At 39.1% G+C, this 245,295-nt stretch overlaps 1 protein-coding gene and 1 long non-coding RNA gene across 4 annotated transcripts; one reads left to right on the top strand and one right to left on the bottom strand.

The window, feature by feature from the left end:
- Positions 1-7,536: 7,536 nt before the first annotated feature.
- On the bottom strand, positions 7,537-10,534 carry Ccn2 (cellular communication network factor 2). The gene is made up of 5 exons (XM_003468462.5): positions 10,377-10,534; positions 10,060-10,285; positions 9,590-9,841; positions 9,246-9,457; positions 7,537-8,881 (listed from the first exon to the last, which is right to left on the bottom strand). Exons 1-5 carry the CDS (start codon positions 10,428-10,430, stop codon positions 8,585-8,587), a joined length of 1,041 nt encoding a protein of 346 aa, XP_003468510.2. The 5' UTR covers positions 10,431-10,534; the 3' UTR covers positions 7,537-8,584.
- A 1,347-nt stretch (positions 10,535-11,881) lies between these two features.
- Positions 11,882-190,727, top strand: LOC134472231 (uncharacterized). Of its 3 annotated transcripts, none has more exons than XR_010042124.1 (5): positions 11,882-12,056; positions 24,559-24,644; positions 25,743-25,840; positions 27,638-27,746; positions 189,541-190,727. It is a non-coding gene; the product is annotated as an uncharacterized LOC134472231 (long non-coding RNA). The 3 variants fall into 3 exon arrangements; XR_010042123.1 differs by lacking the exon at positions 189,541-190,727 and adding an exon at positions 122,595-124,709; XR_010042122.1 differs by lacking the exon at positions 189,541-190,727 and adding an exon at positions 102,683-104,437.
- The last annotated feature ends 54,568 nt before the right edge of the window (positions 190,728-245,295 follow it).

The raw sequence follows: 245,295 nt of genomic DNA, 5'->3' as shown, positions 1-245,295 counted from the left end.
TAAAAGAATACCATTTTATCTTTTGATTTTTATGATGCCTAGGCTTTCAGTTTTAAAGGGCTTGAATCACAAACAGACATCAGTATAAGCTGGATTGAACAACAGAAAATAGACAACATTGTTAACACTGAAAATTTGTAAGTTCAAAGTGTGGATCAAAATTTCTCAAATTGCTTTTCTGATCTTGAATTGCATGTGGTTTGTGTTAAACCAATCTGTATTTTCTAAATTTGCATTTCTTTGTATAGCACCCGTCTCATCAGCAGTTAAAACCGGGCTACTGTCTTTGTTTTCGGACTTTATTTTTGTACAAATGATGATAGACTTAACGTCACTTGAAAACACACGGTGGTGAATCCAAGGTGGTCTTCCATTGGTCAGATTCACGGGCCTTAGCATCACTCTCTTGGTCACTGTCACAATGTGGAGTCCAAATGTAGTGATTGTAATATTTACTGAGAGCCCAACCTTACAGTGGAGGGACCAGGTTTCCTGTGTGACATTGGTCTAGCCTGTGTTCTTGGGTGAAACTGAGTCTATATGGGAGTAATGCTTTTTAATCTAACAGCAGGATTTCCATTCGGGATATTTATTTATCTACCAATGAGTATAAATGACGGAAAGTATCACATTCTTCCTTCTGTTGGTTCCTGACCTGGGATGCTTGGAGTTTTGGTTTTGTTAGTTTTCATATTATTTTTTTTCAATTTAGGTTAAGGCAGATGGATAAGAACAATTTTTGTTTTTCATAAAAGGGCCATTTCTATCCATTTGCCTGTCAGTTCCTGAAATGCACAGGTACATGAATGCATACATGTACACACACACACACACACTTATACACATGCATAATGTAACGTGCTTATTAAAACAAATGTACATAGTGAAGATAATTTTCCACATGGAACTCCAGAAACCTTAAATCTTGTTGAGCTTTAAAATTAACTGATGCTTTTATTTGGTCCCCTTGAATATATATTAGATACATAGTTTCTATTCATAATGTTCATTTTGAAATTATGTTTTAGTGAATGAGCCTGCTTGTAACTTAATACAAAAAGAAATGTTGGAATGAGTCAACTTGTTCTGTGAGATTTAAATAAAAGTTGGCAAAAGTCCATGGATGTTAAAGGGAAAATCCAATGCCTCCCTGAGTTATCTGCGCATTTTGGGGGACTGTGGCTTTGAGTTTCTACCCTAATCAAATGGGCTGTGTCATTTCTGTAAACATGGTATTGTGGTTAATTATGCCACGAAACATGAAATATAACTTAGTTTTCAGGAACTCATCATTTGAAATAAAAATGATTTTGTAATTACTAAGTAATAACTATTCCTTGTAAATAATTTTGAAAATATAAAAGTGAAAAAATAAGCCAAGCATGATAGTACATGCCTCTAATCTCAGTACTCAGGAAGCTGAGGCAGGAGAGTTGCTGCAACTTCAAGGCCAGCCTGGGCTACATACTGAGTTCAAAGCTAGCCTGAAATACATAATGAGACAGTGTTTCAAAAAACAAAAACAAAATAAACAGACAAACAAGTGAAAAATAATACCAAGTTATTTCTTTGTAAAGTTGTAGAAAAATTCCCAAAATTCATAGAATGTGTTTATATAATTTTAAGCTTTAAAATTGAAATATATATATATTTAATAATGTGGATTGACTTCTCTTATGCCTCTGTATCCAAAGTAACAACTATCTGACTATTACTGATGTTGATTAACTTCATCTATTGCATAGTCTCATATAGAAGAAATTGTGCTGTGTGTATGATTTTCCACTGCCTTCTTTGATCAACGTAAGAGTAGTTCTTAGTTCCCACTGTGTAATATTCCACTGTATAAACCCATTCTCCTATTGGTGGACAGTTGGTTACACTGTTCTCCATTTTTGCAAGGATAAAACTACCGTAAAATTTTTGTGCATATCTTTTGCTCATTTCTCTTGGATATATATATGGGGGAGAGGAAGAGGAAAGTATATAAAAAGTTTGCTGTGTTATAGGTAGCTAACACTACTAAGTAAATGCCCCTAGTCCTCGTATTTATGTAAATTATAAATATCTGGGCTGGTAAAAATTGTGTTAGAATTTGCTAACCCTAATGCAAGTCTTAACATGTTTGCTATTTTTGAGTTGTGAATTCCAGTGAGTCAGTGAGACCAGTTTCTTACTGACTGCTCTCCGAGCCTCTGCAACATCTACTACAGAAGATGGGTGTGCATGTGGACTGCTTTAGATCCTATATTTAGATTTGGGATCTTAGTATTTTAAGACTATATTTTATTTTGTTTATCCTTAGTCTTAGTAACAGTCTAAATATAATGGTTATGATTCATGAAGTAAAGAATAGTTCCATACTTGAGGAAGAAAACCTTCCACAACATTGTTTATGGCCTGGGCAGTCAGGATAAGACAGTGCACTGGATATCCAGTGATTGTATGAATACTGTTAGGGCCATAAGTGTGTTGTGCTTTCTCCTAATTAAAATACAGTAGCTCACAGAGCTAAGCCATTTATTCATTGTGTATTATACAATGCTTATCAAAATCCAGAATCATGGAAGACTAATAATGGGTATATTCTTTGCTATATTTTAATGAGGCGATGGAATATTTATTTTAAAACATCTTTTTTTTTTTGGTACCAGGAATTGAACTCAGGACCTTAATGCTTGTCAGGCAGGCACTGTGCTACTGAGCTAAATCTCTGGACCAAAACCTTGCTTCCTGACTATAACATAGTACATATTCATTTCATAAAATTTGGGAGAGTACAGAAAATTATTTTTAAACATAGAAAATTAAACTATCAAAAACACTACTGACTCATCCCCCCCAAAGCCCTCTCTAGTCTGTGCAGGGTTGGTACAGACGAGGTCAGTGTCTTCTGTGACCCCGTGAGATATGCAGCACGTTTGAAAAACACCACTGAGGTCACGGTAGAATTCTGTATGTATTGGTGGGTTCCTCAGTGATCTCAGAAAGCGACTGTCTTTTTTTGCTATGACAAAATACTGCAGGCAAGGTACTTAATTGAAAAGGAGGTTTATTTAGCACACAGTTTTGGAGGCCGAGAGTCCAGTGTTGGCTGGTGATACTGGTTCACCTCTGGCGAACCTTCCAGACAGCCTCAGGCGAGGGTACACATCGGCTGGTGCGTGAGAGGAGTCACAGGATGACACAGGAAGCAGCAGGGAGTCAAGCGCTTGTTCTTACAACATCTCCTTTTCTTGGAAAATGTGGAGTCGCGTGAGCACCGCCTTAATCTCTTCTGAGCCCCGATGACCTCCCACCTTCCACTCGAGCATCTCTGCAGTCTTAGCGCCTCAGCGTGCTACCCTGGGTACCAGCTCTAGCACATAAGCCTTTGGCGACACACCCAAATCATAGCCAAATCGTGACAGTGACGAACTGGATCATTCCTTTAACTCTCATTGTGAATTAACGAATCAAAGTGTAGGCAGGCCTCGTGCAGCGCCAGGCTCATCCTTGCTGAAGCTCACGTGTTTCACGTTTAAGGCCCTGTCATCCTGAGTGGCTTCAGTTTGCCTCCCGAATTCTTTCACTGTGACTTTAACGGCGCTTATGACTTCCTTTATTATCCAACATGAAAAGATACTCCAAACATAAGTGTATTTAAGCGACACATTTCTTGCCCCACCAATGGCAGCAGCCACTCTCCAACAAGCCGCAGGCTCGTTAGTGGACAGTAGTGGACAGTAGCATTTCAGGGCCATGGTTTGAGCCCAGGGACGCTCACTGCCCTGGAGCTGTTTCCCAACTAAGCTGTTTCCATGGGTAGATGTAGGGGGAGAACGTGAGCACGCTGTGTGCGCTTTATTTATTTTTTTATTTTTGTCTTTTTGAGACAGGGTCTTGCTATGCAGTTCAGGCTGGTCTTGAGCTCACTTTGTAGCTCAGACTGCTCTCGAACTCTCAGTGATCCTCCTGCCTCGGCTTCCCTAGTGCTGGAATTACAGGCGTGTGCCATTACACTTGGTTCTTGTCCTTTATTCTTGAAAGTCTGTTTTGGAGGCTAAAAATTTTTTTTGTTACGTTTTTTTCCTTGACTCTATTAAATATGTTTTTTTCTAGTATGAAATATCACCCTACTAAAAGTCTGATATTTAACTAATTTTATTTTTGTTTATAAGGGTTATGTACTTTCTGCTTGCATATACAGCATATACAGGCATAGTTCCCATGTTCTTTAAATTCTAACAATTTTATTGAAACATGGATGCATGTTGATTTTATTTTGTATATGGTATGTTCATTCATTACGTATTTTCTTGTTTTGCTTTGTCTTTTGAGGCAGGATCTCACTATGTAGCCCAGGCTGGCCTGGAACTTGTGGCACTCCTCCTCACTCAGCCTCCTGAGTGCTGAGATTATTATTATTATTATTATTATTATTATTAGGTCCTGAGGATTGAACTCATGACTTCGAGCTTGCCTGGCAGGCGCTTATGCTACTGAGCTAAATCCCCAGCCCAAGTGCTGGGATTATTGGTATGCACCACCATGCCTGGCTGTCATGTGCTTTTTAATAATTTTTTTTATTTCAGTAGTTTTTGTGATTTATACATTTTTTTCTTTCAATAAATTCCACTATCAATATATGAAAACTTTTGTGCCTATCTACAGCCTTTGTCGTCTTTCTTTCTTTTTATTTTAATTTTTGTCTTTTTGAGACAAATTTTCACTATGCAGTTCAGGATGGCCTTGAACTCACTTTGTAGCCCACGCTGGTCTCAAATTTGCAGTAATCCTCCTGCCTCAGCCTCCTCGGTGCTGACATTACAGGGGCCCACCACCACACTAGTCTATATTTCTTCCTTTAAAAAAATTTCCTCAATTTTTTGTGCTTATTTACTCCTATGTTCCTTCCAGTTGGATATATGTTTCTGTTTCTAATTCCTTCACCATGTTTCTAAATTTTGCCAATTTTTATGTTGTTATTTTGTGTCATTAGTTGTTTCCTTATTATTGTCTGTGTGCAATGCCATTTTCTTAATGTTCTTTTGATTAGGAAGTTTTACTTTTGCTGTCTTGTGAGCATCTATTGGTTGCATGTTCTTATCTGTAGGAATACTATTTTGCCCTATATTTTTTTTTCATTACTAACTTTGTATGGGACTTAGGTTTGATAACTTTATCCTAACCTACAGGAAATTAGACTTTTTAATATGAAATATCTTTTATCTACCTTTTATATTTAAGAAATAAAAAAATATATGAAAGTACCCTAATGAAATCCAGTGTTTTGTATAATTATTAAACATTTGAATAAGAATAAGTACTTAGAGACAAAGGCAAGCTCAGTGTAGATAGCTTTTAATATTTCTCTTTTGGTGTTTTTGTGCCATGTTAAAAGGATTCCCAGTACCAAAAAAATAAAGATAAATAAATACATAAATGAAAGGATGGCAGTTTACTCCCTAAGACTTGGGAGTTCTGTTCTCCCCAGTGTCTTTCTGTCCCTGACCTGCTCTGTTTGTTTCCCTGCCTCAGTGTGGGTGTCCTCTCTTGAAAAGCTGCCCTGGCCTGCTGATTTTGTTGGAGTGGCCAAAATTCCTGCCAGTTTCTGCACCGCTGTCAGACCGGCTGCCTGGCTTTCAGCGGTGTCCCTGGCCTTCGCAGCTCTCGTCTCTCAGAGACGTGGGGCTCTGGGCCTCCCATACGGGATCAGAGCCAGCACAGCCCTTCTGGTGGGGGTGAGTCGTCTCTATCCATATTTAGAGGATCAACTGGTGCTCTGCTCCTAATTTTATTACAAATATTGCTCCTGGGATTTTGGATACACAGCCTACTTTGTGGTGTGTGTGTGTATGCGTGTGTGTGTGTGTGTGTGTGTGTGTGTGTGTATTTGGAAAACGTGAACTCTATGTTTCCACTATTGCTTTCATTTTTCCAGAATTCTCTGATTCCTTTTGGAACAGTGAGACTTGTTTACCAGGGCCCTTTATCTTTGCAGCCAGGGGTCAACTGACAGAAAGAAAATGGGAACAATGTACTGCGTGCTTGTGTGTGTGTTGGGGGGGGGCATGCACATGGGCCTGTGTTTATTTAGCACAGTGAAGTGCTTTGGCTTCTAATAGCATTGCCATGCACATATGTGGATGTGTCAAAGCCCACTGTGATGAGTGGAAACGCTCTTCCATTGGCCTGTGGTAGGTAGATTGTAGATCTGTCATTATTTTCAGATGGACTTTTATCTCTCATGGGGTTTTGACTACAGCATTGCTAATTACTCTGGGCCAGGTTAGTCGATCTGCAATTTTTGCCCCATTTGGGATCTAAAGCTATTCTCATCTGGAAAAATTGGGCTTCAGGTTGCCCTGGGACCATTTCTTTTGTTTGCATTCACTTCTGTTCACTTTTCAGGAGCCTGGTGTTGTGGTTTGTATCTGGGTGTCCTCCCAGAGCTGCATGTAGTCATGGAGGCAGCTGAGGCTAGCATTTGTGATGGGTTCGTTGTCTAGCGCTGGGATAGGCGGTGTGAGCGCTGTGCGCGCTGTGCCTGCCTAGGAGTGGAGCTGGCATGCTATAAGGAGGAAAGGAGGTGTGGTTTTCCCTTTGCCCTTTTACTCTTGACCCTTGCAGTATCATGAACAGCTGCCCCTTAGCTCATGCCACCCTGCCTTGGAGCCAGCTGAATATGGACTGAAACCTCCAAAATCTGTCAGCTAAATGAACCTTCCTTCTTTCATTTTTGGTGTCAGGTATTTTGTCTCAGCAACAAGAGAAATAGTAACCAAGATACTCAGGGCTTTGTGCATGCAAGACAAGAGCTCAAACTACAGATCCCCATCCCCAGCCTGAACAGCTGTTTTATCACTTATAAACCACTTGGTAACAGGATGTGTTGATCTTGAGGTCTAATAAAGCTGAAGACTTGCAAAATGAAAGAATTGCTCTGAAATGAAGATGTGTTTCTATTAATGTTGATGAGTGGAAGATTGGCTTTTCTTCTCAATTCTATTTATATCATCATTTACCAATGATTATCATGGCCACTGAAAACATAATTATGCAAAATGCTTATTAAGTGGCTCCAATTGAATATATGTCTCATTATATGATTTCAGGCATAATACAGCATAGAAATGAAGAAAACACTGTATTCTACAAACATTTTCCATATATAAAGTTCAGACTAGTTTGTGATATGAAGGGTTGGAAATCAACTCACAGTGGCTAAAGATGTAAAAAGAGCAGGCCTAATACCACAGGGTTAGCAGAAATTGAATTTATCCACAGATAATTGAATTTAAAGTATTCTTACAGTACCATAAAGATAACAATTGCTGGTGTACTCTGTATGGTGTATATGCCTGCAGGTATGTGACACGAGTCCACATGGAATGTTATTTACATAAAATTCTATTGATTAACCAATTTATTAGGATCTATTTTCAAAGGTATTTAGGAATTATTGGTAAATTACTTCAAGATACACAAAAACTTCCCATTCATATTCAAGAAAACTCAGAAAACCTTTGTAAGTATAAACGAAGAGACAAGGTCTTTATAGAAAAAATATATACTTTATTTCAACTAGAAAGGTGCAAACATGTAACTTTTGGTCATACTCTCCACCAATAAACTGTCTGAAGAACAGTCATAGTCAAAGTACAAACAGATGCTTCCAGATAGAAAACTGATCAGCTGTATAGAACTAGTCATTTCCCAATAAAGGACATTTATTCATGAAAAGTGAGGTCACCACGTTCCCTACAGCCAGAGGCTCTGTGACCTCACCTTAAGCAAGCAAACACTTGGGATGGATTTCCACCTCAATCCACCTCAGGCTCCCAATTATCAGACAAGCTTTTCTGTCCTATCCATGGCATTCAGAACTTGAGGCTAACATTTGAAATATCCAAGCATTAAAAACAAAAACAAAGAGCCACAAACAAATTTAAATTAACTTAGATAACTGTACAAATATATATATATATATATATATATATAAAATCTCCACAATATTTACAATATTCATAAAAAAATCTGGCTTGTTACAGGCAAATGAACTTGCCACAAGCTGTCCAGTCTAATAGACAGGATTCTGATTCCTGCACACGGTCACGGTCACTGGAATCAGAATGTCACAGCTGAATCTGCTGTTCTGACTTCTAGAACAGCCTGACTCAGCCTCGGGATGGCTGGAGAATGCATGCCCTTGCTACGGCTGGAGCTACAGGGAGGTCAGCAAGCCTGTAGGCGTCTTCCACCCGGGTATTCTGCAGGGAGCAGGCCCGTTACTGCTTCCAGCTGACATTTGTGGCTTGTGGCTCCCACAGCCACACCTGTGCATACATTCTGGCACTATTCCCTAACGTCCCACTGTCAAGTCTTAACTTGCTTCAAACCAGTGTCTGGGGTTGGTAGACTATTTGTAAGACATGGCACAATGTTTCCAGTGGGGTGGGAATTTCTCTCCCCCCGCATCAGCTAGAAAAAACTTAAATTAACAATGTGCTACTGAAATCATTTTTACATAAACATGAGATGTGGATTAATTCAAGTTACAGACTAATGAGTGAATGGAGCCAATGTCTCTCACGATCCGGCTTTAGGCCATGTCTCCATACATCTTCTTGTAGTACAGGGACTCGAAGATGTCATTGTCGCCGGGACAGTTGTAATGGCAAGCACAGCTTTTGATGAACATCATGCTTTTCTTCATGATCTCGCCGTCCGGACACTTGAACTCCACCGGCAGAGTGGTGGTTGCATGTGGGGTGCAGCAGCGGCCATCGGTGCACACCCCGCAGAACTTAGCCCGGTAGGTCTTCATGCTGGTGCAGCCAGACAGCTCGAACTTGACAGGCTTGGAGATTTTCGGGGTACGGATGCACTTTTTGCCCTTCTAAGGAAGACAAAGGAGAGGAGAGACACCGGTTACTACCAGGGGGAGTGCCTCCCTCAACTTATGCTGGCTGATTTCTGTTTATATTTTGAGGACAGAAACTTTTGAGTTTCCTGGGCCAGTTTTCCAAAAATAGCCACGGCCTCTCTTGAAATGTCCCAGAGTTACCTAGCTATGGAGGGTTCTGCATGTGGAGGGAAACAGTTGGTTCCTCGGACACCACCTCTTATTTGGGCAAAAAGGCTCAATGGTTAGATATTTTTAGAGATAAAAGGTCTTTCGTAACAAGGGTAGCAAAAGAGCTAACTTGGATCCTTTGCCTTAGCATTCCATGACAGTGCGTTCCCAGGCGCGCAGCACCAACCTTAATGTTCTCCTCCAGGTCGACCTCGCAGGGCCTGACCATGCACAGGCGGCTCTGCTTCTCCAGCCGGCAGTAGGCGTTGTCATTGGTAACCCGGGTGGAGAGGCCCATCCCGCAGGTCTTGGAACAGGCGCTCCACTCTGTGGTCTGGACCAGGCAGTTGGCTCGCATCATAGTGGGGTCCGGGCCAAATGTGTCTTCCAGTCGATAGGCTGAGAGCAAAGCACACAAACACAAGGTAAACCGCCGGGATGAGATGACTTCCACCGCCCCCTGGCACTCTGAGGGCTCAGCCCCCGCGGGAGGGAGAGTGACAAGACGGATTTAGAGATGTGGGCACTCACCAGCCAGGGCAGGGCCCACCGCGGTGCTGTCCTTGGGCTGGTCACACACCCACTCCTCGCAGCACTTGCCGGGCAGCTTGACCCTTCTGGGGAAGGGGCAGTCGGGGCTGGGCAGGCGCACATCCATGCTGCACAGGGGCACGCAGCCCACCGCCCCGTCCAGGCACGTGCACTGGTACTTGCAGCTGCTGTGGAAGGTGTCTCCACTGCGGTACACCTTCCCGCCGAACACGCAGGGGGCGCCTCCTTGGGCTGCAGGGAGAAGGGGAGGTCAAGCTCCGCGCCCCAAGGCGCTCAGGGCTTAAAATCGCGGTCCCGGCTGCAGGCAGGGGGCGGGCTGCATGCAGACAGGGACTCCAGGGGAGTGGTGTCCCTTTCTGGCAGGTGGGTGCATGGGAGGGACGGAGGGACGACCAAGGTGGCGGGACACGCAGAGGCGGCCGGAGCGCAAGCGCTGCCACAGGTCTTACCGGTGCACACGCCGATGTTGCGATTGGACGCGGAGCCGAAGTCGCAGGAGAGGCCCTTGTGCGGGTCGCAGGGGTGGAGCTGCGTGCACAGCTCGCCCAGCTGCTTGGCGCAGACGCGGCAGCAGCCGCAGCCGTCCAACACGAGGCTCACGCCGAGCGGGCAGCGCGGCGCGGGTTCGGACGCGCACTGGGTGCATTGCGCGCTGCAGTCCTGGCCGGAGCCGAGCTGCGGGGAGAGGCGCGAGGTCAGCGCCCGGTGGCGGGGCGCTCGGTCCTCCTTCTGTCCTCCTCCCTCCCCGCCGGTGTCCGGCGCTTACCTGGCTGCAGAGCGCGACTAGGAGCACGACGGCGGCAGCGGCGACGTGGGACATGGTGATGCGGTGGCTGGCGAGGGGCGCGGAGGTGGGTGCCTGGGCGCGCTGGGCTGCCGGGGTCTCAGGAGCTGTCGGCCGGGGCGGCTGCCGTCTCTGGGGCCGAGGCGATCTGTTGTCGGCCGGCGAGGTGGTGGCGACTCTGGGAGTGGCACTGGCTGCCTCCTCGGAGCTGGGAAGAGCTGCTGTGTGGGGCTGCGGCGCACGCCCGGCCTTTTATACGCTGCCGGCGGCCCGGCGAGCCAATGGGCTGAATGGAGTCCCACACAAACAGGGACATTCCTCGCATTCCTCTCCACCTTCCTGCCCCATCAACTCGCACCGGATTGATCCTGACCCCTTGACACTCAGCATTCCTCCGTCTGAAAAAGCTGGCACACTCCAGCTCGCCAGAAAAAAAAAGGCTCAGTATTTCCAACATCAAATAGGAGTTTTTTCCTATGCGCTCCTGCTTCTCAGCTCTTCTGATTTTTGTCGTTTAAAATCTCACCAGCAATTATTACTGTCATTATTATCATTATCATTATCATTTTTCTATCTTTTCTCTTTTTAGTAGTTCTGTCCCGTTTTGGCCTAAGTCCTTTTTAGGAGGTGGGTTGCTGAAGAGGCAAACAAAAATTCCTAAAAAAGGACTCTAAAGGGTTGCCTTTGTACTGTCTTTCCTGTTTTTATAGTGATTTTCATTTAAGGGGCTGCAGGGTCTTGAAACTACGAAAAGCAGGAAGTTTCTTTGAACCATTAGAAATTCCCAAGATGCTTGCTTGGAAAGTCCTTGAATTCTGTATCTGAAATACAGAAATTTGATCCTCTGTCCTTTGAGATAACAGTTTGGCCTGGTGGCACACAGCCAGAAAGGATAAAGCCAGAGTGTGGGTAGGGGTGCAGGTCTCTGGGTAGGTTGCCAGGGCTTGTACTTTGCTTTCTCTTAGTGCACAGGGCAGTGTTTGTGGGAGGTGCAGGGAGGGAAAGGGGGTGAGTGACTGTGCGCTGGATAAGTAGAAACTCTGGGTGTCAGGAGGCCTCAGGGGTGGGAGAACAGAAGACCAGACAGGAGGAGGCCAGCCTGAAGATTGGGGTTTGTTAGGACATTTTAAATGCAGCAGTGCTGAGGTCTTTAGGTGAGTGATTTTACTCATTCCAAAACCTGTAGTCTTCAAATGTGTATTGAACTTGGTTTGTCTTGAAATAATAATAAAATAAATTGATTATGTAAGAAGCACAGTGTACCTTGTTGTGTCTGGTTATAAACTGTCAGGCAATAATATGTTTTTACTGACTCCCCACGCATAGGTGAGCAGTGGTTGTGACCTCTGATGACCCAAGGCGTGCTGAAAGAAATCAGGGAAAAAAGAGTTTTACCCCCTGCTGTGTGCGGATGTCAGCTGTGACAAACCCAAGACTGTCTCCAGCTCTTTGTGTTGCCACTTAGCTTCACTGAGGACCCAGTTAATTACTATGCACTCCTTTAGAGTTTATCTAACTGGCTTTTTTCTTCATAGCTCTAGTTACTTACCATCTTATGGCACAGGGAGTGATGCTAGAGCTGTGCCTTGTTGTCTTCTGTGAGACCACCCTCGGGTGACACTGTCCTTTCAGCTGCTGATGCTTCGCATTCCAGGCTTAAAGGTAAGCATATCCGTTTCTGATGTGAGGACCAAACTAAGAGGCAAAGCATTATAGCTTGGTAGCTCAAAGTTAGCCTATGTAAACTAGCCAGCAATTTTAAGGTTTCAATTCATCATGTTGGAAAATGGCCAAGGGGAAAGAAAAAATAACCAGCTTCAGCACCAACCACATCATCTGAGCACAATTACCTCGTTAAGCAAACCACATGCTGCACAGGGCAGTTGCACGTCAACAGTGTCAATGGCCAGCCAAGGGCCTCTGAAGCCCAGCAAGAATTTTCCTCATTGTTATTTAATGTTCTTTCCAAGCATTCCTCAAAGAGAAGAGGCCTGTTAGTTCCTATTTAAAGAAGGAACATTCCAAGTTATGTTAATAGCCACATGTGTATTAAAGGCAACTTGGCCCCCAACTTTCTCTTCCACTGTGGATGATTTTAAAAGCCTAAACTATGTGGGAAACCACAGTGAAATCTTTCAAGACCTAAACCTCCAATTATAGCTACCACTAATGGTTGGAAAGGTGGAGTGAAGGGGAAGGAGGAGGGACAGAAAGCACGAGCCTCCTCTAAGGTGGGATGTGGGTTCAGTGGTCAGCTCTCCAGGCTGCAGTGTGAGGGACATGGACAGCCAGCCATGGGGACTTTGGAAACCTCAGGAGAGTCTGAGAGCCACCACCAACAGCTTTGTGCACACAGTGAGGAGACCCATTCATGAAGAGGAAGAGTTGCATAGTTGGGTAACATGGGTTATATTCTTAGCACTGCCATTCATAAATCTCAGGGAAGTTTCAAGTAGGAGCCATCCCCTCAGATTCCCATTTATACAAGGAAAACACGAAGAATTTTTCAGTTCATGGAGTTCAATGAGGGTTAAGTAGATTGAAATTCTCAAGGAATTGGTACTTTTAACTTTCTTACCTTTCTCTCTTTCCCTATTCACATGGGAATGTGACCATTTTGTGCTACTGTTAAAAATACCATGACATAAAAAGAATTTGACTACGCTAGGAAATTCACATGGTCTCTACAGTCTTAGTGAGTTCATAACTCCAAAGGGATGCTTTGAAGATTGGCTGAAAGAATATAAGCATCTTTGGACGTACAGAACATGTGAAACCTCACAGTAGAAAATATGCTACGCATTTTCAACTTGGGTTCAGGTTTTATGGCCAAAACTCTTCTGAAAGAGTTAAAAGATCATTATGAAGAGAGTCACAGAGACAGACAGACAAACACACAGAGCCACACACACAGAAAGAATGAGAGAAGACACCCAAGACATTCACAGACTCGAAAGTATGTTTTGATTGTGATACAGACCATCGAGTGCCAGGAAATTTAGAGGAAAGGCTGACACTCTGTCCTCAGTTCATGCCATGGCATATGAATTCTTGCACTATTTTAAATGACTCAGCAAATGTTTGTGTGAGCCTGGGCGGTAAAGTGGAAATAGTGGCTTCTTAGAACTTGGTCCAACTCTGACTTATCCCAACCCTTTGAGTGACAGCAGGTCAGAGCTGGGAGAGAAAAAGTTCTTTGAATTTGTGCACAAGTTGGGAAAGGTGCACTCATTTAGACTTGCGGGTAAGTGGTTAGCTAGCAAACTCATTTGCCTGGTGAAGGAGGAATTCGCCAAGCCGGCCAGCGAGTCTTTCCCAGGGTAGATAAGCAGTGTGCGTGTCTCCTAGGCATGGTCTCGGCAGGTCATTTGGTGAAGTCTTGTAAGATGTTTGTCTGTGGGGTACTACATTCTTTCCCTTGCATTCTTTGTTGTCTCCCCCCACCCCGCCCCCCCCCAAAAAAGGTTCCTTGATCGGGTATCAGACAGAGAGAAACCCTGGCAGGACTACAGGGAAGTGGCCAGACTTGGAGTGTTTGTGTACTTAAAGAAGGAATCTTGCACATTTTCAACTTTTAGTTGTAGACATTTTCTTATAAGAGCAAGCCGAAGCTGGTGCCAGCCCTCAGAGCGGAAATCAAAGCTCCCAGGGAAACATAGCAGAGGAATGTGAGTGGGAGCCGAGCTGTCAGACTTATAGGAAGCCTGGCTGTATGAGGACCTTGGAAGTGGCGTGTTTGTCCTTCCGGCGAGTGGGCGTGGGCGTTCCATATTTCTACCATGCCTTAGGTTCAGTCATGCAGGTGAATTCCATCAAAAAGCAAAATGTTATGCTGGGAGATGTTGGAAAGACAGTAATAAATATTATTCTGAAATCTCCAGGGACCCTGGCTTGGTTTATGTGACTTAAGAGGTGGGGGAGAAGCGCCATCTAAATGACACTCCTTCTCTTTCTTCTTTTTTCCCCCTGTAATTCCTCTTCTGACTTTCTTAGGATGTTTTCTCCTGCACAGACCTTTGCGAGAAGGCAGCGAAGGCGGCCCTCTGTGGTTTGTGTTTCAAGTTTGTGTATTCATTAGCTTGCTTGCGGATATTTTTATTTAATAAGATATTTCCTACAGTTCGCCATTTGTTTCACTTGATACTTGAATTAGTCTTGTTTTGGTGGTTGACTTAGGCCCCTGTGCTGTCTTCTGTTGGCTTTTGTTAATGGGAGTGGTGTTGGAGGGGGTGGGTCTTCCTGCACCAGGTAGTGGCTGCTAGTGGCTGAGGTGTCCCCTGCCAGGTGGGAGACTCAGATTTATTATAGTTTAGCAGCAAGGCGTAGCCACAACCCCTTGTGTAATCACACCAAGTGAGTGTGCAGAGTCCCCTCGATGATGCTTAAGGTGACATGCAGTGACATTCATTGGGCATGAAAAAGAAAGGAGACGACTTTTCTTTGAAATGTGTAATTGGGAGAGACTGCTCGCAGTAGGTTTGGGAGGAGGAGGAGGAGGAAGAGGAGGAGGAGGAGAGAATTGAAGAAGCTGGCTTATACCAAAGAGTGGGAAGGAATGAGAGGATGGAGGCTCTGAAAGAACTGTTGTAAAACAGACATGGATGTGTCCCACGGGAATTCCCTGGGCGGGTGGCATTGGATTCGGCCCCATCAGGTCCTCCTTGGCAATGCGCTTTCCGGCTTTCCCTCTGCCTGCCTGTGGCTCAGCCTTGGAAACCCTTTTTGACACCCACTACAGATGTGAGGAAAGGTTTGTAGCTCGAGGACACAGTGTTTATGAGGTGCTTTCTTAGAAGACACCATGGTTTAAAATTACCCTTCTCTTCCAGTCTTCAATGGGGAAGGGCTTGTCTGCTGAAGACAAAGGCAAATTCTGACTTTAAAAGTGCATGTCCTGGCTTCGTGTCTGTCACTGCTTTCCACATGGCAGGGATTTGGGAGAGCTGATACCAGGTGAAACTAGGGAAATCAATCCCATTTCTTCGTTTTTTTTTTTTTTTTTTTTTTAAGAAGCTGCAAATTTGCAGAGACATTAAATCAACACAATTTTTAAAATTTGTCTTATGCCTTTGACATCCTCTGTATGTCAGCTGTGTGATGAGGCTACAACAATGTGCTTCTGTTTTGGTCAGTTTTTAGGATGTGTAAAAAGAAATTCTGTGTGGCAACTTGTTTTTGTTATGATAACAATTCTCCCTCATTTCCATTATGTGATTTTCATTCTTTTTGATTTTCTGTTTTTGAGGAACAGGTCAGGGTGACTCCAGTCTTCCTTTCTTCAGTGAAAAATGTAGAAGCTACACTGCTAAAAACGTGGTGTATAAATAACAAAGGAGTCAAATTTATCATTGCCTGTGGGTCCTCGTGTCCTCTTTAGATTTTTATCTTCTTCGACACCAAGGCGGTCCCTTTGTTTACCATGGTGCTGTAGACCTTTGCAGTTTGCATATACTGGGTGACCATTTTCATTTTGTAAGTGCCCTGTGCTACCATGATGACAAATAAGTTTTAAAATTAAAAGCAAGCTAGTGGCTAATATGTTCTAGAATGCTGAAAATGAAGTTATTGTAGTTGTCCCAAGAGTTGCTAACCTGTTTTCCTGTGCATGAAATTTTAAATAACTATGCCTGTGAGAATCACGTGTTGAAATCTAAACACCTGGATAAAGTTTTTGAGACAGCGTTTTAAAGTCGGCTTTTGCCACATTTGGAGAAGTAAGTCAGGTTCTACCTAAATTCTTGATGTGACAAGAGTAGAAGAGAACGAGTGCATTGTTTTATTTGCCATCTGGGGACACACTGCTGACTGCATCAGACTGGTTTAGCAAGACCCCTCCTTGGAGCTCTTCTGGGGGAAAACTGGGATAGACACCTGGTTGTGCCTCTATCACCCCTTGTTTATGCAAAATGACTACATTTTCCATCATTGCAGGTGAGGACACAGATGCAAGCTAAAACAGCGCACACAGGCTGAGGTAAAGGAGAACTGGGAATGTTCTTCTAAAAACAACTCCGGCCTTTGCTTCCAAACTTTACTGCTTTTCTTCACCTTGGCTGTATAGCAATCTATTAACACTGCATATCTTTCCTTAAGATGATGATCTTGAATATTCTTAATCTCTAAAAGCGTACGCCCTAGAAGGCTTGTAAAACACTCCTGGGCCAGTTGGCAGTCCGGGCAATGCTGTGGTATGAGATAAACATGATAAACATGACGTAGAAAGATGATGTTTACTCTGGGTTAGGAAAGAAACTTGGACATAAGCAAAGAATTTTTTTTAGCGATTAAGATTTTGTGAATTAAGAAAAGAAGATTTGTGACTTTATTATGTAGCCAGATTGCTTCTGACTCACTAACAAACCACTGTAGCTGATAAAGGAAAAATGAGTTAAGATGCTGGCTGTGTTTTGGGCACGCTCGTATCAGGGTGTGGCTTGCAGTGATGTCAGGTTCGGGCCACACTGAGAAGGTCGATGTCTAACTCCATGGAGACTCGGACCAACCACAGACATCACAGAAGTCTTCTCGGTTCATTACATCATGCACTGATAAGCTGTCCTTGTGAGTAAATTATCATAACAGAATCTGAGAGAGGCTAGCAACACTGAAGCAATGTCTGCTCTAAACCGATATTTTTCACACACCTCCCTAAGTATGTCCCTGTGTGGTGCTGACATAGGGATTGTGTCATGAACATTTCTTCGCTGGAAAGCCTTTGCCTTAACCTTCTGGGTCAGGCTTGCTGATCTTCCTGCGTCTCCATTAGGCATGCAGTGATTGGGTTTGAATCTCAGCCCATTTCATGTTCTTTGTGGATTGTGATCCATGTCGTGACCATGTATGGTAGAGCTTGAAGGTGTCATCGAGGAATGGCAGGCTACCCAGGGAACTTTCTTATTGACTCATGCATGTGTGTGAAAGTTACCAAGTATAGCATGGGGTTTTGTATGACTACAGGCTTACTAATGTCTGCAAATATTTCACCATTAAGCCGCTTCTTACTTGAGCATGGTGAGTGCTTCCTTTGTCCAAATGATTCTTTCATGGCGTTTTCATCATTTCCAGTGTCTCTCTGTTGAGTCTTCTTGATGGTTTTGCCCTGCTGTTTCCATTTATAGCTGATTCCGGAGGCTCCAGCTGCTTGCTTTTAGCCTGGTAGGTAAGCAAGCAAACTTCCTGTCCGGCTTCAGATAGACTTTGAAGCCACTTTACTTTGCAGCAGGGCTGAGCTAAATCACCCTGTGTCAGCTTTGCCCGCCTTTCAGCCAGGCTCCACTTCTACCAGTTAAGCAGGGTTTTCATGGCCAGCTTCTGCAGGAGCTGTTAGAGCAGGGACCGCAGAACAGCGGTGCGACCTCTGCTGCCTCTGTGTGTTCTCCTGTACGCTGAAGCCTGGCCTTCATCTAAAGCAGACACAAGAACTCCCACCTCCGGTATTACTCACGTCTCACATCCAGCTTTCCAAGAAAGGAAACCGACCTTATGTGGAGCAGACATGGCCATCTGGAAGCTGTTTGGTCTACAAAAAGGGCCAGAGTGGAGGGGAATTGTAGAGGGAGTGAGGGCAGTGGTAGCGGGTCACGTACCCTAATGTCACCTGATGCTTCTGGAGCAGCGGTCCATCTGCCTGGGATTCCTTAGTTCTCCTGGCAGCTGTGGCAGTAGGAAACTATCCCTGCTTGGGATGGGCCAATATTCAATCAAGCTAGGCCTAGAGCAACGAAGAGGATGGGGCTCAACGGCAACAGATTTGATTGTTTTATTTTAATTTGTTTTATATATATTTTTTGGCAATACTAAGCATTGAATCCAGGGTCTCTTTCATACCAGGCAAATGTTGCTTCCAGTGATCTATGCCCTCTTTTGTTTTTATTTTGAGACAGACCCTTGCTAAGGTCCCCGGGCTGGTCTTAAGCATACAACCTTCCTGTTTCACCCTCCTGAGCAGGTAGGATTACAGAAGGCATTTTATATTGTGTCTGGCTCCAATACATCATTAAAAAATAAAAAAAAATTTGTTTACAATTTGCTTTTCAAATATGAAGAATAAAACCTGACAAGCTTGAATTATAATTAAATTAGATGTGTTAGCAGCTTAAGATTGATACTGTAGTAGAACACTTTATGACTTAAGTTCATTTTGCAGCTTAAGGCATTTCATAAAGAAGCCAACAGTTTAGATTTAAAGGGCTGAATGTTAATAGTGACTTCAAATGTTCCACTAGTACAGACAGTAGGATAGAGTTGGTCTGAATATAGAATTGCCGGATTTTGCATTTTTCTCCCTATATTAGGAAAGTTCTGTTTTTGCTCAGTTTCATTTCTTTGCCGAATTATTAAATGTGTGACATGAAGTAAACCACTTAACCTCTCTAAGTCTCATTGCTTTCTCTTAACTTGAAGATAATTGTAGCATTTACTTCACAAGATTTTATAAAATTGTTTTTGACAACTCACAGGGATTAAATAGCAAAAATCTTAAAGCAGCTAGAACAATGCATTATAGAGTGAGCACTCAAAAAGTGTTAAAGTAAAAAAAGCCCTTCCTTTAAGTTTATCTCTAAATATTTTGAGATATTTAGTTTTTACCATAGGAGCTTGGCCAGCTATCAGCAATTCATCCTGTAGCTTTCAGGGCCAAAATTGTGCAGACCACACTGAGTGCGACAGTTCATGGTGACAGCCTCACACCTTTTATTTATTTATTTATTTTTAAAACAAGACGAACTCAGCTGCTTTTCATCTTGGGGATGATTTAATGAATCGTCTTCAGGATTCCCTCTCTCTGCTTCTTTTTTTCTGTCATCAGATTGCCACAGGGGGGAGCATAAGTTCCTGAAAGAAGCAAAGAATAAATAATACAATTAAAATGAATTTGAAAAAAGGTTTTTTGCATCAATTATTATTAAAAATATTAATATCTAAAGCATCTAAACAGGTTCTAGAAATATCTGTGAGAAATACTTTTGGTAAAAATAACATGAGACTGTTGTTCAGTAACTTGCGGTAGTTGCAAAAGCAGTGTCTGAAAAATGTCTATGCAATGTGAAAGGTGAATGTGTGTATGTGTGTGTGTGCGCATCTGTGGCTGTGTGTGTACATGGGCACTGTGGTAGGGAGAAAATTGTAATGTTTCAGTTTTTGCTGCTAAACACACGGAGAGCGAGAGCAATAGCGAGACAGAGACAGAGACACAGAAAGAGACAGAATGTGAATTTGGGAAAGTACTGATTTCAGTGCAGAGAGGTTCAGTATGGTCTGGCTACACTGATGGCGTGGTTACAGCCTCATGGTATAGGTGACACCGATGAGATATTTGCCCTTATTGAGTTCAATAGATACATAAGATATGTACAGATGTATAAGATAACTCCAAAGTGGGAAGAACTGTACAAAAGCCAGGCCAAATTCTGTAATACTAATCATAGTGCAAAGTACAGCTGTTTCCTCTGCCTCTTTGAAGACAGCGAAGCACAGCCGTCCTGGAGAATCTGATCTCAAGGACCGGCGCTTTGAGCCTGGGGGGGACACAGCCTTCCCTGCTGGGAGGCCACCCTTTTGTAGTCTGTTGGGTTTTCCTCTGTCTCTGCTTCTCCCCAAAAGTCCTTCCCCAGGAGCCCCTGATCACCATCTCTTCTGCCCCTTCCTCCCTGCCTAGGCTGCTGCGGTTTCTGAAGAGAGCCCCCCTAAGGATGACTTTTCTTATGCGATTCCCCCAGGTGTAGCAATTTCACTCACTATGTGTAGCACACCTGGACTACTGATTTCCTGTCTCTGGAGGGCTTCGTATTGGCTCTCTGTCTTCCACTGCACCCTGTCACAGTGAATATTGCACAACTTGACTGGGTCATGGGAGCCCAGATATGTGATTAAGGCTACTTCTGAGTGTGTCTGTGACAGTGTCCAGAGAGATGAGCGTTTGGATTGGAGCACTGAATAGAGCCGGTGGCCCTACCCAGTGTGGGCGGCAGGCAACCCCCACCGTCTGACTAGAGCTAAGCGATAGAGGAAAGCTGGGTTTGCCTGCCCACTTGACTGCTGAATTGGAACATCACTGCTTCTCTTGCCCTGGGCACTTTTTATTTCTCAGGCTTTTAGATGCAACCTGGAATCTGTAGCATCAATTTTCTGGCTCTCATGCCTTTGACATATACCACTGGCTTTTCTGGATCTCAGGCTTGTCATCTTGTGCTACTCCAATGCCCAGTGGGACATCTACCCAAACTCATGAAGTTTCTGTTGTCCGCTCTTTCTAAGCCAGTCAAGACTTGCTATTGCATAGAACTGCACTGTCGCTTCCAGTCCTGATTCGACATCGTACTCACTTTAATGGGACATAATACTGCCACGCACAATTTAAAGGAGAAGAGGCTTATTTGAATTGTGGGCACTCTTTGACCTGTGTGAGCCTTTGATCCCTTGCCCCCTTTCTTTTCTCCTAACACCTGGTTTGCCTCCTTCAGTGTCCGTGGCACAGTATATGACGTCCGCAGTCGCATGCGTGCTTGCCAGGCCCGACTTGGCTCTCAGTTGTGCTGTTATGCTGTTAGCCTTTCCGGTTGGCTCTTTGTGTCCCTGCTGAACCATACTGCTCCCCGGTGGCTCCTGCCCTGTCATCGCTCCTCTGTCCCTTATCAGTGCAGTCTTCCTTCCTGCATGAGATCAGGAGACACAAACAACCCCCGCCTGTGCAGTCAGGGTGGATAGGGCCCCGGCCTCATAGTAACTGCGTCAGTTTAGAGATGTCATATCCAAGTCTTAAGCCACCAGCCACCTATTTAAATGTAGATGAATCAGATGAAAAATTCTGTTCCTCCCTTGCACTAATGAATTGCAGGTCCTCAGCAGCCATGCATGCCTGGTGATTGCAGCACTGTCCGTGCAGCAAGTTGGCTCGTTGGACCTCTCCTTGAGTTTTGGACTCAGCTTCTGCCTGTCTCCTGTGAAATCATCTCTCTTTTTTTCTTTCCTTTGTCTTTTGATTTGTTTTGTTGAGGTAGCTTCTTCTTGGCCCACAAACTTGTACATATCTTGTACATATGAAGGAAAAAAACCCCAAACAAAGTGCTTTTCCCTTTATCCTACGCATCCGTCTAGATTCTGCTCTTTTTGTATACATTGAAGCATACACCCCCGCCCCCACAAGTCCCCTGCGTTTTGTGTCACCAGACACTCACCTTGAAGCTGCCATTGGACCTGCCGTAAAACTCCTGGCACTGCAAGTTGCCACCAGGTAACCTCTTACAGGTTGCTTCCAGCAGAGTCTATTCTCAGTTCTGCTGTGACTTGATCTTCCTGTGTGCACTGTAGTGGAGTCCTGACTTCCATCTCTCTGACTGCTGCCTGTGGTCTCCTTTGCCCACCACATTCTCTGTCTCTTTGATACGGGTGACCCGAAGCCTCTCTCTGGTCCTGTTCTTCGGCTGCCACATTGTTGGTGGTCCTCTGCTGTCTGGATCCTGACCGGAAACTCTGTTCTGGGTTCATTCATGCTGTTACCTGCACAGATCTTAAAGTCAGCATATTTAAAACTAAACTTGTCCCACCTCTTCAAATCTGTTCCTTTTATTTGTGTTTATTTCCTTTATACATGTCCCTTTATCTAGGGGCTGTCATCAAAATATACGGTGGATATTTAAATTAAGAATGATTACAGTAAAAGACGCAGTGCCATGAAAGCTCCTCATATTCCCCCACATTGTTTCAAACACTCTTACCCCGCCATTCTTCCCACTTTCTGAAGCAGTTCTGGAAGTGCTCTTTTGTGAGTGTCTCTGTGGAGTGTTTCAAAAAATACAGTGGATGCTTCTTCCGAGTACCCTCCTATGGAAAGGCAGGCTCATAAAAAACATTATGCTGTGTCCTTGTTTGCCTTTTCCACTGGGTCTGGCACTGTGTGACGCTGGGGTCTTCCTCAAAATCAACAACAATAATGAAAGATAAACATTTTGAATTAATTCAGGGCATGGAGGCAACCAAGATGTGCAACAAAAACATAATAAAAGGCTTCCAGAACCGCTTCAGAAAGTGGCTAGGATGATGGGGCCAGTGGTTCAGAGCAAGTGAGAGTGTTCTGGAGGCTTAGTGACCATGTCTTTTTCTGGAATAAATTTTAAAATCAAACACTAACTTGTAGTTTCTGATCACACTCATATTCTCTTTAAATGTGTTCCCTGTCTTGGTGACTGAAACCACCCGTTTTCTATCATTCTGCGCTGGAGCCTATTTGCTGTTTTTCTTTCTCACTTCTTAGCCTTAGTCATGAACCTCTCCGGACTCCACTTCTTTTTGCATCTTATCAGCGTGTCGTTCCCACAGTGTCTCCGCCTGGGTGCTGCAGTGGTCTTCCTGTTACGGGTTTTTTGAGTGACGTTACTGCCTTCTCCAACTCCTTTCTAGGGCTGCCTGAAGAACCTGTCAACGCAAAGCACTTACTCAGCTACTTGGGACCTTCACAGGGTCCCCACTGAGTGAGCCCCGTGGCTTTTAGATTCCCTGCTCATATCCATCACTACTCATCACCCCTGCCTTTCCGGTCCTGCCCCCCCCCCCCCGTTTGTTTAAAGAACTTACACTTTTTATCACACTAGTCCATGCTTTTATAATTTGCTCACATTGCTCTTTGTTTACATCAAATAAGCTTTTGACTGCACTTGGAAGCTTGTTTTATGTTTGATCAAATACATGTACACAATGTGATCCAAAGATACAGTGAATGTTTAAATTAAAAAATCCTTATTACAGTAGAAGACATCAAAAATAATAGAACAATTGCATTTGAAGTGAGGAGGAAATTAATGACTGTGTCTTTTACTATAGTAAATTTTATTAAACATCTACTGTGTGTTGTGATCATCTCTAGATCAACTGTTTAAGGTAGTTTTGGTTAAATAACACGAAGGTGGGTCCTTGTTCACTGATCTGGCACCTGAGACTTTTGGCTCTTCCCTAAGGTCACAATGACTGTGAAAATAAACATTTTGAATGGATTCAAGCACTGAGGCACCCACAAAAGTGCAGTTAAAGACATGGAAGAGGAATTAAAAAATGCTTCTGGAAGTGGTACCATAGCATGACACAGAAGAGAGACATAGAGAAGACCTAGGTTCTTGGTGCTAAATCAAGTCTTCCCCAAAGATTTGCAGTTTCATAGGTGGGAACATCTCCCAATGTCTTCAAAAAGGTGGTGCCTGGATATTGTACTACAGATTATCCTGTCTGATGCAGACCCGCTAGTGTGAGAGAGATATTGTCTTACATTAATGCTTTCCGATGAAATGATTTTAGCATTTTCTAATTCAGGCATAGTTTTAGGATATAGTGATACTTCCTGTCTTTCTTTTTTTAAAGCAGTAGAATATGTGGAAAAGGATAACATTTTTATGGCATTTTGCTAAAATTCTGGAAGTAATGGGTATAGAAATTCATTTGGTTTGAAGATATTAAAGGCTATAGGGGAGCTTACTGGCAAATTGCTGCCTTTCGTAAGTTTCTAGGCACTTTAAGGTATTTCTTGGAAGTTGACATCTAGTATTTGTGTATAATCTGTCACAAAGCATCGCGTATAAACAGATCTACCACTGAATGAATTCCTTATATAAAATTTGAGAATGAGCTTGAACTTTAAAATATCCAATAAATGGTTCCTTGTTTAGCTAAAATTATGTAATTAAAAATGTTTTAGGAACTATGACAATTTATATTACACCATATTTATGTCACTCTATCAGTATTTTTCATTTATTGGTTGCATAAATAAAGTTTCTGAGGTTCATGTCCTTATACCTGGTAAGGTTCTAGAGAACAGTATTTATTTTAGACTAACTATAGTTTACTTAATTAAGTAATTCTCTAGAAAACTGGATCGTAATGCTAGTGGGTGTGTAGGAAAGGTTGCTAACTGACAGACTGATGGAATTTTAAAAATTAATATAGTCATCAAATTTACATAAGAATACTTAAGTGTGACGTTCTCCCATACTAATAAATCTATTCAAATGCCCTGATTAAAAGTCAGTACACCATTTATTATTGTTTATGCCTCAATGAAATGAATAATTCAGAAATATTTTGAGCCCTTGGTATATGTCTGACATGTTAAGTACAGTGAGGCTTTAAAGGGTAACTGGCTCTTGTTTACAAATTGATTCTCATCTATTTGTAGGAAGGACACTTGTGTGGATTAAAAGTAAACCAGTGACTCTCACAGCTGAAATTCTTGGAAGCTACAAGGTACTGAAAATTGTGGAGGTGAGTGCAGCAGACTGTGTCATTGCCCTCAGATTGTAACTTTTGTGCTATAAGGCACAGACTGTGATGAGGCTCGAGGGCTTCTGCCCAAGGCCAGGGCCAGGGAGTCGTGGACAGTCTGTAGGTTGGGGGAGAAAGATCCCCAGGTGTTCTGCGAATGAAGTGCAAGATATGACCAATGGAAAAGCCTGGCCTGTCTTTGTTCATGGATGCCAACACGAGCTGGGTTAAAGGTTCAGGAAGAGGGAGTAGCGAGCAGACCCCAGGAATGGCAATGAATAGTCTTGACTTTGGGGTGCCATGATGCCTGTGGTGTAGAGAAGATGGGCCTCTTTGACCCGAGCTTGCCTGGGAGTGAGCTGGGAAGATGAGGCAAAGGGCTGTACGATAGAGGCCCAAATCCTCCTCCTACTTCCTTTCTTTTTATTCTAACGGCTTCCATCCTTAGTCCTCAGTGTGTGTGTGTGTGTATATGGCTTTATAATAGTTTCCAGGGCTTACCAGACATCAAGATGTCATTTACTGGTTTGTGGGGTAGAATTGAGAGATCCTCAGAACTAAGCACTAGTAATGCTCAATTTTTTAAGGTTTCTTTTTCTCTTTTTGCTTTAATAAATATTTTTTCTTGTTTCAACCTGCAAATGCCAGGTATATGAAAAAAGTACAAAGCACAATAAGCATGCACTGAATTAATGTGGCTTATTTAAGGACGGGGATTTTATTCTGTATTTGATGATTCTCTGTAAGTTCTACTGTGAAGCTCTGTACAGTGTACATCTGATAACTATAAAGTATTGAAAATATATCCACGGCTGAGGAACAACATGACTGAAGTCAGTGCTTGGTCAAGCTGCTCATAACTTACTTCTTTCCTTCGATAACTCAGTAGAGGCAACACTCACTCGATGCTGCATTAATGTGAATACTATGGGTTTAATGATGATTTTAGTAAGAATTTCTTGACTTTCAGCGTTTGTGCAGCCTCTCTAACTCTTCCTGGGTCTTCAGCTCTCCCCCTTTCTTTCTGTGGCTCTCTGCACTGGCTAAGATCTCATCCTTTCTCTAACAGAGTGGTGGTTTGTTTTTATCTCCCACCAGCTACAAGGCCTCCAGAGCAGAATGAAGCCACTGATCTCCATACCAGATACCAAGCCCAGTGCCATGTTTATGGGTGTCATGTGACGAGTATGTATTAGGTAAGGGTTTGTAGGCAAGCATCTTTAACAATGATGCTGTCAGACATGTGACTCTGAACTGGCATTTTGGCATTTAGACACTGCATTCAGAAAATGGAAAAAAAGACAAAAGATGAGGCAGAAAATAAAAGGACAGAGACAAAAGATAGAGACAGAAGAAGATCAGTTAAAAAGAAGCCAATATGGATAATCACAAACATTCAATATGAAATATAAGCTGGAATGTCTATTGTTGGAGACCTCGGTGGTGGGTTCTGAACTCCTGTTTGGAGTTACAGCGCATGGCTGGAAGAAAGAGCAAGACATGACCTAGGTGTGCAGTAGGGACCCAGGATGATCAGTTGTTCTTGGGGACAAAAGGCCACAGGCCACCCAGGACCTTGGTGCTTATCCACTGAGGAAAATGGTGAGGGGGTTGTGGCTGGACAGCCTAGGCAAGGCGAGGCTGGCAAAGTGTTCTTGCCGAAGGGCCAGGAACAGCCAGATTTAGGTTACATTTAACAAATAACCTGCTTTGTAGCCAATTTGGGAAAGGAATTTTCCTCTGGAGCCATGCGGGCCTCTTATCTTTGCCCTATGGTATCACCACTTGTCTATCTGAGCTCAGCCGTAGCCCTTGGTAATAAACTATATTAGTTCACGATCAGCTGCTTTCACAAAGGTACATACCCAGCCCCTACCAGACTCACTAATTAAACTGGAAACCAATTTAGGAGGTCACCTCTGTTTAGCCTGCACTGCTGTAAGCAAACATAATCACACTTGGGTCTGGCGGGGGGTGATGTGCCTGTCTTCCACCTACTAGATTAAGGAACCACTCCTGTTGCGTAGCATGCACATTTTTACTGTGATGAACTTTTACAGTGCACTGAATATTTTATTGGAATTTGAGAGGCAGCCTTTGTAGTATGCGCTGACTGCAGGAACAGCAGGTGGCAGGAAGCACAGTGGTCACTTAGTCCAAATTCTATCTACTCATTTCCAAATGTATACAGGCAGGTGGGTTTCAGGGGGACATTCTGGTGGCTGTGCCTTTGGAACACAAGTCTTTTCACCTCGACCTTCAACCATTCCACTTTCTCAGTGTCCCTTCATGTACAGTCAGGAGCAGCTGTGAAGAGCTTGGAGCAGGCCTGCTTCGTCTTATTCTCTGTTCCTCTTTTATTCATCTGCACTGGAGGAAGTGAGGAGCAGCCAGAGTACAGATCTCCCCACAGTTTACAAGAGTGACCCTCACATATGTGAATACTAATAATACAGATTGAGCTTTCTCTATTAATCTGAAAATCCAAAATCCAGAATGCTTCAAAATGTAAAATTTTTGAGCCCCAACATGACATGACACTAAGTTGGTAAACTCCATGCCATGAAACTATTTAATGCACAAAACTACTAACCCTATTACATAAAATTGCCTCTAGGCTATATGTATAAGGAATATAAAAACAGATTTCTCCTTTAGACTTGGGTCTTATCCTCAGGTATCTTATTATGCATGTGCAAACATTCCAAAGTCTGAACAAAAATGGAAAATATGAAATGCTTCTGGTCCCAAACATTTTGGCTGAGAGACACTCAGTCTCCAGTGACCAGCATTCCTTGATGATCTGTGCTACACTGATTATGTAGATTAGAGGAAACCTGCATGCTTGTTGGATTCCTTCCTTTTTACAAATAGGAATGTGAGTTTCAGTATTTTTTTTAAATGTTTTATGTCCACATCATTGAACCAATATGCAGTAAAGTAAAGATTCTCTCAGGACCTCTCTAACTCCCCAAATTTCATACGTTTTCCAGACTGAGGTCACCTATAAAGAGACTACAGTGACTTGTCAACATTTACCAGGTGACCTGGCATGCGATGAAGAACCTACCATCATTGCTTTCTGGAGCATCTTACTCTTAGGTAAATGAATAGATGAATCAGTACAGATTCTTTAAAAAAAAAAAAAGAATCTCTCGCAACATAGAAACTTATAATTTCATGGAAATATAAAAGTAAGAAGCTAAATTGAGGGGCTTCTGGCCATTTTATCTGTGTAACATACATTTTTGTCTGATTGTATGGTAAAAAACAAATATTTTCATGTTTAAGCTTACTGTGAAGAAACTATGCAATTAAGTAATATACATAGTACTTTCCTTGAAGTTAGCACAAATGCTACTACCTCATTTGTTTTACGTTAATCTACTAGAGATGTATATATTTAAAAACCCTGATTGAATGTAACCATGTTCATGAAGGCATGGTGTTTATTCTCAGTTTAAGTTAATAAAAAACTGTCTACAGTAAGCCCCCAACTTACAAATGAGTTCTGCTCTAGAAGAACGTTGGTGGGTTGGATTCCTTTTTAAGTCCAACAAAGTGAAGTTCTCTAGTGTATTTGCCCTTTTGTTTCCATGGTTACTGTTTGCACATCTTAGCAGCCCCTCCTCATCACCACTGCTTTCCTCCTGCTTCTGGGCATCCCCGGCTCTGAGTGAGCCCTGCACTGATGTGCACCACCGCCCTGCACAGGAGCACAGGGCAGCACAGCTGTGACAATGTCTCATCCCGCAGACTCCTGTGCTACTTCTGCGATTTGTTTGCATCTGCAAAAGTTCATGATGTGAGATCCATTTGTATCTGTGAAAGTTTGCAACTTGAGTGTTTGTGTTAGACAATTAACACCAGTGAAAACTTTTTCAATACTTCCAGAACAAAACAAGTGATGATTATTATTTTTAGGTTAAAAATAAGGACTGATAAATTTCAAAATATTTTTTAAAGCCTTAGTGCTGCTGTGCATAAAAAATGCTATGAAATCTCCCATCCATTATTTATTTGATTATGAACTTTTAGTTCCCTTCAGAGCTTTGCAGAAGAAATAGAATTTACATATAAGCAAAAGTCACCACTAAGAGGAGAGTCCCTTTGTGCACTTGGAAACTGAATATAGCCTTGGGTAGGGTGGTGCCATCCATGCTTCGTGGCCCTCAGAGTTGGAAGAAAAGGTAAATACAAAATGAGAGGGAAGATTAATTAGTCTTGATTTTAGGACTCCTCCTGTCTCATGGGGAGATTTAATGGGGTGTATTATTTTCCCTGGAGATTCCTTAGGTCTAGCTGATGCCTGTCTTTATTTTCCTGTGTTTCTGGCAGAAGCTTTGCATGTGACCAGGTGTGGATAGACATTAGCTTGCAGAGATAATGCACTTCTTCTCTCTACCACATGGAGCTATTTCCTACTCCATATAACTCTTAGAGATACAAAAATGGAAAAATGCTTGGGTCTTAAAGCAGGGCTGGCAAATGCAATAAGCCTCCTTTGTCATAACTTGGGCGTCTTTACCCCAAATAAGAATGTCAGTAGTTATACATACACTCTGAGCCACACTGTTCCTACCTTCCTTAGAATTATTTAGATAAATGACTTGTCCTTTATGTGGTGGGTTTACCTATGGCTGGGCATAGTAAAGTCACTTTGATTGGATAATCCTGTAAGTGAGCATTCTAGAGGCCAGTGGTCATCAGCAGAAAACAAGAGAGCCAGGAATTAGACTGCAGAGTGAGTAAGACAATACATACAGGCTCAATACTTTGTGAGTGTATTTAAAAAAAAAAAAAGACTCCAGTCATTAAGTTGAAAATTCACAGAAATAGGTGGCTTTTTTCTTTTAATTTTGTAATCATATGATTTTTGGACTTATATCAAAGCTATGTTTAAACAAAAATTAAAAACCAATGGAGAAATAAAGTCAGATTTCTTTTTTTAATTTTTAACTTTTTATTGGTACCAGGTATCGAACTCATGACTGCCCGCTTGCAAGGCAGGCACTTAAGCCACTGAGCTAAATCCCCAGCCCCTAACGTCAGATTTCTAACTTTCCGCCGCTTAAAAGGAAATTAGGAGTTTTAAAATACACACATTTAGTAAGACTGAGCTGACCTGAATGGCTGTAAATATTCTACATATTTTAGCAGACAGTGGTATAAGAGCAAGTCCACATAGAAGACTAACATAATTTCCACTCTGGATGGACAGCTGGCCATCTTGGGAATAAGAGCTTTCTTTTTAGCTTGTTACGAAAAGTTGAAATCATGCCCTTTGGTTTTAGGTAGCAGAATGGAGTCACTAACTAAACTTGACTTTCCACTCTGAACAAAGGTGAGGCATGAAAAAAACCTAAAAATTCAATATGATCAAATACTGACCAAATTCTACCATTTAATATTTCCACTTGTAAACTAGATTTTTATTGGACATGAATGTAACAAAACTAAGAGGTTTTCAATTTGTTTCACTTTTGGAAGATGAAAGGCCTAGAAAGTCAATATGCTCTAAATGATGTTTTAAATTATCCCATCTTCTAAGTTGGGCTTCCAGGCTTTATCTCTTGTGGTTCACCTTCAGAAAGCTGCAGAGTAATGAAGGAGACAGTCATCCAGGAAACCCTTGACAGTTTCCCCTTACTTTACAAACAGTTCCCCGAAAGAAGGAAACTATTTCTCAACTGTCTGATAATAGTTTTCTTCCCTTTTGTTTAGATTATACTGACCTCAGTTTAGGATGGTATAATAGAAATTAAAGCATGATTCTTATTTGCAGTTATTCCTTGACTAATAATAATGAGCCAGTATTTGCTGATTAATAATACCGCTGCCATAGGTCCCTAAAACCCTGGTGGATTTTTATATAGATAAAATGAAAGGTTTTAAAGCCACGTAGCTAGTTGGTGGCAGAACTGGTTCTAAGTGCATTTCTCCTCACTGTAGCTCTGCTCTTTCTTTTTCTTTTCTTGTCTTCTCTTTGCTTTTTATTCTCTCTATTATTTGTTTTTTAATTGCATCATCCTGTCTTATTTATCTGGTGAAATATACTCTGAGTAACATAAAAATAAATGGAAAAAATAAGCTGAATCCTAGCTTAGGGTTGTACTTTTTAGTATTTTTTACCATCTCTGTCACTTCCATTCCCAAGATGGGCGTTGGCTGTCCTGGGTGTAGGGTGTGACTTTTGGGATACAGAGCTCCAGACTTGGCCGGGGAGTCTGACCCCAGATGAGGCTGGTCCTGCTCTTGCCTACTATGAGCACTTGTGAATCATTTGTCTCTCTGGAGTGTGGTGAATTTGGCGTTATTTTGGCAACTGAATGACATATAGTTTATTGGAAGCATTGAGAATATTGTTGATGTGTGTAGAATGTTAGATATTATATTTACTTTAATAGTATTATCAAAGAATTAAAGAATTACTATTGCAAATAAATACTAAAAAAGAAGATAATCAGGAATCAAGTGGATTCCCTTGTTGGAGGATGGCATCTCAGATTTCCAGTGATCTCTCTTCTAAGCATTATTAGCTCATGGTTTCCTCCATTAGATGAGAAACAGGAGAATAATATTTTCACTTAGCAAAACCCTTATAAGCCAGATTCATTAGAAGCCTGCTAAGTTATAACCTTTTGTTATGAAACTTAGGCTTTGTGATAAAAAGATTTCTTAAGTATTTGTTAAATGTGGCATTAGTTCTTAGGGAATAGGCAGTGTTAGGAATCCTGGCTACATGACTTTTAAATATAGAAGAAGTGTTCACTGAGTATGTGAATTAGCAAATGATCAAGGCCTTGGGAATTTGTGTTAGAAAATCTGTTGAAAATTAAACCCAGTGAAAGATGTTTCATTTTGGCCCTCATACAAGTCGACAGCCTCTTCTTCCTCATCTAGTTAAACATGTACATAAAAGCAGAGAAGCCTAGAGTTAGAAAACCCTCTTGGCACTATGTAGTCTTATGCCTTCAAATTTCTCCCACAGTACCTGTTGCACAAATGCAGTTTTGTACAGAAATCAAGAGGAGCTGCTACAGTCCTTCCAAGTGAGGGAACAGAGGTGGACTTTTTCTAACACCTGAGCTCTACAGAGTGCAGGGCACACATCTGAAGTAGATAAGTCTCACAGACCTTTAAATCAGATGTAGGAAGGATCAGAGTTACATACCACTATTTGTTTTCCAAGTGCCAGAAGAAAATTTAATATTCTTTAAAAATTTTTTTATTTTAAAGAGAATTAAGCAAAACAAAACAAAACAGAACAAAAATCAGAATAGAACCAAACAAACAGGACTTCAAAACAAGACAACAGGAAATCAGCAGTGACTACCATGTTGTCTTTTGTTTTCTTCGAAATAGTTTTCCTTAACATTCTTTTTGAAAGACGGTACCATTCATAATTTTTCATGCAAAATTTTCAGCATTCAATACAGAATTGCAGGGCATGCTATAAAGCATGAAATTATGACTGAAAATCCAGATCAATAAATACAATAAATCCAGAGGTGATTTAGGCATTCCAGTTTTCAGATAAGGGCTTAAAAATAACTATGATTAGCATGATCGAGGAAACAGAAAATAATAGAAAAAGGAGATAAGTTGGAGAACTTTTAGCAGAGAACTGGAATAATCATCTAAACATTCTGGGACTGGGGAATATGTTAGTTAACATTTGGAATCTTGGATGTCTTGAGTAGTGAAGTTGTCACACCACAGGATGAGGGAACTGGAGGTCAAGAAAAGGATGGAAAAATAGAATAGAGCCGAAAAGACCTGTGGTACATAAACTGACCTCTGGCCTCACTATTCTCTGGAAAGAGATTTCATGCCTAGCTCTATGAGTCACATCTTTCTAGACCATTAATGCTATTAGAAACATTTTAGACAAATTTAATTCCAAAGTTGATTCAGAACATTTAAGTTTTCAAGACAATTTGGGGAACAGAGAATTTTTTTCCCTTTAATATTAATGGAAAAATTGCTTTGCTTTAGGTAATCTCACTGCCAAAATTTTTTTTTTCTTTTCTTTTCTTTTTTTTTTTTTTTTTTTTTTTTTTATTTAAGAGGAAAAAGAAAAACACAAAACAAACCAAATCAATGTTTTTGGATCATTGAACACAGCTGTTTGCAGTCTACCTGTTTGAATGTCCACCTTGTATTCTTTGATACTGTGATTTGAGGAACTATTCTCATTGCCAAAATTTGACAAGTCCCAAGAAGAGGACTGAGAACAAGATTCGGGGAGTGGGTGATCCAGCCGGGCTCCTCATTTATATAGCTCCCCCTCCTATCAGTTGGGTGGGAAACTAATTGTTCCTTTCTTTCATCCTGAAAGTATTTGTTAACACCTGCCTAGACATATTGCGCTGTGCCTCAGGAATTCTGGCCTAGAGAAGAGAAGTAATTGTCTTCAGGGGAAGATGAGTGTCCTCCGTGGTCCAGCCTGAGGCTGGGGTTTATCCTGGAGATGGGAGGAAGAGGAGCCTGAGGGTGTGATGTGAAGCCCACACTGTGCTCGCTGTCTGTTCTGGACCGAGGGGCTGTGGCCCTCACTGCCGCCAGCGATGTTGTTTCCTTCATGGATGCAGTCGAAAGCAGCGGCTCTCAGTGGTGACTTTTGCCCTTAATCATTCCCCTGGAATTTTGCTTATTAAGCTGTTGACTGGATAATTGGATGCTGCGTACTGGCTCATTATAATGTTCCTGTATCAGATTTCATGTGACTAATTTCAACTTCTGCTCTTCTTCTTTTACCAAAAAATCTAACCTCATTTTTCATCACGTCTCATATTCGTTAATGTTGTGTTTTGGATCTGAATATTATTTCTCTTTTGTTCCTTCTGAGATAGAGAAAAATGTCATAGAAAAACTGTGTACATATGACTGAACCATTCAGTGGAGCCTGGTGAACCTGATGCTGTTTACTACGTGGTCTACTGGCCCTCGCAGGACAGAGATTGTTGGCTCTACTGAATCACACTTGTGTTTTTCTGCTTCCTTATCAGAATTCTTCCTTCTGGAGAGCCTGCCTCACCAAAGACGGCTTTCCCAGCCCTGACCGCTGGGTGAATAGTGCAGGGAAATTTGTTTCATATTATTTAAGGCCTTGGGAGTATTATTAGAATGAGAGGAAACCATGGAAATTATGGGTTCTTGCTTCACTGCTTTAACAAATATTTACCAAGCGCCAACAAAAACAATATTTACTGCATACTCAGAAACAAAAAGACACAGTTCTTCTCTGCTTGCAGTTTATTGTTTGCATTGTTTGTTCCAGAGAGCTTTGAAAGTGTTTAATTACAGCTGTGGTCGGTGCACGACAGAATGAGCATAGCGGTGGCGTCCCTCGCCTTATGGGAGAGCGGAGGGAGTTTCTTTCTGGGGGAGTGGTCCTTGAGCTAAGGTTAAGAGCAGCTGTTAACCCCATGAAAGGGGAAAGGGGCGGGCTGTGAAGCAGAAGGGTTCAGTGGAGTTCAGAGTGTTTATGGGATGCCTGCACATGCCAGGGCTGTGCTTAGATACAGGGAAGTAAGAAAACAAACAAACAAACAACAACAACGAAAACCCAAGTGAGTCCCAGGCTTTGGCTCCATGAAAGAGCTCAGTAAACGGATTTCATTATGGTGCGATTTATAAAGCAGGAGAGGCACTCTTAGGTATTTATTTTGCTTTGCAGGGGTTTGAATTTTGTTGTCTCAGGATTGCCTCAGACAGGCAAGTATTCCTCAAGAGATCAAGCATGGTCTTTTAGCCATAGGTGGCTGGACTGAAGTCCAGCACACTGTTCTGGTCTTTCCTGTTCGCCCGTCGTGGTGCTGCATGGAGCTCATGCGTGTTTTCCAGGGCCAGCAGCCTGCTCCAGGCTAGAAACTGGCTTCCTCCAAACAAGAGGTACATTATTATGGTGTCTTAATTCTGTTTTTGTTTTAAAGCCGTTAACTAAAGTTACTAAATCTTGAATCCACCCACAAAGTGAATTATAGACATGCACTTGATTAATCTCTTCTTATGTGAAGCATTATTTAGACCCAGAGTCCGAACTCCTGGGCACACAGAAGTCACAGAAAAATGGAGCAGCAAGGATATAAAAAAGACAAGAGGCAGAGGCTGTGACAAAATGGCGACTGCCAAAATAAAACAAATTACCGAATAACTCTTGCCCTGGTCTGTAAAGCACCCCTTCACCACCCACAGCTGCCAAGTGTACTTACTGTCTGGGCCTCCCATCCTTCCTCTCTACAGAGGTCTAGGGCCCCTGGCCATCTTTTGGTTTCTGATTTGGGCGCTACTCCCTTATCTTAGAATTTCCTGATTCATAGCCTGCTTGGTTGCCTGCCCTGATCTCCCAGGAGAGATTGCCCCAGGCTACTTCTGAGCTACAGAGCTTCTGCTCTTTTGGGTTTGTCCTGTCTAGGTCGCAGGTGCCACCAAGTCTCCAGTCCCCAGGTTGACCAGCAGGCTGCTTGATCTGCTCCTTCCCAGGACAGATCTCTGTGGAGCAATGGGTGGGGAAGCCTGTGACATCTGGGTCTGTGATTCGGCCCTGTTGGCTGATTTCATTAGTTTTGATTATGCTTTGAAGGGACTCACAGCTTTCCTTTAGCAGTCAGTATCAGTTTCCAGTCAGCCCTCTGCTCCATGGAGTCTTCATCCTCGGATTCAACCAAGAGCAGCTAGGGAGTATTTGGAAAACAGTTGTGTGTGTACTACTGTAGACTTTTTTGATGTTATTTCCTAAGAAAATTACAATCTAATAACTATTTACATAGCATTGGATTAGGTGTCATAAGTAATCTAGATATGTGTCAAAGTGTACTAGAGGTTATGTGAAAGGTCCACGCCAATTTTTATAAGGAGTTTGAGCATCTCTAGATTTTGGTACCCCTGGAGGTGTCCCTGTAATCCTGAGAGATGAGTATATTTTATGCTCTTTAGGCTTGTCTTGTCTTACTGTTGATCCTTAATACTGGTTTATTTCTTTCCTTCTGTGCTTATTTGTGGGGAGAGAGGATGTACTTTATCTTTGAAACTTATGTATGTGGGAACAAACCATATTTTCAGGTTGTCGAAGAGGATATCTCCATCCTGCATCCTTAAATGACTTGTTTGACTTTGTATCTGGCCCTTTATTTATGACATAATCAAGTAAAATAGAGCAGTAGTCCCCAGTCTGGTTTCTTAATTGAGTATGCACAATCAATTTTATAGCACTGTTATTAAGAAATTAACCAAATGGTTGAGTATTTGTGGCTTGAGCTCATTAGTTGAGAAGTTTTGAAGACTCTTATTTTAGGAAATTGCTTTGGAGAAAATACCATTGAATGACCTTTTAGAAAATGTGGAATGTACTCCTACATTCTATAAAAACTTTCAGACTTTGCTTGTGAGTGTGTGTTCTGTTTTTAACAGTTTCACACTTTTTCTGTGAAGAGTTATTATCAACTCAGTCAATGGTGGCTGTGATATTTTGCCTAAAATTTCTAAATGAATGTGGTGAATAACGTTTTCAGACTTCCTGTTTAGTGGGTTGTTAGTGCTATCTCATTTTCAGATTATTCTGTAAAAAGAAATTTATACAAGTACAGTTTTACCCATTAAATAACTGTTCCTGATTAATTGTTTGGAAATAATACTAACAATATTCTCCAGCAGTGATCTAGCCCAGAATGTTCTTGTGTTATTTTGGAGCAAGCAGGAGGTGAGTCATTGCACGCTGGGCGTCCAAGCGATGGTTAACTGGTGGTCAGGTTAGGAAATTCTGTTCCCATTGACTTTCCTTTTCTTAGCACAATACCTCTCTGCTTATTTTTTTTTTTCTTTTGATTCATCACACTCTTAGCCTCTGCTTGGTGTTCTTAGACCAAAAGTAGAAGCTAGGACACGCCATAGAGGTATTATTCCTATGGCATTCCCAGCTTAGCTAAAAACAGGAAGTGTAGGCCATTTCATGGAAAAGCCCATTTTGTTGTATTTCTAACCCAAGAAGTTTGGATCACCTTTGGCTGAATGTTTGAACTTTTGGCTTCTTACAGTAAGACTTTGCACTTCAGAATTTTAGCACAATACTTGCTTATAAGATGTCATCTATATTTAGATTATACACGATTCACGTCACTTTCAAGTCATTTTTACTTAATATCAGGATGCCCTTGTATGTCAAAAATTATATAAGAAATTATGTGAATTTTAAGATGGAAAGCTTAGTAGTAGGAAGAGCAAACATTTCATAGTTTTAGCTAATTTATTGGATAGCTTATCTAAAATAGATCTATTATTATAGGGTTTAACTTATTAAATTAATGTGTGATATAAAAGTGTATTATTTAAAATAAATCCCCAAACAAAAATTCTGGGTTAGATAAAATAGTCTGGTGACTCTTTTGGTCAGAAAAGCCAGGCCTTCCTAGAAAATAAATTACTTAGCACTCGAATAGAAATAATTTTTAGTAATCCTACAAGGCACAGGGAGTTTAAAGTTAGTACCTCATGTAGATTATTTTTTTTCTTGTTTTATTCCATTGATCCATTGATGTGAGATTGTAATGTTGGATAGATTAGAAAAAGAAACCAGTTAAGGTTATATTACCTGATCTCAGGGAAGGAAAGTGCCATTGGGGAATTCATTGTTTTATTTTGCAGCATGTCCTTCCCTGTCTCTTTCATGTTTTCTGACTATGTGAATTGGCTATGTGAGTTGGATGGATCACATTGTTTCACTTGTTCCCTTTTGATTTTGCCATGCAATATGATGCTACATGCCATTAATAATGGTTTTCAAGCATGACAGGTGGGAAGATGAGTTATAGTTCAAGATGGAGGTGTTAAATAAACTTATTTCACTTGTTTTTGGAAAATACACCCTGCATATCTCAAGGCAGATGTGCACACTCCCCTCAGTGGGGCAGAGTGTGGAGATAAGGAAGCTTATTCAGAGCAATCAGATCCCTTCAACTGTAAGGCTTGCTGAAAAAGGAACTTAATTCAGTATTTCTTGAAGTTCTGAGATGACTGAATAGTTCTTTTTATTCCATGTTTTCTTGATTCCATTTAGCTGGAATGTACTGGACAAGATTAGAAATGGTGTTCTAGTGTTTTTTTTTATTTTATGGTTTAGACTAAAAGCAAATTGCCAGAGTTCTTAAAAGTAATCTCTCTTTATGAGATTCCAAGCCTTTGTGCAGACCCAGAAAGCAGAGACCACATTTTTTAAGAGTTAGCAAACTGTATATAATATATTGAACTTTGAAAACTTCACTCACAGTTAGTTGATGATATAGTTTTATATTGAAGGTCAAGTTCCTCCTCCTCCTCCAAAGAAAGAAAAACAAAATAAAAGACAGCTAATACCTGTGAATACACTGCTTAAGCCAAACATTTTTCTCTTCTCTCTGAATCACCTGATATCTATTTTTCCTCCTTAATTCTTGGACTAATATTACTCACCTTTTAAGATCTTACATTTCAGATGTTTTTTAGCTCCTGCTAAATAGCACTGGAGGGGTTAGAAAGTCTTAACAGTGAATTTATAAAGCAAATGTTGACAGAGGTTGGAATTGTCATGGTGCTGGTGGGTACCATGATTATAATAATGATTTCCTTTAAAACTCTCCCATTAACTGTTCCAAACAGTGGAATTTGTAGTTTTTCCTTTGGTTTCAGGATCAAAAACATGAACAATTTTACATTTCTAAGATTGAATAGTATCTGTTTCCACAATTTCAGTGGGAAAGCAATCCACCCTTTCTCAGTTTTATTAAAAACCACCAACTTGGCTCCAACCTGTGCCTCTTCAAGCACTTTCATTATGTCTTATAACTCCTTTTAGGAAGCAGGAGCTTGTCTATTGCTATTTCCCCAGGCCCACTATTTTTTTTTTTCTTACTGGCTTTCAAAGACTACATACAGAAGTGAAAAGTGGTTGAAAAAATTGGATATGGATTGAGTTCTCATCCTTTCTCTGTTACTTAGTGGCTAGGGGACATGGGCAAATGACACAATTCTGTATCTGCATTCTGCCTGTAGGATTTGCATAGTAGTGGTAGCTCCCTTGGAGGGTTTTGGTGAGAATTAAAGAATGTAAGAGTCTAAAGTCAGTTCTCCCAAATGGATGCCATCATTAGATGTTTTATTTGTTTTCAGCAGACAATTTGGAAATGTTTTGTAGCAACAGTTATTATCTGAGGGAGTTTTGTTTTGTAGCAAGCATATCTTGGTGTTTCTGTTTAAAAGTAATGAAAGCTGACTCACTAATGGACTGCTTTTTATGGAACACCTACTCTGTACCCGTTGATAGCTTCTCCCCCAGAGGGCTGACAGCCTGGCAGCTATAGCCTGGGAATCACTCTTATGTCAGAAAAAACAGATGTTTTAAAGATCGAATAAAACATGCATACAGTTTTGTTCTTTCGGTTTTATAATCCGATATTAGAATGCTAAATATGATTATTTCTACTATTTATGCAGACTGTAAGGTTTAAATTGTTCCAGCAACTTCTTTATGAGTTAAATAAACTACAGCCTTCTTATAGATAAGTAGTGTATGATGTTAATGAGTGTCATATTACTTTAGAAAGCAATTTCTCTTTACAGATAATATCTGCTTGTCTTGGTTACTTTTTTCTCATTGTTGAGACAAAATACCTGATGCCCAAAATGAAAGAAGGAAAGGTTTATTTTGCTGACAGTTTTTTGAAGTTTCAGTCCATACTCAGCTGGCTGCAAGGCAAAGTAGTAGTGGCCGAGGGCAGCTGTTCATGGCGCCACAAGCAACAAGAGCTAACAGGGTAAAGGAGAAAAGTAGCCTCCTTGTTTCCCTCATGTAGTATGCCAGCTCCACCCCCTGGGTGGGTGCAGCACTCACACCACCAATACCAGTGCTAGACAAGAAACCAAACACAAATGCTAGACTCAGGTGTCTGCATGACTGACACCTGAAGCTTTGGGAGGACACCCAAACGCAAACCATAACTCTGCTTTTCCCATTATGTCTACCAAAGTAGACCCTAAAGAGAATTCTTCTCTATAATCTAAATAATTGACATCGAGGGAGAGCTGTTTGTGGATATATGCACACACACACACACACACACACACACACACACACACACACACATTTCCCTTCTGCAGTGCTAGGGATCAAAACCAGGGGCTCATAGATGTTAGGCAAACTCTCTATCCCTGAGCTACAACTCCAGCCCTGAAAGCAGTATTTTTATATGAAAGAGTGCATTGTATTTTAGGATTTGATATTATTTAGGTATTTTTTCTTACATCAAGAAAAATCGACATCCCAAGTGACTTTGTTATTGAAGTCCTGCCTTAATTACTTTTTGCTTCTAATTATTTATGCAGAGGATATTTCCATTATAACATGTGGTAACAAAGAATAAAAGAAAACTGATAAAATATAAGTAATAGTAAATAACTAAATGCTTCTGATGTATGAAAGAGTTCTACAGGAAGGGGAAAAGAATACGAATATCTAAATTATAAGTCTACATAATTGATATTACCCTGCCTCAGTTTTGCATTTAACTCACTGGACCAAAGCTAAACAGACAAAATTCGAACTACACTGATTCTTGAGGGGAATGATCATAATTTTGGAATATTTTGAATGTGATATTCCAACAATTGTTTTTGGAGCACTACACTCACTATACATATAAACTACTTATGTAAGGCTATTCTGTTATTGCACAAATCTCTCTGGTTTGGCTTATCAATTTTTAAAAATTTTATTTATCTAGTTTGTCAGTTGAAATAATATTTTGTCTGCCTGTTATATTCAAGGCAGTGAGGACGAGGAATGAGTTGTAAATTTTCTGTTTTACTATAAATATGATGTTTACTATAGATTTTTTCTAAGTTGTCTGTTGTCAAATTAAAGAAATTCTTTTCTTTTCCTTCTTTGTTAAGAGTGCATTTTGTGTGAATGGATGCTGGTTTTCATCAAATGATGGGGTTGTCTATCTTTTGAGATGTCATATGATTTCTTTTCTGTAAGTTTGTTTTAATTTTGTTCACAGATTCACATATGTGATCCCTTTTGCATTCCTGGAGGACAGCCATCTTGGTTGCAGTGTTTTGTTCTTTTCTTATACGGCTGAATTTGATTTGCCTCTATTTTGTGTATGAGTCTTACATGTGTGTTCACGAGACAGATTGGCTTACGTTTCTTGAAAAATTCTTGTCAGAGTTTGATATCAACATTATGTTGCCCTCATAAAGTGAGGCTGGGATTATTTCCTTTTTTGTCTTCTGTGGGAGAATTTGTGTAAAATTGTTGTCATTTCTTCCTTGAATGCTTTGTAGAAATTCCTGATGAACCAGCTGGGTCTGAGGATTTATTCTTGGGTGACAAAATGTAGATTTAATTTCTTCCACATATGTAATACTGTTTGGAGTTCTTGGACGAGTTTTGTCTTCTTTCCTCCTTCCCTTCTTCGCTGCTTCCTGCTTCTCTCTCTTCCCTTCTGAATTCAGTTTCTGTGGAGACAGGAGAACTCAGCTAGATTGGCGCCTTGATCTTGGACTTCCACCTCTAAAACTGTGCGAAATAAATGTCTGTTTTATAAGTCACCCATCTCTGGAATTTTTGTGATAGCAGTCAAACCGGTCGTGATGACACTTACTACAGACCCTAATGGCTCCTAGGAAATAAGCAGGTAGTGTAGAGAATGACAAGAATGCAAGTGGGGGGCTGTGTCAGAGAAGGTGGGCAGCCAGAGAAACTTCTGATCAGTAACTTGAAGTGGGAGGATGAGAATGAGCACAGTGGAGGGGCAATGGGGAGGGTTATAGGCCCAGAGACCCAGAGACCAGAGGCAGGAAGTGACCGGAAGTGAAGTCTGAGCTGGCTGTACTGGGCCAAGGAGGAGTGGGGGGCAGTGTGTGTGGGGGGCAGGCGGGGTGCTCTGTGTGCAGAACCCATTGGGCCACGGCCAGGGAGCTGATGGAGGGTGGTCCAGGTGCTGGTCTGCTTCACCTCTACCAAACTCCCTCTTGCTGGCACCGAACAAGGATTGTAGAGAGACCAGGGACCTTCGGAAACTACTGCTCTGACCTAGGTAGAGGGATTTTAGAGGAGGTGGGACCAACTGGAGGTTCACTTGGAGCCATGATTGACAGGGCTGGCAACTGGACTGCTTCTAGAGAACAAGGAAAGGCCTGGTATCTAAGTGTTCACATTCTTTTGTTTTGTGTTACCTGTAAACTCTCGTGGCAACATCCTTACTGTTTCCAACACACCTTCTTAACTCAGCTTTTATAAATTAAAAGGTTAGTATCTACAGGATAAATTTTTTGTATTCTCTTTAATTAAAAAACAAAAGAATTTTTAAATTAAAAATGTGCTTGTGTAAAAAACATACTTAAATGTTGTACAGGAAAGAAATTTTAGCAGAATAATCATTCTTGCTTAGAATTTGGCCTTGACGATTTGTATATGTTTTTCCACCTAAGGAAAATGCTTGCTTTTTTTGACCTTTCCAAAATAAATATCTAAATAATGAAGTGCAATAGTGGAATAAATAACAAAATGCTGGATTTTGTAGTTAGAATGGAGATGAAGAGAAAACAGTGACATCTTTTTGTAATCTTTCTTCATTATTCATAGGCATGCCTGTGGAATTTTATGACTAGAAGAAAAGCAAAGGATTTGTGCAGTCCTATTTGAAATAAGCAATGTATGACAGTCATTTTTGTCAAATTAATGTGCATGTATATCAGCGGGGGGTCTTGTAGAAAGTAAGATTCTGACTCTTTAAATCTGAAGGCCTCTGAGTCTGTTTCTAATAAGCTCTCAGCTGGTTTGCTGGCCACACAGGAACAGGACCACAGAAGCATTTTCCCTGTTCTTAATCATTTCTGCTTTTACTTTTTAAAATTGCAGCACCATCAGATTGGAGAAATTTTGGCCTTTTAGAACTTAGAACACACTTGGGAAAGAAACAAATAATGAAATATTTTTCCCTCTGGAAATCGTATAAGATTTATTGTTCAATTTCTGTCTTTGGTCTAAGAAAGCCTGGCATATTGATTGTTGTCTGGTATGTTCTTTGCCCTTGTTACTGAAAAATATCATTGTGTTATAGACTTTGTTTCCTCAAATAGGCATGGCTGCTTTTAACCTTAACTATATAAAACCATTAGAAAAAGACACAGTAGTCTTTGGGAAAATCTACAGTGTGATCTCAGATGGCCCCCCAACAGCTAATACCCGAAGTCCACAGAATTTTAGGTCCTCTTTTCTTAGAATTAACCATATATAGCTTTCTTATAGAAGTGTTTGCTTTAAAAGGACCTGTATTTTGAAAAGAAAAAAAAAAAAGCCTACCTCACTTCAGTCAGCATACTCAGATAAGGGGAGGGTAGCAAGAAAAGGATTGAACTACAATTGTGGGAATGATATAGTTTAATGTTTTCTATCCAATTACAATAATTACTTCCTATATCAGAGTGAATATCCCTTGGTATATAGTGTGTGCAGGGTGGGAATGCTGGGGAATATAAATGTCTCATAGTTTGAAGCATTTGCACAGATCTGATTGGCTAAGCATTCCTAATTCAAATGTCAGAAATCCAAAATGCTCTGTACTCTTGAAACTCTTTAAGAGAAAATTTCAGAAATTGGAACATGTGGATTTTGGATTCAGGGATTAGGGATACTTGATCTGAACTGTCAAACTTGTAAACTCAAGGAGAGGGCCCATTTCCATAGTATATAAAGTAGTAAGTTACAGGCATCAGAATAATTCTACAGAAATTGAAGAATCATGCTGAAATTATTGCATCTGAAATACGTTTCATACAAATTACTAGCTTATGAATAGATAGGATATCATTTGGAGCTTGTGTGACCTGGGAAACTCTAAAATATGCTAATTCTTGTTTATTTATCTATTTATCTTGGGTACTGGGGATCAAACTTATGACCTTATGCTTGCAAGACAGGCCCTTATACAACTGAGCTAAATTCCTAGCCCTAAACTATACTAACTCTGCAAGATCTCTGATTATCTGTTTAAATGATATGAAAGAGGTAAAGGAGTGGAGGAAAGGAGATGAAAAAGGAATTTAAGATGTATCACAGACATTTGCCAACTCCATACAAGGACGGTAAATGTACCGCAAACGTAGACTGAATATCAAATAAAAAATATTGGTCTACTAAAGGTTCTCCAAAGTTATACTTAGCCAAATCAGTGCATCTCTGCACTCAGTGCTGAAAACAAGGCTTTCAAGTGTCCTGCCTGCCACGAGGCTATTATGTTTCATCTTTTCCAGGCTGTCTCCCATTTCTGCCCTTTTCATATTTTGATATATCATTTTATGCATATAAAAGATTATATGCAAACAAGAATAGTTTATGAAGTGTATTTTAAGAACCCTTGTGAATATATCATCTTAGTTAAGAATTAGAAAACTACCAATAATTTTTATTCTTTATCCATCCCATTGTGTCCCTAGAGGTAATTCTATTTTGAATTTTTCACTTATAATTCCCTTTAAAAAGTAGCTTTACCACACAGCCATAGAAATTTAAATACTATGAATCTTAGTTCCTTATTTTCATACAGTCTTGTGTACTCGGTGTTTCTAAGGCAATATTACTGTGATAGTTGTAAATCCTTCGAATTTATTGCTAATAATATCAACTTTTGTAAATGTATCAAAGTGTGTTCATTCTTTGATGAATGGCAGTTTGGTTTCCTAGTTTTTTGCTTTATCAATACAGACATAACAAGATTTGTCCTTCATTAAAATTACTTGACCGTTGCTAAAGTTAATCATCTTTTTTGTATATGTATTTGCTATTTTTTTTCCCTTCAGCAGACTGTTTGGTTATTATTTTGTTCATTTTTCTCTTGAACTATTTGACTTTTAACTCCTTAATATGTATCACTTTCATTTTGGGCCTTTATTATTTATAGACTTTAAAGAATTACTTTTAAAAGCAAAGACTACAACCACTTGTGTATAAGATATTAATTGGTTCTTCCAGTAGTGAAAGAATAGCCTAGATTACCCCAGGCATCCTAACGGTACTGATTATACACAACATGATGTATACACATAATTATACACATACATGCAACCATACATATGTGCAATTTAATGTATGTAAAACAATTCTCTAGCACTACTGGAAGAAATCAAAGGCCATAGTAGACTGGACAGACAGACAGACAGACATACTTGGAATAAGGGAAGACAGCACTAAGGGAAGGTTGCATATTTAGTTCTTTTCACATGAGAACAGATAGCAGGCAACATTATATTCAGTGCTGCTATGGTGACCGGTCAGTGAGGCTGTGTGCTCCAGGAGTGGGAGATCACCGAGGGAAAGTTTCCCGTACGCCTGTTAACTGTCCAGGGAGTACTTGACCTTTGAGGTGCAGATGTCCGGTGGGAAGTGACTTTCTAAGGTTGCAGGAGAAGCTCAGAGATTTCAGCTGCTGGCCACTGCGGTGGGAAGTTTGGAATTTGACTTTGCCAAGTTATTCTCCTGTGAGGACCAACAGGTCATCCATATTCGTCAGAGAGACATAATAGATTCTCCATGAGAGTCGGGGTACAAAGAAAAAAAATACTAAATATATGAAGAAATTAGGCAAGTGATACTCATAGTCAAGAGAGTAGCTAACAGGATTGTAATTAGCAGACAAGATTTTAAGGATTGTAAATGGTCACGACTATTTAAAAATGAAAGAAGAATGTGATCACACTATATCAGTAGAGGGAAATTCAACAAAGAAATTCTAAAAGAATCATTGGAAATTATAGAACTGAAAAAAAATTTCCGAAAAAGAGAGTCACTAGAGGGCTTAAGAACAAGTTAAAGATGTCAGAAGAAAGAACTCGTGAACTCAAAGATGGGAGAATTTTTTCATTCTAAATAACAAAGCAAAAAAGGATGTAAGACAATAGTGGACGGAGCTTTTGTAACTTCCTGGATAATGTGAGACGGTCATGTGTGGATTTAATAGGAGTTGGAAGAGGAAGGGAGAGAGAAAACGACTTGAGGAATGAAGGTGTGAGGAAAAAATATGTAAAAGTTTCCAGATTAGACAAAAGGCATTCGGTGTGGTTGCCTAGTCCAGGCAGTCCTGCGGTCAGACACATCTCTGAATTCAGACTCTTTCTCTGCCTGCCTGGGCCCATCATTTGGATAATGCTGATGCCTCCAGTGTGGTCATCTGGAGACCTTGTCCCTGTTTCAGTCCATCTTCCAGATTGTCACTAAGTTATCTTTCTAAAGTCAATCAATTTCATAGTCGAAGCTGATAATGGATTATGTTAAGATAAAATATTAGACGCCTTAGCTCAGTCTGCATGATCAGAACCAGTCTAGACCTCCAGCCTCGGTTTCCACAGTCACCTCTTCCCTCACACATGATTCCTCACCTTTGTCACCGTAGAACAAGTCTCATCACACCTCCATGCCACTCTATAGTGGGCTGATGAGGAAGGTGAGGTAGGATCAGCTATTAATATGTTTCCTGGTTTTAAGTTGGAGATCTCTGCCCACATCCTCCGAGTGCTTCCTACATCCACACTTCTGAACTCCAGCCTGTTTCTCCAAATGCTCCCATCCATGGCCGTGACTGCTGATTACACTCTGACCCAGGACTTCTTAGAAAAAGGCTGTGTTTACAAGACTTGAGATTCTAAGAAAGTCCAAGTGACAAGAACATCCTGGGACAGGGCCTGGAGGTGGCGTAGGCTGGTCCCCTGAAGGAAGCCAGGCGCAGGTATTCTCGGAAGATGGAGCTGCAGCCCAGCCTCTGGGTATGGTACAATTCCCATCCTGTCCTGTTTGTGGGCTGATGTTATTTATCTGCTGCTTTACTGCTCTGAATTCCCGGTTTCCTTAGCTATAAAATGTGGAGGAAAAAGGGTATGGCGTTGCTATAAGAACTGACTGAGATATGCTGGGTGAGGACTCATCATGGTGGTGGGCACATGGTGAGCATGCCGTTTGTGTCATGTCTGTGGTGCCATCTTCCTCTGTGCTTGGTCTCAGGGAATTGTGTGTCTTCTCGGTTTCTGGGGCACTTGTTAAACACCCCTATTAGAATTCACACTGTGGGGAGTCCGACTGCACTAGGTGCTTCCCAGTGTGGAACGGTTCATCTGTATAACTTTAAAAACATACAGCGCCTCACTGCCGAGAACTTGGGTTAAATACGTAGAATCACTTTGTGCATCACGTGTGTGTCTCATTGTTATAGATGGACCTATATGACACTGCTAGTCTGTAGTTTCTGACCAGTTCTGGTGGTTTATCAGGCACAGCCACCCAGACCCACCCACACAGACACAGACTCACACACGTATTTATGAATGAAAGAAAAATTATAGTAATAATGCTAGTAATAATTATAGTAATAATGCTAACTTAGTGAATGAAACTATGAAAAATTTTTATGTTTGTATTATCTGTGGAGTCCTGAAATTGGGAGGTATAAGAATCTGTTCTCTTAGGTGCTTCATAAATATTAGATAAGTGCTTCACTGAAGGTGGAAGACATGTTATTTAGCTTGATTTAACTTCCTACATTTTATCCACAACTCTTTACAGTCACTGATACCCTGTAAGTTCAGAAAATTAAAAATGTCAATTTTTAACAATTAGCAACTGAATACAAGTGTTAGCCTGGGTTGCAGTAGATTTGTTTGTAATTTGTCTGCAATTTTGTTGCTTAAATTAGGGATTTTGTATAAATATTTATGAATATAGATTTTACTTCTTTAAAAACATTTCAGATTTGAATTCCTGATATGAGGAAAATTTTGAGCCACTTGTATTTTAAATTAGTGTATTTTAAATACTTCCATCCAAATTTGGATGGAATTCAGTGTCCTAATTTGGGTGGGGCAGGGGTCAAACTGAGCCCCTGCCTGTTGAGGTCTGAGGTTCCTGGTCTCCCTGCTTAATAATCCTGGGACTTGCTGTGACTCAGGTCAGTTAGTGGCACATGTATACACTCTTGCAGAGTGACTCATAGATCTTCCTGTTTCCCTCTGAAGGTAATCCTTAATCCATGCAAAGCCTGGGCATGGTGGGCTGTAATCCCAGTGCTCGGGAGGCTGAGGCAGGAGGATCACTAAGAGTTCAAGGAAAGCCTATAAAATGGAACAGCAGAGTGGTGGAAGCACAGGGAGGGCTGATGAGGAAGGTGAGGTAGGACCAGCTATTAACAAGAGTTTCCTGGTTTTGAGTTGGAAATCTCTGCATACATCCTCTGGGTGCTTCCTACATCCACACTTCTGAACTGTCCAGCCTGTTTCTCTGAAACGCTCTCATCTGTGGCTGTGACTGCAATTACACTCTGACCCAAGACTTCTTGGTAAAAGGCTGTGTTTACAAGACTTGGGATTCTAAGAAAGTCCAAGTGACAAGAACATCCTGGGACAGGGCCTGGAGGTGGCGTAGGCTGGGCCTCTGAAGGAATCCAGGCCCAGGTATTTTCGGAAGATGGAGCTGAAGCCCAGTCTCCGGGTATGGTACAATTCCCTAGCCTACAAGTGAGTTCAAGGCCAGTCTAAACCATACAGTTGAAACTCTGTCTCAATAAAAGACAAACAAACAAGCAAAAATTCCATGGAAGGATTTCCTTCTGTGGTTGTTTTGACCTATTAGTTTTTCTGAAATATTTATTGAGGCTCTCCTATATAATGGGCGTCATACTAGGGATACGAAATCAAAGAGGCCCAATTTTCATTGAATTTGGAATTTAGTAAGTTAAGTCGGCCTGAAATCAGTGATTCTTACAAGTCATACAATTGTGGTAAATTTTGCCAGCTGCTACTACTTATCCTGGGCCAATGTAGGCATAAACACATTCTAAGAACAGAGTTAAACTCTGTACTGGTGATACTTCTTTCCCAATATGTGACATCTTGAGTTTGTAATGGAGTCTTGGCCAGTGACTCAAAATCCATAATAAAACCTGTCCTTTTTTTTTCTTTTCAGTTTATAGGAAAATATTTTTGTTGCTTTTAAAAATAGATTTTGTATTAAAGAAAAAAAACCCTAGAAATCCGGCAGCATTTCTGTTTTTGCACCCTTCAGTAATGGGCCGCACACGCCCTCCTGGTGCGTTTTTCTTGACTTCTGGTGAGTAGCTTAACCACGTTGCGGGTGCAGGCAAACACCCTGAGTTTTGCAGGGCCCTCCCAGTGTGTACCTGCATGAGCTTCTGAGAAGTATTTGGCCAAATCTGAGCAGTTTCCCGAAGAGAACTTCCTAAGGGATCCACTAAATGGGGACAGGCTGCAGGACAGGTTGTCCTAGCGGTGGTTTCATCATTGGAATGGGTCTTCCCCTCTGATTGTACCTCTCTTTTTTGCTTCTTGAGACTAAACAATTGGGGGTGTGGCGATCAGGACTACCGAGAGGTTGGGAAGTTGGAGGCTGGCTTTTTGATGGGCTTTGGTGCTGCCACTTCCTGGAACCCTGCCTGTCGTGGCTCTGTGTGCCCTCTGTGTGCCCCGCCTGTCGTAGCTCTTTGTGCCAGAGTCCTTAAACTAAAGGGAGCCATTGAGTGGCATTTTTATTTTGTTATATGCAAGTCAGTGGTTGGTTATGTGTTGAATTGTGTCTCCCTCAAAGATATTGTTGAGGTTCTAAGCCCTAGAGCCTGTGAGTGTGACCTTGATTGAAAATAGTCTTGCCCAATGTAACCAACATAAAATGAAGTCACACTAGACTAGTGTGGCCCTGTTGAATGCCTGATGGCTTTTTGATAGGAGGAGTATTTACAGAGACGCAGAGAGTTCTATGTGAAGATGGACACAGGGATCACAGTGATGCATTTACAAGCAAAGAAGCACCACTCAGAAAGGCCACCCGCATAACTTTCTGTGGCTTTTACCGGTTCAATTTGTTATGGGAACAAATAGAGGATGAATTCCCCGATGAGTAGAAAAGGACCATGAAATGTGATGGAAACAGGATACCTTTCTGCTCCTGAATCCCCTCCACCTCTCCCAGACTCCAGGAGGCATAGCATTTTCATCTCCCAGCATTGTCCTTTCTAAGCAAGTGCTTGACAAAGAATTGGGTATCCTGTGTGGAGCACAGCAGGCCACCTCCAGCCTGTCCTGGGGTGGGGCGTGCACCGGTGTCATGAGGCAGAGTCTTCTGCAGCTGCTGCAGCATCTGGAACATCAGATGCCCACTGCAGGTCCATGTGCCAGCCTGCAGTGCCCAACACCCCGGGGCCTCACAGGTACCCGACTACCCTTACTTTCTGTAGACAGATACCATCTTACCAGGATGCTTTTCATTATCATTTGGTACCCAGAAAGAGTCAAGACTTATATTCATCACTGGAGGAGCTTATTGATGGCTTGGGAAGAAGGCATCCTGGTCTTATGCTTTGAGATACATAAATATACAGATGCATATATAAAGCTGTAAATGGGCATGTGTGTTTAGCTTTCTTCTTCAACTGCCTTTATTGGCTGTTTGTTCCTGGTGAATAAAGTCTAGAGTAAGCTCTTGGTCTAGCGTTTTAAGCTGGCCTTTAACTGGTCTGACAGTTCACTGTCGTGTTCCTGTACTCCAGCTAAGCTCTTTACAGAGTTCCTCTCATCCTTCAAAACCCAGCTCAAGTGGGAGGTCCAGCAAGCACCCAGTCTTTCCTCTTTTCCACATTCTATTTTGGGAAAATCATAGCTTTCTATGTCTTTATTTGTACCTGTCTAATAACAGCATGCATTGTGTTGTATATTTTTCTATGCTTATCTGATCCTCTTTTCCCAGAACTGCATATAAAAGGCAGGGCAAAAGCTTGTTATTATTCAAAAATAGTATGACTGTGTATATTAGTGAAACCTGAAAACACAGAGTATTTTTGGGAATGCTTCGTATTTAGAGGGGTCTTCACTGACATTGTGGATGGCTGATACCAACTGTAAGGATTTGTTCTATGCTAGAGAGTAACCCATGCTATATAAGTTATTTTTTTTTTACATTTTAAAAAATCTTTTTATCGGTACCGGGGACCGAACTCACGACTGCCTGCTTGCAAGGCAGGTGTTTATGCTGCTAAGCTAAATCCCCAGCCCCTTATGTAAGTTATTTCTTTTAATATATGCTGATGTTTTTAATTATCTTAGTGTGCAGCACGGATATTCAGTAAGTATGTGCTGATAGATGGCTCTGAACATATGCAGAACAGAGAGTTTATCATTAGTGCATGTTTACTGTATGCAGTGATTTCATTCTTTGTGTGGGGTTGATGCGTATACCATACATGACATAGCTTCATTCCCTTTTTCATCCCCTTCCCTCTTTTTCTCCCTACTCCATGTCTTGATCCCATTCCCCTCTGAGAAAGATCTAACTTCCTACTTCCTATTATCTTTTATTTTGCTGTTTATTTATAATTTGGGCTTCTCATATAAGAGAAACCGTGCAATATTTAAGCTTGTGTGTCTGACTTATTGAGACCTTTGATTGTCCTCACTTGACCTCCGTGACTGGATTGATTCATTAGGAAAAGAACTCCAAATTAAATTTCTTTTTCTTGGAGTTTATTCTCAACTAAACAAAGTAGTTATGAATAATAAAGTGACAAGAAAAATCTCTAAAGCACAATCTTATGTGAATGACACACACAGATAAATATGTGATGGAAAATATACTGAATGCAGGCCAGGCAGATAGCTCAGTGGCACAGCACCTGCCCAGCAACTGCAAGGTCATGAGTTCAATTCCTGGTACAAAACAAAACAGACAACAACAACAACAGTAACATATATAATGAAGTCAGTATTCAAAATGTAGAGTAGGAGCTATGTTATAGTTGTATCCCACCATCTTATGTGTGAGTTTATGTAAAAACAACACACCAAAGTTTAAAATGGCACAATGAAGTTTTTCCTGTAATGGTGAATTTGAGTGTTTAAACAGTAGGATAAGGAACTTGGCAATGTACGCTTTTTAATAACTTTTCCCCATGCCCCACACGGGGCACTTGGTCACTGGTGTACAAAGCTCTACACAGCTCACAGGAGACCCTGGAAAATCAGACTGCCTTGTGCGCTTGGCATTCAGCTCTGACAACTCTGAAAAGTTCAGATCTCGGTTTTCACCTCCATCCATCCTTCCCTCCCTCCCTCCCTCTCTCCCTCCCTTCTTTCTTTCTCTCTCTCTTTCTTTCTTTCTGTTTCTTTCCACAAGGAAGTTGAGTCTGACTTATTTTTAGGAACTGGCCCATGAAATTGAACTTAGTGGTTTTCATTTCACTGTGTTGTTTTTCTTCTCTTAGGTAAAAAAATAAGGTGCATGAATCCTGGCTTCCACGACTAGAAAAGCTTTAAAGCTTTCTCTTTTATTTATACACTTAAAGACATACTAGGGTCGGTGTATGCTTTGTATTTCTTGGAAATTGTGGGGTTTGAGTTCTTCTAAGCCTTCTAACCTTTTGCTTTAAATAACTCACTGACTCCTAACAGGCCTTTAAATAATGACATCATGAAAACACTCTAAAATTAGCCTACCTGAATATTAGTTTCCATTTGTTTCTGGGACTTTTTCACCATAAAAATTCTAGTATTCTATTTTTTCTTGGTGTTATTCCCTGTCCTACTCTTTTTCTGTCTTAGAAAGTCCTCCATCTCCTTTTGCCTGAAGATCGATAAAAACTTCTTTATCACTCCCTTGGAGTGGGTGTAAACTAGAGGGGACTCATTTAACACTGAGATTGTCCTCTCATAAATATGATGACTCTTACTTCCTTTCCACACTTCACTGGGTCCCCTGTGAGTTTTTTTTAGAGTAAGTGTTTGAGAAAATGCATAAAAATTTATTATCGAGTACTTCTATTACTAAAATTATTCAGTATTATCTATGTGGCCTTGAGATTGTGTTAAAGTCTGGCAGGGTTTGAAGGCTGCTATGTGTTCCATTGCCTTAGTGGACACAGTAGAGCTTCAGTTCTGAGAATTAAGATTAGAAATATAAGGAAAAATGATAAGCAATTCAAGTATTTAATTGTCAAAACTCAAGAAATGAAGACAGATGTAGCATATCAGTGTGGACTGACCACTGAAAACATCGCTTCCATTACTTTTGTTCCAGAGTTTAAAAGTTCAGCACCATGTCCTCAACTTTTCCCAAATATCTTCGACATATCCTTTTTTTTTTAAATTGAGAGTTTGGCCAGGATTAGAAACAGAGGTGTGAAAAAATTACAAGAGTGGCTGTTTTCACAGTACTTTTAGCTAGAAGTGGAATGAGAAGAAAATTCTAAAATGTCTTGAAGAAAGTTTGTTCTCAAGAAAATCCAGCTTGGAGACTTTTTCTGTCGTGTTTTTAAAATTGGAAATGTAGGCTAGTATTCAAATAAGAACGGTAACTGATGTGGATATGAACAGTGACTGCCACGAGTCTAGCATTCTCATGCCTCGGTGGCCTTTTCTAGGGTTTTTAATGTCCTTCTACACTTTTTCTCCATTGGTGGCTGCAGACACCCTACCAGGAGGACATAGTTGGTGGTATTGCTTTCATTTCACAAAGCAGAAACCTGAAACATAGTGCTCATCGTGAAGTTTATTTTGCTTTTTGCTTTTACCCAGTAGTCGCTCATGCAGATAGATGCTCCATTTTTTGATCTAGTTGGGGATCAAGGATATGAGAAACACAGTAGTTTTGTCATCTGTTCCCAATACCATTTGTGATTTCAACCAACTTCTTACATTATGAAAAGTGTAGAAAAATATGTGTTAAATGGTGCATGTTGCTGCACTTGGTCTGTGCAGTTTCCTAGAATCAAGATAGTCAGTGGGTTGTTCTGCTGTTTTTAGATATTGTAAGAAATTAAATTTGAAGTGGACTTGAAAGTATGGTAGCAATCAGAATAATTCTAATTTCCAGTAATTAGTTTATGATTGCAATGAAGAAGGATTTGGATTATAACATACATAGAGTGTTGTGAATACCTGTGGCCGGCCATAGGACATAAAAATGGATATTTTATCATTCGGAGAATTTAAATTGAAGTGAAGCACTTAAAATCTGGTTTGTTGGAATGCTTTCACACATTTTTACTGTTATAAATTTTCAGTGATTTTATTACATAGCCTGAGTGGTAATGCTGTCTTTGAGCCAATCTGATATCCTTTCCAAACATCTTTTTTGAATATATCCATATATGTCGTCTAACTTTTACTTGGGGATTTAGAATGACAGTTCTGGGTTTGATATTTTGCACCAAAATAGAGGAATAACAACTTTAACTAAATAAACATAAAATATGTATAGAATCCACCTTGTGATGTAGATGTTTTGACCTCAGAATATCTGCATGATCACTATTCCTTTGTTTTTGGTACCAGGCATTGAACTCATGACCTTGTGCTTGCCAGGTGGGTACTTGTGCCCCTAAGCTAAATCCCCAGCTCTTGTGACCACTGTTATTCTTGCTAAAATGAAGTTAAATGTAGGAAACAGAACAGAGAGGTATATGATTGCAGTTAGTTTAACTTCTTATATACAGTGTATTTTACTGCTTGAAAAGTAAGTTCTTGAATTCAATATTTAACCACTGGTATAGAAAAGTATGATTATATAGAGTATTCTATTTTTATGGCTCATATGCAAAAATTTCAGAGCGAGAAAATGATGGTTAATTTATGCATCGACTTAACTGCGCTACAGGATGCCCAAGTTAGATGTGATTCCTGGGTGTGCCGGGAGGGGATTTCATTAGTATTGATGAATCCAGTGAAGGTGACTGAGGAGGGCATCAGCTCATTTGCTCAGGGTCTACATAGAGAACAAGGTGAATGAAGGAAGAATTTTCTCTCTTTCTTCCTGTGTTTCAGCAGGGTAGCTCATCTCATCCCATCTTCTCCTGCCCTCAGGCTGGGATGTACAGCACTGGTTCTGTTGTGTGTTGTGTTTTTAGGCTTGGATTGGAAGTTCACCACTTGCTCTCATACGTCTCCACCTTGCAGATCGCAAGCTGTAGGATTTCCTGGACTCCATGGCTGTGCGAGCCAATTGTGTGACTACTACAGAGAATTTGCACTTGAAAAAAAGCTGTTGGAGTTTTGATTAAACTCCTTGGATCAGTAGTAAATTTTTTTAGTAGAAATGGCTCAGTACATACTTTCTCAGGGCTCCCAGCATTGGATAAGATCTGTCCAGACTGTCTTGGAAGTCTCTGTGATTCACTGCTTATGGAGACATCAGCTTCAAGAAAGAATCCAAACTATTATATCTAGAAAGAATGCCAGAAACAACTTAATCCTGGTCCTTCACTTCTGAGAACAGAAAAATGGGCTCCAGAGAATGCAAATGTCTGATTCAAGATCAAGTAGCTAGTATGTTTTTGGGGATTTGATTGACAGGAGGCTATACTTTTGGTTTTATATAGAGCCTACTAAAATATAACTGTATTGTTAGTGAGCTATCTGTGGTGTAGGAAAGCTAGACACCTGTTGGATTATGTGATCTTTCATTTCAGTTTTTTAACCTTTATGTGACATGTGCAATGGACAAATAACCAATTTTATACACAAATAGTTGAAAGTTCATTATATTTTAAGGTTCTATCCATGTTTTCAAATTCATGTACTTTTACAGCAGTGGGAATGTATCTTCTGTATTTTCTTGTAAGAGTGAGAGGGAAGGTCAGTGTTAGATTGCAAAAGAGAGATAGGTGGTTAGAGTCCTAGATTCTCTTCCCCGTGTTGTCCACTATTCCTGGTAGGGTATAATTCAGGATGAATGGGGCTGGCATTGAGTCAGAGGGCATCAGAATAACCATGCAGGCAGGGAAACCAATGAAAGGCCCATGTGTTGACTGACAATTAGCCACTGGCCTCTGAGGGTCCCCACCCTACCCATCTCTTTCCGTGTCCCTGATTGCCTTTGCCCTTCACATACACACACACACACACACACACACACACACACACACACGCATGGACACACACACACGCATGCACACACATGCCTCCCTGACAACAGAGGAACTCAAAGGTCAATATTTTCTTCTAATTAAATGAGTACTGAAAAATAATTTCTAGCCAAAATTGATGGGGCTTCTGGTCAACAAACTTATTTTGGGCTACCTAAGGCAACCTCTGGAATCCTTTCTTTTAGTGAATCTGGCTGTTTGGAAATGACCATAAAGTGGTAGGCAAATATATTCATTCTCACCTCTGCCATATAGTTTGGGAAAATCTTCATGAAAACCTTTTATTAAGTCTTTGAAGTGTTTTTTATTGTGTTCTGTTTTCAGAGCATTCTTCAGTTGTATTCTTATCTGTGCCATTTATACAAGGGAGGCTTTTTGTTGTTTTTATTTTCTAGTTACTTTGAATGGATGACATTATATAGATGACTGTTTTCTCTGCTGGATTGGGGGCACGTGTGTATAGTTCCTGCTGCTTGAGAAGCTGAGGTAGGAGGATCGGATCACTTGAACCAAAGAGACTGGCCTAAGTGACAAAGCAAGATGCCATCTTAATGATGTGATTTTCTCGTAGAATCTTGGCTATTAGGAATCCAAGGGGTGGAAACAATGAAACAAGGGACACTTACGGTGTGCTCACCATGTGCCCAGCACCATGCTGAGTCCTCACCCAGCATCTCAGTTAGTTCTTATAGCAACGCCATGCCCTTTTCCCTCCCTGTTTTATAGCTGAGGAAACTGGGAATTCAGAGCAGTAAAGCAGCAGGTAAATAACATCGGCTCAAACAGGACAGGATGGGAATTGTAACATGCCCTGAGGCTGAGCTTCAGTTCCATCTTCTGAGAATACCTGGGCTGGTTTCCTTTAGAGGCGCAGCCCACACCGCCTCCAGGCCCTGTCCCAGGATGTTCTTGTCACTTGGACTTTCTTAGGATCCCAAGTCTTATAAATGCAGCTTTGTTCCAAGAAATCCCTGGGTTGGAGTGTAGTCAACAGTCACGGCCATGGATAGGAGTGTTTCAGAGAAACAGGCTGGAGAGTTTTAGAAGTGCTTTAGAATTATGGAGCAATTGAGTTATGAGAGTTAACCTCAGGGGTAGAAGTAGATACCGTATTTTCCTTTTCTTCTTACACTAGATTTTTTTACTGATTTGGACATGGTAGACATTCAAAAGTATGTGTAAATAGATTTATTTAATAATTTTAAAAGGAAATATGCCATGAATGATTTTGAGAGATTCTTTGCAAGATCTTTCTGATTGGGGAAAAATATTCTGAAATACTTATTTGATTCATTACCATTGGGAATAAAAATTGAAAATTAGTCTAAACCTTGATTTAAAGAGTGAGGATAGGTTTTAGTAAACAACCCTATTCCAGACCAGTTCAATTTATATTTATATTTCTAAACTCATTCCTTCCTTCTGAAAGGCCTTCATTTACTGGTGCCATGCTGTGTAGTCATCTGGTTCTACAGATGAAAGTGGTTTTTGGAGCTTAGTAGAATGTTTACTTTCTGTGCACCCTTGCCAGACCTCTGGAGGCTGTACCTATGAAAGGCCTATGTGCCAGTTATTTTTGGGGGGGGGTGCACTTTCTAGTAGCATTGTTAAAATGGGTAATAATGATTTGCTGCAATAAATTCCTAACTCCCAATGGCTTAACACAATGAAATGTGTATCAAGCTCACACCAGAGCCAAAGTGGATATTCCTGGGCAGTGAGCAGTCTACCTTCTCACCCTGTATTGAGAACCCAGAATCTTCTGCTTGGTTGTCCACATCCACCTTGAATTTAAGGGAATGGAATCACACAGGAGTTTCCTATCTCTTCAGCCTGAACCGCAGAGTAAGGGTGCAATCCAATCACAGAGCCACATCAAATGCAAGAGGAGTAGCAATGTCACCGTCTGCTCTTGTGCATCAGGAGCAGATCAGAGTTTTGGGGTGCACAAGGCCCCCGCTGCTATATTGTGGTCTGAAAGGTACCAGCCGAAATTGGTGTTTCAGTAGCAGTTAGCTTTAACAATGTTTTACGGAAGGAAATGCGACTTCAGAATCAGCAGAAAGTAGTTCATTAAGTAATTCTTAGCTTTTGGCTCTGTTTCTTCTACTTTCATTATAAATGACTTTTTTTTTCCTTCCAACTTTGACAAGTGAACCAAACAAGTCAAGTGGATGTAATGTACTTTCTCTAAATGCACCATATGTGGTGTTGCCAAGAAGTCCACAAAATGTAAGAATCTTGGTGCCAAAAATCAGACAAAAACCAAAGTGATAAACAGTGAAAAATTTTTAAAAAATGGCAGTGAGTTTGTTTATAGAGTGATTTTTAAAATTAATGACAAAGAAAGTAGAGAAGGCTTGTTGTCACCTTCCCTTACAGGGTTTTCTCAGGAAAAATACTTTCAGGACAAGATGCTTTCCTCAACACTGTCTGCCAGGTGGGTGAGGGACCAGCAACAAAGGGGCTGTCACCTGGCACAGGTCCGGGAAACAGAACTGGGAATGAAAAGGATTTCACATGGTACGTTTTCCGGAAAGAACAGTTTTCAGAGATATCCAAGTGGGATTTATCTCAGAAAAACCATGTGAAGTCAGAGTGAAACAGCACTGGACATAGCAAACAGAACACTTCCTGACTAAATTTGTTCATTCAGATCATTCTGACTTTCCTGGGTACTATTTTAAGTGCATGAACACAGCAAAAAACACACTGAGCAAATAGCCTTTTCTTTATGGAAATTCACATTACAGACTATAAGCTATATCTGTGATGACAGATATTACAGAGAAACATGAGAAAGGGACATGGAACTTGGAAGGTTGCACTTATTTTGTGTGGAGCTGGGAATTGAACACAAGTCTTCACTCTGGGCTTTATCCCTACCCTTTTTTTATTGTTTTAAATTTTGAGACAGGGTCTCATTAAGTCACTAGGTTGCCCAGACTGGGCTTGAACTTGTGATCTTCTTCAGCCTTCTAGATTGCTGGGATTGCAGGTGTGTGCCTGGCTAAGGGTTGCAATTTTAAGGAAGGGATTGTCCTACTAAATGAGGATGTAAAGGAGCTGAGATAGTGAGTCTGCTTCTATCTTACATGAAGAGTCTTCTTGGCAGAGGTGATACAAATGCAGAGGCCCTGGGTAAGAGTGAGCCTGGTTTCTTCCAGGAATGGCAAGTGGGTCAGTGTGGCTGAAGCAGATTCAGAGAAGGGTAAAGCAGTGGGAGAGGAGGTGAAGAAACTTAAATGTTGAAGGGAGCGGGACAGAGAGGTTCTTAGGGAATCTAGTAAGGAATTTGCTATTTGTTTTGGGAGCCACAGGGAGCCAACTTACGATTTTGGGGAAAGAAGTACCATGTTTCAACAGGGTCTGTCTGCCAGCTTTGTTGACAGTGTCCTGAGTGAAGGGGCACTAGTAGAAAAAGGTGTTTACTGTAGTAATACAAATGGAAGGGAGAATGGGGTGGGCCAGGGGAGTAAGAATGGAGGTGACAAACACTGGTCAGATTGTGGATATATTTTGAAGCTAGAGCCAGCAGGGCTTCCTGATGCACTCAAAATGGGAAGAATGGGAGGTAATGGAAATCAGAAAGGAAGAAGACTCCAGGATGTGCTGGTCTAAGTCAGTAGATGGATGGCACTGCCATTTCCTGCAGTGGCAGAGTGTGGGAGAAACATTTTTGGCAGATAGAGAGGAGCCCAGTGTATAGCACTTACACTCACTGAGTACCCCACTGGGTGTTGGAGGTCATCCTGGAAAATACAACTGGGGAAAGTTCAGCAGAGAGGCAACTTTGAGTGCCATGAACTTAGATGTGGTTACTGAGAGATTGGGTTAACTCAAAGAAGAGGACCAAAGATTGGGTCCTAGTTGATAAAGATGACAGAACCAGAAAAGGAAACTGAAAAGAAGTAGACAGTGAGATAGGAGGAAGGTCAGACAAAGAGTCCAGTTTCACAGCTGCTTTAAACAAGAAAACCGGTTCCAGAAGGATTTAGTAATCAGGTGTTGACACCTGACTGTGTTATTGGGGATTGAGGAATGACCAGCAGATAAAAGCAGTTTAAAGGCTCCTGGGGCACTTGACCAAAGTGGCTTCTGTGGAGGGGTAGGGGGAGCTTCTAATGGGAGATGGAGAGAGTATGGGAGGGGTGAATTAGATGTAGTGAGTACAGAGTACAGGTAATGCTAAGCAGAGGTTTTTGCCAGAGGCAAGACACATATATCACCTGCAAAACGAAAGGGTTTTGAGAGGTGAGAGGAATCGTGTGTTTGCTTTCAAAGTACAGTAAGTGGAAGGGAAAATGGGCAGTGGAGGAGAGCGAGGGAGACATAGGCAAGAAGGCAGGGGAGTGGTGGCACAGTGGAAGGGTGGCATCAGATGGTCGTGAAGTCACTTCTTTTAATGGAATTGATAGCAGGGGCTGTAGGATGAATCAAGAAAGGTTTAAGAAAAATGGAAAAGGTGCAGAACAATCTTTAGGAGAAAGAGGAAGAGGATCTGAAGAAATGTGATGGATTGATTTCAGCTGGGTCCAAGAGTTCCCAAGCATTTTGAAGGAGGAAGTTAAATTAAAGGGTTATTCTGTGGATGGCAGTTAGCCCAATTCCACCAACTTGTGAAGGGAAAGTGCACTGGACATTTTCCTGAGACCGAAAAGGATCATGAGACATTTTTGGGAACCGTTTCTGTGCACTTAGCAGGGGCATGTATACTTATCCGGGAAGGCCAGATTAACGTTGACAGAGACTTCCGCACAGTATGTGGCAAGACTAAATGAATGGTCTTGTCCAGTAGATTTTGCACTTAAAATATGATCCAGTAAGGGGTGGAACTGGTTGGATGGAATACAGCTTCTCGGGAGAGCTGAAGCAAGAAACCTTCCAGACCTGAAATGGGAAGTCACATTTTAATAACTTTGACTTAAAAAATTAATTCCCTCCAAAGAAAATTCACCTGTTGCCAAATTTACTGCCAGACTCTAGGTGCTCACAAGTCCCTTGTTTGTTTTTCTTTCTTTCTTTTTCTTCTTTCTCTTCTCACCAGCGTGTTCTGACCTTTCTGGCATGACTACTGACGGGCTTGTGATCTATCTTCTGGATGAACTGTTTAATTAAAAGGCAGTAATGACAGACTGAGAAAAGGAGACTTTAACGCTTCATTTTGAAGTGCATTTCTCCTGGCTATGGAGTCCTAAGTTCTTTGCAGGCATATAAATATGCTGCTTATGTTTTGCAGTTTGGCCCTTGTAACTGCAGTCCAGTTCTTGAAAACATTCTTTTTTTAGTTCAGTAAGGATGAAAACCAGTTCGGTCAGAAACTACGCTGATCTGGATGCTGAGGACCTTTTTTTCTTCCATATCCCTTCCCTTCTTAAACAGACACCCCAGAGCTGCTAATCGTGATCTGTCACACAGTCAGATGTCAGTGTGCAGCCAGTGCTTTCACGATGGCTTTTACACTTGTGTTGTTTTGCTGAGTTTACTTTCAAGTGTAACTTTCTGTCCAGCATCACCAAAACAGAGAAGCAAGAAATATAGACAGTTTTCTCAAAAAGGAGTTAGTAAAATATTCATACTATATGTATTTTTGATGTTGGCTAATATTAAGAGGAAATAGATTTGAAACTCATTCTTTTTTTCTAATTTTAAAAAACTCTTAAAAGTTGTTTAAAAATGTGAAGAGCTTTAGATGCAGGATTGTTGATCTATATTCCACTTAATTTTTATTGAATATGTTTTAAGATAGGTATTCTTGAAATTTTTCCAGATAGTTTTGAGTCTTGATTGAGCTTCAATGATATAATAAGATGTATTATTATTATTATTATCTTTTTTGATAGGGAAATGGATTTACACCTTTATTATTCTTCATGAACGTAATACATTGCACAATGTAAACCGTCTGTCCATATAGAAATGCATGGACCAGAAATAAGTCTTCCCACCTACTGGAGATAACCAAACAGTATTCTGCAGGTTTATGTGTATGTATGTGTATCTCTAATGTTTAAAACAAAATGAGCTCTAAAATTAATCATTTTGCTTTCTGTGTCTTATTTTGTTAATTAATTATGAAACAATTGCAGTGTATATTTATTTTTTTCATTGTAGACTTTATGAATTAAATAAATTATTTCATCATTGGTGCTATTTAGATTGCAAATTTTTATTATTACCACTAATGCTATTCACATCTCTTTTCTGCATTCCCAGTTCTGTTTCCCGGACCCGTGCCAGGTGATAGCCCCTTTGTTGCTGGTCCCTCACCCACCTGGCAGACAGTGTTGAGGAAAGCATCTTGTCCTGAAAGTATTTTTCCTGAGAAAACCCTGTAAGGGAAGGTGACAACAAGCCTTCTCTACTTTCTTTGTCATTAATTTTAAAAATCACTCTATAAACAAACTCACTGCCATTTTTTAAAAATTTTTCACTGTTTATCACTTTGGTTTTTGTCTGATTTTTGGCACCAAGATTCTTACATTTTGTGGACTTCTTGGTAACACCACATATGGTGCATTTAGAGAAAGTACATTACATCCACTTGACTTGTTTGGTTCACTTGTCAAAGTTGGAAGGAAAAGAAAAGTCATTTATAATGAAAGTAGAAGAAACAGAGCCAAAAGCTAAGAATTATAACTGGGAATGAAAAGGATCTCACATGGTACGTTTTCTGGAAAGAATAGTTTTCAGAGATATCCAAGTGGGATTTATCTCAGAAAAACCATGTGAAGTCAGAGTGAAACAGCACTGGACATAGCAAACAGAACACTTCCTGACTAAATTTGTTCATTCAGATCATTCTGACTTTCCTGGGTACTATTTTAAGTGCAAGAACACAGCAAAAAATACACTGAACAAATAGCCTTTTCTTCATGGAAATTCACATTACAGATAAACTCTAAGCTATATCTGTGATGACAGATATTACAGAAAAACATGAGAAAGGGACATGGAACTTGGAAGGTTGCACTTATTTTGTGTGGAGCTGGGAATTGAACACAAGTCTTCACTCTGGGCTTTATCCCTACCCTTTTTTATTGTTTTAAATTTTGAGACAGGGTCTCATTAAGTCACTAGGTTGCCCAGACTGGGCTTAAACTTGTGATCCTTTTCAGCCTTCTAGATTGCTGGGATTGCAGGTGTGTGCCTGGCTAACGGTTGCAATTTTAAGGAAGGGATTGTCCTACTAAATGCAAATTAATAAATACAGTAATTTATGTAACACATCTGAAAGAGCACATGACAGGTATGTGTTTAAAAAGTTATGAATTTATTATTTTCTTTTTTACCCACAAACACGTCCATGTGACAGACTTCTAGAATTGAAGTTACTCGGGGGTTAAATACTACCAAATTGCTCTCCAAAGAGGTTCTACCAGATTCTGTTCTTTTCATCAGTGAATCAAAGCAATTCCTTCCCATCCTGTGTAAATTTTCAATGATTGTAGACATAGGAAAGTGCGTACATATCACAGGTACTGATTCAACAAAGTGAACCCAGCTGCATGACCAGATAAGACAAGGTACATTCCCACCACCTTGCATGCCTCCTGCGAGGCCCCGCCAGTTCTTACTTCTCCCTCCCCAGAGGTAGGCAGATCCTGTTTCTGGCACCATAGTTTGATTTTGTACTCTACTATGTGTAGCTTCTTTTTCTCAACCTGATGTTTGTATTGGATGACTATAGCCGCCCGTGTTGCACACACAGATAGTTTGTTCCTCTGTAGGGTCTTATTCTGCTGGAGGAATCTGGTATAAATTACACTTGTACTGTTGATAGGCATCAATATATCTGCTTTACCTGTTTGACTGTTATTATGACTCCTCCACATGCTTTTGGTGTATATATGTATGTGTTCTGGTTGGACATGAGTAGGTTTGTTAGTTCATAGAACAACTATTCATTCATCTTTAAAGGATAATGCCAGTTTTCAAAGTCATTTTGGAAATTTATCACAGTGCCAGAAATGGAGGCTAATGCCAGTTGTACATTCACGCTGTTTTTAGTACTATTTTTAAAATACTGGTCGTCCTGGTTGGTGCATAGTGGTATGCCATTGTGAGTTTCATTGTATTTTTCTGATAGAAAATGAAGTTTAGCACATTTTGATATGATTATTGATCTTTTGGAAGTCTTCCTTTATGAAGTACCTTTTCAAATCTTTTGTACATTTATAAAATTAGGTTTTATTTGTAGTTTTTTTCTGGATATGTACCCTTGGCTTAACCTTTTAGTAATTGTGAATAATGCCCCAATAAGCACAGGTATATATGATTTTCCATACCAAGACCATACTTGTCTGTCTGTGTATCTTAATGCATACAAGTAAATTTTTCTTTCAATTGTGTCTTTAGGTAAGCAAATTCCTGATTTTAACAAGCTTTTCTTTTTCGGCCTCTCACTTACACTTTTTGTGCCTCCCTTAGGAATCTGGGCCGACCCAAGTTCAGAGAAGTATTTTCCTTTTTTTTTTTTTTTTTTTTTTTTTACCAGAATCTTTCTTGTTCCACCTTTTCTTGTTCGATCTACCATCCATCATAAATTGATTTTATGTGGTGTGAGAAAACAGCCAATGCTTTTATGATCCCTGTACATGTCCAGACAGCTATGTAGCCTTTATTGATATGTGTTGTGGCACCTAAGGTGTAAATCAAGTGACTGTATATGTTTTTCTGAGCAACTCTGCTCTGTTGGTTGGCTTATCTTTTTGTCGGGAACTATGTAGTTTATGACAAGTCCTTGTATCAGAGAGTGAAAATGTTTTGCTTATTTTCTTCTACAAGAATGTTTCTCCAACTCTTGGCCCTTTGCATTTCCATAGACTTTGATCAAAGATTGAATATTACTCTTTTTAATTATTTGTGAATATCATAGTAAGAAAGAAAGGAAAGAAGTATGGAAGGAAGGAAGTGGGAAGAAATTAGCATGCTTCAAAAATTACATAGTGGCCATTTTCTTGGCTCCATGTAACCCCACCGCCTCTGCCATATTTGATCTGTTCTGGTGTGGAAACCTTAGCAGAACTGTGTCATTGGAGCCCCTGCCAGGGACTTTTGGATAGGGAACTTGAGAGGATTTGATGCTCCAGATATAAAATCCAGGAGGCTATTTGACATCTGTGCTTTCTTCTATGAGGGAAAATAGAGTATGTAGTAAAGATAAATAAAACCAGTGTGTAGAAAAATACAATAGATAGATATAAAAAGAAATTTGTGCTGGAGTTCTTGATTCCAGTTATTTTGCATTCTCTGTTGCATCTCTGTGTATCCCATGATCGTTTTATTTTATTTTGGAAATATCTAACAGAAGTTGATTGTTTTAACCGCTCTTAAGCATTCAGTGGCTGTAGATTTGCAGCCATTATGCCACCTGCCTCCAGAAGATTCTTCATTGTCCCGAGCTGAGCCTCCGTGACTGCTGAGCAGTAATTCCTCACCTTCTCCAATCTGCACTCCCAAGCTACCACTGTTTTACTTTCTGTCTATGAGTATTTTTCTCTAGGTGCTTTGGCTAAGGACATCATGCAGAGCTGTGTTTGTCTTTTTGTCATCAACTTGTTTCATTTAGCATAGTGCCTTTGAACTTTGTCCAGGTGCAAGGTGTGCTGTGATTTCTCTCAAGGCTCAGTCATATTTCATTGTCGGTATATCCTGTATTTTGTTGGCCATGTATCTGAGAAGGACATGGGGAATGTTTTCACCTCTTAGCCATTGTGAACCATGCTGCAGCCAGCATTGATAGGGATGGTTGTTTTTACACTGTCTGCTTTTTCTTAAATAAAGTAGACTTACAGTGCTACTGCTCACCAAAGAAGTCCTGACTACTATGCATGGATCTAGCTCTAGTCCAGTATACTATTCCTGTGTTCTACCAGGCTTTTTCTGTACCCATACCACACTGTTTTAATTATTCTAACTTCATAGTACATTTTTGAGGTCTGCTCAAAACCTTTCCCTCATTATCCTTTTATAAAAATGCATTGGCTACACTTTGGAACCTTTTCCCAGATGACCAAGTGTCAAATTCTAAGAAGAAAACAGATGGAGTTTTGCTCAGATTGCACTATACTTTTTATTGATTTGGGGAAAAATGACATCAAACCTTTCTGTTACTTATATAGCATATTGTTTTCTAAATTAAAAAAGCCAGATAAAAATATTTACCTCCCTTTCTGGACATGTTAGTCTTTTCTGTGGTTTGATCTGTGTCTTTTTTTCACTGTTTATTACTAGTCTGATGTTAGTTTTAATTTACTTTCTTAAAAACTTGAAGGATACATAGCCTCTTTCTATAATGTCTCTGTTTGAGAACCCTCCCCATTCCTACAGACACACCCTCTTCCTGTTTTCAGTGCTGAAAATTGAAGCCAGGGCCGAGCGCATGGTGAGAAGGTGCTGCTCCCACCCTCCGGTCCTATTCATACTTTTTATTTGCTACGAGAGACTCCATTGTAGAACTGTGTTTAACTGAGCTTAATTTAATTTTCTAATAATTATCCTGTTGAACATTTAGGGAATGTCTTATCCAATTTATTATTTTTGTTTTGTTGTTCATGGACTGAGACTTGAACCCAGGGCCTCACATATGCTAGGCAAATGCTCTCGCAGTCCACAGAGTGTCTTAAAATTCAACATATGTGTTCATATTTTTCTAAGAAGCTATCAAAAAGTAGATTGCTTGGCTTAAGCATATGTCTATTTGAATTAAAAATAATTTTTAATGACATGCATTAATTGTATGTATTAATGACATTTGATGTGGCACTTCATACAAGTATCTAACCTGCATAGATGAAATCCAGTCTTTTGTTTTCCATCCTTCTTCCCCCAGCACCTTTCCAGTCTTTCAGTAACCATCACTGATAGCCCCATTCAGTGACCTCCGTTTCCCCACTGAGCACTCTAACCACCAAAGTACACTGTTTGGACTTACCATGTGCTGCTCAGACTTCTGACCTGCCTTTTTTTTTTTTTTTTGGTACAGTTCTGTGCATCTCGTTTGTAGAGTGTCAGTGTCTTTTCCTTTGCACACTACACCTTGTTTATGCAGTACTGGAATTTTTATTGTTGTAGTATGCAGCACTGTAGTTTTGTGCTTTGTTATAGATCACAGTGCTGCAGGAAAGAGTGATGCAAATGAAAGCAAAGTCATCCAGTTGGAGTTTCCTATGAATGCTTCTTTGGTCTGAATATTGTAATGCACACTATAGGCAATTTCTCATTCAGCAGCTGACTCATTTAATGACCTGGTCACAGGAGCAGAACTCGGTCATAAATGAGGAATGACTGTGATTCTCTTTCAGGCAGACATTTTTTAGTTTCCACATATGAGAAAGAACATGTAATTGTTGTTTATCTTCATGTATCTGGCTTATTTCACTTAAAATAGTGTCCTCCGGTTCCAGTCACTTTGCTGATGTGACAGGATCTCCCTCTTTCTTGGCTGAAGGATGCTCCATTAGGTGGGTATACACATTTTCTCTATCCACTCATCCACTGATGAACACCTGGGCTAATTCCATATCATATGTTGTGAAGAATGTCACAAAAAGCAGGGTGTGCAGATATATTTTTATTGGTCTTTTTTAAAGACAAGGTCTCACTACGCAGTTCAGGGTGGTCTTGAGCTCACTTTGTACCCCAGGGTGATCTTGAATTTACAACGATCCTCCCGCCTCAGCCTCCTGGGATTACAGGCATGAGCCACCATGCCCAGCAGATACCTCTTTTGTATACTGATTTCTTTTGGATACACACTCAGAAGTGGGATTGCTGGATCACAGTATGATAGATCTGTTGGGAGTATTTTGGAAAACTCCATACTGTTCTCTGTAATGGCTGTATCTGAACACATTACCATCAGCAGTGTATAAAAATTTCTTTTCTCCACATCTCATGAACACTTATTTTTGTTTTCTTTTGATAGCAGCTATTAAACTGGGATGAGACGGTATCTCAATGGAGTTTTCATTTTTGTTTTCCTAGCACTTAGGTTGAGCAACTCTTCATTTTGGGGGTGACATTTTTATTTCTATTTTTGGGAGGTGTCTATTTAAGATTATTTGTTCATCTTTTAATTGGATTACTTGTTTTGTTGTTCAGTTTTTAAAAATTCTTTATGTATTCTGCATATTGAGTGCCTGTCCTATGAATCCTTGGCATCTGTTTTCTCCCATCCTGTAGGTTGACTGGTCGCTGTATTGGTGGTTTCTTTTGAGGTGCTGTAGATTTGATAAAATCTCATTTGCCAACTTTTCCATTTACGCCTGTGCTTTGGGTTCTATCTAGGAAATAACTGCTATCTTGAAGTGTTACTACTGTATCTTGAAGTGTTGTTACTGTGTTTTCTTCTAATAGTTTCAGAGTTCGAGGTCTAAATTTAGGTCTCTGCTCCATTTTGAGTTGATTTTTATACAAAGTAAAAGACAGAGACTAAGTTCCTCTCTTCTGCATGTAGATACCCAGCTTTCCCAGCACCGTTTATTGAGGAAGCTTTTACCCAGTGCATGTTTCTGGCACTTTTCTTGACAAGAAACTCATTGTAGATGGCACATTGTCTTCTGGGATGTCTTCTTTGTTTCATCAGTCTATGCGTCCTTTTTTGCTTAATTTTTAATGAGAATACTGTGGTGTTTTGCTTACTATGACTCTGCAGTAGTCTGGATATCTAGTATTGTGATACCGATAGTGTTTTTGTTTTGTTTGTTTTGTTTTGTTGTGTCTCAAGGTTGCTTTGGCTATTCAGAGATTTTGTGTTTCACATAAATTATATGATGTGTTTTGAGTTAGTGTTAGGGTAAGGTCACTGATATTTTGAAATTAATTTGGGTAGAGTGGATATTTTAGCTAATTTTTCCAGTTTGTGAACATATATTCATTATTTTGTGTCTTCTAAGTTTCTTTTTTTTTAGCTATTGTGAATGAGATTCTTTCATGATTTATTTCTCAAGGAATTTTTTATTGATATATAGAAAAACTACTGATTTTTTTGGGTATATGCTGCCACTTTACTAATTTCTATCTTCGATTTGATTTTTAAAGCTTTTATCAAATTATCTTTTATAAAGATAATTTGTCCCAATTTGGTGCCAATTTGTATTCCTATAAGGGAATAATATACATTTACTTACTTCTTTAAAAACTCAAGACGATTATTCTTAAAAAGTCACTCCGGGGCACAGGAATGTAGCTCAGTGACAGAACATCTGCTTGACAAGCACAAGGCCCTGAGTTCAATTCCTGACACATAAAAAAAGAAAGAAAACAAACAACAAAAAAAGTATCTGTCTATTTGTAAGCAGAAAAAGAAAAAAAAAAAAAAAAGACCAGGGCCAATTAACCATGAACAAGAAACTCTAGAACTGAATAAAAATAAACCTTTCCTCCTTGTAATTTAACTGTCTCAGATATTTTGTTGCACTAACAAGGAGCTGACTAGCACATTGATTGATAATTCTTACGCTGCACACAGGTACAAGTTATATATGTTTAGTACAGGTGTGATATGTTGGGTATGTCAAAATCTGTAGTGAGGTATTGAATGAGTGTGTGGGGGCAAAGACCCCCATAACTTGGAACAAGCAAGTGGGATTCTTCTTCTGTCATTTAGCAGTGTAACATTGAGAAGAGTACTGAACCTCTGTGAACTGATTTCTGCATCTGAAATAGGAGGGTAACACACAAAATAATGTTTGTTTATTATGAGGCTTAAAAGACGTGATGATTTGTAAACAGGCTAGTAAACTGACACAGTAAGGTCTCACTAAGTATAAACTCCCCCCAAGATCTCAGACTACGTGAGCTACAGAGAGAGTTGAGTAAAAATAGCAAGAAGCTATCATATTCTTCTAGCCTTCCTACCCTTCCTTGAAAATAAGCATTTATTAAACACAATACATGGTTTGTGTAGTACATTTAATTTCACTACAATGAACTGTTCAGAGCTGGATCATAATACCAATAAGTCAAGGATATATTGAATGTGTGATTCTATTAAGCTTGAAATTTTCTTACACATAAAACAAGAGGAAAAATCTTTTCCCCTATATTTTATAATGTTGATGAGCTTTGTCTACCTGTAGGTAAAAGGGAAAGAAATCTTATTATTCAAACTTTTTCCTTTCAAGGGCCCATTGATTTCATCCACATTTGAGAAGTCATTCAGAAGTACACAAAACCAACATAAGGGTACTGTAGTTAGATTTATGGATTATTATTTACTACTAAATTAATAAATAAAATACAAGCCAATGAATCTATTATGAAGGACTTTGTAGGTTTTTGGGTTTTGATAACTGAGAAAAATAGAAGTTGATTAACATTAAGATCATCACAAGAATTTATTTCTCCTACTTTTCTCCATCTGTGTCCATGATTAAAATGGTTTGAATGACCTTACGTGGTTTTTAAAATTTGGGCAGACCTCATCCTGTCATGTGTAATTTGGCTGGCAAGGGTCTATGCACATATTGTTGGTGGTAGTTGTCATAACATTCTATGATACTGTAAGTCTGTAGCTCTATTAGTTTTCCCACTGCTAGAACACAATTTCTGATGTCCACAACATAAAGGAGAGGTTTAATTTGGCTCATGGTTCAGGAATTCAGTCCATGATTCACTGACTCCAAGGAGAAAAATCATGATGAAAGGGCATGGAGGAGAAAGCTGGTCAACCCATGACAGCTGGGAAGGAGAGAGAGAGAGAGAGAGAGAGAGAGAGAGAGAGAGAGAGAGAGAGAGAGGAAGACAAAAGGAAGAGAGGAGAGGAGAAGAGAGGAGAGGAGAGGAGAGGAGAGGAGAGGAGGGACCTTCCAAAGGCATGCCCCCAGTGACACATCTCTTCCAATCAGGCCCCACCTCCAAACAGCAAGTTTAGCTATGGACTCAGTAATGCATGCATCTGATGAGTATAGAGCTCCATGATGCAATCACCACCCAATTCCTACCTCTGACCCCATAAAACTCTGGGGGGCATTCTGGATCAGAACCATACTAGTGGCTCTTATGAAGATGCATATTCATATGTCTCAGTAGAGAATATAAAACATGAAGCAAGTGAAACATGGTTTAATCTACCCAGGTAGAGCATGAGTCCCTTTCACAAGGGGCTAAGTTTTCTGTGATTTTCCCTCCATAACCTTCAGTGGAGAATTCAGAACACAGTGCATGCTTCCACAGATATTTTTAGGGCAATTCATGACAATAACATCGGAGTTGTTTAGGGACGTTCAATAGCAAACTTTGTATTTACAACAGCTGTTTTTCCAAGTGAAGGCTGTGTTTCTTGTAGGGGCTTATTCTGTACTTACCCTCATAAGCCCACCGTGGTGCAGTTTGAGGGCCTTCAGTAAGTGCTAGCTGAGTAAGTCAGTGAACATCCAACAGTTACTGAAATGAAGTTTCTTAAACAAATACCAGCACAATAAAAGAGTATAGGTAAATATAAACATAGACTGTCTTCTTTATATGAAAGTATATTAAGCAGCAGATTATCTGAGGAGCATGAGATGCATTACTTCCTGTTGAAAGCTGTGTCTTTTGTAGTTGAGTAGAGCATGGTCTTCTTGTTTTAAAATTGAATTGGCAGGCGGGATACTCCCAAGGGGGTTCAGTGTCTTTATGTCTAGTAGGTTTGGTGACCTTCTGTAGCATGGGGACACTCTGTTTCTTGCAATGTCCAATCACGTATTGATCAGGAAACACCAAGATTAGTATCTGTGTCAGCAAAGAAAATGGAAGCCGGAAATGGATATTGATATACTGAAAGCCAAGTGAGTGTTCAAGGATGTGGCGGACCCTTACGGAAGGGTGGATGGATCTGAGACTACGCTAAGAGAAAAGAGCAAAGTCCTCCATAGAAAAAGAAATTCCTGTGTCATGGATTCCACCAAAGGCCAATTTTGCTGCTTCCAAGCAATTCAAAATAATTGTAGGTGACCGTTGCTGCAAAGATGTGTGTGTGTGTGTGTGTGTGTGTGTGTGTGTGTGTGTGTTTACACACACTGGTAAGACCTTTCTCCTTTTTAAGGCAAAGATATTTTTGTATTCGCTTCATCTGAGTTTTCCGAGCTCCTGAGCTTGCAGTCTGCCCGGGGATGACTTTTTTTCCATGTGGGGTGGTGACGCAGACGGGCTGGCTGGCTGCTTCCCCGGCCTTGCCTGCCTTCGGGCCTGGCTTGCTGTGCGGCTGATGTTTATACCTGCTCAAGTGCTTTCTGTGTTTGAGTTGGCACTGCCAGCCAGCGTGCTAGAGCCCCAGGCTGTTCGTGATGTGTGTCCCAGGGCTTTGAAACCGATGAGCTGGCGGCTGGGGCGCGAGAATGTCTCTCTCAGTTTTTGGGTGAACTCCATGTCTTTTCCAAGAGGTTAGATCACTGTCCTCAGCCCGGGCTTGCAGACAGAATGTAACAGTTACTGTCGGAGACTCCTGCACTTTTAAAGGCAGAAGGCAGAGGGGGAAGAAGAGGGAGAGAAAGCCAAGGTCAATCAAGCTTGAAAATGAACATTCTGACATTTGGAAAACAAAGATTTGTACTGAACTGGAAAGCTTTGTCAATAAAGGAGAAGAAAAAGTATCACTTCTTGTTTTGGTGGAAAGAACAGTGTTGTTATGCACTGTCACAGGCTATGTTTGAGACCAGAGCAGATTCCATGATTGAGGCGGAGGTGTTAGAAGTGAGAAGTACCTGGCAGTCTCCCTGGTGCTTTCATCAGCCCTTAAGGATTTTTAGGAGACTTTTCTCTTTGACAGGTGGCAAAATTAGGAAAACCGATACTTGTGTGGCCTCTGCCATAGCTTTTCCCTGTCTTATGTTGTCCAGAGAAGATGGCATTGCTATCATAATAGGTATCTTCTTCTTCTTCTTTTTTCTTCTTCTTCTTCTTCTTCTTCTTCTTCTTCTTCTTCTTCTTCTTCTTCTTCTTCTTATTATTATTATTATTATTATTTGGCCTAAGGTTTCTCTCCCTTCCTATTAACAATCTTGGTTTGTGGGGGCAATTTTATTTTGGTTATATGATTTTTTTTGGTCTTTTGTCTTTTTGAGACAAGATCTAGCTGTATAGTTCAGGCTGGTCTTGAGCTCACTTTGTAGCCCAGGCTGGTCTCAAGCTTGCAGTGATCCTCCTGCCTCAGCCTCCCAGTACAGCTGTGTGCCACCACTTCTAGCTTCATCATATAATCTTAAAAGTATATAAACTTGGTTATATAATACTAGAATTATATATTTTACTTGTTGTCTATGAGTGAACATGATATAGACATGTAAAATGTATTATATCTGGCAAACTAATATGTAATTACATTTTATACCACAGTGGAATAACATCCAAATAAAAACTAGCCATGCTGAGTTATTAAGTTTGAAAGTGTTAGACTCATGTCAAGCTCATAGCAACTTTATTTACAGGAAAACATAATGGAGCCCTTGTTACATCTTTCTCCTTGCCACCTCCAGTCAAGGACAAAGTCTGTCTTCTTATAAATATGTTAAGAATTTCATCTGTAATGTTTGTCTATGAAGAACATTAAAATGCCTTTGAATGGATGTGTGCCAATCTTATTTCACTGAGCCAAGGGAAATAATCCTACCCTGAGTTTCACCTAGAAAAATGCCAGTGAGGAATGAGAGACTGTCCTCACCTTGATGAGACAGTGTTTTATTCCTGGGTTGGATTCAGTGGTTGTTGTGGTTTGTATCCAGATGTCCCCCAAAGCCTCATGCAATCATAGGACTGTTTCAGATGTGGCTGAATTTAGAGTATGTGATGCTGGAATTAAGGTGTGTGATTACTAAATCATTCACTGTTTGGTTTGGCCTCATTCTAATCTCAGCAGCCTAGATACAGTATCAAGGGGACAGAAAGTTGCTATTAAGGCTTCCTGTTTTTGCCATCTTGGGAGCACCATGGACTGTTTCTCCTCTGTGACGCCCCTCTGCCAGGGACCCCCTGCCATGGAGCCAGTCCATGATGGACTAAAACCTCTACAACTATGAGCAAAACAAACCTTTCCTCCTTTCCTTTGGGTGTTGGGTATTTTGTCTGAGCAATAAGAGAAAACCAGCTAAGCCTGTAGTCTTTCATCTTATGGTGATGACGCCTTCCTACCTCCCCCTATGTATCTCCATGCACCTCTTTCCCAACCTACTTTGTGTATTTGCCTGATAAGGCAGAAGGATGTATAAAAATTGAACATTGATTTGACTTGTCTGGAAGCAATGTCCTTAGAGACAGATGCTTGCTATAACAACCATGATGTGGTATAGCGTTCTGACATCTGGGATGACTTTGTCATTTGAGAAGTTTATTGATGCCACGTGTATTCCCAGCTTCTCTTCATGGGAAAGTGTTTAAACCTGTGGGCTCCTCCAGATGGTAGTGAAAGGAGCATTCGGTGACACATGGTTGCCAAACTCTGCTGCAAAGGCAGGTGTTGAGCCACTCATGGCCTTCTTTTTTTTTTTTTTTTTAATTTTATTTATTTTTTTTTTTTTAATTTTTTTTTTTTGTCGTTTTCATTTTTATCGGTACCAGGGATCGAACTCACGACTGCCTGCTTGCAAGGCAGGCGCTTATGCCGCTGAGCTAAATCCCCAGCCCCACTCATGGCCTTCTTAAGAAACCATCTCCAAGGTAACAGGTTAGCACCCCAAGGCCAGAGCTCCCCAGTATTTGTGACTTGGGGGTTGATGGAGAGGGCAGAGAGACAGTCTGAAATAATCCCCTGAACAGCACTTCTTACTATCCTGGAAATTTAAGCACTGGGGAAGGGGAGTTGAGGGAGGGTGGGTTGAGAAGAGTTTTTCACTCCAGGTCTCTGTAGAAGTTTAACTCAGGTCTGCCCTGTGCATCGTGGGGTTAGTCTCAGGGACACAGGTCACTGAAAGTCCAAGGCATGACCAAAGGGACAGGCTGTGGGCTGCTGGGCTGTGCCTATCAGGTGGTGACTCAACAGGTGCTCTGAATCCCCTGGAATTCGTTGAATTCTTGGGGTTGTTTTTCTGTAGGATATCTCTTACTGCTATCGCTGGAACGGTCAAATGTCACTTGTGTGAGCATTCTCAAGGAGGTGTCGCTGGTCCTGACTGACAGTCTTGATTTGAAAGGTTTTCAATCCTTGGCCATCTCCAAGTGCAAAGGAATCTCAGGTGACAGCTTTTAGCTATGCAGCCGGCTGTGGTGTGGACCGTGAACCCTGTAGGTATTGCAGAAGGACAGGATGTCTTTCACAGAATTATGCTCATAGCTTCTGCTGAGCACATAATAAGCAGGAATGAGGAAGATGTTTTTCCCTCAAGGATGCAGAAAACACATTTAAAGCTTAGAGACGTTCTCACATTAAAAGAGGGTAATGGTTTCTGATAAGTGAATTTGCTGGTTTTCAGTATTACTGAAGAAAAAGTTCCTAAACATCACACAGAAGCTCAGATGATAGACAATTGCTAGCTGTTGTTTGGTTGGTAGTCTTCAGGAATTATTGAAGTGGCATGGCAGAGACTGGCTCCTATGTTAGTTTCTGAACCCCGAATGAGCAAATCTGATTGGACTGGCATAAAGCCAAATGCATTCTTATCACGACATGGTAACTGCAGGAAGGCAGAGTAACCGAGAATAGCTTTGGGGTAGAACTATTTGTCAAATTGCTTCCTTGTGAGTCAGTGTCGAACCAAGCATTGGATGTTTAACAGAAAAGGATAAAGTGAATGCTTCTCTTGGATGCTCTAAGATGTGGCCCTGCAGAGGCTGGGAGGATGTGTGCCACCTCTCCAGGCATGCACTAGGTCACCACTTGCCTTGGTTTCGTTGCTTCTTTGAATGGGGTTAATGTGGACTCATACCTTTGGGACCAACAAGTTGGGAGGACAATCTGTTGGCACTCACAAAATCTGTTCCCAATCCACGATTTATTTTTGCTGTATCCAAGGTCACACTGCAATGATCTCCTTTCCCATATGGCTACAGAAGACTTGGTCTTAGACCACTACAATTGCACTCAGTTAACTGCCAGAGGACCCAGAAACCACCAGGCGGTTCTTCATGGAAATACTATCCTTTCTTCCATTCCTTGAAAAAGTCATATCAGCTAGAGCACATTGTGACCTCAAAGCAAGTCTTCATGGACTCTTAAACAGAAAAGGTGACAGACACAGCCTCTAAAGAAATTGGCATAGCCACTTAATGTCACAAATGTCGATAGTACCTATAGTGAGAGGGATCTTGTAAGATTCACTTAATAGTCTGCCTCTACTCTGGTGAGCTTGAAGTCATCCAGAAAAGGTTAGGTTTTAGAGGGAAATACTACACATTATTCCCTAAACATTAATTTCATGCTTTGGCCTCTAAGCATGGTCTGATGTTGATAATCTTAGCTCTTGAAATCAAATTAATTTTTTGCTATTTATTACCTGTACATGAAGAGAACAATGTGTTATTCTGCTCCATACATTTCAGCATGTTCCTATCAAAGGAATTTATAGGCATTCTAGACTTATGTACAGATTCTAGCCATAAGGGTGTTTAGAAATTTGTGTAGAAACATACCGGTATTAATTGTAACAATATTTGTTTCATGCTTATTGTGAGCCAGGTATAGTTCTGAGTTCTTAGTATCTGTTCATTCCCTTGCTCCTTTTTAATAATGACAATAAGTAGATGTTATCTTTAACAGATTATAAAAAAATTCAATCCCAAGAAGTTTAAATAACTTTTCTAAGTAGAAGGTCCAAAATTTAAATGGAACCTGGTCTGAGAACACATATAGGTAACATTGCCATTAAGTAAAAATGAAACTTTTTTTATTTTTATTCTCCATTGCTTAGAAAGGCACATGTATTATACTTGAGGAGTCCTCTAATAGAATTGTGAAACTTATTATCATGTTTAAAACAATGTGTAAAAATGTTCTCATTAGATTTCTTCAGTTTTATTTCAGAATTTGTTGTTCTTGGGTGCTTTATTTTCTTGTTTTGTTTTGTCTTAGAACAGCTTCCAAGGGAAATGATGTTTGCAAATGAGAATCCAAACTCAGCTTGCTGAGAAGCAACTTTGGTAGAACCCACAAACTATGGTGATCCTTAGTGCTTCAGACAGATTATTTTACACAGTATCCACATAGAAGAGAGAGAATTTAATGTATTGTACACTAAGGACTCACAGTAGGGTCTGCACAGGACAGTGAATGTAAGGATAGCTGGAAACAGTTGGGGCCCTGCTTGGTGAGCAGAGGGATTCCTTACTACACAGGTAAATCTGGGATATTATTTTGTGCCAGAAAGAGGCAAACATGAGTCTCCCAAAGCTGTGAAGGTGGTTACCGATTTAATCTGATTAGATGACAATGTGTTTGTTAGCTGATTGGAGGATAGTAGAAAATTCTGCTTAGTTTCACACATACTTGCCTGAAAACTGAGTTTTAGACATACATTTTGATTAAAGATTAAGGGAAAGATGAACACAAGGGCATAATGATGAAATGTAACTAGAATTCCTCTACATTTTTGTCTATGGATATGTATTAGCATGAAATACTGAGTACCAGATTCAAGCACAATCTTCAAAAAAACCTGCTGTAAATGTGAGTTATTTTAGAGCAAATCTGAGTCTTTTTCCTACATTTACATGAAATTTAAAGCTGTGTGACCAAATAGGGAATGCTTGATATCAAAGCTGATTTTCAAAATCCTAACTAGTGAAAAAGAAGCTCATTCCCAACCTGAAATGGCAAGATCTTGGTACAAAGTAACAAAGACGTGAATCCTTAGTCCTATTTAAGTCCTATTAGTTAATGACATTAAAACTTACAATATATTTCGCCTAGTTTCATGAACTAGTTTATGTTACATGCATTGGAACAAATAAAAAACAATGTTTAGAAATTGGAAAAAAATAAATCCTAACTTCCATTGAATATATGGGACAGACTTCTCTTTGGCTTTAGAAAAACCTTCATTAATAAAGTACTACCTGTTTTTATAGTTTTACGCTATCTACAAAGTTGTATTTCTATTAATACTGTTATGTACTGATATATTCAATAATACTATATCTGATGATATAGCCAATCCTATTGATGACAACAAGAGACAACACAGTAACCACGATAGAACTCCTTGTATAGCAGTTTTATGTCTTTTTAGTTTTATGTGTCTATAGGAATATGTTTTGTTCTGTCCTGCTTTGTTCTGTTACTCCCTCTAATAAAAGGATAGAAATACATGTTAAGACTCATGCTTGCATAAAACCTATAAACAATTTATGAGAACTGATCTTAATACACATGATGAAATGAACAAATACTTTGAAGGAAAAAAGGCACTCAGTGCTGACTCTGGAGTGTCATAATGTGAAATCCAGCAAAACTATTATTCTTTGTTCAGAGTGATTGTAGTCTGCTTTGGTTTGTTTAATCTCAACATAAATGAAGATATGGATAGCTGCATGTATGTTTAAGTGTATAGGATTGATAACCATATTACTAAGTTTTTATTAGCCGAATTATTTGCAGTCTCGCTGTTTGAATTCCCATTTATATGTTCTACTTCTGTATCTTGAACTATTTGTAAGAGGACAATATGTAAACATTAACAAGTGATTTCTTACTGTTTTTTTCTTTGAAAGTATGTATTATTTCTATGTGTTTTCTGTTTTGTTTTGTCTTTCTTTAAATAAAATTAAAAAAATAAAGTCATAGTATGTTAGTCATAGAGTATTAGAATGTGAATTATTCTCTTTGTATCTCTGCTTTCCTCAGGACGAGGCACTGGAACAGAAACACTGAAATAAAGCAATAGCTATGTATGTGAAATGGATGGTGTTTGAGAGGTTGTCCGCTAGCACTGGATTTATTTCTCTGTGCACTCTAGTGCCCTATTTGGAGTGTGAATGGTCATGCAAAGTTTATATTTTTTTCCCTAAACAGCGACTTACCTCATTTCTTCTCTATTCTGACACATCTTCAATTATTTATTTTTTTCCTCTTTTACCTTTCATTTAATGATTGGCCTATGATTCTTTCAACTTCAGTGTTCTGCTCCAGTTAAAATGAAGATGCAAGAACAACCCAATTTTGGGAAGAGATTCTTGATATTTACCAAGAAGCTGAATAACTTCCTTTGGAGGGGGCTACATGGCCTGAAAGAATACCTGAGTGGCATGATTTATATAATTCTACCTCTTTTAGGGTCTTGTGCAAAAATGAAGAGGTATTCTTTTCTATTATTATTAAGAGACTTCAGCCCATTATACCATTAATAACAGTTAATTACTATTCATATTCTGGTTGTTTCTATTCTATTCTCTGGACAGCACTAAAATGCCATTTACAACTGCTGTTAATTCAAATGACTTCTTTAGCTATAATGAGATACTTTCATAGAGAATAGTTTGATGTGCTGATTTTCCAAATTCTTTGGAAAACTCAAGAAATTGAGAAAGATCCAAGTCTTTCATCTCATTTGAGAGCTCATCTAATCAGAAACTATTTGCTGTCTTAGCAAATTCATATCTGTTATGGTGCCGGTATTTTTACATATAGAAAAATCTTGCATTTATTGTTGAGCCTATTTCTGGAGTGTACAGATTTGCTGAGGTCCCTGTTTTCAGGGCCTTTGTGAACATGCCAGAATTTGAATCCCTGGGTCATATTTCTGATCAAATGCAAAATTCCATGTTTAAAGTTTTCCAGAACTATCACAATGCTTTGCAAAATGACTGCACTATTTAATGCACTTCCATTTACAAGGCCCCAGCATTCAATTTCTCCGTATCTATGTGAAATTTTGTTATTTCTGGTTTGTTTTTCGGTGATGGTGGAATAAGGCACCTTAACAGGTGTAAAGCAGTAGGTAACTCGTGTGTGCATTTCCCTTCCATTTACTGTCGTTCAGCATCTTTCCCTGCGCTGCTTGGCCTTGTGTAAATCTTCAGAGAAATGTCTGTTTCACATCCTTAGCTCATTTGTGAGTTGTGCTGTGTATTTAATTGTTGAGTTGTTAGTATTGAAATGTTGCACATTAGGTTATGGTCAATTATCAAAATAGACCCTTTGATTGCTTATGTAGCAATAAGGTCTGTTTTCCAAGGCCCACTTTTGAGCAAAGGTGAATGGATCAAGTCTACTTTGTTCAGTCACAAAGTAGTCAATCACATATCTAGTTGGAAAAAGGAGAAGAATTATACAAGTTTCATTCTAAGTCTGTGAACTCATTAATGCTTTTCACAAAATTGAATGCTTTGGCATTGAAAAGATGTAACAAAATTGTCTAAATTCTGAAGAGCATTTAGAGCATCTTAATACCAAGAAAGAATAATCCAGAGGAGGAGGTGAACATGTAATTTGATAATGGAAATTGTGTTTAGGGTTTTTGTTTAAAAAACAAGGACTCTGAGAGTGTGTTTCAGTAATGATGTCACACATCCTTCCCCTCTCCTTCAATCAAAAGAGCAGAGAAATTCAGAAGTCCAATTTTTTGAGTTCAGCAACATTGGGATAGAGATTTAAATAGGAATGAGCAGACTAGATTAGTAATAATCATGATCATCACCATCGTCAACATCAAATGTATACATTATGTTCATGTCTTGTGATTCATTTACCAGCATAAATGCATGCTGCAAAAAATTTTATCTGTAAGTTTCTGTAATATGAGAGAGATGTAAAAGTCGTGGAAATGAATGAGTGCCTGATATATATATATATATATATATATATACATATATATGTATTAAAATGATATGTTTGATGTGTTTGTGATAACATTCATCTAAAGACTAATGAGATAATCAAAGTAGTGAATTAATAATAGACATTATTTCCATTTCACTGAAACGAGACTGCAATACTTTATTAAACAACCTATATACATACATATTAAATTATAATATGGTATTTCACATGTTAAATACACTCTACTATGAAATAACATCCCATTCCCAATTCAGTATTTCTGGATGGACCAGAAGGAAATAGATACACTGGGGCAGCTTACATACCCAGGAGACCCAGTTAAGAATTTAAATATACCACTTACTTTTGAATGTTTATTTCATCTACTTCTTAACTATGGTTCACCTTACCTTTACTCATCTTCTTGAAAGGATAATTTTGGCCTTTCCAGATCATTTCAGGTCATGGTATAATATGAACTCAGGAGAAAAAAATAAATCTGTATTAGATGATATAATCCAAAACAAAGTGAAAAAGACACCCCATGTTCATGTAGAGCATAATTTTCAAGTTCTTCATTCTGTTTTTCTTGTCTAGGAATACAAAGCATAATGCCAGACTGCTTTGAGTGTTCCAACTTTATACCCCATTCGATAGAAAACCCACTGGAACCCAGGGAGAAGTGACCAGCTGGATCTGTGCCCACAAGAACATGACAATCAGATTGTGTCTTCTTTCCCTCTTTCACTCACATAGCTAGCTCTTTCTTTTTAAGGAGAAGAGGGGGAGAAACTGTAAACTCTCACTGCTGTCTGTACTCCCAATCCAGTATAAAGTGAGAACCAGTGCTCTCAGCTCTGTTTGTTCCCGGGCATAGTGAGGGCCAGGATTGACTTGGCTGAAGACCCTGGTAGCCTCTCTGGGTGGCAGAGTTGTGTCTGCGTCCCCTGTGTTTAGCTACTTGATGGGTTTAAACTTCTTATCTAGCAACTTGGGTGCTAAAGAGTGGTCTTTAAGGGAACTGGGGTTTGACAAGCACAGGGACAAAGTGATTCTGGAAATGATTTGCCCCCTGCCATGATGAGAAGCTCATGCTATCTTTGCTGGTGCTTTATTGAAGATCCTTCAGCCAGACTCTGAATTGCAATCTGCCTTAACCATAATTTCTGCATTTGTTTACTTCTGCATTGCTTTCTATTCCTCCTGGTCAGCTCTTAGCCTTTGAAACTCGGTGGTATGTGAATGGCTTTAATATTTCAGGCTTTTTGTTTGTTTGTTTGCAAGTTAGGTCATAATTTAACTTGATTTTGAAAGCCTCCCAATGGGTTAAGGATTTGCATCTTTGTTACCTCCAAGGGCGTTGTGAGGATAAAGTGAAATGCTGTGTAAGAGCATGTTTGGTTTTTATTATAAAGCAAGTGGTTTGTATGTCTAAGTGCTTTGTTTCATCTGTCTCTAATAGACCCAGGCTTCAAAGAAATGCAGCTGGTCACCCTGAGAGTTCTCGGCTGATTTAGAAGCCCAAACTCTATCTAAATTCCATGGAGCCGACAGAAGGGAGAGTTGGCTCTTTCCACATGGGAATGGGGTAACGGGTTCTAGTTGGAAAAGCATGGCAACGGCTACAGACAGGAATGTTTTCATGTCCTTGCCAATAATAAATTTAAAAAGAAAGAAAGAAAAGAGCAATTTTCTCCTCGTAAACCATTCTTGGTCTGAATGGACGAGGATGCAAGGTCTACAACCCTGGAGGTTTTAGTCCAGCAGTAGGGGTACGGTGCCCTTCAGTGTGCTTCAGAGAACGCGAGGAAAACCAGGTTGCAGGTACTAAGTGAGGAAGGAATTCAGCAAGCGGCAGCTTCTGTGGCACAGTTGCAGCTTTCGCAGTGCTGTGAGAGTGGTGAAGGCTACTTTGTGCTAGACAACAAACACAGGCAGAGATGCAGAAGATAGAATAAAAGGTAAAGTTGAGAGAGAGAGAGAGAGAGAGAGAGAGAGAGAGAGAGGGAGAGAGAGAGAGAGGGAGAGACAGACACAGACACAGACACAGACACAGAGCAAGAGAAGGGCCAGTAAGGCACGAGGATGCCCGTTATTTTAATGGTTTCTAGAATTTTCTACCTGCACTATGCTTAGTTACACCTAGGTATGAAAAGTTCTGCCAGTATTTTAATATTCTTTTTTGTAAAAGCAAATTTATTGAATTACTGTCCTAATAATTTTTTTGGGGTATTAGTAATTGAATTCAGGACCTCATACTTGCTAGACATGCGCTGGGCCACTGAGCTCAATTCCAGACAGGCCCCCATAAAAGTGATACCTATCTTCTTTAGAGCTTTATAAGCACATAAAAGTATAAACTAGAGATTGAATGCTTCAGCTTTCATACTAGACAGGGATAATCACTTTGACCTTTCGTTCTTTCTAGTTTTTTCCATGTATCTGTTTTGCTTGTTAATAAAATTGGGATAATAGCATGCATGTTTTATATGCCGATGCCCCCATTATAATGTGTGCTCCCAGATCATTAGTGTGTGAAAGCAATTTAACGAGCCTGTCATGTTTCACCGCGTAGACGGATGTGTGAGGCGGTGTGTGTAGCAGCAAAGACCCAGGACTGAGAGTCTTCTGCCTTGGTGTGAACCCCGCCCTGCTTTGTTGCCAGCCGGGTGTCTCTGGGCACTTATTCTCTGTCTATCTCAGGTTGCTCATCTCTAAAATATGATTGAAAATAAAGTGGGGTGTTGTACAGCCTAATGGGATTAATACGTGTTTATCTTTCCTGTCCTACTTTTAGCCTATGGGTTTGCATATTGCATCATGCTGTTGATAATCTGGGAATTTCATATAAAACATGTTGTACTACTATTACAGCCAATCTATATTTAAATATGTATTTCTTTGACCCCCTTTTAAAGAACTTTTTTTGATATTGGCATACATTTTATTCTGTGTAAATTGTCCGTTTCCTCCTTTTGCCTTCTTTGTAGAAATTCTTGCTACATTGTTATATCAGCTTGTGATCTGTCCTACCTTTGGCAGCTATTTTCTCCAGCTCTTTGTGATCCATATGTTTAATTGTTTTTTTTTAGTTATGGGTACAGTTTAGATATACACAATGATCACATTCATTATGGAGAATTTGTACCTGTACATGATATATCTGGATTCCTCTTCTTATTCCTTTTTTTTAACTGTTCCCCTCCCCTCCCTTCTATCCCCTTCCCATTCCCAAAGCTGTTTTAATTTGATCCTTCTTTCTTCATCTTTTTCTTTCCCTTCCTTCTTTTCCCCCTCCCCCATCCCTAGTTCTCTTTTCTTTTTGAACAGTTTTTTCCTATTTCACAACTGGAATCTCATCTTATCAAAATGCTCTTTGCACAGTAAAAGAAATCACCAACAAAGCAAAGAGATAACAGAGTGAAAAAAAGTTTTAGCCAGCTATTCTTCACACAAAGGACTAATACCTAAAACATGTAAAGAATGGAAAAAAATCAGACTCCTTAAATTCAAAGACTCAATCCATAAATGAATATCTGAGATCAATAGACACTTCCCAGAAGAAGTATAAAGGGCGAATAAATATATGAAAAAATGTGCAACACCCCTGGTCATTTAAAAAACACAAATTAAGACAACACTAAGATTCCATCTCACTCCAGAAAGAATGGTTATCACCAGGGAAACAACTAATAACAAATACTGGGGGGCCGTGGGGAAGAGGAACCCTTCTCCACTGTTGGTGGGAAGTGTGGGCTGCTACAACTACTGGTTTATACATTTTTTTTGTTTTTTGGTTACCTGTAGACAAATTTACCGATCATTTACCTGTATATTATTATTTTATTTTACAGAGAATAAAACCAAACAAAATAAAACAGAATAAAGCAAATCAAAACAAGATAGTGTAAGTGACACAGGATTTCAAAACAGCATCATAGGAAATCCACAATGGTTACCACAATGCCTTTTGTTGTCTTCAAAACAGCTGCCCATGCCTTTAGATACAGTAAAATCAAACAAAACAGAAACAGAATGGAACCAATAAAAACAAAATAATGAATGCAATACAGGACTTCAAAGCAAGATAATAGTAAATCCAAAATGGCTACAATATATCTTATTCTCTTTGAAATAGCTGCCCATGCCTTCAGATACAACAACATTAAACACGATAAAATGGAATAAAACCCAACCAAACAAAACAATGAACATAATACAGGATTTCAAAACAAGAAAATAGGGAATTAACAATGGCTATCACCTTCAGAAGGCGGTCCCCTGGCTGCTTACAGCGGGGAGGAATGTTGGCTCTTCTTGCCTCCCAGCCCAGCTGGAAGGGGCTGGGGTCTGGCTCTCCCTCAGTCCACCCTCGAATGGCACCAACTTGCAGGAAGTCTTAGCTTCTTGTTATCTTCTTGTTCTCCTCCCCCTCAGTCCACGAATGGCCTATCTGTGTATTCTTTTCTATAGCTTTTATACTTAATACATCCCAAAAGGTAAATCATTAATGAGTAAACAAATAACAAATAGATAAGGAAAATACTGCTATGAGAGAATTGAGTAACAAAGTTCCTGAATGGCTGTTTAAATTGTGTGGCCAGAGGGGACCTCTGTGAAGTGCGATTGTTTAAATCATCATCTGGTGACTAGAAACCGAGTTGTGTGAAGATGTGGTGTACTATGTGTGGGAAGAGCTTGTCATTGGGAAGGGGACAAGGAGGTGAGCAGGTGGTTAGGAGGTCAGAGCAAAAGCCAGCAGGTTGGGCAGGTGCATCATGCAGGGCTTTGAGGGCTGAGGCAAGAATTTGGTATTTTATTCTTGTTTGATGGAAGCACATTTGTGTTTTATGGTCTGGTTTAGGTTTTAGTGGTCACTTTTGCTGCTGTGTAGTACGCAGTGGGGCGCGAGAGGATGGAGGTGAGATGACTTTGCGGTCCTGTTGAGAGCTGTCTAGCATATGTGGAGGGATAACGGTATCAGCATCAGAAGTCACAGTTAACCATTTGTTCAGTGCTTTCATACCCTGGAATCACACAAGGCAACACATGCGTCATCTACTTTAGCCATAGATGGACATATCTCAAATATATCAGGGGCTGTTATGATCCAAAAAGACATGCATTCAATGAAAGAGCTTCCAAATCAGGATGGTTTTGGCACCCGAAAACAAATATATTAAACCATAGTTGTATGTGGAAGAGTTTGAAGCAGTTTTTGACTTCAGCATGACCTTTATATTTGAAAAGACCAGGAGCAACTATTTCAGGCAGAGAAGATTGCTCCTTCCTCCACAGTGCTTAGTGGAAACTGCCCCCAGAAGGTCACAATGCAGCTGGCCGGTGGGGAGACACCAAAGAGGCCAAGCTTAGCAAGAGGAAGAACCAGAGACAGGACAAGTCGAGATCCTTCCAACTCAGCCAGGAGGCTACAACCTTCAAAAACTAAAACTCAGTGGCACAGGAAGGCAATAAAAGGATCAAGCCCGACTCTTGTGGATCTTGGGTCTGGTCTTAGGATAACAGCTGAGGACAGGGTCTGGGGGGCTCTTTGAAGTGTTCCAACCCCGAGTCGGGGTGCACCTTCTGTCATTCACTGGGAAAGGTAGTTGGACTGAGATAGTAGGGCGAGGAGTTAGATTTTAATGTGAGGGGGCAAAGGTATAATGGAGCTAGAAAGAAAGCAGGTCCCAGTCAGTCTTCTCTGGGAGACGCAAAGCACTGTGGGAAGCTGAACTCAGGGTACGGAAGGAGATTTAGGGTGGAAAAAGCAGGAGCAGAAACGGTCAGATTCTCCACGGTGGACTTGAGAACCTGCTCAGCACAGTGGATCCCGGTGTCTCAGGCTTTGGCCTTCTTTGGCTGTTTGGTCACTTAGACATGGGACATGCAGCTCTGGAAGCCAGCCGTAGCCAGGGGGTGGTCTCTCTGCTGATGGACACTGTTGGGGCTTGCGTGGGTTCGTTTAAGTCAGATCTGGTTTGGCTTGTACTTGTGTTCAGTGATGTCATCACGTTGGTACCTTGAAGTTGACTATGGTGGAAGCATTTGTACCATAGAAATCAGTAATTAACCTTACTTCTCCCAACTCAGAGGGCTGGTTCACTGTGTACACTGGTTGGTGAAACTTGTAGGTGACTGGACACAATATTGCAGTGGTCCATAATTCCCAGAGATGTCACTTATGGTGAAACTTGGTCTGGGAGTTTTTTCACCATAGTGACTGGTGTGAAATTTGGATGGTGTGGCAGATGGTCCATCCTGACTTACCTCAGAAACATCAGAATTTCCACTGCACATCACATTCCTTAAAAAGAAATCCACAGCAAACCCTATTACAGAGATAAATACCAGTAATGCAAATTTTAATGAAACTGCACTGTATTAACCCAGTGGGCATTTGTGGCCATGTTTGTATGTCAAAAGAGAGCCTTATTTTCTTTGCAGAATTGAAAGTACATCTTAATTTTATCATATTTGCTTGTAAGACTCGAGAGCTGGCTTAACAAAATTTTATATGTGTATATATGGAACTGTATTGCTGTACAGTTGAATATTTCCACTTAGTGTAAAAGCATATGCTGCTTTGCCTTCTTAAATCAAATTTAAAGTAAACTAGCTACCTGGACTGCTAGAAAGCCTGTGGTGACAGGCAGAATGTTCTGGAATAATGTATTCTGATGTGAAATTAAAATTGCAACATAGCTGGCAGGAGGCAATGTTGAAATGCTTATTTGAGTTCAGGTAGTCACAGATTTTGACTTCCCTTGAAGTTTTTAAAGTAAACAGCGCCATTATAAAATCTTTCCTATGACGGATTTCCATTAAGGTGTGGTCAGCTTTCTGGGAAAATTAGATTGAATTTAAGAATTTTGAAATCCGAACTTCAAACTTGATGAATTTCCTTTTGGTTTTAGATTTTCTTTCAAGTGTTTTATTGCACATTGACTCAGCAATGTCAAGAAATCAAAATGTCATAATCAGGGTAGCAGGTATACGCTGAAAAGTACACTCATCTGGAACTGATTTTACTCGAAGACAGCATATCTTCAATGCTAAACCAAGTATAAAGCACTCCAATATCATGAAATTCTGGAAACTCTTTTGCTTGAATTATTATTCTTCATTATTTGAGTCTATTTTTCTTTTCCAAAATATTTTAAAATTCTTTTTGATAACTAGGATTGTTCCTTTGAAATTTAATAGGATTCAAATGTTGTTAGTCACTCAGAAAACCCTTTCCTCTCCTCTCTTCTTTCTATCCTACTTTTACCCATTTTGAATAATTACTCTGGAATGCACACACACATTGTGACATCTAGGGCAAGCCCTTGATCCACAGCCTTGGGCTCATGATATGGGCACCATGACCAGCTTTCCTCCATTCGGATTCTTTTAGTCCGTCGTTACTGTTGACTCTCTCTTTTGTCTTCAAGCCAAGTATGAGCTATAAATTGTACAATGTACATGGAGACAGAGAGAGGGAGCGGGACAGGGAGAGGGAGAGAGAGAGAGGAAGAGAAGGAGGGAGAGAGATTTCCTATCATTTTTGGATAAAGTTTGAAAAACAGAGTTGGCAGTGAGGAAAACATAAAAGAGGAAGCAGGATTGCACATATAAATTAAATCTTTTTACCCCAACTCTTTTTAGATAGCCCAGGAGCATTAGGAGTGTGTGTTTTGGATGGGTTCAGCACACATTCCAACAGTAAATGGCTTCCTGTTCAGCATGTTCGAAGTCAGGCTGGCTTTTGGGGTTGGTTTAAAAATATGTGTGAAATATGTACTTTTACTTCAAGCCAAGTCAAATGTTTTCAGTCACCCCCCGACTTGCTGGTTCTCTCTTCCTATCCTGTCATTTCTTGCTCCCCAGACAGCAAACTATACCTCAAGCTGTGTTTTTATTTTTCAAAAGGAAGTTTGGTGATTAATTACGAGTTATATTAAACATATATTATTGCCCTCAAGAGTGTTTACCGAGAACCTGGCCAGTGTCATTCCTGCCTGGCGTTCTCAGGTGTTCGAGCTTGGCAAATAGAAGTGAGAGAAGTATGCAGAGAAACCAAGTATTTGGCCCAGGCACAACAGGGAACCAGGGGATAATTGAGGGTGAGAATTGGCCTATAACTTTTCACCTCAGCGGTGATGAACCTATAATTCCCAAATTGTTTGTTTAATTTTCTATTTCTACCACATCAGTGGCAAATATTATTTTGTACTGCATGTTCCCTGTGGATTTTTTTTCATTAGCAAAGTTCAATTAAGATGCCTGAAAGAAAAATAACATACCTGGGGCCTTCATCCCTAGGAAGAAATGCCACAGATGTAACATGGAGGAGGAATATGGACTTCAGATGGAGGACACAAGGCCCCTCTGGAAATGCTGCTCTGATGTTGATAGACATTAGAAATATGTGTCTTGTGACCTAATTAAAGGAACTTCTCAGATACTCAGATTTGAAATCAGGCTATTGAGGAACCTTTTATGTTTGGCATAGGCTACGGAGGAAGCAAATCCTCCTTCGTACAAAGAGCTTCAGACAGAGACTTTGTGTTTCCCTCATTCGCGATTGGACTGTGCCTGTTGAAGTTCTGGAATGTTCCCCCCTATTGGACTGTGCTGTTGAAGTTCTGGAATGTTCCTCCCTATTGGACTGTGCCTGTTGAAGTTCTGGAATGTTCCTCCCCCATTTGACTGTGCCTATTGGAGTTCTGGTATCCCCCCCCCCAACTGTGCCTACTGAAGTTCTGGAATGTTCCTCCCCCATTGGACTGCCTATTGGAATTCTGGAATACCCCTCCCCATTGTGCCTGTTGAAGTTCTGGAATGTTCTTAGATAACACATTACCAATGAGAATAAGTATCAGAATTAACTTTTCCTATACCTTAGAATTTATTTAGTGAAAGGGGTCATTTATCTTTTATGGCTTGTGTGGGAGGGGGAATAAAGCCAAACTTCTCATGTAAATCGCTAAGGATAATTTATTCAAAGAATGTCTTTGACATGTGAGACCTGGCTTTTGCTGTTGGCTGCTTTCGAGTCAGTATAACTCAGCAAACACTGAATTATTGACTTGCAAAGCTCATTGCTAGTTGCTCTTAATAGGATGTTAATAATCTGGAAGTAATTCACCTTGACAAGATCCAACAGTCTTTTATTGTAAAAGACTTTGAAGAATATAGCACTGTAAGAGAACTTCCTCAATATGATAAAGGATATTTCTTAATACAAATCCCCAAATCTAAAGACACACCCATAGATATGCTTGTGCTTATTGGTTTTTATCGGTACTGGGGATTGAACTCACGACTGCCTGCTTGCAAGACAGGCGCTTATGCCGCTAAGCTAAATCCCAGCCCCACTTGTGCTTATTGGCAGATCACTAAAATCTTTCCCCATAGAAACAAGGAACAGGATAGGAGCTCCCCCCCACAACTGTAACTCAACATTTTTCTAGAAATTCTAGCCAGAGCAATTAGACAATCAAAAGAAATAAATGAATCCTAGCTGAAAAGGAAGAAGGAAAACTGTCTCTATTTACAGAGTGCATGATCCCCTAGTACATAAAAAAGACTAAAAAATCCCCAATAAAAGTTTAGAGCTAATAAACAACCTCAGCGATGGTACCGTGGCGCCATGCTTTGGTGGCGTTGAGCAGCGCAGCACCCTCACTCATGGTTTATCCTCAGAGCGACCCCGAATGTTTTCAAATGTGGCAATGCAAGGTCTCCTGCAGTATTGTAAAAAATAACTGCTTCCGTGGTCAGTTGAAAGCTTAAAATTCTCATGAGACTATTTTGGAGCCATGTCAAAGTTTATTAAAATTCCAAATACTTATAAAACTAGTGCAGGAGGTTGAGTATTCCTCATCCAGAACTCTAAAATCTGAGACTTTCTTAGCACCAATATGGTGCCACATGTCAACAGTTCCATACCTTACCTCATGCCATAGATCAGTGTCAAATTGCACATGTGAAATTGCCTTCGGGCTCTGTGCATGAGGAGTGTATAAGGGATAAGCAAATTTCCTTCTAGTATGGGTCCAATCTCCAAGATGTCAACCAGTGTGGAAATCAGTAGACGATTCCTCAAACACCTAAAACTAAAAATTTCATTCACCCCAGCTCTTCTCATTCTAGGTATCTTCCCCAGAGAGGTAAAGACAACATATTATAATGATTCATGCCTACCCATGCTCATGGCAGCACAGTTGGTAACAGCTAAATCTTGCAAGCAGTCTGTGCCTATCACCAGAAAAATAGTGAAAGAAAATGTGCTATTTATATACCACGGAGTCCTCCTCTGCCATAAAGAAGGATAAACTTTAGTCATTTATAGGAAAATGGATGTACCCAGTGACCATAATGTGAAGTGAAATAAAGCAGACTCACAAGCTTAAATATCACATGAGCTCTCTTAAACAATAAATCAAGTATACAAAGAAAAAGAAAAGATAGACAATAGGAAGCAAGGAGATAGATGTTTTTGCAAAAGAGATCAAGATTGGTGGAGGGAGGAAAGGGGATGAGAAAAGAGGTACCACATGTTAGGCACACTCACTGACTTCCTGGGGTAAGTGTGATCTTTATGTACTGCAGACATGCACTGATAAAAAATAAAAACCAGGGAAAAAAGCCTCACTGTTTATGTGCAAATATCCCCAGATCTGAAGTTCAAAAGCACTTCTGGTTCCCAGCAGATTGGATAAGGCACGCTCACCTCACGGTGTATTCTGTCTTCTTGTGCCTTGAGGTGGACTCAGAACAGATGGTCCTGCATAGAAAACAAAATAAAGCAAAGCAAAACAAAAATGGGGAAGTGAGTGCTTCCTGCAGCATGGAGCCCAGGGAGAGGGATGGAGACTGCAGGGAGTGAGGCATTAAGGAAGAAGAAGAAGGAAGGGACAGAGAATCAACACCTAGAAGACCTTTGCTCTTTCTTACAGCCACCAGGAGCCCCATCTGATTTTTTAAACTAATGAAAATGAAACAAAGTTGAAAACTAAGTTTTTCAGTTGCATCAGCTGCATTCCAAGTATTTGGTAACCATGCGTAGCGAGTGACTTCTGTATGGGACACCCAGTATCTTCCTTTTGGCAGGAAGGTGACAGCACGGTTGGAGGTAATGTTTTATTCTTATGTCACGCAGTGGCAGAGACTGGATGGAGTTTTGTCAAAGATGACCTCAAGTTAAACTTTGAGTGGCTAAAAATATTTGGTTATGTTAATGTACCATGATTTTTTAAAGGTTCTATTTTTATTGGAATATATGTGCAGTACATACTGATTATATTCCCTGTGGGGATTTGGTTCGTGTACACAATACGTGCTTTTTAAAAAAATCCCTTTCTACGGCTCCTTTCCTTCTCTCCTCCATCTCTTGGTCTCCTTCTCTTTCCCAAGATCTATCTATTTCTCATTATCTTTTTCTCTCCTATTTGTTTTTATTTTGGGTTTCTCCTTTAAGAGGACCATGCAATATTTAATCTTGTGTGTCTCGTTTCTTTCATTTAACATTATAGTCTCAAGGTGTGTATCATGATTTTAAAAATTTGATTACTACAAAAATAACTTTTTGTAGCTTAATGGAAATATGACTGTGATTTGAAAGTAAAAGCCCTGAAGTACTCAAATTATTTAGAGTAAGTACTTGAAGATAAATAAAATGTCTGGATCAATGTTATAGTTTTTTTTCTTAAAGATGTGGCTAAATTCCTCTTCAGAAGATTTGTTTACCTCCCAACCCCAGTGACAGGGGAGTCACTTGGTTTTGAAAGAAAAGGAACAGAACCCTAAAGGACAAAACAAAAAGAAAATGAAACAGGGTGTCAGCGTGCCTGCTTCTGCCATGATTAGAGCTGCCCTTTTTGGAAAGCAATAGCTGTGAGCATCTAAGCTGCAAAACCACACAGAGTAAAGGACCAGCATCCACGTACACAGTGCTGTTGAGGCCCTTGACCCGTTAGCTGATCCTCACCAGGACCTGGCGCTCTTACTAGTCCCTGCATCAGACAAACAAAACAGAGGCATCTGGAGTGAAAAGATTGGCCTCACCCAGCTAAGTAGCGGCACTAGGATTTAAATTCACCCGCTTCACCAGGGAGGCTAAGCATCGGAGATTCTCCATCTCTGAGAACCAGTTATTGGGACTGACTTGTGCTTCTCACCACGAGTATGTTGACACCCTACTCCCCAGAACCTTTAAAATATGAATGTCCTTAGAAGTAGGGTCTTTGAAGATGTAAGTAACAAAGAAGAGGTCATATTGAAGAGTAGGGTGGGCTTCTCATCCAGTGCGCCCCATGACCTTATAAGAGGCAGCGTGAGGGGGACATTGTGTGATGAGGGAGATGCACATTGGAGTCTGTAGAGTGACCTCCAGATGCCAGGAAGTGGTGGAGAAGGATTCCCGTGCCTGTTTTACGGGAACCAGCGCCCTGCTTGCATGCGATTGCAGAAGTCCAGCCTCCAGAGCTGCGGGCCCACACGTTTCTGCTGTTTTAAGTCACCGGATGTGTGGTGCATTGGTTGCAGCTGCCCTTGGAAGGCGGATCTGTGGAGTAACTCAGACATCTCTATGTCTGACCATGCGCCCACGTAGCCCTGAGTGCACCTCACCTACTTCCGTTCAGTCCCTGCCCCACACCTTTGTCGGACACTGCTTGACTTTGGGTCATGAGGGTGAGGGCCAAAGGCAATGTTGGTGACTGCTTCTGTACATTTCAGGAGTATTGGATAACACCCTCACACTGTGACTCACAAAGCAAATGTTTTACTAAATTTGCCAACATTGTATTTGGTTTCTGGGAAGCTAAAAATTGTATATTTTTGTTCATTTTGAAAGGCCAGTGATTCACTAAGACTGCATGAACTTGGGCAATATCATGTAACCATATTTAGAACTGTCTACCTTGCAGGGAAAAACCATTAGGGCTTGAAACAACTCTCAGTTACCCATGAACTTTTCCTTTTACCCAGATTTTTATTTTTGTACTTCGTTAGAATATAGTTTGCCCAAATATGGAAAATCAGCATGCTTCTTTTTTGAGATTTTTTAAATTTTAAAATGAAAAAAGAATGAAAGCAATGATAGAGAATTTCAAAACACAAAATAAAGGAGATTAACAATGGTTAATATATACTGTTATCTTCAAAACAGTTGTTCAGATTACAAGATGTAGGCATAAAAAATGATCAAACAACGAAAGTACAAACTATTCCTGTTCATGAGCTAAGAGAGATTAGTAATATAGGTATCTAACTTGTGTATATATGTGTACATATGTGTGTGTAAATAATATATATATAATAACTTTCCCTTCTTTCTTTTCTCCTTTCCCCTATCCCAGATGTTATTTCCTTTTGAGCAGTTTCTTTCCCTTTCCCTTTCACAATATCTATTGACTTAAAATATTAACCACATGTGCAGTTTTTTCTAAATTCTGATTTTAAAGTTTTCAGTGAACATAACTGGAAATTGTTTTATCTTCAGTGAATATTTGCAATATGTCTTCTTGATTTGCCTTTTATGATATCAGGGGGAAAGTGTCAAAAAGTATCAGGAATCTTGCAGAAAATCTTATTCCCCAACACGTTTCCTCCCTGGCCTGATTAAATCCCTGATTCATTCTTCTTTCCCAAAGACTTATCTTCTCCCATCAGTATTTGGTGCCTGCAACTTTATTAGAAATCTGTTTAAGGAACTCTGTAAGAAAACATTGTTCTCCCCTGGCAGACACAACTTGAAAAGGAAAACTAATGGTATCTACTATACCACGTCTTTACCTTGTTGTATTGCGCTGAAGGCTTTTACATGCCATGCATTTGACCACATAAACCTCATGAACCATGAGATAGATTTTGATATCTATTGAGAATGAAAGCAGGAAAATGCTTCAGTGGAGAATGAAGAGAAGAGAAACATTAAGTTTAAGATTTCAGCACCTTATCATTTGCCTGGTGCTTTCCTTGAAACCTTTTGATACACTTGAACCACTACCTGTGTGGACTATAGAGCACTTGAAAGGAAGCCAATATAAATCAAGATGTAAGCTCCAAGCACAAAATGGACAATGAATTTTGAAGACTATGAAAAAAATGAGTGTAAAATATTTTGCTGGTATTTTAATACTGATCACATGGTGCCGATACATTTGGAAAGGCAATCTGTGTGCTAAAAGGAAATACTTGCAAGTGATCTGATGGGGGACTGGTGTCCAGAGTATATACAGCACTCTCAAGACTCAGCAAGAAAACAACAAACCAATTGTTGCAGTGAGAAAAGATTTCAACAGATACTTCATAAAAAAATAGCAGATGAGGACATAAAAATATGATCCAGTCATTTCACTTCTAAGTATTACCAAGGAAAAGCAGAAGGAATTTGTCTGAAGACCTGTACATGGATGTCCACTGCAGCTTTATTTGTAATAGTCAACACTCCGAATCCACCCAAAGGTCTTTCTTTAGTGAATGGATAAACACATTGTGTTACGCTTATACCACGGAATAATACAGTGAAAAGGAAATGCACACAGCAGTGTGGATGAATCTCCAAATAATCACATTGACTATAAAAAAGGCAGGCCAAAGAAGAGTACTGACCATACCATTCTATTTATACATGTACAATTCTACATATACAGTTACATATGCAGTTTTAGAACATGAAAACTGATCTGTAGTGACAGGAAGTAGGTCACCACTTACTTGGAGCTGGGGACACAGGATAGGATTGAAAAGAGGGCTCACAAAAGGAGCCCTTTCTGTAGGGTGATGAATATATTCATTATCTTGATTGTGGTGATGATTTCATGGATCAATACACAGATTTTCTGAGATTTGTTGAATTATGCACTTTAAAATGTAGAATTTATTGTATGTTAACTGTACCTCAATAAAATGCTTTTTAAACAAATGTATATAATCAGATATCCAGATTATTTATTATAATCAATATAATTTAAATGGAAAATAAGTTTTAAGCCTGTAAAAAAGGTAAATGATACAATTAAAACTAATTTTCTATGTACATAACATTATTTTTATTTTCAACATAATCCTGCCGTTCAAAACTAATTAGTAAAAATGTTAGAAAAGTGAACTGTGAAGGCCTCAGCATTCATGACAGATTATTTGCAAAAGTATACTGTTTCCCTCCTTTCTAACATCTGTATAATTTTTACTTTAAAGAGGATAAAACCAAGCAAAATAAAATAGAATAAAGCCAATCAAAACAAAATACTGTGACACATTTTTTCAAAACAACATAATAGGAAATCAAGAATGGCTACCATATTTTGAAGACCTATTGTCTTCAAAATAGCTGCCCCATACCTTCACATATAGTAAAAATCAAAGCAGAAACAGAATAGAAGCAATAAAAACAAAACAATATATGTAATAAAGGACTTCAAAACAAGATAATAGTAATTCCAAAATGTGTATCATAATATATCTTTGAAGTAGCTGCCCATGTCATCTGATATAATACAATAAAACAAGACAAAACAGAAAAAAAAAGCCAAAAAAGACAATGAGAATGGTACAGGATCTTGAAACAAGATAATAGGAAATTAACAGTGGCTACCATCTTCAGAAGGAGATTCCTCCATATAGGTTATACTACCTATTGTTATCTTCTGAACAGATGATCAGACTACCAGCTTTAGGCCTGCAAAGTTAGTGAAACACTAAACACTACACGCCTTAAATTGTATTCTGCCTCAATATGTATCATTGCAGCCTGTATTTCTCTGGATCAGCTGGTCGCTTGGAGTGGGGGGACCTTGGCTGTTTGTGTCTTCCTGTCTACTGCACCAGCAAGGGCCTGCATCTCGTAGTTCCCTCAGTGGCCTGTGCATGGTGCCGACTTACAGGGAGGGCTTGGCTCCTTGTTGGCTCTTGTTCTCCTCCCTCGCAGTCCATAAATGATGCCAACTCATGGAAAAGGCTGGCCATGTGGTTCTCTCCCTTGCAGCTCTAGTTTTCCCTCCTTTTATGTGAACTCCTTTGTAGCTCATATCTGTGAGTTGGAGCTGATTTTCCTACTCCTTAATCTGGGTTGGCTGTGTGAATTTGTGCCGATCTGATCGAATGTGGCAGAAATGGTGGTGTGCCAGTTTTGGGCTTGGATGTGAACAGCCCTTGTACACTGCCTGCTCTGTCTCTCAGTGCCCCTCCACTTTTCACGTGGGTGGCCCCTAGCTGCCCTGTGTGCAGTTCAGTGGCTATATATCCAAGCAAACTGTCCAGGTGAGGCCGTCTAGGTTAATTTCCTATGGCTCCTCCTATAAACTCCCACAAATTTAGCAGCTTAAAATCTCAGTTTATCATTCTACGGTTCTGTTAGTCACAAGACCAGCCCAATACTAAATGGGTGTTCTCAGGGGAGTGCTGAGGAAGAATCCATTCCCACACCTTTTCTTATTTCTGTAGGTTGCCTGCATTCCTTGGCTTCTGGCTCTTTCCTGTCTTCAAAGCCAGCAGCAGTAAATGGAATCCTTCTTACATCACATCATTGACCGCCTCATCTCTCCTTTGTACTTTTAAGGGCTCTTGCCATTACACTGGGTCAGCTAAATAATTCAGGATAATCTTATTTTAAAGCAAACTTATTAGCAACTGGGACTCTATCTGCAACCTTCATTCCTCTTTGCTGTGTAAATTAACATTTTCAGGTTCCAGAGGTTAGGATGTGAACACATTTTTTTGGTGTGTGTGTGTGTGTGTGTGTTGGGGGGTTGTTGTTATTCTCCCCACACTGTCCTTGGACAGCCATTACCTCAACAACCCAGGAGCTCAATGCATGAGTGATCTGTCTCTGACCACAGCTGCCCAGCCCAATGCAGCTCAAATCTCAGATCACTGATCTGCAAAATGGCAAATCCAATAAAACTTGGTGAAGCACCATCAGAAAGGACTGAGTGTTTTCTTGTGAGACAAGGTAACTGAAAGGCTTTAAAAGGATCAAGAAATGTGAACCAACTTCTGGTATTTGCATAAAATACTCCAAGATCAGATTTCTAAAATAGCTCTGATCATTTGAGATGCTCCTTTTTAACTATTTGATTAATAATTTTTGTGTTTCAGGAGGAAACATGAGGACTGGGCGTGTAGCTCAGTGGTAGAGCTCTTGCCTAGCTTCCTTGAGGCTCTGAACACATCCTCAGTAAAGAATAAAAAGGAAATTGAATGAGCTGTCTCTTTATGGAATTGTTTGCAGTGTGGGAAGTCATACTGCAGACTTACCCACCTTTCCCTTCCAACATTCTTCACTGTGTTCTTAGATGGCTTTGCCAGCCCAGGGAAAGACAATCTTCCATCTTTACTCTTTGGAAAAATGATGATTTGTAGCCTGGGAGAAATTTCCGTTAGTAAATGAACAATGTATATATTTAGCAATGTCTTGCTGTGTTAAATTGAACTTATAATTCTATTTTAAGTAGATTTGACATGCAGGAAGATACTTACGGTTTGTACCCTGTGGTATAGATTACATAATCAACATTTAGAGGATCAGAATTTCGTTTATCTTTGCTATGCCTCAGGATAAAAATTCTCTGTTTCAATCATGAAACAGAAAGACATAACATTTTTGAAACTTCAGAAAACTGAGACTCAAAGTTTCAAGTGGAAAGATATGAACCAAGTAGAATAATTTCTAGTTGAAGCACACAGTTTTTACTTTGTAATGTTTGTACCATGCTACATTTCGTTTCTGGCCCCTTAATTCTCCATTTTCAGTATTTAATAGCATGATAGGAAATAGTAATGGGTTAACATCTTCACTTTGGTGGCAGAGTCTTAAATCAGGACACATCTATCTATTGACAACTTCATGCTGTAGTGGTTCCACTCGTGTGTGTGTGTGTGTGTGTGTGTGTGTGTGTGTAAGGAGCTCTTCATTACCAGCAGAATTTATTACGAAAGACCTGAAACTGGAAAACAGGTAATTCTTTGGCACCCAAACAAGATTCTCACATTTAAAACTCTTGGAAATTTAAGACACCTGCTAATGGTTCCTAGTATAACAGATCAGGGAAATATTTAAGAATAAATAAATAGGTTGCATCATTGGAATTTCTTGTTTTATTTTGTTTTTTCCTTTCCTTTGGAGTAGTTTGAACTTCAACATCATGAAGCCTCCTGGTTAAGGGTATAAAAACAATAATTTCTTTTCTGTTTTTTTTTTTCCCATGGAGAGCAGCATAGATTTCAAATGATCTATGAAACTTGGAGGTTTTGTACTTTGGGATAAACACTGATGTACTTATTTTTCTTAATTATTGTTTTATTAATTTTCTGGGGGAGTTATGTGACCAGTGTTGGCCTCAGAGGATTTCATGATGTGTTCTGAGCTACAAATCAGATAAAGCTTTCTTATTGTCTAACCTGGCTACTCCTGTGCTCACTGGAATATTGTAGTTTCCATAGCAATGCTGAAAATGACTTTGCTGTTCACCAGCAAGTAAAATATAAGACATTGACTTTAACTGTTTGGACAGTGGGAGCTTTGAATAACACTGCTTGTATATTTGCAGCACATGGATAAGGACGTAGCTCAGGAAGACCGAGGTGCTTTGTGTCAGGGCTTGAAAGCTAAGTCAAGTGTGACCCCAAGCCAGATGTCATGAGCTCCACTCCACAGTGCCCTTCGCCTGCTACAGTTCATTGTCTAGGCCAGTGTCATGTTCATAAGCGTTTACTGAATGCTTGACTTTGATGAAAAGAATCTTACACACAATTGTAAAACGGTGAAAGGAAAAAGCTTTAAAAAGATCATTCTGGAAATCACAGTCCCAGACACATTTACATAAAAGGAGGTTCAGTCATGTGACGTTTGTCAAGAATGAACTAGATGATAAAGATAAATGTATCACTTGAAGTCAACCTCTCAGGAGATTTTTATTGGCTTCCTATGTGTATATGAGGTGGTGTAAATTTTATTTTTTATTTTTGGTAAGGGATCACAGTTGACATTGTTTACAGTTTAAAATATATTTCTTAAAAGAAAAAATATAAAATATACCCCTTATTTTGAAAAGGCAAAATGCTTGGTTGTTCCCAGATATTGTTAATGTAATCCTTTTAAAAACAGATTGATATATTAGATATTAATATCTATGTATTAAAAAGGATTGCATGGACCACAGAGGTTAAGTGACCTATGAGCACTGACCCCAGGAATGAAAACAGTGTCATTCTAATCCAGACAGCTTCCAGACACCAAAGGTTACTCTCCCCAGTCCTGATTTGAATAAGGATTGTCACGACAGTCACTTCCATTGCTTTCAGCTCAACAAGTCTGAGAGCGCATGATCGCGTGAAGGAGTCCAGAGTGTGGACCCCTGGTGGACCAGCAGAAGGTAGAATGGAGGAAACAAAATGTTGCTGTACTAATGCACTAGCTGTGTAGCTGCTGGCATGATGTTATCAGGGAAGAGAAGAGAAAATATTCCAGTTGACGACTGATCTATCTCAAAGCTAACACACCGAAGCAAAGGCATCATCGAAACATTCTCTTTCCTTTCTCGGCCTGGAAAGAGCTCCCTGAGTATATGACTTTCATTGTTTTGCAAGATTGGCTGACGTACAGCTGGTTCGTGGTTGACTGCTCCTCTCTGGAGATGAAAGTGCCGTTGGTCTTCGAGTTTCATGGCACGTGGCTAAGGAGCACAAGTGTATCTGAGGCACAGCTCAGTTCATTTCTTGGTGCCTTATTCGCCCAGACTACAGCAGTGATTTGCGCAGAATGTCTTTAATACAGAGAAACAGAAACACGTGGTGATCGCAAGCTCTCAAGAGATTTTGTGTCATGAAGTGGACCCTAACTTCCTTTGCCCCACTTACTCGGTATGACTTTTCCCTAGGTAAAGTTTTTGGGGTGGTCATTGTATAAGTGAAATAAATGGATGGGTAAGGGCCTCTTGGCACGGTGCCTAGCACACAGCAGGATGCTGATCCGTAGCTGCTGTTAAGCCACAGGCCTCAGTGGCCCTGACTGTTCTCAGAAAGAACTTAATACCCAGATTTGTCTCCGGGGAGTGTTTGTCTAATTTGATTGCCCTAGAAGGCCACTAGCAAACCAAATGAGAGACAAGTCACTACCTTGTAGCCCCAGTGACCAGGGTTTAGTTTTGGGCTCTTGTCTTTGATCTTTTTCATCTGACCAATCCGGTGCTTCGGCAGTATAAACTGCTTCCTCCTGAGGTTTTTGCCTTTGCAGAAACAAGAAGACCCTTGAGGCCAATAACCAGTTATTTATTTTTAAATGTTTTAAAAGAAAAATAATAGTGTAAGGCTTTTGCATTTGCTTTCTTACTGAAATGACCCTTGACAGGAACTGGAAATATTTCGTGTCAATGCAGCCATTATCTCTGGTGACCAAACGGGATGTGGAAGGTGGGGTGGAATTTCTGAGTTCTTTGTACATAGGAACGAAATGCCTGTCCTTTAGTTAAAATAAATTATTGATTTTGAAATCAAATCAAAATATTGAGTCAAACAAGTGGGCACTGTACATGAATTTTTTTCTTATTTTTAAGAGCCGTTTACACTGTTTTGTGGACAGTGGATGAAATATGGGGTTATGGTAACAAAAACATGTTTTGGGCTTCATGAAACCTAGGAGGCATTTGGAGGACAGTCTGAAAAAAAGTTCAAATTACCGTTAGTTCTCAGAAAAATAAGTGAGCCTTTCTTGCCTTATCAGGTGAGCAAGTGACAAATGCAGCAAAAACTACTTATAATACTTAGTTCCGGTGGCTGCCAGAACCGAGCACGCAGAGCTCACATGATTCTGCCCGTACTCGGATGTTCTCTCCTCTTCTGGGAACAGGGGCTCTAAGTGTCCTCAGTATCTTCCAGGGCTTGGGCTTGGGAAAGTCCTAAGAACACACGATTTGCTTTTGGGGAAGAGAGGTAGAGAAAGCTGGTTACACATTTCAGTTGAGTAATGATGGCTTTAGGAGATCCAGAATCGATTCCCCCCCTTCCAGGGATTAAGAAATGACCTAACATTTTAGTTTCTTGTTGTCTTCCAGATCTGTAAAATTTATGTACACATGATAAAGGAATTAAAAGAATGGGTAATGTCACACTAATTTCTTTTGCATAATTTTTAATAATACAATGTGCAGTGCACGATTCCATTCCTTGTGGAGGCTGGTGCGTGTACATAACGCGTCTTAATTCTTTTTCCATCCCTTTCCCCTTCTTTTCCCTCCCCCTCCCTCCATCTCTCAGTCCCCTGTCCTTTTGCAAGAGACCTCTGTCTCTGTTTCATGTTACCCATCTTTTATTTTGGTCTTTTATTTTTATATATTTTGGGTTCTCATGTAAAATAAAAATTTCCTACAAATGATCAAATGCTTCTGTCATTTGAGAATAAATACCCAGGCCTTGTGAGGAGCAGAGATTTTCTTGCTCTGACCCCTGCCTACATGCCTGGTCTCTTTGGGCTGATTTCTCTCTGCTTGAACCTTGCATCTCGGCCTTGTTCTTCTACATCAGAAACAGCAGCATCACTGTACCACCTCAAAAAAAGTGCCTATCTGCCTTTGAATTTCATTCTTCTTTAATCCAGAGGCCCTAGTTCCTTAATTTCCTAGCTAAGGGATAAGCATCATTTAAAACCTGCTGCTCAGCACTGGATCTGGGACCTGTGTCCCTTCCATGTCCTTTCAAAATGCTCCTCATTTTTTCCTTCCTTGCATTTATCATACCATCTTGTAATCTTGAGTTTTATTGTGCACATCTTCCTCTAAACCTGGATCTTGGATTTCATTCGTGTTAGGTGGGGCCTGCTGTTCTGTTGTAAAAGTTCCCTGGTGACTGTAGTTCACTAGTCCCAGTGGTCACTGAACTAGAGAAACTTCCATGAACAGGACAGCTGACTGCACAGTTCACAATCACACCCTATTTTCCAGCTCAGTGCCATGAACACAGCAATTGCTTAGCGAGTATCTGTGGATCAAATATCTGGGTTCTCCCACTGTATAGTACAATGTTAAGCACAATTGTGTGTTGAGTGAATAAATGAGTCACATGTCTTAAATTCTACAGGTGACATGTAAGTTGAGGTCTTTGCTTTCAAACCTTATTGTAGTTGGACATGGGTGAGGGGAATAGGGGAAACAACACACCAAAAATTCAGATACCACCACTCATGCACATCAGTGATGAAAAGATTTTCAGCATTTGTAATGATTTCTCATTGAGAATACCTCTCCTGGTGAGGATCTTTCTTCTTTCTGAATGCAGAATTTCCCCAAGTGATATGGCAGCGGTTCAGTGGATTGAACCTTGGAGCCAATTCTGCGTAAGCTCTTTGGCAAACTGCTAACGCCCTCTAGGTCATTCCAGACCACTTGGCTTCCTCTGTTGTGCACTGAGGCAGGAAATGTTTTCTCTTTTTTTTGCAGTGAGCAACTCGAGGAGTCTGCAAAGAATGCACAACACACTATGGACTCCCTCCAGCTGTTTACCGGCGTCTCTTCCGTTCTCGACAGGGACGTCACATTCTTTTGGCTACTAGTTATGATTTTATACGTAAGACCGAGTAAACACTTCCTGGAGGGCTTCAGAGGCCAACTTCATTTATGTCTTATCTTTCTCCTTCCACCCAAAGAGGAAGAAACAAGATTAAAGAGAGACTTCATTTATCAGGTGCAGTAGTCAGTAGGTACATTTAAAAAAATAATAAATTTGGATCCCGAAAGCAATAAACCCCCTGAGTTTAATTTTTTTCTTCTTGCTTCACTTATTTTTTCATCCTTGTGAGTGGCCATGGCCGCCAACCAAGGTCATCTGAGCACAATGGACCTTAGTCACTGACTTGCCGAAGGTCTTGGTTAAAAGGGGCTGCTTGGAGCTGCTGCCGTCTGACCTGAGTCATCTCAGTCTGCACCACAAAGGCTAAAGAGTTGGACGCCCCCCAAAGTGGTGACTGTTATTGTAGCAAATCTCCAGGTTAAGGAGGCGCGGAAGGCTCTGTCTGGGATTTACTGCCTGATCAGGACAGTTAGTCAGGATAGGCTGAGACTGCATTCTGGCTGCATTTGCCAGAGACCACCCTGAAGGACATGGTGATTTAACGGGGAGACCCTGAGATTCAAGGCATATGGACTTAGGTTTAAACTTCAGTTTCCCCACACACTGTGTTAATTGGGTAAGATAGTTAACTCTTCTGAGGTACAGATTTCTCATCTCTTTATCAAGAGTTAAGATATATTATGTTCTTATTCCTGGATGGTACCAAATAGTTCTGTTCTTTGATGTTTCCTTTGCTGAAAAATCTGTCCATACATTCCATTGGCTAATTTACAGAACGATTTTTTTCCTTGTTGGAAAGAAATACAATATCCCTGATTTCATTACTTTACAATTATAAAAATATTGGTTAAAGCTATGCTGTGTGCTTTCCAAAGAGAACAAGGTAGAGTGTTATCTATGTCTTAGTCAGTGCTAATTTGAGAATACATAGTGAACAGCACACATTGAGTAAAGTGGAACATAAGAGAATAGTGATGGAAAAAAAGCATTATGTGTGGAATCCAAATATAGATTCCTAATCTTATGCAAAGTCCAACATAGAATCCTCATCTTAACTGTAGCTATCTGAGATGAGGCACAGCCATAAAACAAGAATAATACCCACCTAATCAGTGTCTGGAAATCAAGTTGATGGTTGAGTATTTGTAGACCTACTTTGAAAATGTTTCTAACATAATACCCATATTAATTTTTAAGAACAGGTTGCTTTTCTTCTCTTACTTACTAAAAACAAATTATTTTATGAGTAGGGAAGGTACACAATTGGGAAAGGGGCATTTTATTCATAAACCAGAAGCAAGAGGGTGGATTTGGCCTCAGTTTACTAACTGAGAGCAGTTGTGCATTTCTCAGCTGCTGCTTGGATGCCGGGCTAGAGCTTGTGTAGTTCAGGGGTTGCACAGGTGGGGCTGGGATATAGCATTGCCTAAAATAGAATCATCTTGGTAACCCTGGGGTGGTATGCTGGTGAAACCACGTGGTGTGTAAAACTGGATTTCAAGACTGAGGACTTAAAAGAAAATAGAAGTTGTGTGGGGACAGCAATAAAAATGGTGTGTGTGTTGTTTATTTAAAAATCACAGTTCATAAAAAATCTCAAAGGCATTCTTCATTAAAACAAATTTATCGGTGTTAAAAATTGCTGTAATCGCTAATCATTTTTCTGATTGTCTTTAGTTGTCTGGAAATCTTCTGAAACAGCTTCTCTCATGAAGTATTTGTTTTACAAAATCAGTTTAAAGCTTGCAGGCCTTTACAGATTTGGATTTGCACATTGTTTGTACTTGTATTTTTATTTCCTCAGGTATTGAAAAAATCTTTGGGTAATCAAGCTGTCTGGTGCTGGTCTTCATCCCACACACTGAAAAGGTGGAACCTAAGCAGATCTCCATTTACCTGATATCCTTCTACTCTTTGGGGACAGGCAGAAGGTGCAGCAAAGGCATTTAGGTTCTTTTGTTTACTAGATTCAGATTATACAAACCAGATTAAATTAGCACAGACCTCAAGTTGTCATACAAACACAATCACGGGTAGTCTTATCATTTGGGTGGTATCTTGGGCATAAGTATGTTGTGTTATTGTCAGTAGATAAAACATTGAGTTTACCACTTACAAACCTTTATCTGAAGTTAGTTTATCAAGTGAGCAAACACATTGGCTAACAAGGAGTGGTTCAGAGAGATGCAATCAGTGTAAAGGGGATAGAAGAGACTTTGGGAGGTGGTATCCTGCCTAAGTGTAATGATATACCTGATTATCTTTAGTCCAGCTAGAAATCTTCTGATATTTGAGGGATATCCAGGAGGAGCCCTCATGGTGATACCAGGATAGTGAAAAATTGAATGAATGAATGAAAGAGACAGGGACAAAAATAATGGCAGAAGCTATGATTCTGATCATTTTTGGTTGTGTCCAGGGATGATCTTGATTAGAAATAAAGGGTTCATATTGCTGCTTTTGTGGCAGTGGGGAGTTCCACTGTAAATGGTAGAAAGAACCTAGTTAATTATTGTGGCAGTGACAGCTTTCCTGTATAATCCTGTCCGTGTGGTCTCATGCCTGAAGAGGCTGACAGAGTATGTAGCCCAGCCTTGAGTTACTGTATTTCTGCCCACTCTTTCAGAGCTTCTGTGTTTCCCTGTCAAATCCTTGCTTAAAGACCAAGCACAACAAAGTAGACAAGAGGTGAGAAAAAGGTTTTGAGGGAGGACTATTACTTCATCATCTGTTTTGTAGCCTAGCGGTCAGAGATCAAGTAAGAGTTACTGAGATGTCAAATCGGAGGTGTGCCATAAGGAAAGCTAAGATTTAAGAGGAGAATGATCTAGATGTGGGCAGCAGATAGCCAGGGACATTCAGGTGGGCAGCAAGTCCAGGTTTTCTAAGCGGTGGGGTTGGGAGTGGTCAGATCGCAAAGGCGATAGCCACTGATGGGCAGTAGCCACTGTCATGTTTATATCTCTTCTGGGAGGTGGAGGACAAGTTGGGTAGACCACATTTTTATCAGATTTTAAAAGTATGATTCATACACATTACTCATGTGGGGCCTAGAAGATACAGAAAACAGTGATGTAAAACTTTATAAAAGAAATAGTATGTCTGTTCAAAGTATTGTTCTTTAGCTTGTAAAGTTATTCCCTGAAATAGCTAATCCTCCTTGAGAAATTCTTCATTCTGTATTTCATTACAGTGTTCTATTTTATACTAACATAAGGTACATTTATAAATATACATTTTTAAAAAGCAGAATCAGAACATCCTGTTCGATCAAGTGTCTGTGAATGTTGGAGCTTCTTTTTGTCCAGTTTATCGCTGGAAAAGAAGCTCTTGTCTGATCACCCTGGAGAAAGGAATAAAGAATGCGAGCTGGGTTACACGCCGGGCTTTCAGCGCCTCACTGTGCTGCTCTCCTGGCCTCTCCTCTCTGAGACCTCAAGGCCCTGAGTGATGTTATTCATGTCCCAGCTGCCACCTGCGCTGCTTAGCAATCATTCGGCTGTTTCCAGAGTTAGGTCATTTGGAACATATGCAGAGCTATGTGACTATTTACAGACTCATTTTATTTCCTTTTTTTGCTTCATGTACAGCTTTGAGTACTAATTTATCTTAGTTTATGCACAGAAGCACATAAGAAGAGGGCACGGTTTCTTCTATACCTTTTCTGAAAAAGCTACCTTTAGTGAAACATGAGATTTTAAAAGTTATTTCAGCATCCATGATGTAGCATTGCAGGCTTCAGAAGAGAACAAAAGCCAACCACGCTTCAGTCATACCTGATCATCTTTGACAGTAGCCTTTCCAGCAATTTGGAATCAAGGGTCATCGTATAGTTATGCATCACTGCTGCTGGGCATGATCCTCAGAAGCTAAGGAAATATTTCACATAAAGCCTGTACCAAAGATGCCCCCAAGTATTGTTTTCACTTAATTAACTGGACTTGCTTTAATATTATCCCATCCACTATCTGAGTAGAAGGTAAAGCTGAATCTAAGCATCACATATTGGGCTCAGTGTAGATGGGGCTGGGAGGATCTTGCTTCGCAAGTCTTTATGGTTCCATGAGCATTTACAGCTTTGAACTCTCTGTGTGCCTTCTTCTCCCCACATGCGGGTCTCAGAATACATTAGCAGATAAAGACTGGGAATGAGATCTGCAAGAGAACACATGTGAGTCACAGATGTGTGGTCTATGGTTCCAGTCTGCCACCCTCAGAGTGTTTCAGATGTGAGTCATTGGGTCTTTCCCCTGTGCTTGGTATAATGGGGACCTGAGTGATACACTGATAACTTGTGGGGTGAGTTTACATAGGGTTTCTTGGGCCAGTGGAAATCTGATTGTTAAAAACACTTGGTAACAAATGAGCCCAACGACAGATTGATTTGTTTAATGACCTATTTATAAGATAAATGACTTAATGTCTCACTGTTAACTGAAGTTACTTGTGGGTGCCAATTTATCAGATACAGCCCACAGATCTAGATGAAATCAGAAGGAAGGTGAGAAGAAAACGTACCTTAAAATTGCTCTATTTAATGTCTATACCTTTTGAGGACTCTAGATTAATTTCAGAGAAAATTAGAGCTGTTATTAAAAAAATCTACTGTTGCTTTTTTCCACGGACAGGGACAATGTTTTGAGAGTTGGCCTGAATCGATGCCTTGTTCTGTTTCACAACATGGCTTAAAAAAACCTCAGTGATTTATAGTCTTAAGAGACTATTGAGAGTAAATTTTACAGCTTAGACCAAACGGTTTGTATTTTTCCAAAGATTCATCACAGTGAAATGTAGCTTTCTGGATCCTTCAAAAAATAAGAATTATTTGGGGGCTTGCTATGTACTAAACCAGTGGTGGCGAACTTGTGGCACTCGTGTCGCTGTGGGACACTCTCTCTGTTGGGACGTGAGCCAAGTGTATGAGTTTTTTTTTTTTTTTTTCTAAATGAAAACCTCAGTGCTCAGGTTTAATTTCAATGTTGGCACTTTGTGATTAATAAGTGGGCTTGGGGTTGCAGTTTGGGCTCAATCTCTAACAGGTTTGCCATGTGTCTGCTCTTGTCTATCCCATTGGTGTCAGCCGGCTTTTCATGTGAAGATGCATGCTGCCAGAGAGCGGCTGAAAGGCGATGAACCCTGCACTGTCTTGAAACTCTAAAATAAAACAAAGCAAAAAGAACACCCAAGAAAATAAAAGAAATGAAATAAGATAAAAACAGAAAACAATAAAAGAATCAGAAGTATTTGGTGTAGAGAATCAACACTGTTGACCACTGGTTCCTTGAGAAGGGTATAAATTTGCAAACCTCTGAGGAAATTAGTATAGAAAAAAAGAGGGGAGGAGCATCACATACACAAAAATAACACCAGGAGAGAAAGGATGCTGCAGATGGTGAAAGGGAAAGAAGCTGTGTGAGCAGCCTTGTGCTCAGAAATCTGAAAAGCTGGATTTGGTGGACAAATGCCTGAAAAAGAAACTTCTTAAGATTGACTCAGGAAAATACATAAAACTCAAATATTCCTGCCATTCTTAAATAAAATCAAGACACACGGTGGACTGTTTCAGCCAGTCTTGACAGTCACTAGTCCTGGATTTGGCTCCTCAGTAAAAGCAACTATAAACTAAAGGCAATGTGTGAGAAGAATATAGAAAATCCGTCAGTATTGAAAATCTGAAATCAGTATTGAAAATCAGTCACAGCAGGACTAAAATCACTGAGATAAAGAAAAGTAGGGTGAACCTTCCTGTCTTTGCATTTTTGGGAAGAGGAGGGAGGGGACAGTTTCTTCCAAAAGTGCAGGGGTGCATGGTTTGGGAGCGCTGGAGGTAGAGTTTGGAAATTGAGTCTCCCCACAGTAGTTGGAATTTGCAAGACAGAGAAGAGGAAGCTGCCCAGAGTGCAGGCACCTAAAAGTTTGTGGGTTCACCACGAACTTTTGTTTTAGGGTTGGGTTGGTTTTTGTAGGGCAACTCTCCATGAGACCTACCAAGGGGCATCTGCAACAGAACTGAACAGTGATGCCAGAGGTTGTTGAGGTCTGAGAGACTGGAGTTCTGGCCCAAACAGAGAACAAGTAAGTGATCCGTATTTGTAGGTCTATGTATGTCATGATGATATAGCCTTCCACCCTTTAAAAATATTAGAAAATAATTTGTCTGTGTGGACAAATCTTCTCAGAAGTGCAGATCTTCTCAGGTCTTGCTGGGAACAGAATTCACTATGGCTTACCTAGTCCTACAGCTATGAAATTGTAATTAACTTATAAAGAAATAGATAAGAAATTTATTTACAAATTAAGGCCATGAGATTAGAGGCCATTTAATCTTAAAATCTAATAAGCTCAATTCAGTACTGAGTCAAAGTAGATGTGGTTTGAATTCAGACTACTGAATTATTTTTAAATCAATCTGGGCTTGGCAATTCCCCAAACTTTTACTAATAACTTTCAGCTTTAATTTTTGTGAATTGTGATTTCAAGAGAATTCATTAGCCTAATTCTTATATTGCATCAGCATATTGTTTCATTCTATCTTTTTTCATATAAACCCTTTTGGCAAAGACTTAAAACACTGAAAATACTTTTACAAATCAAGAGCAAGAGGAAATAAGTTGTTCAGGAAAATTTTGAGCTTAGGTAGAAAACTATAAATTCCTAAATTGAAGGCTTTATTCCCCAAACATCTTCAAACTTTGGAAAATAAAAAATAGTCACTTGTTTTATTTGAGAAGATGTTACTATGGCTACACTGTGTATGTTATTAAAGCAATGCAAATTATAGGGAGAAGACAAGTACAATCTTGAATCATTAGCAGTGAAGCAAAACATGAAGACCAGAGTATAAAATAGGCAGTGACCCAGGGGTTAAGAGAACTGCACACCTGTTGGGACTTTTCAAAAGTTCTACTATCTTTACAATGAACAATTTTAGCCTTCTTGGTTGCAATGTGTGTATATATTTATGCTGAACAGAGAACAGTTTATGCATGTTTATTCCTAGCACCTAAGCAACTTTACTGGTACTATTTTTTCCCCACTTTCTATTAGCTGAGATATTTGCAAGGCCATTTGCATTGGAAGAGGAGTCTTGCAGTGACCAGAGATACTACACAATCATTCACAGCTATTTCTTAGATTTCTATCATGAATGCATTCTATAAAGGTGAAGATGGGAGCCAAGAATATACAGTTTTACCTTTTACTGGATGGTTACCTTTCTAATAAATTTATCTTTGGGGGGGCAGGTTATTTATATTCCTAGCTGTAGCGTATCAAGTTCTTCCAAACTCCATATGCCTAATAGAAAAGATTCAGATTATTAGAATCTTTTAGCAATTTTCCTGTATACTTGACTCATTTTTTTCATTTTTAGTTCTGAAAGAAATTGGTTTCTGTATACCATTTACAAATAGCACACAATAGTTGCCATATGCATACATCAAAGATTTATATGTCAGTAACTGGAATTTACCTGTCAAATTTAGACATAATTTTTTATGTAAATTTTATTCTGAGTAGAAAAATGACATTGAAAGTGTATTGTAGCTTGTTTTTTATGCATGTCTTTTAAAATATTTTGTATTTTGAGCTCATCTTGGGACTTAACCTGTGCTAATTAAGTAACATCTGAACCAGGATCATACTTCTCCAGTGGGTTACTGGTTCCTTCATTCAGGTATCCTGAGATGTGGTTTATCTAGGGATGCTTTAATGCTTTGTCTTGGGCTTTCTCAGACCCTACAGATGATTTTCAGTGTGAACCCTTAACCTGCAGTTTTGATGATTTTTGTCAGAGTTAAGACTTAAGAAGTTTTCTTGACATTTCTGTTTTCCAAGACAGAAATATTACCCGGACCTCTTCCTGCCCCATGCCAAAGTTCCAGCTCTGTGACCATGAGCTCAGGGGTCCCCAGTGATCTCCTGGACTCAGTGAACATCCTCAGGCAGATTTAATTTCAACCTGCATTTATTTTCCCCTTCACTGGCTTCTTTTCCTCTTGTTTATCAGTGCTTCTATCATTTTGGAAATATTTATTTAGATACGATACCTGTACAGGAAAAAACACACATTGTGGCTCTATGAGTTGTTCCTAATTAAACACTCACATACATTACTACCTAAATCAATATCAAGAGATTAGCAATCTCCTGTTTCCTGTAGAAGGCATTACCAAGAGCTATCAAGACAGCCACTGTTTTTCACTTTTATAGGTTAGTTTTGCCTGCTTTTGAGTTTTAGGGAAATAGAACGGTGCAGTATGTACTCTTTGTCTATGGCTTTTTCCTGCACAGCATCGTATTTGTGAGACTCAGCCAGTGGTTTGGGTTTTCCTTATACCTTTTTGAGTGTACCGCGATGCGCATTCTGTTCGCTGATGGACAGTTGGGTCGTGTCTAATTCAGGGCTATCATAAATAATGCTGTGAACATTCCCCTCGTGTCTCCTTTTGTACATCACATGTTTATTTCTTTGGTAAGTAACTGTGGGGAAATTACTGGGGTATGCACTTATCCTCTAGCACTTTTTTGAAGTGTTAATCTTCATTTTCATTCCCATGAACAACGCAGGACCGTGCTATTGCTCCACATCCTCTCTGATATTTGTTTCATCAGGTTGACTGGTTTGCTTGTTTTTATGTTAGACATTCCAATGAGCCAGAAGTTTGTTGTTTTAATGATGTTTCCCTGTTGGTTAATTATTTTACATTTTTCTAGATTGACTATTTGACTATCCCTGTTAGCTGAGAAGCTACTGTAATGAAGAAAGTGATTGAATTTGTATTTTTCTGTATTCTTTGGGAGTTCCTTTTCTCTTCTGGCCATGAGATCTTTATCAAAGAGAAGTATTTGTAATTCTTTTCCCACACTGTGACTCATCACTGTTATAATTATTTTTGCTGAACAGAATTTTTTTTAAATGTAATGAAGTCTAGGTCTTCATGTGCTTTTCTTTTGTCCTGTTCTAGAACTCTCTCTCTAACTCATGAGGACATTTTTATATATTTACTGCTTTGCCTTTGCAATTATACATCACAGTGCATGTGAAATGATTTCTTTGTATTGTCATAAGTCAAGAAATTATGTATTTGATCTGCTTCTAGATTCTCCCTTGTGCTCCATTGTCCTATTTGTTTTTACATCAGTGCACACTGTCCTTTTGATGGTAGTTTCCTAATTAATCTTGAAATTGGTAGTGTGAGTTCTCTAATTTTGTTATTCTGTGTCCTGAATCAGGTCTTGTTTTCGCCTCTTCCTTCCTCTTCTCCTTTATGCCATCCCGATGCTGCTTGATATTGAATTCCTTATAACTTGCTAAATTAATTATCATCATTACCTCTGTTTTCCAGCCTCCCAAATTCTTATTTACTCAGTTGATCAATTGTTTTCAATTCTATGTTTTTACTTTTAATTGTTTCTTGATATATTTTATGTATATAGAATGATCATATTCATCATATGAAATTTGTACCTGTACATGACATAACTTGATTTTTTTCCTATTCCCTTCCTCTTCTATCAATCCCTCTTCCCCTCCAGATTTAGCAAATGAAATTACATAATACCCACTGAAATTGGAATTCCAGATAAACAACAGATATGTTTAAAAAATACAAGCACAATATGTTTCAAATAGAGAATGGAACATATTTATACTACAAAATTTCCATTCTTCTTCTGAAATTCAAAGTTAATTATCTTTTGTATTTTATCTGGCAACCCTTTTATGAATAACTAACGTATCGTTGTAGGTGCAAGTGGCATGGATACAAGTTATTAAAAAGTCCCTCACCTCAGGGGTTTATCTTCTACTAGGAGAGACCAATAATACAGAACAAAATAATACAGAACAAATAATACAGAACATAGCACCTTGGAGGACAGACAGTGCTATGGATTAAAAAGTACAGCAGTCGAATGCACCTTAGACATGTGCAGAGTGGGGTTTCACCTTAGATGTGTTGGAAAGGGTGTAAGATCATAACAAGATCTCGAGTCCTATAAATGTGGGCGTGGTGTCCCAGGTGACAGGAGCAGGGCATGCACCCATAGGCAGTCGTGCAACCAGGTGTTCAGGCAGGGGTGTGCAGCCAGCAGGCTCAGTGGATTAGCAAGGAAAGACTGGCAAGGTGAGGTCAGGATAAGGTGGCCACTGAGAGCCTTCAGGAGAACAGGTTTCTGTGAACGCAGGAGCGGGGAGCGAAGTATTAAACCATGGTGACCAAGTGTCCAAAGATAAGGCAGTCTTGAAAGAAGTAAGTTGGCTGCTGAAGAGGGGGCACTGGTGGGTCAGCTGAGATGAAGGAACAGGTTACGCTGTAATGGACTCAGGCAGGACACAATGGTGACCCTGACTGTTGGTGCTGACAGGGGAAGTCCTGAACGACAGCTGAATTCTCTCCTCTTTCGGTAGGAGGCCCTCAGGGCTTCCTGAGTTAGTGAGTAGGGTCCTGAATAATGCTAAAAGTTTTGAACTGAGAAAACTGCAGTCCGTGACAACCTCTCATGCATGTAAACCCCATCTCCTTTTTATCTATCTTCATTGTTCTTATGATTTGCTGTATTTCTTTGAGTGTAGTGGTCTTTCAGTTGGGATGATAACCAACCTGTATGTTTGACTCAACATATTTATTCAGATGTTTATATGGTTTGTCCGGTAAGCTAATTTTATTTTGCTTGATTTTTTTTTCAGTACCAGGGATCAAACTCATGACCTCACACTTGCCAGACAAGTGCTTGTGCCTCTGAGCTAAACCCCCAGCCTGAAACTAATTTTATTTATAAACGAAAATTTACTTTTGCAGTGTAGAGAGTCCTCAAAAAAACTAAAACTACAAATTCCATTTGAACAGGCCATGCCCCTTGTAGGTATCTTCCTGAAAGGGTTGCAGACACCATAATATAGTGGTTCATGCATACCCATATTGATAGCAGCACAACTCATATAACTAATCTTGGGAGCCACCCACATGTCCACGAGCAGATGAACGGATTAAAGACAATGTGGTGTTCACACACAGTGGAGTCCTACTCTGCCATAAAAAAGGCTAAACAAGTCCTTTTAGGAAAATGACTGCCCTTTGAGACCATGATGGTAAGGGGAATAAATCGAACATGCGAGGTTCAGTATCCCATAGTTTTTTGCATGTGAACAACCCAAGTATAAATAAAAGGCAAAATAAAATACAGATACTAGGAAGTGGAGAGACAGATCTTGCTCAGAAGGGAAAGGGACCAGCAGATGACAGGAGGGATGGAAGTGAAAGAGATGTAAAAGGAGTGAAGGTGTCCTCTGCACGTCTACCGACTCCACATAAGGAAACCTTACGTCCTGCGAGTGTGAATAAAAAGGAAGATCCAGTGAAGGGGGGAGGGGGAGGGAGAAAAGGCAAAGGGATGAAAAAAGAATCGGGCGGTGTTCTGGCCTGCCCACGGGGGAGGAGGCATCGTGTACTACAAACAACTAATAAAAACCTGAAATTTACCTTTTCTAATAAAATAACTCAGTTTACAGAGAAGAAACTCCTTTGGAATTTCACTGTAATGGGAAACTTTATTTTTACAAAGATGATAGAAATAAATGCCCATGACCTAGAGAGGGTGGCACAGATCCATGGAACACATGTGATTCAATTAGAATTTCCTTGTTGTATTTTGTTTCCGTGGAGAGAGATTATTTTTTATCCTTGTGCCACCGCCAACATGATATCCATGAATTAACTTCTCTGTAATTAAACTGGTTCATTTTAGTGTTTTGGAAAGAGTCATGGCGCTCATCCAAGGACTTTTAAGTGCCCAAAGAGAGTTACTACAAACCCTGCGTAATTCTACAAGGAATTGGAAAACATCTAACAAATTAGAGCAGATATTTAAAGCCCATCTTTGAGAAGCATGAGAGGGATCCATTAAAAGAATTGAACAAATGCCTAAATTGTTATAATTGGTAGTTTGTTAAATAGCTTTTTCCTGTTTGAGCGTGATAAGTCAGATTTTTGTGCTGTGCTATTATTGGCTTCCTGTGGTCTTTCTCTCCCTCCTGTTTTGCACAAGAGTGTTAAACCTCAGTTGGATTTATTTATTTTAGGCATTTCTCATATCTCCCTGTCCTTTCCATGACCCCAAATAATCAACTAAAAATACTAAAGAAGAAATAAACATTTAAAAAGACGTACCATAAAATATTTATACAAAATAACCAGACTTTTTAAGAGGAGTAACTTGAAAAATCAAAATGTAATTTGAAGATCAGTGTGATGATTTCATATTGAGAGATACATCTTGTAAGGTTTAAAAATTAAATTCTGCAAATGAAAAAATTTCAGTTACATTTAAAATCTTTTAGTAACCATTGTTCTTTTCCTGTTATTTTGTTTTAAAGCCCTATAATACATTCATTCTCTTGTTTTGATTGGTTTTATTCTGTTCTGTTTTGTTTGACCTTATTATGTGTGAAGGTACAGACAACTATTTTGAAGGAGACAAGAGACATCATGGTAGCCACTGTTGAACTCCTGTTGTCTTGTTTTGAAGTCCTGTGTTGCTTGCATTGTTCTATTTTGTTCTGTTTTGTTTTATTCCTTTAAAATTAAAAAAAATCCTCTCAAACAATTGATAGGCAGAGAATGATCAGAGAACCAGAACGCTGTGGTGGGCTTTTACCTGCTTTAAAAAAATCTGTTTATGCTTGTCTTTCCTACTGCACTCATTGAACTCATGGGCTGTTCCCTGTGTCTTGGTAGCCTCAGTACCTAGAACAGTACTTGGCGCAGACAGAGTACTCAGCGAACGTGCAATGAAAGCATTTGTGAGGGTGGATGAGCACATTTGTGGTGAGTCTGTGCAGGATAACTCTCCAACAGGTTTTATAGATATTGGGAAGTGTCCTGCAGCAATAGTAGCACCATTACGCTACTGGACTAAGACAGTAGCTTAAGCAGAAATCATCCTGCTTGTTAACACAAAATAAAGGTTAAAGCTGGAGCTGGAGCTCAATAGTAGAGCATAGTCGAGCATGCATGAGGCCTTGGTAGACCTGTAGCACCACCAGAAAGAGAGAGAGAGAGAGAGAGAGAGAGAGAGAGAGAGAGAGAGAGAGAGAGAGAGAAGAAAAGAAGGTGGAAGAGGAGGAGGAAAATCAGGATGAAGGTTATAAGTTGACACAAAACACAAATTTCCGAAATGGCTTTTCTTATCCGTGGTTTAAATTCTCTTAAATAAAGCGCAGGACTTTCTACCTTTTTTTTTTTTTTAACTTATAACACCTGTTCATATTCCATTTTGGATTATGTATTACTCAGATTTACCAAGTCCAACACCCTTTTACCTTCCAACACACAGGTTCCTCAGTGATCTTCTCTTAGCCAATATGCTAGGCCCTGCGTGGTCTTTACTAGTCCCATCCTCCTCCGTGTCTATGCCCTCTCCTCATCCTTCTCAATCCTACTAAATCAGTTTCTATCTAGCTTCAGGGTCCTATTCATACCCACCATTAAGCATTCCCTGGAAACTCTTTTTTTAATTTTTTTATTTTAAAGAGAATAAAACCAAGCAAAATAAAACAGAATAAAACCAATCAAAACAAATCAGTGTGACACAGGACATCCAAACTATCAAAATCAACAGTGGTTAACATTGTCTTTGGACATAGTGAAAATCTAACAGAACAGAGCAGAACAGAACTATTAAAAACAAAACAATGCAATAAAGTATTTTAAGACAATAGTAAATTCAAAATGGTTACCATAATATATCTTGTTATCTTTGAAATAGCTGCCCATACCATCGGATATAACAAAACCAAATGAGACAAAACAGAATAAAACCCAACCCAACAAGACAATGAAAATGATACAAGAGTTCAAAACAAGATAACAGGGAATTAACAGCAGCCATCACCTTCAGAAGGAGATCCCCCACAGAGGCTACACTGTGTATTTTTATCCTCTGAATAGATGACCAGGCTACCAGCTTTGGACCTGTAAAGCCAGTAAAACACTAAACACTACAAGCCTTGAGTTGTATTTTACTTCAGTAACTGCCATCACAGCCTGTGTTTGTCCGGATCAGCTGGTCACTTATGTGGCTGTGGCAGGGGTGGGGTGGGGAGTTTGGCTCTTCTTGTTTCCCACCCTGAGCGCTGGAAGGGGCTGGCATCTGGCTCTCCCTCACTGGCCCATGCATGGCACTGATTCACAGGGAGGGCTTGCTTCTTGGTGACTTCTTGTTCTCTTCCCCTGCAGTCTGCAGATGAAATTGACTCACAGGAAAAGGCTGGGGTCTGGCTGTCCCCACAGTTGGCCCTACATGGTACAGATTTGCAGGAAGGGCTTGCTTCTTGGTGACTTTTTTTCTCTTCCCTTGTAGACTGCGAATGGCCTCTCTGGCAACTCTTGACTTCTTATTTGTTGTTTTTCTGTGTTCCTTAATCATATGCTGTTAGTACCACAATTATAAGTTTATTTTGTTTTTGTTTTACCTGTGTTCATTAAATTTTTCCCCAAACATAGCCTCTTTGGCTCTGTCAAACTTCTGAATTCCCTGCAATGTGAAATAAAAGGCTAAGCATGTAAAAAAGATATGCAACAGTTAGAACAGTACCAGTTTACTACCTTGTATATCACTGATTCTTTTCACAGCAGTACTGCTCTACTATACAGTTACCTCTGAGTGGTTCATGGGAAAATGGGTGCCTTTGAGACCACAATGTTAAGGAAAATGAATCAGACACACAAGCCTAAGTATTCCATGGCTTCTCTTATATAAGCTGAAAGTATAGAAACATCAAAGAGCAAAACAAAGACTGATTATAAGAAACAGGGCTGGGATTTAGTTCAATGTTGTGGGCACCTGCCTGACAAGTGTGAGGTCCTGAATTTGATCCCTGGTACAAAAAAAAAAGGAAACAGGGTTACGAATCTTTTGCAAATGGGAAATGAACCGATAGATGGAGGCAGAGGAAGGGAAGGGGGCAGGGGAGGCCAGGGGAGGTGAAAAGAATGAAGGTATGGTACAAGCATGCGCCCATTCTTCAGGAGGAATGCAGTCTTGATGTGCTGTAAACTGTAGTCATAAAACCTAAACATTTTTAAAAATTAAATTTTTTGTCTGAATTACTCTTTGAGCTGCCATGTCTTAATACTGTGTCTTAATCAGATGACACCCAAAAATGTGGATCTTCCTGTTTGGAACTGTGCACCACCTTCTTCCCATCAGATACTGATGCTTCTTTGGGAAACATTTTTCCTGCTGTGAGCACATGATGAACAGTCTGTTCGCTGAAAGTCTCCACAACTTTGACATCATAGGGGAAATAAATCCAGGAAAATCTCTGGGCCCAATGAAATAGATAAATGAGGAGAATAGCGAAGATGTTCTTAGGGAGAGAATGTTTTTTCCTAACCATCCATTTAACGCCAGCTAGTCCAGTGAGTGGAGCAGGCAAGGGCTCTGTGAGCCGGAAGCAGGATTTCCCCAGGTGGGAGGAAGCATGTGAAATTGCTGACACTGATTTGAGAAATTTAAATTGTGAAGGAAAGGCAAATAGAACCCTGACATGGTAGTTTTTTGCTGAAACTAAGATCAAAGCTCATTATTTCTAAGAATAAATCAAGTGAAGGCTTTGAAGATTGCTCTAATTTTAAGAGAAGACAATTTCCTAATTTTTACTCACTTTTGAGCAGCCTGTTTATAGTTCCATTGATCTAAAGTGTCTGTATTTGGGGAGGCATATTTTATCAATCGTTTCCATTTAACTTGGTAATATGATTGTTAGCACTAAGCTGCGTCTGCTTTCCAGCTGACCTTCTTAGTACTAACTTGGAAGGTCGGCATATTCAGATTCTCCTTACCCATATAAACTATACCTTCTGCATACTTTTTTTCTCTTGTCATCTGTCATGAGCTACCAGCTTGGGAGTATTCTGTTTCTTGATTCAAAGCCCAAGAAGAGGACTTGACCAGATTTTAAAAGATCTCTCACTACTTTGACAAGGAAAATAGGTCAAAGATATCTTGTTCTGTTTTTCCCAGGCATGTGCAAATTGTGAAAGTAGGCTAAGCCCCAATTATGGTTCTGGGCCACTTCAGAGCCCTTCCTTCACATTTTCTATTACACAACTGCTCCGCTCTTTAAACCATCTGTCCTTAGAAGAGGAAGTGGCTCAAGACAGTTTTTTTTTAATTTTCTATTCTTTAGATTGAGACTTGCATGAATTAACATCATCTAGACTGTGATAACTATGCTTTATGTAATTTTAAAATTTTCTATTTTATCTGTATATTTTAGTGACAGATGACTTAGCCTTAGTTAGTGATTAATTGGCCAAGAGAATGATGACGTTGGGGTTAGGTTGGTACGAGTTATGGGAAATACCCCAAATGCCAAGCAGCTGAAATGAATCTGCCTGAAATAAATTCTTTAGCGGATATATTGAAATAAGAAAAAACACAGACAGTCATGAGTATATTCTTCTTATAAGGGCAAAAGCAACACACTTACACAGGCACGTAGGACATTTGCTAAGCTTTGATAAAGTGAGAATTTACACAGACACCCTCAGTAATGGGGAAAAGAAACTGAAAACTGTTTAGAAGATTCAATTAAAAAGCATTATTCAAATACACTGTAAACTGTATGTGGGAGTTTCAAGGGCCTGAAATAAAGCTTTTATGTAGTGAAGTCATCAGATCTGACTGATACTGTCAAAGAGTTAGCTAGTGAGAAAGTAAACTGTTGTCTGCAGTGTTTTGTGACTGCTCTACATGTCCATGGTTTGGGGGAACTTTAGACTTCTTAGAGCAAGGGTCAATTAAAGCTCTCTTAGGACAATTTTTCCAATCATTTCTTACTTTTGATTTCTGGAAAAATGTCTTTGGTTTCTCATTATAGACACAAGCTCTTTTTTGCTGTCATTAGAAGAACTCTGATTTATAGAAGTATAGTCAAAACTGGAATTCCCCCTTCTACCAACCATACCGTTCAAAATCAAGCATCACTTAGCATCACTTTTATATGTTCAGATACTCATGGAGAATGTCGTCTCTGAATACTTCTCTATGCTAAAGCTTTACAAAAGGTCCAAAATCATTAAAACTGTACAAATTCAGAAATACACACGACATGCAGTTTTCCCACTACAACATTAATGATTTAGGTTAACAAAGGTGTAGAAGCCACACATAAAGTGGAGATCACTGTCCCACACAGTTGGATTTGAGATGTGACAATCTTGTGAAAGGCAAGAAGGGGGAAACCTATAGAATCATATTTTGTCAACAAAATCAGGACACATAAAATGTATCAGGTGCATTCTCCTTACCTCATAGTAGGAATGAGAAGTATTTCTACATTCAGAAATGAAAACCTAAAATCCTCTTTGCAGATACTGACAGGTTTCTGATAACTGGCAAATCCAACAATCATAACTGTCTTCACATTTTTGCTTTTCATATGCAACATTTATTGCTTTTCAACCCAAAGAAAAATAATCTGTTCCTATAACAATTGGAGGTAATGTCTCAAGGCACACTTCCATGTACGTGAGAAAAAGACAGAGTTCATCTTCTGAAACTTCATTAATGAATTTTTAATTGATTCTGTGGGTCTATCTGAATATCTACTGCCTTGTATTGGTTTGTGCTGTTGGTTTTCCAGATGGCCTTTTGAACAAACCTTTGTGTGAGCAATGGTTGTTGCTGGAAAAAAGAGAAAACAGAGTTGGTCGAAAGAATGAGCTTTCCTTTAAAAGGCCCACTGAGGAAGAAAAACACTGTTCAGCTCATTCTTTCTCCTGAGATAAGTAACTTCCTCCTTTCTTTTTTTCTCACATGAAACATCACATCATTCTTAAGGATGAGAAACTTACAGCTGAAAAATGTGATGCTTTCTCTGTGTCAGGAGGATAATGTTGTCATTTAAAAGAAAATAGTTCTTACCAAGCAGAGCAATCACCCTGAGTATTTCATTCCTGGAACTGTTTGCATTCTTTCCCAGTGAGCTAGAGAGACAGACATCAGGACCTATTTATAACGAGCAAGACGAGATAGCGAGCTGTTCAGTGCTGAGTTAAGAGTAAAAGCTTCAAGTGACTGGATGGAATTGCTATGTGCCTCTTCTAGGAAGCATCTTTTGCCTTTTGAGGGTGATGTGGCTGTATGTCAGCTCTGTGAAAGTCTAGCGCAGCGACAGCGAGTGATGTGAACATGGAAATAGTTGGATCGAAACCATACATGGTGAAGTCGAAAAGTTATTCTCTCCTAAGCTGTTTCTGAAATATGTTGGGGTTATTTCAGTGCCTGAAGAATAAATAGAACTTGAAGCACTCTGGAGAATATGTGAGAGACTCTGAGTTTTCCCAGGCAGAATCTATTACCCAATTGTCTTTTAGCTTTCACTCTGGCTTTAGAAAACATTTCTGCAGCTCTCTGTGTGTCCAGATAGACCAACCTGCTTGCATAAAGACAGGAGAAAAGTTTCTTCCTCATGCTGTGTTTCTTGCCAAGATCAAAGCACTGAAGGAAAATAGAAAGCAAATGACAAAACCCCAATGACAAGCTGACAGTATCCTTAGTCTGAGCTCTTTTTTAGCAGAGGGAGAAAACATGTAACAGAGATGTAGCCAATTATAATGGTGTTGGACTCATTTCTCTCCATTCCCTCCTTCCTAGTCCAAAGGGTCCTTTCATTCAGAAATGCAAATCAGTAGCAAAACTATGGGTGGAAAGCTTGTCTAAGTGGCTCCATCTTGTCAGTTCACTGTCGGTCCCTGTTTCTGTGGCCCCTGTGGCCATGATCCTGGGGCCCCTGTGGCCATGCAGAGGAGACAGCCTCTGCTGTTTTCTGGCTTTGTTTCTCTGTTTTATCAATATTGAGATGCTCTCTTTGACTTATGTAAACATTTGATACAATGAGAACTGGCTGGTTAACATGACACAGTCTTGTAAACCTGGAATATAACCTCTTAGCTGAAACCATGCATGAGAAGTGATTTCTTCCAACATTTCTAGCTCCCTGGTGGAATCACCATCACATATACCTGGCGCTCACTCTTCTAGAAGAACGGTGGGATGTGGAGGGCACCCAGGGTTGAAGGCATCTGTTTTCCAGAGAAGGATTTCCTTCTAATTCAGCATGAGAAAATAACAAAATCTCAAATTCATGTAAGTTTGTGTTATAGATCTAAGGGTTTTTCTTAGGCACCACTTTTCAGTAGCCAGACCCAGCAAACATCATAGTGACGAGACAGAGAAAAATCTAGATCAATTTGGTTATTCTGGGTTTTATCTCAGCAGAGTTTGGAGTGGATGAAATGAATTCTATACATAAATGTACTTTGATCAACTTCAAAATGCTATGTAAACTAAAGATTCATTTGAAGAAATTTGCTTCCAATGACAGTGTTAAAATATATACAAGGTAACTATCAGGAAATTTTCCTAAGGGCACATGGATTAACTTAGCCACACCCTGAATTTAGTATGTTTTTCACCTTGTAAGAGGAATAACTTACTATTTCCATGTATAAATGTGAAAATGAAGGCTCCAAAAATCATGCAACAGGTAAGTGGCAGAACCACAGATCCTTATAACTCCAAAATACGTGTTCTAAGTATTGGTTCTGGTACCTGAAATGAAGACTGTACTTTTCATTGTACCCACAAAACACCTAGTAGATAACTGTACCTCCACTGGTCATGGACTAAGTTTGTTAAGTTTGTTTTGGCTATATAATTTATTTTAAATAAAACATCTTGGAAGACTTAAACAATTCTATATTCTTTATGAAGGGAGCAAGTGCAAATAGGCTGCCAGGAGCCAGAGGACATCAGTGACCCATCAGCAAGACTCTTATCCTTGGTAAGAAAGAGCACTGAGCTCAGTACCCAGACAGGAATTCTCCCTGTTCCGCTGTGAGGTGTGTGGAAGTTCTACTTCTGGAATACAGTGTCTGCACAGCCCTCTGCCCTGAAACTCAATGGTTCTCTGACATAGCCTATCTTTGGAAGAGGCGGCATTGTTTATTTAAGTCATGTATGGTTCAAACCAGAGGGAAGACATTCTGTGGTTGATTCCAGTGATGGTGGCAAAACTCCGAGTGGACTCACAGCCATGGAGTTGTAGATTTTAAATTGGTGAATGGTGTGGTGAATGACCTATCAATAAAGCTGCTGAAAACAATAAATGCATATACAAAATTAGAAAAACTCACATACTGTGCTTCATTGGAGCATTGTTTCTCAGAAAAACAGGAGCCGAGGATTGATACTAGGATTGATACTAAAGGATAAAGTAAAATTGGACTGAGTACTGTGAATATTCTTCTGAGCTGCAGCATGATGTAAGAAGAATTATCTTGTGGAGAAACTGCGTGATGTGCTCTTCTGAACAGAGCTTCTCTCCAGCAAGCTTGTCTCCCCTTGCCGACTTTAGTGCAGGTTCACAGGACAGAAATTGTTTCTGCTTCTTTAGAAGGTTTCTGCCAATCCTTTGGACTCCACACCCTGAAAGACCTTTCCTGTTGCCAGTTTCCTTCCCATTTTACAGATGCATAAACTGAGTGGGGAAATGATAAGTTATTTACTCCTGCCTGATCATCCAGGTACTGATGGAATGAATTTAGAGTCTAGATGCCCACGTCCTTACTAAATGGCATGATGATTAAAAAACAACACTTTAATTTGAAATATTTTAACACAACCATGTCTTATGTAGACATGGAACTTGCAACTTATCCTATGTTTTTGGGTTCAAATCTCACTGTATGAGTCCAATGCATACATATTTTGCTCTTGCACTTTTTGTTTGCCAGGCTTCTTTGCCCTAATTCAGGATTTTAAAATAGATCATCACTGCTAGATAATAAGATTGCTAGGGTCAATATGTAAATGAAGGATACCATATTTTCCTTTTAAAAATACATGCACAGATACAAAATGAAGAAACAGACATGCAGAGTAATTAATTTTTCTTAAAACATCTGAATCTTTCCTGTATCTTTAGACCCCAGTCTGTTGAAAGTCTTTGAGGTAATTTTTGTCAAAGTGAAATCAGGTTTGGAAATCTCTGGCTCCTTTTGCTAAATGAGGTCTTGTTAAGTGAGCTCAGGTGTCTGTTTGCCTAGTATCGATGCCATGTGTGAGCTTGCTGTCCCGTGTCACACTGCCCCTCAGGACCTCCCTCCCATTCACCCAGGTAGCAGCCATATGTAGTGAAGCAAATTTTGCAAATAATGATAATATTGTGTAGGTGTTGAACTACGTATCACTCAAAAGGCATTGTGCACACATTTCATTTTTTGGACAGGAAGTTTCTATTTAGTCTATGGTTTTGGGTATGATTGGGAGCTGGTTTCTTATTCAGAAGCTGACAATGGCATATTTACCACCTTGCTTATTTTCTTGGGGTTTTTGGCTATTCCATCTAGGCACCTGCTTTAGCAGGTGCACCTCATCAGCATCCGGATGATGCAAGGACTGAGCTGCTCAATCAGTGCTGACTGAGAAACCCCAGTCACTTTCCTTTGAGAAATACCTTCAGAGTAGTTGCCTAAACCCTCAATTTGACTATTATCTTCTTTTGAAGTTCAGTAATGTCTCCAATGTTTAGGTTTTATTGGTTTTGTTCTGTACTGTTATGTTCAATTTTATTATTCCTGATGATATAGGCAATTCTTTTTAAGGTAGCAAGGGGTATTATGGTAACCATCATTGATTACCTGGTATTCTGTTTTTACATCATGTACTATGTCCATCCTTTATTTTGACTGACTCTGCTTTGTTTTGTCACATTTGGTCTTATTCTCTTCCAAAAAATGTAGTAAGAACTGTGGTAGTAATAAAACCCAAAATGTTTAAATGTTATTGTAAAAAAGAGAGGAAAATAAAGTGCTCTAAAGGACACAACTGCAAGTGTGACCATATTACTAGGTTTTTGTTGGATCATTGAACACAACTGTTCGAAGTTTCACTGTTTGAATGTCCACTTTGTATGCTTAATTTTGTAACGATCAACTATTTCTAAGATGACAATATGTAATTTATTAACTAGTGATTTCTTACTGTTTATTTTTTGAAATTCTGTATTATTTGTACCCTTTTACTGTTTTCTTTTCTCTTTAAATAAAAAAAAGAGACAAATACCTGCAGGGCACAAGACTTCAAAAACCCAGGCAGAGCCTTCATGGGCATCTGCCTACCATGGTTTTGTTCTTGTAAAAGAGTAAAAGATCCTTGCTATATTGCTCAAATCTTTTAAAATTATTAATGCTTTTCATCCATTGATTGGCAACATGCGTCAAATATTATTTACGGAGGAATTATTTTTATATGAATCAAATATATCTGAAACAGACAAATCTACCTTAATCACCAGACAGAGCTTCAGACAAATGATTTTCTCTGTCATTCATTTATTATATTAAAAAATCCTTTACAGAATGCAAGCATGAAGACTTGTTGCTCTGGGCTGAAGAGTGTTTCCTTGAAATCCACCCTCAATGTGAGGGTTTGCAGAAATGAGGATTTCATGAGACAGCTGGGCTGACTGTTTGCCCTCCACCACAGGATTAGTGCCTTATAAGAAGCTCCTCACCGCTGCTCCCTCGCTCCACTCTCCTATCTCCTTTCTCCTTTCTTCTCTCTCCTCTTTTTCTTCCTCCATCCCTCCAACCCTTCTTCTTTGTGAGCATATGGGGGAAAAGCAGCCAGTCAGAAACCAGGGAGAGAGTTTTCACCATAAACAGAATCTGACCTTGATCTTGGACTACTGTTAGGAAATTAATTTTTGTCATTGAAGCCACTCAGTCCATGGTATTTGTTATATGGTGAAACAAGCTGACTAACACCCTGCCATGTAGTGAGCATCAGGGTAAATACGACTGGATCATTTTGGGGAGCCAAGCAGTTGGGTGCTTTGTTTTCTACAGTAGCTGAGCTTAACTACCCAGGAAAAACTCCGTTTACACTTAACTGCACAAAACACCCAAGAGGCTGCACCTGTAGGAAATTTTAGCTTATCTTGTCTTGTAGAACTCTGAAGTTTTTCTAACAGGTTAAAAGAGGTTTTGGTTGAGTAATAGTATTCTGCATAAGTTGTATGTTACTTTTGGTTATGTCCAGTATAATGGCAAAATCAGAGAGACAAAGCAAGGTCAGGATAGAGTCTAGGAACAGAAAATAAGAACCTGAAGAAGAACGAATTGTAGACTACTTTGATTGTCAAAACCATATTCTGTCTCATCTTAATAGTTTAGTAGGAATAGAAATAAAAACTTCCACATCTGGCTGTAATGAATACCTGCTACTAGACTTGTTTTCTTGTGAGACATTGTAAAAGTGGGGGTCTATCACCATCTCCATCTCCATCAAGCTCTGTCTTTGTATCTTTCTTTCAGGACTCCCCGCAGCACAGGACTATGATGATTGAGAAGGAAGGTATGTGGGCCAAGTTCTGAGATTTACCCTATTTGTCCAAAGGCACTTTTCCTACTGTGACCCAAGAGATAGAGACCAAGTATAGCGTCAATCTAACTGAACTAAGCAGTTGGAGACTATTGACATGTCTAAATTTGCAAGCTAGGATACAAACAAAACAAACAAACCAAACTAAGGGTGAGTTTCCTATGCATGAGATGGGAAAAGGAGGAGATATAAATCCATCAGGAGTTCACTCTGGCTCTTTACCAAAGAGCAAGGTCTAGCACAATAACTGCTGCAGGCTGACACTGTGTTTACCTCAGTGCTGCGGAACACCGAGGTTCCAATCCAGCCAGGGTGGCATCTTCGATGAGTGCCTTGGAAATTTAATGGAGATTCCAGAGAAGGGGCATGTTTTGAGTGAGGACCACATTAATATGTAAGGACCTCATTCAATGACTAAGGTTCAAAGCAAAATAGACTCATTTTTAAAGAGTAGCACCCAGGAAAAGCAAAACATTCTCTCAGTAGCGTACTTGGCTGTGAGAATAAAACACAGCCCTTTTAAAGTAGGGCAGTGTGGCCCAGGGTGTCTATGACACATGACCCATGTGTCTAACATACAGTAAGAGCTTAACTTGAATTTCAGATAGAGGAGACTATGTAACACATAAGCAAGAAAATATTATCTTATGGAAACAGGCACCGAGGTGACTTGAATACTGGTATTCACACACATGATAACATTAAGGAAACTTTCATAGATAATGTTTGAATACTGAAAGGAAAAGGCAGTCATACTGAGAGAAGCAAGGGCATTTTAGCAAAGAAATGAAATCTGGAAGAAAGAATCCGATGGAAATTCTGGAACTAAAAAGCACAACGGAAAGATCATTATGTAGGCTTGACAGCCAATTGGAATCAGTAAAAATTGTCAATGGACTTGTTAATAAAGTTATACAATCTGAAGATTAGAAATATTGAAAAATTCAGGGAACCTTCACTGTCTGTTGAAATGTATTCAATTTGTAGTTGGAGGGAAAAGTATCGAGAGGGAAAGGGAATTCTTTTAATTTTAAAGAGGAAAAAAATAACAGTAAAATAGTTTCAAAACAGGTTAATAGGAGAGTTATAGCAATTAATACACTGCATATTGTTGTCTTTGTAGCAGTTATTTGGAGTACAAGAATAGGCATGATATCTTGTCCAAAGACTATTAGCACTAACCTTTCTTTTCAGTGAACTCAGAGGTACTAGCTGTATAACTATCTTCACTATCTTGTGGATAGATATGTTTTTTTCTTGTTCTTTATTTCTTTCCCTTTTCGTCCATCACAGTTTGTCTTTTCTTTTGAACAGTTTCATCCCAATTCACAATACCTATGGTACATTTTGGATCTTTTGTATTGTTCAATTCATCACACTAATGAGACAATATGATGTTTACACGTGAGTCTGATTTATTTCACTGACAAGTATGGCATCCATTTACTTATAAAAGTCTCTGATTTATCCTTCTTAATGGCTGAGTAGTATTCTCTTATTAAAAAACCCACATCTTTTTTATCCTTTCCTCCACTGATGGACATTTGGGTTGATTCCAAGACGTAGCTATTACAATCTGTGCTGCTATAAATATAGGTGTGTGTTGCTGTGGTACATTTTTAATTCCTCTAGGAATATACTCAGAAGAGAAAAGCTGGGTCTGGATGGAATGGGACCTCTAATCCTATGTTTTAAAAGAATCTCTACACTGATTTCCATGGTGGTTGTACCAGTCTACATTCCCACCAACAGTGGAGGAGGGTTCATTTTTTCCCAACAGACCCACTGACATTTGTTATTGGTTGATGTTTTTGAGCCATGAGATGGAATCTCAGAGCTGTTTTAATTTGCACTTCGTGAACCACCAATGATGTTAAACTTTTTGTGTGTATTTATTTTCTAGTTGTATTTCTTCATCTTGTAATGTGTATTCATCACAGATGCCCATTTTTTTGGGTCTTAGAATTTGGGGGGGTCTGATTTTTTTCAGTTCTTTATAAGTTCTAGATATAAGTCCTCTGTCTAAGGGATGACTGGCTATAATTTTTTCCCATTCTGTGGGTTGTCTTTTCACTCTGTTGGTAATCTCTTTTGTTGTGCAAAGGCTTTTTGATAAGGTGAGGTTCTATTGTTGATTCTTTGTAATATCAAGGGAGAAATATTTAAAATGTTAATGGCTGAAAAATTCCCCAATTTGATAAATGCTATCAATTTAAATATTCAAAAAACTTAAAGCCCAAATAAAATAATGAAGACCTAGCAACACTGTAGTTAAGCCACTAAAAGCAGAGCTAGCAAGAGAACATTTTTCGTTCTGTTTTTGGTACTGGGATTGAACTCAGGACAAGAAAACTTTTTAAAAAGTCTTGACTACTAACTTTCAGGAATGATTGAATGTATTTTATAGTAAATGCATAAAAAAGTGACTTGCTTTTAAATATCAAGAGAAAAATGAGCTCCAAACTCATAAATAATTCAGGAAATCTCACCATGGTGGAGATTAATCAGATAGGGAACTGGAGCACAAGACATAATAATAAGTAATTTGCATTTTCCTATGCTATTCATTTGGTCTATTTTTCTGCACAAGGGAGTTTACCAGTGGGAGTGGTGACTGGAGATGGCTCATAGATTTATTCTTCTGGCATCACTCTGCTAATCATTTTTCCCTAAAAGACTAATGTAGCATTTATTTTATCTCTATTAATAAGCTTAATCAATATAAAATATTGAATAATTGAGTATCTACTATATGTCAGGTGCTTTTAATTGTATGATGTCATCTGATCACTGTACTGCTCCTTAAAAATAGAATTTGTAGTTACTGTTTTTACATTTGAGAGCATGAAAGCTTGCAGAAGCTAAGAAAACTTACCCTAATCATACATTAACTTAATAAGGAGTTTACACCCACTGTTACCTAATTCTAAAACAAATGTTTTAGCTAATATTATCCAAACAATTTTATGATTACTTGAATTTAGGAGACATTTCTGTTTGTTTTAGTTTATCTTCTGTTTTTCCAAACAAACTTTAAAATATTTCTTGTAGAACTGCTAATACAAGAATACCCTTTGATAGCCAAATGCTTTTTCACCAAAAAGCAGCTAAAAGGTGGACTCATTTATTATGCTAATGTGTTGCTTTACGCCATCAGATCATAAGTAATAAAGCCAGACGATAAAATCCTGATTGTCATTGATTAAGGACTTCTGTGTTTAATTGAACTTTATAAATATTACAAATATGTACCAAAAATATTGAAACGATTACACAAATGTTGATCATGTTTAAACAAGTGCTAAACTTTGCCAACTTTGCTCCAGTTTTTAACTATAAAATGGCAGATATGCTTCTCTGTGGACGCATTTTCCTTTGTGGTGAACATCTGTGCTATTTTTTCACCTGTGAGGTTGAGGTACCCTATGTCACTTTCATGCAGAATTGTCTCTGCAAGACTCTTCAAAGCTTTCTTCCTCAGTGATTGTGGTCTTGGAAGACATATTAATGTGGCTCAAATGTGAACCTATTATACAGAAAACAGTTGCCCTTGGGAGTGAATATCCCTGTTTGCAGCCACTCCTGTGCTGGGTTATTTAGTTGCAGAATTCTAGACCATCCTGATTGAACATGCTTTGTAAAGACAACTCCCATGTTGGTTTGTATGAACCTACTCCCATTAGTAGATTACTAGCAATCAAGACTTTGTATCTTAACCCTATTATTTTATGTTTATAGGTGGAACTGATGTTATAATAATTACCTTCTAATGTTGATTGATCAGCTTACTTCACCTATTTTCTGCTAAAAAATCATGCTAAAGCATTTGGCAAAAGATGGCTTAGAAATTCTGTAAGAGCTATTTTATATATATAATGTGTATATCTCAAAATATACGAACAAGTTTTTAAGAACTTCACCAAAAGTATTTTCTATCCCATGTGAAGATTTTGAAAATGTATTTGAAATTCAGCTTTGTTTTTAAAAGTTATTCTTTCAGCTGGACATGGTGGCGCATGCCCTTAATCAGCACTTGGGAGGCTGAGGCAGGAGGATTGTTGCACATTTGAGATCAGCCTGGGCTACAAAGTGAGCTCAAGGCCAGTTTGAACTGCACAGTGAGGCCATGTCTTAAAAAGAGCCCCCCAAAAGGGTTATTCTTTTTCATGTTGAGTGATGTACCTCTGTTAATAATTCATTCATTTTAGACTTCCATTTTGTATCTCAGGTACAATATTTTCAGTATACTGCTATCTTTAGAGTCATTTTCTTGTTAATGAGCACTTATTTCCTGATTTTTAAAATTATTACAGTGGTACCATTCACAGCATGTATAACTCTCCCTTTGGTCCTGAGATATTTTCCCCAATGTTTATATCCTGATACAGAGTTTCTAGGACATATAATATGACTAATTTGAATTTCACTAAGTGCTGTCAAATTTTCCCCTAAATCAGTTGCATTTATTCACTTCCACATTTAATTCCTCGTATTTTTCCAGTAATAATGGGTGCCAAACAATAGTTCATGATTGATGAACAAATTCAGTAAAGTTACAAGATATGCAATCAGCATCAAAAGTCAATACTGTCTGTGCATGAGGAGCAAACTGACTGAAGAATTTTGGAAAATGATTGTTTTCATTTATAACAACATTAAAAATACTTAAGAATGAATTTAACTAAATGAAAGGTCTGTATACTAAAAACTATACAACACTGATAGAAAGTTAAAGGACACAAATAATGAAAAGATACCTCGTCTTCGTGAATTGGAAGAATTCACCTTCTGTAAGTGTCCATAGAACCCGAAGAGATCTATAGATTCAGTGAAATTCGTATCAAAATTCCAAAATCATTTTCCATAGACATGGGGGAAAAGCCTAAAATCCATATGGTACTACAAAAGACCACACATAGCCACAGAAATCTCAAGCAAAAAGAACAAAGTGGAAACATGATATCAACTGATTTTAGAGTATATTATAAAGAATATTTTATAAACGACACGGTGCTGGCATAAGAACAGGCATACTGAACAATGAGATGGAATAAAGAAACACCCCACATCAACTGATTTTTAGCTCAGCAGAGCAAAGGTTGTCTCTTCAACAAATGGTGTTGGGAAAACTGGGTATCTTCAAGCAAAACAAAGACACTGACTGGGCCCTTATTTCACACCATTCAGATACAAAAGTTTATTCAGCATGGATTAAAGACTTAAGTATAAAACCTGAATATGTAAAACCACTAGAAGAAAATGGAAGAGGAAAGTCTTATAACTTGGCCTCGATAGTGGTTTTTTGTAGTGATCCCCAAAGCATGGGCAACAAAAAGCAAAAATTGACATCAAGCTAAAAGCCTTCCACACAGTAAAGGAAATTGTTATCAAAGTAAAGAGAAAATATTTACAGCACGTGCACTGATAAGGGAGCAATGCCAAAAGCATATATGGAATTCAGTAGTACAGCAAACAAACACATACTTGATTAAAAATGGGCAAAGGCCAAATGGACATTTCTCAGAGAAGACATGGGTCAGCGGCCAGCAGTGCAAGGATGAATGCTCAGCATCACCAATTGTCAGGGAAACGCAAACCAAAAACAGGAAGACATGTCGCTGCAGACTGCTCAGAATGGTTATTACTAAAAAGACTGAAGACCACAAGTGTCGGCAAAGGGGTGGAGAAAAGGGAACCCTGTACACTGCTGCTGGTAGAAATATAAAGGAATCAGCCCTGGAGAAGAGGATGGAATTTCCTTGGGTAGCTAACAATAGAGCCCCAGAGTCCCTTCCTTATTGAAGTGGGACGGTTCCAAGCCCCTCAGTGAATCCTGAAACAGGACAGTGTGGAACCCTGAATGTACCATATTCATTTCTGTGACCAAGTCTAATTCCTAAATTAGGCAGAGTAAGAGATTAACAGTAAAAATAATTAGAGCAATTATAAGAATATAGTGTAACATGGGTTTTGTGAGTGTGACTTTTGTAGTGTGTGATTTTTGTAATGATTTTTATAACAGTGTTTTGTGCCTGAGGAGAGGACATCAGGGGACGGGTGTAGGTGCTGTGACACAGCATTGGGCTCCTCCATTAGGGCTACTAGAGGTAACTGCCCCGCACAGCTGTGGTCAGTCCGGCAGCTGGCACGCTGCTAAATGTCTAACACCAGGCCTGCGAAGGGTGATTGGAGTCCCAGGAGATGAGAGATTTCATCATGCTCCTTGGGGCAGCGCGCACTTTCAACCATGCTGACCAAGGACAACTAAAACCACCTGAAGTAAACCACAAATAAGGAAACAACACTCTGTTGCATAACAGTGCATACAATGCTCATGTTTCCTTTCCTTTTAATTCTCTCTCCCTCTCCCCCTCCTTCCTCTTCCCCCTCCCCGTCACTCTCTCTCTCTCTCTCTCTCTCTCTCTCTCTCTCTCTCTCTTTTTCTTTCTCTCTGTGTTTGTATGTGCGTGCTTGTTGTGGTACAGATTTTCTGACCTTTAAATTTTGATAAATTGTGAATCTTTTCCTTTACAGGTTTCACTTTTTAAAAAATTCTTCTTTACCTTAATAGATAGTAGTTGACATTTTCTTTTATCATTTTTCTTTTGCTTCCAGTTTTATATCTAAATTGTGTAATGAAGCAATACACCTTTTGTAAAAAATCCCCACATTTTTATCCATCATATCCAAATCTCTGATTCTGGGGAAGTGTCCATAAACTGGACCTACACTTTTATTTGATTCCATATAGATGGTCAATGGTTCACATTTCTCCCACATTTTTTAAAGACCTTTTTTGTATTATGAGAAGTTTCTATCTTTATACGACTCTGTCTTTACATTCTTTCCTCTTCTATTAATCAGTTTAACCTTGCAATCTTCTATCTGTCAACTCAATCTTGTCATGGTCACATTGTTTCAATTATATTTTCAGTATATAAAATGTCATGCCTTATACACCCTCTGTAATTATCTTGCAGATATTGTTAGTAACTGTTTTCACCAGTTTGGGCTGTTATTACCACCCAAACTGGTTATATTCTTGTGCTTTTATATTTCTTCATGAACACTGTCTTTATTCAGTAATAGCTTTGGATTTTGTATACTTATCTTGAATTCAATTTGGTCTTAAGTCACAAATTTGGTTTTTTTTTGTTCTAATAATTTATAAATATTCTGGAATTCTCTGTGTAAACTTTTACTCATAAAGAAAGTTTTAGACTTTTTTCTGACCTTAGCGATTTGATTTAATTTTAATATGTTGGATTGGCTAGCATTCTAGTATATTGCTGAATAATAGAGATAATGGAAGATATCTTTATGTAATGTTTACTGGTGATTTTTCATAGAAATCATTTATCTTGTTAATGGCGTCCCTGTCCTAATTTGTCAGGTTCTGGTTTCCTGCATGAGGGAATATCGAGCTAAGCTTCATCAGTCATTGAAAATATCATTTGTTAATTGTCAGGGTAGCACACTGCATTGCTTCGCCTTGTGGGGTGAGTTGTCAGTTTGTTTGTAGGACTGATTTTTTTCACGTGGACAATCCTTTAATGGTTTACATAAAGTAAGTCAAGTTTTTTTCATATGTAAGTCCAAATAGGGCATAGAGGGGTAGAAAAGAGCATTTGTTTCACGGACTTAGATTTCTTCTTTCCTCTGTGTTTTAAGTGGACTTCATTTATGTGGTCAAAGTCTTTGCAATTAATTCCAGCTTTTCATCCAAGTCACAATCAGTTGGAAGAAAAACGGGGAATCCAGGAGGAGGAAGCATTTGTTCAGGTGCTGGGCCTGGCTGTCCTGGAGGCCTGGGACCACCATCTTGCAAGGGCTCATGCTCAAGCCTCCCTGGCATCGTTCCCAAAAACCTTTTGGTTGAAATTCAGCCGCTGTGGAACCACTGGACCAACACTCAGAATTCTGAAACATTTAATACATTTTTGTTCTAAGTCATTGAACTTTGGAGGTTTTTCTCATACAACAGTTAACTAAGGCATTGTGTGATTTTTAACTCCCTCCTTCTCCAGAAATGTTTCCAATTGTGTACACATTTATATGTCTTGTTGAGATAACACACAGAGAACATTTTTAAATGCTTTTTTCTTATGTTTTGTTAGTCACAGAATAAGTCAGAGGTATAGGTGATCATTTTTATAGAATTTATGTTGGATAGCCAAGGTCATATGTGAGAAAAAAAGAGAGCAGATTGAATCAGTAAATAACACAGACTTTTAGGGCAGAGAGATAAATTAAAATTGCTTCAATTTAATTATTGTTTTAATTTAATTGTTGAGTAAAACTGTGTTTGGCTGAAAATGTCAAGCTATGAACAAACAAATGAACAAACAACCAGAAAGATATTGTTGGGCGAGTTGGAACTATGAATTGTGATTACCATATCGATTTTCGTTCTCTAGGGTGTGAAGATCCATGGTTGTCTGTCTTTCCACAGGAATAACATGTCCCACCCAAGGCCATGCTCCACACTCATTTGCTGTCCTTGATTAAGGCAGGGTGGATAGTGTAGTCCATCAGTCTCTTGATGGAGTTTAGACAGACAAATTTTCAAGTTGCTTCATGGATGTAGTAGCACCTTAATAGCAGATCACCTCTTCATTTTATTTTTACTGATAAAAACTGACCCTTTGTCTAGGGATAACTCATGTATCAAGGAAATGATCCGAGTCAACTCAATCAAAACTGATAAAGAGAGAAGCCTTCTTTCATTGAGCTGCCCAAGCAACCTAGTACAGGGTACTGGAACTGAACTAATGGCAATCACCAATAACTGCAGCTAAAACATACTGTATCTTTAAGAGTCACTTTTATATGAATGTTTAAACTAATGAATTAGAAAAATGAAGATTATCTTCCTGAGAAATCCATAGAAAGTAACCATTAAAGCAAAATAAAAAAATTTAAGAAAAACTGATGTACATTTCCCATCCTTGCGACTAGAGGGTAAGTTTTGTTATTTTTTTTTTCTTTATCCCTAACAACTGAATTGGAAAATTATTGGAAGGTGGAAAAGGGGCCGCGGCCCAGGCTGGAGGACCCCACTGTGGTAGGGTCCTAGGCGCTGAACTTTTCCGTGGTTTAAATATTCTAGCTATGTTAGGGTGGCTCTGACTTCTACTCCAGCCAGTCTCCCATCCCGAGCTGCCACTTATTTTCAGGCTCCATCACTTGGGCAGCCTTCTCATCTTAGTACCCATATTTCTTTATGAAAATAAAACTGCTGTTGAAAACACTTCCTTAGAAAAAGAGAAGATTTTTTAATGATCTGGCCATGGTTATTTCACCAGGCTGGTAGGGTGAGATTAACAAATTAGCTTGGTAAAAGTAAAAAATAATTGGAGAACGAACATAAGGGTACCACTTTCTCTTGGTGCTTTCTGCGCTTATAAGCTACTTCACATTTAAGTAACTTTTCTAATTTATTTGTTTATTAGTGGAGAATTGAAATAAAAATATAACAAAAACTTGAACAGTAGAAGATCCAATTCATAATGGACTAGGAAGTGAGGAAGTTGAAAGATTCTGCCTGATTTTACAAATAAGAGAGGTTCGGAAGTATCTTCCTCTGTGTCTTTTGCAGTGGAACGAGAAGACATATGAAGCATGGAGATATAGGTCAGGGTCTAGAACTGAAGTTGAACAGAGTCAATAAATAAATAAATTTAGAAATGGGGTCAAATGATCTTATTTATACAAATACAGCTCCCAATATCTCTCCTTTGATAGATTCATGACAATGGGAAAACACTTGATCTGTACATAACATTTTACAGGCCTGTATAGACTTAAAACTTCACAAGGGGGCTGGGGATTTAGCTCAGCGGCATAAGCACCTGCCTTGCAGGTGCTCAGTAGTGAGTTCGATCCCTGGTACCAATAAAAAAATACCAAAAAACAATTTGATTGGATTCTTATGCTGGCCATGGTGGCTCACGCCTATAATCTCAGCATTCGGGAGACTGAGGCAGGAGGATTGTTGTGAGTTCGAGACCAGCCTGGGATACAAAGTGAGCCCAAGACCAGCCTGAACTGCATAGTAAGACCCTGTCTCAAAAAACAAAACAAACAACAGCAACAAAGAAACAAAAACAAAAAAACCTCCATCAGGGCAAGGACTAGGTCTGTCTTGCTCAATCCTTAGCAGTTGATCCATATTTACTCCATCCCTAAAATCCCAGCACTTGTGAGGCTGAGGCAGGAAGATCATTGCAAGTTCGAGGCCAGCCTGGGTTATGCAGTGAGGTCAAAGCCAGCCTGGGCTACATAGTGAGACTGTGTCTCAAAAAAAAATTGTACAAACCAAATGAATGAACTGCTTTATAGAAGACTAGGAACAACTCGTGGTATAGATTGATAGTTCTCCAAAAATAATGTGACAGAGAGGCGATTGTTGATTTTATGAATGAGAAGCTCTGTCCTCACTGCAATCAACCTTCTTCCTGAAAGTAGAAAAGGCTTTTGGATATGGGGTTCCATAAATACTGAGATTTCAAAAGGTTAGTTTCCTCCAAAAGCCTAGATCATTCCACAAAGTTTCTCTGTGCTTCAAGAACCTGCCCTTGTCTGGACTCTCGGTTTTTCAGCACAGACCAAGCAAATATCTGACATCATAGCAGAAGCACAAATGATCTTCGCCAGCTGAGATTGGTGTTATGGCTCCCATCCTTTTTTAGTGTGGGAGAGATACTTCTTGTGCCAATGGAATTTTCTCTTAAGTAACAATGGTTTGAGAAATCATCAGAACATTATGAAAAAATGGGCTGTAATAAGTTATATGTAAGCAAATCTTATCTTCTGAGAGGACTGGACAAGGTGATGATTCCAAGGGTCTGTGGAACACGGTCAGAGTTCACACTGCAGAATGTGAAAAGTCATTTACAGCCAGATGAAGGAATAGTGGCATGAAGGTAATGAAGTACACAATTTGGAGGAATCAGGTTAGTCATCCTGGTTGATTTAGCGCATATTGATACATGATAAAAATTATAAAGTGCTAATAACTAGAGCATGAGGTTGGAAAGTCTATTGGAAATAATATTAAGGAACTTTTCCCACTAAAACAAGCAATTCATTTCTTTGTGGACCATCATTAAGTGAGGAGAAACCTCACGAAAAAAGGTGCATTCCTTGTTTTTCTACTTTTTTCTCCGTAGATATGGATGTGTTTCAGGATGGAGAATTCTAGAAACGAGAAATGCTCTTTTAATGGTGCGAGTCTTAGGTCTTGGCAGCTGAAGAGCTAATGTGGTTTGAGTGTTGGGGAGGCAACAGTTAAACCTGAAGTCAGTTCAGAGTAGTATGTGAATATAGCCAAGGCTTAAGGCTCCAGTTTCAAACTGATGAAGGAAGAAGGCAGCACTCTCAGAATGCAAACAGAGGCCTGGGAATCGCCTCCAAGAGGTTGTGATGAGAGGGCAGGTCTCACGGCAGCTCTGCTGAGTTCTGGCTGTTGCTCTCAGACTGCTGCCGGCTTCCGCAGCCTTTTCAGCTGGTCTGTTGGTGGGTTTGAGAGCATGAAGAACAGTGCGGCTCCTGAGAAGGGTCTCATGCTAATGCAGATCATCCTAAGTCAGGCAGGGTCGCCTCTGGGCAACTCGTCACTGCAGGGGTGGCAAAGGAGGTCAAATGCTCATGTTAACCCATGATTCTGGGGTAAGGGGAAGGAGGAGGAAAAGCAGCAAGCCACACAGGAGGAGCTGCGCTAGTGCAGTGGGCACAGCCAGGCTTTCTGTACAGGAGGGACTGTCAAAGATGCCCCACTGAGGGTGGCAGAGGCAGGGTGCTTCCAACAGACAGAATGAACATGGGCAGGGGAAGACTTGCTCTCTTTGAAGGTTGAATTATCCAGGAGGACACTTACAATCAAATGAAATGCAGAATCTTTTTGGGAAAAGGAATCAAGTAGGAATTAATGATCTTTAAACTATTCATGATTGCAACCTGAAATGCCAAAGTATTAACACAGAAATATTAACACAACAATGGCATTTTAACTCAAAGAGTGTTTAGTTTTAAATATTTGTGTAAGGAGGTCAGTTGCTTACTGAATGCTTCTGAAAAGGAAGAGGTGTTTTCAAGTGCACCCTACCAGACCTGGAGCCAGGATAACAACCGTAACTGAGGAACAAACAAAAGATTCAAAACACTTAAGTCCTTCGCTACTGCTCCACCAGTATTTTTTTAAGATAGAATTGTGGAGCTACCCTTTAGGGCACATCTCAACAGTCGGCTTCCTTTGGTCTTAATTAAATACCTGCCTCCAGCCTAATTAAAATGTGGGTTAATTGATTTCATATCAAACTAAGGTTAGAGCCAGCCAGTGATTATAAAATAGAAAAACAGAATCTGAGAATTTCAAAGGCTTCTAACTAATATCAAATAAGTAAGCTTAATGACAGGAGGTGGGTGAGGAGGGGAAACAAAATAAAAAAGAATCAAGATGTGTTGTGTACACTCACCTCCTCCCTAAAATGAAAGTGAATTTCATATATTGCAAACAGATACTAATAAAAAGTTAAAAGAATAGTATTGTATTGAGCTCAGAAAGCTGCTTAGGGCTAAGATGTGTTTCAGATCTGATTATCTTAGTATTGAATCAAGTTTTTGTTGGCCAGGTCAGCAACTAACTCATGAAAATGTTGAAATTATCTCACTGCGCTGGAATTTGAGTTTATCCTCTGTGCTTGTCAGGGAGTGGGTCACTCTCTTTCTTGTTGCAATGATGTTTGTCCTAATTAAGATGAATAGGGGAGGCAGAGGCAGGGAAGCACGTACTGTCTCATTTCAGTATGAAACATCCTTCACTTCAGCCTCAAAGAATTGTTCTGAAACTTCACGTCAGGGATGGGAACCTGTGGTAGTTCAAATTAATGTGTGTTCTTTAACTTCCCGAGGAAGGTCAGAGGTCATCTTTTCAATCATTATCTAATCTAATCTTGGGATCTGAGAGTGATAATATGAAATGGAGTAACAACCAAAATTTGGATAAGGCTGCCTGATTTCCACAGAATAAGGTATAATTGAGAGTTTCGCTGTAACTCAGCGGAACTGTGTAATTTATTCTCAAACCTGGACGGATTCAAAAAGGATCCTGTGAAGAATTAAGTTAGGAAAACAGGACCAAGTAGAAGTAAGGCCAATGTCAGTTGAGCCCTCCGGGTTGTATTTCTAAGCCTAACACATAATTTCTTCAGCTGTTTAGTATCTTCGATAGCTAAATAAAAAGTGCACCTACCCTTCACAAAGACTCTTTATTCTTCAGAGCTGTGTCTTTATGAGAATACTTGATGTTTCATAAGCCCTGTGCCTCTCTGATCTTATCAGGAATACACATTTATGACTTGAAAAATGAATTTAAGTAAGTCATTTAGAAATAACTGACCACAAAGAGTTCCAAGGGGGTCACATGCACAGATCTCTGCTCTCTAAGGTGGAAAGGAAGTACACTTATAAGGCAGTAAATGTCGCATGAGTGATAAATGTTCTAGTAATTTTTAAATAGATTAAGTAGTAGGTCATTAACCAGTAGAGAAAATAGAAATACAGGTGGTACCTCTGTTCATGAACTTAATTCTTTGCATGATTCTGGTTGCAAATCGAATTGGATGAAAACAAAATCAAACTTTCCCACAAGGTTGATATTGAACCTATTGAATTTGATTCAACTCTTGTCCAATTCGATCTGTAACCAGAAGAGTAGAAAAAATTAAGTTTGTGAACTGAAGTACCACTGTATATTGTGGTGGGTTTCATTCACATCTGTGTTTACCTTTTCCCCATGTATTTTACTTATTTTGACTTAAGCTGTATGTTCTTCAATCATAATTCAAATACAGAAAGTCATCTAGCACTAGGAAAAAAAAGTATTCGCAAACAATTGAGAATAAAGGTTTTATTTACTTATCAGCTTACTGGTATGTTGGATTATTGGTTTATTGGTACTGGTGGTTGAACCTGGGGCCCCACACAAGCGGGCGTTCTACCACTGAGCTGACCCTCCAGCCTAAGACGAATGTCAGCCACTGCTCTCTGGGTTACGTTTTGCAGTTTCCAGGATTGAAATTGTTCAATATTAAAGCTATCCTTCTGAATCAGCTGCAAATCCTAGTGTCTCCACTTTGTGCTGTTCTCGCTCCTGTGAGAGTGAGGCCCCTAACAGAAAGGCTCCCTGTGGAAATGCAGCTGAGAGCCAGGCAAGAGGACTGTGCAGGCCAGCTCTGCTCTTTCCCCAGCAAACACCCTCCCCGCTCCTGCTCTCCTCCGCCTCCTCTGTAGGGTGGCCTCTCCCTCAGGCCACTTTCTGACATCTCCCTGCTTTAATGTACAGACTTTCTTTTCATAGCTAAAGTTCTTGCTTTCCCTCCTTACTTTGGGCCTAATCTATCATTGTATGGCATTTTCCTAATGTGGGAGGCAAACTATCTGTTCATTCAGTTAATACATTTTATTAAGAACCGATTATGGTCCTGCTGCAGGGATCAACAGAGAAGAGGAGGTGAAAATCCTGCTCTCACATAAAAGAAAGATGATAGGGATAAGGCTTGGCAGACATGGGAAGGGAACCAGGAGAGGAGGGGAGGTGCCAGGGAGTGGAGCACGAGAGGGGAGCTCAGGAAAGCATCAATGTGCCATCCGGGTCTGTGCAGGTACCCTGTGAGGAACACAGTATCGGCTGTGAATTCATATGGAGAGAACAACTTTAAAAAATCCTGCGCTCTGGGATTTAGCTCAGCGGCATAAGCGCCTGCCTTGCAAGCAGGCAGTTGTGAGTTTGATCCCCAGTACCGATAAAAACGAAAAAGACAAAAAAAAAAAAAAAAAAAAAAAAAAAAAAAATCCTGCTCTCAGAATGTTGGAGGGAAAAGAAAGCCACCTTTTCAGGTTTATTAAAAAAGGGTGAAATATGTATAAAGCAATTCTTTTCATACTTTATTAATTCTCTTTAAATAATGCTCTGGCATTTACTCTATAGTATGTATTGCATTATATTACATGGACATGTTAATGAATGGAAAATTAGAAATAATAGTAACAGACTCATTTTGCATCTGTGGGGATGTGTGTGACCATGTACCACATACCCAGTAATTTGCTTTAGATGCTTACTAGATCATTTCCCCATTTTTCTTGTTATTAAACAAAATGCATTTCCATATCATCCTGTATAAATTCATCTTTTAATGGCTTCTCAGTGCAGCTGTGCTTTGTCCTGTTGATGGGACATTCAAGATTGATTCCAAATTTTGGCACTGTAGACACCAACACGCTGTCTGGCATATGTTCTTTTGCACAGATGTGAGGATTCTTGTGGGAGAGTGTCCTAGTGGTTAAGACAGAACAGAAGGTGCATTGCATATAGAAAACACAGACTATCACAGGATGTTCTTCAGTATCCTAAGAAAATCAGTTTGGAAGGAGAGTATCAAGTATAAAGGAAAATAGTTTATTCTAAAGTAGCAGCACATGGCTGTATTTCCCTTTTATTAGAAGAAGTCCCTGTTATTAATTTTTTTTGAGGCAGGGATCACTGTGTAGCACAAGCTTACCTTGAACTCCTAGCAACCCTCCTGCCTCAGCCTCCTGAGTGCTGGATTACAGACAGGTGCCACCATGTCTGGCTCTCTTATCAACTTAACAATGTGAAATAATAGTAAAAAAAATATAGACAAAGAAAACATTTTTGTTGTATCCTTTTGGTGTAAATCATGAAGCTTCACTCATTCAAGAGAGAACACAGGGCTTGGTTTTTTTTTTTTTAAGTTTGTTTAAACAGCTGCTTCTGAAAACTTTAGGGTAATAGTAAAGCACTTACCCAAGGAATCAACATTTTAAATGGCAAACAATTAAAAATAAATTTAAAATTCCCTCTCAACCAACCTCAATTCTGACTTCAAATTAAGAGAACCAATCCAGGTTGAAGACAGTTACTTAAAAAGCTAAGCACAAGGGGGCTGGGGATTTAGCTCAGCAGCATAAACGCCTACCTTGAAAGCAGGCAGTCGTGAGTTCGATCCCTGTTACCGATAAAAAGGAAAAAGACAAAAAAAAGCTAAGCACAAGACCTTATTGGGAAACCAGTCTTAATTAATCAAGTAATTTCTTTCTCTGTTTCATCTACTCTGCTCTGCATGCATGGCTCATGTAGTGTCTGATTCACTTCTTGGCCTGATTTTATTTTCGCTTGTCTTAGTTAAGAGGTCCAAAAGCAACCTCATGACCGAAGAATCAAAACTCCAAAGGATTTGTTCCATGACAGCCTGCACTGACACTGCATAAGTATTACATCTCCAGTGACAGGAGCCTTGGTTATTGCTGAGCTATCTTTTGTCCATGTTGCTAACTGAGCTTTATAGCTGCTGCTGCAGCAGGTAACATAGTGTAACACTGGCTCAGTTTCTGAAGATTAACTGTCTGTCTGTCTTTCTCTCTGGGAGGGTCAGACAGCTAAGTCTTTTCAAGAAAGTGTTATTTTGTGCTTTCCCTTTATCCATTGAAAGTAGATTACATTACCAAAATACTAAATAAATGTATCCATCTGTTTGTCCCACGATAGGCAAATGATAATAATAAGAAGCTAATTTTACTTTAATAAGGGAACTCAGGCAAAGAGATCTAAATCTAGGCTCAGTACAAACTGGGCTTCCCCACCCAGCCCCTCCTGCCCTCGGGGCTCCTCACACCGAGTCACCTTGGGTCTGGCTCGCTGTGAACTATCTTTTCTGCTTCCTGACCATCCAAGCTACTTGCTAGATTATCACACCTCACAGAATATTATCTAGTGGGTTCTTACATGATTTATTTTAAGTGAGATATCCATGGTTGTATTTATCTATTTTGGATCAAATTTATTATGAAAGCAAAAAAAGAAAAAATGATGCTCTTATCCAGTAGTGCCTAATCTTGAGGAATTCAGGTAAGGATTCCAGGCATCAATGCTTGTTTCTGGAGGGGTAGCAGCACTTTTTCCAAGGCCCACTGCTTGATTCTCACCTCCCTATTGCTATCATTTTATGTTGATTGGCATCCAACAACAGATTTCCATTTTGATCGTATTGATGTAATTCAGGGTCATTCTGACTCTCATATTTCTACTTTTCGCCACTCTGCATGTATAATACACCCACCAAATTAAAATCCACCCATATCCCCCATTAAATATAATTTATACTGCAATTATGAGAGTAGAGTTGCAGTTGACTAGTTGATGTAATGTTTTTTTGGTAGACTTCTCAATCAAGCATTTATTAAGGTCTATTTTGCATTTTGTAGCTGATAATTTATTTTTTCAGGTTTTAAATAATTTTTGAAGACCTTTAAAAAAATCTCAAAGCATTGGACTCTAATGATTAATGGATAAAATGGCCCTCATGGTGTTACTTTAATAGAGGAATGTATTTTAAACTTCATTAAAAACGAGCTGCCTTCTAATAAATGCATGCTCATTTTTTAAAACCAAACTATCATCCTGAATTACCTACATCTATTTGTAATTCACTCAGTTTTGAAAAAAATATACTTTTTTTCTTCCTGGATGATTGCCTTTTTTATTTTCACATTAGATATTTAAGACATAAAGTTATGAGTCTTCTCCTTTGCAGCAGTTTTGATGACTTGCCACTCCTGGTCTCTTTTTCATCAGCCTGCTTGTCTCAGCAGGGAGACCTCAGCCTTTGCAGAGAATCCTCTCTGGAGAAGGAGCCGTCAGTTCCAGCATTGCAGCACCCTCCATGGGGACCAGGCGCCATCCTCCACCCCAGGGGCCTCCTAGACCTGTGACCTGGCTAGCAGGTGGATCTCAGTGCATGGAGCTCTGCTTTGCAAAGTCATGGAGAAACAAAGCTGTGGTTGCTCTGAGAAGACACCCAACGCCCAATGCCAAGACCTCGGTTCATGGAGTTCAGAGATCCTCACACTTTTTAAAACTGGGGAGTGTTGGGGGAGAGTCTGAAAACTCTTCTCTGGTCAGTTGAAAGTTACCTTCTTTGTGTATTTTTGGTGACTTTCCATCCCTCATCTAACTGGACAGACCAGAAGTGGTTTTCTTGCTCTGGGCTGCTCACTAGCGTCCTTGCTGTCTGGGTGGGGGAATGCACTTCTGTACCCTCTGAGTGTGCAGAGAGTGGAAGCCCCATGCAAGTTAGTTCTGCAAGAAAAGATTTCCATAGAGGTTGGTGCATAGTGGTAAAGGCAGTAAAACTTTCAGTGCTCACGTTAGGAAAACAAAATACATCATTAAATCTCACATCTTGCTTTTTTTGGAGGTAGGCAAAGTGGCATATGCCTATCATCCCTGCTACTTGAGAAGCTGAGGCAAGTGGGTCTCTTGAGCACAGAAATTTGGGGCCGGCCCAGGGAACGTCATGTGATCCTGTGTGGGGGCTAAAAGGTGGTTTCTCACACAATGTTTTAGAGTCTGATTGTGCTGTGGTAGTTGATTAGTTAATTCCAGGATGAATCACATTGACACTAGAAGATTATTTAAAAATTTTGTTTTTGGTTGCTATCCTTCAGTCCTGAAGTCAAACATCAGTGTTCTTATCCCCATCTACACTGCCCCAAAAGATTTACACTTCACATCTCTGATGGGCCTTAGTTTTGGGCTGTGTACAGAATTCATTCTCTTTTGCTTGGAAAACCTGAACATAATGTACAAAGCTTTGGTCATGCTGTCCACTTTTAGAGGATGGCTTGGAATTCGCAGCAGCAGGAGCAAATGTTCTGGAATGCTGGCCAAAGAGCAAGAAACAGGGTCCTCCCCACACATGTAGGAAAATAAAGGTACGGAGGACAGAGCGTACTGCTTATTAAGGCTTTGAAAAACACCACGCCTCAGTAAATATGCCTCGGGAGCTAAGGAAACATGCTGGTCAGCAGGGGACCTCAGCTCCCTCAAGTCTGGTTTCAGGCCGAGGACAAAGGCACAGACACAATGCCAGCTTTGGGGGAGAATGAGCCCAGGACAGGAAACTCATTAAACAAGCTCAGAGTCCTGCTAGTCCTGCTTTGCAGACTTGGCGAGGTTTTGTCCTCCTAAGAGCTCTTGTGGGATTTGCTGAGGACTCTTCACTAGGTGACCAAGACGCAGTGCTTTCTCCTGTCCCCCTGTTAACCACTTAGTGGCTATCTGTCTTTAGGTTCTTTGGAGCTCTGTATGGTGAGTCGCAGTCCAGCTAGGCTGGCTCCAGCTCATTTTCCTGTCTCCTTAGCTTGAAGAGGCAAATATCATTGCCCTTGGTGAGACGGACCAAAGAAAATCCAGTAACTGGCTTATGATGAGCCATGAGATTGACCCTCCCCATGCACAGGCGAAGCAGCACAATTATTTATGGTTGTGTGAAGCATAGTGTATGAGACTTGGCCACCCTGTGGACTGCTGGAAGGTGACAGCTGCACACGCACCTTGGAGATGCCTGTTTAGAAGCAATGTGCCACACTCTCTTAAAGCATCACAGCAAACAAGACAAAACAAAAACATTCACTTAAAAAAATAAAAATCTGCCAAACCAGGCTGCAAATATATATTACTTTGTACTTCCAGGCTATAGTCATGTAGCAACATCTTATGTATACAGGTAACTTTGCCCATATTTGCACAGCTAATTCTGAATATGAAAGTTCAGCCAGAAAGTAAAATCATTTGGGAACGAACTAATATAATTCTCAGTGTTTTGAAACAATTGAGAGAAAAAAAATCCTGAATGTTAAAATTTGAGGTGTTTTCTTCAGTGTAAAGATATTTCTCAAAGAAGGATCTTTGATATGCAGATATACCCTCTTAGTAGTCTGTTGAACAGAAATTTCAAATTTTAATGTGAGCCAACTTATCAGTTTTCTCTTTTAAAAGTAGTGCTTTCTGAGTCCAGTTTAAGAACTCTTTTCCTGCCTAAAGATCAGAAAGATATTTTCTTCTAGAAGTTCTATTGTTTTATCTTTCCCACTGATCCCTGTAACATACTTAGAGTTGAGTTTTGGCTGTGGAGTGAGGTGGGAATGAAGTTTCATTTCTTCCCAGTGTGCGTATCCAGAAGGCTCAGTACCATCTACTAAGAGATGATGGCACTACCCCCCTGTGTAGCACCCCCTTTACCAAAACTCCAGGGTAAATATGTGCCTGAGTTTATTTCTGGACTCTCTAGGCCATCCCACTGACCTGGTTGTCTATTTGTTACACTTTGTCTTTCTTATTGTTGTTTTACAATAAGTTTTAGTATCTGGAAAAGTAAGTCCTTCAACTATATTCCTCTTCTTCAAGAATGTTCTAGCTATTCTTGGCCCTTTGTATTTCCATATAAACTATAGTGTCACTATATAAACGATAGTATCACTATGCAGATCGTCTGCAGTTTGATTTCTGTTATCCATTTGTTCCCCCTGATTTTCTGTATGAATTATTCAAAGGCTTATCACCTCTCTCATAATAAAATCCAAGTTTGTAGTCACAGCACAAGCATTACTTTACTTTCCCATATTATTCGAGACAATTAAATATTCATTTATTTCTTAGATATTCAGATGTTCATTGAATACCAAATCTTTTAACCATTCCAAACAAAGAATTATGCTGACTTTTCTACCTTTCCTCATTTGCCTCATTTGGAAGTTCTTTTTTTTTTTCAGTAAAGACAGAAATTATCTCTTCTTATTACATCACATTTCGTGTTGCACATTTTAGCACCATCAAGAAAGTCTTTGGCATAGTTATGTAACAGGAGATGCCCCCTGCCACCAGTATACTTCATATTGTTGGGTGCCCAGGTAACAGTTCCTGTTCCAGTTCCAGTTACTTCTGTCTCTTAGAAACACCTGGTCACAGTGATACATAGCTGGCCGCCATGATGCACATTGTGTAAACTAATCCCTAACTGACAAGCCGTTCTGCCTCTGCACTTCCTGCTTGCATATCTCATATGAGCTCTAGACCACCAGAGATCAGGGCCTGATATTCTGGGTATGATCCCAATCAGTGCCCATGGGGGTAAATAAATTTGCCTCACAATCCTGGGTGTCATTTCGGTGTTTCTGCTTGCTCTTGCAGTTATACTGCACTCAGTTGAATGAAACTAAACTAAATTAACTAAGCTATACTATACTAAGTTAAAGTTTGGCATAGTTATCCCAAAGATCCTCTGTGGGAAATATCTTTACATTGAGAAAACACCTCAAACTTTAACCTTCAGGGGTCTTTTTTCCTCTCAATTACTTGTAATCTATTTCAAAAAACTGATAATTATATTAGTTTGCACCCAAAAAATTTTATTTTCTAGATGAATTATCTTCAGAATTAGCTGTATGAATACAGGCAAAGTTATCTGTGTACCCCAAACATGTTGCTGCAGGACTACCGTCTTTGGCGTAGCTGTCCCATGCTTCCAGTGTATAACTGTGCACATCTGATCCTGGCTACTCTGCTTTCTCTGTCTGGAATACTCGTTTCACTCCTTTGGAAACTGGCCAACTCTTACTGATTGTGCCAGATTTATTTTAGCTCCCTTTTCTTTCAGAACCTCATCCTTAAGCCCCAGTGATAAAAATGGCTTTTCAGCCTGTCTCTGTATGAAACTTGCCTTCCCAACTTGAAGCTGTTTTTTTTCTTTTTTTTAAAAAACACATCTGCCTTATCTTGTGTGTCTTTTTCATATTTGTGCTCTATCACCTTGCACAATTTCTGTCTCATGCTAAGTATCATGTCATTCAACAGTACTAGCAATCTCCAATCTAGATCATTCTTCATCCACAACAGCTGCTGCAAAACCTGAGGTCTTATTTGAATGTTTATTGCATTGAGTTTTCATGTTTGATGCTACTTTTGTTTTTGGCATCCAATCAATATAATAACAATATATCCAACCGTAGGTGGTATGCTAAGGGTGTCTGGTTTTCTAAAGAAGTTGAGACTGTAAGTCCAAGTGGAGACGTCTTACTTGGAGACACTTAGAGATTTCCTCTTTTTAAGCCCTCGGCATTTCTGATTGGGTTTTCTTCTTAGATCCACAGGGGCTGATCTAAATTCAGAGGCTCTTCTAGCAAAGCCAGGCTGAAAACCCAAGTCAAAACTCTTTTCTTAGAACTGTGCTGCCTTAGACAACTTATTTAAACAGGAGACACAATTCAAACAACATCGCTAATGGAAATCAAATGAATGACTTGGCCTTCCACTTTTAATGACATCCAAACAATACTCAATATGTTTCAGTGCAGGTCTGAATGTTCTTCACACAAATTATTTATATTCACTGTCATTAGTCTCAGTGGACTGGATTGAAATCCTACATGAGGAAGATCAAAATATTTTTGACTACCTTGACTGACGTCAATAAGCTATCCTGCCTTCCTCTCTCTGTGATGACATTTCTTTGCCTTTGTGTATATGCTGGGGGTAGAGGGTCAAGTGGGAGTGCATTGTGCTGCCAGTAAGAATCAATGGTTTCTTGCAGTCAAACTATATTGTCCCAAAGAAGTGTTTCATTGAAGTGTTTGCTTCAAAATGGCACTGTTCTGCAGGGAGAAGAGACTTCCAGTTAAAGCATTTAATTAGTGCCCAGTTTAGGTGGCCAGAATGACCAGTCAGCCTGATTTTGGAACCTGAGTTGGTACATTCCTTGGGATTGTGAAGTGAGCTGTGCCCAGTGGATGTGGTCAGCTGTGAATAGTTTGTGTGCAGTTCATATCAGAGAAAGATTTTTCTCCAGCCCTAAGATGGCTAGAAAAAGATTGGGGAAAAGTGGATAATTCAGAGGTGATACTTCTCTATCTTCTCCTAAGCCAGTAATGAAGGTTTCTCTGGTTTTGGAAGTCTCAGAGGACAGGAAGACATGGAACCAAAATGAGCAGGGTCACACTTGTACTGGTTAGAGTGTTCTTTCATTCAGGGGAATCATGACCTTGGGTAGTGACTTTTGACACACTGGGTTTTAAGTAAATATTTTGTAGTTAACACTGTGCAAATAAATTGCTGTGGTGAGAAGAGAGATGGAAAATATGAGTGTTATATTGTGTATCTGTGACAAGTTCTGTTCTTCAATCAAATTCACCTTCATGCTTATTTCTTTGACATAAATCAATTCTCTTTCATTTGTCTGTACATGATAGAAACCTCTTACCCAAATTCTATGACAGTTATAAATTAGCTTAATGAGTTTATCAATACTTTGCTAAGAGGATGCCTTTCTATGTTCCTCCTTGCCAAGGGGTAGTGGGTAAGTTGGGTGCCGAGTGTCCTTTCCTACTTCCTGTTTCTCTGTGCAGAATTCCCCAGATGTATCTGCCACTTCTTCGACCCTGGCTATATTCTCAGAGAGGCAGGTGGCTCACAGATCCCTGCCTTGCCCATGACACTTCGTTCCTGAGATTTAGACTGCGTTATTACCCAGGATGCTGTGGCCTGTGTCCTTATTCCCATAATAACTCAGCTATTGAACCTGGACTTTTTGTATTGGGGCAAAGGTCTGTGCTCTGAGTTTTCTTTTCAAACTCAGTGGTTCTCAATAAACATGTGTGAAGGAATAAGTAATATTCAGAACCAATGCTTATTATCTTCAGTCTGTCTTTGTGTACTAGATTAGGCACACCTTGAGATAAAGGACCCTTTCATTCGTATTTTTCATCTTTGTGGTCCAAGAGTTCAGCCAGAATCCTGCATAGAATATGGAAGGTGTTTAGTAAATGTGCACTAACAGAACTGATGGAAACATGTTCGTATCTTGAAGACAAGCAGTTGTGTTGCCCATCCAGAGGGCAAATCCACTGCTTTGAAGTCTCCAAGAGGCTGAAGCCAAGTGCTGACTGACAAAGATGTGTTGCCATAGTGTCATCAACACATTGTTTACTCAAGTCCTTCTGCCTTGAGTCATTTGGCTGGTGAAAGGGAAAGTGCGGGTGACATGCAAAGGATTCCTCGCTAGTAGACAGGGCAGCCTCTGCGGGCGCCTCCGGAGAAATTGACATGATCTGATAAAATAGGCCAGTGTGGATGATGTTCATTAAGAACGATGTGTAGAAGACAATCTTGCTAATGTTAAAGACTTATGGGCAAGTATCAGAACCAAATAAAATATAACCACCTTTGGGATATTATTGTATTAATCCATCATTGAAATTCTGTATTTTCTTTTCAGATTTATTTATTTTGATGCCTACTAGTGAGTTACAGTTAAATTAGGGAAGATAAGCAATACACATATAGTTTGTGAGGCAAAATAATGCATAATTGCTTTGATGCATGTGTCGCATTTGTTCAGTTTATTTTCATAAAATGAGCTTTGTGAATTTGGTAATTGGCAATGAATACTTGAGTTGGATGTCAAAGATAACATTCTTGAGAAGCTCTGTGAGATATTTTAGACTGTTCAGAAATTAATATATGTTTTTAGAGGTACCAAGTTCCTCTGATAAAGCCTTCTCATTTTTTTTCTCAGTGGCCTGGAAATTGGTTTTCTTGTTCTTAATCCATCAGAAAAACAGAAAGAATTTTGTTTCTTTGGATTCTAAAATCTAATATACTACTTATTGTCAGATAAGGAGCATTAGAAGTGAAATCTCACAGAAAATGAGCATGGTAGGGGAGGAGAACTATTCGAGTCAAAAGCCAAATAATGTAAAACATAGTAAAAACAAAACACTTCTGAAGAATAAGTCCCATGGGAAAGCTAAGAACTTAATGAAGATAAACTGCTAAGAACATTCCTACAGCCCAGTGGGTCAAATGGAGATGACTAAATAAATGATCTCATCAGATTTTTATTATCTTCTTTTTTGAGATTACTATAATGGGTTGCCATTGTTTTGGAGAGATAAAGCTGGAAGCATCTTTGCAAGAAGCTTGCAAATAGGTACAGCAGTTACTTGGGACGTTTAGAGTGACTGCTTTCGACCGATCAAGTGTTGGCAAACCTTTTAGCTCTCGCAATTAAAATACAAATCTCAGATTTTGGCTTGTGCTTCAGTGAGCTCACACTCACATCTAGCCTCTCATATGCATAAGTTTAGAATGGGACAAACAGAATATAAATTGTTCCGATTTTCAGTAAATTTGCATTAGTATCTCAAGTTCATAATAGATTCGTAACTGGACTCTGGCATGTGTTTAAGTATACAGAAATGAAACAGTGATTGTTATATTAGTAATTTGATTTAGAAGATTGGTATAGTTCTGAAACTCTAGCAAATGTAATTTATATAATATAAATACAGTAAAAAATAAAAAGATTACAATCACTCATTTTGGTAATTGTTACAGATTTCACATTTTACAGCTTCCTTCAGGAAGGTGAAACTCAATGCCCTAGACATAGTATCACTGTTTGAGTCTACTTTGTATCTTTGCACTCTGAAATATTGCCCCTTTGGGAAATTTCCTCCTTTGCCTCATCCCATTTTCCCACTCCACTTGTGGTCCTCAGCTTTGGAGAGGGAGTCATTTTCTATTATCTCATGCATAGCTTTCACTCATCCTCTTTTCAGCATTAGCAAGTATCAAAATGCTTTGCCTATAAGAGAGAGGGAGCCTTCTTCCACTATAAACAGCACATCCTTTGAGTTCCCTGAAAAGGATGGAAACTTGTTTATGTGTCCGTTGTCTCTGCCTGGAAATGGTGACACCGTGATGCTGCAAGCCATTCGTCACATGATGGGGTGATCCCAGCAGGATGGGAGAATCAGGCATGCCTTTCTAACTTCACAGTCTTGGGAGATCTGAGTTTTCAGCAGGACTTCTTTGGGCTTCTGTCTTCATTTTGCTCATATTCATTGATTTTGTTAAAATTGAGTGTGTTTGCTGGCAGTCATCCTGCTTAGGCTGCTTGAGTTTATTAAGTAGAGGAATTTCATTGAAACATTTAGACTTTGTGTATCTTTATAATCTACAAAGTTACTGAGAACACCAAGGAGCTTTGGTTTAAGTGGGTGAGTTCTGTGGAGATTAGGCATTAAAACTAAGAAATTTTAAATATAGATACTCTTTATACAATGATCTAGTCAAGTTCCTGCTACTAGGTTGTTAAATGAATACTAAATTAGGATAACTTTGCTTTTGTTTTACTTTATTTATTTTTTTGGTACCAGAGATCAAACTCACAACCCTGTGCTTACAAGGCAGGCGCTTATGCTGCTGAGCTAAAACCCCATTTGCTTTTATTTGTATGGCTCTTATGTATGGCACTGTAATGTATAACAGAACATAAACCTACAGTACTATTCTGTACCTTAGTGCAATCAGCAAAATTACAGTATTGTATAAATAAGGTATACTATAAAAAAGACATTGAGTTCTATCAATGAGATACACAGAACTGTACAGAAAAAGACAGATTGTAAGTGTGAGCAGTGTGGCTCACCTGTAAGTCCAGTCAGTCATTAAACAGGTAAGTCATTGCATGAGGAATATTTGTAAATATTGATTATTTATTTGAAATAACATAGACTCCTTAAATACAATTAGCATATATTTATGAAAGTATGTTTTCCAAGTTGTAAAATTATTAAAGAACATTGATCTACCATTTTTGTTTTTGCAGATCTCCTTGTCATCTAGCTAAATAGAAGAGAGAGATGGACACTTATTCCCTCTTCTGAATTTTTTGTACTATTACCTCGGCAGCCATGTCTTTGTCCTCTGCCTATTTTATCGAAATTCTAAACTAGATGAGATTTTTCTGTTTGTGATTCTGTTAGATAAAAGCCTTGAATATTAAAATGCCTTTAGAATATGTTGCAGTTTGGGTTCCAGGTGTCAGGTCATTCCTAGTTTATTTCATTGTAATTTCCAGGGTTTTATTTTTCTTAAAGGTCTTTCATAAGGTTTGATAAAGATTGAATAATGCTTAGTGAGGGATCAAGTTAGCATCTTTTTATCGCTCTGATGCTTTTCTGAGTATCTGTGAAATTTGGTGATCTTCCATGTTTAGTTCTAGGCTCTGCTGTCTTTTCCACGACATTACCTCCCCAATCGCCTCACCCTCTGCATGTTTCCATTAGTATCTAGAGGCTGAGGGCTGGGCTCTGTATCCAGACCCATAGCACTGTTTGCTGCTCTGCTTTTTGGCCGATGTATCTGCCATGGCGCCAGCTGACCATCACGTGGACTTCCTGTATCAATGGGCTGGGTTCTGACCATCCTTAAGTTGCAAGTGTTAAGCACATGTTTCAGTGATGAGTGAGCTCCTAATACATAAACTTAAAATGTCATTTCGTAACTTAACTCGCTGTCACTCATCTTTATGGACATTAGTTAGACTATACCAGCATTAAGTGATATCATCATCATAATATTTTTGATAGTATATATAGTTTTTTTTTTTTTTTGGTCTTTTTCCTTTTTATCGGTACTGGGGATCGAACTCATGACTGCCTGCTTGCAAGGCAGGCGCTTATGCCACTGAGCTAAATCCCCAGCCCCCAGATAGTGTATATGGTTATTGACATAGGTAGAATGATGGTGATGACTTTTTTTCTTTTATTGAGTTACTGGCATTGGAGCAAGTACCTTATTTTGTACACTTTTTCTTTAAATCTTTGCATCTATACACATATTCTACATTTGCAAGGAGAATGAATAAATATATATTTTTTTAATATTTTATGTTTGCATTTATATTTTAAGGTAATTAATAAGTATTGAATCATTCTAGGCTTGAATTTGATCAATGGAGTCTGTAGTTCATAAATATGAAAGCTTTCATGACAGTCCAGGAGGTAACTTTCCCCAGTTTAGTTTAGGCAAATAATTTTTTCTAAAGCTATTTTACTCTAAATCAAAATTTCCTGTGGTGAAAAGTGTTGTGCTGTGGCATCGAGGTCTCCGGGTCTGGCTGTAGGGAAGCCAGCCTACATCTGGACACACTGTAAAGGAGAACACTAAGGGGTCATCGGGCCTGCATTCTCATGAGGACGATGCTTGAAAGCTTTGGAGACAGCTAGCAGAGTCTTGCCTCTTAGAAGAACAGGCCACCGTGGTTTTGGTTCATTGCTCAAACTTGTGAAACTCACAGAAGTACAGTTAAGGATCATGAGTGTTAGTGATAAACTGCACAGGTGTCTGCTTATGGAAATTGTTCCTGAGTATGAAAAGTTGTACTCTTTACTGCTGTGTTTTAAATTTCTTTCTACCTAAAGACAAAAGCTAGATGAAACCCAAAGCACTACTGGATAACAAGAGTTACTAAAAATGAGTGTGATTTGGTTACACTAGTCTTAGAGGACCATTTCTGTTTCCATGAAGCCCAGTGATTCCTCAGTGGAAATAGAGGAAGACCAGTGCCATTGCCTCTAACTGTAAAGAATTTATTATTCTCAAACAGTAAGAATAATTGATCATGTCAAAAATACCTTGAAATGAGATAATTCACTGGCCCCATGGCATCAGGGACCAACGTTTTCCTCCTCCCACACGGCCACCTTCAGTACAAACATGTCCCCTGGACACCAGTTAAAGCTGAGGCCAGCAATCCCAGATTTCGTATTCTCATGACACTGACCTGGGCATTATAAAAGTGTTCTGCTTCATTACAGTTGTTCTTAAGTGTAAGGCACTTCCCTCTCAGAACTAGGCTCCTACTCCCTGCTTCGGCATGATAAGTAAAGTCCAAGAAAACAGAAAATGTATTTGGTAGACCAGTGGATTGTTTTTATCTTGGTTTTAGGATTATTAAATTATAACTTGTGACTAGAGATTCCTATTTCTGCTCATAATACAGTATCAGGTAGTAGACGTCTCATCCTACCATAAACAATGAGAAAACTGGATAAAACATACGGCATTGGTGCCAGAAACTGGAGAACAGGCGGTCGGGATGAGTGAGTGTCATTGTTTTCGGCCTAAAGGCATTTACCTGGCCACCAGGTGTGCAGCGAAAACCCAAAGGAAATACTTCAGGCTTGCAAAGGAGTGGAAATAAGAGGAAGATATTTAAGGAGACAGAGACACCTGGAATTTGCAGGGGAGACATCCAGAAAGGAGACTGCTATATAAGAAAAAGGCCAACGTTTCTGTACTAGGTTCCTAACCCAGCAAAAAATAAAGCTCCATAAGACCATGTAGAAAACAACCAGATGATAGAGCTGTGTGCCGAAGGGTTCTTAGGATCACATATAATGTGTGATTGCCCATCTTTATTCCTCTGCAGCACGCAGAGCAAGTTGCTCTGATCAAGCCATCATGAGGTATGCACCAAACATCCCCAGAATGTCAGCTCTAAGGTCAGACACTGTTGTAAGCTCTTCAGAATGATAAACACCCACTGTGTTTATGCATTTATGCTGTCACATCTGATCCTTCCTGTCCCATTTAAGCCTACACTAGGAAAACCAAAGATGGCAAGTTGAGTTTCATGGTTAACCCTGACCTACTTTAAAGGATCCCAGCAAAGTGAAAGTTGGTGTGGTTTTGCTTATACTTAATCCATATGACACACTGAGATTCTCTAATCCTTGTCCACGCTTGGAGCTCCATGCTGGGCCATCCAGACAGTGAGAATGAGCAACCGTCATGGCCTTGGCTTTCTGTGCATGAGTCACGTAGCATGCTTGTTGGAATGTTAAGAAAGATAAACACGTGGCAATTCTCAAAAGCTTATTTCTGGAAACCTTGCAGGAGGAAACAGACACCCACTGTTTGAAGCTTATAAAGTGTGGAGTCTCCAGGGGGACACACACAATTTATGAAGACCAGAATTTTATTGTTTTGTTTTGTTTTTGAAGGCCAGAGTTTTGGTGGACCAGAGATTGAAAATGCTGTGTCATTTAACTGACACTAACCCAGTGTTTTTCTGGGTGAAAAAGATGAGGACATAGAGTGAGAAAACCGGTCAAGACTAAGCTGTTGTCACAGTCAGCTAGATCACACATTCTCATAAGAGAACAAAACAAAACCCAAGAGAAAGATTAAGTTCTCCTGCAGTAGACTGGACTGTGTCCAAGAGGAAAAGAGTTCCATGGAGTGCTTTTTCAAATTATAATGATTAGTGTATGTTAATTGTATGAAATAATGCATATGTGTGTGTAATGCACTTTGATGGTGTCTGCTCTCCCTACCCCGTCTCCCATCCCTCTCCCCATCACTAATGGTCCTGCTCTATTTCATGTCATTAATTTTTAGATTGCACATATGAAAGAAAACATGTGATTCTTGTCTTCCTGCATCCAGTTTATTATTCTTTTTAACACAACAGCCTCCAGTTTCATCTGTTTTCCTGCAAGTGACCTGCTTTTGTTCTTTTATAATTGAATAATGCATCACTGTGTATCTATATCACATTCTCTTTATCCATTCAATAGGATCCACAAGTAAATCTACAACCTCATGTCCATGGAGTAGTGACCAGGCTGACAATAGGAAGCATATATAGACTTGTCTAAGATTTCTTAATGGGCCAAGCAACCCCATAGTAACATTTTTCTATGGAAGCTTGTTCAGGCTTGAAGCTTTTTTTTTTTTTTTTTTTTTTTGATTCTTTACAACTTTGAGAATGTGCGAGTAATAAGCCAGACCCAGTTCTGCCTGTGCATGCAAGTGAGAGAGGGGCCTGCAGTTGCTTCTGTGGATCAAAACAAAGGGCAGATGATTCCAGTGTGGGACACATGGGCAGCCACACTGCAGATGCAGCACTCAGTTCCAGCACAGTGGACCCCAAAACCTTGAGCCTTGAGTTGTAACACTGCTCAGCTTCCAAGAAAAAGCTGGATCTTGTCTGATGCCCTGTGGCCTAGAAAGATCGTGTCTGTGTTGAATGATGAAGGAAGAAGTGGCCTTGTTAGAGAGACAGTAGCTGAGGGATAGAAGACCGGAGGGGAAAGAAAGATCTATTAAATGACTCGCCCAGTTCCGCCTCTCAGCTAAAGTAACGGACTCATGCTTGTGTAATAGGGTATTGTTTCTTAGCAGTGCTGAGCAGCTTCTTCTTTTTTTTTTTTTTAAAGGTTTTTTTTTTTTTTGTATTTTTACCAGTACCAGGAATCGAACTCACGACCACACGCTTGCAAGGCAGGCACTTATGCCGCTGAGCTAAATCCCCAGCCCCCCGAGCAGCTTCTTTCTTACTTAAGAAGCAGTTTTCTTACTTTACTCCCAGTTCGGGGCTCCATAGATGCTCACCACAAACCAGCGTGCTGTCCCACAGCAGCTCTATCTGGTGGCTGTAGAAAATCCTGCAGTGCTAAAAGTTTATATGACTCTTAACTTTGTATGTTTATCCTGTTAGTCATTCCAATACCATGGTTCATCGACAAACACCCAGACATGCACAGGAAAATAGTTATGTCCCTGTCTTTGATAGTTTGCTAGAATTTAGACATATAAAAACTGATTTGCACATTTCTTATATTTTTCATTTTGAAAGCATATATATATATATATATATATATAATCAAGATAGAAGAATAAAACATTCTTTATGTGTGTTCGATTGAAGTAGAGCTTAAATATTAAGACCTGTGGTAAGCTGCCTCTAGTTTCACTCTTTTCTTCAGCCCTGAAATTTTAGGTTCTGGAGCTGTGGTCAGACCTGAGCCAGCACTGTCCAGGCTCCCAGAATTAATCCAAATGGCTCCTCAGCACTGGTATCTCAGCGGGAAAGGAAACAGTGTTCTCCTGCCCTGATAATATTTTCCTGATTCACCTGGAAAATAGCACTAGGTGCCTTGGGTCCTGGTGATGTAGTTTCCTTCCTAAAGAAGGTTTTCATTCCCAGGGAAAGTCAGTCATCTTTGTGTCCGCCTCTTACATCCTTTCTATGGTGTAGGTTAGAACACAAATATGCATAGACAAAATTCTAGTCCTGGGTAGAGAAGGGTTTAAGGGAAATTCTCATTTTTTGTAGGCTACTCCTTTCCATTTACCATACTTTTACTCTACCTTTTATTGAGAAGGACTCTGGAAATCTTATGCCATGAACTGCATGAGGGGAGAATAAAAGAACACATCAAATAAATGTAAGCAAAAATTACTATATCTACATGTAGAGCTGATATAGCACCTAGGAAATTTTTTCTGTAAGAGTAAATAAAAACCATCTATTAAGGTTAGTAGCCCAAAGGCCCAGAATGGAAAGAAGGTGGCAGGTTTCCCTCAAGGCAGCCATGGGAACCCCAACCCCAACTGAGGGAGTCTGGCAGCCAGGACTGTGAGTCTGTGTCTCCAAGGCTTCCATCCAGTTTGCTGATGAGATGATCAAACTTTTGAATGAGTCACCCAGCAAACACGCTGCGTCTCTTCTAACAAGAGAATCAGGTTCCAGAAGGAGGATCCTCATCTCCTCTTGTCCGCCCACAAGTCTGGGATTCTTTGGATCTGTCCTCCCTCTTGCGCTCACTCTCAGTTCCATCCCCTACTCCTGGGGTAAAGATTGATGCCTGGTCTTCTGAAGGAAAGTTATAGAACTGAACAGAGCCTTGAGCTCAAGTGCACTGAGCCTTAGGCTTAACTTCTCAGTTTGAGAATAATGCTATTCTTGATGAATGCTTATTCCTAATATGCACTGGAGAATCTGGAGAAATCACTTAGACAATAATATCTAAGCTTTAAGAAAGAATATGACATCTGGTTTTAGCAATATCCCTGGTTTTTCATAAAAGTGTGAAATACAGTATGTCAATAAGATAATGGAGTCTGGGTTCTATGGATTCAGTAGAATTATGCTTATTCATAACAGCTATAATTTTAAAAAGTAGTTTAAAACGGATTCTGTTTTGAGGGAGATCTAGGAGACATTTACATCATTGGGAGAAAATTATAGTGATCCTCCCTTAACATTGCACAATCAGGCTGCATGACGGTCATCATTTGTACAAGACTCTTGCTATTTGTCTTTAGTATTATTTTCCTATTTTGTTTCATAAAGCCCTTTTGCCTGAAATCCTCATTGCACAGTTATCAAAGTGAAAGTGTTCATTAATTAAGATGTTCAGTGCAGTTACAATTTTTTCTTTTGAAAAACCGAATCATAAATATTAATGGCCTCAGGTCTTTTGGGCTGCCGTAACCGAATGTCATAGACCTGGTGGCCTCTAAATAACTGACATTTGTTTGGCCCGGCTCTGGAGACAGGGATGCCAAAGTTCAAGGCACCAGTGGAGTCAGTGTCTGGTGAGGATCCACGTCCAGCTCAGCGATGGCCCTGTGCTTATCTCATCCTACAGAAGGGGTGCAGCAGCTCGCTGAAGTCACTCTCACGAGTGTGCTAATCGCAATGCAATGACTCCACCTCAGAGACCTAATCACCCACCAAAGTCTAGCACATGATTTTATCACCTTGTTTTTAAGATTTCAAGTTATAACCAAGTGGGGGTGATAACATTTGGTTCATCGCAATAGTGAAAAATCAGCCTTTCTTCTTTTTCCAGGTTTCAGTGCTAAAGCCTATTTTCTCTATGTCCTATGCTGGTAAGCTGTCAGGTACAGCCCTTTATTCTGATTCTTGTGTCCTTCTTCATTATTGGTGCTCAGATATGTCTTTATTAGTAACTGAGCTGTCCTTCTCTATTGTATAGGTGTTTATATTTCACTTCTTCCAAATTAATTTAGTTCTCATTTCCAGAGCTTTTGACAAAAGTTCTAATTTACTTGACCTTTCTTTACTTGAACATTTGATGAATATCCATGGTTTAAAAACTTGAAAATTAGGTCTTATTGCCAAATAAAATCTCTTGATTTTTTAATTCCTTATCCCTTCTATCAAATGGTAATTAAACAATATATTTTTATATATTAACAATATATAAACAATATATTTTTTGTATATATATAAACAATATATTTTTATAAATATATATTTTTATAAATATATATAAATAAACATATATTTTTTATATAAACAATATATTTTTATATATTAACATATCTTCACTATGGTTATCCAGTTAATTAATCTTCTTGCCTTAAGAATATTGCTACTAACAATTTGTTTGTACCTAATAACTAATAGTCACCTGACTATCCAACTTTCTATCTCAAGTTTTCATTATCTTCCCAAAATAATGCCAGATTTGACAAACTAGGGGTCTTTGATCAAAGAAAGTTGTGCTGTCCTCCCCTCTGTCTCAACAATCTTCTTTTTAATCAAAGAGAAAACAACTTCTTAAATATCTGCATCGCTACTTTTCAAAGTTTATCTTCCTCTTTCCTCATTTAGAAAAATTCTGTTCTTCTCCAGATCATTTCCTCCAAGAAGCACACTTTGGGTTTTGGAAATGAACCAAACTGCTCTCTTGTTCTCTGTTCATTGTTTGTCACACACTTGGCCAACACATCCCAGATTTTAATTGGTGTTCTCTTGCTTTGCCCTGAGGATAGAATCAGAATAAAAGAAATTCTGATCTGTGATTCCTTTTCACTTGAAAATTTTTATCAGAAGTGGAGCTTTGTCTCAGTTATTCTCTCTCTCTCTCCCTCTTTTTCTCTCTCTCTCTCTCCTCCTTTAGCCAGGCTGATCATGTGCCACGGCTCCAGCCCCACCCTTCCACATTGCTCATTTATGATTTTCCAGAAACCAGTGAAGAACTTCAGTTGCCTGAGAGCCTGAAATTTGTTTCCTATCGGACCTCAGGTTTACTCAGAAATTGTTAGTATACTTGTGTCTCAGCGCTCAGTTAGACTGTAGCTCCTCTAGGGACAAGACTAGAGTCAATTAATTTGGGTTTCAGAGCAAATGCTCTGAAAACCCAAACTCACTTGCATTTTGTGAATAACTTTTGCTCAAAAACTCGAGTAAATATTATAAATGCACATTAATTCTGAAAATGATGTCATGTTAGCCTTGCAAAGGTTTTTTTCTCCCCTTTCAAAATTGTTTTAAATGATTTCAGGTCTTTTGGATTTTCTTGAAAAATTGTTATCTTCCAAGTGTTTCACCTAAAATGTTTCATGAAAATTTTAATTTCTCTGTAATGTTTTCTAGTTTTCTATACATAGGTCTTGTAAATTTTTTGGTGAGATTTATCACTGCTTTGTATTTTTATACTTTTGTAACCAAGGTGTTTTGGTTTTGCTTGTTACCATGAAGTATGGTTGGAAGTATGGAAGTATAGTTGCTTTTCAACAAACATTTTTTTAAAAAACAAAACAAAACAACTCCAGTGCTGAGCACTGAATGGAAGCCCATGATAGGGATGGATCATACAGGACCAATAGTCAGCTTTGTGGTGGTCTCTGGTTTAATTTTCATTTAAAAAATTTACATAGAAAAATTTCCTGGAAATACATTTAGACAATTGCAATCAGCACAAAAATAAAGTATAGCTCAGATACAGTGTTCCAGTGAATTTCTCCTGGTGAGGAAAATCGAAGGCACCATACAGCAGGAAGAGGCATCAAGCACATGTTTGGAGTTATTTACGCTGTCAGAGGAGGAGTTGCTGTCCAGATTGACCAAGGAGCCTCTGTCAAATCACGAGCAGCTCTTGCTCCTTGGCTCACCCGCCTCAGTGTGAGGTCTAAGTAGGCGCTTGGGTTACTTCATGGGCCTGGTTGAACATCTCATTCCTTTGTTCAGAACAATTAGATGTTCTGAGAGGATTCCAGAGACTGATGCAAGTCTCAGGATGAACACAACCTATAAACCTTCCTAAGGATTTTCAATTACCCAAATGGGAAGTTAATTATCATTGACATAAACTGCAGAGATCAACAACATCCAATTTATTTTAACAAAGTTCCCAGACTGCCAGGATTATGTGGGCAGAGGATAAAGCTTTCCCTTTAGAAAAATTTACCAAATACAGGAGTGGCCACACTCTAGATCATAGGCTGAATCGGACCTGCAGCCCATTTGTATAAATAAAGTTTTGTTGAAATTTAACCAGGTTCATTTGTGTTTGTATTGTCTGTGATTTTGCACAGCTATGCACAGCTGAATCCAGTTTCAGCAGAGATCATGCAGCTGTTCCTTTATGGAAAAAGTTTGCCAACCTCATCTAACAAAACACCAAAAATTGTTTAAAATGAAGTAGTTTTCTATGAGAATGCCGCATGAAAAATGACACTGTCAAGAGCAGTGTGGTATTTTCCTCATTTATACTCTTAAACAACTTACTTCATCCATGGACGGGAACCCTTAAGAGTATAGAAGAAATTGTCTCTTTGGAAAACTTAGAGAAAAACATTGTGGTCTTTATGAAATGACATTTCATGGTTTTCTGTCTTACACATACATAATTATGCTGACCAGAGCTTGACTGTCTCACTGCAAGATGCCAATTTTATCTTTCTCTCATACACACACACCACATGCAAATGTACACAGCATGTACACAAGTACAGTGCAACATCTGGTGAGTGTGAGCTCAGAGACCATCAAGAGGCGGTCCGCCAGTGTGCAAGAGCTCAGCGCCTGGTACTGCTATTTTAGAGCCCATATTTATTCATGAAATTAAGTTAATTGCATGCCTGAAACATGCTTGGCAGCAGGAGGCTCCCTTTCCTGCACGGAGACCCCCTAGAGAAGCAGCTTCTGTCTTCTGTCAAGGCATGGGCCTGTGTGCTTAAATCACCCCAATTCCTACCATGCTCCAGTGCTCCCCAGCCCAAGGAGAAGTGTCAGCTGCCGTTGTCAACACGTTCAGCAAAGAAATTTCTCACCACCACTCTCTGTTAGAAATAGGATACCAAAGGATTCACCAAGAATATCATTCTAAAAAGACTTCTCCTGTTTAATATTCAAGCCAAAGGTCTGTGGTCTCTTTCCTCTCTTCTGTTCTTCCTTAACCCCTGAAGACAGAATAGTTTGACACCAATGTCTTTTTTTTTTTTTTTTTTTTTTTTTGGTCTTTTTCCTTTTTATCGGTACCAGGGATCGAACTCACGACTGCCTGCTTGCGAGGCAGGCGCTTATGCCGCTGAGCTAAATCCCCAGCCCCGACACCAATGTCTTAACCCATAAAGATAGGAGAGTTGAAATGATTTTAGAGAAAAGATCTCCAAAGAGGAGTGAATTTAAGACAAACTTTGGGTTTTAGAGAGAGAAATATTAGCATGTATATATGTATTGTCTTCATAGTTTGTAACAGTCATAAATTGGTGCTTATGTGAAAACATACACATATCTAGTGGGGGACTCAAAATTGAGGGAGAGAAGCTCGTAGTGAAACTAGAGTGCAGACCATAGTCTTGGGGCTCAGACCAGAAGGGGATCTGAGAGCTGGTCACATTCCGAGCTTCACTTTACAAATCAGTCACCTGAAGCCCTGGATGTGGAATGAACTGATGGCGGGCACAGACGTGTCAGCAGCACCGATGAGATCTTCTGAATCCCACTCATGTGGTCTCACCACCGGGGATCAGCACTGGAATAAATAGCTCCCCTGAAATAAGGGGGCAGCTTGTAGGAAACTTTCAGCTCGCTTCCTCCAGCAAAGCACAAACTTCAGCTGGAGGTACCCAGAATACTTTCTTTTTTTTGTGCGAAAAATGGCATCGAACCAATTTCCCCTGCTGCCAGGAGAGGCCGCTTGCTGTGGCTGGGTTCTTATTGGCCGGCTCTCCTTGGCCTGCATCTGCCTTCTTTTCCTGTGGAAATAAAATATACGGGCAGGAGAAAGGACATATTTGGTAATGTTACGCTCCTCAGCTTCCTGCTTGGGGCTGTCTCAGCTGCAAAATGTCAAGGGAAAAAATATCCCTCCAACTTGGAATGAATTCCAGACAGACCCTGATGCCTCCAAACTGGTCGGACGGAGCCAAGTCCAGAGAAACTGAACATGAAGAAGGTTCATTATTTGACTTCAAGAGCCGCTCACATAATCAGACGCTCTGGTATTTATGATTTTCCCCATTTCAGATGGTCTGTAGTTCATAACACTCCCCTCCCTTTACCGCTGATTCTGAGCTTCCTTTTAAATTAAACCTCAACAGTTATAAAAAGATTCTCGCATTACTTCTAAGCCGCAAGTACGACCAGGAGACACTCTGTTCATACAGGGCTGTGAGGGCTGGAGCGGGGCAGCTCCTTCTGATTATTAGTCTGGGGAGGGCAGGCCAGGAAGTCAGACTCACGTTACCTTGACCACGCGGCAGAAGTCCTCATCTGCTTCCCGTGTTTGTGCCAGTCTCTTGCCACTCACAGCCCTGAACATGATGATCTTTACTGAAAAGTGTTTATTTATTTCCATTGGCTTTCTTTCTCTTCTTTCTTTCTTTCTTTCTTTCTTTCTTTCTTTCTTTCTTTCTTTGTCTCTCTCTCTCTCTCTCTCTCTCTCTCTCTCTTTCTATCTTTCTTTCTTTCTTTCTTTCTCTCTTTCTCTCTTTCTTTCTTTCTTTCTTTTCTTCCTTTTTATTTTGGCTTTACTTTTCAGCAGGGGGCATGGACTAACTGACCAGTGTATCCTGACACTCCCAGCATCTGAATATACCACCAGGATGGCATACAAGGTTGAGTTTTGAAGTTCTTTATCTTTTTTCCTGGCATTCAGCCCCCCCCCTTTAACCCATTGCCACACGCTGGCAAAGAGGGAAGGACACCGAGTGTGTGACCCAAGCCTCACTCAGTTGCTACACGCACATTTTCCCAGCCTCTGCTTCTTGTTCGTCATTTCTGAATGCCACGGTGTTTGTACCTGGTCGTTCCCAACCCGTATTTGGATTCTCCAAGAAGCGTGCTGTATCCAAGTATCAGTTTTAGCAACTGGTAGAAGAACCCACAGGGGGGAATGGGGTGGTCAGTCTTCACATGTGGTCTCTAGGAATAAGGGTCTCCTTCTTCTCCTGTCCTCCACTGTCCAGCACCTTCACGCTGGTTTTGCTCCTCCACAGTCTAGGATTTGTGCTACTTCCATGGTGATCAACGGTTAGGTCACAAACATGAGATGTGGCATCACGGAGTGAGTCAGAGGGGAGGAAGCTGGGCTGGAAACACAGCTGAGGTCCTCTGTTGGCAGATGGGTGCCTTCTTAATCACAGCCTGTGTGGGTGTCAGGAAAGCCTTGCCCGGCCCAGCCCTGACACCATTCACAGACCTGGACTCCTCTGGAGGAGGCTGGGAAAGTCCGTCCCCAGGGGGCACCACTGTTTGTTGCCCTTGCGCCTCCAGGACCCCCACACCACCAGGAGGAGGCAGGTGTGAACATTCTTTAAGTGTCAGGAGAGAAAGTCTGCTTTTCTCACCCAAATTCCTGTGTGGTACCTTGTTAAACAAATACAAACCAAGAGAATTTTGTTAGCATTCTCTGTTGATCTACATTAATTTTAGATGTTGTTGCTGTCTATCATAGCTATTACCTTATCTATAAAGTGGTTATAATCAGAGCTCACCAGTGTCATTACTGTTACTGGACCTTGGTGTCCAAGAGAGTTGGTTCTGACACTCTTCAGACATATAAAAATCCAGGGGATGTTAAAGTCCCTCACAGGAAATGGTGTGGTATTTACAGAAAACCTATGCACAAATTACCTGTGGATTATCTCTACATGATATAAATGTTATATAAATCATCATTAGATAGTATTATCTAGAGAATGATGATGAAAATAAATATCCACACCAGTTCAGTTCAGACACAGTTTCTTGCCCATGTGTTTTCAATGCTTGGCTGGTTGAATCTACAGATGTGGGGCCAGTGCATACAAAACGACGGTGTACTGTGATTTACCAGTTATCCTTCTGTTAAGTACCGGGTACAACTGAAGATTCTTCTCCTCTCAGATATTTAACACACAATTCTCCAGTTCCATATCTGATTGTAGAAACATTAGTTTCATATTTCTAAATTGGAGAATCCTAAGTGCACAGGGTAAGAGCCACTGTGCCTGTATTAGGCCGACAAGACCATCGAGGAGAGAAAGAGTCCCTTCCTGAGGCCACTGTCGGGGAATGCTCAGTATTCCTAATAGTCTGTTAGGTTTTCTCTTTTGAGCAATTTGCACGTGAGAGGAAACAGCTCACCAGGAGAGCAGGTTCTAACATTTCACTGGAATTCAGCACAAGATCACAGAAACTCTACTACAAATAAATTCACGTTAGCTCAGTTGAACAACTGATAGCTCTTGAACGGTCTGGCTTACCTGTGTTCCATGTCTGCTAAGGATATGATAAATAAAAATAGTTGGAAAAACCAGTGGGAACACTCCAGCCATACACAGGAGAATATGACAGAAGTTTTGAAGTTTGTCTCTTGGGGGAGAGTCTTTAAAAATTATCGTAGTTGATCCGTGAAGATGTACTCTTGACTTCCAGTGCTAGAAAAGGTTTTATAATTTTCAGGGTTTTCTTCCAGAAAAGAAAGACAGATTCTCTAAGTTATCAAAAAGTGCCTCTGCATTGTTCATTGCTGTTAAGATTGTGGTGTGAGGGGCTGGAGGTTTAGCTCAGTGGCATAAGCGCCTGCCTTGCAAGCAGGCAGTCGTGAGTTCGATCCCCGGTACCGATAAAAAGGAAAAAAACAAAACAAAAGATTGTTGTGTGTCACTAGGTCTCAGTAGGATCCAAGATACTTGACGTAAGAAAGACGGATTCTCCTTGCTGCAAAAGAATGGAGATGTGGTTTATTTCATCCCTCGTTCCCCCATGAGTGACCACAACTGAGGCACACAAAGGTGGCCTGCTGAAGTTTGGGGCCTAGAACTCAGCCACTTTGGCTTTCTGTTCTGTGTGCTTTCTACACCATATTTTCCCTAAAAATATAAATCTATGCATGACATAGTCCAATTTTCATCTTCCTGGGCCCCTGTAGACTTGACATTCTAGAGATGCTTTTGTAAGAATTTTGTTTATTACATGAGCAGTACTGAGACAGAAATATGAGGAGCCCCAGGGACTGTGGTGGCTAAATATCACAGTTTAGAAGAATAGTTTAGGCAAAGGACAAAAGAGGAAATGCTAGTTATATGAGCTCATTTCGACTTGCTAAAAAATTTGAAACAGTATCTTTGCAGCACAACAATGTTTTCTTTTGCTTAGCCCAAAATCAGAGATTTGAAATGCAATTCTCCACACAAATCTGTTTCATGTATTTTTCCTTCCCAGAACAGGGACTTCTGGAATATGAAATCTCATTTGTTAACTTTCTTTGGAAAACAGTTCTATCTCATCACTACAAAATGCAAACTTGTGCCAGATTTTACCTCTCTTGTGTTAGGGCCCTTGAAATTGAGTAATGCTGCCTGGTCTTAGATGACATTCACCAGCTTTAATTTCTAATTCCTAATTTGCTTTTTCTTCAGTGTTGGAGAATATCTGCCCATTTGACATAGGAAGCCAGTTGAATTGTTTCTCTGTTTTCTCTGTGGAATCTGCATTTAAAGGGCTTCTTCCATACAACCAAGTTCTCAAATCATTCCTCACAGATTCATGACCTTATGAGTGAATTTAAAAAGCCAGCATTGCTAATAAGATGGCAAGTAAAAAAATTATATTGAATGAATAAATTGTCATTCAAAGTTGATAGTAGTACGATAGTATCTGTCTCTGTCTCTCTCTGGTCCTATATTGACTTTTTTTAGCTTCTTTGTTGGACGCACAATGAAATCTTAATATCAGCATATAGTCTGAGTAGGCAATTTCATAGTGAATTTTGTTTGAAAAGCTCAAAAAAGCCATTTGAATCCCAAATATTTCATTTCCTGATCAGTCAGCAACTGAAATTCCATGAGTAGATTCCATTACTCAGGTTAAGAAATCATCTTTAGAAGACTGTCCACGGGCATCTGGGAGTGTCAAGAGATGACCTTTACATTAGCTATAAATACATTAGCTCCATAGCTGTGATCTCAGCATGGAACCATTAGAGTAATTTTGATCGTAAATAAAAAAGGTCCACATAGATTTTGCTGGGAGAGGAAGCCAGAGTGGGTAACAGCAGTAGAATGAACTTGAGAAAAAGATGTCATGGCAGAGTAGAGCAGCTCTGAGTCCCAGTTTTCTTTTTACTTATTTGGGGGGCTGTGTTTCTGTCTCTTATATCTCAAGGATGCTTCCTGCATTTGCTTACTTCTTTCTCAAAGGTCCTCACTGCCATTAATCTGATTGACTCTGCATTTTGAGTTAGAAACATAAATTAAATGGCTTCTAGAATCCATGTGCTTTGGGGGGGGGCTTTAAAGGCTATAGCAGCGGGTGAGTGCTCTAATTTTATGGTGGTTTCCTATGATGAGGGAGGCAAACAAGAGGGAGAATGTAAAAGAAAAAAGAGTACAGGTCACAGAGACAAACACAGCATCACACTGGCTCTTCGTCTCTGGAGAGCTAATCTGGACAGGGGAAGGGGTTGGTTCCCATGATTACAGAGGAGGAGCAGGCCCCCAGTCTGCAGGGTAGGCCACAAGTCTAGAACCAGCAAAGACATATAATTCTGCTGGCAGAATTCCTTTTTTCTTGGGAAAGTTTGTATTTTTCCTTAAGGCTTCAACTGATTGAAGGCTACACACATTATGATGCATAATCTACTTTACTTGAAATCTATGAATTTAAATGTTAATGTTGTTTTTAAACTACCTTCATAGAAATGTCTAGAATCGTCTAACTAAATATCCGGCTACTGTGGCCTTCCCAAATTGACACATACAAATATCCATTGTAAATATGCCAGACGCAGTTCCGGTCACCTTGGAAATTGTGATTATCTGCCACAGTGTCATCCTGGAGACATCCTCTCTGATGGTGAGGATAATTCAGTATCTTCTGGAGCCACCTACAAAAAGAAATCTTATTATATTAGTGATAATTTTCAAAAGTTAGGTTTTTGAGTGATGCCAATGCTAAAAGTCAAAAGAATGGTCCTGAAAAATAAAAGCATCTTTATCTTTATCTCAGATTGAAGAAATAGAGTTGTTATTGTGTAACACTTGTCCTCATAGCACAAGACAATGACATCAGACCTTCTCCGAGCATATTAGACTGTGTGGCACCGAATAAAATGGAAGGGTGGCTGTAACATCGAGGAAACAGAAGACTTTTGTGGCTCTTTGCTTGTTTACCTGCAAGGGAAATGCCTGAATTTCTGAAGTCTATATTACACATAGTTTGGCTACGCTGAGAGGAAAAACCTGAATTTCTGACTTTTATCATACAAAGTACCTATTGTCCCCTTCTCGTACCCAGGGGTGAAGCATGGAAACTTTCCATTTATTTTGCCCTTTATTATTATTCTATTTATTTATCCATGTTGCCTACAGTTTGGTTTTTTTTTTTCACTTCATTACACCTGTTTTCAAGTGCTCAGTGAAGCCACTCCACATCCTTGGAAGAAAATGACATACAGGGAATGACAGCCATGGAATCTTCCTCTGGATATGAGAACAAAAATAGCTCTCAGGAAAGAAGCTAGTGGCCACACAGAGGTAGCGTGTTCATGAGGTGACTTGCTGACAAGATAGGCCTACCCCACCCGCCGGGTGAGCAGGGCTTGGGCTGGGTCCCGGCCTATAGACGTAGTACAGAGATGAAGCAGCGTCCGTGAAAACAAACTTTGTCCAAGTCTAAAAGACTCACTCTGCTTTTCCAAATGACCTCAATTGGGAGAGAATTAGAATCAGTCCTGGGAAGCCTCTGGAAAGATACATAGATGACCTGGTGACACTGTTTGCATTGGGCTGAGGGAACTGACCCTGTCAGGGAGGTATGAGGACCACTTCTCAGTGCACGCTCCTTAGTACCCCAGAAATTTGAAAATACACTGTGGAATTCTTACTCCTCTTCCTACTTACCTGTCTCCATACCTACCCAGCTAATTAATTAAGTGTAATAACGCTTGGAATCACCTGGGCTTCCTCTTGCTCTTTAGCTAGTGGTTCAGGTTAACTCTTAATTTGGTTATTTTCTCTTTTCCAGAGGAACTGTACTCAGTCAACACCTTGTTTTTCTCTCAAGCCTACAGGCATCTCCCAGCCTCAGGATCCTTACAAAAGCAATGTCTTAGGCCTGGACAGATTTTGTCTTTGTTTTCTGCATGACTCAGATCTTGCCTGTATTATCGTGACTCAAATACCTTGCCCAGCCTATTTAAAATTGGAAAGTTACAGCCCAGAATTCCTTATCTAGTTTATATTTCACAGCACTATTTTCTTTTAAAGAACTATATTACATGTATATTTAACATCGCTTTTTGGTCTATATCCCAATAGTAGAACTAAGATCCATGCAGGCCAGGATTTCTTTGTTCACTACTCTTTGCCCCACCCATAAATACTACCTGGCTCTCAGAGTTTGTCAAGAAATAATAGCTGGATAAATAGGAGAGAGAACTAATGGGTTTGGCTTTCTAAGTTTATTATGCTTCATGGAGTATCATGAAACAATTTAAGGTTGACATCTAGATTTTTATTCTATTAATAGTTTCTGTTAAGTTTTTGAGAACCTTGCTCTATGTACACATTATTTTTGTTTTGTTTTGTTTTGTTTTGTTGGCACAGGGATTGAACTGATGACCTAGTGCTTGCCAAACAAGCACTTATGCCACTAAGACAAATCCCCAGCCCCTCGATGTACACGTTAACAAGAAATTCAAGAATAATATTCTCTATGAGTGGCCAGTGAGTACATGAAAAGATGCCCATCATCACTAATTATCAGGGAAACTTAAAATCACAATGACGTGGCAGTCCATTCCTATAATTCCAGTATGCTGGGAGGCTGCGACAGAAGGTCCAAAAGTTGAACCCGATCTGGGGAATATAGCATATTAGTGAGACCCTGTCTCAGATTATAAAAGGGGCTTGAGACTTGAGGGATAGCTCAGTTCAAAAGACCCTGAATTTAATCCTTAATACCAGAAAAAAACAAAACAAAAAAACACTCAAAACCCAAAAAACTGTCTCACACAGACAAAGGTAAGCATTGATGAGGAACTGGACTAAGGAAATTCTTTTATACTATTGTGTGTAAGCAAGTTGAACAGTTGCTATTAAAAATAGCTTGGAGGTTCCTCAAAGACTAAAAATAAGATTGCATGATCCACAATCTATTGGGTATAATATGTCCAAAATAATTAAAGTTAGGATCTCAAAGAGATATTTGTACCCTGTCATATTTACTGAAGCATTATTACCAGTAGCAAAGCCATAGAAGTAACTGGATGTCCACTGAGACAAATGGATACAGAAAATGGGCTGGCAGTCTTGGAAAAGAAGGAAATCCTATTGTTGGGAACAGCACAGATGACTCTAGAGGACATTATGTTGAGTAAAATAAGTCAAGCACAAAAAGACAAATATAATATAGTTTCAATAATCTGTAGAACCTAAGTCAAACTCGTAGTATTAGAGACTATAATGTGTATTAGAGATCAGAATGCACATTAAGTATAAATTAGTATAGTGATCACCAAACAAGCCCATACCATGTGCTCAAAATAAAACAAAACTGAATTAAATTAAGTTAAACTAAAATAAGTATAAGAAATATCAGGATGAATTTTGATGAGGAATTTAATGCATCTTTCCTTTTTATTTCTTTAGGTTCAAGGCTTCTGCAATTCCAAATATAGAGGGATCTCTGGGGTATGGTGTGGCAATCCTTTGCCGATTTACATCACAGAGCACACTGGGAAACACAAATTCTACAGAAAGATGGGGAGAAGGTTTCTTTAGTAGACCTGAACCTTGTAGGAACTTGGTAGTCAGTCAACATGGGGTCCAGGCAGCTTGGCTATGCAGCCTTGGTAAATCTGCAGAACTGCACTGAGAAAGGAGGTCTTCCACTGCAGTCTGAAGCTCACCCAGACCCTCCCTACATACAAGGTGTAGCAATCGGTAATAGCTATTGAAGGCCCCTGAGTTTTCTAGTGGTTTCTTAGGCTGCTATAGTAAATGACTACACCTTATTTCAGATGCACCTAGACAGACATAAGCATGACTTAGGGAAGGGCTGACACGTTCTCCAGCTGAATTGTTTTACAGGTTTTGCCCAAATTCTGGCCAGGGATCGCTGTGAACATGGCCCCAGTGCAGGGCTACCAGGAGCTGAGTAGTCATAGGAGGTGAGGACTGGTGCCAGTTTCTGCCTTCTGAGTTTTTGCTGTGTTCAACAGTCTGCCAGCTGTTGCAGCTGCACCCTTTGGACAAATTGGATGGTATCCTAGGCATTAGCCTAAATGGTACCACACACGCAAAGAGCCACAGCTGCCATGTGTCGTGCCTCTTGCTGTTCTTGGCTTCGCTGCTTTGCCCGAGGGTGGCATAGATTTCTACACACTAAGTGCAGCTTTCCAAGATTCACAGATAGAAGTTTGATCATCGCAGCCACTAATGATGGTGACCGCATCTGGAAAATAGGCTGGATGTCATATCCTAATGTCTTGAGTTTTCTTGGAGTAAAATGTGTACAAACTAATTAATCCTATAAAATTGTATGATATCATGCCTTATAGTTTATCCTTCCAGGAAAATCTTAAATTTGTTAGTGTACTTTTCTAAAATGTTATTTAAGGGCATGAATATTTGCTTCCCTTTGGTTTTGCATAATAGTGTTTGCATCAGCAAAATGTAGATGAATCCCCTGGGTCAATCATGTGATCAAAGGTATTAGTCAAAGCATGATTTTGTTTTTGCAGGTGTTGTCTGGAGTAATTGAAAATCACTACTGAGTAGTATGTATGTTGCTGGTGAATGTGATACATCTCAAAATTTTGGTGTTTGATTTGAAACCTAAAAAGAAAATAGAAACAAGGTGAGCTCATGAAAAAGACATATTTCTAATCCATTTAAAAGTTAATAAAAGGTGTAATTTACTGACTACACTTGCTGATGCTATAGGGGCAATCAAAGAACTAAAGAGAGAAAAAACATTCATGGCACAGCCTCACGATGCATACTTTTAGAGTATACACAGCATCTGAAGTGGTTAGGGTGGCTTGACCTTGGGATTCACCCTAAGGATCAGTGGAACTCACTTTTTCTTGTGTCTGGGTGTGTATTGGAGGCCCAGCGTTGGGGTTTATGTCTGGTTCCTGGCCCATTATTGTCTGGTACTGTTTCCCTGACCTATTTCCTGTCCGCCATAAACTGAGCAGCTTTCGCTTGGCCATGCCCTTCCATCATGATGTTTCTGCCTGGGAACTGTCCATCCATGGAATGAGTCCTCAAAAGCCATGAACCAAATGAAACCTCTTCTCACACAAGTTAGGAGTACAGGTATTGTGGCTTCACAACAGGAAGGTTGAAAACATCACCTTTCAGAGCATTTTCAGTAAAAATAAGAAAAATAAGTAGAGTATTGTTCTAATGCTGGCCTCAAATGAAATATATGAGGAACTTTTCAAAATGACCAATGCCAGGTCCCATCTAAACTTTCTAATTTAGATGGTTCAAGGTGGGACTAAGCAATTAGTACTTTAGTGTTTAGAAGCTCCTTTTAATGAATGAAGTTGAATCCACTTGGTGTAGAACAGTTACAAATTACTTGAAATCCAAAAAGAAGTTAAAATGCATACAACAACTAATTTACGAGTTTTTATCTTTTTTAAAGCAATGGTTCATGGAAGAGCTGAACTTTAAAGTAAGTTATAAAGGAAGGAAACGCAGATTGATGTAGAAAAGTCATGTCAGTTTTTAAATCCATGATATGATTTAGGTTTCCTCAAGTTTTTCTATTTCAGTCAACAAGACTTAGATGAATTTGTGAGATGCTTATCCCTGCCCACTGACTGCCCCTACCTATGAGTGCTTTTCATTGATGTCACTCTGGATCTTTTGTGAAATTGTGACTCTGGTTATTGGTGTACCGATCAAGCTCACAGTGGGTTATAAAGTTTCATTGGGCTCATCTATTTCAAAGTGAATGGTCAACAATGTCCAGTTCACAATTTAAAATCATCCCTGCTAGGAGTATTCACACCAAAGAAATTGGCAAACGCTAAAAATTAGACATTGTCTTACACTAGAGATGATTAAACATCTAATATAGTACGCAAGTGATTTCAGGTAGTATATAAATTGATTTTTAGTACTGTATATTTGATGTTTCTAAATTATGTCTCACTTGCCTACCAGTACCTATTAGTTTGGGAAAAGTTAAACCTATGTTTTATGATGGTGCCTCTTCTGTGCTTACAGTTTATTTCATCTCGAATTCCACTTCTCGTTTTCTTTGCACCACTTAAAACAGAAAGTCTCACATATTCAGCCCTCAGAGATGCGTTTGTGTTGGCTTGAGAGTTGTTCTGTGTTTTCTTGTGTCTGTTTTCATACTTCCCCATATCAGCGTTTAGTTTTTCATTTAAACTACAGCAGCAGCACTTTTCTGTTTGATGAGAAAAGATAACTAAGAAAATAAATTAGGAGCCTTATGATAGACTCTATTATTTTTGTTATTCAGTGAAACCACAAATGAAGCAAAATAACGAACAGTCGCCAAGGAAAACATTTCCAGCCATTGCAATTACTGTTTTAATTGGCTGGATCTGGGTGCCAGATTATCCTCTAATCTCTACAAGAATGTTATTTGGAAAAATCTGAAATATGCCCAGCATGAAAGCCACACCGATATGTTCAGCATATTCTAGTTGGTATAACTTTCTCTCAGCCTCCTGCAATATATGAGAGTAGCATAATTTATAGGTTATATAAAAGCACAATTCACTATCAGCATGTTACTGAAAAGTTAAAAAATGTAATGTCACTGAGCCCAAGATAAAGAAAAGTAATGAAACTGTGATATTTTTGTGACAAATACCTTTAAACGGTGTGTCAGCTTGTGTTGGCTCTTGTGCGTGTGCCTAAGTGTGTGTGTGTACACGACTGTGTATCTCTGTGTGTGAGCATACAGTAGAATGAAGGGGATGGTTGAAATTATTTGGGTAGTTCCATAAAACCTCCTTAAGACATGTTTTATTAAGATTGCCCTGAGAATGGCTCCGACAGCTTGTCAGGCTTGTGGGTTCAGAGAAGGGAAAAGGGCTTTCCTTTCTGTGTGCTTTAATTAAATACATCTTGAAAGCTTTGGCATTAAAAATAGAATATTACGTCTTCAGATTGCTGGTTTTGATGTTCTCATTCACTTGGGATACTGTGTGCATCACTTAAAAATATATTTGTAGTAAATTCTACAGGTGGACTCCAGAGAATGTTTAAAATGTATGGCTATGTTAATCAGCTGGGTTTTATTTACCCTGGTCTGGTCTTTTGTTTGAATTTGGGTTTTTTGGTACAATATCAAAATTACAAAATTTAAACTGACATCAAAGCCTCTTAGCATCTGTTTCGTATGTGGGGGCAAGGCCACCGGGAAGGAGCCTGCTCTTAAAAATCCACAAGAATGTGTTCCAGGGGTGGTTTCCACAGAGCGCAGCATCTCCCTTGAATCTTGCTTCTGAAAGGACGGACCCAGGTGCTGTGATTACAGAAACCACCCATGGAAGTTCTGCTACAAATACAGTATCTCAGGCCACACTTAGATCTGTCAGCTCGAAATTTGCATCGTAACGAGATCTGAAGACATAATCAAGCAGACAGGACTGTTTGAGAAGCCTGAGTGCCAATCATCTTGAATATTGGTTGAAGAGGGAGTGGGAGTATACTCAGTGTCTAGATCCAGAATTCTATGGAAATTACAATATTTTCAGGAGTATTCATCCGAACTTCCAAGTACAAGATAGAACTGGAGCCTATTTGCAGAATATTGGCCAACTAGTGAAAACACAAGCCAATTGTTTTCTCAAAAATTTCATTTATACAATTACTAAATCCACTGTATTCTAGATCTCACTTGAATCTGCATCAAAATTCCAGTAATTACACAGTTGTCATGGGAAGTAACTGTTGCAACTGTTGAGTGTCATTACTTCTCAGAGGATCTGGTCTGTGGTGTCATAAACTGGTGTGGGAAAGTTTCTTCATATTTAATATATGAGATGCCTGGGACGAGGATCTAACATGTTTATACTTGATGACGACTTTTACAGGAATCTGCACCAGAGAAAGTAGTAGGTCTGTATCTTTTAATTCTAGAATGGCGTCAGTTCATTCAAAATCACAAATAGAATGAATATATTGGTCTTAAGAGAGACGAGAAGGGGGAGAGAGAAAGCAGGAATACTGTACAGGAAGAGGGAAAGAAGTTTGGTAGAAGACAGAAGGAAAATTAGAGAAGTACAAATCTCTAATATGTCTTCAAACAGTTGCTTCTACTCGTTGGGCTTCATTAGCATCCAATTGCAATGTCAATGCAAACAGATTATGTTTAGCAAACCTATCTAAATTTCATCAGAGTGAGACTGATTAGTTAAATCAAAAATTCTCATAATATGAGGATTCTGTATCCTTCTGTTAGTTCTCATGTTAAAACACTTTGGTTTCTAAAAGCCACTAGCACAAGGCGAGTTGTCACCAAACACAACTCCCTTGTTCTTGCACAGAGCTCTTCTTGTCTTTGGCGTTATTCTAGTTAGCACTCAGGACATCCTGGAAAGAGATGAAACCACCATAATACTTCTCCTGATAGCCTTGAGTCAGTTCACAAATTTCCCACTGCTGACCCTTGCAGTGCTAAAGGAAGAGTTTAAATAAAAGGTCTCCATTACTCATCCACACCTTAGTGCATGCTCAAAAGAAAGACCCCTCCAAAGGCTCAGGAACCTGAGGACCTCGTGATGTACGTGCTAGGAACTCAGGACTCTGGCGGCAGATAGATGAGGCTCTGTGGTCCAGTTCAGTAGCTCAGTGGTGTTGGGCAAGATGGTACCTCTATCTATTTATTAACAAGATAACATTTATTTCAAAAGTACAAATTGAATATTAAACCTAAGACTGCAGTCCATGTGCTTAGGACATGTTTATAGTAACTGATGACTCCTTTCTGCCTCCCTCCTTCTAAATTCCTTCTTTTCTATAAGCTTCTCTTTCTTTACCCACACTCATTTTTCACTTCCTTTTGCACGTACTTTCTCATGTTCAAACCCCAAATGTTTACAAATGTAAAATAACAAGTCAGGATTGTGTCTAGGTCAAAAGACTCTAAGGTACCCCAAAACTCAGTGGGCCAGAGAGACTATCAACCATTTATGTTTCTGATTGATGATCCACTCACTTCTTCAACCAAGAACTTTCTTTCAGAATTTGTGATACCTACAATTTGGCTAAAAACTCCAAATTTAGTATTTTTCATATCCAAGTGAATCATTAGTTTGACTTCATTTGATATATAAGTGAACTTGTAACTGTTTTGTGCCATTAGCAGATATGAGTATGTATTTACTGTATCTTCTGACTTCTCCCCCCAAGCAGAGATTGTCCTCTAAGGACCAAGTGGAGTACTGAGTGAGACAGTACAATTTTCAGTGATGAGTAGATGTCTTAGAACCAGATTCCTAATTACAAGTTAACATGGCCAGCTAGTCTGCACACTGAGTTGTCTGGATCAATGGCCATAGACGAGTTTGATTTAAATAATTCTTAAAGGACTAAGTTTATGCATGAGTTAGTTTTATAATATGTATAAGAACACGTTAAAGTTGATTTTTGTTAGACAGTCTCCATCAAGAATGGGATTGGTGGTATTATTAAAAGCTCCAAGAGAGTTTGTTGATCCCTTCCACTATGAGGAGATTGAGCTATGAAGTTTTATCTTGATGCAAAACATGAGCCCTTCTAACACATCTGGTGCTCTGATGTTGGACTTTCCAGCCATCAGAACTGCGAGTGATCAGTTTTTGTTTTATGTGAATTATACAGTATAAAGTATTTTGATATAGCAGGCCAAATGGACTAAGACACTTGCATTCTCATGAGCTTTCCAGGAAAGAATTCCTGAGTGGTGGGCTGCTCAGGAGTTGTACGCCACCAGCAGCCTCCATTTCAGTTTAAGGTGAAGATTGCTATTGGTGAACCATTAGCAATTGTGGAAATTCCGAATCACTGAAGCGCTTATCAAGAAATTTGTAGGTGAGATGAAAATCTGTGTATGCTCATAAATGTTAATGCTTAGCATGTCACAGAGAAGAGAAATTTGTGAGGTGCCTTTTTGTAGTGAGAAATAGTATAGGAGAATATAGTTTCAACTTGCAATGGCCTGGTTAGTAGCTGGCCCTCAGAAGCATCATGTTTTGCCTTTAGTTAGATTTTTAATATCAGTATCTACCAAATTCCTTCACCTTAGTCAATCTTTTGGGAAAACGCTACAGGAATAAAAGTTGTTCTCTAGTACATTTATGTAAATTTCTTACTGAGATGAAGAAAGCATTTATTCTTTTAGAGTCACCGTGGCTACCTCTGTTTTTTATATTCTACTGTGTTCTAAATATGTGCCACTGGCACTATTCCTGTGTTGTATTTATAACTCCCATGATGGTTTTAAGAGATGATTAGATTATATATAAAGGTGGAATCCTTAAGAATGAGACTTATGCTTTTATAAAAGAACCCAGAGAATTTCTTTGCCTTTCACCCTTTGAGGACACATCAGCAAGAAGACTGCTGTCTGTGAGCCCTGGTACTGCAACCAGCTTTCACCAGACTCTAAATGGGCCAACTCTGAGATCTTGGACCTCCGATCCTCCAGAACTGTGATAAGCCCATTTCTTTTGTCTATAACCCACCCAGTCTCGGGTTTTGTGTTATACCAGCTAAACATACTAAGATGTACTGTTGGGTGAAGAGGAAGCAAGGGAGGACGACAAGTCTTTGGGGACGAGTGTTGTGAGTTTATTATTGCTCGAGGTGACCTCTTCTCACCCTTCACCATGAGCTAGCTTGTGGTTAGCCATGTGGGTTTCACTTACCTTGGACTTTCCACAAGAATCTGCTTATCTGGATCCATTGTTAATACAGTAAATGATATTTTATAAACACTGACAAGTGTCTGCCCAGAAAAAAATTAATAAAACCAGGATTAGGAGAGGCTAATTGATACTTTAAGTTTATATAGATGTAGACTTTGGAAAATACTGTTTTATCTAATTGACATGGCAGCCCATAGGGGAAAACCAAAGCAAGATTCCCATGGAGTGGGAGTTGCACTCTTACAGCAGGAAATCATTATGGTGAGCAATATACGAGTGGAGTCATTCCAGACTTGACTACAATGGATGAAGTGCGTGTCTGGTTAACAGAGACTACCCAGAAATTACCCTGGGAGCACATGGAGGCATTTGCCTGGCTGTAATTTGCTCTGCCTCTGTGCATGTCAGCTGGCAGGGCTTTATTGCCCCCTTCCCTGTGACGTCATGTTACAGGCAAATAGATTGTGGATCAAGAAGATCTGAGACTCTCTGGCTAAAGGGGAATGCCACAGACATGCACAGTCTTAAATACCCAGTGAAGACCCTGTGAGTTTTAAGCAGTTCCTAGTACATGAGAAATTGTTGGTAACAATCCAGCCCTGCCCCTTCACCCAGAGCTGTTCCAGTGAGGAGCTGAATATGTCTATGCATCCCACACTGGCCCCACGTGCCCCTCATATGTTCAGAACAAATGAGATTAATACTGCAGGAGATGCTCTTGAATGGAAGTCTTCAATGGGTTCATTTAATGACCCATCTGTCCAATGACTACTTAGACTTAGACCGAGGTGCACTGTTCAGGTTTGTGCCTTTTTTTGGTATGTTTCTGTATGTCTTGTTGATAGAGCCTCAGTGTCATCTTTTTCCCACAGTACACCTTGTTTACAAAACGCTGTAATTTTGTTGGTTGTATTGTACAGCCCTGTCATTTTGTGTTCCATTATACAGTACAGTGCTAAGGCTAAATAAAAGCAAAGTCATGAAGTTTGAGTTTCCTTTGACCTCTTCTTTGTTATGCATCTTGTGTGTACTATGTACAATTCACGTAGTGACCAATTCAATTAACAACATAGCTGCAGGAAAGGGATTTTGTTATTAAATGAGGAGTGCCTGTGTATTGCTAGTCTGAAGGCTGCAATAACACAAATGCCCCATTCCATAAGTGTCAGCTTGTAGATGTCATAGTGTTGACATGGGTGAAGACAACCTTACTATGGGAAAAATAAAGAAATATTTCACTCATGCATTCATTAAATTTCATGCTTATATGCTTTAAGCATTATGTGAAAAAATACACTTTTAGCTCATGGTGCGTGTATGTGTAGAATCACCCCACATGGACAGGACACCTACTTTTCCATAATAACTGTCCCAAATTTTTCAGAATTTTGGATGTTACCTAAACTATGCCTATTTCCTTCCACAATACCTTTATTCTGTATTCTACTAGCCCCAGCCCAGAATTGTTACCTTTTCATCTGTAATTATTCAAGAAAAATGAAAACTTGGACATAATGTATATATAATAGACAGTAGCTCCATTCTCTACCAAATCTAGGGGCTTATTCTCACCCATCGCTTTAGATTCCATTCTGCCTTTGACATCATCATGAATGTACATGTTCAAAATTTATGCAAAAGATTGGAAATGATTAGTTAGCTCTTGTTGCAGCAGCTTGGCTTGTGAGAGACAAAGCTGATCTGTGTTTTCATCAGTAATCTTGATGTCTTATGCAATTAAACACGGCCATTCAAAATATGTTAGGCAAATATTCAGAGTCAGGTAATGCAGAGGGCGTCTAGAGAAACTATTGTATTTGCCAATGGATCTCCATGAAATAACCCCTCTGCTTGCTGGAAATACAAGTACGAAGGGTGACTTACCCTAAGGCCCATGAAGATAAACCTTTTTAGCCTATCAAAGTTACTCTAATGACATCCTCTTTGGGGTTACATGTTGCAAAGTTACATATTTGTTGAATATGAAGAGATGGATTACATCTTCTTGCTTTGTACATACGCTGTTCTAAACGCGCTATTTCAACATCAGTCATGTTTAATTTACCAAGTATAAGCAGAACATGGAGCTCTTTTGAAGCTAGCAATTTGTATGTCTGCTACTCCTATGATGTGCATTATTCCCTTCTGACTCTGCTTCATGTGAATGATGGGAACGTCACTGACTTACAATGAAAAGCACTGTTAAAATATTTCCACACTCTTTGAAGTATTAGCTCACTGTCATCTCTGTCAAATATGAATCAACTTACAGTGATGTTGGAAAAACGATGCCTCTTTTAAAAAGAGAACACATAGTCTCACATCGAACCTAAAATTTCCACTACAAATAACAGTCTGATTTAATGTCTGCTTCACAAATAAACACTGTACCAAGCTAAAGTTGATTTCAATGATAGATGTAGAGTTTATTTAGTCTCACGTTACATGGCTTCAGTGAAATGATAAAGAAAATGAGCAAAAAGCAATGCTTATATTGCCAGTCAAAGCCATTATATGCTTTTATAAAATACCAGATGCACTTTGATTCATATTACTAAGGGAATGTATGTAATTCAGCAATTAGCAATATAGTGTCTTTGGCATCAGAGAGACCCATATCCAAATTGTAGTTCTGCCATTTAACAGCTGTGTACAATTTGTTGGATGACGAGCTTAAACCAAGAGGAGATACCTCCTCTGTGAAACGGGAATAACGACAACGTTCAGAAAAACAGAGCGACATGTTTAATGTAGCCCTGGTCATCACAGCAGAACAGGAGAATAACCTCCGTGTACAGCTCCAGTTGTGTTCACCGGCTCTTGTCATAAGAACGCGTGTGAAAACCACACCCAATAATAGCACACACTCATTCCAGTGTTCACACGTCTGTAGATCCACTGAGGCTTGCTGATCTAGGGCCACGCTGCCTTCCAATTCGGTTTCAGGTTTGCTCAGGTTGTGCTTAATTGGAGTGAAAGGAGAAAGGACAGTAAATGCCAATGTGGATCACTGATGTATCAGAACCATACTAACCAGGGCACACAAAATTCATAGCTCTTCATAAAGTCTGATAACTCCCATTGGTCAGAATAAGTTTCATGGCCAATAGCAACAGACTCAGAAAGTCTTTCATAGTAGGAGGGGAGGGAGACACACATTTTCTGTACAATAATCTGAACTGTGAAGTAGTAAATGCGTTAACAATGAAGTAGCATTCCTATGACGAAAGGCTGTTTATCCATTTAAAATCATAACATTGAAAGCCAATTGGAACAGCAGTATCCTTATCAGCTGTTTCCAAAAACCTACAAAGAGACAGGTAAGAAAAATTATAGGAAAGCTTTACAACAAAATATTGCCAGTAAGACATTTTCCCCTTCTATGTTTTTCAGTATTTCCCATGTCAGCTGAATTTATTACATATTCATTTTGTCACTTAAAAATTAATGAAGAAAATTTGTCTTTCCATCTTTGGAATAGTATAAACTCTTATCTGAGGAAACCAAATCACTGTGTTAATATAGTTCAAGTATATTTCCATCTATGAAGCAGGAAACACACATAAGGGGTCATTTTTTTAATGTAATGGCTTTATGTCAAATGCTGGGAACATGTGAAAGTATCTTTATCTCATTTCCAATGTTAAAAGACAGTTTTATTGAGCACCAAATTGTAGCTTGATGTTTTCTTTCAGGATTAAAAGATATTTTGGCTTTATTGTTGTTACTGAGAAGCCGACTTCAGTTTAGTTTGAAGTTGTTTTATACGGTGTCTCTTTAAGATCTCTTTGTCTTTGGTATTCTGCTGTTTACTGTAATGTGACTAGTGGTATGTGAATGTGTGTGTGTGTGTGTGAGTGTGTGTGTGTGTGTGTTTTACTCTATTTGATACTTGCTGGAATTCCTGAAGTAAAAAAATTGGTACTGACCAGTGATACTAGAAAATTCTACATTATTAAATATGCATATTTCCTTGTTCTTGTATACTCTATTTCTAAAATTTCAATTACTTTCTTGTCTCATTGTTTTGATCAACTGTCTTTTATATTTTCTTTTTTCTCCCTATACAATATTCTGGGAAATACTTTATTTTCAGATTCATATTTTTTTATTCCTTTTTTTTTTTTTTTTTTTTTTTTTGTCTTTTTACTTTTTATCGGTACCAGGGATCGAACTCACGACTGCCTGCTTGCAAGGCAGGCACTTATGCCACTGAGCTAAATCCCCAGCCCCTATTCCTTTTTTCTTAAAACTACCTATTCATTTCTGAAAGGTTGCTGGTCCTCCTGCATCTTGTCATCCCTACCGTCCTTGAAACCCGCGGCTGACATTTACTTCCTAGTATTTGTGTGTCTCTCTGTAATCTGCAGTGTCTTGGGCTGTCTTGGCTTTTTGGTTTTTCCACTGCCTCAGTCTTGCGTGCTTGGCTTCAATCTCCTAAAAATGCTCTTTTCTACTCTGTAGCTGGGGATATCAGCTCTCAAAGGTTTTTACCTGGGAGGCTTTATGGTGGGGCAGTTTCTTGCCCTTAAGTTTTCCATCCCACAATTCTCTGCTAATGCAGGTAAGAGCCACCTGATGGCCAGTGCCCTCAGAGCAAACAGTGGCTTTGAGACTTGTCTGTTTCCTAGGCTCACGCCTTCTTTACATTTCTACATATCAATACTTCATTGATTTTTTTTCATCAGACTATAAACACGTTATTTACAATAATATACTCATTATTTTTAGATATTGTTTTCTAGAAGGGTTTTTCTGGACAAATGCACGCATTTTGAGAAATAAAAATATTTGATCATCTTTTAAATTATCTGCTTATACACACAAATGATCTTCACGAATATGTGCTGTGTATTGACATCTATCTCAGTACTTAGCATATAGAAGAAATAAAAAAGAAATGAATAGAGCCAATCACAAAATCTCATAGTATAAAATCTGTGAAAACTACAAACCAGTCTAGAAATATAGGGCATTGCTATTTCCTCAAGGAATTAGGAAATCATATCAAATTTTCATTTTATTATAAATATAAATATAAATATCACTAAGACAGATGGTATAACCCAGTAGAAATTTTAATTTTTTAATTATTTGAAAAAACTGAAAAGTCAAACGTTTGATTCAAGTCTATCAGTTATGTAAAGACTTGGATGGATGTCTTTACAGCCAACTTTGCTTTCTTTAGGAAATATTTTCTGCTCTCCCTGCAAGTGACCACATGAGAGACAAAAACAGAAAGTGTTCATGCTGGAAATTCCCATATTTTAGGGAGACATTTTGGAGCTGAGTTCTAGTGGGAAATTTGAGGTCCAGGCATTCATTTTCAGCTTTGTTATGACGTTTAAGCTCTTGATGAAAAACTTGCCTAGATAAATTTTGATTTTTAAAAATGATTATTTACAATATTTCTAATATCAAGTGACTCCATGTATAAAGAAATAGAATTTTTTCATATGCTTTTACAAGGAAATGAATAGATTTAAAAAAAAAACTACATTGATGAAAATTCCTGGGAAAAGAGCAGACTCTGTGTGTGTGTGTGTGTGTATGTGTGTGTGTGTGTGTGTGTGTGTTGTGTCTACTTGTGTGTTTATACTTGTTTGTGGTTCACATACTTTGTGACTGAATTATCCAGCTTGTTCCCTCCCCCAGATGAGGACTTGCATTCCAGCTTCATTGCAGTGTGCAGTTCTTCTGTGTGGTTTGCTTTTTCTTGCATCTGAAAATAATTTGAGAGAAACAGAAACATAAAATTTGATTTGGCCCTCAAAAACCCCTTTTCTTCATTGCTTTTGAAAATTTGACCAGTCCAGCCATTTCTATATAAGGAGAAAGAGTGAAATATGGGTTAATCCATGAAAAACGGGACTGAAGACTTCCTTAAATCCTATTTTGAACAAACCAGGCCGAAATATCCAGGACTTCTTCCTTGGCCCTGAGCACGGCAGCCTCATAGGAGCAGCTTTTTCCCTTCATTGGCAGTTCTTCTGTTTGTTCACACTTTGCCACTGAGGTTTCCTTCTAAAGAAGATTCTTGAGGAAAGTGGACTTTCACAAGAATGAACACTATATTCCTAAAGCTCTAAAGCACAAGTAAAAATCATTTTATTTTCAGGAAAGAGTATAAAATGTTTGAGCCAGGAAAACTCCACTCCAAAATTAGACAAAAAATAGAAAGCATTTTGTAACCCATGGAACATCCAATTTAGTGAAAAGCCACCCATGAATATTTACAAAAGTTTGAACACAATGGTGCATGCTAAAGTTAAGTGGAAAAGCAGGTCTAATATTATGTGATGGTTTATAGCACGATCGTGATTTCTTTGGAAACTAGAGTCCAAAAATAAACCAGGTAAAAACATACCCCTGAACTGTTCATTACTTATTTTCTTTTTGTTTGAAGAATATGAGAATTTAAAAACTCTATTACCAGTTTTTGGAACTTATGAGGTATGTATATTTTTATGATGCAATTCTTAAAAATATATTTTGCATTCCTCCCAACCACATTTTCTAAACCAGGACATCCTATACCTTAATCCTATTAGAGTGATTTGGGCTGCTATCTCCACCCTTCCTCTGATTTTTTCATCTTCTTTCTTCTTGTTCATTCTGGACCTTGGAATGTGTTAGCAACCTTGTTTTTAAGAGATCAGAGAAAGCCAAGTAAATTTCTCCCATATGCTTATCTTATGATTAGGTTTAAAAATCAGCATGGATTTTATATTTGCCCAAGATATACTATGATGCTATTTTTGTAGTAGTGATTTATATATTATTTTGAGAGGCATTGCACTAAGGCAGGACAAGTTTCTAGAGACCTGGGTTCTAATCTTGTTTTTTTAAACCACCTACTAAGAGCTTCATATTTCTATCTTTATGGTCCAAAACATACTGTTATTCTAAGGCTATCTCTCATTTCATACTTTTATTTTGCTGACTTACAGAGAACATATTTTTCTATACCTCTTATGTTATGGCTATTTAGAAATATGTTTATACTGGTAGACGATACACATCACATATTGCAATTTCAGATGGAAATACTTGCTCAAATGGTGACACCTGGTAGGAAGTAAGGTGATTGTTTTACTTGGTGTGAAGAATAAGCAACAGTACGTAGAAGACAATGGAAACCAAGTTAGGGATTATGTCTTGCTTGGGTTTCTCTATGACAGTTTCCCATGTTAAGGCAAAATATCTGATTGCTTTAAGTTCCAAGTTTGTGGCAGGCATTCATCTATCCACATGAATGCTTTGGGTAAAAGTATTCACAAAGATTCAATATATTTTATCTCTGCCCGACTTTTTATATCATCACATTCAATCTCTTTCTAAAATTTAAAAAAGAGGAAAAATCTTCCAAGTTCTCATCTTCAATATGTATTCCATTGATTGTTTAACTGCTGTATTCTGCTGTTCAACACAAATTGTATGAAGCACTTTTCATCTGTTAGACATCATATGTTTTCCTGTTTCTTGCTCTTTTTCAACAGAAATATTTTTCCTCTAATGAAAGACTTTCTGGTATGTTCAAGTAATGTTTGTGTGAATATAATTTCTTTTGTTGAAACATGTTATGCAGCAGTCAACAGGAGACCGCAGACATTCCCCTTTAGTGTGGTACCATTTATATTCAAGTCTCATGAACATTCTGCTTATTTAAATTACCCAGTGGAGAGTTTTGATCAAGGCTTACCTATGGAATTCCAACCTATGTTATTTAAGGTAGACCAGTTGTACTGTTTTAAAAAGACATTTATCATGACCACCCTAGTCCAGTTTTTAAGAAGAAAGGAGTTTTTCAAGCAACATAATTATGCATATTGGAATCAACATGGAATTACAATTATAGCCACCATATGGAATTTGCATACTATTACAAAGCTTTTTGTCTTTCTATGTGGACCTTCAGACGGGCTGCTCAAAATGATTATGGATTTTGCATTTTAGCTAAGTGAGACTTATGACTAGTATTTTAAATAGAATCAATATTATTGCTTTGTTGTGTATTATTCAAGTTTCAGCATCCATAAGTGGTTGACCGACCCAATATGTTCATACACCTGCTCTACTGGAAAACGCAGGCTTCCAAAACAAGCTGAAGTGTTAACACTGGATGAATGAGGATGGGCCTGGGAAGTAAGGAAATAAATAATTATCCAATCCTTTTAATTTCACTTGCACATTTGTTTTTTAAATAACATCCAATAAAATATATTTATGAAAAATGATGACCTTTCCCCACAACTTCTGGGTATTTAAAATGTCTGAAGCCTCTTTTTCCTTCTTTCCTTTGTCTTCTGGGCTTCTGTCTTCCGTTCCTTTTCTCTCTTCCTTCCGTCAGAGCCACACTATCTTTCCAAAGCACAGTGCTAAATATGCCTCCCAGTTCAAGTTAACAACTGAGCCAATATCAAATCAAACAACAAATCACTTACCAGAGCCTTTTCTGGTCTGTAGCTTTCTGCAAACTCACTTAGATATATGTACAAAATCAAACTATTTAATAGTAAGATACTAAAATCTTTCAAAATTTAAAAACCTTTTTTTCTAATTTCAAATATCCTTTTAGATGTTTCAAAAAATGTTGGATTTACTGTAATAAGATAATAGATATGAAAAGATTTTACAAAAATAAAGTAGTTGAAATAGTGTAGAACTTTCACTTTGGGGGGTTGCTCTTATATAATGGAGAATGTATTTTCTGCTATTTAAATTGGTCAAAATTCCTGAGTAGTCAAAGAACTCTTAAGCTAAAACAACACTTTTTAATTAGTTTTATAAAGCTAATATTACCTGAAACAAAGCAAATATGGTAAAAAAATGAAATATTGAACTCTTATGTTGTTGGTAGGGAAAGGAATACTTTTATAGAAAGTGGCAAGAGTGGTAATTACAAATTACCTAACATTTGTTACATTGTTACAAATTCCTAAACATTTGTTTAGGAAGAAATTTGATAATAAATATCAAAATATAATAGTCTTTGATTAGGTTGTGGCTCTTATAGAAATCTAGCCTAATAAAGCAATCACGTAAGTACACAAGCTTAAAATAAACATGATTATGTCTGCTGTGACATTATTCATGATCATGAAAACCTACAATAATTCACAGTAGAATTATTGGACAAATTAAGTCATTATAAGAAATAATGTCTGAATACATAGACATGGATGAGTATTCCTGATCTTTCTTTGAATATAATAAACAGCTTATAAAATAGTATTATATTCTTTGAATATAATAAACAGTTTATAAAATATAAAATGGTATATAGTATGCTTCCAGTAATCTATCAGGAATAAAAAGTTAAGCAGACTTTCATGCTTACAATATGAAAACGCTTGTGATGGAAAAGACAGATTAGTAGGGACTTGATTTCAAAGGTAAGGGGTTTCTGTTTCCCCTTTTGACTTCATGTGCCTCACCGTTATTTAAATATAATTTCAATAAATACGTGCCAGCATTCCTCATTTAACGACTGACTACTATTCCTGCGGTGTGGTTAAATGAATCTGTCTTTATGGGAGGAACTGTATATGGTCTGTTCATTATGAGAACCAAAAAGAAATGGTTAAAGGAAACTCCAACTCAAGGACTCTTGCTTTTATTTGCATAACTCTTACGTGCACTACTGTAACATGTAACATAACACAAGACTACAATCCTGTGCTATACAATAGGAAGATTTAAAGTACTAGATTATGGAAGCCACTGCCAGGCCACACTGCCGCTAATGTGCCCGTGCCATTAGTCTCAATTGTGGATACTAAATCCGAGGGGTGGCTCATAAGCCTGTGTGACTCTCTGCTGTTGTAAGTCAAAAATAGTCATCAAATAGATAATTCATTAATAGAAGAATATCAGTGCCATTTCTATATATTTCTTACAGAAATTAAAAGGCACATATGACAAATAAATAACATTATAAAGAACTAGCATTGAGAACGCTGTAGATTGAATTGCGTATTTGGGGGTAAAAGGTGTTAAAATCAATTCTTTCAGTAATTTTCCTGTTATTAATATTTGTTAAAAGTACAATTATGAGACCAGTATTTGTAGATTAAACTTAGGCACCTCACAATTTGAGAATTAAAAAACTGTAAGTAGCTTTAAGAGAATGGGTAAGTACAACTTCCGTTTGTAGACTGATTCATGAGATGTCAGACTGGCTCTCACTTCTTGCTCAGCAAATCCATGCATTAACCTCCTTCTTGAAGAACTGACACAAAAACACTCAATACCTAGGGCAGGACCCTAGGTAAGGTCTACAGGCCTGATTTTTCATGTCAGATGAATTTGGATTTACAAATCATTGTGAAAGTTGGTACAGGAAACTGAATGGTGAACTCTGAAACAATGTCAGTATTGTAAGCACAGTGGGTTTTGTAATGGCTTTGAAAACCTGGTTTTTGTATAGTCACGATGACTTAATTGTTCAGAATGGTGATACACCGGTCAGGTGTTTGTTGATAGAATTATGCAAGGAGCACTTCCTTGGTCACAAAGCAATGGTAGCTGCCAATGTCTATCCTAATTCAAAGTATGAAACTATGGTTCCTCTTGTAAAACTCTAAAACTGGAAGTGATGTTGTAACTTATTTCATTTGATCTCTCATTTCAGAGATGAGAAACTAAGAATCAAAGAGGCCAAATTATATACTTCATCAAACCCACAGCTCTTCAGACAGAAATGTCCAGGATTCGGCACAAGCACCCTGGTGGCCCAGATGTCCATGTCACTCACCACGGTTGCGCCAAGCAAGATGTCCTAATTAGCATGTGCCTTGGCTGCACAGGGGGTCTCCTTATGGCAGCTGGAGAAGCAGGGAGAGAGCAGCGTGGTTTACAAACTGTCTGCTCTGTGTGTGGTGCAAGCTAAAATTGGACTGGGACTTTCCTGAAGCCCCTCTCCATGGTGGTCTCGACTTTGCCAAAACATTTGCCAGTAGGCAGTGATTTTGCCAGCACAACTGATTCTCCTCTTTTTGGAGAAAAAAAGAATGACTTAAGATTATAATTTGCAAGTTCATGGGTGGAAAATAGCTTGGAAGGAGACAGATGGAAGACCAGGAACAAGACATTCTGGGATCCCAGTATGTGGACAGAATAATGAGAGTGGGGACAAAGTATCAGATCTTTCTACTCCATGGTTGGTTACCAAGTCATCTACAGTTAACCAAGTCAGCTGGCCAGTGTCAGCCAGCTCTGGCTTCAGAGGCTCCGCGGAGCACACAAGGACAGCCAAGATCTTGGGGCCTGGGCCCAGCAACACACAGTCCCCTTCACTGAGGCTGATTAACAACTGGCTCTGCCAAATACCCAACAGGAGCCGACAGTGAGCCCCGGATGTGGCAGCAGTCTCTTGGGAGGCCAGCCAGCCCCTCACGACAAAGTGAATACATTTGTTTCCTTCCATGCTTCAATTGCTTTTGACTGAATACTTCCTGAACCTAAATTATATTCTGGGTATGAATTTGCCTTTTCCAGTTTTTAGAATCTAGTACTATACAGTTACTAATGGATTCCAGAGAGTATTGTCCACCCATAAAGGTGCTCACCACATTGCTTTAGACTAAGGCAGTAATTCTTAATGAGGGGCCATTCAGCACCCCAGATGCAACCCCTAGACATAGGTCCAGGTTCAAGGACATCTTGGGCATCCTGGGGAGAGACTGCTGACATCTAGTGGTTAGAGGCCACTGCTGCTAAATGTCCTGTAAGGCACAGTATAGAATTATCTGGTCCAAAATGCTAGCATGCCACTGTCTAGAAACTCTAAGCCCAGAAGCCCCTGTCCTGCGTTCCATATTGGTGACACTAATTTTTATGCTCACAGACAATGCCCAAGGTTCCCTTTTCTCCACATTTTTGTCAATACTTCTTTCTTGACTTTTTAAAAACCTCCACACTTACAGGTTTGAGGTGACAGGTTACTGCAGTTTTCTTTTGCTTCTCTTAGTGGTTTGGGGTATTTTTTCACTTACCTATTGGCCATTTGGGTATCTCTTATGAAAAGTATTTATTCAGCTTCTTTGCTCAATTTTTAAACCACATTAGGTGTTTCTTTGCTACAGAGTTGATTGATTCATACACTTATCAGACATCTAGTTCACGAGTATGTTTCCCCTTCTTTAGGTTATTTCTTCACTTTGTTTGTTGTTTCCTTTACCATGTAAGAGTCTTGCTTTATGGTAAGCAGGGTGAAAAAGCGCCCATGATCATAAGACCTGTTGGTCCTATTATAAACCACCTCATCCAAAAGCTGCAGCTTCAGAGAGTGTTGGAATATTTTATAGAAAGTATAGGTGAAGCACCTACCTGGACATGATAACAGGCAAAGTCGGGGAGTTAACTTCCAAGACAATCAATGACCATCATGTGGTTAGCATACATGTGCTAGGAACTAAGAACTGAAAGCCAGAATGGCCCGTCGAGAGCTTCTGACTCCTTTTGGCTGAAATTCTGATGTCTGTTTAATGGTCTTAGTTCCTGACCTGGGATATAACTTGGGAACAAGCTATGCTTTCTGCCTATGCTCCTTAGAGTCCAGATCCCAAGGAGCCGGTGGAAAAGGAGGGGTTCCACGCTGACAGAAGTGGTGGATCAAAATAGGAGAAAGGCTGCACTAGAGACACGCAGGAGCGGCTTGGGGACTTGGTTATTGCTTGGTGTATCTTTGCCTTTTGATGACAATTTGACAGACATAGCAGCCACAGTGTGAGAAGGGCTTAGTGACCAGTTGTTTAGGCCATCAGTGACAGAAATTTGGTCACCCCACCAAGTAAGCCACCATGACGAGCAAGGCTTACCGCAATGGGAGAAAAGATTCTAGGATGGACTGCAGCGGAAGGAGAGGGTGAGTTCCAACAGCTGAGCCTCCAGCTCAGCTCCATCAGGGAAAGCTGTGCTTAGCCCCCTCCACTCTCCTCTGATAAGTTTACTCTGGGAAAGAGGACTGGAGAGACCCATTCAGACACAAGAAGACCCAAGCGGGGCTACCCTTCTGGACTCTCCTCTCTGGATGGGAGGGCCATTTCCATCAACTTCCGGGAGTACTGCTGGCTGATAATTCCCAGCTCTGTTTTCTTGGGAGTTCCCCTCTAAAAAAGTCTCATATGGCCCAAATTCACTCCCCTTCTAGAGGATCAGCTGTATCCAAAGACCAGGCTGATGCGCGGTGTAGAAGCCCAATTCCCTTTTCTCAACTTGGTTCCATCTAAAGGACCATCCAGACCCCAAGGCTCCCTTGAGCTTGCGCTTGCTGCTGTGGTTACTGCATTACCGTTCACCTTCTCCTTAGCCCCATTTTACTCTCCTCCTGTCATGCAGTTGTCGATCCTGACAGTAAATCTCTCTCCACCGGTAAATAAATAAATCTTCTCTCCAACTTTATTTATGTTGAGCTCCATCTTGTAGGCAACCTTCTGAGAATCTTGATCTGCAATAGTAATATACACACTTAAATAGTATCTGAAAATGTGTTGTCTAAACTTGCTAGAACTTTCTTCCTTCCTTAAAACCTTGTTTGAACATCTTTTTATAGATTGACAATATTCATGTTCTTCCCTACTGTTGCTTATTCTCTTTCATTTTTGGAGAAGTGTTCTATGAGAATCCAGAATAGCAACACTCGGGAAAGATAGAAGAGCAAACAGAAGGCAGTTGCTTCTTCTTCTTCTTCTTCTCCTCCTCCTCCTCCTCCTCCTCCTCCTCCTCCTCCTTCTCCTCCTCCTCCTCCTCCTCCTCCTCCTCCTCCTCCTCCTCCTCCTTCTCTTTCTCCTCCTCCTCCTTCTTTCTCCTCTTCCTTTTCTTCTTCCTCTTCTTCTTCTATGTGCAACAAGTATACAGTGAGAAAAACTGGTAGAGGTTATAATCAGACTACCAAATATTGGGCCTGATGTATTTTTTATAAAGTAAAAACTCATCTGTGTTTTGATTGGGATTTTCCACAGATTCTTTCTTTCCCTTTGAAACACGTTATCTCTGTATGTATGGGTGTGGCTATGAATTGTCCTTAGGGAGACTATAACTTTGAGTTGTTTGAGCTTTTGGAATAGCTGCGCAATATTTTATGTTTTTTCATTTCTTTTCTTGTGTATTAACTTATATTACAGATGAAACTGGCTAAAGTCAGGGACTGATGCGAAGTGCTAACTGAATAACAGAGGGACAGCCTCACTAATGTTATAATTGGCTTGAAGTTAAAAGTCAAAGTCTTGTCTTTCTTGGGTAGACCTCAGATCTAAATGTGTCCACTCAGGAAATAAACTCAAACTGTTCTCTTAAATGCATATTTCTGGAGAAAAACAACAAACCAGCAGATAACTGCTGTCTTAGTTACTTTTTACTCATTGCTGAGACAAAATACCTGAAGCACCAAGTTGGGAAAGGAATTATAATAACAATCTTCATCGAAAAATTTATCTAAGAATCTATTTTCCAAATTGGCAAGGAATAGCCAACTGCCACATTTCTTGATTAAAAATGCAACTTGCTAAGGCTTTTGAAAGATATTCTTCAATTTTTTTTTGTCTTTTTGAGACAAGTTCTCACTATGCAGTTCAGACTGGCCTTGAGCTCACTTTGTAGCCCAGGCTGGTCTCGAACTCACAGTGATCCTCCTGCCTCAGCCTCCCAAGTGCTGGGATTACAGGCGTGAGCCACCATGCCCAGCTCTTCAATTTTGATTAGATATAGCTGATATCTAATTTCAGAGAATTTTCTAATTTTTAGTGTACCATATATGTATTCTAAAATAAGATTTTAAAATTTATTATTATTTTCCTATAACTACTGGAAAATACGAGAAAAATGTTTACTATTCTCTAAACATTTCCAATTGTGGTGATTTTTGAATGCATAAAGGATATCACTTCTTTGTCTCCTGGAAGTCAGGTGAGCCATGTGACTTGCTCTGACTTAAAAAGTATCAGCAGAAGGATGTTTGCTACTTCTGGGTGGAAATTTTCAGAGCCAGAATGTCTCATGAGTATTTCTCTTTCTGTTCTCAAGACTGGGTAAGTGTTTGTGAGAAAGAGCTTCTATCAGCTTGAACTAAACCAGTCTTCCATTTAATGCAACTTCAGTGTTTACAACATTTTAATATTGTTATCCCATACCTTTGATTTTTATTTTATATAAGTTTTTATGGATAACATAACACAAATTTAACATGTTCTATGTTTCTAGTAACCAGAGCCACTTAAACCGCACAGGTTAGAAAATATTTTCTTAGCATTTCTTTTTAGGAATAAAATGAATAAAAATAATTAAATGTACAATTACTGACCTTGAGGGGTAATTGCTTATTAAAAGATATTAAATAAGTTCTTAAAGACAAATCTATATGGGCATGTTTTCTAAGAAAAAAGAAAAAGGAAAGAAAAGAGAGAAAGAGAAAAAGAAAGAAGAAAGCAAGGAAGGAAAGAAGGAAGGAAGGAAGTTAGGAAGGAAGGAGGGAAGGAAGGAAAGAAGGAAGGAAGGAAGGAAGGAAGGAAGAAAGAGCAATTTTTTTCTAGAAAGAGTAATTCTGAAAAGCTTCTCTGGTAAAGGGGGCATTTGAACTGGGTTTAAAATACAAAAATAATGATGAGAAAATTCTGGGCAGAATCTATTAATGAACATACTATGAGGGAAATATGAGCAAAGTATAATAATGAAAGAGCAAGTTACACAGTGTGGTTAACTGTAATAGCATAGCTAATTTGTAGAGCTATGAATTTGATTCTGTAGGCATCACAGAGTTTTTAATGGAGGAATTCGGCTACCATGTTAGGAAGATAATTCTGTGGCTGTGGTTCTTAGGGTGAATTTTAGGGGGTGATAGCAGAGGGCATGATAGGATTGGGAGGGACAGGTTTTAATTGTTGAAATGTGACAATGAAGGCTTGGGTAAGGGGACAGGAATGCAAGACCTCTGAGTTTTGCTGAGTGACATAGTTTTCAGCTATTATTTAGCACTTGAAACATAACATTCTCCATTCCTGTGTATTATAAGCTGGGGAAATAAAGTCTATAACTGGACACATCTTATTGGGTCAAATACACCCAAAACACAGTTTTAGTTGAACACTGATTCATTACACTGATGTTAAAAGGACTGGAAATGAAAACACATCTGTCTAGGGAAATATGTTGGCAGCACGCACTTCTGGATATTGGGTAGTCTCTCTCTGTCTCTTTCTCTCTTTATGATACACAATAGGCAATTGTGATTCAGGTGTATTTGTTTATTCTGGTAGAAAAAAACATCTTCCCACTGAAACACAAGTGCCATTGTGAAGAGCAAAATCAAAGTCACCCTACTTTTCCACATCTTATTGACTGTAAGGAGGGCACGCCCAGGTCTGTTGCCTCCTTCTTTTAAGAAGGCATCTTGCAGATTGTCATACTTCTCCATGTTCTAAAGCATCATTTGCTCAGGGAAGAAGCACTGGGTGTCATGCACTGAGGGGTGGGGCTAGAAGCTTCTAAAGTGGTCACTTACAAAATCATTTCATCTGTCAGCACATCTTTCTTCCAGTTCTGGCTTTGTCTCCTTCTATTTTCCACGTACATGATGGTACTAAGTGAGCTATCTTTCCACTCCTCAAAATAAGTATGTATTTGAGTAAAATTTATAATGGTGGATTCCACTTTTAGCCAGGAAATGCAAACAAAGCTTGGAGACTGCTTGTTCCTTGACCCCAAATTCATTCCATGTTGCTATAGCATCATTCCTGAGAAAGCAGGCTGGCCCGTTTTCCTCCCCATAGACACGCTCAATGGGCTTTTGTCAGCTCTTGAATTATAGCATTAAAATTTAAACACTAGGGATTTAATGGAGGATTATTATGACACTCCAGTGCATTCTTTCTGTTGCCACTAGCAACAACCTCAAGGACGAAGTGAAATAGTTAGGAGGTGCTGTTGCCCGAAAGATGAAGGGTCTACCTTGCATTCTTGGAGTTACATAAGCTGATTTGTAGCCATTGTTACTAACATGAGTCGAGTACTGACTGTACAAAACACCAATCCATTGATTTTCTTCCTTTAGTTTAGCAAATCTCCACAGGAAAAAGATATTTTCACACAGTCTCCCCAAATGAACTTCCATCTGCTGCTCCTAAATGCATTCTCCAATGTCTGGAAGATATACCACAATAGTGGCACAACATTCTCCATCTTAAACCCTTCAGATTGAGGTTGCAATCAAAGAATCTGCACCCGCATGTTCGGAGATCTGTCTGTCTGTGTCGTACGGTGATGACTGAACCTTGTCCAGAAGGTATTCTGGGAGAATTGCCTGTGACACTGAAATGAATGGAATGGAGAAAGGCTGTTACTATATTGTTTCTTTCTTTGGTTATGGCCTTGTGTCTAAGAAGATATCAGAATAAGTGATAAAATCTAGGTGTTGTTTGAATTTTTGTTTGATTCTGTGATTGGAGAGTTTTTTTACAAGCCCTTTTGCTACTGATTTACTTTCCCTTCCAGGCATTTGTGATTGTAGCTGTATCCTATGTGCCTCTTCCCCATCCTAATGTCAGCATCGAGGTTTACCTTCAGGTTCTACTTTTCTGTTTAGCAACAGGGATCACAATAATTTATGTTGCTTTCCCAGCTATCAAATATGGACACATGATTGCTCCTCCTATATTATTTCTAGATAATTCTTTTCAAAATGCTAAAGTTTTTCTCTTTGAAATAAAGTCAAGTTCATTATAGAAAAAAAAACCAGACACACACATACACCACACACACACACACACACACACACACACACACACACACATACACGGAAAGGAAGAAAATAAATCAAAGAAATAATAGAAAGTAAATAAAATAACAGTAAACAAGTAAGTAGTTTTTTAAATATCCAGTGCCCAGAGATAATATTTTTTAAAAGTTTGAGTCTTTATTTATAGCAATAAAAATAAGACTCATTTTCATGAAAGATGTGAAGGACTTTATTGTCTTTTTCCGCATAGGAAACTCTGTTACCATTTTCTTGTATTTCCTTTCAGTGAAATCCATGCAAACAACTTATAGATGCTGTTTTTATAAGCCTCACCATTTTAGCCTCTTGCTTTTCACATAACCATAAATCCTGAAATTAGTGTGGAATTTGTATGGGGAAACCTCATGGCAACAGTGTTGAGATCTGGAGGATTTGACAGAGGAGAGAATTTCCTTATAATTTTCTTTCCTAAGCAGGCGTACTGCTGTTAGGGTTTGGATGTATGTTCTTGGTCAACACATGGCAGAGGTAATGAAACATGCTTTTATTCACACTTCACTGAGAAAATACTTGCCATTTGTATAAACAAAAATTGATGTCAGTTTTGGTTTATACTGAACTAGATACATGGTTTGTAGTGAGTTTCTGCATGAGACATTTTTTGGTAGTTTCTTCTTTGCTGTCAAAATTAATGCTGTGATAAACATCTTTGCAAATATGACTTTAATCACATGTATGAATATAATTTTATGCCAGTGTATTGGCCAGCTTTCCTATCACTGGGACACAATGCTTGAAACCTACAACATAATGGAGGAGAGCTTTGTTTGGCTTACAGTTCAGAGGATTTAGTCCAAGTTACTTGGCTCTAAAAACACAAACATCTTGGTGAAAGGCTGTAGTAGTGCAAAACTGCTTACGTCACAATCTCCCTGAAATAGGAGAACAGCAATAGAGAGAGCTGAGAGATCAGACATAAACCCCAAGTCCACACCTCCATGACCCCTTCAGCAACACCCATAGAAAGCTGCACCAGACCCTTAAGTGGATCCCAGTCATCAAGTTAACACTCTCTGATGCATTCAAATTACCAGAAGTTGAATTACTTAGGTCTCAACATAATATCCATAGGTCTTATGGTTACTTTTCTTTCTTTGCTAAGATAAAATATCCAACACCCAAAGTTAAAGAAGGAAAGGTTCATTTACCTCACAGTTTGTAGAGGTTTCAGACCAAAATTGTTGGCTCTAAGCTAGAGTGGCATGGCAGAGGGGCAAAAAGTCATGGTAGCAGAAGATACCAAAAGCAACAGGGCAGAAGGGGAGAGCAATCCACTTTCCCTCCCTTGTATTTTATGCAGGCTACCTGCCCTCGGGCAAATACAGCATTCACACCCTTAATCCCAGAATTAGACCATGAATCAAGCACACACTCTGGATCCAGCTGACCCTGAAAAGCCACCCCCATGACCACATGACACTTTGAGGGGACATCCAGACACAAACCATGACAATAAGTGTCACCATCAGTGAACCAAACCTAGAGTATAGAACACCTCTGTAAACTGAGGTGTTCCTGCAGTCAGTGGCTTCATTTTGGGAAACAGAGTAGGAGATAAAGTTCCCCTAGAGGGCTGGTTGCGCCACTTTTCGTGTAATACTGAGATGCTGCTGGGGCCAGACCAACTGTGTTCTTGAATGTATCATTTTCCTTTGACAAGCGGGGCTTGTTGAGCCTACCTCACTCTGGGCGTCATTGAATTTCAGTTGACCCAGGCCACAGTGTCACGAGGCTTCTGTGAAGGAGGTGTTTAGCTTTTCCCAAAGCTCAGCTGAAAGCTACTTTTCAGAAGCTACCTTTAAAAACATCATAGCTGGTATGTGTGTCAGAGGGGTGAAAGGTCCAAAGTCTCAGGGGCCCCTCAGAGGCCGCCTCTGTTCTCCACAGTCCTAAGAACTGACACTGAAGCTGAAAGGAGTGCTAGCTCTGTAGGTCAGCATTTCTCTGCACACGGCTCTTCCACATGGGGGGAATTTCCTCAGCATTTCTGAGATGAGGAAGCGCTTTCAGATGTGGCCCAGCAGTGACAGGACATGGAACTTATCCAAATCGTTCGACCCAAGGTTACACTGGGTGACTTCCCCATTGTAAACACAGCGCAAACTCTATTCCCTGAGCCACAGGACTGGGTAAGACTGTGACTTGGCAGTTCCTCAGCATCATGAGCCAGGTGCATATCAGCTTTGGTCCGTTTGGAGTAGGGAGGCCTCTCTGTAAAGCAGCTGAAGTCAGAGCAGAGGTGAAGTGGTGAGGAGAGAGGATATGAAGGGGAGAGACCTCCCATGCCTGGAAGTAAGGTAGCTGAATTTGAGCAGGTTTTGGACAGGCATCAGCCCACACTCAACCAAAAAGACTTCTGATGATTTTGCACTGGTACCTGAAATACTGTTGAATGCATTTCAGCTGTGGAAGTGCTGTGGTTCATGAGCTACAGCGTCAGTACCTTTTGGCTGCTGCAGAGCTTTCTTCCCATTGCCATGGTAACAGTTATGAACGCTCCCAGGGAAGGATGTGTAATGACCAAACATTATTTGATATAGTCTTCTGCCCTCAAAGCGTCCATTAGCTGGGAGGACAATGTGGGGCCTTCCTTACTCCCCTCCTTCTTGGCCAGCATTTGTTTTCAGATGCCAAAGGGTGCTGTCATACTCCCAAATCTGGCCTGTAGAACTCTTAGCCTTTCTCCTCTGGGCATGCACAACTAAGTCAGCATCCTGTTATCGTTATCCAAACTATTAGAAACAGTGAAGAATCTCTGAATTTTAAAATTTTCAAGCTAATAAGTTAGTTTGCCCTGGTTTAATGGATATGTAAGATGACATGAAACTCTTGAGTCAAAGACAGTAGCACCACGAACACCAGCCTACATATGACAGCTTTGTTTGTCTTTAGATGCTGTGGAAGTGATGCAGGTGGCCACGGATACAAACGGTACAAGCCATGCATGCAGCAGTTTGCATTCCAGGGAAGAAACTCTCCACATAAGGGATGTGTGCATATTTTATAAGGACAGCAAGCATGTCTGCATTTTCTTCTTCCAGAGGGAAACATTTTCTTTATTACAATGGATAGTCAGCATGCCACATATCGTCTCTGGCATTCAAGGTTATTCATTATGCAAACAAGCTTAAAAAGATCCAGATGAAAAGACAGTCCCTCTGTTCCCAAGATGTGTCAAAATGTGAGCGACCCATGGATAATTGCTTTCTAACGCATTCTATCATTTGTATGTACTTAAAGGTATTCAAGTACCACCCCACCCCCTCTATTCATGAGTATCCTTTTATTAAAGCCTATTACGATCTGATAGAATAATCCTTTTGAAGTGTTTATTTTTATCAGATAATTTACCACACGGAATTCTTAGTAGAAGTGGCAAAAGCAAATCACGGTCATTGGCAAGAGCCAATAGTATCAGGAAACAATGGATATGGAATTCAAGGACTGCATATATTGGAAGGACGTATGTGTAAAATATTTTTGCAATACAATAAAAACTTCAAACCACTTGGAAGAGTTAAATAAAAGACAGCTTTAAAGAAAGAAAATATAATCTTTAATTCATCTTAATGCATGATCAGGTCAGCACAGATAAAAGGGTAAGTAAAGCAAAAGTTTTATTATAAAAAACAAAAATGAAAAATGCAGCAGTAAAAATCACTGAAGAATAGTTATAAGACAGGAAAGACAGAACATGAAAATCTAAATTTGTTTTATCAGTTTTTGAAGAGTGTGGAAATCATACAGCAGAGCCAAATTTGAATAGATAATAATAAAGAGTTTTCCAGAAATAATGACAAATGAGAATCTATAGAAAGGAACACAAGCAGTATACAATGAAATGAGTAAAAATTCTTACAAGTTCAAGGAATATGAGGAAACATGAATCAATAAGTAATTTATTTAATTTTATTTATTGACTAAAAGACAGAAAAATACAAATGTATAGTTATGCCCCTTCTACTGTCCACTTAATTTTTAGAAATCCAGAAACAAAGAGAAGCTCTTCATTATCTTAGTTTTTTTGATACATGATCTCATTGAACTGCCCAGGCTGGCCTCCGGCTCTCAGTCTTCTTCCTGCCTCTGCCTCCCAGTTGTTGGAATTACTGGTGCCCAGCGGGAAGAGAGGCTCTTAAACTTAAATACAAGCAATGGAGCTAATGATAGATGCCTCAAGCAGCAACAGAAGACAATACATGGTGATATGGTAATACTGTATAAAACCTAGAGTTGTGTAACCCCCAATTCTCTTTCAGTAAAAAGGACAAAGTAAAGACATATGTATATAAGTAAATTATAAATCTATTATACTTTTAATAAAACAACTCCCAAGGTTTTCTTTTCAGTATAAAAAGAAATAATTCCAAAAGGAAGACTAAAAATACATAAAAATAAAGAAGTTGGGAAAAATATGCCAGTGAAGGTGGAATGTCAACTTCAGTGGCTTTGAGATACCCCCAGGGGACTGGTAGCTGTGGCGGGGGGCCTGTGGGGCATGACCCTGGCATCTACGCCTGGCTCCTCACCCTTTTCTCTCTGATGCTGACCTGCTGCTCCGCACTCTGGACACCATGAACAAAGCAGTTTAGCTTCACCACACCCTTCTTCCCTGATGGTTCTGCTTTGGAACCAGTTTACCATGGACTAAGCCCTCTTAAAATGTGAACTGAATTAAATTTCTTTTAGTCGAGGGTGTTTCATGAAAGCTGACAAATACAAAGTAGGCAAGCTATAGGTGAATTTTTTAAAAAATAAAAGAAAAATAGGGCCAAATAAATAACATTAGGAATGGAAAACAAAATATAACTAAAGATAGTACAAAGATTAAAAAGATAGCATCAGAATACTATGAATCTTTATACTCAGACTTGTGAAAATTAGTAGCACCAGGGAAAAAACTTCTACAATGAAAGAACAATCTTTTATCTTCTTAATGTGAACTGCATACTAATAAAATTACAAATAATTTTATAACAGTTCAAAAATGCACCAAGGTTGAAAAAATTTTATAAAATCAACAGGATACCCACATAATTTTAATAAAAAATTTTTCTAAACTTTTAAAAAATGTATCAATCCAGTCCTGTACAAATATAACCAGAAAATGAAAATAGAAGGTAAAGAACTATTTCTTCTTCTAAGTCAAGTCTGATCTTAATAACAAACCAGATAAATTTATCTATTACTGTGACAAATTACTAAAAATTTAGTTGCTTTCAACAACGCATTTGTTATCTTACATGTAATTCTAGTGGACCCAAAGTCTTACACCGATCATACCAGACTGGGAAATAGCTCTTCCTGTGGAAACTGCCCACATTCCAGGCTTCATGGCCTTTTTCCTCTGTCTTCAAAGCTGGCAAAGGTGGAGTCTTCACATTTCAGCTCTAGTCGTCCACATCCGGGATGTACGCATGAAATTAGTTCGGGCCCATCTGGATAGTCCAGGATGGCCTTCCACTACGATTCTTACCCTTAATCACACTGACTAAGATCCTTTTCCTGAATAACACACTATATTTATAGCTTCCAGAGATCAGAACATAGAATTCTTTTGGGGGATCATTATTACACTTGCCAAACCCAACAAGCAAATATGGAAGAGGAAAACTAAAGGGCATAGATGTATTTGCACATCATCTAAATAATATTTTGACAAAAACAATAATTTGAAAATCTTAATCCATAGGTATGCTATAGTCAAGAAATTCAACGTTGTTAAATATCTGTATATCTAGTTAGTATGCTGAGAGACATCATATAATCATCTCTGTAGGCAGAGAAAACAATAGCTAAAATGCAATAATTATTTACAATATTGAAATTATTCTTACTAAAGTTGAAATAAAAAAGAATTTCTACAATTAGATAAAAGGGGTCGATAGAAATTACATCAAATATCAGACTTTGTGGCAGAATTTGAAAAGCGCTCTCTTATAAATTAGAAAGAGTGAGAAGTCTAGAGTAATCAAGTAAGATAAAATGAAACAGAACCTCTAAGGTTTTAAAATCTTTATAATTCACACATATAAAACTCTAAAGAATCTACAGAATTAATAAGACAATTTGATTATATTATAGGAAAATAAAATATAAGATATATAAAACCTACTTAACAAAAATATATGAAATCCCAACTACATGGGAGGCTGAGGCAGGAGAATTGCGAGATGAGGGTCAGCTTGGCAATTAGCAAGATTCTATCCAAAATAAAAAACACAAAAGGACTGGGAGTGTAGCTCAGAGGTAGCATTCATGAGGCCCTGGGTTCAGTCCCCAGTATATGAAAGTAAATGAATAAATGAATGAATCAGTAAATTAAAGATGGACAGAAAAGTTAGCGCAGTGTTAGAGCCTTTCCCTAGCTTTCGGAAGGCCCTGGATTCAATTCCCAGAACCACATACGTGTGTGTGTGCATGTGTGTGTAAAATCTTTATGAAGAAAATATTTAAAATTATTGAGGTGTTAAAGACAACTTAAATAAATTCAAAGCTTTGCCATCTTTAAGGAACACTTATTATAAGGAAATTAATATGCTCAAATTACTTAAATGTGATTTCCATTTAAGATCAATAGGATTTTTCCCCTCAAAACTAGAGAAGCTGATTCTGAAATTTATGATGGAAAGGAAGAGCCCAATATCAGTTAACACATCATTAAGGAAAAGATAGTGTGACAGATTTTCTCCCACGAGATGTCAAAATTTCTTATAGTTGTAACAATGACAGTGGTTTTAGCTCAGAACATAAATAAGACTGAGAGCAGAAAGTAGAGACTAGCATAAATTCATCCACCGATAAAAGTGATGTACAGCTGAGGCAGTAGATCAATGGAAAATGAGGTCTGCTAAAAACATAAATTAATTTGTATCTAATATGTACCAGAGCTATTTCACTCTACATTGTTACCTAGCTAGCACAAGGCCCCTGGATCTTGAAACAGGCAGTGATTTTCATAACTGTGCTAATGAAAAGACACTCAAGCTCAAGTGATCCATGAACAGAAAATATAAGCAAATAAGGATGCAGCTTCATACTGGAACATCACACAACAGTGAAAGCAAGCAAGCCTTCACATATGTGGAGAAAGGGTAACAAAAGATTGCATCTAGTATGATTCAGTTTTATACAATGCAAAAACAAAACCAAATCACACTGTTCCCTGGTAAGGAATATATTTTGGCAAACAAACACTACGCTAAAGGAAAAGTTAAAGCCAACATTCGGAAAAGTGGTTCTCTTTGAGGACAGAAATGGAAGACACACAACTCGTGGTTCCAACTTTGTGTGTAATACGCTAGTTCATAAATTTGGAAATGAGTCATTGTTTATGTCATTATTATGCTTTAGAACTGATAAATATTATATATATTTCATATATTTAAGTGTTTTAAAATAAAAGCTCCTGAGGTCAGGTATTGAATATCATCATTGATCCACATGGTAAATATTTTGGAGTACAACACACATGTCTTCATTATCTTGTTTTTCTACATAGGAGCACCTTGTTCAGACAGTTAAGCATATCCTCTCTTTATTAATATTATTATGTGTGCATTTCTTTTTTTTCCTTAAATTGTGCTTTAAAAGGTTACTTTTAAGGGCCACATTATTATCCGTTGTCCAAATCACCAATATCTATCTTTCACACTGATGTTGATGTCACATTCTTTTTGCTTGCAATGTTGTGATGGTGATGAACATTCTTGCACCTAATCCTTTGTGTATATGACATGAACTCCTCAAGATAAATTTCTAGAACCAGAACTACCCAGTCAGAGTATTCAGATTTAAATTGATCTTCCCCTTAGACTTTGCCCCAGATGTGAGTCACAGCTTTGCCTCGCCAGCCAGCCTTGTTGTGGTGTTAACTGACACAAAAATAGATTCTGGTAGGAGTGTGAGCCCAGTCAAGGGAGAACACAATGTATCATTTCCTTATTTTTATTCTCTTTTGTCCCTTACAGACATCCATAAGCATAATTACAGATCCCCAAAGACTGGCAGAAAGTCAGCAAGAACAAAGAAGAAAACTAGCAGCACAGAGAAAAGATTGTGATGAAACAAAAATTTATAACAATCATCTTTAACAGGATTCCAGAGAAGGCTGCATCAGTGAAACAAAAGTGAGCTGCTATGAAAAAAGTAACTAGAGAACCAAAAGATTTCTTGGAATTTTAAACAATGCTCCCAGAGGTAAAATATTTTAGAACCATGATTGTGGAAACAAAATTGTGCATAGAAGGGCCATCTACTAGGTGATCTGGGAAATGAAATCATGTAAAGAAAAGTCTCCCAGAATGAAATAAGAAAGGACGAATTAAAATTAGATGATGTCTTTGAAAATTTTTTGAATATAATACTATATATTATGCTACACTATACCATGGAGTGTAGTTTTATACATATATGTACTGTAACTATAAGCATAATAGAATGTAAAACATAATGGAAGAATTCTAGATATCTGAACACAAAGTTGGAACAAAAGTAGTTATTTTATATATACATAGATGTGCATATCTGTGACCACTAATTATGAGATGTCAGTCTGGCCAGATTAAGAATGCCCCTGGCATTGGGCAAGCACATTTGTGGGTGTCTCAGTAGGTGTGATCTTAGGTAATCTATGCAGTCCCTGGCCCCCTCCTCTCTGGCTATGCTTCCTTTCTGGCACTGTTCCCCTGCTGTGCTTCCTGGCCAGTGTGAAGTCAGCAACTTTGGTCCACCATGTCCTACTGCCATGATATTTCTGCCTTAGGGTCACCAGCTGTAGCTCAAGTCCCCTAGTGATAGTATGGCCTAATGATGGGAAAGCTGATATGATGTAATGTACAGATTCTAGTACCAAGAATGGGGTCATTGCTGTGATAGTACCCGGCCAACTCAGTATCCATGCACGTGTGTCTAACCAAGCAATTACGTTATAGAAGATCACTAAATCTCTTTCTCTTCCACAAGACACATTTCATTGTAGAATTATTTCTCATTATTTTGGGAATCATACAGGTACTCAGAAATTATAAGCTATAGTTTCATATAGGCTGGATGTGTGTTGTGCCATGCATGTCTGTGGTTAAAAGGACACACTGCTCTTTGCATAAGTATCAAAGAGACAGGATGTGGTCATTTAGGAAACTATCAGTTTTCTCAATTGTTTTAAGAATTAACTAGAATTTAGATTTACAACAAGAATTCTGCATAGTTTTCATTTCACTTCAAGCTACTCTCACTTTTTAGTGGTTTTTGAAACTAGTCCAGAGAAATTCATTTGCAAGTCAAACTCCCTGAAATGCATTTAGGTTCTTGTTATTATGCAGTTTGTGTGCTGGACGTGGGAATTTTCTCAAAAACAAATGTTCCACGTAAGGCATAAATGTTCAGCTTAATGGTTCCCAAACTCTTAAAACAGGACCCAAACACTCATCAAAACCTAATATTAACACCAAGAAGTCCACCAAAACTTATGTTTTTAAAACATGGAGATATGCTACTCAGAGAAAAAGCATTTCAGTTTCATTCTTAGCAACCAGAAGTTAGGTTTCAGCGACATGCCATTCCTGACAAAATGAGAAAACGACCACTGACTGAAGTTGTCACTTTCTGAAATGGGGATTAAGTTATGGAGAAAAGAAAAATATTAAATGAAGTGACCCTGATAAATATTGACTTTCTGGCAAGTTTGGATCTCCTCACGCTAAATAAAAATGTGAGGTTTCTTAGTGGCACTTGACCTATGAAGTCATCCTCAATAATGTTATAATATACTGGACACGAAACGCAAAACAAATGAATCCTCTGACTGAGCCAAATTATTACAACAGCCTTTGACTAATTCTCTCCATATTATGCTTTCCTCTGGCCAATTACTACTCACTTCCTTAGGATGGTTTTTGTGGTTTGCAGGAATTTCAAGTGGTCAATGTCATCTACTTACAGAATAAATAACGACCACAAACAGTAAGTATAAACAAAACATAATCACCTCTCACAGTGCAACATCCTAGTATGGGAAGTAAAGGTTAAAGCAGCACAAAATGATAGAAAAATGTCCGAGGAATAATAGGCAAAATTGCTTGGTTGGGTTTAGCTTATTAAATTATACTCCTGGAAAAATCTAATTTTTATGTTGCAACTCAATTCCTGACTTCTTGTACACAAAAGTCGAAGTCTCTATCTCACTATGCTCATCTTTCTCCTATCTTAAATTGGGCTTAATTCATTCTATCATCATATTCTTCCACAGGAAATGACAACTGTTAGTACAACAATCCTACACTCTGCATAGTTTTAGCTCCAAAAACTCTTCTGTAAACATAAATTTTCGTCGTGCATCTGACATATGAAAAAGCGCTATGGCTCTGAACAAGGCGCGATACACGGAAGAGAAAATGTGTATCTGCTAAAACTTAATATGTGCCTAGATTCAGAGGAACGTGCCATCTCACGGAGGAAAAAGACATGCTCTAAAAATGTTCCAGGATCTCAGGTCTAAACAAAGAGACAAAGGTAGAGAGAAAGAGAGAGTTCTGTCTGCTGAGTACTGAGCTGGTTTCAGATTGTGAACGCACGAAGTTTTATAACCATGATCAAGTTTTCTTTTGGGGCTGGATGAGTCGGTCACTTTGAAATACTACAGCATGATGTAACTGATGGAAGATGCCCTTTGGATTTGGATTCCAGGAAAGCTAGGTATAACATGACATTGAGATGTGGTATGTATAACATATAGTTTCAGCCAACTGAATATAATACATAGTTCAAAACAGTGTCCTTACTCCATTTATGTTAAATATTCTGACAACATTTCGTCAAAGAAATTGACAAAATAATTGGGATTCATTAGAGAAATAAATTCTACCCCAACGTATTTCTTGTGATAAAATACTCCAACCAATTATGGTTTTATATATTACAACCAATTATGGTTTTATAGAAATATGACCCTTCACAACCCTCCTTTCCTTTCCAATTTAGTTTATGATTCATTTTACAACCATGAGAATGTAGTAAATGAGAACCACATATCAATGGCTTAACAAAAATTTGGGGGGGATAGTGAACGAATCAAGTATTTGAATAGACAACTGTTAGGACTGGAGAGAAAGGAATGTAAAAACCCAAATGGGCTGCAAAACCGGGCTTGGGTTCTTTCCTGCTGGGCCATGTCACTGGCTGTACTTCTCCAGCATGTCACCTCCAGTGCTAAGAAGGCACCGTGGGGAAGTGTAAGATAGTACTTGATATGTGTGGCCAGCTCCTCTAGAGGTGAAAAATCAGTGACTTTAGCAGGGGATGCTATTAGGAGATCTTTTAAATGTTTTGCTTTTGTTTTCTCATCTGGAGGGCAGAGAACCTAGGTTTTGTTCTGCCTCTGGGTAATCGTATGATATTAAATATGTCTCATTCTCTCTCTATGCCTTTCTCTTAGCTGTAAATACAAGCTGGACTTGGGGATCTCTCCTGTCTCTTCTAGCTCAAAATTCTACTATTGAAAGAAAAAAATAATTCACCTCCGGGCTTCTGATTTAAATGCCAGGTTTCAGCCTGATGCAAATTAAACTGTCTGGGTTATAAACCAACTACAAAATAAGGTTTATAATGGAAACAGCCAGTGACCCTTGGCTGCTGGTGGGCCGACAGTTCCCGCTATAGTGTTCAGTGACCGCTGCTCTCCCTGGGCAGCGGCTGCCGAGTTATGTAACGGTGACTCCTGCAGGATTACTTAATCCTTGCCTAACCCTAATTGCACAGTCTGCTTGCGGCTCCGGCAAGCCGAGGTCTTTTCAGTGACACGCTCCAGAGCCTATGCGGTTGCCATCAGCAAACCCAGCTTCTGCTGGTTTAAAATAACACAGTCGTGGGGAGCTGCCAAATCCCGCCCTTTTTGAGAGTACATTATTTTTTGCTTTTTCTTCTGTCTCTTGCTAACTGCCAATGGTTTCCTGCCCAAAATGACCTAGCACTAGGAAAAATTCTAACAAATAATAAAAGGATCTGGGGCAGGTACAGTACATACCGTCCTCTGGCTTATGGCATAGACCAAGCCAGGAGCTTCGTGTGGAGGCAGGCGGAGGAGGGGGGAGGGAGTGATGCAGGTCACAGGCAGCAAGGCTTACAATGACCAGGACTGGCTCTGCTTGGCCTTCACATTGCCTTTCGTTACATATAAACTTTCTTTAACTCTCAGCAAAAGAAAAATTGCTGGCAAATTTAGAAGACAAAGAGCACAATATTATAATACAAAATATATATGGAGAGTTAAGTAAATAGATGTTCACAACATCTGCAGTTTAGTACTGAGAACAGTCTAATCTATGTTCGTCACAGTATTAACATTCCAAGAGCGTATCTCTCATAATTTGCCTTTTTTCCTATATTTTTATATTCCCATTTTAGAAAGCAAGAGTAAATAGAAAAAGCAAAATAGAAATATCAGTTAATCTCCATTTTTCAAAGCAAGTTTAAATTAACAACAAAGATTATATTTTACTTATCAATGTGCATACCATTTTATTATTCTCATAAATTTATATTTTTATTTATTTATGAGTATGGTCTCAAGCCATATCCATTTACCTATAAAAGTCTCAAGTTTGGCTTGGGATTTAGCCCAGTGGCTTAAAGGCTTTCCTGGTAAGCACAAGGTCATGAGTTTGAGCCTGGGTACCAAAAAACCCAAAAAGTCTCCAGTTTATCCTTCTTTGTGGCTTAGTAGTACTCCATTATATTTAAAAAACCACATCTTTTTATCTATTCCTTGATTGATGGTCATTTGAGATGTTTCCAAGATTTAGTTATAACAAACTGCGCTGCTATAAACATGGTTGCACATGTATTGCTATGGTACAATGTTTTTAATACTTTTGGGAAGATATCCAGAAGGGAAAAGCTGTACTGAATGGGACTCTAATCCTGATTTATTGAGGAATCTCTACACAGTGGCTGCACCAGTCTATACTCCCTCCCACAGTGGAGAAGGATTCCTATATCCCCACAGCCCCTCCAGTATTTGTTATTGCTTGCTTCCTTGATGACAGCCATTCCTTCTGGAATGAGGCCAGAATCCCAATATTGTTTTACTTTGCATCTTTTGGATGACCAATATGTGTAAGCATCCTTTAATCTCACTAGTGTGAGAAGCTAAGCAAATAAATAAGACCCAAAATGTACAATAGATATTGTGAACTGGGAAGAAACTATTCAAAAGAAAAGAGAAACTGTGACAGTGGAAAGGGGAAAAGAAGTAAGGAAAAGGAAAAAATATCTATATACATAGACAAAATAGCTAAGGTGGATATGCTGCCAGTTTCTCTTAGTTCACTGACAAGTTTGTGCTAATATTCTTTGGACACTATCTCATGTTTGTACGTTGTATCCTGAGTAACTACTCTGAAGATAATAATGTGCAATGTATTAATTACTTACTCTCCTATTATATTGCTTTGAAATTGTTTTATTTTTTTCTTGTTTTTACAATAAAATTATGTTTTTAAATCTTTTTGAGAATAATATTCTGAATTTTATATAGTACATTAATCACAATACTCTCAATCATTCTGTGCATCTCTGATTTTAGATTGCATCCACTTTTTATTAATATGAAGAATGACACTGGAAAAAGTCTTTTACAAACATTTTGCTTGAACGTCTGTTTTATTCTTTCATCTATAATCCTGAAGCTACTTATATGGATTACTAATTAAGAAATAAAGTTAAAACATAAAATTATTTTCCATCCACTAGCAGGAAATCCTGATGCCAAACTAATGCTTCCTTTATAAAAGTAGAAATTATATAGTATAGAAATAAAAATAAAAATTGTTTTGTGATTCAAAATATTTACATACATGGGTACTTGGATATTTCTTTCTTTTTTTGGTACTAGGGATTGAACTCATGACTGCGCAAGGCAGGCACTTATGCCATTGAGCTAAATCCCCAGCCCCTACTTGGATATTTCAAATCAATGCTTTAAGTATGTTAAACTCTGAAAACAAAGTATTCCAAAAGAGAAAAATGGAGTAACTACAAAAATTATGTTGAAACAGACCATCAATATGAACAAAATTCATTAAGTGACAACTCAGAGAGAAGCTTGTCTCTGTGATTTTTAAATATCATGATATGAAAACAAAAACTGTTAGTAAAATGGAAACTTTTCACTGATTAAATTACAGGTACAGCTGCTTTCACAAACCATCCTATTTTACTTTTTCTTTCCTCTTCTTATGAGAGAAGAGATGGTTTTCCTTCCTTCTGAAGCTAATTTCAGTATTTATTGCCTAACTCCCCAGCCCCTCTTTGCTTTTCAAAAATTTTGTGGGGTTCGCTCTAACATTTTCAATTACAGGCAGTTTCACTTCACATGGAATTATTGGCACATATCTCAGATCTCAGGTTTTAGTTCAGTGTCTGCTCTGTGAAGGCCAAGAGGTTCCCTGTTTGTCCATCATTGTTCTGTCGAGCTTGCTCATCTGTATCCATTATAGGATCATAAACTCTAAGTCTCTAATTTTCTCTTTTGTACTTTCCATATCGAGCAGTCTCCCAGAGGACAAGAACTTGCTAAATATGCATTGACTGAATAAAATATCTATTGCATCCTAGCTGTTGAGAAAGGTGATTAATGATCATTTTGATCCTGAACTGCAAATGTTTATTACATGATCTTTAAGCATATTGAAACATGACAGATATAATCTATAAGTACAAGATGAGAACACTTTGGGGCATCTACATAATACAATATATTTCTGGTTTTCTGCTAACAGTCCATGCTCCAAAGAAGTCTTCAAGTTACACTACATTGTCCCAAGAAACCTAAAAAGCACATCCTGCACGGCTTCAGTGAGTGATTTCTTAGTTGTGGTTTGCTGAGCTTTAGCGTTTGTGAGTATTCTTTCTGGTATCAGCCCAGTCATCTCAGGATAGAATGGGACCCACAGGGATGATTAGTAAGCTCTCCAGAGGTTAAAAAGGTAGCTTGGTGCAGAGAGCCCCTGTCCTGGATAGTGCTCACATGGGGACAGATGTGCAGGGTAAGCTCATCTGCATCATTCTCAGTGGCCATCAGTTGCTAGGACACTCATGGCATCCTTAGTGGCATTGAACAGTCCAGGCTGTGGGGCTACAGGGACTAAGCCTTTCTTGAGTGTATTAGTACCATCGGCCAATGGTTATGTAGCATTGATTAAGCTAACATTAGTTTAAAATCTACCAATATTTTTTGCTATACTACTTCATTTTTGTCAGTTTGCTACTATTTTTAAAATTTTGAATGCTATATTTGTCAATGAAATTACTTCATTAAAGAATAGTCAACTGACATCCATCAACTTTTCTCCGTTATTAAGTACTCATTGGATTTTATTTTGTTCACACTATTATGTTCCTTTGTATACTGTACTTTTCATTTTTTTCTTAAGCTTACTACAGAGGTTAGAAATCTCCACATAAGCCCATTTCCAAAATCCCAGTTATAAAAATAACATGTTTGGAAAGAGAAATTCAGAGTTGTGTTAAAAGAGCATAGCTGTGTCTTTGCTAGTAAAAAAATTGATCCTTAAAAGCAAGTCAGCTGATCCTACATCAGGATCAAAATTTCTTTCCACATCCACAGAAAAGTTTATATGACCCTGAGAAGCTCCATTCTTCTCAGAGGTGCCTCGGAGCAGTGCAGCAGATTTCTTCTTTGTGTGCCTTGGATTTGACCCACAAGCTGGCATATCCAGGCATGTGCCTCACAGGAAAGAAGTTTGAGGAATGAGAGCTGAAATCCTGCATCCAGGCAGGCTCCTGTAAGACTGGATAGCACTTAGTGAGAGGTGTGCACGGCCTATTTACAAGCCCCAAGATATTGCATGTTCTTTCAAAAACTTTATTTTCCTAGGAAGACTAAAACAGGCATGCAAAGACACTGTCCTTTTTTCAAGTAATGGGCTTGATCTATAGGTTTGGGTGTTGAATGGTGACTTGAGGGTTTCTAATTGGATTTTTGTAATGATGTGACTTCAAAAGAAGGTTTATTTTGTGTGTGTATGTCTAGAGAGCTCTGGTTTTGTGAATTACATGGAAAGAGAACTGGTCTTTAGCAGTGAGTTCTAAAGTAAGCAGGGTCTTAGTCATAGAGATAACCAGGGCATCTGTATGGGCATAATCTTGAGTATGTAGATGTCCATTGTTTTGTGATATATATTTTATTTTTAACATCTTTAATTTGGTTGAGTCATCTGGAAGTCTGCCTAAAAGTAACACTGTCTAATGAATGTGAAGAAGTGTGCTAGAGACAAATAAAATTGTTACTTGGGATTGAAAAACTAAGGAAATAAAAAACATTCCATTTAAGGATAAAATTGTCAGTGGTAGAGTCCAAACATGAGAAATTCTGCTAAAGGACCTGCAGCTGGTAAACTTTAGCCCTTGTTTGGCACTGGTCACATGTTCCCAAGAGTTGTTCAGCCACACAGTGGAAACCAGGCAGAGAACAACCTTAGTCACTGGGTGATTTTTAATTACTTACCCAAGTAAAAAAGCACATTTTTGGGGCATGACAAACTGAAATGTAAGAGCATACAGTACAAACTGTACACTAATAAAATTTTGTCTTGTGTGTGGGTTGGATGGATTCTCATGGCTAGAACAAGCTATAATCACATTCTTGGGTTTTGGATTTTCCCTCTTTTTAGTATTTGGAGGATAAGCTATGTTGCAGGTTTAATCTCAAAAATTTGGATTTCAGAACAAATTGTAATAATAATGCCACAAAAATCTTTGAATAAATCTTTGGCAAACCGAAGGCCATTTTCTTTTTCTTTTGTTCAGTTTTGTTTTGTATCTCAGGGTATGGTTTGTTTTGGTGAATGTTACATGGGCTTCAAAAGAATATGCATTTGTTGTTGTATGCACTATTCTATATATATTTATCCTTTCTCCATGCCCCATATCTCTCTCTCTCTCTCTCTCTCTCTCTCTCTCTCTCTCTCTTTCTTTGGCTTCAATACTGGAGACTGGACCTAGGGCTTTTACATATATCTACATCTCTAGCCCTCTCTTAAACTAAAACCATTTTTATTAGTATATGTGTGCAGTACATAATGGTTGCATTCATCAAGGAGAGCTTGCAGGAAACACGTCTTAATTATTTTATGTCTTTTCCACCTCCATGACTACTTCCACCAAGCCTTCTTCCCTTGCCCATTTGCAAAAACTCTATTTCCATTTTTCTTCAGCTCACTTTGTTAAATACCTGCCTCTGTCTCTCTTTTTCTGCTCAGAAGGCCATTTTCTCAGTGATTAGTCATTGTATCTTCCTTTGAAATAGACTTCTGCCTAAGACAGTGGCAAACATACATGAATAAAAATAACCCACAAAAAATCACAAAATAAGATCACACAAATGATACTGCATATCTTGTACACAGTATGACAAAAAGTCCCCTAAAAATGTCTGTGTAGTTTCTACACAGAGAGTAAGTTTCCTTTCTACACCACAGGGCTATTCACCCTCTACTCCACACCTGTCAGAAAACTGGAAGATCTCAGACATCTATCATTTGTTTACCGCAAGTATTTATCACAAATATTTTAGTTTCTAACTTGCAAAGAACTCCAGAAAAGCCATAATATCATTGTATATCTTAATATCAATATCAATCTTAATATCAATTAACATCTTAATATTAATATTAATGTTAATATTGATATTAACATCTTAATATCAATATCACCTCCGTTATCCATTTGTATGTTGTACTTAAACTTGGCCAAGAGGATAGCTAAAATGTTTGGATCATATGCACGCACGCACGCACACACACACACACACACACACACACACACACATTTATAAATGGGTAAGGTGTGAGGTGTGTTAAATAACTTGAGGGTGGTAATCATATACATATATTAAATTATATTGTATACTTTAAATTTCTATAACTTTATGGTCAACTATATATCAATAAAGTGGGGACATTTTAAAATGATTTTTAAAAGGAAATATAAGGAATTCCAGTGTGAGATATTTAATGCCATCAAAAATTAATCATTGTTCACATTTTCCTGCTTTTTCATACAGACCATAAGGCACAGGTACTCTTTTATAAATAAGATTGCCACTAGATCAGTATGCCTGTCAAATTTCTTTTAATTTAAAGCTTACTTTTTTATGCAGTAAAATTTCTCACTGTTTGAATTTTGCCAATTGTGACTCCATGATGTTATTTAGTATGGTGTTCTCTCCCTTAAATTTCTGATAAATTACCAATGGGATTTAGGATCTTTGTCATAACCAAGTTTGATTTTTTTCTCTCTGTCAAGATTCATAAATAAGTGGGGTTTGATATACATTAAATATGTATATATAATAAACATTCTCAGATTTTTATAAAAATTAAGTATCCTTGGAATTCAAAATTTAAACTGAAGAAGGAAACAACTCTGAAAATAATGCATCATTATGATACGCCCACAGCCATTAGACGTACTGGTCACAGTTCTTTATTGACATTAAAAACTCCGATCCTACTGTCCAGGACTATGAGATGGGCATCTGGATTTGAGATGGCTGCACCCCAAAGCCATGTACTGATGTCCTTCTATTGCTCAAAGTCGGTTGAAGGAAACCTTGGATTTAAGCATAGTCAGGTTTCTCCTCAGCAACCATGGACAGACGACCTGACAATGGCTCCTTTGTCTCTGAAGGAAGTGAATGCTGACCTCCAGCAGAGCTGGTGACCTGCCCTTGTACCACTTTCTAAATCTCACTGGCTCAGTTCTCCAAACAAATCTGGTTAAGTAAATGCTTTTCTTACAAAATGAGTATATGGTGTAAACAAAGGAAATTTAAATATCTGATGCCAGACTGGTTGTTTTAGTGTATTATAAACAAAGTATATCAATATCAGCTGCATAATTGCATGAACTTTAAACAATTTGTGTAAGATTCTCATCCCATCAGCATCAGTTTCCTTACTGTATTGTTAACTTTAAACAAGCTTTTCAAGATTGCCATTCCATGAATGGATCTTTGGAAAAACATGCCCATTTAAGCAAGTTAACAATTTGACAATTTATTTTATTGTATGCACACACATGTACTGATTATGTATATGTTATATAATTTGATTGTGGTAATCATTTGACAATATATACATATATTGGATATTTTAAATTTATATAGCTTTGTCAACTATGTATCAATGAAGTTGGGAAATTTTAAAATAACTTATAAAAATGTCATCAAATATGTTTTCTTACTGGAAAACATTGGCTTTCCGAAAGGTATTAGTTTTAGAGGTTTTCATTTTTACAGACTTACTATAGCTTGTCTGGCATTGTGGGAGGCTGAGGCAAGTGGATATCAAATTTGAGTCCAACCTGGCCAGTGTAGTGACTTACTAAGATGCCATCTTAGTAAGTAAATATATACATATATATATTTAAATTTTGAGATGGCATCTTGGCATCTTTTGATATATATATATATATATATATATATATATGCCATAGATGTAGCTTAAACCTAAGTCTAACAAAAATTCTGCTTGAACAATATAATTCCCTATAACCCTGGGGTATTATAGCTATGACCTCTCAAAGTCCATACAAGGAAGTGAACTCAGTGAACTTCAGAGTGATCTTGGCATCTAGCATCCAACACAACTCCATAGGGAACACTCGGTGGTCAGCCCAGGGCACAGCACCTCACAGGAGTATCACAGACATCTGTGCCCTTAGCGGTAGGCTGCAGGCTTGTTTATGCAGAGCTTCCCCTGCTAGCCAGCAGCGCTAACTCCTTAGAATCCTCCCTGTAGTATAGTTTCAAGTCAGGGATTGTGATGCCTCCTGCTTTGTCTTTGCTGCTTAGAATTGCTTTTGCGATTCTAGGTCTCTTCTGGTTCCAGATGAAATTTAGGAGTGATTTCTCTAGATCTATAAGGTATGTTGATGGTATTTCTATTGGGATTGCATTGAATCTGTATAAGAGTTTTGGGAGAATGGCCATCTTCACAATGTTTGTTCTTCCTATCCATGAGCAAGGGATGTCTTTCCATTTTCTGAGATCATCTTCAATTTCCTTTTTCAGTGTAATATAGTTTTCACTGTATAAGTCTTTCACTTCTTTTGTAAGAGTAATTCCTAAATATTTCATTTTTTTGCTTGCTAATGTGAATAGACCAGTTTCCCTTATTTCCCTCTCTGTGGTTTTGTTGTTTGTGTATAGGAATGCTATTGATTTCTGAGTATTGATTTTGTATCCAGCCACATTACTGAATTTATTTATTGTATCTAAGAGTCTTTCAATGGAGCTTAGGGGGTCTTCTATGTAGAGTATCATGTCATCTGCAAACAATGACAACTTAACTTCTTCTTTTCCTATCTTTACCCCTTTTATTTCTCTTTCTTGCCTAATTGCTCTGGCTAGTACTTCCAGTACTATATTAAATAGGAGTGGTGATAAAGGACATCCTTGTCTTGTGCCTGATTTTAAAGTAAAGGCTTTCAATTTTTGGCCATTTAGTATGATGCTGGCTGTTGGTTTGTCATAAATGGCCTTTATTATATTGAGGTAAAGACCATCTATTCCAATTTTCTGTAGAGTTTTTATCATGAATGAATGTTGGACCTTATCGAAGGCTTTTTCTGCATCTATAGAAATGATCATGTGATTCTTATTTTTGGCTTTATTGATATGGTGAATTACATTTATTGATTTGCGTATGTTGAACCATCCTTGCATTCCTGGGATGAATCCCACTTGGTCATGGTGTATAATCTTCTTGATGATTTGCTGGATCCTATTTGCCAATATTTTATTGAGGATTTTTGCATCTGTGTTCATTAGGGAGATCGGTCTATAGTTCTCTTTTTTAGTTGGGTCTTTCTCAGGTTTTGGTACTAGAGTGATATTTGCTTCCAGGAATGACTTAGGCAGGATTGCTTCCCTTTCAATTTCATTGAATAGTTTGAGGAGTGTCGGCATTAGGTCTTCTTTGTATTTCTTGTAGAATTCTGCAGTGAATCCATCTGGGCCTGGGCTCTTCTTGGTGGGTAAGGACTTAATTACATTTTCAATTTCAGTAACCGAGATTGGGTTATTCAACAGTTTTACATCCTCTTGATCTAGCTTTGGCACTTCATATGCTTCTAAGAAACTGTCTATTTCTTCTGTGTTATCAAACTTTTGAGAGTAGAGGTTTTCAAAATAGGTGTTGATGATCTTCTGTATTTCTATTGGGTCTGTAGTGACTTCTCCTTTTTCATTTCTTATTGCATGAATTTGAGCTTTTTCTTCCCTTTTTTTAATAAGGTTGGCTAGGGGCTTATCGATTTTATTTATTCTTTCAAAGAACCAACTCTTTGATTTGTTGATCCTTTGGATTGTTTTCTTAGTCTCTATTGCATTGATTTCTGCTCTGATTTTTATAATTTCCTCTCTTCTTTTGGCTTTGGGCTTGACTTGCTCTTCCTTTTCTAGCTGTTTGAGGTGTAGCATCAAGTTATTTATTTGTATTCGTTCTGTTTTCCTGATGTGGGAACTCAGTGCAATAAATTTTCCTCTCAGAATGGCTTTCATTGTATCCCACAGATTCCGGTAAGTTGTATCTGCATTTTCATTTTCTTTTAGGTATTGTTTGATTTCTTCTTTAATTTCTTCTGTGACCCACTGATTACTCAAGAGTGTGTTATTCAGTTTCCATGTGTTTGTGGGATTTTTGCGGTATCTTTTATCATTAATTTCTAATTTCAGAGCGCTGTGATCCGATAACATGCAAGGGATGATTTCAGCTCTTTTGCACTTGTTTAAATATGTTTTAGCTGACTTGAAACTATACTACAAAGCAACAGTAGTAAAATCAACATGGTATTGGAATCAAAACAGAGCTGAAGATCAATGGAATAGATTAGAAGATACAACCACAACTACAAACACACTCAACCACCTTATCTTCGATAAAGGAGCCAAGCAGGTTCACTGGAAGAACGACAGTCTCTTTAATAAATGGTGCTGGAAAAACTGGCTCTCCATTTGCCGAAAACTAAAGCTAGACCCATGTCTATCACCATGTACTAAATTAAAATCTAAATGGGTCAAAGATCTGAATATTAAAACAGAAACGCTAAATCTATTGGAAGACAAATTGGGTAGAAACCTTGGAGGCATAGGAGTAGGTAGAGAATTCATGAATAGGACTCAAACTGCACGGGAAATACTTCCCAGAATCAATAACTGGGACCTCTTCTTATTAAAAAGTTTTTGCATGTCAAAAGAAATCTCCAGCATAGTGAAAAGAAAACCCACAAACTGGGAAAAGATTTTAGTGAACTCTCTCTCAGACAAGGGCCTCTTGTCTAAAACATATAAAGAATTAAAAAAACTCAGACCTTCAAAATTCAAAGATCCAATCCAAAAATGGGCATCTGAGATGAATACGCAATTCTCAGATGAAGAAATGCAAATGGCAAATAAATACATGAAAAAATGCTCATCATCATTGGCCATTAGAGAAATGCAAATTAAAACCACACTGAGATACCATCTCACTCCTGAAAGAATGGCCAGGATCAAGAAAACCAACAACAACAAATGCTGGAGAGGCTGTGGGGAAAAAGGAACTCTCCTGCACTGTTGGTGGGAGTGTAGACTGGTACAGCCTTTGTGGAGATCTGTCTGGAGGTTTCTCAAAAAGTTGGGATTGGAAATCCCATTTATTCCAGCTATTCCACTTCTAGGCATATTCCCAGAAGAACTGAAAGCATCATACCACAGGGATATATGTGCACCTATGTTTATAGCAGCACAATTTGTAATCGCCAGATCTTGGAAACAACCCAAGTGTCCATCAACTGAGGAATGGATAAAAAAGTTGTGGTATTTCTATACAATGGAGTATTATTCAGCTATAAAGAAGGATTGCATTGAGATATTTATCAATAAATGGGCGCAGCTTGAGACCATACTCATAAGTGAAATAAATCAATCTTGCATGTATGAATACCGAATAGTTTCCCTAATGTAAGTAATGATTCAAATATATAAAAATATGTGATAATCATGATTCCCCATTATGTGGCCTTGAAGCCTTATAAAATTTTCACTTATTAATTAGAAAGGCTTTACTCTGGGCTTTTTGATATGGAAATATTTGAAGCTATAGTATATGAAGTTTTATCCAAATATTTTAAGGAAAAAGACAGACACTATGGTAACTACTATTCTTTAAAAAAAATTATTTAGCTATTTCTTATGTTTATTTTAATTAAGGGAAAAACTTAAAAAATTAGGATATATAGTAGTAACTCTTTTTGATCTCCTATTAACTTGTTTTGAAGTCCTGTAATACTCCCAAGATCTTGTTTTGACTGATTAGACTCTGTTCCATTCTGTGCGACAGTAGCAAGTTTGAAGGTATAGGCAACTAATTTGAAGGCAATAAGATTCACAAAGATGCCCATTCTGGTTTGACTATTGTCTCCTTTGGAAGTCCTGCAATGTTCACAATGCCTAAGTTTTATTGGTCTTGCTCTCCACTGTTTTGTCCAACTTTATAATATCTAATGAGATAGACAATTCCTTTTAAGGAAACAAGAGACAATGTTGATAACCATTGTTGATGACCTTGTACTCTGTTCTACATCATGTGCTATGTCTATCCTTGGTTTGGACTTACAGCTTTGTTTTGCCATATTTGACTTTATTATCTCCCCCCCAAGAGAGTAATGAGAACTGAGGAGTAATAAAATCCAAAATGTGTAAATTTTGTTATAAAAAAGAGAGGGAGGGAAAAAAAAAAAGAGCTCTAACGGATATAACAACAAGTGTGTTTAGGGATGTTAAATAGCTGACTATATTAATGTTTTTGGATCATTGAACACAGCTGTTTGCAGTCTCTCCGTTTGAATGTCTACTTTGTATTCTTTGATACTGTGATTTGAGCAACTATTTCCAAGATGATATTATGTAATCTATTAACAGGTGATTTCTTACTGTTATGTTTATTTTTTTTTTTGTAGTTCTGTATTATGTGTAACCTTACACTGCTTTGTCTTGTTTTGTGTTTTTCTCTTTTTCCTCTTAAATAAAAAAAAAAAAAAAAAAAAAAAAAAAAAAGAATCCTCCCTGTAATAGTCCCTGAGGCAATGACGCACAGCTGTGGGGAGGAAACAGGCTCTTTAATTTGTTAACCATGCCCAGAAAAGAAGAAAACAAATAGCTCAAATGAGACTGTCAAGTGGTCTTTTAAAAGTCTTCTCCAGAATCAGCTTTTTAAAAAAGAAATACCAACTCCTCCCCATCAAGAGCACATACCAGGGGCTTGTTTGTTCTTTACTACATCTGATCTTATGTAAGATTTGAATCCCAGGAAATCTCTCTTTCTGACTTTACAGTTTCATTCTCTCCTAATGACCACATTGTCCCAAGGTTCAGATTGATAACATAAGATCCTTGAATCATTTTTGCTGAAAGATTTACTGCTAGCAGATTTCACCTGGAAAACTGTAGATGGTCAGGGAAGATTGGGAATAAATTGGACATTATTTCCTTCATCGAGGGTCCCGGGTTACCAGAACAGGAAGTTAGATATTTTGATCCAACTCCATTCTCCATACACAGCACACTGCCGTTAATCTCCCTGGCAATGCTCTTCACTAAGACGTGTACCACATTGTTCTTGACACTTTCCAAGGTAGTTCTGGAAGGCCCCTTTCATGTGGGTCTTTTAAAGATGTGACAAAACTGTAGTGAATGCTGCTGCCGAATGCCATCCGGCAGAAAGTCAGTGTCACTAAAACCGGACTGTGTGTCCTCATCATCTTATTCCCCAGAGCTTGTTCTGACTTGATAGGGAAGTTGTGATCCGACGTCCCCAAAAATAAGACCACCATAAACTATCGACCCTGCCAGACAGGATATGAGTTTTCAAAAACCATCAAGCCACCTGCAGCAGATAGCTCACTCACCAGTAAACAAACGACACGACCCCTATTAACCAATGCCATCTGCTTCTGTAACCGAAGCTTGCTTTGCAGTTTTCGGCTTTATATTCTCTGCACTCCCTTACCCGGGGACTCTCCCCTCTCTCTACCGGAGTGCGGTCGGAGAGTCCCTCGCATGCGTGGACAATAAAACCCCTTGATTTTTCATGAGAGCTGGTCCCTTGGGGTCTTCTTCGCGATGGTGATCTTACAAGCTGTCACCTGGATCTTCCCCAAAGTCAAATGATCATGAGAGATGAAGGTTTTGGGTCAGTTCAGGTCACAAGAGCACAACTAAAGACATTCATGAAAAAAGACAACAGTGTCAGGAGTGGTAGGATACCTGAGTTTGAAGTAAGGGGGGTATTTTAATAGGATTAATGGTAGTGTCTTTTATTATGATCATTTTTAAAATTAAATTTTTTCTACATTTTAAAAATCACCTTTCTCTGTCTCTTTCTCTCTCTCTCCATCCCTCTTTCTCTCTTTCTTCTTTCTACCTATCTATATTGGTTTCTTGTTCAACCTAGTTTTTATGTTTGTTACTTTTTTTTCCTAATTTAAATCTGAAGCTCTGAGCTCAAGATTTATCGCTCCCCTCTATGTGCCTCGTTTGCTAGAATGCCCTTTTCCAAGCTGGGGCCAGGGCCCTCTCCTACAGGTGGGAGGAGCGGGTACCCTGTCTATCTTATTCATCAGCTGCGTTGCCGCATACCCACATGGTGCTTTAAGACACCCTCAAAGGCCACTGTCCACCCAGGCTACTGACGAGGCCCTGGGTAAGTGCTGAGTCCTATGTGTGGTGACGTGCTTCAGGACTTGTTTCCATGGGACCCTGTGTATCCAGGTGTGGTCACCGATCGTGCCCTGAAGTCATGGGGGCAAGTGGACTTGGTCCTACATCAGAAAGGCCAAATGCCAGCCATGACCTTGTTTACTCTGCGAGCCTCTGTGGCTCTATGATGTTTTGTGGCATTACTGTAGTTAGTGGCACTGATGCCACCACTGGTATGCAGCAGCAGGACAGCATCCTGCCTAACTCTAGTCTTGGTCAGGAGAACACCCACCTCCATGCCGGTCTCTCAGGGGCTCTCCGAGAGTGGCACTGTCACTTTGGAACCTTCTTGACCCCCTTGATCCAAGGTGATTCTTGACAACCGGCTGCTGGGTCACGAGGCTGCCAATCCTCAGAGCCTTGGGACCACAGGAACCCATGTGTCCTTCCTTGTACACTGCAGCCTCTCCCTTCTGCTACTCCAGCAGAAGGATGTCCCGACTGCTGAGTCTCCCATTCAAGTCAGTTAAATTTCTGTCATATTTGCATCCTCTTTAACTTCTGTCATAGGTTCTATAAGAATCTTTTAGCCTGACATTCCACCATATCAGTTTTTCTATTGAGCTCTCTTTTCAATAAGAGTTTATTCTTTAATCATGGAAATTTTCAAACATATGTTAAACTAGGAAGAAATACTATCATGAAATACGAGGGTCTATCGTATTTCATTGTAACAGTTATTAACACAAGAACAACTTTGGTGCAATCTGCTGGTGCCTACTCCGTTGAATTTTAATCATTACAATCTTAGTTTAGTTATTTTTTATGGGCTCGATGTTCACTGGCAGATTCTGAGTTTGTCAAGTACAAATTGTTTTGTTATTTAACTATTTGGGCTCCCTTTTACTGTACTCTTAAATGCACAATGACTCTTGGCTGTGGTTTCAAACCTATAGTTGAAATTTCTGATTAGATTACCTGCTGCATGATTGCATCACCCAGGTAGGGTTAAGGGCTTCGATGAGCGGCTGGCATTTTCTCAGGAATATGTTTATAGAGCTGTCCCTAAAGAGTCAGAATCTGCCTCTGGACCAAGTACATCAGCATCTGGCCTTCTCCTAGATCTTGCCAAGCACACAGAGTTGTGTCTTTTTGCTCTGATCCAAGCTCCCACAGCAGTGCCTTCACTAGGCACATTTCCAGACTGGCTCAGTAATGTTCCGGGAGTCTGCATCCTTAGATGCTCCTGCTACTATGCCCGTTTAACTGCAGAGTTCCCACAGCTTCAGCCTCCTCCCCACTCACCTTGTCTTTGCCTTTTACTCCCATTGTCTGCTCAATGCTTCCCTATTTCTATTCGTTGTCTACCTTTAAGGCATTTCCCACAGAAGCTTCCTTTTTGCTCTTCTAATACAGATCCGATTAAATTTTTTTCCTGTGTAGGCATGTGGCAATGATTAAGAACATTGCTCTGGATGCTGGCTGCCTGGGTTGGATCTTGGCTTGTTTTTTCCTAAATATGTGGTGTCTGTTAATCTCTCTGTGCCTCAGTTTCCTTGACTGTGAGATAGAGATCAAAATGATTTCTGGGGTTATTAAGAAGATTAAATGCATGTGCATCTGAAATGCTCAGGGTGGTGTTTGGTTCAGAGTGAATTATGATTCTAGAATACAAAGTCATTTTTATTAAATTTATCAGTCAAAAGAAACCTGTATTCAGGAACAAAACCTCTCCTAACAAACTGAAAAGACTCCAAACCAATTCTGGGCAAGCTCACAAGATTTCAGACAGCCCTTTCAAAATGGGGAACACTGTTTTGGGGATCTAGCTTGAAGTAGCACTGTTTTAACATGCCCGTCGTTCTGCATTGGAGCTGGTTTGTTCTGATCTTATAGTTTCTCCTGCCAGTTTTTATTTTTTGTTAGTCCGTGTTTATGATCCATAATGATTACATTCCTTCTGGGGAGTTGGGACATGTGCCTTTCACATATTAGTTTCTTTCATTTCCTTTCTTGTTCCTACCTCCCCCCTCTCCCCATCTCTTGGTCCCTTTCCCATTTACAAATTTTTGTGAAGCACCCAAGTTTCTCAAAGCTTGGGTTTAAACAAAACCATAAAATGTCACGTCCTTGATATTGCTGTGATTCATAAAACCAGGCTTCCTGGAGCTCCCTTCTTGAGGCTCACCACCTGAAACACAATATTAAATGTTCAATAAGTGTGACTTGTTATTGTTGTCATTTGAGTGGAAATTACTGTACGTGTTCTTCCTGTAGCCAATGCATCCTATGTGACCTTACTTAATATCACTCCTCCCAGTATTTCTTATTAGCAGATGGAGATAATAACAGCTTAGCTTAGAGTGGTATGAAAATCAGAATCATGATGCTCCTCAGCTTATGATGTGGTTGTCTTGGTAACACATTATAAGTCAAAAGTATGGAAAGCTGAAAATGCATGCCGTATCTCTAACTGTTTCCCCTCCTGATTGAGCTGATGCTGTGCGATATCATAAGAGGGACCACTACTGCATATTGTAGCTCCAGAAAAGACCAAAAATTCAGTGTTCAAAATACTGTTTCTGCTGCAAGTGTATATATTGGTTTCATACCATCACCATAAAGTTGAAAAATTGTAAGTCAAACCATTATGAACAGAGGATCTTCTTAAATGCGCTTATCATAGTCTGCTTGGGACTATGATATAAAATATAACAAACTTCTCTAATCCCAGCACTCAGAAGGCTGAGGTGAGAGGATTGTTGCGAGTTCGAGACCAGCCTGGGCTACAAAGTAAGCTCAAGATCAGCCGGAACTGCATAGCGAGACCCTGTCTCAAAAAAGACCAAATATATATATATATATATATATATATATATATATATATATGTATGTATGTATAACAAACTTGGCAGCTCAGGAACAACGGAAATTTATTTCTTATAGTGAAAGATGGGAAGACCAAGATCAAGGAGCTGACATGTTTGGGGCCTTCTTGGTTTTCTGACAGCACCTTCTTGCTGCTTCCACAGAGGGTTGAAGGGGTCAGAAACCTTCCTTAAACTTTTTTTTTTTACCCAGAATCTGTGCCATTTGGGCCTGAGGTGTCCACTCCATGACCAGTCACCTTCCCAGGCCACCATCTTTTAACGCCATCACACTGGGAATTAGATTCCAGCATAGGAATTTTGAAGGGGCATTAACATTCAGACCATAGCATTTTAAAATTGCACAACCATGAAGTTTTTAAGTTAAAAATATAGCTCTTTCTATTAACAAGTATGCTGTGCTTGTTAATGAGGAAAATATTTGTTGGGAGACATAACTGTCCCTGAATTGTCCTGAGACCAGCTGTGATCACGGCATGGGGACATTGTTCTGTCAGATGTGGACACCATCACTTAATGCTCAGTGTGACACTTTATTTGCTCTATAGGAATTGCTTGCTCATGACAACTGTGGGACACTGGATGGGTGCAGTCTCCCCTGTCATCAGACAGGACGGTCACCTGCTTTAGCTGTGTCAGCTTTAACACTGAGGTCAGATTGTCACAGTGGAATTGAATATTAGCTTGGAAGAGTGACCCTTAAATTGGGGTAATCTGGGTCTATGCAGAAAGGTCAGAACTAGTGAAAGGCACAGTTGTGAGGGAATAATTCCTTAGTCTTTAATTCCATGTACACATTTGTCAAGCAATCTGCCTGTTGCCCTGAGAAAACGTCCTTGATGGAGGGAGGTGTCTCTTTTGCCTCCTTTTCTCTCTATTGTCCTCACCATTTTTATGACTATTTTCTTTACACATTGTAAGAGAAAGATGCAGCTAGTGATGCAGATTTCTCAAGAGTCAAACGAATGGGTAATTGGAAATAATGTCTCTGGATAACATCATTTCGCCAATTAGTTTTAATATCCCACTTTCAGCAAAATCAAAGAATCCAGTCAATTAGTTGATGAATCATCACGATTCTTTCAGTGATGAGTAAATCTGAGATATTTGGCACCTAAGTCAGGAGCAGTTCAAAGAGCTGAACCAAAGTCATCCTCATAACTTTTACTTTTGTAATTATTTCTTTTAGTATTTACACTTACGGCACATTGAAAAATGAAACTATTGATTGTGAGCTAGAGTGTACTCACTCTGACACATGTAGATATGTTATTTAATCCAAACAAGGAAAGTCTCATTAATCTCATAAAGAATTCTTTCTTTTCTTCTTCCTCTTCCTCTTCCTCTTCCCCTTCCTCTTCCTCTTCCTCTTCTTCTTCTTCTTCTTCTTCTTCTTCTTCTTCTTCTTCTTCTTCTTCTTCTTCTTCTTCTTCTTCTTCCTCTTCTTCCCCTTCCCCTTTCCCTCCTCTTTCTCCTTCTCCTCCTCCTCCTCCCCTTCCTCCTCCTCCTTCTCCTCCTCCTTTTTCTTCCTCTTTTTGTCTTTTTGGGATGGTCTCGTTATGCAATTTGGTCTGGCCTTGAACTCACTTCAAGCCCAGACTGGTTTTGAACTCACAACAATCCTCCTGCCTCAGCCTCTCAAGCGCTTGGATTACAGGTGTGCACCACCACCCCAGCTAAGAACTCTATTTCTAATACCGTTTTATTTTTATCCACATTTTGATAGGGTTTATAGTGCATCTAAAAATTCTAAGTTATTAATGTCATAATGCCATTTAGAATATGACATTTTTGTAGAGACTCATGGTCATTACTAAAATTGAAATTTTAAAAATTTCACTTTTTCATGCTTAAAAAAAATTACTTCAGAATACCCAGAGTGGAGAGCACAGGTAATATTGATCTGCATGGCAGTACCTGAATTTTATTGTATTAATTTAAATTTTGCAATGAGACATAAAGAGTTTATGAATTTGTGTTAGCTTTTGCTAAATGTTTGCTTTACTTTTATGTCAAAGCAAATACCTCACTTGAAATTGAACACCAGCTGACCGCTTAAGAGTGTGACATTATAGTAACCCTTTGATGTTTCTTAAAAACAACTTTATAAAACCTTAAACCCAAAACCTATAAAACTTGAAGTCACCAATGAATTATGTAAGATTTTTAAAACACCCTACTTTTCAATTATCTTTATTGCAGATTAAGTTTGAAGATTGTTCCTAGTTATAGGGGGAAAGGTTTTGTGTGAACACATATGCATTTCTCAGGTTAAGCAGCATGTTAAGCGCTTCTGAATTTCCACCATTGAATTAAGTTCTTTTGCTGCTGGTTTCTTCTCAGATGAACCAACTACCATGGCCCAGGCAGGAGGGAGATCTTGTCTCCATCTGCTGGTCGGTGCCTGCACTGTTACTCATCTAAAACCGAAGGACCACTTGTAGTCTCTTCTCTTAGTTGTAATGAAAAATGACGGTAATTGAGTGCTACTGTTACTTTCAATTGCCCAGTAATCTTTACAAGTAAAAAATCATATAGAAGATAAATAATCCTGAAATAAATGCATTGAAATTTCTAGGTTAATACACTCAAAATTCCATGAAGCTCTTTTTCTGTTATAAAATACTGCAAAAGAGGTAGGAAGAAGAGAGGACCTTACCTATACTTTGTCCAGGTATCACACTTAGAGTTTCTACCGAAAGATACATTTAAGAGCTTGATTTTCGTCTTTTATTAGGCATCTGATTTTGGTATCTATGTGTAAACATTAATATCTAATAAATGCATTAATATTTAATAGGTGTTAATCTTCAAAAATTCATTAATATTTAACAAATTTTGTATTCCTTCACATGTACTTAAAGTTGATGACATTGTTTGTCAACTAGGGAGAGAATGTTACCTGTAAGTATAATTAAAATACTGCTTACCAAATGAAGAGACCAATACTTAATGGGTATCTTTGTGGTATCATGTATCTTCCTTACGAAATGCTCTAATTTTCATGACTTTGTTCTTTTTTTCAGTTAGCCTAAAGATAAGAATATACATCCTATGTTTGTTGAAACTGTATTATAAAAATAATGTTTGTTTGTCCACCTTTAAAATAAAAGCTAAAATACTGCTACTTTCTTTTTAATAGGGTGTTGTAGTTTACAATTGCTCTCCTTGGTTTACGTTAATATCTTCATTTTCATTTAGAAAGATGTCAGACCTTCCCTGCACCCTGTTAAGACCCCAGTAAGACTGACTGGCCTATTAACGCATGGCCCGAGAAGTCCAGAGGCCTCCTTGCTGGGCTTCCATTCTCAGCATCATCTCCATCTTGAGATCCCACAATCATGTGATAAATCTGTGCTGTAAACATGCAACCTCAGCCTGAAATTCAGCGTCATGTCAATTTACCAAAAGCACCGGTCTAATCTTAACATTTGTTAGTGTAGGAGATGCTGAAGTTGGGAGGAGTGGAAGGGAGGAGCCTGGACTCATCATCCAGTTAGACATCAGGTTCTAGGTCCCCAGGTGTCCTTCTGCTTCGCTGCCTCTGGAAACCCTGCAGTCGCCCTTCTCTCTATGGCAAAGAGGACCCTCTGCTCAGAAAGGAATGGTCACCCCCCTGATTTTGGACAGAGGAGAAGAAATAGAAGTTCAGATGCAGAGTTTCACAGAAATATTTTGCTGAGTACTTGGTGAATAAAAATGGTCTCTGGACCACAAAATTTTATGACATGTTTTAAGTTTTCAAAAAAAATTCATTCAAGAGAAAAATGCTTGGCCCATCAGGTGAGGAGTTATTTGTTATATAAACTGTGGGTTTCATGTACAAGCAATTCACAACAGAGGTCCACAAAGAAGAGAAAAAAGCCTTTGTTTTTGATGAGACTATTTATAGCACAGTCAAAACTGGATATTGTTTTATTTTGTACCGTAGGAATTGTTTGCCTTAAAGGCCTGAAATTTATGGCAAAAGATATTGTTTCATACCCAGATAAAAATTTTAAGATGCTGACTATGAAAGCAACACCGTAACCTTCACTTTCATTGGCAAAAACTAAGTGATTTCATATGAATTCTTCCAGATTAGTTTTGATTAAAAAAAAAAAAAACTGTTGTTTGAGGTATCACCCCCTCAGCCTCCTTAGATCTTTGGCCAATTTTCTGTTGGCCCTGCTAACTAAGGGAGAATAAACAGGAGATTAATCAGCTGAATAAATGAGTAAGATTGGAAGCTTGCCTCAAGAAAAAAGACTTCCCAGGAGGTAATAAGGCGTGGAATGATGACAGATATCACTTAGTATTAGCTCATTACACTGGCAAGAGCATCACATACAGACTGCACAGAGCTTGTGTGTGTTTGAGAGGAAGTGCTTATTCTATAGTTCAAACTTAATTTGATAGACTAGCTTTGAAAAATTAAGAGGTGTCTGCATCACTGGGGTCCAATGGCAATAGATCAAAGGCAATGCCTTCCTGCTTTATTCCTATGCTCAAAAGTCTCAAATCTCCAAGGGTTTCTTAGGATAAAAAAATACTTGGTATATTCACAAAGCCTAACAAACAGCAACTCCAAAAGTTAATCTCATAATTCATTTGGGTTAAAGAGAAGAAAAGGGAAATGTATGTTTCTTTGCCACTAAATTCTAATTCCTCACATAGGACCTGGCCTCCTTGTCTGAGAGTGTGTTTTTTTCTTCCTTTCCTCTTTACCAGGTGGAGTAGCTGGTGTCTGCAGATGCTCCCAGAGAAGCTTGAGTCCTTTGTTACAGCCTTGGGTGCCCATTCCTCCTGAACTCACACTTCCCCTATGGCAATCAGAACCATCTGTGTCCTGAAGGAGTGATGCCTCATGGCAGTTGAATCTTGATCACAAGGATGTGTTGGATTCCATCTTAGCCTCTTGGAGTTCTACCTGGAAGACTGGACCACTACAAAAGAAGGAGGATGCCAGTTGGCAGGGCTTGTGTTCTGGAATGACCTACTCCAGTGTATGAGAACTGAAGGACTCTGGTGGCTCAAGACCAGGTAGCTCCCTGAAACTGGATCAGAAGTAAGGGATGTACATAGTAGTTTTGACAAAAATGACTTCATCCAAGCCAGAATGTATCTGGTTTATTGTAAACTTACATCAAGGATGCCAAGCATAGTCTTGGCACTGATGTCACCAGTGACCAGGTTGCGAGGCACCACACACCACTCTAGTGAATGCACTCCTCTGAAATATGTTGGGAAACTCCGAGGAAAACTCACCAGGGACCCCCAGGGACAATCATGGTGATTATGAACCAAGATGATTGGCAGTCATATTAGGCTGAATCCGTACAGCTCGAAACACAACAACTATGTGAAAAACCATGGGAAGCAGAAGAACCAGTCAGCCAAGCCCTATCCAAATTCCTAACCCATAAAACTGAAGAATATAGTAAAATAACTGCTTCATGCCATTAAATTTGGAGGATGTTAGGCAACAGTGGAAAACCAGAACACTGGACTTCCACCTATTCATTTTGCAGTTCTCAGTACAAAGCTCACATGTCTCAGGAATATGCCTTCCTGACACTATAATCTAGATGAGATATTCCTTCCAGTTATTGTTATATCTTAGAACTAACCCACATACTATGAAAGCTATCTGTTCAATCCTGAGCTCAATGAGGGCAAAGATCTTGTCTGAACTGATCACCAATGTACCCTGAAAACTAACAGTCCCTAATAGATAGTATGCAATAAATACCCAGGGCGAACAGAACCAGTGAATGGGTTCCTTATGTAAGCAAACAGTGATATCTGACTCTGTGGGCAAGGAAGTACTTCCCTTTACACTATGTTAAAATCATCTTGCAATAAAGGCCGTCATACAGGGTATATCCCAGTGGACTGTCACAGTCACATGTATTGCACACACTACTCAGCCGCCTAAGTTACTAAAATACATGGAGCATTAAAAAATAGATCTAAGAGGTCGGTAGTGTAGCTCAGTGTGAAATCATGTGCTTGATATGTGCAAGGAAGGGAAAGAAAGGAAAGAAAAAAGAAAAGAAAAAATAGATCTGTTTTTTTCTAGGGAGAATGGCTTTTCAAATATTCATTCCATTGCTCTTAATTTTGATTAACCAAAAGTCAAGCACTCTTAGGTCAGGGTTATCTTCATATTTTTAAGGATAAGGAGGCTATTAAGACTGGAAAGGTTCATGAGCTGTTTTCTACACGAAGAAAAATGCCTTCCCAAGAGCTATAAATAAGACATCTGTGAATTGGAAAATGCTAGCACAAACAAGTTTATTTCATTAACAGTAAAACTGTCAAGAACACGTTTAAACTGAAAATATACAAGTAGGAAAGTTTTACAAGAGGCAGATGTCATGTAAGGCAGTGAGTTGAGCCAAAAGACCCAAAGGATGAAATGGGCAAGACTTTACAAAATGAGTAGAAGATCTGAGAAAATAACACACACACACACACACACACACACACACACGCCTAGGAGGATGACCCGGTTACCTCACTCGGTGAGTCCCAGCATCTCCATGAACTTGTGACTCTACTTGGAGAGTCATCAGGCAGAGGCCAAAGGTGTCCCCAGGTTCTGAGCGTATTTCAACCAAGAGCATCCACTGGTCTTAACTGTTGGCAGTGACATCAAAGTTTTATAAGATCATATGTAGGTAAAGGGCTGTGCTGCAAGACCATAATGTTAGGTGAGATAAATCAGACGCACACATTTAAATACCACATGGTTTCTCTTATATGAGAAACTCAAAGGCTAGAGAACAAAATAAAAGATAAGAGGAAGTAGGGAGATCTTTCTTAAACAGGAAGGGGAAAAAGAGATGGAGGCAATGGGGAGATAAAGGGAAAACGATTTTGAAAAGAAAGTTGAGTTAAAAATAAGGTTAAAGCTTTTGCAAATGGGAAGGGGAAGAAGAGTTGGAGAGAGCAGAGAGGGCTAGAATGGGAAGGGGGCAGAAAAACAGGAATTAAGATGTGCTGTGCAGATGCACAAACTTCCCATGGTAAACACAATCATTTCGTACCGCAAATATGTGCTAAACAGAAGTTTATACTTAAAGGGAAAACTCTTTTTGACATTCAACGGAAATGTATTGATATTCATTGTAAATAAAACTCTGTCCCATAAAAAAGATATATTTGAGTGTCTTTCTGTTACTCTGAGTGTGAGGAACCTCTGCAATAATTCTGATAGCCACATACAGAGGCCCTGCAGGCTGCTTTCTCTGCATCACCTCTTAGGGAATGAAATCCCAATTTATTGGCATGATCTCTAAAGATCAGTTGTCCCTATGATGTAGTCCTCACCAAGAATTTCCAATTAAAGTGCAGTACAAGGACATTGGTTCAGTATGACCCAATGCAAGTTTCCTGATAGGCTGAAAGACATATGTCATGTGTACATCATTATTTATTTCTTATTTATATTTAGGCCTTGGATGGCCAATTTCCTGTAATATTGTGTAAACCTTTCCCTAGGACATATACAGGGAAGAAAGCTCTTCTGAAGTCAATGTTACCATTCTGGCGATTCCCAAGGAAAAACATTGACATTACTTAAATGAGGAAAGAATCCATTACCAAAGTACCACTTAATAAATTTGAGGTCCTTTTCTTCCATATCTTTCCTATCTCTCTTTATTTAGATCACAAAATTAGAACTCAGCACAACCTTAGACATCAAATAGTGAAAGTCCCTTATTGTAAAGGGAGTTTAGCTAAAGTTACATAGTTATTGAAGGAGCAGGAATTAGCTGCTAACATTTCTTATGCATTCATTTAATGTTAATAATAAGGTTAGATTTTCATGCAAAAACAATGTCACATATGCACACTCCACTTGTTTAAGAAAAGTGTGCTCCACCAGCTTTTGCTGGAGTTTGCAGACACTCCTTTCTTTATATCTTTACACACTCATTTAATCTTTACTTCAGTTATCGTTTCTCTTTATTTGTGCCCTGAGATATCAAGATGTCTCATACCTCAGTTCAAGATAGAGGTGAGCTATTATTTATCATTCTTCTTATTATATGAGGATGACTTCCTTTCTTTTATTTTTTATTTCTTGCTGCCATTTATGCTTCCATAAATGATTGCCTTCTTCGGTACTTGAAAGATATCTAGTGTTTATTGTAGTGCAGGTTTGCAGAAAGGGATTGTCTTTGCTTTATTTTTGTTTGGTTGTCAGCTTTAATATAGTATAGCCCTAAATTTATGTAAATTCTTTCAAGTTCTCACTCTATATTCTGGACTATGTTGTTTCTTATGAGAGCTTTCATTCTTATTGATACTTCCTTGAATGTATTCTGTCAAATATGACTTTTTAGTGTTCAACAGCTTGACTACGTAATACTCAGTTTTGATTCCTACTATATTTATCTTGTCTGGAGTTTACTAAACTTGAATATGTTGAGTGTCATAGATATTAGACCTGATTAATTCTAGCTTCTTCATTCTCTGTATTGTTTTTTTCTTTTTCTTGAATGTGGATAAATTCTATTGTCTTGTCTTCAGGTTCACTAACTTTTCCTTCAACTGTGTCTAGTCTTCTACTAAACCTTTGAACCAGAATCTTCATTTCCAATACTGTATTTTCAGTCCTGTAGTTTCTGTTGTAATCCACAAAAGAGCTCCCAAACTTGAGTTCAAAAAATGAGGCAAAAACATATTTTAAAAAGCAGCACTGATTTATTTTATCCTGGGCACAGTGACACAGTGCAGTTGGAGATTGCAAAAGCTGTGTGTTGCTCCTCTATACTTGCCACCTTTAAGTACAAATCACAGTTTACAAAGTAAGGGGTTATGGGCGTGGATCAGGAAATCTGCTAAGGAAATGAGGAAAACCTTTGTTTTCCTTAGCAGAGGACAGAGTAGTCTAGCAGTAATTAACAATCCTTTGTCAGCTTATTTTAGCACCACATCTGTTATTTGTAGAGGACAACAATGGTTAACATATCAATTAGGTAAGATTTTTAGGGATTCACAATTCTTTTTATTTTATTTTATTTAAGAGGAAAAAGAGAAAAACACAAAACAAAGCGGTGTAAGGGTACACGTAATACAGAACTACACACACACACACACAAAAAAAAAAAACATAACAGTAAGAAATCACCTGTTAATAGATTACATATTATCATCTTGAAAATAGTTGCTCAAATCACAGTATCAAAGAATACAAAGTGGACATTCAAACAGGGAGACTGCAAACAGCTGTGTTCAATGATCCAAAAACATTGATATAGTCAGCTATTTAACACCCCTAAACACACTTGCTGTTATATCCGTTAGAGCTCTTTTTTTTTCCCCCTCTCTTTTTTACAACAAAATTTACACATTTTGGATTTTATTACTCCTTAGTTCTTATTACTTTTTTTGGGGGGGGGGGATTCACAATTCTTTACAGAGGAGAGCATTGATGAACATATCAATGAGGTCACCCCAGGAAAAGAAAAACGCATACAGAGCAGTAGGCAGCCTTACAGGTACTTTGGCATAACACAAACGTAACGAGCAATAACATAGCTCTTTTTGCTAGTGTACAGCAATTTCCATTTAGCTCCTTCTTATATTTTCTATGTTTCTGATGAAATGTTCCTTGTGTTCCTAAATGTTTCCCACTTTTTCCACAAAACTAACATACTTCTTCTGGATGGCTTTCAAAAGCTTAATCTGGTCATTTTAACAACTGCAATATTCATGTACTGAACTTTCTATTGTGGATTACTGATTCTTCTTTTGGTTTTGAGTCATGTTTTCTAGGTTGCTTTTGTTGCTGTTGATCATCTGGCTCATAAACTTTTCCTGCTTGTAGACATACAGTGCTTCCCTTTCTTTAAAGTACACTTTCATCTTTAGTGGCGGGTTTTCCTTCTTTAGCTACAGCCAAGCCTTTCTGCTGACTTCTCCTTCATGAGCCTGTCTTCCCCTGTCTGCTCTGGCATGTTGATGACCTAAGTACTATTTGAGTATCTCTCAGGAGCCTGATAACCGAAGCTCTGGCACACAAAACATTTGTGTTTTAATTGGAGTCTTAAGGCAAACATGCATCCATTGTATGTTGTAGAATTCTGGCTTATAGCCCTGAAGATCAGGGGAGGTGCCAGCAGTCAGGAAAGTTTTTATGGAGGGTGTAGAATCTGAAAAGTGGGTTTGATATTGACCAACACAGATGAAAGGGCAAGTCTATTTGGCAGAAAGAAAAATTAATATGATATTTGCAGATCTGTAGAGGCAGTTGTGATGAGAACAGAGGTTGTAGGACATCAGAAAAAATTAAGATGAAAAAAATTCTTTTAAAACTTTCTCCTTTTGCTCTTTGTTTCTTTTCCCTTATGACAAAATGACATGAGTAATACAATAGCTACACTCTCATAGAACTTCTATACAATGTGCTGTCATTAAAATTCCTGCCTTAACATCTCTAACTTTGTATCTCTGTGCTCAAAACACTCAATCAAAATGCAGTTAGGATGTTTTCCATTTAGACTTGACTTTTCCTCACCACAATAGATTAATTATCTCCGATATATCAAAGCAAATGGTAAAAAATTTTATAAGTTGCCAGCCCAATGACTGTTTCATCTCGGAGAGATTAAACCACCAATACAAATAAATTTTCAATGAATTGCTTCATTTATTTACCAAATCTCACAATCCAGGGGGTTGAAATAATTGAAATAGCTGTGTAAACAGCAATGAACTGTGTGACCCAAACTCAGGATGATAATTTTTCATTTTATCATCTGCCAAGCTCGGAAACTATTTTTTTCTTCCCTAAGTGTGACCTTTTAAATCCTCGGCTCTGTGGGACTTCTCACACACATCAGGGACTCCATTGGTATTTTACAAAGAACAAATAATAATCACAAAAAGTGTCTGTTCTGTGGGCAAAAGAAATTCCTGACAGGTTCCTCCCTAAATAAAAATAAATGGAATGACTCCCATAAAATTTATGCGGTCCACACAGAAATAGTTGGCCTCCACCAAGACCTCAAAAATGTCTGGTGAAAAACAGAAGAAACACATGAGGATAAACTTCCTATTGATGAGCTCTTTCAGATCAAGGAATCCCCACTGAGACTAATAACGCCTGGCTTATCTCTAGAACCTGTGACAGACATACCAGACAGGACCAGGACGGCAGCACCATGTGTGAGGTCAGGCAGGCTTTGCTCCATCTTATCTCCAATGCCAAGATTCTGAGATTGGTGGAGTCCTTCCTTTGTGGTTGCTACCTCAAGCTGTTTTGCTTCAAAGTCTACAAGCTGAGGGCTTATCTTACCTCTGTGGTTTTGTTTCAGTCCCTAGAGCCCATCAGGTTACTGATGACTACTGGAATGAAAACAAGGTATTCTCTTCTACAAAATGGAGGCTACTGGGATGAGGTGCTTTTGTGCCTTTGGAGGGGCGGAAAGTTTAGGTTGCCAGGGTTCGGCCTCCACTTATTCCTCATTAACTTCATTCTGCCCATGCTACGATGCCATGGTAGTTAGAATTAAATTGCCAGGTAAGAAACTAATGTGAGTATAAATATTAGTGTAGAAGACATCTAAGTAGTATTTAAATTTGAGTAATAACTAGCACTAAGTTTAGTCATGAAAAGCTCAACATCCGGATCTACTGGGGAAGGTAAGAATGACTTTGAAAATGTAGGTAGTAATAATGTGCTTGTGAAATGCTGCATTGAAGTCATGCCCTCATGCTTAAAAGTAGAAGACAGTGTTTTATGCTCCTAGAGTTATTTAACCCAAATACTTTACTTGACTTAAATATTTCCACCAGATAAGCTATAGATGTTTCCATAAGAAATATATGAATTAGATATACCTCTGCTGTTAGCACAGTAAACTCAACTGCGTGATTTTTCAATTTGTACTCTGAGACATTGGAAAGGGCAATTTTGTTTTACACTTGCCTACCTTTTCCCAATAAGTTCTTCTGTATCCTTCAGTGACCATCTACACATGCAGTATCTTAAGGAACTAAGCATTCAGCAGCCTCTTTATTTGCTTCTCTTTTTTTCTGTGCACTAAGAATGTATGTGAGTTGACCAGAAGTAAACAGGATAAAAGAAATGTATCCCAAAAAAGCATTCATAAACTGGTTATTTCACATGGAACCAGTTGGGGTCTGCAAATAGCCTTACCAAGCCAGTAGTGGGTCATTGGTCACAGTCTGAATGTAAATCATATATAAATAGGCAATCCTATAGAATATGTAATTCATACAAACTATTTCTGCCAAACAGCATGGTCTATCTAATTTCATTGATCACAAGGTTGTCGTGGCTTCATTCCATTGAATGATATGATTGGCAGAACTTAGTATCACTTGCAGAAATCAACATACTCTACGTATTTCTGGTATTTTGTCTATATTTTATGTGGTTGTCATGTGATTCTCTCGACAGCTGTCCACCAGGGCTATGGGTCACTGATGTGGTTCTTGTGCTGCTTGCAAGATATTTATAAAATTCAGATGTGGTTCATGTATCACTGATGTGGTTTGCACATGTCTTAAAGACTTTTTTATTTTATTATTTTTTAAAGGAGGGATTCATCTGGAATTCCTCACTTTGCAGAGTTTGGGGTTTTCTGAAGTTTTGCAATGCTAAAGAGAAGGGTCTTGTCATAGTAGGAGAGAGGAACGAGTGTTTGACGGCAGGTGAAGAAAGACATCTTGTCCCTGGAGTCCTGTTATGATGTGACTTCCACCCAGTGCCAAAGAGGCTGAGACCACCTACCTGCATGCTGCAACACATAGCTGAGATCTGTCTTTGTGACCCAGACAAATGCCATCTCAACTCCTCCTTGACTGAAGGAAAACATTGCAGCTCAGGCCAGATGAAAACAAGCACTTTTCCCTACTTTTTCTGTGGGAAAGACGAGTTGAACCAAAGTTAATATATTTTAAAAATCTGGGAAAGAAACAGAACAGATTTTTAAAAAGTCATTCCTTCCCCTCTTTGGTATGCTACTTGCAGAAATCTTACAAAGACAACTTCTGTTCCAGTGGAAAACACTGAGTGAACCCATGTTATGTGAGACTTTAATTCCCTGGAGCTGGGGAAGGTGAAAGAATCAGTCCCTATGCTCTTGGGCTGTTTTCACTAGTTACCAAGAATGTTTATACAATTGCTCTTAACCCCTTCATCAGGAATTTCCACTTGCCGATAAACTTAATGCAAGACAGTGGAAGCTAATTTTTAAAAGCAGGCATATTATATGCAATTGATTTCTGCAAAGATATGCAAGGAGAAGAGTTGGTTTGTTCTTGCTCATGTAAAAAAATACTTTTACAGCTGTATACTATCCTTCCAATGATGTAGCCTTGCTAAAATGTTATTGATTTAATAAGGCAATGCTGTTTATATTAAATGCTTTCTTCTTGGGAGAGTTATATTTGACACAGGTGATCTGATTTAACTTAACAAACTCAAGACCTTGGGTCAGTCTTGTGAAACCACTGGCTTATGTCAAGCTAAATGTCCAGTATAATTTCTATCAGTAGCCACTTGCATATTTGTAACCGCTAAGGTAGTAGCAAACTCAATTCAAAAAATCCAGAGTGAAAACTGGTAGGCTGTTAGGTACTTTATAAGATGGATATCTCCTTTGCACAAAAGACAGAAGTTAGTTTCTATTAGGTTAAGCAAACTCATTGTTACACAATAATATTAAAAGAATTTTTTTGGGCAGTACTAGGGATCAAACTCAGGGCTTCCACAATGATCTACATCTCCAGTCCTTTTCTTATATTTTATTTTTAGACAAGTTCTCCTTAAGCTGCTAAATTGCCTAGGCTGGGCTCAAATTTGAGATTCTCCTGACTCAGCCTCTCAGCATGGTATGATTACAGGAATGTGCCACCATGCCTGTTCCAAATTAGATTTCAAATCAAAAATTTTTCTGGTTACTTAAGAGTGTGACTCACCGTAAGAGATACATCTTACATCAGCTTCCATATATGTTATCTGAAAAAAAGGTTGCCATGTTTATTTTATATAATAGTCTTCAATATGCTCCATTTTATTCTACTTTATTCACGTGAATTAGATATAAATTTTACTGCCCATCTACATGTCATGAATACTAACTTGAAATACATGGCTATGGATTACATCCATTCTGGAACTGACAACCTAGATCAGTGATGGTGACCCTCTTAGAACTCACTGGGACATGTGTGCCACAGGTTCACCACCCTGGTTAGATGCACAAAATAGAATTTTATGTATCTGAAACAAATAATAGTAGCCAACTCCTACTGAAGTACCAAGGTGAGAATTTTTTCACTTATTCTTTAGTCTGTGCATCCCTGTGCTAACCACTTAATCACAGAAGCATTTAGAGATGCAGGGCGTAGAGGACCATGTACTCTGTTGAAGGTCACATAGCCAGGGAGTGGCAGAGCTTTCATGGCAGGTCAGGTCTACTCACGCTCCAGGCCATTGAATTAACACCTACTTGGCAGGCTGAGTCTCGGGTCACTGCTTAATATTCCTGGGAATATTTAAATTTTCCCAGATTCTCCAAATTGCAGGTACTATTTAGAAAGTCTCACTTGGGGCTGAGAGGATCTCCAGAGCTCTAGAATATTTATAGCCTCTTTGAGATTGCTCAAAATTGTACCTATCTTTTAACAGGCAAAGAGCTCGACTCAGGTCCTCCTGTGGGAACTGTGTGCCATGGAGACACATGGGTGTTCTTTGGCTGGGATTGGCCTTTGCGTGAAGTTAGTTCAGACACACACATTTCAGAGAACAAATGTCCTGGTGACTCATTCTTGACTAATAGAAAGGAAAACCCCAGTGTGATGTTGGCCTCTGACCAATCTAGGAGTAGAGTGTGGGTCGCATTAAAGCTCGAGGCCTTTCCACATCTGGAGTTACATTGGCACCAAGCTACTCTGGATAAGGAGAGAGAGATTTCCAGGTACAGTGCTGCTGCATGTGGAGACGCTGGCTCAGCCTGGTCAGTGGCTCAGTTCTGGGGTGGGATGGGAAGCTCAGGGGTCAGTGGGAGCCTCAGCGACCTTCTTTTATTCTGTTGACAGACAGGATGATGATGGGGTGGGCAGGGGAGACATAAGGAGAGAAAGAGAGAAAAAATAGCACAAACCTTCAGCTTGACTCATCAGAGTCCGTTAAACAAACGTATGCGATCACAGACAGTTATATTGGTGAGCAAGTTATTGGCTCACACGATGGTCAGAACAATTCGGTAATTTAAAATTAAAAAAGAGAACAAACTGCTTGAAAAATTTAACATAGTTCTGAATTATGTCAGCCAATACAGCAAATCTAAAGAAAGACAGTAGACATTCATAAAAGGGCAAAAGATAGGCCCAGTGTGGAGCCGAAGAATGAGGTGTGGACCCCCAGGCTATTGCTGCTGTGTCTTTCTCTTTTCTTATTTTTGACTGAACAAAGAAAAGGGTTCACCTTGTTTTTTATACTGGGTCATTTCGAATGGTTCACAGAGTTTTATATAATGTAAAATTATTCCTGTGATTTTATCTAAAGTAGATAGCCAAAATGGCTTGCAAAAAGTAAGCATATGACTGCTAAATGTGTAGACCACAATTTTTCTTATTAAATATGTCCACATAGAGTATAGACTTTTACGGTCCCACCTAAAATGTAAATTCTACAGCAGGCTTTTGTTTCTCTTCTCTGGTGCTATCTCCCCAACATCTACACAAGCTCTTAGAAAGATATATACTTTCAATGGCTATTTTTATGGAAAGATTTAAAAATCATTAAAAGGTTGTAAAAGTCTACCAAGGATTTTAAACATGAGTTTTAAGACACATAATTCTCATAAGGCAGTGTTTATTTCTTTGCTTAATGAAGACCTGAGTTAACTCCTATAATGAGCCTTCTTCCAAATACTGAAATATCGTCAAAACCTACACTTCAAGATACTGAAATATTCCCTGCATTTTTAGAAACATGAGAGATGTTTTTGGGAAAACATCTCAAGATGAATTTCTATTTTTGGAGATTAGTAGGCAAAAAATATTATTGAACAATAATTCTTGCAGTGGTTGTAAATCAGTTTTTCAATGTTTGGTGATGAAATAATATGAGGTACTGAAGCCAAGTGACTAAACTTTTCCACAAAGAAAAAACATTTTCATCTAAGGGAGACCTTTTCCTAGTAGATGTGTTGGTTTTATACACAGATTTTTAAAAACTTACTCATTATTGATCAAGTAGATGCAAGTCTGTGCACTCTTTGTAGAGATGCAATGTATTTGACCTGGTAGTGAACACAACACCCTACAGCAAAGTTCTTCAGAGATGTAACATGTGCATAGCATTTGTTCGTATTTATAATTATAGAGCAGATTGCTAAAAAATCATAACAAAAGTCTTTTTTATATTAACTACATTAGTAATTACAATGAATAACCCTTATGAAGGCCAAGCAAACAGATTCTTCACTGGTTCTTGGTTGAAAGGTATCTGCCTAACTTATAAAGAGTTTGGTCTGTAGGTTACACAGATCCTAACAGACACACATACAAACTTGTGTTACTCATTTGAAAGATTAATTAAGGATTTCTTAGCAACCTTGGAATCATCACTAACTTATAAAAACATTTACTTTAATGGAGAATTTTGTAACAGTATATTTCAGTCAATACCTCCATTTCAATAAAAGTACATATGCTATAAATAGATTTATTTGCTTTTGATACACATGGATGCATGCTATAGATTTATGCTATTTTCAAATATGTTGTATATGTGTGCTGAAAGTACATATATACTATTTATATATGTGTGTGTACTATAAAGTCAATCATGATTTCAGTGAAGTATAGAACTCCTTTTCATAAAAAGCAGTGAACCCAGTCTGCCATGAGTAAACTATTAATAGGATATACATGGAGCCAGTGTGAAAACCTGCTTTGTCTAGCAGCCTTGTGATGGGGTGCTGAAGCCTCACTTCTGCATGATTTTGGTCTGCAGGGTCTAACTTCACCTGATGAGGCAGTTGGTACCTTCCCTCTTATTCTCTGCTCTGCTACCGGACAAGATTCAGTCAGGAAGTTTCATTCTGTCAATTTTGTGTTCCTATTATTGTGTTAGCCAAAATAAGTTACAAAACATTTTTTACTATCTGACAAGGAATTTAATGCAGGAAGATGCAAAACTATACTTTGGATATAGGAGCTAAGTTGCTATGAAGCATGAAAGTTGAAAAAGTAACATGGTTTTTATTCAGGACTGTGTCATTGTTTCTAAACCTGTATTTATTTCCATCAGAAAGTGTTTAAACTTAAAACTTAAACTTAAAAGCCAGAACTGAAGCAGAACTACTTAGGGACTGGTAGGTCCAGTTAATGACTAGTGGGGGGTGTAGTCTGTAAAATCCACATTATTCTTTTGCCAACCATTCCATTCAGTGAAGTGGTCAGAAATAGTTCATGCTTAGGGAGGTTTTTATGCTAATGACCAGTTTAAATGGAGGCAAAACAAAAGAATTCCCTTTATAACCATAGGTCAACTGCAATCCCAGTTCCTTCTATGAGATTTCCCCCAACACTTTCTAATGGCTCTTTACACCCAGTTGGCTCATGCTATGCAATTTAGAAATCTATTATGTATCATTCAGTCTTCTGATTCAAAATGCATTCAATACCTTCACCTCTCTGTCAACAATAAATGCTTTTCACTTCTTTCATACCCATCAAGATACCAAATTTAAGGGTTAGGCCATAGAAGTCCATGAAATAGAGACTTACTTTTGGTTAGTGTGAAGACACTTGAGAAATAAATGTAGAGATACAGTAATATATTTTAAAATAGATACATGTTTTTTTGTATTTATGAAATATATTTTAAAGTATATTTATTATAAACTACAAATGCTTTATAATAAATTTAATTGAGCGTCATCCTTAATAGTATAGTTAATATATATTTTAAAATGTTTGTAATATGTTTACCAATCTCTCCTCAAACTCAAAGCATTTTCTTATTGCTGTCCATATATATATCAGAATGAATTTCTCACTGTAATTATTAACAGATCACTGAGACTCGTTGTCCTTAGAAAGAAATATTTTCAGGAGAGTTGGAGCAAAGTAAATAGATTTATGAAAATAGTCAAGAAATTTCACATGTTGAGTGTTTTGTTGAGGTGTTTTAAATCATCAGGCTATGAGCAAAGCATGTTTTGTATGGAATGAAAGGTTATATTAGTCTCTAAAGATCTTTCCTGGCTCTTGACTGTACAACACCTTCTCTTATTAAACAGCAGGGAAAATCTCCTTTAGCTTGAATGTGCTCGCTTGCACATGTAGGTCCATAAAAACCACCCTCAACAGCACAGTGGCACTTGACCAGCACTTGCCTGACTGTGCTGAACCAGTCTACAATAGCACAGGCAGAAGAGGGGTCCAGTGTATCCTCATTTTTCACTGATGAAGGACTGTCTGAAGGGCAGTGTTTACAAAAACATTCCTGTGCTGATTGTCTGCCTCCCCTGCAAGGTCCAAATCAGGGGTCTAGGAATCTGGGGAGGGCAGAGACGGTGATAGGTGAATGAATCCTTTCTCACCATTCTAGAACTCATCGTCAATGAGGCCACTCTTCCATGGAGGTGGAAAGCAATCCAATGGCGCCTATTTGTCTTGGCAGCCTGTGTCCTGAAGATGCACACATCCAGAGAATGACAGAGAGCCATTTTTCCAAGCTAAGGCTCACTTGTGTTTCCATAACATTGTGGGAAAGCTGAAAATTTAAGCCATGCAGGCTTGTCCCCAGTCTTTGAATAAATAACCCTCTGCTTCTAGAGATACCGTCCCCGAATCACCTTTCAAATAGCAGAGATTCACTTTTAAAAATTAAGGGAAGGAACTGCTGAAAAGATCCCCTTTTTAGAACTTCCTGTGATCCTAGTTATCAGGGACCTGTGACCTTCTCAGTCACTTACTTGTCTCCATCCAAGGAGCAGAGCAGCAAATGACAGCTGAGCACACAGAGAACTTGAGTCTTCTCCTTAGAGTCTTTGGTACCCTTGGAACATGGACTTGTTCTTTTCTTGACTTTCACTAGCTTAGTGTTCTAGTAGCTGAGACGCGGATAAGTCTCCAAATGTTTCCTACCCAGCGGTGAGCATGTTTATGCTTGGTTGACAGGAATCTTAACAGTTTAGGGTTCTTTACAAAACACTGACCCCAATCCCCAGACTCTCAGAATACAATACATGCTGACAGTCTAAAACCAGAAAAAGACATGAAGCAAAAAAGTTGAGAACTCAGCATTAAAGAGTTTGTGAATGTTATTTCAGTCTTTTATACAGAATGAATGGCTGCCTCCAAATCATGGAGCACTGCATCTCAGAAATCACTGTTCTGGAATAAGGTGTTAACCAGTCAGTATTAATTGCTTCTATCTTTTCATTATTTCATTTATCATGAGATATATACTCTTTTCTCCCTTTTATGTTACTATTCCTACTTGATTTTGGGTGTATATTACAAGTACATTTGTCATTTTATTTAAACCACTGATGGAAATTTCTAGCATTTTATTAATGAAAGAAAATCTCACATCACTCAAAATTTCAAACCAGTAAGGGATACATGTCATTAAGTCATTTACAGAATGACTTTACCAGCCACACATTTTTTTTCCCTCAAAAGAATAAAGAAATAAGTCATAAATCCTAATAACTAACCTTTGGTCACCCAATACTGTTGTGTATATTCACTTATCTAAACTCAACAATAACTCTGAAATAATACTTGTATTATTTTCACACTAAATGAAAAATAAAGGTCATGCAGCATTCCTCTGGGTAAAAGGAATACATACTAGAGAGGAGGCATATTAACATATATAGACACAGAGAACATGGTGGCTTAATTATAATCTCTGGAGTGTCATATTTAATGCTTTTGTTTTAAAAATACCTGTTGTATTTA

This window comes from Cavia porcellus, unplaced genomic scaffold (genome assembly GCF_034190915.1).
Source record: "Cavia porcellus strain 051 isolate PalLab524CR breed Dunkin Hartley unplaced genomic scaffold, mCavPor4.1 scaffold_22, whole genome shotgun sequence".
In the NCBI taxonomy this organism is placed as follows: domain Eukaryota; kingdom Metazoa; phylum Chordata; class Mammalia; order Rodentia; family Caviidae; genus Cavia; species Cavia porcellus.
Note: the sequence above shows the minus strand (reverse complement) of the source record. Positions and strands in the feature narration are given on the sequence as shown.

Excerpts from the sequence above, each read along its gene's own strand:
- Ccn2 (XM_003468462.5), bottom strand. The coding sequence starts at position 10,430 with ATGTCCCACGTCGCCGCTGCCGCCGTCGTGCTCCTAGTCGCGCTCTGC. Across the intron at positions 10,286-10,376 it reads TAGTCGCGCTCTGCAGCCAG|CTCGGCTCCGGCCAGGACTG; the intron begins GTAAGCGCCGGA and ends CTCTCCCCGCAG. Across the intron at positions 8,882-9,245 it reads ACCTGGAGGAGAACATTAAG|AAGGGCAAAAAGTGCATCCG; the intron begins GTTGGTGCTGCG and ends TGTCTTCCTTAG.